The sequence below is a fragment of the Vidua chalybeata genome, chromosome Z (genome assembly GCF_026979565.1).
Source record: "Vidua chalybeata isolate OUT-0048 chromosome Z, bVidCha1 merged haplotype, whole genome shotgun sequence".
Lineage (NCBI taxonomy): Eukaryota > Metazoa > Chordata > Aves > Passeriformes > Viduidae > Vidua > Vidua chalybeata.
Window position 1 is genome coordinate 26,903,173 of NC_071570.1, and position 288,358 is coordinate 27,191,530.

A 288,358-nucleotide genomic window follows, 5' to 3' on the forward strand; every position below is an offset into this window, starting at 1 on the left:
AAACCCCCTCCCAAAAAAACAAAATAAAAAATAAAAAAATAATAATTAAAAAAAAAACAAAAAACAAAAAAACAAAAACAAAAAAAAAAAAAAACCAAAAAAAAAAAACAAACAAACAAACAAAAAAATAATCACCCACCACCAACCAAAAAAAAAAGCCCCCAAAACCAGAAAACAGTGACAGTATGTCTGCTACGTCTTTACTCTGAGTTATTCAGACTTGGGCCCACAAGTTAGGTTCCCACTCTGGTATGGCTTCCTGCCCATGGATGTTATTATCGCATTCAACTGCTGGAGGTGGCTGGTGTCTTTCACTGTCCTGCTAAAGCAACTGCAGGACTCCAGATCTATGTCAAGAATCCCTTGGGTTGCTCACATAGAAGATAAGTTACTCCTTTATCTGAATTCTTAAGTTTGAACTTGAAGATAAAATCACGCCCTCATTTCAGTGAGATATTTTGCAGTGTAAAGAACTCAGTTCAGAGGAGCAGAATAGGATTTAGGGGGCTGCTGGCAATGTCAGGCAATAAGCTGTCAAGACTAAACACAATCTCTCCCTCCACCCATGTTTAGCCTCCTTCAAACTGACAAACTGTATGAGCCCTTCATAGCATGAGACCCTGATGTACAGATTTTAGGTGTTAGGTCTTCTATTGACTGCTTCACCCTCAGGTTCTGCCAGACTTCATGCTATATAGTAAAAAACAGGGAGGGAATTTTTAAAGAACAAATGCTTTGCAAGAACCTCAGAAAATGCCACACATTTTTTTTTTCAGCATTTGGTTGTAACTCCCAGTAATTAAATTATCTCTGCTTTTTTTGGTGCTTTAATTATGTAGTTTTGCTACATGCAGTGGTGACTGGACAACTAACTCTTGTACCTTTTCTTGTGTCCCAGCTTGCAATGTCATCTCTCAGACCCCCTCAGGAAGGTTTACCATGGTCATTCCTCACCAGCACAGAAACTGCAGCTTCTCCATAATCTACCCAGTGGTGATAAAAATATCTGATCTTATCCTGGGACATTTAAATGGTCTATTTTTAAAGGTGGGATCTTTATTTCCTAAGAAGATATTAGCATGTGCAATTTCTGTGGGCACAGAAAAGGGAAGGGGTGAAGAATGGATAGGCTGTGGTGCTGGCTGCTCAGGCATGGGTGTTCCGGACCTCTTGTGTGCACGCTGAGAGCTCTGGTTTCTCCCAGAGAGGAGAGCTAAGGCTGCCTCGTCACCATTGTCTCTGTAATATTGCAATGGCAGCTAAATTATGCAAAATACCATTAATGAATATAACAATTGCTTGCCATAACAAAGGGTAGGATTTCATTATAAAGAAAGGAACACTCTCTCTGAGAGCTGTCTGTCTGCATTTAAATTAATGAAAGCAGCAAATGCTCTGAAGAGAGAAAGGAGCCACTAGATAGCGAGGTATTATCACAGACAAAATACAAACATGTTCACAACTCATTGCTTGCTCCATATTCTGAGCATTCTCTACTCTGATCTAGGGTATTTGGTGCTTAGTGACAAACCACGAGAAAAGGACAGGAGCTATTGGTGATACCTGTGCCTGGGAGGTGTAAGAAGGTGCCAATTCCAAAATATTCAGAAAAATAGAGCAAGGGAATTTGTTTTCTCCTGCCAGTCAGTCTGACAGCCTGAGTTCTTCAAGGAGATTGCCAGTGTCTGAACAAGCCAGGTTTTGAGAGATGGGCAAGTGTTGACTTATTCAAGTTGACTTATTCAGTGGTGAGCAGAAAAGGACAATAGCAAAGGAAGGTAAAGAAACCAGGCACTTAAATAGCAGCATAGGGATGACAGCCTATGACAGGATGACAGTTGCTCAAGGTGTCCATGCAAGATATTTTTGGCAAACAGCAATAATTTCAGGAAAATTGTGTGTTTAAGATACAGTAAGCCATTGCTTTCAGAAAAAAAATACTCTTTTTGTTAATTTCTACCTTAGTTGAACTTTGCCACAATTATGCATTTTAGCATTTTTTTAGGAATGAGTATGATATAGTGGAACTGAAGTTCCTGCCTGCCAATTGAATATTGGCATACATACAACCCATGCCTGCATTCATTTGATTACATGTTTAAGCATCCAGAACCAGATTACTTATCTGCATTAAAAGCAGTTGAATCGACACCTTTTCTACTTGTCAGTAATTTTCAGATTCTACTTAGGTCTTTCTTTGGAATGCCTTAAGAAGATTAACTTACTAATGTCAAATCAAGGTAGTACTGCTCAGGATGAGAAACTGATTTTACAGAGCTTTAAGCACAGGGGATTTCTAAAACCTATTGTTAGCGCCAATAATGTCTGCAGAACTACTACATTTCGAAGATGAATGGTAAATAACTTTTGGCCTCTGCCTTTTTAAGAAACCATCCGCAAGCTGTGCAGGAGTGGGAGATTTTGTAGAGCTTCTTGGAGGAGCTGGCTTAGACCCATCCAAGATGTTTCCACTAGCTGACCTCTGTCACTCCTTTCATGGGTCTGGTAAGAACTTCTTCCAATTACCTCCACATAATAAGATAATTAACCATAATAAGACATGCAGAGACCCCCACACACATCTGGACTTCCTGCTAGATGGGTGAACTTCACATTTAGCAGAACATGAGCACTAAAGCTATTCAAGCCTGCGGTTTGGCTATGTGTCACAGCACACCCATGACCACCTTCATTTGCCCCTTTAGTAATCATTATGACAAGGCTGAATTAGACATATTTTAAAAATTCTTGTCCTATGACAAAAATAAATATTAGAATGTCAGCACATAAAAAGGTCTGGAAATTCACAAAAAACAAAGGCAGATTGTTACATTTTCAGTTGAAGAGCTTTTCTCTCATTTACTCAGTGTTCCCAAGACCTTTCCTGCTGCAGGTGTAACACATGCCCCAAAAGCCTCAAAGTTCCCATTCTATACTTTGAACCTGCTGGGGGTCTGAATCTGTTTCATTGTCATGCTGATCCAGTGCCTTCTTTCTCCCCATAAAAATAAGAACTTCTAATATTCAATAGCAGACTCCAAAGTGTGGCAGTGCTATGACAGACTAACCCCTGTGGCACACTTGTCATATCTCAGGAGTACAAACAGGGCACTGGAGAAGTGGCATTTTCACAGAGTTGCAGGGCAGGAACGTGCCTGGCCCATGGGTCTCTCTTGCTTTCATCACACCACAACTTAACAGTCCAGGCACTTTTCAAAGATTTAACTGGTAAGTGCTGCTGTTGAATGATAATACAGAGCGATGGAATGAGATTAAAATGTGTTTTCCTGGTGGTGTGAAGGAAGTGAAAATCCATCTCAGCAGCTCCTGCTCTCTTGGTGACATACCAGATTTCTCCTCAAGTGAGGAAGTTCCCCCAGGTTCCCCAGACAAAAAGGCTTTGCCAAGCCTCCACTCAAATGGCTTGCCTAAAGCAGCAGTTAGTGACACTCTATTTCCCTCAGAGTAGGACCATATGCTGGGCACTACCATTTGACTTTGTCTTGATGGGACTCTCACATGCCTTTGTTCTTGTGAAGATTGTCCTTACACACAAATCCACTCATCCCTCTAATGGGAAACATTTTGATGTTGCTAATTTTGGCTGTCTCCAGGATAGAGTGCCATTACCCTTACCCATCACTCATGCTATTTAACAGTAGCACATAGACATGGAGTAGCATTTGGATGAGGGAAGGATACTTGATTAAATACCCAAGCATTGTAAAGCAAAACTAACAAACACAAAAGTTAATCAGCAATATCAACATCAGCAAGTCATCATGACACATGGATTTGCTTTATTTCCAAAATTGCATGTATTGGTGCTTCATAATTCCCATCATTATATATCTCTTTTCCCTCACTTTCTCTCATACAAATGTGTCTTTATATCTCTTTTCCTTAAATAGCCCAAATGAAGATTGGCTGTGACAACACTGTGCTGCGAATGGTCTCCAGTGGCAAACACATCAACCGTGTGACATTTGAGTATCATCAACTGGATCTGCAGGAAACAGAAACAAGAAAGGAGAACAGCATTGAGGAATTCTGCTTTCCTAGTATCTGAGAAACCAGGACATGCATCTTCACATAGCAAATGAAAATAAAGTTCTATAATGTATTTTTTCCTTTAGTTAGGTGGTGATGTTGAGCCTTTCTATAAACATAATTCTTTTCTCATACAAATTACTCATTCCCATCAGCAAGCAGGAAAAAGCAACAAATGTATTACTCTTTGTTATTATCATTATATTCTTTCTCCAATGTTTAAGCGCATTTACCATATCAAAAATCAATAGCAAGAATAGAAGGGTACTTTTCCTGTATAAATATTATTAGGAAAATAGACAAAAACCCTAGTCTGGGGATATATCAAGCCCACAATAAATATAAACTTAATGCAACAGCTTTATCCTTTTATATCAAGTATAAACAAATAAACAACAAAAAAAAAAAAGATGGTGAAATACAATTCCTGTTTTGTAAGAGGAAGCCAAACATTCGTGTGCATAAAAACTACTGTTTTACTTATGACTATAAATGTACTATTTATTTCTAATGACATGTTTTTAATAAAAATTTATAGCATGAGACTTCCTTACACAAATCCAAACATAAATAAATACATTCAAAGAGTTGGCAAAGAGTTCTTATGTTGTATTTTTCCTGAAGACATCTTTTAACATACTGATTAAACTTCCTGTGCAGTTTTCTGGAAATGAAAATTTTGAATGCATGTTGTTGAAAAACTGTGAACTATTATGAGCAAAAATTTAGTTTCTCTATGTTGGTTTTCCCTCCACACAGAATATGTTTCAGAAGTACACTTACTGGTACCTTCCCTCTTTCAGATTTTTTGGTTAGGTGTCCTGCTGGCCTGTGAAGGCAAGGATACAAAAATATAGATTTCTTTTTTCCAGGTCTTTCCAGGAAAGGAGTGACAGCCTTGAAGAACTCTGGGAAGGACAAATACAGTACAGGACCAGAGCTGTGTCCTAGCTTTGAGAGCAAGGTCTGATTGGTATGTTTTCTGAGAGTGGTACCTGCCAGCAACAAGAGTAAACTGTTCCTCCTCCAGGGCTCAATTAATGATGAAACCTAATGAATCCAACTGCATTCCTGAAATCTTTCACTCTAAATTATGGCTCTTAATCTCACAGTCATTCTTCCAAAATCAAGTGTCTTGACTATTCAGCAGCTCTGCAGTTAAGCTCCATGACTGAAGGGGATGAAAACCACAGGATGCCTCAGACTCCCTCTTTTGGTTTTGGAAGCCCTGTTTTTGTGATTGACTCATGAACAGATGAATGTCTTTGGCAGACTGGTCAGACTCAGGTGAGTGTATCCACCCCTGCAGGGCTGAGTTTATGGAAAAAGTGGGGATTGTGGAAATGTTTAATTTCATTCTAAGGAAAACAGAAGTATTGATGGCTACTCCACAACATCTAGCAACCCTAACTTGGGTCTCTGACTGGGGGGTTCTTGGCCACTACATCCCCGCTCCAGCCTCATGCAAACCACTGTGGGCTTTCCAAGCCATGCTGAAGTGCTGGCAGTGATGGTGTCACCATCCAACATCAGAAACATCACATCCTATAATCATAAAATCACAGAATGGCCTGAGTTTGAAGGGACCTTAAACATCATGTAGTTCTAACCCTCCTGCTGTGGGCAGGAGCACCTTTCACTAGACCAGGTTGCCTAGAGCTCCATCCAGCCTGGCCTTGAATGCTTCCAGGGATGGGGCATCCACAACTTCCTTGAGCAACCTGTTCCAGTGTCTTACCACCCTCACAGAACAGAACTCCTTCCTAATACCTAATCTAAACCTACCTTCTTTCAGTTTGAATCCATGTCCCTATTCCTGTCACTACATGCTGTTGTGAAAAGTCTCTCTCCATCTTTCTTGTAGGTTCCCTTCAGGTACTGGAGGCCAAAATTAGATCACTCCTAAAACTTCTCCTTTCCATGCTGAAAAAGTCCAGTTGTCTCAGCCCTTCCTGATAAGAGAGGTGTTCCATCCCTCTGATCATCTCTGTGGCCTCCTCTGGACTCCCTCCAGCAGGTCCATGTCCTTCCTGTGCTGGGACCCCAGAGCTGATGCAGCACTGCAGGTGGGGTCTCAGCAGAGCAGAGCAGAGGGGCAGAATCCCCTCCCTGGCCCTGCTGCCCACACTGCTCTGGATGCAGCCCAGGACACGTGTGGCTTTCTGGGCTGTGAGTGCCATGGCTGGGTCAGGTCCAGCCTCTCATCCCCCAGCACCCCCAAGTCCTTCTGGGCAGGGCTGCTGTGATCTGCCCATCCCCAGCCTGTGCTGGTACCAGGGTTGCTCTGACCCAAGTGTAGCACCTTGCACATGACCTTGTTAAACCTCATGAGATTCCCATGGATCCTCTCCTAGAGCTTGTCCAGGTCCTTTTGGATGGTATCAGGTGCATTCTGCTTTGTGTCATCTGCAAATTTGCTGAGGGGGCACTTGATCCCCTCATCTGTGACATTAATGAAAATATTAAATCACGCTGTTCCCAGTACAGGCCCCTGAGGGACACCACCTGTCACTGTTGTATACTGGGACTCTGAGCCATTGACTCTACACTCTGGATGTGACTATCAAGCCAATCCTGATCCACCTAATAATCCACCCATAAAATCCTTCTCTCCAATTTAGAGAGAAGGATGTTGTGGGAGATTGTGTCAAAGGCTTTACAGAAGACCAGATAAATAGCATCAGTAACCCTTCCCTTGTCCACTGATATAGTCGCTCCATCATAGAAGGCCACTGATTTGGTCAGTCAGGGAAAGAAAAACCAGGGCTCAATGAAAAAGCTTTTTTCCTGAAAAAACCTGAAGTGACAGAGCATCTCTGTCCCCAGACATCTTGCTCAGTTCATCCTTTCTGGGTGTCTGTAACTATCAGGGTAGCCCTAACAGCGAGTAGTCCCACTAAAAGGTTTCCAAGCACCCTTCAGTGAACCAGGGCAGTTTCTGCATTGCGCCATTTGGGAATAAACTCTTATGTCAAACTGTTCCCATTCATATGCCTCCCTTCAAACTGGGGAGAGGTAGAGGTCTTTAAAACACTACACCTTTGTCACTAGGAAACAGAGGAGCTGAAACTTCAACAACATATTTCAGATCCAATAGCTGAGGACTAAGTCATCACTGGTGAAGGTAAACTCAGAGTCTTTTGCTTCATGTAGTTTCATAGTGGGATTTTCCACCTTTCAGCTTCCTGTGGTACTTTTTTTCAATGCTAACATGGCTTAAATACCTCCAAAATACCAAGGCCTTGTAGAAAAGATTCTTAATGCTAAGAGATTTGAGATTTCACCTTCCATATTGTACAGAAGTGGACTTTATTAGTAAGAAAACTTATAGATAAAGGAAAATGAAAAAGACAGTGTTTCATGTGAAGTACTCCAGTACATAGTGGTTTTCTTAGAACTGGCTGTCTTTTAATCAACATAAATTTAGGCAGCACCGTCAATGGTATCACTCCTCTCTGATGCCTGTTTTAGACAAACCTGGGTCCCAGACAACCAGGCATTCTCTGGTCTGTGCTTTAACACCTACCTCATGCAGAAAATCAAATCACTTCAATCTGTGTATGTGTATTTATGGAGGCCCTCATCATTTCAGGAGCTGCAGAACTTCAGTCACAAGAAGTCAGCTCTTAGATGTCAAATGGCATGAAGCCTCAAGGGTTTAGTACTGGAGAAATAAGGAAATAAGTATCCTCATAAGTGAAAAAAAATTTAAAAAGACAATAAAAGCACTGCAAAAAGAAAAATAAAAGACAACTGGAAATTTTGCAAATGAGTGAAAACAAAGCAGGATTAGAAATAGTTGAATAATTTGAATAACTTGAACATCTCTCGAAAGAAACAATGAAAGCACTTATCAATTAACAAGATTGTAGCCTGGACGATGACAAGAAATGGAAAGCCTCCTAAGAATAAAGAAAGAAATCAAGCCCCTAACAATAAAAATGTAATAAAAGTCTTTTAAGAGGAATTGTTTTGAAATGTTGGCTTTGATAACAAACTGTGTGTCCAGTATTTAGACACCCTGTCATCCATCACTGCAGGCAAAATCATCAAATCTTACAATTAATGCTAAAACCTAGAAAATCCTTGGGGAAAGGTGTGAGTGGTAGCATTAGTGCAGACTCTGATATCTAAGAATAAGCCAGTTTTCTTCATCTTTTTTACTTGGCATCACCATTGACTTTTTTTTTAGGGAAGTGATATAAAAGCGGTCATGATACCACAACAGCACATGGCACAAGAGCACCGTGCTAAGCTTGGAAAGAAAAAAACAAGCCTTGAACTGGTAAGTGAGCCAACACTTAAGCAGTGACTGAAAAATTCTTCAGCAACACAAAACCTACTGTCAAGAATTGTTGTCTGCAGGGAAAGGGGGAAAGGAAGTACTCAACAATTCTAACTACAAAAAAACTGTTCAAAGACAGAGGGATACAGGACATGAAACAACGTTAAATTCAGGGTGGCTGTTCAGAAAAAATAATATAGTGCCCAGAGGGAAGTTGAATTTCCCACCTTAAAAATCTCAAATCCACTGAGATTTGACAGTGAAAACGCTTTTACTTAAAACCATGCAATAACTCTTCAGATGAATTGTTGGGGGTTTTCTTTCCATCTATACCAGGTATAAATGAAATATGTGAATTATAATGCAGAGATTTAATGGAGAGTGCAGAATCTTTGTTGTCAAAATTATTCAGAAGAGATCTGTCCCTAGAGAAATTACTCCAGGCGTTTGAAAGAATCAGCCAACTGAAAAAGGTTTGTCATGAATTTTTTGGCAATGGAAAGGGGAACAGTGTTGTGGGACCCACCAACATGGAGCAATCACAGATCATAGAATATTCTGAGTTGAAAGGGACTCACAAGGATCATGAAGTCCAGCTCTTTAGTGAATGGTCTCCGTACTGGGATCAAAGCCACAATCCTGGTGTTATTTGTTCTGTGTTCTAACAGAGAGAATCTCAGCAAGAGCCTTATAAAATAGGATTTGATACAGGAACAGATACAAATTTGTTCAAACTGTTTGGGATTTTTAAAACAAAAAAAAAAAAAAACACTTAGAAATTAACACTTAGAAATTAAGGGTTATTTTCAATAAGTAAGGTGTATTAGAAATTCCAAAGTTGTCCTGATCACACTAAACTGGGAGGAGCTATTGACTCCCTTAAAGGCAGAGAGGCCCCACAGAGAGACCTCAACAAATTAGAGAGATGGACAATCACCAACCATGTGAAGTTTAACAAGGGCAAGAAACAGATTCTGCACTGGGATAGGGTAAGCCTGGATGTATGGACAGACAGACTGGCGAATGAGAGGCTGGAGAGCAGCAACACGGAAAAAGACCTGGGGGTCCTGGTTGATGGCAAGTTGAACACGAGTCAGCAGTGCTCTGGCTGCCAGAAGGGCCAGTCATGTCCTGGGGGCATCAGCCAGGCAAGGGAGGGGATTGTCCTGCTGTGCTCTGCTCTGGGGCAGCCTCACCTCAAGTGCTGGGGCAGTTCTGGGTGCCACAATAGCCTAATGTAAGGCTAGAGAGTGTCCAAAGGAGGGCCATGAGGATGGTGAAAGGCTGTGAGGAGAAGCTGTATGAGGAGCAGCTGAGGTCACCTGGTCTGTTCAGCCTGGAGGACACTGAGGAGAGACCTCATGTGGGAGGCGGCCCTGGGGAGGATCATTCAGGAATGCCCTGGGAGACTACAGTAGTGTAAGGAAAGGTAGTGTCCTAGGATTCCTGCCTTCCCCATGTAAATAAGGATATGTCCATCAAGTGTCGCACCCTCCCCAGGTAATGCCTATCACCAGTTGTAACACCCTTTGTTCTGGAAAGTTCACTGTTCTGTGTTCACCCATTGGTTTCCTCACTAAACAACTCCTTCCCCTCGCCTGCATTGGTTCTGTTTAATGTTACCTTATCCCTGCTCCTCCCAGGAGCTTCTTCCCCATTGGTCCCTCTGTACCCTGACCCCACCTTTCTTTCTCCTGTTATAATCCCTAACCCCTCCTCTGGAGGGGGCTCTCAGAGTCAGCTTCCCTTGCGTGAGGTTGTCTCCCCGCTCTTTTCCTGCCTCATCCTGCTTCCTTCAGTCCTTGTTGAACCTTCAATAAACCTACGTGAACTGCAGCCCTCTGAATGTCCTCCCGTCTCTTGGTGGATTGTACAAGTACGCTATCTGGGCTCCTGTTGACCGGCCAGCAGTAGGCCCCCCTGCAGGACCAAGTTCCAGGGTGGCCTACAATCTCATTGCAATCTACATCTTCTTCTTGTGAGGGGAAGAGGATGGACAGGCACTGATCTCTTCTCTGTGGTGACCAGTGACACGACCCAAGAGGATCGCCTGAATGTTTAACAGGGAAGGTTTAGGTTGGATGTCGGAAAAAGTTTCGTTACCCAGAGGGTGGCTGGGCACTGGAACAGGCTCTCCAGCACCGAGGCAAACAGAGTTCAAGAATTATTTGGACAATGCTCTCAGGCACATGCTGGGATTCACAGGGATGTCCTGTGCAGGGCCAGGACATGTACTTTGATTCTTGTGCCTTCTTTCCAACTCAGGATATTTTATGATTCTTCAATTCCATTGATTTCTTCGGTCTTCGGTGGTGAAAACTCAGAAGAATAATTGTAACTTAGAAAGACCAGCAACAGTGAGATATTACAATGACTTTTTGCTTTGGGAAGTGGCCATATGTTCCTAGAATTAGATTTTTTCTTCATAAAGCAGCAATAAAAAAATCATAAATTTATTGGCAGTAATGTGCTACTGGCAGTAATGTGTAACAATGAACAATATTTTTTTAAAGTTGAAGTTTTGCTGCTAAAATTATGTTGATTTTTATCTTTCTCAACTGACAATGAAAATAAGCACTCAGAGCAAGACATGTCTGGTCTTTCTGAATGGCAGTCTAAGCAACTTCTAAAACATCTCCTAAATATCTCTCTGACATTGAGTCTCTGAAATCATGCCCTGCTTTCTCTGTGGTGAAGTTTCAACCAACAGTCGAGGAGGAGTTTCACAAAAGCTGAAAAGTAAGGAAAGTAGATTTGCAGAACATATTAACTACTTGACTATATAATCTCCTTCCCACCCAATGTCTGCTTCTGCAAATTTTAAATGCATCTCCTGTGCCATCACACTGCGCTGGCCTCACATGCCAATTAGATTTTATGTATCTGCAGGGACTACATTATTTCTTTCACATAGGGTTCAAAAAGCTCTAGATTCCATTATCCTTCACTGGAATATATGTAGCACCAATTATGTTACAGAGATCAAGCTAATTTTTAATGGCTCTAAGAAATTTCACTTGCCTTCATTAAATGCTCTCTTCTTAGGACCTCAAAGCTGTACTTATTCAGTTCTAAACACAGCTAAATTATACTTCAAGGAAGTGATTCATTATAGTCATTTTTATTCAGACTCATTACTTATGGTATCTGAGTAACTTTCTTGTAGATAAATTGACACAGTTTTCAATTTTTTCCCCCCACTTTGCTTCTTATCTTTAAAGATCAGCAACAACTAATCATAGCAACTATGGATTTTGTACGCACATCATTTCCTATTAAAGGAAATGCAGTATATTACACGTGAGTCAGTACAAAATGAAAAGTTTTCATTATCTGTTCTTTTGAATAAAATTGATATTCATGGTACCGTGCTGCTGCAAATTGCCATCAAACCATCAATTACAGTGTTGACTAATAGTTTTTTTATAACTTTGCCCCTCAACAGGAAAGCAAGCAGATTTAAAACCAAAATTTGCCTTCCATCTATATACTGGTGCTTAGTATCCCTCATCAGGACTCACACAGCATTTTGAAGAGCCCCTAGCATGTCCTTCAAGTCAAGCACATGATGTTTGTTTCACAGAAGGGCACATTTCTCATGGATGTCCCACCACTTGGCATCCACTGTGCCCTGGTAGTCAAGACGGCCAGCCGTGTCCTGTGGGGCATCAGGGACAGCATGGCCAGCTGCGCAAGGAAGGGGATTGTCCTGCTCTGCTCTGAGCTGGGGCAGCCTCACCTCGAGTGCTGGGGGTAGTTCTGGGTTCCGCAGTGTAAGAAAAATATAACACTATTAGAGAGCATCCAGAGGAGGGCTATGAAGAAGGGAAAGGGCCTAGAGGAGAAGGCATATGAGGAATGCCTTATTGCTTCTGCCAGGAACCCACATGCCCCAAAGCTGGAGGAGAAACATCTTCTGATCTTTAAGGTCACAGGCACAGCACCCCAGCTCTCCTTCTTTGCCCCAGTGCCATGCCTGGCTCTCACTTGTCATTTGAGGATAATCTTGGCTCTTCTCCCTAAGGATCCTCTCCCAGAGGATTTCTCCTACTCTGGGATGCTTCCCACTGCCAGTGGTGAGGAGGTGCCTAGGGAGGGATCTTTTTTGTGGAGGAGAGCAGCAGAAGCTACACTATCATTCAGTCTGACCATCATCAGGGCCCACTGACCACTGCACATACCTTGGACATGTGCAGATAAAGGCAGGCACTGACATGCAATAAAGTTTAAATAAATTTTAAATAAAACATTATATAAAGCTCAGTTATTAAAACAATACGAGGCAATAGTAGAGGGGATGACTGAGTACTTGTCACATTAAAAAAAATTACAGCATTATCATAATGGCAGATGATAAAAAATCATAATAATTTGTCTGAAGAACAATCACTGTCTTTGGAAAACTCTGCTTTAATTAACTGACAGATACCAGCAGATATGTACAGCACAGTAGATCTCAAAGAACCTGGATGGTGATGACTTCTTCTGTTCAGATGTCAGAAGCTCAATTACGGTGATGGGGGTACTTGCTGAGAGTCTCAACTGATCCTACCTTGCTTTTTCCCAGACCAAAACCCCTTTGGTGGTGAGAAGTCACTCGAGGTGAGTGGATCAGCAGGAGCTGGACACATGCAGCTTCATGACCTACACCTGTCACCTACTGCAACCCAAACCAGGCACCTCTTGATATCAGAACTATGTGCATGTGGATTTTGCAGGTCCCAGAAAGCCTTTCAATATGGAGCTAGGTGTATAGGAGTCCAGTCAAAACCTAACCTCTCTGGAGGTTTTGAATTAAGAAGTTTATATTTACAAGGGAAAAATTCTCTTCTGATGAGTTCTTTGGACAGGACAACAAGCAGATTCAAAGCACTTCATTGTCTCTTCTGTGAGGATACAAGACATGACAAAATCAAGAATATCTCTAAGTGGCTGTTGGTCTCATTCCTGCTCAAATTCAGGTATTGTGGTAAACTGAGCATTAAACTGGGTACCTTTCAAAGGAGGTCCAAACACCTTTCAAAGGAGACCCAAGTTTTTGCTTTCTCTTAAAAATATTTCAGTTTGGAAATTTGGCCAGTTTGCAAGGTGAATGAGATTGATAAGGCATGTTTCTTACACTGCCATCATTGAATTTGAGTTATAGTAAATCCTCCTTCAGTCCTGCCAAATACAACAATCAATTGGAAGCCAAAAATGAAGTATCCCAAATGAAGTGGTAACCAACCAGTGTGTCTGCCTATTTAATCAGTAAAGCTCCAACCTTATCTTTGGGACTGTGTAGGCAGTTTGTTATTGTACTAAAAATCCTTTGTCTTCATGCTGCTGCAAGCTCCAGGGCTGAGCTGAAGCTTTGGGAAGAAGCAATATTACGAGTGTAACTGGTGAAAAAAGACTCCTGTTCAAGTACATTCCTTTAAGTAGATGAGATGACAAAAAATAAAAAAGACCTGCTTAGAAGCAGGAAGAATCGGATCCTCAAAATAAGAGGCAGAAAAGAAGTAAATCTGGAAAGCTTCACAGAGCCATCCCTGCATAATAAAGTCCATTCTTAATGCAGTTGACACCCACATTTATCATCTCATTACATCTAAATATGTAGCTATTTTTGGAAGGAGATTGCTTTTGACTGATCTATTTGTCACTACAGCTATATCAGCCCTACCTGTCCAAATACACTATTTTTGATGTTAGAAAGAGATTCTTCACAAAACTTGGAAATTGCTCTATGTGTGCTATCATAATCTGGTTAGATTGAACACAGATAACAGGGATTACAAAAATAAGAAACCTGCTCATTCCCAGCCCATCTGAGCTGTCAATCTCTGCAGGCAGTGAATGGTACCATTTTCTGGGGAGGTGAGGATACTGTGGCAATGGTGTTCAGAAGATCTAATCAAAAATGAAGAATGAACTAGTCTGAATCCTGGGAGATTTGTCCCAGTGGTTGTGGCTTGCTCTTATACAAACCCAGCCTAACTGAGGAGCATGATTGTCCAAGACTGAGCACCAAGATGTTTCCTATTACCATCCGAGTAGCAGTTGCATCTGGACAGTTTTCCTTATCTCCTGTTAATGGGCCCATCAATGTCTTGCCCCATGACTCAGAGATAACACTCTCCAAGAGCCAGTTCTGTTTAACAGGTGATTAAAGACACACCTCGTGACTCAAGATAACATCAGCCCATTGTGAGATGCTCTGCCCAGGGGGAGAAGCTAGGCATTCCCACCTGGATAAATCCAGGAATTTCTAGACAGAAAGACAGCCTTTCCACAGGTTTCCAAGAAGACACAGCAACCACATCTACCACTCCAATTTGGACTGCTACCAGCACGCTGGCCAAAGTGGGTGTCAGGTTGTATTCTGACTTTGTCAGTGGTCTTCCTTTTGTATCATTGCATGTATTTTTGTCTTTTTTTGTTTTTTCCTTTTCCCAATAAATTGTATTTCTGATTTAGAGTCTCTCACTAGTTTTGCTTTCAAACCAGAGCATATTTTTGGCGCCCAACGTGTGGCAAGAAGGTACTGAGAGAAGCCAGAATTACAATTTTGTATTGTAGAGGGTACCTATTCATTATGATGCTTAACATGCTTTTTTGGGTCTTATACCTAGCTCTCTTTTTTTTCCCGAACACGGGGAATTATCTGGCAGTTGTAATGCTCATGTGTAAACCAGAGTATGGTATGAGAATTGCTTTATTGATCTATTATGTCTATTGCATTATAACCTCTGAGGCAATGAACATGATTTGGAATATGTACTCAATTCTGTTTGCTTGTCCTAATCTAGGCTGCTACATCTGGGGCCTCAGCAACCACACCCAGCCCCTGGGGGGAGGGGTAAAGATTGATTTTTTCCAACCTTTCAGGCTTGACACAGCAGTTTTTGAAAATGTTAAGTTCCCTCTAGATGCCAAGGACAGCATAATGTTGTTGTTAGTTCTGCTTTGTCTTCTCTGCACAGTCTGCAACATGCTTAGAAACAAAACACTACATAGTGTGATGCAGCAAAACATACATAGTGTGATGCAGCGTCTTCTTGAGGAAGAAGAAACAAGGAGCAAGCAGCAGTGTCCGTGTCCGTACAAAATGCCACAACAGCATCCATGTCGACGCAGACTGTCACAGAGGAGGAAGGAAGCAAAAACAAAACAACAGTGTCCGTGTCTATGCAGACTGTCACGGAGGAGGAAACCAAAAACAAAGCAAGGGTGTCTATGTCTACACAGACCGACACAGAGGAGTAAGGAACTGAAAGCACCATCAGCATCTCCACACAAACCATCACCAAACCAGAGCAGCCTGAACCAATAGTAGTTGCCCCCGTTCAGAAGAAGAAATCAAGGAGCAAATCAGTCCGCATAGTGACTGATGAGGACGCTGCAGGACGTTTGCACCCAGCAGAAGAAACAGAACCAGAGATCATCACTCACTCTCTATCCCTGGGTGAGCTGCGTGACCTGCGGAGGGAATTCACCCGCCAGACAAACGAGTCCATCCTGACGTGGCTGATCCGCATCTGGGATGCTGCAGCCAATGACACCATTCTGGGTGGAAGTGAGGCCAGGCAACTGGGATCACTGTCCCAGGATGTGGTCATTGACCAGGGGATCGGGAGAACCCAAGAAACTCTCAGCCTCTGGTGGCGACTGCTCGCAAGTGTGAAGGACAGATACCTTTGTAAAGAAGACCTCCAGGTGCACCAAAGAAAATGGAACACCATGGAACAAGGTATCTGATGCTTGAGGGAATTGGCTGTGTTGGAGATAATTTTCTCAGAAGACGAGAGATTTCCTAAGAATCCAGACTGTATCCAGTACACATCGCAAATGTGGTTGAGATTTGCACAGCTTGGACCAGAGATGTACTCCTGTCACCTGGCAACACTGCAGTGGGAGGAAGGCGAGGACAGGGTGGGCGTCTTAGTCAATAAATTAAGAATTTACGAGGATACTGTCACCGCCCCATTTCATACCCATGTCTCGTCTGTGGAAACAAGGTTGGCTGAGCAAGTCTGGGACTTGATTGAAGAGAGTCATCAGAAACTAAAAAAGGAACTTAAGGAAGAAGTCTACCATATTTCACCAGAACCAACAAGAGTCTTTGCCATTAGGAGCCAGTGTTCCCAAGCCAAGGAGAAAGGATACACTCCACAAGGAAACCTCTAGTTTTTTCTTCAGGAGCATGGAGAAGACATGAGGAAGTGGGATGGAAAACCCACCTCTTCCTTAGCAGCCCGAGTATGTGAACTAAAAAGAACACCTAACACAAAAAGCTCATCTAGAGTCAATGCTGCTCCAGTCTCTCACACACAGAATTCCAGACAATATAGGAATGATGATATAACTGATCCTCTTGAAAGAACCTCAAGAACTTATTTACAGGAAGAGAGCAATGTGTACCATGACCAGGAATAGAGGGGCCCTGCCTCTAGCCAGGTAGAGGACAGGGACAATCGGATCTATTGGACTGTGTGGATTCGATGACCTGGCATGTCTGAACCACAGAAGTATACAGCTTTGGTTGACACCGGTGCCCAATGTACCCTGATGCCATCAAGATATGTAGGAGCAGAATCCATTTCTATTTCTGGGGTAACAGGAGGATCCCAGCAGCTTACTGTATTGGAGGCTGAAGTGAGTTTAACTGGGAATGGGTAGCAGAAACACCCCATCGTGACTGGCCCAGAGGCCCCATGCATCCTTGGCATAGACTATCTCAGAAATGGATATTTCAAAGACCCAAAAGGACATCGCTGGGCTTTCAGAATAGCTGCTGTAGAGGCAGAAGACATCAGGAAGCTGAATACTTTACCCGGTCTCTCAGACAACCCCTCTGCTGTAGGACTGCTGAAAGTTGAAGAACAACATGTACCAATTGCCACAGCCAGTACACCGTCAGCAATATCGTACCAGCAGAGACTCTGTGATCCCCATCCATGAGATGATTCGTAAACTCGAGAGCCAAGGGGTGGTCAGCAAGGCCCATTCACCTTTCAACAGCCCTATATGGCCAGTGCGCAAGTCCAGTGGGGAATGGAGACTGACGGTGGATTACCGTGGCCTGAATGAGGCCACACCACCACTGAGCGCTGCCGTGCCAGACATGTTGGAGCTTCAGTACGAGCTGGAGTCCAAGGCAGCAAAGTGGTATGCGACCATCGATATTGCGAACGCCTTCTTCTCCATTCCTTTGGCAGCAGAATGTAGACCTCAGTTTGCCTTCATCTGGAAAGGAGTGCAGTACACCTGGAACTGACTGCCCCAGGGGTGGAAGCACAGTCCCACCATCTGCCATGGACTGATCCAGGCTGCACTGGAAAAGAATGAGGCTCCTGAACATCTACAGTATATTGATGACATCATTGTGTGGGGGAGCACAACAAAGGAAGTCTTCAAAAAAGGAGAAAAAATTATCCAGATTCTGCTAAAAGCTGGTTTTACCATTAAGGGAAGCAAAGTTAAGGGACCAACTCAAGAAATTCAGTTTCTAAGAGTCAAGTGGCAAGATAGACGTCGTCAGATCCCGACAGAAGTAATCGACAAGATCACCGCTATGTCTCCACCTACCAACAAGAAGGAGACACAAGCTTTCCTAGGTGCCATAGGCTTTTGGAGGATGCACATTCCCGAGTATAGCCAGATTGTGAGCCCTCTCTACCTGGTCACCCGCAAGAAGAATGATTTCCACTGGGGCCCTGAGCAGCAACAAGCTTTCACCCAGATCAAGCAGGAAATCGCTCATGTGGTAGCCCTTGGCCCAGTCAGGACAGGACCAGAGGTAAAGAACGTGCTCTACTCTGCAGCTGGGAACAATAGTTTGTCCTGGAGCCTTTGGCAGAAAGTGCCTGGGGAGACTCGGGGTCGACCACTGGGATTCTGAAGCCGGAGCTACAAAGACTCTGAAGCAAACTACACTCCCACAGAGAAGGAAATCTTGGCTGCCTATGAAAGAATTTAAGCTGCCTCAGGAGTAATTGGCACTGAAATGCAGCTGCTTCTGGCACCCTGGCTACCAGTGCTGGGGTGGATGTTTAAAGGAAAGGTTCTTTCCACACATCATGCCACAGACACCACATAGAGTAAATGGATTGCCCTCATCACTCAGCGTGCCTGTATTGGAAATCCGAATCGCCCTGGGATTCTGGAAATTATAACAAACTGGCCTGAGGGGGAGACTTTTAGATTGTCTTCTGAAGAAGAGGAGCAAGTAGCACGCGCCAAGGAGGCCCCACCATATAATGAGCTACCGGAAACTGAAAGACAATGTGCCCTTTTTACGGATGGTTCCTGACGAATCATAGGCACTAGTTGGAAATGGAAAGCTGCAGTGTGGAGCCCCACACAAGTGGCACAAGCTACAGGCCAAGGGGATGAAGCCTCTGTGATACGGTGGGCGATGGCTGAAATACAGGTATGGGGAAGCCTGGCAAATTGACTATATCATGCTTTCCCAAACCTGCCAAGGCAAGCGCTATGTACTGACCATGGTAGAAGCAACCACAAGATGGTTAGAAACCTACCCTGTGCCTCATGCCACTGCCCGGAACACCATCTTAGGCCTAGAAAAGCAGGTCTTGTAGAGACACGGCACCCCGGAAAGAATTGAGTCGGACAATAGGACCCATTTCAAGAACAGCCTTATCAACACCTGGGCCAGAGAACATGGCATTGAGTGGATATATCATATCCCCTATCATGCACCAGCTGCTGGGAAAGTTGAACAATGCAATAGACTGCTTAAGACCACCCTGAAAGCACTCGGTAAGGGAAACTTCAAGAACTGGGAATTGAACTTGGCAAAAGCTACCTGGATGGTCAACACCCGAGGGTCCATCAATCAAGCTGGTCCTGCCCAATCTGAACCCTTGCACACAGTGGATGGAGATAAAGTCCCTGTGGTACATATGAAAGGTATTTTAGGAAAGACTGTTTAGATTAATCCCACCTCAGGCAAAGACAAACCCCTCTGTGGGGTTGTTTTTGCTCAAGGACCCGGTTATACTTGGTGGGTAATGCAGAAGGATGGGGAAACCCATTGTGTACCACAAGGAAACTTAGTCTTAAGTGAGAACTATGTGTAAGGTTTCATCATGATGCAGATGAAAATAGGAAAAGGGGTGGATAATGTCCAAGACTGAGCACCAAGATGTTTCCTATTACCATCCGAGTAGCAGTTGCATCTGGACAGTTTTCCTTATCTCCTGTTAATGGGCCCATCAATGTCTTGCCCCATGACTCAGAGATAACACTCTCCAAGAGCCAGTTCTGTTTAACAGGTGATTAAAGACACACCTCGTGACTCAAGATAACATCAGCCCATTGTGAGATGCTCTGCCCAGGGGGAGAAGCTAGGCATTCCCACCTGGATAAATCCAGGAATTTCTAGACAGAAAGGCAGCCTTTCCACAGGTTTCCAAGAAGACACAGCAACCACTGCAGGAGGACTGCAGCCACTCCAATTTGGACTGCTACCAGCACGCTGGCCAAAGTGGGTGTCAGGTTGTATTCTGACTTTGTCAGTGGTCTTCCTTTTGTATCATTGCATGTATTTTTGTCTTTTTTTGTTTTTTCCTTTTCCCAATAAATTGTATTTCTGACTTAGAATCTCTCACTAGTTTTGCTTTCAAACCAGAACAATGATCTATCAGAGTGTGTTCCCATCTCATGGCCGATTTGGACATTTGTTCTTACCATTTTATTAAGGAAAAGTGGAGCAGGAGGGGAAAGTTCTGACAAGCATGTATGCTGCCATGCCCACCCTGAAGCTCCCTGGCTTTGCCTGCCCGGCAGAGGTACAGTCAGCTGCAGGGGACACTCCCCTGTGTCTCGAGGAGATTCGGGGAGCGGCTAAGACAGAGCACTTCGCTGTCTGCCTTGTATGGAGGAGAGGCGGCGTCCGAGGAGGCAATAAGGGAGCCGAGTCAAGGCTGGGGAAAAAGTCTCAGGTTTAATGCAAGCTCTGAGGAGCTCCAAGCGCCATAGTATCCAACAGCCGAAAGTACCCCCAAGGCTTTTGCAAAAGCTCAAATACCGGGGTGGTAACAAGAGAGAAGGGGTGCCCATTCACCACTGGGGATTCGGGGGAGTGGAAGGCAGAGGGACAGACAGACACACAAACCAATGGCGGAAGTTCAAGGGAGGGACCTCTGGCCCTCGTCCACTCACTCGATGCCCAAGGTGGAAGATTCTGGGAGAGTGGGATGAGGAGCCAAGTGATGGGCAGGGTGCCAGGGAGGGGACAGGGGAATGACTGAGCATTTTCAGGGAGATTGGCATTGAGGGAAAGGTGGGAAAGCTTGGGGTGGAACCACCAGGAGAAAATGGGGGGTGAAGGGGCAAAACATTACAGAACTGTTACAGAAATATAAAACCACAATACAACACATGTATTTGCATACTTTATAGAGGACACATCAAAGTCAAGTAGATTTTGGAGCCTGCATTGCATCAAATGCAAAAAGGAAAATCATTTGGAAAAGACCAAGCTTGTTCATCATAACCCAGGGGTACAATTAGGAGACACCATCATTGAAAAGCCATCAGTTATGCCAGCAGCTTCAAAACAACTGTCACAAAAAATGGAGCACAGCTTAATTCTGAATAATAAGATCACAGAAATAGAACTCATGCTTATATTTCTTGTCAATTTTTCTTGTAGATCTTTCATGCCTACACTCATATTTCTTGTAGATTTTATTAATTGCCATGCATAATTATTAGTTATTTATTATTAGTGGGTTAACTACTAATTCCTGTACAGCTTACTATTACTACTAACTCCTGATGGTCTTCATATTGAGATATGGTTTCTTTGATTTTTTCTAATTTACAGAGGTGTAGTATAGTATGCAGTAAACTTGCAAAACTCAAAAGTGGAGTAAAACCTAGTGTGTTCAAATGCCAGTGAGCCATGTGCTCACTGCAGTGCCCAGCCCCTCAGAGATGTTCTTTCTGGAAGAGGACTCAGCAGTTCTCAATGGACATGGAGGCCATAACCTGGCTACTGAGCATTATATGGTCCTTCTAATTGTATTCTAGGTCTAAAACACACTCCCCATCACAAGGGAATTGCGAGAAGCAGTGAATTAACTGTCCAGCACCATGGGTCCTACTAAATAGCTGCTGTTCTGTCACCAGTCTACCATCACAGACTCTCAAAGCTGGTGGACAAGAACAGTGTCCTTAGAGGCAACTTGCCCAGCTTCACTGAAAAGGGAGATGCAGCAGGCCAGAGGGGTTGGAGGGGGTTTTGGAGCAAATCTAATGACCATTTCAGTGTCTCAACACTGACATACTGATGCAGGATGGAAATTGGATGCAGACAGCAACACTGTCACACTGTATGCTGAGTAGAGGCTGTGGGATCCCATTCAAAGGAATCAAGGGAGTAATAATGGGGCTGGCAGGTATGCTCTGAGCCAAGACTCTTTCAAGATCTGTCTCTCTGAGTAATTGGAGTCATCCACTGTGTCAGGACCTCTCGCTGGTCAGCAGTGACAAACCCAGTGCCTGGGAACAGCAGGCATCCAAAATGGATCAGGCAACTGGCACCAAACCTCTGTTTGTTTGGGTCTGCTATTCAGAGGGTCAGGATTGTCACCTGAGTTGCAGGCATCCCAGCTTCTCCTTATGCTCTGGACATAATACTTGATTAAGCCACAGAGATGCTTCAAATTCATGCAGCAGCTAATAAACAAGTCTCTGCACAGTTCGATACAGGGATTTATTTGTAACTTCTACTTTATAAACAGTCGTTTGCACTGCTTTAGGGAAAATTATTTGATTGAGATTTTTTTGAAACATACTGTCTGGATAGCCTACATGTGAGTATTGAAATCTTTAAAAAAAGGAGGGGAAATGCTGCTCAACCTGTGACTGGTGTATCATCTACAGGAATGGAGGGTTAATACATTTTTCTGAAAAGAGGAACTTAAAGAAAGGGCATTGCTCATATGTAGAACAAGAGAACTTACGTAAATTCAAAGTGATGTTCTATTTTTGCCACTGTTAATTAAATGTTATCTTGCATGCTTCATGCTTACAAATCACTCCAGCTATTGTCAGATCTCAAGTAGCTTCCCTTCATTTCTTCTTCTTCAATGAAACAAATTTGAAAGTCTCTTTCAGTGATTTGCTTTTAATTGTAAAGCATTCCCAAATGAAAGACTGAACAATATGGTCACTGATGTGCATTGATACTGATAGAGCATTATTTGTTAAGCCTGTGTTTAGAAGTGAACATCTGACTGAAATCTGTAGCATGATTTATTTTCACCCTTTTGCTTTTTCAATACTAGATAAGCCTCAAGAGCCATGAAGGTAAACAAGCACCACAACTCTGCCAGGGAGCACACAGACCTCAAAGTATCCAAGGGGAGGTGCTAGAAGCCTACACAGACACACCAGCAAATGAAGCCAGCAGGTAAGTTGTGTTCATATCATCATCATCCCTCATGATGGTGGAGACAGGGAGAAGGGAAGGTCTAAAGCTGTTTACTTCTTTAAAAATAAAAGAAGCCAGAAAAGAGTAGATTTTGTCTGCTCTGCTGAGATGTCAGAGGATGCTAGTGTGTGAGGCTGGAGTCACACCGCTTATGTCCTCCTCTTCCTTCTGGCTTCTCCAGTGTGTCTGACCTTCCCCTGTGCCACTCACCTGAAGAACCTGTCACATTATTCCCTGCAAAACCAGTGAGACAGTGCAACTTAGCAAAGGACTCAGTGAGCCACTGTGATTCGGGGCCAGGCATGAGTAACTGAGGCTGGGAGAGGGTGGAAACACAATCTCCCCTTTTTGGCAGTGACAGGTTGCTGGAACAGCCTGAGACTTCCCAGTTGGTTGAGACAACAGCTAGCTAAGGATCTGATATTGCTTTGGAACACACCTTTGCTTTCCAGGGACAACCCATTAGACAGTTTGCAAATGGATATGTTAAAAGAGACTATTTCCCTTTGCAATCTTCCGAGCACCCTCCGGGGCCTAGCCACCCACCTGTTTTGTTTTCTTCAGTATTAATACTTAGGAAAAATCAGAATTAACATCCCTCTCATCCTCTATTTATGCAAGCTGCAAATACCATAAGGCAAATGGCTCCCCCGAGAAATGGCATACTAAATTCTCTCCTGATGTTGCACACCTTTAACAAGAGCTATAAAGTGGCACAATCTTAGCTGAGCATTGGAAATACATCTCTTGTTCTAGATCGTGCTGTTCCTGGCTTAATAGCACTCTTGAAAAGGTTATCTGGCCTTTTTAAAGAAATGCATAGTAATGATTCTTTTTCAATTTTTTTTTGCAGGACTGACATGGAGCATTTTTACCTCCAGTAACAAATTGCTCAGTGGTAATTCTCATTACACAGATAGTAAAAAGCCACTTGGTCCAGTTTCACTAGAAATTCAAGCAGCCCTTTCACTTGTCTTCTCCAAATTGTTGTGGTGCTCACATAGGTTGTACTTCTCCTGTAGTGACCACTGTCACAGGAACAGAAATGCTCAGCTCTTCATGGATGCACTCAGCACCCAGTGAAAACTTGCTCTGTCTGACTCAGCTGTGCTCACTCCTCTCTGTTAGGGGATTAGTCTCACCTTTGGTTTACCACAGAGTTTCCCCACTGCTACTTACATAAACCATTTTTTATCCCACTGATATTTGTGTTTTCAACATTGTCTATTAAATAATGAAGAATAAATTAGCCTTTAATAGGGATCCTGGCAAGGATCCAAAATCCCTCACCCTTCTTCCCTCCATGCTGGTGGAGAGAATGATTGCAGGGATACATACTGAGATCATGTTTTAGCTGTAGTGACATTACGTCTTTCTGTCCATTTATTTTTACTGATACTTGAATAAAATAGAAGGAGATAGTACTTTTTGTATAGGAACTGGAAGTGGTACAGGACTTTAATAGCAAAGAGGCTTCAAGTAGCTAATATAGAATTATTCTAAGCCACAACTTGAGCTTGCATGCATCAAATAAGGTAATTGAAATTTGAGAAAATCTATGGGTCAAAATTGTATGCTGAAATACAGCTGTTTTGGGGAGATCAAAACACAGAGAAATAATTTCCTCTTTTTTTTTTTTTTTTTTTGTCAGTTCAGTTCATAAAGCAGGAGGATATGTAAATGGAATAGCACAGATTTGTTATCCTGGATGTTAATTCTTGAGATTCACTGAAAATATTTATTTCATTTTACCAGAGAGTGCCACCAATCAAAAAGGGCTGATGAACCATCAGTCTGGTCAAGTGTAGACCTGCTGCCAGCTTCTGTTCTGTACCAGATCTCTTCTGTACAAAACCTGGACATTGATAAGGCATGTTTCAGAGAGCAGTTTCTTCCAGGCAGCATGGATCAGCCTGCATGTGACTAACTTACTCTGGGAAAAATCACACACCAGTAGAACACAAGGGACAAGAGTTGTAAAACCACGTTATGACTGTGGGTCAAATTAATGTTTCCAATATTAAAATAGACAACAAACATATGGCTGGAAGATGTCATCCAGCTGAGGTCAACAAAGGGTGCCACCTCCATGCTGCCCGACCTCTGCTGCTCCCTTTACACCAGGCTTGCTGAGAATGCTGCAGAAGCTGATGTCACATGCTGGAGCATATATTCAAATGTGCTGGGGGGTACCACGTATGCTCTGGAGAGGTCACTGAGCCCCAGGACCTAGAGGCCCAGATGGCCTGGGTGTTCCCAGACTGGGGTGGCCTCAGTGACCATAGGGAAACTATCCAGAACTGGCCACTGTGTTCAGCAAGATGCTGCCAGCTCCTGTAGAGACAGCTGTCCTCAATGGGGTGGGAGATCTGAGTGTCCTCTCTCATCACAGATCCTTTTTCTTTATTGCATTAGTTGACTTTATTGTTCTTCTGAGCATGCCCTAGTCTGTATCTTTTGCCAGTGAGCTGAGCTTTTGACCCAGAAATCCATAAGATGGGTGAACTTAAAAGTTCCAGATGACCCTGTGATACCAGAGAAAGTCAGAAAAACAGGTTTAAGTGTTTTACACCTGAATTTTGATTGCAATGAAGCTAAGAATAAGAGATGCCAGAAATGGAACTTGGGTTTCTGTCTTTGCTGTTGTTCCTCTCATGGTCTCTGCATGTTTGTCTTTTCTAAGGCTTCGCAGTCAAAAGGATGCATCAGCTGCCCTCCTCATCTTTCCTTTAGAGATAGTTCCTTAATAAATCCCTCAACTGATGAATAAATATTAATGCTGATTAAATTAAAAACATTCTTGACATTTCAGATGCCTTTTACTGCATTGGTAGTATAGGAATGGGAATGAAAAGTAGCTTGTGTGTTTTGTAAGAAAGCTGTTCATTAATAGCAATTGTTTTCAAATTACAAAGCTAGTAAAGATCTCTATTCCATCCCCTAAATCTTATTTAACTTTCAAAGGAGGAGAGTAATCTATTTCTCTTACTGAAAAACTTGATTATGTCTTACCCATTACATGGCAAAGACCAAGACTAGGGTACAAGAACAGAGAGAGCCAACAGCAGCACCAACATTCTGAGCTCTTGAATGCAATTACTATTAGTCCTTTATGACCAGAGCTGACTAAAGTGTTTTTTACTGGCTATGAATATGTTTTTACTTCAAGGAGCAAGAAAATCTCAGATTAATATCTAAACACTCCATTTTTTTTTTCTGAGTGCTGGTGAGTCATGGAAATAGCTGTTGCTTGTTTTCTCATTTGGGGTGAATAAGCTCCAAGACTGTACAATGGGCAGGATAAACAATTAAGAACATTTAAAACTCATGTTTACTTCTAACCACTGCTCAGTGGATTTCTTAACAAATGTGGTTGAAAGGCACATTCATGACATTTTGATGTTTAAAAGAAACAAATACTTTTTGTGCTCGGGAGGAGGAAGGGGGTTGGTATTCAGTGCATCTGAGCTGTTACTCCAAATTTCTGAAAGATATGTCATGTTCAATTAGCTTGAATTTTTTTTCAATTTAAGATACTTTACTTCAAAACTGGCTGTTCATGATATTTCAGTGCCCATTTAATGTATTAATTATTTGAGTCAGAGGTGAAGTTAAAATGTCAACACGATTCAGGTTTCAACTAAAACATTTCCATTAGATATTAGTATAACATCATTGTAAAAGTCCCATTTTAAAGCCACTGAGTCACTAATAAAGTAACAGAAATCACCATTATAATAGTTCTAGAGCAGACCGAGGAAAGAAATTGAAGACAAGTAAGCCATATTCTTGGAGAAGGAAATGTTAGCCATGACCTTGACATTAGTGATGGGAAAACAGCCATTTTATCCTCTTTCTAACCAACACCTTGTGGATGCCAGCCTGGTCAGGGAGAGAGAAACAGCAATCGTTTCTCACAAGTGGCTTGCGAGAATTTTTAGGGAGTTGTAGGAATGTGATAATTTGTTAGTCTAAACAATCTTGCTTATCAAGCAATCTTGCAATCTTTTTCCACCTTGCTTTTCTGTTCCTCTCAAGGAGGTGTGTGAGAAAGACTTTTTATTAATTAACCAATCAAATAGAATGTATCATATTGGTCTATATGAACCAGAGAATCCTTTGTATTAAAGCTTCTTTTTCTCCTCTTGCAATTCAGTCTCTCGTCTGTTCTTGTGTCATTCTTGGAGCAAGGATGGCATCACCTCACCCTCCTGAGTTGCAAACCAAACTTTGCATGTTGCAAGAAGCCCATGGTGATGGAGAGGTGTTTTGGCTCCAGAATCATGCTTCTCCAAGTAAGATAACTTCTGGGACCTGCTACCTTCCACACAGGAAACGCATCTTAATATTAGTTACACTTTAAGGCTAAATTAAATTGGCTTAATAAACAGACAGTCAAGGCTGAAGAAATTAGGGATGGTGGAGGCAGCTGCTGAGAGCTGAGAATAACTTCACTTCCCAGCTTCTTCCCAGCCTCTCCAGGTCCATGGGAGTTTTCTGGTTACCCTTGGCAAGCGAGGCAGGCTCTTGGCTCCAGTCACATCACAAACAGCATGGTCCCCCAAGCTGAGAGCCACTGCACCTGCACCTGCCTTCTACGCGCCTATGGCTGTAAACACAAGTCCCCTCCTGGGGGGCATAGGCATATGCTGGGACTTCTTGCAACACTTGGCGCTGGTAACTGGTCCAGACACCTATCTAAGCTCCTGCCTGGCTGCATCACAGCAGAAGCAGCTGTTAGGGAAAAACATTTTGAAATCCATCTTTTCTGCTAGGGAAGGGCTTGACTGAGTGTTTCACTTGGGATGACATACTGGAGATCTCACCTGTCTACTTCCCACTACCCAGTGACACAGAGGCAACATTGTACAGCAGAACAGGAAAATGAGGCAGAATAAAAGTGCCTCTTTTTTTTTTTTTTTTTTTTTTTTCCCTAGCTGTTGCCAGAAAATGTTGGACAGACTCAAACCGGAGGTTCACAGTGTTATCGTATTATGTGGCTGCATGCTGAAGGTGGAAATGCTTGTTGGCATTGCAGAAGAGGTGCCTTTGGAGGTTATGACTCAACCCGAAAGTCCTTCCAAATTTCAAATTAATCACTTAGCTGTAGGTATGACAAAGCCCACAGATCCAAGCTGATGTCTTTGGATTCTCTGAAGAATCAAGAACAGATGAGGACTGAAATGAAATAAAACCCTGCAAGTATGATATAAGCCCACCTCTCCAATGTTTTCTCTTGAATTCACTTAAATGTTTCTGAGACTAAATGTTTATGAGTTCATAGTGTTTGGATTTTTATATATCTGCTGTTTTTCTCAGCAGACAAAACCCCTAAATCAGAACAATATTTATTGATATTCACATATTACCAGTCATCAAGGTGTCCTTGAAATTGATCTATTCAGTTTTAGTTCCCTAAAGAGCTGAACACAAGCAATTTTGTAGAGGCAGCACATGCAGCTGTGAACCTTTCCCCATGGGAAATCATGAGAAGTGTTTTGGCAAGATATATGTAAGTTTCCCTTGAAAAGATGATTCAAAAGAAAAATGCATATTCCAAATAGTCGTTGTTCTCTTGATGAACATCTCCTGAAGCCTTTTCTTATTAGGCAACTAAAGAAAAAAAAAACATCCTTAGTTCCATGAAAAAATCCAGAGGAAAAGCTCTAAAAATTGTATTTTTGTCAACTAATTAGCTAAGGCTGTAACTTCACATAATTAAATATGTCACAACAGTTATACAGTGGAAGACATCATTTTTTGCCTTTTGAATCCTTTAGGTTTAACAATTTGTACCTTAAGGAGAAAGATCGTGTAGAAAGTATGAAACTTCATCAGTCAGAGTCCAAATAAAAAGGCCCAGAGCTCACATCAGGAATGCAGAGCTTTTCCTTCATTTTGCTTTTTTGGCCCTCACACCAGATTTTCCCAACACCTACCAAATTCATCTTCCATTTTTGCTCTTTTATGCCAAAGTCTTACTATTCCATAAAACAAATTTAAAAACTACTACTATGTTCATCAGCTAGTCTAGAAATCAAGCCTGTTTTTTTCAGGTTTAGATAGAATCTTGCAGAGAAACTTTTAACTTCCACATTTTAGAAAAATAACCTGTATTTCTTAGGATGCAGCTGTCACTTTAATATGAATGTCCCAAAAGAAATATATTTTTATACAGCATTAAGACATTTTTTTCATAGTACCTGCTTCCCAATTCCTTGCACATATTTTCTGCAGTGCTACCTTCTCTGCTTGCTGGGTGATAGCTTTGTGATGGCATTGGTGAAGCAGATAAGGGGAGGAGGGGAAAATGAGTCTCTACAATTTACAGGTTTTAAAAATGATTCATTTATTTCTCTTATCATACATTTTATGTATGGAGTTTCTTCTAGAAACAAGTATCTGAGTCACAGAATGAAATTTCAGCATGAATCCCCTATGATTTATATTTCTTTTTTTAGTTGACTGTATGGAATAATACAGATTGTTTTAACTTTGAATAGTTATTTAGAACCATGGAATCATAGAATTGTTCAGGTTGAAAAAGACCTTTAAGATCATGAAATTCAATCATTAGCCCAGCATGGCCAAGTCTACCATTAAACCACACACCAAGTGCCACATCTGTATGTCTTTTAAATACTTCCAGAGAAGTATTGACTCCACCACTTCCCTGGAAAGCCTGTTTCTATATTTTACAACTCTTTCTCATCCTATTCTTACTTAGGAGAAAGCCACCACCCACCTGGCTACAATCTTCTTTCAGATAGCTGAAGAGACTGATAAAGTGTCCTGTGAGCCTCCTTTTCTCCAGGCTAAACAACTTTTTATATTTCTACACTTAGAAGCTGGATTTTATGCAAAGATTTCTATTATGACTACTTGCTCTCTCAGGTATTCATAAAAACATATTTTTTTTATTTATCACTAACAATTAAGGACAAAAGCCTCTTCTTTAACTCATATTAAAGAAAAACTAACCCTCCATTATTCTGTTTTTGAATGGAAATCCTCTAGATTAATTGTTTCAGCAATTGTTCCTTTTTTTCTGAATGCTGTTTCTACATTTCCTGCCTTTAGGCAATGATGACAAACACCACCTTCTTTTGCACTGTGACAAACCTACAACACTTCTCCACACCAACCTGCACCACAATGCAGCAAAGTTATGCAAAAGCCACCAACACAGATCAGCTCAGCCTTGGTTGTCCAAAATGGATTTTTGGGGCCTGTAGATAGATATTAAAAGTAATGGGATAATTTATAGTCATTCCTCATAAGCACAGAGATAAAAAGATTGCTTGTTAATATTACTGTGCAAAAGGATGGGCAACAACAGCTCTGAGTGTTTGTGGCCTGCAGAGTGCTAATTGTTTCACAGAAGTTGTCTTGCTATCACTTCTTTTTTTTCTGTACTAAGTTATTCAACATACGTTTTTGTCTTGTCCAGACCATATTTTAATTAGTCCTGACCAGATGGATAAGAACTGGAGTTTTGTCTCTGAAAATCTTTAAGAGCTCCCTGACATCTGGTGGAGGATAATGATTAAGACTCATGAGCTTCTTGAAATACTTTTTCACATAGGTCTGAGTCATGCTTTCAGCCCAAGATGAGAGTTTGCTTGGTAAATAGAATCTGAAGAATTGGCAAAAGAAGTTGTGTGACTGCTTTCTCCTAACTTCCAGCACTGGTAACTTTCAGCAATAACACTACTTATTTGCAAGCATCTGGAAGCCAAGTCTTTGAAGGCATCTTTGAAGTAGGAGGAGAGAGCACCCAGGCTGCTTCAGTTTGGAGCTCATTCTCCATTTTGGTCAAAGATCAACTCCTGCACAGACAGGAAGGAGTGATGATGATTTGGAAATGTTTCTGCTGGTATTTCATTAAAGGTATATCATTCACAGATTAACAAATGGAGATATCTCTCCAAAGTGCCTAAAAGAGTAAGATCATCTGTTTAAGATCTTTCCAAGGAAAATTCATGGTGTACTGGAATACAGTAGCAAATTCATACAACCTTGTAATCAACTGACAAGCTGGACTGTAATATCAACAACAGATATCTTTTATCACACACCAAAAACAGGAAGTGTGTATTTGTGAACATGAAAAAGACATATGTGAAGGAGCTGGCAAGCCAATTGAAACAAACCTGTGACTAGTGTGCAACTCAGAAATACAATTCTGCTGTGTATAAAATAATGATTTTTTGAGACATTCCTATTATAGTGACAGCTATGTGGCAAAAATATGGCACATTTTAAAAATGTTTTTAATGCAGAAATCGAATGTTACTCTGTGAGATCCTGTTTAATGCTGAAGAAAGATGGCCACACAAGAATTAAAACTAAGGATGAACTGAACCAATTTAATAAGGTGTGAACAAGTACAGAGGCACTTTGGGTTCCATTTTCTGGTATTTTTCTAATATATTGCAGCAGAACTTCCCCTCTATCACAGAAGAGCTTATCTGTTTTGTCTATCAGCTGGTGCAATAACTCAGGGTGTTTTCCCTCTCACATGAATCTGCTAACTGGTAAGATAATCGAGGCTGGACAGCTCTTCAGTCATGAGTTATCTCTCATGAGCAAATTGAAGGGAGGTAAGCCTTGCATTTCTGACCAACACTTCACTTTACAAATTATAAAAGATACACAAAACTTTCACAAAGCAGAAGTCTTCTACACATTCCTTGGAAATGTGTGGGGACCTCTCCCCAAAATGAGGACACCTGTCTTGAGTTACTTTTCTGGGAACTGAGTGAAAGGAGTCATGTGCTCCATCATCAATTCAGTGGTAAGTTACACTGATTTCCTAAATCTATGCTATTTCTTTGCTAGCTGTACTATAGGTACCTTTATCATGCACTGTTTATGTATGTACTAGTAGTTCTTTTGTTTATCCTGTGTAGTTAATAATCTGTTAAAATTTTTTATCGGTTAATCTTGTGTATTCAATACATAATTCATTTTATAATAGACTTAATTGGCCATCCTTAAGAACTTGTGAGTGAGAGCAGTTTGGTGTGCAGGTTGCCTCAAATAAAGCTACTGCTAGAAATCTGAGCCTAAGCTAGGACTTGTCTAAGCTCTCACTCCATTCCTAACATATATATATTAAAAATATAGTCACATTATTTGGCGCAAACTTGGGAGACTCTCATATAATCATAGAATCATTAAGGTTGGGAAAGACCTGCAAGATAATCAAGTCCAACCACCTTGCTGAATGTGATCCTCAGATTGTGCAGGAGGAAAGAAGGTAAGGGCAAGGATCAAAACTCTTGCAAAGACTGATGGACATTGAAGTAACATGACAAATCCTGTATAATCTGGTTTGACCTCATTCCTGACTGTTCTGGGCAGGAATTTGCTTTAAGGACTTCTGAAGGTCCCTTATGACTTAATTATCCTTCAATCCTATAATCAGACACAGACTGTATGGATAGTATTGCTGAAAAGTGGAGATCACTACATTTTCCTGAAAATAGTCACCACAATTCATGCAATTAAAAAAATTCACTTCATTTATAATTTTAATCTCTGTATTTAGCGTGTAACTCCACTTTATAAGCAGGATGACTCCAGAGATGGATATCTCAAAAGACAGCATCTCTTAAGTGTTAGAATTGGAGTCAGATTTGCATTCAGATGCAGCATAGCCCATTGGTACCTGTCATGGCTTGACAGAAAAGTTTTACCACATCATAGAGATTTAGGCATGTGACTGCTTTTTAAAGATTATTTTAAGAAAGCAAGACACCTACATCTGGAACCCTCTTTGTACAATATCCTAATTTAACTTGCAGCTAAATTATGTGGTTGGGGTTTTAACTGGAGTCATTATAAGCTACAGTGGTGGCCTACCTGTCACCCACAGCCTTGAACTCACTTGTGTCAGGAAGAAAGTCTCCCCTGCTGATCTTTGATTCAAATAGACACAGCACAAATAATTTCCTTTGGTCTTCCTAAGAGAAGGCAGTTCCCAGCCTGAACAGCTGGGGTTGGCTTTGGCCCAAAAAAGGCTGAATGGATGGATTTAGGGACAGAGTCATAAAATGACTAATCGAAACAGCAGTAAATAACCCTCTCAATAGTCACATGCTGTGCTGACATTTTCAGGCAGGTCAGCTCCAGGTGGCCCAGTTACTCAGTGGCATTCAAATCAAATCTTACAATGTGGCCCTATTAGGTCCAATCATTAATACCCATTTTCACCAATGCTAAAACACTTAGACGAGGCTCCAGGTGACTCTGCAAGATTTCCAGACGAGAACCAGTAATGAATGTACGACCTGCTGAGTAATGAGGCCATTTCTAGCTAGAGATGAATGTTTGCTTCGGAGCAATCTTATGGTTCAATTCACCCAAAAACCTTCTCAGAAAAATGCAGATGCTGCCTTAGTGGTTTCCAGAGAGAAACATCACCTAAAGAACTCTACAAGCCTCTAATTTTGAAAAATTTTTATTTCAAAGGATTTCATAGAGCAATCACTGTAGGAAAAGACATTTACTTGATCAGATTTTCCAGGAAGAAGCATCTTATTAGCATAGTTACTTTTTGGCTATAGGGAAACATATATAACTTGTGGGGCATTACCATGACCCATCACCATGGTGACTGAAAAGATGAGTTACAGGCATTGATAACATCTGCATGGAGTACTGGACATTAAAGTTCTGCAACTTATTATAGCTAAGATTGATTTAAAGCTGCCCAACCATTTTATTTGGAAAAAAACCCAAACAGTCTGGAGCTGAAATCTTACATAATAGAGACAAATGTTTTCAGTAAACTTGGAACATACAGAACTGTGTGCATTGGCTCGTGTGGGCTTGTATAAAGTGTGCAATGATTGCTTATGCCCTACATGTGTAGAGCATGCCTTCTCTTAGCTAGAGACACCTTCACCCAGTACTGATGTGTCCTTCCACATCTTATTGTGATGGGTTTCTGCCCATCTTCTGCATCTGTGGGGCATTTCAGGGGAACTGTTCCTTCTCATTTCTTGTAACCTGGAAGATCTTTGGGAAGATCTTTGGGAAGATCTTTGGAAGATTTTTGTGGACCCAAGGCCACTTATCATACAAATAGGAACTTCCTTTTCCCTGCAAATCCCAGGCCAGCCTTCTCTTTTCCTCTTTCAGTCAGTGACTGGCAGATTTTCAGGCTATGATAGAAAGTACAAGCCCATTAGAACTGCTGCAATTCCATTTGTGCTCACAGGCCAGGGGCTGGGGCTCACCCATAGGGGTGAAATGAAGCTCATATCACCTTGGAAAGCCATGCTGTCAATAGCATGTGCTTGCACTGCAGTCAACCAGCACCTAACAGGATCAAAAGGTTTTTCTGAATAGAGTAGAACAACTATATTTTCAACCACTGTAGTCAGGTGTCTCTGAGGTATCTTAAGAATCACCATATACTTATTTTTACATACAAAATAAGTTTCTATTTCATTTACAGAACAACTCTGAATGCCAATCCTTTGTGAATATCACCACATTTATATATCAATTTTGTGTAGGGGTAACTTAAGGAAATAAGATACATATATGTAACTTCATGCTTCATTTGCTGTTTTGAAGAGAAGTATGCAAAACTTTTCACAATGTGCTTAAACTAGTAAGTGAAGGCAGAAGACAGACACAGTCTGTCACATGTCTTCAATTCTTTGGTATTGGCTTTCTAATCTGGTTAGGGAAGCAACTGAAGGGATATCACAGCTGTTCCTTATGTGTGCTGGATGCTTTATGAGATCTGCCTCTGAAGCTTTATCTGTGCCTTACAGTGTGTCTTGCATTAGCGATTTATGGAGTGGTTGCTAGCAAGCAGGTTTATTTACAAAGCATAGTGCTAGCCCTGGTAGTGTCTCTTACCAGTTCTGGGAGTGGTTCAGCTGTGCTACTGTGATACCTGCCCAAGTTAAATTACATTTCTGGGCATAGACCAGATCCAGTACATTAAAGGCACCAACAAGAGCTAGTTCTACCTTAAATCTGTCACTAAAGGATTTGAATTCCAGCTACAGGTAATGTGTTGGTTTTCCTTGAGTGAAGACCTGGAATGGATGCATACAAGAATATGCTAATTGTCTAAAGCAAGTTAGTCCCTGGTTTGTCTGCAATGTTTTGAGGTTAAAAAGTTAGGGAGGTCTCCTGTTCTGTACGTGAAAGTTGTGGCTAGTCACAGATGATGGAGGAAGCAGAGTGACAGACATTTTCTGAGTCCAAACACAAAACCATGCTTTGCTCAGGTCTGAGGTGCAATTCTTCATGGCCACCAGATCCTGTACATCACCCTAATTATAAGATTTTGCAGCTGTAAGGAGCAATACACTTTTCTCTAAGAGACAAAACATCTCAGCAGCCCACATGAATACTCAAATACTCCCTCCCTACAAATTTTGCTAGAAATCCCTGAAAAAAACCTCATTAATCTCAAATTTTGACCACAACATCTCAAGAAAACAAGTCTCAGGAAGGGAGAGACACAAAAGTCTTGAAGAGTCCTCTCACATATGTTCAGTATTTGCATACAGCTATGTGAGGGCAGGGAAGCACTAGGCTTGCTTGTGTAACTCCAGAAGCTGAGGAGAACCTTGTGGGGCTGAATAGTGATACACCACAGCTGCATTGCTACTAAGAAATTCAAGCACATACGGGGACAGTCCTGAGCACAATTCCCCAGGACAGCACACTTGTATGTCACACTGGCTGTACCTGGCCCCACTGCTCCTGCACAGGAAGGAAGGACCCTACCAGCCACCCTTGTCCTGGGGTGGTGGGCAGCCGGCAGAGGAGCCAGTGCCTCTTGGCTCTGGCTATGGCCAAGATGAGAGCATGAGGAGCGCAGAACCACCAAGGACATGCTTTGCCCTTCCCCATTCAATTTCTGCATATGTCAGAGGCACTCACAGAACTGTGCAGCAGCTGAGGGCTGGGGCCATGTAGGATGCAGCCACTGCTGCAGCTGTGGCCATTGCATTCTCTGTCAGTTCTCTACTCCTGTGAGAGGGACTGACTTTCCTTGCAGTTTTTGTTCAGCAAATCCAGGCTTGAGGGCCCAGATTCCCAGCAGCTGCTGATGGCTTTTGAACAAGCTAGCCCCGGCCCCAGGTATGAGACCTCAGCCTTGCAGAAAAGAGCTTTTCCATTAGCTGTAACCACCTGTCATCAGGCCTGGCAGTCTAGCTCACCAGCTCCTTCACATAACCTTGTAGGGTATCAGAAAGACTGGAAAGAGAGAAAGGATCAAAGTGGTCAGGGGGAAACTTCACCATCCCATGGAACAAAGTGATCTGAGATGCTTGATTATAAGGAAGAATGTTTGCGTTGTGAAATTTCCCAGTTTTCTCTGAAGAGCTGTTGGACAAGGGTGCATGTATCAAACTCACAGACCTTTGTCACCAGCAGCCATCAGGCCCCTCCGAGACTTTTAATGGCTTGACAATATATTTATTTCTCAGTACATCGTAGCTGTTGAAATAAATTCTTAATTCTTGTCCAGTTTCACATCAAAATTGCCCATTATTTTTATCTCTCTGTCCCTCGTGGCTACTTTGGCAAAAGATAAATTAATTGCTATTAAAGTATACTGATAAATATAGCTGGCACAGAGCAGATTTTTACCCCTCTCATCTGAAAAGCTATTAGTATTTTTCTCAGAGTAGAAGTGATTAGTTTAAAGTGGCAATGTAGTAATAAAATTCTCTCCTTAACCCTCTCATTATGAAGAGGAAAAATATAGATGTTTGCACCAGAATTATGATGCTGGGACTGATTACTGGTCAAGAAGTCATTTGAACAGAGGCACAATGGTGAGTAGCATTAGACTTCAATACTACGTTATTCCTGACATGAGTAGCTGAGTTCTGAATATCATTGTGGGCATGAATAGAGACTCTAGAAGTGTTTGTGCTCCATCTGCAGTGAAAAAGAGGACTGCTAAATGACTTGGCACAGGCAACACTAGCAGCAAGGAAGAGGAGAGAAAGAGAAGGGGAAAAAGCTAGCAGCCTCATATATAGTTTAGGCTTTCATTCAGTTTTCTACTATTTCACAGTTTGTTTGTCATCACTAACTCAGTAGCTGGATCAGATATCAAAAACTGTAGTAACAGTGAGAAGTTTGGCTTCCTGTTAGTCTCACTTGTAGCCAGTCTCATACTCTTCAAAAACTGAACAGGCAAACTGGCACTCTGGAGTGAGAAGTCCAAATAGTCAGGTTTTGTGTGATTAATAACAAGAGGCAGCTGTTATGCTCTGCAGCTGATGGAGATCTAGACAGAAATTTTGTGGTGATTTGTGTATTTGCACATGTAAATCTCAACAGAAATTTAAGGGAATAATACAGTGGCAAACAAACAGTACAGGATAGTCAGAATCAAAGAAATTCTAACAAAGGAATTTAGTGTATTTGTGCTGGCAAAGAGAGAAAAGTAGCCATTGCCACCTGAGGAACAACATTCTCATACATGGCTCTTTACACACTCGCCCTGAGGTGCCAGTTAAAAAGAAGTGCCTGGTAAATCTAAAGGTTTCAAAGCAGATGATTTCTAAGAAGAATCTCCATGTAGAAAGAAACCATTGTAATAGCTTCTGGGGAAAACAAAAAGCCATAGAAACTGAGGACTGCTTTGAGACCATGGTCTTGGTGGAATTTTCATGGCTCACCTTCCTGTTTTCAAAACACAGATGCATTCCTGCTTACTTGCTGCACTTTTCTAACACACAGCAGGAAAATAACTTTTTCAGAGCTCATACTAAAAAAACACCAGATTTTGTGATTTACTGATGTTTGGGAAGCCAGCTAAGCAGAGTGGTGAGAAAAGAAAGACACCACAAGTTTCACCATCATGCAGAGAGAACCCTCTAAAGCTTATCTACATCTCCCTACTTTGGCTTGTCAGCAGTGTTTTTGGAGTTGAGCTGAACCTCAGCTATTGACCCAAAGTACAGCATGTCCCTTTGAGAGCACAACCTTCCTAGTTATGCACTGTGTTTTCCTTGCAGTAAATACTATTCCTGATCTAGTTGAGGACTTGATGGAATATATTGGGAAAATGATAAAAAAATTTCTGAAAAGGATTATGTGGGGGGAATAAGGTATGCCCCATTAAACCACTCTATCTGAGTGACTCAAAAAACCCTGTATTTTTCATGATAAAAGCTCTAAACCCTCTTTGGTTCTTTGTGTGTCTGTATGTGTGTGTGTGTGACATGAAAGTACAAGTTAAATGCAGATACAAATTCTGACAGTAGATTCACAAATACCTTTTTAAATTTTATATTGAAAGACCTGTTTCACATGGCAAACTGAAACTACTACAGCCTGAGTGTTCTCTTTCAGGACAAATGGGCCCCCAGAAGGAGAAACCACAGGAAAATCATAGGGGTATAATTGGGAACAGGATATAATGTTGAACATTGCTTATCTGACACAACTTTTGTTCCATTCCATAGGGATGGAAGCTGTTCTGGATGTGAGGAATGAATCAGACTCAAGAGGCTGCCGAGAATGAAAAAAGCTTTGTGAAAAATTCCACAATCTTAAATGTTACTTTATCGTAGACTAGAAAATATGGTAATTTTTGCAGGAAAAACTCCCTATATACTAGATAAAAATCAGATGTATTGCCTATGTCAATCCAAAAACATGTAAAAATTAAAAATTTGTCTTCATATCAAAACTGTGGATAGTCTGGACATTGAGCTGCATTTGGTTCTCATTTAATTATCTAATAATTAATATTAAAATTTGACTTTTTTGTTGTTTTAATGAGATTAAATTCCATTTGACTCCAATTCAGACAATAAACCTATTAAGATCATTTTAACTCATCAGGCTTCCAGCAGAATGTAGGTAATTCATATGGCATATGTATTAAAACATGTCATACCTGATTTGTTCTTAATTAGAGCCTCTACATAATAGCATTGCAATATGAATAGTTAAATGCATCTGTCCAAGGCTATAAATGTCTAAAGCAGTTTTGGGATCACTACTCCAGCTACTTTTTAACAGATAATACACCTATAGAGTTTCTCATTAAATATGAGTCAGCTGAAGAAACCTGACAGTTTAGTTAACCCAGTGATGAGTTTGCGTCCTTTGCTTCCTGTTTCCCCTCACAAAACTATCTCTTTTGTTTTTTTTTTTTTTTCATTTTCCCCACAGTTACCCAGGTGAAAAAGTTCTGCATTTGTAAGAAAAAATCCTGTAAAGAGAGTTTTTTAATTGTCAGCCATTTTTTAAAGTGCTTCAAATTCATACCTGTACATCATGCAGTCTGTGTTCCTTTTGATTCTTTACTAAAACTAGAACTTGAAAATTATGCAACCTGTAGCACAATGAGAGGAAGCGGGAATGCTGCAACTCCCAAAAATATGTGTAATAATTAATACTATAAGTATTATAATATTATTAGTAGCAATTAGTAATGTTTAACAATTGCTGATCAAACAGGTGTAAAATTCGCATGCTCTTACTGCGTGATGGGCCATGGAGAGATGGGCACACTTTCTGCCCTGCTATCACATGATAAAAAAACCCACACAGGCAGTTTTCTTGGTCTTAGCCATCTGCTTTTAATTGACCTGTGTGACTGTTTCTCTTCCTGTAACAAGCACTGTCATCTTTGATTCTGGGGCATGCTACAGGCAGAGAAAGGCCCTGTAGGCAGTGTGCAGGCAAACCACACACTTCTTTGCCATTGCCTGGCCATTGTTAGCCTAAGATTTGGCAGAGGCCAGGGTGAAGAGCATGAGAAATGTCAGCAGGGCTGGTGCAGAAGTGTAGATGGAGTGGATAAAGTAGGTTTGCACACGAGTACTTGGAAAGAGCACAGTGGGAAGGCATGCTCCTTGGATGCAAGCACATGACAGGCACTGGACACCACAGCACTGCACCCCAAAGAAAAGTAAGATCTCACCTGCTGCTGACAAAGGGGCATGCATGACACAAGCTAATAAATCCACCATGATTGGCATCATTGTCAGGCCAGTGGGATCCTTCTGTGATGGGGATGTAGCATTGCAAAGAGGGTTACCTACAACTATTTTGGTATCATTAGCATCGCATGTTGTTTTTTTTCTGGGTTCTTCAGCCTGAGCCCCAGATATTGAACTCTGTTGTCTTCAGAGACCAGCCTTTATTTATCACTTTGAATCTTTCCAGCATTAATCTATTTTTGCCTTTGCAACTCGGCAAAGTTGTTGGAGTTTATTCACAATCGCTAAGCAAAGATTTCAGATATTTGGAAGCTTTATGCCACTGAAAAAAATGTATTTAATAGCCTTTATAAAACATGTAAGCAAAGTTAGCATCAAAGCCAAAGAGTTTAGGTTGATACTGTCCTTGTGACCTGTCCCTGCTGGTAGGTGAATGGTGAGCCACACATGCTTGGAATGTGCATGTACTGTTTGAGACAAGCTCCTCAGGGGGTAATGATAAAATTCATGCAGTGTTATCTCTTGTACAGCAAGAAAGGTGTATCCATATTTATTCTTCTGCATTAACAATAAGTCCAGAAAAGAACATTCCCGTTTTGGAGCAGCTCAGATGTCTGTGCTAAGGTATCTGTTCACCCTACAGCACTAAGGATACAGGTATCTCCCAGCAGCAGCATTCCTAAGGAGAAGGGTAGAAAGAAGCTGTCCCTTAGCAGCAGATTATTCACTCTCTCTAGGGTACCAATTCCTATAGACACAATAGGCAAGTCTGGCTCCTTTACTCTGCTGGCAGCCCTTAGATCATCTCAAGGAACAGCCACAAGCCAATTTCAGTGACTGTCTCCAGCAGCTGGAGGGAGGGAGAAAATTAGGTTAGCAATCCCTTTGGCCTAGTTAGACAATTTCCAATACTGTATTTCAGAGTATTAAATTAAAAAAAAAATTAAAAGAGGGGGAAAAAAGAAGAAAAACCACACCAACAAAAACACAAAAAACACCAAACCCAATCTTTAAATGCCACCTAGTGGTAAAAGCTACTTCTTTTAACATCTCTGCTTTACAGCGAAACACAAGTAGAAAAGGACCACTGCATGAAGTCATGGTTAGACCTGTTTGGATTTTCTGAGTTCACATTCTTACCCTTGAATGTCTCAAGGTCAGAAGTTCTAGGAATATTGGAAATATGTTCATAGAGCTCAAGCTCTGCAGCGCTGTGTGCTGTGAAGTCTCACTTTCAAATGCCTCAACATGGGAGCAATATCCCCAGCTGCAAACTGGGGAACCTGTCCTTGCCGTAGGACAATGGGTAGGTCTACTACATGCAGTTGGTGTCTGTGGAAACCTAGAAGCCTTAAGATGCTGTGAAGGGAGACAGCCACCCATGGTGCAGGCACAAAAGGAATCTCACATACAGAAATTTTAAATCCTTATTAATACTGGTGTCTTAAAACTGGTTCAAAGTTGTTACAGCAAGATTGTAGCAAGTAGTTCACTGATTCTATTTAAAATCTCTGTGCATCGCAAAACAAGCTGTCAACACTGGCTGAAACAGCCTATATAGCACGAATTCCAGCTCAAATTACTGACTTTTTGCTGGTACCTGCAGCCTTTCACAAACACATCCTGGTCCTTGACAAAACCCCTGTGCCATATCCTCAGTACCTATCAGAACAGAGGTCGCTGACCAGTTGTCTTCTGTTTGGTTGCATAATGTTCTGGGGCTGCTTTTCTGCAGAAATACTGCTCATGTCTCTGAGAAGATGGTGCTGGGACCCCTGATCAGTAATCAGCTGGTACCGAAGATAAGAGCAAAGCAAAGCCAGTGATCTGCCCAAATTCTGAGGAACTGCATGAAGTTCTCTGGCTTGACACATTGTACTCTCCTGTAGTTTTGACTCCACATCACAGAAAAGGAGCCCTTAATCCACCCATAAGCAATCTGCTTTCTTTAAAGCAGCACCATGGCAAGAGGTAAACCATGTGACTCCAGTGGATGTACTAAAGAATTTGTTCTCTGGGAAGTGCCACTCTAGACAATGTTCCCACCTTAAAAAAGCTTAGGACCACTCCAGAGAGCTTAGATCAAGTTTGGAAGCATCTATTTTTCAAATAATGTATATCCATAAGAAAAGGAGAGTGCTGACAGGGAAGAAAATCTCTGGATTCCCTGCTGAAAGGATCTGCAGCTTGATATACAGGTTTTCTTGATTCAGCTGGTTTTCCCTTTCATTTCCCTGTAGCTGATTTTTCTTAATGATGTAAGTTTAGGTTGTGATGTGTGCAGTTGCCGCCATGGCTACCCTGAAGCCCCCTGGCTTCACCTGCCCGGCCAAGGCATGGTCAGCAGCGGGGAACACTCCCCCGTTTCTCAAGGAGATTCGGGGAGCGGCTAAGACAGAGCGCTTCGCTGTCTGCCTTGCATGGAGGAGAGGCGGCGTCCGAGGAGGCAATAAGGGAGCCGAGTCAAGGCTGGGGAAAAAGTCTCAGGTTTAATGCAAGCTCCGAGGAGCTCGGAATGCCATTGTCCCGGTGGCCAAAAGTGGCCTCGAGGCTCTCACAATCATCTTAAATACTGGGGCGGTGACAAGGGGGAAGGGATGCCCACCACCCAATGGGGGAATTCGGGGGAGTGGAAGGCAGAGGGACAGACAGACACACAAACCAAAGGGGGAAGTTCAAGGGAGGGACCCCTGGCCCTCGTCCACTCACTCGATGCCCAAGGTGCAAGATTTTGGGAGAGTTAAGATTAGGAGCTAGTGTTGGACAGGGTACCAGGGAGGGGACAGGGGAATGACTGAGCATTGTCAGGGAGATTGGCATTGAGGGAAAGGCGGGAAACTCAGGGTGTAACCACTGGGAGACAATGGGGGGTGAAGGGGCAAACCATTACAGGACTGTTACAAAGAGATAAAAATACAATACAAGATGCAGTAGTGCTACTATCACTTTAAGTAAGATGTTAGGGCACTGAACTTTGCATTTGTCATTCCCTCATCAAATGTGATATGCTGATGAAAGAACCATTAAGTTCCAGGAAGATTTTTTGAGGATTTTGCTGTGAAAATCCATATCTCAAGGTATGCTATCATCACCTGAAGAACTTTTTCAGAATCTCCATGTCATTGCAAGGCTAAAAACACGTGTCTGCCAAGCCCATTATCACCACTCCCTAAGAAACCTCAAAACAGAAAAGAACAGCCAGAGGTTTACCTAAAAACCTGAAGTGCAGTGGGACTGATACCCACATGGAGAAAGAGAAGACAAGACAAGAATACAGAACTATGAGCACCAAACTTACAAATGTTAAGGAATTTGGTATCACTACGTTTAAGCTCATTTTTGCAAGAGAAAACACAAGTAATCATATTCATAGAACCCTTTACCATCTCAGAGGTGGGGCAATGCCTTGATAGCAACAATGGCTTCAAACACTCGTCCACCTCTTTGCACTCCCTTTAGAAGGAGAAACCTGCAAAAAGGAATAGATGAGGAACACATCCTCCACTGGGGTAGGGGAATGAGGAAACAGAGAGAGCAATCCTGTAGCCAGCCATGCAAGCTGGGCTGGCCAATGTTCCTGCAACTCTTGGTTGTTCCTGCATAGCATCAGTATAGCATCAGTATAGAAAGAACAAGCAGCAACAGAGGTCTGTGTCTTCACCTTTCCTTCACCTCCAGGCCCTGACAGAGTTGGGCTCCTGAATTTTGTTTGTGCAGGCAGCATGCACTGTGGCATTTTCTTTCATGTAGGTCTGGGCTTTTTGGTGAGAAAAGCACTTTTGGAGATAATGCCCTTGGACAGACAGTTTGTGTTCCAGCAGCCTTGCTGTCCCTGCTTCCTACAAGCCACTTCATCTTTATTCCACAGTCCTCTGTCCTTTGGTGGCAAATGCCCCTGTGACCAAAGTCCTCACCTCCTGTTAATACACAAGGTGCAGGAGCTAAGCATCTGTTTCCTGTCTAGCTGGATTCAGATGCCACCTATATTTCCAAGCGTAACTACTCAGTCCCAGAGGACGAAGGAGGAGTACAGACAGGGTGGCGGCAACAGCAGTTCATCAGTCCATGTCAAGGGCCCACTAAGAGCATGGTTTGGAAAGTGGCATATTGAGAAGCACTGACAGATTGGTGGCAGGGATGCATGTAACCTCCACCCTTTCAATTTTTGTCTGCTGCAAACCTTTAGGAATAGGCACTGTTTGGAGAGCTGGCATCACTCTTCATCTTTTCACTGCCTAAACTGCAATATCCATTACTTTTACAATTGAATATTTAACTTAGAAATCAAAGGCCAGTCTTTTAAAAAGAAGATAGTGCCATTCCCTAAACTTCATGCAATTTAACACAGAGCAGTGAATGAAATCTGCTCTTTCAGGAAGTATCTCCCTCCAGCTCAGGTATGTTTATTTATACACATTAAGTGAAACTATCCTGATGCAAACAAAAGACATTACCTAAAATGAAACACTTTTTGATAGAGACAATACACTAATTCTCAACTGATGAGGCATACCTTTCCAGTGACAAATTACAGAGGAGAAAAACTGAGGTCTGAAACTCTGTTAGTTATTTTTGTATCTCTTAGGAACTCCAGTCTACAGTTGCATTCATAAAATGCATTAAAGAAGACAAAATACATGGGTTTTTTTTCCTATTTTCTTTGAGTTAGGATATGGACAGATGTAGATTTGCTTCTTGCCTGCTTATGTAGCCCATCTTATAGAGATCAGTCATTTGATTCTGGTGGTTTCCAGTCAGAACAGTACTTAATGCACAGCACATGACTGCATGTCTTCACAGACAACAGTAGCATTCTTGTTAAAATAGCACTACCAGGTACCATAGTTTTCAAACTTAGGTGTCTTTGGACTATATTTTTGGAAATGTAAGATGTTAAAAACATATGCCTGTAAATTAAATTAATGCATTACTTAAAGAAAGCTGGTGAAACCTGAAGTGTAAAAGTAATGCATCATTCAGGACATATCTGAAAGCACATGTAGATGTCCATGTATGCAACACATTCACTATTGTCAGATCTGAAAGCTATTAGGCTATGATCTAATAGCCTACAATGATATACTTCTCGTTTCTGCAGTAAGATACAAAAGCAACAGAGTGTATCACATAGTTTATTAAAATTTGAGAAGGACTGTGATCATCAGAGACAAAGCACACTTTAAATAAAAAGCCTGCAAGGTTAAGTTTGGAAAATTATGAAATTGAGATGGGGCTCAGGGGGAAACCCCGACGACCTTCTGCCATTGCTTCTAGAAATCTCAGGAACAGAAATTTACCCAGGGCTGCAGTAGTGCAGCTCTCAGCACTGACTCTGAATGCTGTCTAAATGACTCCAACTGCAACAAGCTCCAGACGCGGCAATTTCTAGCCAGTGTGGTTTGCCACACTGTTGACTGAGAAATCTCAGGAAGCATCCCCCTCCCCACTCTAAAATAACACACACACAAAAAAAACCCTCAAACAAAAAAGGTGATGGCGGAGGTCGGCACGTCTGAGCACGTCCAAGCACCGCCCCGCCTTTGGGGGCGCTGCTCATCTTCATCTTGCCCCCGACGCTGCCGCTGTACCACGAGCAGCACCGCCCGCCCCAGCTCCCGGGGTCGTCCCGTCCCCTCCCCCGGGCCCGCCCCCGCCCCGGGCCAGCTCCGCCCCGCTCCTCCCGGGCCCGCCTCGCCCCCGGCCCCGCCCCGTCGCAGCCCTTTCCCGCGCTTGCGGCTTCCGGCTGCTCTCCCGTTTCCGGGTCCCGCGCCGCGCTCCCGCCCCGCGGGACGGACCCTCGCGCGCCGCGCGGGACAGCTCTCGGTGTGGTGCGGTGGCGCGCGCCCCGCTCCGCTTCCTGCCCTAGCGCCCGGCGGGCGCCATGGCCATGGCCGGGGCCGTCGGGCGGGGCCGCGCGGGCGCTGTGGGGCGGGCTGAGGGCGGGCGCTGAGCTGCGGCGCAGGGGCGGGCGGCCGGCCGGCCATGGCCTCCCCACCGGGCGCCGAGAGCCGGGCGGACCCGGGCGAGCAGGAGGCGGCGGTGGTCGCGGCGTTGCAGGCGGAACTGGGCGCGTGCCGCGCGCAGCTGGAGCGGGCGCGGCGGCGGCTGCGGCGCACCCAACGCCTGTACCGCCGGGAGCGGGAGAGCAGCGGGGCGCTCAGGAGGCAGGTAGGGACCCCGGCCCGGATACCGCGGCCTCCGACCCTTCCGCCCCCCCCCCCCCCCCCCCCCCCCCCCGGGCCGGGCGGCACGGAACCCCTGCGGCCGCCACCCCCTGACAGCGTGCCGCTCGGCCCGCTCTCCGCTTGTCCCCTCCTCCCGATGCGCCCGTTCCACGCGGTCCCTCAGCTCCCGGAGCCCGCCGGGCTTTCCTGGCTTGCGAGGGGCCAGAGCAGGTTTGAAGTTTCGAGTCGGAGCTTGGCGGTGAGAACGGTAACGCCTTCTCTGTCACAGGGTTAGATTTGCAGTCAGAAGGAAAAATTACATGTAGCAGAGAGAAAGAAGTTTATTGAACGAAGTGTGAGGTAAAGGAAGAGTGGCAAAACTTCTCTGTGAATGCCTATGGCAAAAGAGAGTAGTTTAGGGGAGCCCTCATCGCAGTGTACAGTTTCCTTGTGGGGGAGGCAGGCGGGCAGCACTGATCTCTCTGGCAGAACCCGAGGGAACGGTCTCAAATTGTGTCAGGGGCATTTTAGATTGGATATTAGGAAAAGGTTCTTCACACAGGGGATGCTTGGGCAATGGAAGTTTCTGCAGAGGAGTGGGCAGAGCACCAGCCTCACAGAGCTCAAGGAGCATTTGGACAATGCTCTCAGGCACATGATGTGACTCTTGTAATGTCCTGTGCAGGGCTGAGAATTGGACTTAGTGACCCTGGTGGGTTCCTTCTAGTTCAGAACATTCTGTGCTTTGTAAATAACCACAGTCGTCACTACAGAACAATGATCATTGCTTGAAATCCAACTTTACAGGGTGGGCATTTAGGAATAACCTCAATTAAGTTTCTCTGCTCCTTTGTGAGCAGAAATGATGTGTTTCTTTATGCCAGCCATTCAAGTACAAAATTATCTCCTGACAAATCACTTGAAACATCTGTGATGCCATTATGATTTGTTTGAATTATGGAATGCAAAATAGGCTGACTCTTTTCTGGGATAGCAGACACTAAAATGCAGTAATGTGTTTTTAACATGCAATTTTTCTTTCAGGTAGAAGAACTCACTAAAGAAATCCATAATAGAAAGGAGAAAGATACGTCTAGTGTAGAAGTACAGACAGAGGACTGTGCTGCATGGTCACAAGCAGGTAGAGAGGGTGGTGACTGTTTAAATAGGGATATAGAACACTATCTTAGTTTGGAAATGTTGTAATATAGAACACATTTCAGGTCTGTATCCTTTGCTGAATTAAATTCAGAAACCTGATACTATCTTTCAGAGCGTTTCCTATTTATTCAAGATATTAATTCAGGATAAAATGTAGCATGGACTAGCAGAATTCATGCCATTGTAATTTGTTACATAGTAATCTCATGTTGCAAACATACAGCTTTGCCAATTTTTGAAGTATATGAAGACAATATAAATTTGTTCAGTCGGATCAGAATAAATTCAGAGTAGAGGCGCTACTTAATATTTGATTTTCATTAGACTACTTACTTGTGTAAATTTCCAGTTTAAGATATAGCATCCTTAAACTGCTTTAGTAAAATACTGCCTTGCTAATTTATGCAACCTCAGCTTTTCTTTCTCTTCCCCTTCTCCCCTGGCAGATTATTACTACTATGAAAATTATTACAGTCACACGGATACTCGAGATTGTGTATCTGAGCTAGGAGTGAAGCACAGTCATGGGAATGAAGGCATTGGGCGTAATTCCACAGAGGAATCGGATGCAGGTGTTAATATTCCACTGAAGAAGAATAGCACCAAAGCTATTGAAGGTGGAGAAGAGGAAAATTTCATCCAGAATTCACAGGTTTTTGGACTGTCTGGAGTTTTACCAATTTTGAAATCAGTACTCTGTTAATACTCCATCTAAAAGATGTACTTGTGGTCCTGAGAGCTTTATACAAAACTATTTTTTGTGATGGTCTAGTGCTGATAATACCCTTGTACTTCAAAACTAGTTCTTTTTGTAGTATGTTCCAAGTGGAGCACCCTCTTAGATTTGTGTCTTGGAGTTTGAGAGTTTTTGTAAAAAGGCATATATATCCTGCATAGCCTGGAAGCAGGATCATTTTTATCAGCAGAGTATGTCCAATACATCCATGCTGATTTTCATAAATCGTGCTTTTTATTTTTCTTCCATTGACATATGGAAGCAAGATAAAAGGAGAAGAACATTGGTGGTGGGGTTTCTTTGTTTATTTTGTGGTGGGTTGGTTTTCTTCCCTGCACTCTAGCCTTCTCTTATGTCACTTAGTTAACTGAGTTTGTGCCTTAGCATCTAGCAACTGAAATGGAGCAGAGGGCAGAAATCTGTATTAGGAATGCTCTGAAAGATGTTTCCTGTGTGTATATTTGATGTGAGTCACTTTTGAGTAAAGCTGGGGAAAAACAAAAGACATGGGCTGAAGTCTTAGTCCTGTTTTTTTGCCTTCTGAAATGGTCCAAGTTCATAGAGCACTTACCTTTCTTACTTTCTGTTATCAGGAGACAGAAGAAACTTCAGTACCAGAAGGTTCTCTGGCAGAGAGCTTGAGAGCTGCTGCAGAGGCTGCTGTTTCACAAACTGGATTTATATATGATGAAAATACAGGATTGTATTATGACCATAGCACTGGATTCTACTACAATTCAGTAAGGATCATTTCCAAAATCCTTGGAATGTTTTGCATATTGCATAAGTTTTGTTAGTAAAAGCTGATAAGCAAAGAACTAAGATCCAAGCTGATCTTACATTTTGAAAAATGAATATGTTAAAATGAAAATGTTAAAATGAATAGTGTTAAAAATTTGTTAATTCATTTTTTAATTATTTCAGTCACAGATAGCAGGCTAAGGCACAAATTTAGATTTTAATTCTGGGTTTTTTTATGTCTCATAGGTCCCTAAGTTACTTGGCATTGTACAAATTTTATGCTATAAAGCTGATCTGTAACTCTTTCAAACCTAAAGGCTTGGGCTTAAAGATGTCTTGTTTAGGAAAAGACATATTTCTGAAGTAAGTTGGTTGCTTCTCCACAGTGAAGAGAGTATTGGGAGAAAATACACAAAATGTTTGTGCTTTTACTTGAGTACTGTTAGCAACTAGTTTGATTCTACAGGAGAAGAAAAACTTATTTTAGAAGTGTTAGAAGAAGATTAGATGATGGGACAGAGTTTTTTTAATAGTTACTTTTTGCTACAGATTTTCATATAGCTTTTGCAAAGCCTTTTTCATATAGCTTTCTGTCCTATGAGGTATTTTTGTATATGTATACAGATCTGTGGATAGATATGTGTACACTGTACTGCACTGAGAACAGAGTTTGTTTGCAGTGCTATATTCAACTCAGCTGTAAAAAAATGCATGAGATACACAACTGTTTGTTTTCAGGATGCTTCTGGACTTAATTTTTAAGGTCTTAAAGGATACCATTGGTTTTGATGTTGTTTGTGAATATAGTTACACATAAATGTTTGGGGCTACAGATTACAGTTTATGGTGGAATTATCCAAAATAATATCTTTTCTTGGTACATAAGTGTTCTGAATTACAGGAAATGTTCTTGCATTGTGTTTGCTGGCAAAGTTCTGATGATGAGGCCAGGGGCTGCAGAGGTAGCCTCTCTGAGAGAAGCAGGGGCTACCTGGACATGGCTGATTCCACTGCAGGGCACAGCACAGCCATTAGAGGAGCTGGCAGTGCCTCTCTGAAACCAGTGTAAGAAGGGGCATAACTCTGCACAGTGGAGTCTATATGGGGGAGTAAGTGTGAAAAATAACCTTGTGAACACCAGGGGCAAAGAAGAACAGGAGGAGGTTCTATAAGCACCAGAGCAGGCAATTTCCTACAATCCCTAGAGCAGACCATGCAGAAGCTACTCATACTACAGTCCATGGAGGATCCCACACAGAAGCAGTTCCTTATGATGCCTTTTTTGGCTACCTAAAAACAGAGACCAGATGAAATTAAGGAAATAAAAGTCAGTTATATTTATTGAAGGGCTCTCAGGTACATTTAGGGTAGACAAAGCCTCCTCAGGGGCTACATACAAAAAATGGACGACGGATCACAGGTTTTTATACTTAGATAAGTTTGGTCCATTTGCATTTTGGGGTTTAATCTTCCAATTACTGTTTCAGGTAATGAAGTAATTTACCCCAAATTCGCTCCCCACAACTCACTTTTGCTTACATTTCTCAGGGCCTGAGACAGTGAGGTGTCCTTGATTCCCTGGCCTGGAGAGGAGTTGTTTTGTCTGACCAAAATGGGAAATCAGTAGCTAACACTTTATATGGAGTTTAGAGTTATACGCTAAAGAACTGCAGGATTACAAATATATGAAAAATGTAAAAGCTAAAATCCTAAGGCATCACTTAGGGGACTGGAGAGCCCATGCCAGAGCTCAGAGCACATCAGCCTGATAGGAGCTGTGGCCTGTGGAGGTCCCATGCTTGAAGCAGTTCTTGAAGATCCCATGCTGGGCAGGGGAGAAGTAGCAGCAGAGAGGGACTTTTCATTAACTGATCTCAGCCCCTCTACTCTTCCCTGCACCACTTGTGTGGGAGAAGACAGGGAGATAAGCTGGGAATGAAGTGGTACCACTGAGCTTGTGAAAAAAGGAGACTGGGAGAGATGTTTTTAATTTGATCCTTATCATCCAGCTGTATTTTAGCTATTTCCAAGTTGAATCTGGTTTGCCCATTGTAGTGACTTTGGTCTCTTGACCCATGAGCTTTCCATCTTTGCCAGTCTTGTTGAGGAGGAGAGTTGACAGAGTGGTTAGATGGGCATCTGGTAACCATCCAGGATCAAGCCACCACAGTTCTTTCATTTTATCAAAATTCAAATGTGGTTCTTTATTAATCAGATGTTTCTTTGAACAGTATATTTATTGAAGTGATGATAACACTGTTCTTCATTTCTTATAAAGGAAAACCAACTTTATTATGACCCAGCAACTGGAATTTATTACTACTGTGATGTGGAAAGCGGCCGATACCAGTTTCATTCACGAGTGGATCTGCAGTCTTACCAGGCCTCTGGTACTAAGTACACCAAGGATAAAAAGGGGAAAAAGAAGAGAAAAGAAGCAGAGTGGCTTGCTGCAGATGAGTATAAGGTAACCTCAGAACTGATAGACAGAAAATACAAAATCTTTTGGGTTTTTGTCCATGATACAATTTACAGGCTGTGGGGCTTGGCTTTATGCAGAGAATGTATGCTTTATTTTTTAAACTATTTAAACATATTTTAACTAAATACAGTATGAGTATAGTTGCTAACGTGTAGTTAGTGTTCAAATAACTTTCCCATTGAGTGTTAAGGATGAAACTTTTAACTTGGATCCCCTTCATTTTTCAATATTTTTTTTAATACTACCCAGCATAAAGGAGTCTGAAACTGAGTGTCAGTGAAGTTTTTTGAAGAGCAGGCACACTAGAATTAATTCAGTGTTGTGTGGGCTGGATTTACATCAGAAATTCAGTGGCAATGTCTTGGGTTTGGGATTTTGGCTTGTGATTTGGTGTTGGTTTTTTGTTTGGTTGGGTTTTTTTTCAGATTGGCATTATGAACCAAAAAAATGTAAATTTTGAAAATACACTCATACACAATCCTTTCTCTGTGACTGCATTCCAGTGTGTAGTCCTTTGTCATTTTACTGTGTCACCAATTCGGGATTGGTATTTTTGAAGTTCTATTTCTTGCATATTATGCTCTCCTATTGATACTGTTCACTGTATTTTCACTGTCGTTAGTGTGAGGATAAGCTGTACATCTGAATAAATGCCCATTGTAATTAATATGTATTAAAATTTTTCTGAGTGCTAAGAAAGCACAACATGTTGTGTGCTATCTTGAAAAACATTACAGACTCCTGAACACCAAGAGGTACTAACACAGCTGTTAAACCTCAGGAAGCATTTCCATTATGAATACTCTTACTGATGTTGAGTTCTATTCTGTCAATTTGTTTTATTATTTTACCATAAAATGTAATACATTGATTTCTCTAGTTTGAGTTTTTCTTGGTTTGCATTCTTCAAAGCTTTTGCTTTAACCATTACATAGTTTCTTCATGTAGGCCTCAGACATGCAGATTGGTTAAAATCTGAAACAATGACAGTACTGTCCAGATACCTGTACATAATAGTCATATAATATCAGTGCACAGTTAAAAAATTTAATCAGGAGTGAGGTCATTTGAAAGACTTGAAAATGGAAACTATTTACATTAAGAAAAAGTGTAATTAGGTTAGATGGATAGTGGTTGTTGACTGATTACACATTTTATAATCAAATTTTGGCTAATGCAGGAATTTCTACTCCTTGAGGAAACTTCAAGTGAACACTTCAATTTGGAATGCTTGATCTGGGTACTTGGCAACACTAAGCATAATAATTCTTTTGACTTAAGAGAAGAGGGCTAATGTAGTGAAAGTGCAGTTTTACCAGCAGCCAGTTCTGGGCCTGCTCTGTGCAAATGCTGAATTAGTATTCTGCCACTCTCTAAAGGCATTGGTCAATACAGAACTTTATCCGTCATGTGTCAGGAAAGAATCATGAAAAGGATTTTAGGAATAGGAAGAAGTCTTTATCATAAACTGATTAATAGGTCTTTTAAATTTAGTTCTGTGGTGAACTGTTACCTAAATCAACAAAAGTGTTTATAAAAGTTCCAAGTCATGTATAGTTCTGACCTATCAAATAATGTTAACTATATTTTAGACTCCCATCGTAGTCTGCTTCTGTGATCTGATTATACTAGAAATAGAGGTTTGTCTTAAGCTTACTTTATACCAGTGTTTTTGTTTAGATAGTCTTGTTAACAGATCTTTTCTGTGAACTTCCACAGTCACAAGGTAGGAGGTAAACATCCATTTTTTTTCTTGTCTGCTTTATTGATGGCGAACTGAGTACTTTGCTTTATTTGTAAATTAATTTGTTTGACTGACAAGGTCACAGGTAGAACATTTAAAGTATACTGTAGTACACAGATCTTCTGTGAATAGGGATTGAAGGTCTATGTCAAAGAAATAATCATCTTTTTTTTTTTTATTTTTTTAAACAAAAACAGGGAGAATTCAAAGTGAAACATAGAACACTCTCCATTTCAAACTTCAAAAATAAAAGAATGCTTTTTGTTAGTGCACTTTGTAAATGCACTGCTGGATTTAGAAGAAAAACTTGCTTACATAGTTTACATAGCTGAGATAAACATTTTATTGTTCTACTGTGGTTATTAATCACTTTAAAAGTCCATGTTATATTAATATAAAAGATTACGATTTTTCTAGAATAAGAGACAATATTTTTCTGTTATAAAACTGGAAAATTAGTTTATAAGCTGCACAGTCAAGTGCATAGATGCATGGTATTTTTTAGCAGCGTGATTGTTGCCTAGTTTAGTCTTGTATTGGCAAAGGCACTAATTAGTTCATCGTAGAATAAAACTAAAAACATCTGGTTTTAAATAGGACTTTGTAGTTGAAACATTTTATATAGAAATGCTTTTCTCCAAACTTACTGCACAACCTTCTCCTTTTTCTTTCCCTGAACACTGTTTAAATTATTGAAGTTTATAACAATGCTTTTGAAGACTAGTACCTCATTACTGCTTTCCCCAATCAATTATTAAATTGTGCCACTAGCCTGAAAAATGGTCCCAACATTGCCTCATTTCTAGACCAAAGTAGGTTTAACTTGTCTTTCTTTTTCTACAGATGTTACAGGTAGGAGAAGGGTTTGGTTTAATGCCTGGGCTGTGGACCACTAGTGTTAAAGCAGGGTGTCCTTCTGGAACATGTCATTCACCCCCTGAACTTTATAATTCCTGGGTGAAGCTGAGGTGATGTATAAGAATATCCATGGAAAGCAAGGGAAGACAGCAGTACTTAAAGAATCATATCAATTTTTTCTCTCTTTTTCAGTTAAAGGAATTAATGTAAACAAATATTTATAGATATTTATAATTACTGAAAAATTGTCATATGCAAGAAATAAAGAAATGTAGTACTTATGTATGTAGATTATCAAACATATATTTGTAGGTAGATAGTATTAATAAGCAATGATTCTTACCAAAATTGCCTGTGATTTTTGAATGACTTAATATAAACCAAAGTTAATACCTTTTTTGTTTAAAAAACTAATGTAACTGGAATGATCCATTAACTTTCTGTTTCTGGTCACAGGAGGGTTTTTTGTTGAGGTTTAGTTTCTGTCTATTGTGAGGAAGTTCATGTACTCAGCTATCTTACATACAGTATTTATTTGTAAGTAGGAAACTAGGATACTTAACTGCAAAAATGGCAAGTGAGTTGTCAAAAAATATTGTAGTATTCTTAAAGAAAACCCAATATAATTCTGAGAATGTAAACAAAAATATTTTAAAATATTATTGCATTTTTAAAAATGTGAATAACCTTTTGAAAGACAAGAAAATACTCATAAGTGTTACTAATATGAATGTCGTTCTTATTGTAAAAAACAGCAGAGAGGAAATCATGTGCTTACTATCACCTGTGAATGTTCCTAATTAATACAAGAACTTTTCTTTAAGATATCTTTGCTTTTCAGTCACAAACTGAAACTATATTACAAATAGTTTACTTTTGACTTGTGAAACAAAATATGCTGTCTCTACTTGCTTCCTTTTAATTGAGAATCAGGATTTTTTTTTTGCCAGGATGAAGTCAGTCTCTATGTAGGTCATACATTGGTAGAATACCTTTAGTTCTGGTATGTTTTTGTAGGGGTAGGTCAGAAAAAAGGTGGAACAAGAAACATGGTATTTTCTTCTGTACAAGAAAACCCTTTAAATAAGTAAATTTGAAAAAGTTTAAAAATTTTAAAAAAAGGTGACATAAGTGATAATAGGATCCCTGGCCCAATATTAATATCCAGGGCTTCCATACAATTTGGAGAACAGACTGTATGCAGCAGTGATCCTGCTGTTCTACTTGCTGCATTGGGGCTGTTAGAAATACATGGCAAATTTTAGAAGAAAGTTCTGACACTGCCATCTTTTTCCATAAATTGTTTTTAAATTTAATTTTTTATTTAATTTTCAAACTACCACCTACTGGATTTTATTTCAGTGTGGTACTCAAAATTAACTTCTACCATATTCTTTTCCATTATAGATTCATCATAGCTACTTCTGTAGGAGAAGCAAGGCATAGTAATGTTTCCCATAGAACTCTTGAAGCGGTGACTTTTACTTTCATTATCATAGGTAGTTTACTTTTTGCTGATATTCATCCCATCTTTAGGCACGTCAGTTGACAGAAACCATAGCTAATCTGAAGATGTCTTCTGTTGGATTCTGGTAAATAGTTGAGACAACAAACACACATTAGTCCATGGATGTTTACCTTTAACATTGATGTTTTTATTAAAGAAAAAAGAATATCTAGTAATTGATGTTTGAATACATTTTTACCTAGAAGAATTAATAAATTTTTTAAAGCTATTTAATCAAAATCCATTCACCTGTGAAGTAGCTTTGAAATAGATTTTAAATACTTTGTAAGTAACATCTGAGGAAAACTTTGGCATTCTAGAATATTTGGGAAGAGAGGTATTTAGCATCCCTGTATAACATAAAGGGTCTGGACTAAAGAAACTACTCATTCTTTAGGTACAGTTATTTATTTCAGAACTGTCCACCACCAGTGTATAAAATGGCTCCTATATGCTGTAGGAAGAGGTTTTTTTCTGGTATTTAATTAGATTTTTTGCACTGGAAAATTGAGTATTGTATAGGGTGGATGAGAGTAACTGAAGTACTTGTAGAATGATTTTAGCACATGAAAGGTTAGTCATTTGTTTGAAAGAGCTATTTTTAAGTGTTTGAAAATATTTCTTTAGTAAAATAATGAATTTCAGATTAAGATTTCAAATTTAGGGTATCAATGCTAAAGGTGTACTATTCAGTCCTGTAAAAGAGTGCTGAGAAAAAATGAATCTGTTAAATCACCTACTGAACTTCAAGCAGACCAAAAAACAGGCTACACATTTGAGAAAAGTTGTATTTGTCTATATTTCTCTGCTTTGTATAAAATAAATTCAGAAAAAAATTAGTTTAAACAGTGCAGTTCTTCGAATTGAGCTAATTATGCTCACAATAGAAAGTTCTTGTGTATGGGGGTGCTGAAGAATTGCGTGAACGTGCATATTGGTTAGCCATAGTACAGAAAAATTGAAGTTCTGAAAGACAAAATGTCTTGCTCTGTAACAGTAAAGCAAAAAGTATAGTTAAATGCTTAAAATACTTTGAAATTTTCATTAAAACAGTTAAGTGACAATGATAATATATATTTTCTAAGTAGGACAGTCAGCATTTCAAAAGGTCATTGTAATCAGTAGTTTGCGGCATATTCTCTATAAAGTAAAACCATCAGTTTCACTCACATCAGCATGATTTGTTATTATAAGATTAGTCCTTGTGGGATACATAAATATCCTGATTTCAAAGTACTTTTGGCTGACTTTATCAGGGATGCAGAAACACGAACCAACTCAACTCTGTAGTTAAAAAACAGTTTATTATCTATCAGATTGATCGCACCTCTCAGTTCCAGCTTAGTGAGAAAAATCCCAGAGATCATGTGGTAATACCCAGTAGATGCAAAGCTTTTCGAACCTGGATCACATTGAGTCAATCCATATCTAACTCATGACTGTTGGTGTCAGTCTAGATGTATTGGGCAAAGCAACAATGAAAAAATGTATGTATATGAAAAAATATGTATGTATGATGTAAAAAATTGTTATAATGAGCATCTACTTGCAAAATTTGTGTCTTGTGGCATGAGTTTGGGATGTAGAGTTAGGTAGTCATTGAGAGATTAAGTACATTGCTAGAATTTATTTCATTTTTCAGGGTACACTAGTACCCTGAAATACTACACTAGTATTTACCGAATGTTGTGCTTACTGCCAGTTCCTGGTTTTTAAGTGATGACTATATGGAGGCAAGGCATTAAGGTGCTGTTTGCCAGTTAGACTTTATTACATGCTACACATGTCCTGCGTTAGTACTGGTAGTTAGCCATGGTTCTCCAGCCAGCAACTGAGCCCCAGACAGCTGCTCACTCACTCCAGCAGCAGCAGGACTGGGAGGAGGATTGGAAGGACAGGAGTAGGAAAACCTGTGGATTGAGATATAGCCACATGCGCAAACAAAAGAAAAAGCAAGAAATTAATTCACTGCTTCCCTGCCTGGACAGGCAGGTGATCAGCCATCCCCAGGAAAGCAGGGCTCCAGCTCAGGTAATGGTGACTAAGGCCAAACTTTCAACATTCCTCCTGCTTCCTTGTCCCTCCTTCAGCATTTATTGGTAAGCATGATGCAATATGGTATGGGATACCCTGTGGACAGTTGGGATCAGCTATATAGGCTGTGTCTTGCTTCCAACTCTTTGTGCACTCCCAGCTCCTTGCTGGTGGAGTGATGCGAGAAGCAGAACTTGGTTTGTGTAAGTGCTGCTCAGCAACAAATTAAAAAAAAAAATCTCTGTATTACCAGCCACATCTTCAACACAAATCCAAATCACAGCCCTACACTAGGTACTGTGAATAAAATTAGCTTTACCCCAGCCAAAACCAGTACATAGTCATACATAATGGAAAAGGATTTCTGTAACACACATGCTTAAAAATTTATACACTTTGTCCAATGTGGATTTTAATACAGAGCCATGAAATCATGAAATGCTCAAAATCCACATTCAGTTTTAAAATCCTTTATTTCATACAAGGTTTTGTAAATGTGAAGCCTGCATTTTTATCAGCACTTAACTATTTAGGTTATTTGCTTTCTTAACAGTTGAATGCAGCAATTGTGAAATGTCGCCTTCTGATGAGAAGGTGGGCGACCTGGTTTCAAGACACAGCACGGCGACCCGGCCTCACCCGGATCACTCAGGCCACAGACATGCACAGACACCAATGTGGTGGATGGTCAAATGGCGTTTATTATCTTATCTCATGGGGTTAAATAGTCAAGGGGGCTTCACTACGTCAGAAGGGGATGGTGGGTCTGGCTAGGGTTAGTAAGGAGTGGAAGACTACTGAGTTTAGGAGGGGCTGCATGCTTTAGGGGTAATTGATTAACTATAGCAGGAAGAAGGGGGGAAGGGTCTTGCTTTCCGTCACATCCCGAGATCTTCCGTTTGCCTGTCCCTATCTACCACATCTCCCCCGCCCCCTTTTTTACTAATGAATGAGGTAGTTATAAACATAGGCACTAAGGTGAGGTATAAAGTTGTAATGTGATAAGGGAAAAGGGTTTTTTGGTAAACCTGAGTAATCTTCGCAAGGGAAGTTTAGAGAACCTCTGCGACTGGCAGTGTCCTCGGTTTTTGGTTCACAGCATTTGTTGCCGGCCTATGAACAGGATGTTGACCCGTTCTAGGCGAGCTTGAACGAATGAGACCAGGCTGTTTAGTAGGCAAGGTCCGAATGTGAAGGTTAAAAGCAGTATCGCTAGTGGACCTACTAGGGTGGAAATTAGAGTGGTGAGCCATGGTGATTGATTGAACCAGGACTCGAACCAGCTCTGTTGGGTTTCCCTGTCTTTCTTTCTTTGAGCCAGTCTATCTCGGAGTTCTGCCATGGAGTCTTTAACGACTCCTGTGTGGTCCGCGTAGAAGCAGCATTCCTCCTTCAAGGCGGCACACAGACCTCCTTGCTGCATGAACAAGAGGTCCAGTCCCCGCCTGTTCTGTAAGACCACTTCCGAAAGCGAGGAGACTGATTTCTCTAGAAAGGAGATGGATTTCTCGATCCTCTGCAGGTCCTCATCGATGGTCATTTGCAGCTGAGCAAGCCCTTGGTGTCGGGTCGCGAGGGCTGAGACACCTGTGGCTGTGCCAGCTGCTCCCAGGCCGAGCAGCATTGCGATAGTCACTCCCGTTATTATTTCTCTTTTGTGGAGTCGGCCGGGCTCCTCAAAGATGTGGTACACCTCCTCGTCTGAGTGGTACAGGACCCTAGGAACAATTAGAACTTGGACACAGAAATCGGTAGCGTCATTGAATTTGGCAAGGAACACGCAAGGACTTACCCCAGATTTCTGACAAACCCACATCCCAGATGCGGATGGGACCGCCCACTTGTTGATCTTTCTGTTGGGCTTGACGACTTCGGTGCAGAGGTTGCCTTTCTGCTTTGCCAAGGCTGCATTGCCAAAGCATTTGCCCCGGCCTGTGACTTGACACAGGGTGATTCCCCTACGGGGGGTGTCCCATCTGCACTGGTGAGGAGCTTCGGCTGTGGAGTAACCGAAGGGGGTGTCTAGAGCGACTCCTTCGTAGAAAGGAGGTTTAACATTGTAACAAAGCCAGCAGGAATTGGTTAGGTTTGGGTTGGATTCGTTCAAGGATAGAAAGGTAGCCTCTAGCATGCGGAAGATTGGGTCTGAGTCCGACTCGGCTAAGTGGCCTATTTGGAAGGCGTCTGCATGGCCGGTCGGGATATCGGTGGCCTTTGTGGGTAGTGGTTTGGGATGGGTAATGTTTCCCCCTTTTAGCACGTCCTTAATAACCATATTGGGTCCTACCGGTCAGGGTGCCGGTGGTTGGAGCCTGATAATTCGCACGTTCACCCACTCTTTTGGCGCCTTGAGGACTACCATCCATGTTCTGCCTGTGGCCCAACTAGGGTGTTCTGGCTGCAGGACCGTCATGTTATAGTCTGTGCACTTCCGATATTTGGGTTGTGTATGATAGTTGCTATAGACCCCTCCCTTGAAGGCGGGCTTTTTACAGCCGGTAGGTGCCCAGGTGAACTGCAAGAATCTATCGGGCTCTTGTGGTTCCCACCCTTCTCCCGATGGTCTGGCATCTGTGACAATGGTTTCACAGCCCCAGTGCTCGCAATATCCCCACCCCGGGTAGTTACAGTACTTCTTCCCAGGGTTGGAGGCTGGACACCAGTAGGACAGGTACATGTACATGATGTGCAGGTGATGGGGTCGTAGTTTTGGTCGTCCTGGAAACAGGTCGGCGATATGGAACACGAAGGATGGGGTGCCTGCCGTGGTGATTTCTTTGAACACCTTGTCACTTGAAAGATGCTGCATGACCCACCTGAATGGCTGATGGGGGTGATAGTCTGGGTTGGTTCGCCCCTCGGCGATGAGCGCTAATAGCAAGATCACACAATGCCACCGTTGCTGTCTGGGTCTCACAGGTGTAGGATTCTTGGGTGCTGTCTGGCGTTTTGGTGGTTCGTCGCTTTTCTCTGGAACCGGGATGTACGCGTCGCGGGGACGACCCACGAGCATGTCCTGTAAACAGAAACTCGCAATTCTCGTTAGTCTCATTCTGAAGGTCTGGCTTGATTGACTTAAGTGGGCACCACTTGATCTTGCCCTCTTTTTTAACCGCCGCATACCCCCGTCCCGTGAGTACTAGTCTCCAGCCCCGTTCCCATTCGCCCAGTTCGTTTTTGATTACAACCTGTGGGCCCTCCTCTAGGGCTCGAGTGGCCCAGTGCTTTCAAACCGGACTGTCTGCCTCATCTCCTCTAGGGAACTTATTCAGTGCTAGCAAAGCTGTTGCCAGTATACGCGCTTGGTCTCCTGGGGGAACGGAATTGGTAAAGCCCTCTGCCTTTGCCAATACTTCTAGCTTAGCTTTCAGGGTCTGGTTTGCTCGCTCAACTATGGCTTGCCCGGTACTGTTATACGGGATACCTTGTACTAAGGTGATGCCCCATTTCGAGGCGAATTCTTGCACTGGTTTGGAAATGAAATTGGAACCGTTGTCAGTTTTGATTTGCTTGGGGATACCAAGCCATGCCATAGCTGTCAGCCAGTGCTGCATCGTGGCCTTAGAGTTAGCTTTGGGGTGCTGTGTGGCTACGATCGCTCCGCTGTAAGTGTCCACTGTCACTGCAAGCCATGCTCGGGGCTTTAGCAGTTGACATAAGATGAAGTCCGACTGCCAGATTTCCGAGGCCTTGAGACCTCTTGGGTTGACCCCGCTGGTCCATAGGGGCGACTTCTGGCAGTGAGGGCAAGTGGCCACTACGTGTTTTGCGTCCACGGTCGAGATCCCACATCTCCTCGCCAGTGCTTTGGCTCCGATCTGGAGCGACTCGTGCAGCTGCCGAGCTTCCTGCAGTGTCCACACTCCCTTTGCTGCGGCGTCCGCCTTGTCGTTGCCGGTCTGGAAGAAGTCCTTGACTGGGTTGTGGCTGTTGACGTGGATGACAGACACGGTGCCCCGTCGCGAGGAGAGCGCCTCCTCTAGCATTGAGGCCGCTGCTGACGTTGACACGCCTGGTCCTGACATGGCCAGGCAAAGCTTTGCCACGAATATAGAGTCCGTTACGATGTTGAGGTGTTCGTCTTGGAAGAGTCCGCACGCCAAGACCACTGCTGCTGCTTCCAGTTGTTGCACTGACAGTGTGGGATCACTTGTTTTAACACAGTGCCATTGCTCTCCTTCCTGCCACACTGCCGCTGCAGTAGAGGTCGTGGAGGAAGCGTCTGTGAAGACCGTCGGTCCCGGCTGCGGTCGGTCCATGACCTTTGGCGGCATGTCTATATCGACGATGGTCAGCAGCTGAGTCCAAGGTGGCCTGGTGGCATAGGAGATTTCTCCTCCGAAGCCGGTGAGAGCAAGGGCCAGGTGCTCCGATATTGCGGTCGACTCCGTGGTGGGCCGCTTGCGAAAGGGGAGGTGGATTCTTGTCGGCTCGGTTCCCAGGTGTCTCAGAGCGAGTCTCTTACCTTTCATGATGAGGTTGGCGATGCATTCAACTCCCGGGGAAAACGCTCGAGTTGGTCTTCCGAGGACCACCCATTGGATCGGCTGGGACTTTTCGGAAGGTCCTTGGGCTAGTGCTCCCACTCCTCCCTTTTGTGTGAAGTGGACGTATAGATCGAGTGGCGCATCTGGGTCCCACCTGGCAAGCGTGCCAGTAGACATCTGGTGCTCGATGAAGTCGAGGGAGCTCGCTGCTTGCGGCGTCAGCTCCTTGGGGTCCCAAGGGTGCTTTCCTTTCAGGAGGTCATATAGGGGTTCCATGACCTCGGGTGGAACCAGGATGACGTTGCGGAGCCACTGCAGAGAACCCACAAGGCGCTGCACGTCATGGAGCGTCTTGATGTCTCGGCGGACCTTCACCTTGGGAGGCGTCACGTAGGAGTCCGTGATCCCCACTCCCAGGAAGGTCACGCAGGGTCCTCTCTTGATCTTCGTGTTCGCAATCTCAAAGCCATTGGCCTGGAGAGTTTCCGTGATCGCGGTCACCAGGTGATCCACCTGGCTCGTCGATGGTGCAGCGACGAGGATGTCGTCCATGTATTGAACGGTGGTCGCAGCAGGGTAGGACTGTCGGACTGGCGCCAGTGCTCTGTCCAGGTGATCTGGCATATGGTCGGGCTGTCCACAAGACCTTGCGGCAGCACCTTCCATTGGAAGCGGAGGTTAGGTCGCTCGCCGTTCGGGAACACGATGGAAAAGGCGAACCGTTCCTTGTCCTCAGCATGCAGGGGTATTGAAAAGAAGCAGTCCTTGATGTCCAGCACTACGCATGGCTGCCCTTTGGGGATGGCTGAGTTCGCGGGCAGCAGTGTCTGAACTGGACCCATGGGTTGGATTGCCCTGTTCACCTCCCTCAGGTCGTGGATGAGGCGATGACCCTCTCCGGACCTTTTGGGGATTACAAATACGGGGGTGTTCCACGGGCTGGTGGAGGGTTCTATGTGACCCTTCTGCAGCTCGTGGCTGACCAGTTCCAGCAAGGCTGCCATTCGAGGCTTTGACAGGGGCCACTGCTCGACCCATATGGGGTCTGACGATTTCCAGGTCAGTCTGATTGGCAGTGGTGGGTGTACAGCAGTGGCCCTCAGGATAAATTTGTAATTCTGGCTCCTAACATAGCGAGGACATCCCTTCCTATCAAGGGTGGAGAGCTTTGTAGAATGTAAGGGTAGATTGCCACCGTCCGTTCCGGTCCCTTTTTCGTGTGGAGCGTTATGGCCACCAGCTGGGTGCTTTTCCACGCCCGGGATGGCCCTCCCACTCCGTTCACTGGGGGGACCTCTTTGCATTGCCAATGCTGAGGCCAAAGCGCTTGGGGGAAAACTGTGCAGTCGGATCCCGTGTCCGCCCAGAACTGAAGCCCTATGATGTGGGGATCCTGACTGCCGTAAAGGCGGCATGTCCCCCACATCTTCAGGGGTTCCTTCCCTATTTTCATGGCCAAGGCCACCCAGGGGTCCCGCTCTGGGGCGTCCCCTGCTGGCCCTGTGGCACAAGCGTGGCTTGTGGCAGTGGTGGACACGACGGTGCCGCTGGCGGCGCTGCAAAACTCTGCGATTGCGTCGCTGGTGGGGGTGCGAGGCTGGCTGCCTCCTGTGGGGGCATGGGGTATGAGGGCCCCCCTCCCCACTGGGGGTTGACATAAATGAGCCGCTTCGCATTCGCAGCGGGAGGAGGCTGAGTGCGGCCAGTGCGCCCCCTCCCTTTCCCGTTTCCCTGAGGCCGGGACCTGCAGTCCTTAGCGAAATGCCCCTTTTTCCCACAGCTCCAGCAGGGCCCTCTTGGGCGTGCCTGAGATGGGGGCACCGCCGCGGACTGCGGTGCCGGCTGGGGACAGCTCACTGCAATGTGGCCTGCCTGACCGCACTTAAAGCACGCCATGGCGCTGGTTAGGGTGTGAACGGCTGCCTGGATGGGTGTTAGGTGTTCTTCTCTTACGACGTGCCTGATCATATCGGCTAGGCTGGCCCCGGCTGGCAGGGAGCGCAGAATGTCTTTGGTGATGGAGTTACATTGCTGGCGCAAGCAGTCTGCTACCACGGGACCCTTTGCCTCTGCAGGCAGGGTAGAGGAGTCTACTGCCGCCTGCAGGCAGTCTACGAAATGCGTGAAGCTTTCACTCTCTGCCTGTCTTATAGTGGACCACGGTGACGGCTTGGCCACGACCAGAGAGGCAGCCCGAATAGCCTCCCTAGCAGCTCGAGTGGTGGCCCTGACCTCCTCAGCCCGCATCAATGCGGCTTGTTGCTGAGGTGTAACCATCTCATCATGCTTCCCCAGCAGCCTGGATAGGCTCGACCCATGCAATGGCTGCCCCGCCCCGGAAGCCTGGGTTAGAGCTCTCGTACAAATGTCTTCCCATTCCTGTTTGAACACAATCATTCCTGCACCACCGAGTATCATGCGACTTATTTGTTTGATATCAAAGGGGAGCAAGTCGTCATTACCAAAGAGGCCGTCCATGAGGGTGGAGACCATAGCCGAGTTGATCCCTTTCTCTGAGATTGCTTTGACAATTGCCTGTACGTCTTTGGTGTTTACCGGATTATATACCCATTGTTGGTTTCCCTCTGGTCCGGTGATCCTCACCGGGAAGGCTTTTACTGCCCCTGAGGGAGCCCACTTTGCACAAGCTATCTTTATTCTAGCCCAGTCGGTAAACTGGGCTGGTTCGCGTTGTAATTGCCTTTCGGTGTGGCTTAAGGCTTTATTTGGTTTTGTTTCAAACCGCGTCAGCTCCGCTTTTTCCGTTTTTGAGTCCCCGTCAGTGTCCGTCAGCTCTCCCGAGCTTTCGGAACTGGTGGAGCTCGACTCAGAGCCGGAAGTCGAGTGCCAGCGTATTTCCGGGTCCCGGTGCCTTTTCGTGCGGCTCCGGCCCCGTCCCTCCCCCTCCCTTCGGGGTGGTGCCGTTCCCGCCCCCTGGGCTTGCCCTGCCGCCCGCAGGGGGAGGTCTCTCCCTTAAATGGTAGCGCTTTGAGCATGGCTCCTGATTGGGCATGCGCTCTCCGCCGCCCCCCCTCCTCCTCCTTTCCTCGCGGCTGCGCACTAGCGAGAATCCGGGTATTCGGGGTCTTCCCGCAGGGAGCATGCGCGCCCCGCCCATCCTCTGGGTCGCCGGCACCATGTTCGGCTGGGTAGGGCAGCGGCGGCGGCGCCGCTCGTCCCTCCGCGTCTCTGGCTTCCCTCGGCAATTTCTCCCAAAAGGACTGCACGCGCTGTCACACCCCCGGCGCCGAGTCGCCGATCCACGGTGAAGGGACGGACGGGGGGTCCGCGAGTTTTTCAGGAAGCCCTGCGGGGGGGTTGGGCTCGGGCTCGGGGAGGGGGGGACGCGCCCAATCCCTCCGGGTCCCCGCTCCCGGGTACCTCGCTATCGGGGGCGGTTTGCGTTGCCGCTCCTACCCCCAGTTTGGGTGTGGCTAATAAACATGCGCTTGCCACGCTCCATGTTTCTTGTTCCTCTAACGCCTCGCGCAGAGCCCACTCGACTTTTCCCCAAGCCTTAAGGCTTTTTCCGCTGCCTGAGGTTTTTGTTTCCTCGGCTAATGCGGCCGTACATCTCCCCCACACCTCCGGGTGTAATATATCCACGGGACGTTCAATCGTCCCGAGCTCAAGGAGTCTCGCAATAGCGAGGTAAAAATCCTTGAGCTTACACTTAATTCCCCACTGCTTATAAATCGAACTCACGACCTTCGCGATGGCCTCCATGTGGATCGCTGGTCCGGGGACGTCTCCCCCGCCTAGAATCGGCTTGGCTGTTCTGGCCGCTGTCTCTCGTCCAGGAGATTCCCGCTACCCGAGGGTTTCTCTTTTCCCTTTCCACTCCCGGGTTTCGGCACCATATGTCGCCTTCTGATGAGAAGGCGGGCGACCTGGTTTCAAGACACAGCACGGCGACCCGGCCTCGCCCGGATCACTCGGGCCACAGACATGCACAGACACCAATGTGGTGGATGGTCAAATGGCGTTTATTATCTTATCTCATGGGGTTAAATAGTCAAGGGGGCTTCACTACGTCAGAAGGGGATGGTGGGTCTGGCTAGGGTTAGTAAGGAGTGGAAGACTACTGAGTTCAGGAGGGGCTGCATGCTTTAGGGGTGATTGATTAACTATAGCAGGAAGAAGGGGGGAAGGGTCTAGCTTTCCGTCACATCCCGAGATCTTCCGTTCGCCTGTCCCTATCTACCACAGTGAAAAAATACAGAAACTGAGAAGAGGCTTAATAGTCATATTGGCAAAATCATTGAATGAATGTATGTGTGGAATCCTTTGTCTATTTATAAACTGTTTTTAAAAATTCCTGTTTTCAATACAGAACCAAGAGTCTACTCTTTAGTAGGCAGGCTTTGAAACAGCACCTTTTTACTTTCTAGTTTAAAAATATCTGAAATTATGCCAAAAATGGAGTATCACGGGGTTCACTGTGGAGTTGAGCAGTTGGAGCCTTGTACTTGAGCATCAGCGCATCACAGTCATGTCTTGTTTTGCCTTGCTTGTGATTTGAGCAGATGGTGTAGTTTCTTTGTTTTCAGATTAGATTAGAATACCCTGAGCTACTTTCTTAGTTCACCATGTTAAAGAAGTAATATGTTTTAGAGTGCAGAAGACCTTGGTATGTTTGGTATCAATCTAATACCCATACCAAATATAAATGTAGGCAAAGGCAAACACACTGAAAAATTTAACTCATACAAGGAAAAATCAGATATTCCAAAAATATTTCTAATGGAATTAACATGTTTGAAATGTCTAAACTGTGTAGGCTTATTTGTGGCAGGACTGCTACATTTTTTGTTTAAAATAAACAACATTACACAGTGACCTTGCTATCCTGTTCCTTTCTATCCAAGAACTTAGGGGATTTTGGGAGGAGGGCTAGTGCATTACAGAGAAACCCTGAACAAACCAATAGTCTTTCAGTTAAAGCATAAAAACCTTTTTTAAAAGTGCTGGTTTTACCTGAGAACCTGCTGTCTTACTGAACATGTTTCAAAGGTACACTCTCCTATCCAACAGCTGAGAGGAATTCTTATGTTTGTCATAATCTGTGCCACTGATCCATTTTTACAATTCTGAAAGTGCTTTAATTTCCATAATAATAATATTCACATTATTTCATTTATCTTGAAATGGAAACACACAGAAGAAGGTCAAGCATGTGTTTTTTACCTGTTGTGTTGCAATATTTCATACAATTAAGGCAATTGAATGCATTTAATTACTCTGAACTCAAAATGGCACATAATTTAATCTGAGATTTTATTTATCTTTTAAAGCTACTTCAATTCTTCTTTCTCTATTTTCTCTTTTTTTCCTTCTTTTTTTTAACATAGTTGTCAAGCTGCTAGATTGAGAATTACATTTTCAAGCTACTCTGGAAAAATTAATATGAAACTTTAGATTTCTCAGTTAAAAATATTGTTTGGGTTTTTTTTTATTTCTGATGATGAAATAAGTGGAAGAACCTGTAATGATCCAATCTGTCTGATATTTAGTAGAGAAATTGAAAAACTTTTTGCAGTAGAAAATCTTTTTAGTAGAACTATTTCACATAGCATAAGTTAAGCTTATACTCTCTATCTGCTATCTTGATTAAAGGCTCTGTTAAAGATGTGGTTTTGAAAGCAGAAAGAACAGGTCTATAGTTAAAGCATGAGTGAGCATTCCAGATATTCTGGACTCTGGTAATAAAAAAAGAAGACAAAAACAAGAGGAATATAAAATGAAGATCAGTTAAAGACCTTCTAAGCAAGTTGCAAGAATTGAATGAGAGAGAGACAGAAATGAGTGTCATAAAAGCAAAATAGGAAAATATTCAAAGTGATGTTGTACAAGTTTGAAAGTGAGGACAAGATTCTAAAGTTTCTAATAATTTCTAAAGTGTGAGTAAAGAGTGACGTTTGAAGAGGAGGGCAGTCACACTTTCCCAAATAGAACATGGTCTCAGTCAAATCTAACAGGATGTGAAAATATTTTTACTGAAATGTAAAAGTTTTGCTGACTGCATGTGTAAAACTTTCTGGAAATAAACTATTTCTTAATAATTCTAAAAATAATTCTTCCTAAGTGAAGAATTTACTTCCAGGCTATGCTTTAGAAAAACTCTATCTGGAAATCTGTAAAGACTGTAACATTGTATGACTGCCTTCCAGGATTTGGACACAGAAGAGCAGAAAACATCTAACAGTCTGAATTGCTTTTCCACCACCGAGCAAGTAAGTTCTACTGAAGAAGATGAATCTCTAAATGTAAGAAAGAAGACTAAAATGGACAAAAAACCATTAAACAGTCTAACAGCCAAAGAATCCATTTCTGCAGATGGTATAAATTCACATTCGCAAAAAAGTACACCAGACGCTGCAGCGTATACAGATGACAGTAGAACAGCAGACACAGAGAGTGAACCAGAAGAAGGTGAAATTACAGATTCTGAGTGTGAAACCTACAGTGGGGAGGAATTAACAAGTGAAGAAACTGGTGATTCAGAATACTCAGAAAATGAAGGTGAGTTATTGTGGATTATATGTCGTATTACTGTATTTTTCCAGAAGCCTGTTAAAAAAACCTGTTTGAATAATTTAAAAAAATATACAAAAGCATGTGAGATACTTTGAAAATGTGCTATATGTTGCCAGCATTTCTTTTGCTCTCTTTACTTGTACAAAAGTAAGTAGTAGTGTTTTTATAAAAGCTGTTACTGATGTAACAACTGTGCTTGTGTAGAAACCTCAGGGATTGTGAAAATTTGGTTTGATTGAAAATAGGAGTTCTAGACCAGTAATTCACAGTAATGCTGTGTATTGACTCTCTTAAATTAATATACAGTATTTTTGATACTGTTTGTAAACCATTGTGTGCAACTGAATGCAAGATGGGTCTACTGTGGTGAAAAGCAGCATGGAATAGTCAGTACTAGTTCAAATCCTATTTTGTGTATATTCCAGTGGGAAATTGTGAGAAATGGATATAGACAGGAAACCTGTATACTGTTTTATACCAAAATGTTCTGCTAGGTCCTTAAAAAACAAAAAAAATTAAGGTAACCTGTGAAAAGCTTGATGCAGCCAGTCAGAACTATGTATGTGCAAAGGATATTCCAAATCACAGAATTAAATACAACCCATAGAAAACCATATTGTAGCCTGTGCCCTGCTCAGAGTATACTGTCAGTTTGTTTCTTATGTTTTCATTATTTTACTTAACAACTCAGATTGTAGGTGATAAATGCTAACCAAAATGGGTTTGCTACCATCAGGCTTTCAGATTAAATTGTCTTTTCTTAATATCCAATTTGGCAGTAATGCTGAAATAATAAAAACTGGGGACAGTTTCTCTTCCCCTAGTAGCTTTTAAGGTAGTGTCTTTTCATCTATGTCTGTTTCTTGTTGAGGTCATTGGAGATTTTTTCTACAAATGCACATCCAAGTACAGAATTCATACAGCAGTCAGAATATAGTAGGTTAATGGTTAATCAGGTGATAAAGCATATGTATCTGTAGGTTCTGTCTATTATTTTTTCTTATCCATGTTGATGAATAGCATTCCTAAGAGAAAAAAAAACAGTAAAAATACATTTGACATAGAAATTGACAGATAAAAAGTTTGATATGCAGTAGGTCTGAGATGTGATGAACAAAAAGGTGCTGCCTTTTATCAAAGTAAAATTGTTTTCTAATCTGTAACAATTAATGATCCATAAATTTATAATATATTAGTAAATTTTGTGAATGTATATATATTTTACTGCTGTAACTAAAGAGTTGTCTGCATGTAAACCAGAATTAGGAAAACATTTGTAACACTTTGGTGTGCAGTCAGAAAGCCTTTGAAACAACAATCTCATTGAAGTTTTCTCTCAGATGTTGTTACATGTTTCTTTTTATGAAAGTTGTATATTACTCAGCCAGGTAATGGATGAATGTTTTTCAGTTTTTTGAAAACTATAGACTATAAAGTTAAAACTGTGTTGGTAGTATTGGTGGTGGTGATTTTTTTTTTCTTTTCTTTATAATTATAGATGAAGAAAAGATCTGGCCTCCTTGTATCAGAGTAATAGTAATAAGATCACCAGTTCTACAGACTGGGTCACTTTATATTATCACTGCTGTGAAACCTGCTACAATTGGAAGGTAAAACTGAAGGAATTTTATTTATTTTTATATATATATATATATATATATATATAATCAAACTACCTCTTTGAAAGCTGTGGAAAGCACTTAGGATTGCTTGTCTCTACTCTTCATGCTTGTCTTCCTATCCTGCAGCAGTTGTGAGGTACTCTGGGTTTGGTTATTCCACAGAAAGAAATTAAGAAATTCAAGTCAGTTCACATAACAACATGTTGTCATGATAATGTAACAGCATACACACTTAATGCAGCTCAGCAGACCTGAATAGTTAGTGATAATTTGATGTTGTGACTGAACCCTAGTGGCAGCAAAGCTGCAATCTCTTCTTTGAAAACTTGTTTCCTAGAAAGTAAGTAAATTTTGTCCCAGGCCACTGAAGTACTTTTATTTTCAGAAATGGAAGAACACCCTTCAGAAATACAGGATCACTAGGAAGCATATCCTAGACTTCCTCACACCTTCAAATTTCAGTAGGGTTTCTTCATTGTCTTTAGATAATAAGCTGGTTTGTGCTAGACTGTATGCATTCTTAAGAGTTCTAAACCTGGTTTGTTCATTGTTGATGATGAATTTAATGATGATGTAAAGCTTTCTTCAATGCTTACTTGAAAACTTCACCCTAGAAAAGCTGTTTCTGTCTTATACTGATAGACATGTTTTGATTTGCTCTTAAAGGTTGAGTCCATGTATGTGAAGATGAATAGACAACTCTATTTTGAATTTCCATATAGGTCTTTTACTAGCTGCATTGCTTCTTAATCCCTTAAGAAGTATAAGAATCATATACAAATTCCTTCTTCCTACTGCACTGTTTTGATAACAAAAAATGCAAACAAACCAAAACTCACCCTGTACAGATTTCTTTTTGTTTACGTGTATTACCTGCCTAATGAAACAAAGAGTTCAACTTCACCATGGAAGACCAACACCAAGATACACTAAAGAGCCTGAAGGATGCAGAGTTCAGACTGTTATGTAAAGGCATTGCATGACAGTTCAGATAGAAATATCAAGGTTATATATAAGAATTTAATGGTAAAATTTGATCATTTATTAATCATCTGCTTTGTATCATTTATACAAATGACAGAAGGCACCTGACACAAGTCTTTACATTGTGTATACAGCAACACAATGTTTTGTATCTGTAGAAAATTGCTAATAGCTTAGAAGAGAAATATGATATTACAGTTCAATTAAAATATACCTTTCATAAGCCACCTATAAGACCTACTTATACTTTGTTGTGATTTGTATATCAACTTGCCTTTCCAGAGAAAAAGACGTTGGACACACTCTTCAGATTCCTGAAGCTGGAGTCAGTAAGGTAACTCTTGTTCATGTCTGCTGAAAGGTAGATCAGAAGACATAAATGTATGAATAAAGCTTTGGATTTTATGGCCTGAAATTTGGGACATTGTGTTAATTTTTTGAAAGAACTTTCGGAATGAGATATGGTTTTAGCCAGACTTGAATTTAGAAAAAAGGAAAACATACACTGAATGAGAACTTAAAACAAATAACAGTGTGTTTTCAAAGTCTTTTGAGTCTTTAATTTCATAGTTATTGAACTTGAGGACAAACCCTGTTAAGTACTAATGGTATATAAAATTTTGATGTCAGATAGTAAGAATTTCTTTACCAAGTAATGCAATCCTTGCACTTACACTCAGAGCAAAAAGGTTTATTTTATTTTCTTTCAAGCAACTATGGAAATTATGTTGAGGGAGATTGAAAAATTAACAGAATTCCTTTCAATGGTAGATTGAGTGGAAATTTTTGTTATCAATTATTTGCTCTGTTTTGCTAAATACTTCAACACAGACCCTAAATACAGCACTGCTAATAAAATAAAACTGTAGATTGACAAAGTTGTGTCATCCAAATAAAAAGTTTGGTTAAAAAAATCTAAAAATGCAAGTATCTCATGAAACACACTTTACTATGTGTATTTTAAATGCTGGTTCTCATTAATCAGCTGCTGTATTTCATACTGAATAATTGCCAGAATAAATATTTCCCTGCTATTAATAACTTTTTCAGGCATGTGTTTGAAACTGGGCAAATAATGAAGCCAAAACTCTTTTGTTTTTCTGTAATGTTACCATTTTAGTACTTCACAGATACTAACAGTTTATATAAGAAGTTACTTCATTTTTCAGATAAAGAAGCAAAGGTGAAAAGATAAATTACATATCTGCAGGAATAAAAAGTTATGTACTTGTTTGTTTTCCTCACTATTCTTACTTTTTGGCTATGGTCAACTTTGGTGTTTACTTTTCTTGACTGGAAAGTGAGATTTAAAAAAATGCCACACCCTGCAGATTTAGCCTCTTTAGAAGAAGTTTTAGTTCTATTCAGTAAAGCAGAAGTAGAAAATAAAATGCCTATTGAATGAACTAGTCAGTGTACATCATTATGGGAGTGTTCCATGTAGTAAGAAATGCTAGCCAATCTTCAATTTTTTTTTAACTGAAAACAGCAACTACAATTGCTCTAATTTGAAACAGTCACTTCTTAACAGCCACTTCTCTAGATTTACTGCTTTTACTGGAAGTTTTAGTAGGTTGGAGAAGTTGGTACTTTGGCTTGTTTAGTGGGCTTTTTTGGAGGTAGTGCATATCTTTATGAATTTGGCCAGGAGCTGCACTTTTTCTGGTCTGGGGGAGCAATATCTATACAGAACTGCAACAAGACCAAAAAAAAAAAAAAACCACCAAAAAAGCCCACCACATTATTAGTCTCAATATCAGAAATATTGAGACTAATAATGTCTCAACAGCAAAACAGCAAAAGATTGGTACTGATGGTGTCCTAAGTATTAAGATGCTGGAGAAGGTGAGTTATGTGAAAGTTATAAAAGCATGGCATTTAGGGAGTTATTTCAGATATGAAAGACCAAGTAAACTGAAGCAGAATGAGAACTTTTTTATTAAATGAGTATGCTATAAAATACCTTAAGAGCAAAAACCCTGTTATTTAGAACAGTTAAGAAGGCTATATTACTGAATCTTGCAGTTCTTTAAGTAAAGCATACTTGACACATTGGAAGAATATAGTTGTCCAGTACTGAATCAGCTTATGAATAAAATCATTACATTAACTGTATACATTAGTTCATGCTGTTGTGGCCCATTCATTTACATTTCACAAGAATTAAATTATAAAATGTGAAAACTTTATTAACTTAAGAGTACCAGAGCCACTCATTTTAAAGGTCTCAAAATATATTTTGAAATCTTACTGTAAAATAACTTTTAAATTGTGAAGTATTCACTTAACAAGAACATTTAACTTAACGCTTCTATTTTTCAGTTTCATGCAGAAGTGTATTTTGACCACGATTTGCAAAATTATGTTCTTGTGGATCAAGGCAGTCAGAATGGAACAGTTGTTAATGGAAATCAGATTCTCCAGGTGAGTACCTACTGTTTCAGTGCTCTATATATTGCAGAAAACTAATCTTCTGGTAATTTCAAATGTTTTATGGCAAATCACTTACAATGCCATTGTATGTCTTCTTTCATACATTTATGCCTGCCTTGGTTCCCTTCTGATTTCAGGGCCACTTGAAGTACTTAATATTTGGTTATACTAGGAAAAACCCACTATGGTTACAGTTGCTAGAGTGAAATACCCACTGTCGTTAAACAGTTGCCTACATTGTGAGACCAAACTGAAGTACTGAGTTGTAAGCAGTGTGCATGAAATAGAGTTCCTATCCTTCATGAGTTTTTAACTTGCCTACTAAAACTTTCGTTTATTAGCCTAAAACAAAGTGTGATCCCTACATCCTGGAACATGGAGATGAGGTGAAGATCGGCGAAACTGTGCTTTCTTTTCATATTCACCCCAGCGGTGATACTTGTGATGGATGTGAACCAGGACAAGTTAGAGCACATCTTCGCCTGGACAAGAAAAAAGAGTCTTCTGGTTTGTCATATTATCACAGGATACATCTTTTATTATGGCTGTCTACTTTATAAAAAATAATAATTAGTTCAGTTTTCATATAATTTTCTTGTCAGCTGGGAATAGTTGTACATAATGTCGTATTTTCTTCTTGGTATATGTGTCTATGTATAATAATGTCAGAACAAAAATTCTTTCATTTGTCTTATGATTCAAAACATTGCTACATTAGTAATTACAAATTCAATCTTGTGTTCTTCATTTTAGTTTGTCCAGCACTTAGCAAAGAAGAGAGAGAGCTAGTCAGAAGAAAAGCATTAAAACAAATACGGGTGAAATATGGTTTACAGGTGAGTTTACAGTAGAAGTTGATTAAGTTTTTGTAATCTTGTGGTTCTTACCTTTTTTTTAAGTACTTTGTGATTCCTATTTTAAGCTACAGACTTTGCTGAATAAGGGAAGTTTTCAAATGCCCTTAAACTTAGCCTGGTTTGTCTTTTGTACCCTAAATAATTATTCTTTACAAACCTCTGTGAAGAAAGATTATGGTAAGTTCCACTGAAAATTAGAAAGTTCATCATGAAAGTTCCATTGAAAATTAGAAAGAAGATCCTTTCAAAGTATACAAGATTCCTCATCCTTTTGAAGTTAAGATTTTGCAAGACACTTCTGTTTTTTTTTCTGTAGATTAAGTTTTCACTGAATTGTAGTCCTGTCTTTCATTTGGAAAGGAAACATAATGAGCAACTGAAAAAATTATGGAAGGAAATAGGAATTTTTTTCAGGTTTTTAAGTCCGTAGAACAATACCAACATGAACATACAGGCAATATAATATATATGTATTCAAATGACTTCTGTGGTAGAGATAATTTTAACATGCAGTTACTTACAGCATTTGTACTAAGTATTCATGTAAAAAACAGAATGCCATTGTTTCTATAAAATTCTTCAGGTACCAAAATAATACTGATACAGAATCTGTAAACATACTTAATTCTGTCATTTATTCTGAAAAAAAGTAGTTGCTGAGGAGCAGGCTAAATGGTTATATAAAAAGCCAGTGGCATATCCACATGGTTTTCTGCTTAATATGGAGAGATTGACTCTTCATACCAAGAGAAGATTCAAGAGAATCTGTTATTTTATTTACAGCTTCTGAGAAATTACTGAAATGGCAATGTTACATGATGATGGCAATAATATGGTTTACAAGGTATGCCTGTAAGCTAAGAAAATACCAAGTGAGGACTGTAAGTTTTGTTACAAGATTTAGAATTAATAAAAAAGGCTGAAGCTCCCATACTTTTGGAGGGAAAAGGGAAGTTAACAAAAATAAAGAATTTAAATCCCAGTCTCTTTGTCTTGATGCAATTAAATCTCCTTGGAAAGAATACAGAATATGAAGACAACAAGGCAGTGAAAAATCCAAAGTACAAAGACAGAGCAGGAAAACGCAGAGAGACCGTTGGAAGTGAAGGAACCTTCCAGAGAGATGACAGTTCAGCTTCTGTTCATATGTAAGTTGGGGGTTGGGGGAAAGTATCCCCCATGTCCTTCTCTTGTGAATCTTAAAAAAATTATCATTAAATAAGTATAATTTTGTTACTAGCATGCAGTTTGTTAAATTACAAATTCTATATATTGTGTTAGGAGAGCTAGAAAACGTTAAACTTTTCACACTTCCAATTTCATGTGCTTTTATTTATTAACTCATCAACGTCCATATAAAAATATATGGAAGGTGAAGAGTTAAGGATGGCAGTAAGGACACTTATTTCCTTAGGAACTCAAAAATATAAAGAACTCCCCAGTTACACTACTGACATCTTCAATAGTGTCTGTTTTTCAAGTGGTTCAATTTTTATTTTTCCTATTCAGTCCCAATAATAGTACACATGCAGATTTTTCACCTGCAGCTTCTCTCACTGTCAATCCAGCCACTCACTGGACATGCATTTACATACCTCTCAAATGACACTTGATGTTCCTTCAGTTGTTACTTTGCCTCTGTAGCTGTAGTTGTTGTTTTTTTTTTTTAAGAAGCATGAACTTGTAGGTGCATGTAAATTAATAAAAGGAAGTGTGAGATGATGAAATAGGTGCAGTAGGATGCGATACCACTTTTTCCGTGTTGTAATCCATACCCTCCCACCCATGATGCATCTTTTTAACTCCTAAAGCAAGCAAGTAGTTCAGGAGTTTTAAGAAAACTGATACTGACCTGAGGCTTGTTCTTCTGGATAGCTCTTGATGGACTGATTCCTGATTTCTATATGTATGTACATTTCTGTTGTTCAGTATTTGAAAGCATACTCTTAACTCTTGCTTATCAGTTATCTTAAACTTTCTTCAAAGTGAAATCAGCAATAGCAACAAAGGACATAAAATGTTGGAGAAGATGGGATGGAAGAAGGGGGAAGGTCTGGGAAAGGATGGTGGTGGCATGAAGGATCCGGTAAGTCTTTCTGGTTTTCACTTGAAACAAAAATAATAGGAACATATTTCAAGTGAAAAGTATCTAATTTGTTTGCAACTATTCACTTGAAACATATAAAAACCGTGATTCAGAAGGAATAATCTCAATAGAACTAATCTCAAAATATTTTTTCTTTGACTAATAAGGTATTTTGAAATTTTAGTAGTGTTGTCCCTTCACTACACTGTGTTCACTAGGAAACTAAGCAAAGGAGGACAGACAGCTTCTAGCCACTGAATAATATCATATTTGAATATGAAGTCTGGAGGAAAATTTGAATAATTTAAGTGATGTGATTTGAAGATTGATTTAGGGTAGATTTCTTTCTCAGAGGCTGATGTAGCACAGAAGTCAAGCTGGATGATGGGCATTGAGAGAGGAAAAGCTGGCAGAAGTCACTGTAGACAGCAAGTTGTGGGCCTCTGTGGCAGCCACGTTAGCCCCATTCTTGTCACCAGAGATGTGCTGTCTTTTGGCAGTAGTGCTGCTCAGAACCACACCATATCCTGTGTTGTCAAACTAGCCAGCATAGGGATCATACGCTGCTCACTCGGTGAGGTGTATTTCACAGTCATTTTTGTGGCAGGGGACATTATTCAGGACTCTAGATCATAGTTCCAGAAGTGGTGATGTGGCACATCATTTTCATGGTACTGTTCATGATCTAGGTGTTTTAGAACATTAAAGAAGTGCTTGGGGAGAGGGAGTGGAACATATATTAGAAAATCAAAATTTGTAGTATTTAGAATACCTAACTTGCAATTACAATAATATTTCATGTATTTGACAGATCCAACTGGAATTACATCAGAAGCATGCAGGTTTAGGTACTAGGAGACCAGCCTCAATTGAAGATGTTCAACTTGTCCAGAGCAAGAATAAAAAGAACTGGGATAAAGCAAGAGAGAGGTTCGCTGAAAACTTCCAAGACCCTAAATCTCAAAGGGATACAGCTAAGAGTACACTTTGGGTCAGAGGGACAGTAGACTGAAGTATCTAGTCCCACAGCAAGGTAATTCCTGAGTATAAATAGTTGGGAGAGAATCTATTTTTATTCTTTTTGCTTTTGCTAAAGCAGGAGTTTGGTTATATGTAAAATACAGTTGTGGAAAAACTTATTCAAGATTAACTCTGTTATGTTAATTGGTTTTCTGTAGTCTTCATGCTTTTATACACATTTTAATATGATATGAATGGAGTTTAGAGGGATATTCAAATTTAACTACTTGAAAATTATTTTCATCAGAAACAGGAATCTTCCATGGTGTTTTTACACTTCTCAGAAAGTTACACAAAACATCTGTTACAGTTAAATATGATACCTTTAACACTTGAACAGTGGTTTAAAATCAAGATGAAAAAATAAATCCCCCAGATCCCTAGTAAAAAAAGTACCATATTGCTGTTTCTTCATGTTTGCCATGAAGTGCTCGACAAGAGGCACACCACTCTTAAATTCATACAGTTCAGTACCAGCTACATGTCTCAGCATACATTTTGCAAAGGAAAAGGGGGAAAAGGTTTGTTTTTAAATGATTCATGATTACTGTTCAAAAATACCATACTCCATGAAATAAACTACCAGCATTAGTGAAGAAAACAGTGTTCAGAGACAGCTTGTAGCAAAATTTTCTTCTGTGAAGAACTTGTTTGAGATTTGTTTAGTAAATCTGTATCATGCCTTTAAAAGAGGAGGTATGTTTAGAAAACTGCTGTCTGTTTGTATTTATTAACTTCTTTGTCTGATACATCCATTGCTGGCAATGGAGTTTATGCCAGAAAAAAACATCACAAATAAGTGATTTTTGATGGGGAAGGATTTCCAAACTGAAGCTAAAAGATTGGTATTTATTGACTGTTCCTAAACACAATAAATCATTGTCAATTTAAGAAGCATGCTTCCTCAAGCTATCTTGTCCATATGTTCGATAGGAGTGCTCTTCTAAAATGAGTAAAACTTAATCCCACTTTGTTCAAGTTGAAGTTCTGGTACTTGTCCAAGGAAACATGATAGTCTCACCGTCTTACCAGATCATGCACACAACTGTGAAGCACTGTGGAGTAAAAGCAAAACAAGTTACCAGCCATTTGTCTTAATCTAGACACATACAGTATAAAGCAAAAGGTCCAGTCTATTATTTAAATCATGAAACTAGGCCAAGTTTACAACCTGATGCACACCTTACTTCTGCAGACAGAGGTGAAGATAAAATTATCCACACTCAGTGCATGGAGCACCATAACTAAAATGAGGTCACTGTTTGCCTTTGTCAGCACTTAGTTTTCTACTGATTTAGTGACACACATGTATTATTGCTGTTGCAATAATATACAAGTATTGCTGTATTACGTACTATGCTGTTGCGTTCCTTTTTATTGGCAACTTCACATTTTCAGAGGCTTTTTCTAGCTGTGAAAAAATGTTGTTTTGTAAGTTCTGTTCTGTACTTGTTAAGTTTTTGTTCACTATTTATCTAAAAACCTCTTCCAGCTGGCAGGAGGAAAAAGCCCCCGTATGCTAAAATAATGTTTTTGCATTTTTTTCTTTTTACTTCTGTAGTCTTCAGAGTAAATCAAACTATAAACCTTAATGTGGTGTGAGTAGGAACTGTAACTTTCCCTCTCCCCAGTTATTCAAGTGTAACAGCTCTAAGAACAGTGAATCAACGGTTTATGAAGTTTTTGAAGTAAGACATCATTTGCCTTCTGTGAGAGGCATGGTCTCGTGCAGTCAAGACTGACTGCTTTCAGTACTGCAGCTTCCTCTTTCAGCAGTTCCATACAAAGGGCTGAAGCTTAGTCTTGGTTCAGTGTTGGTGCGACAAATCCTATTCTCTCTTGATGCTGCCTAGGAAAGTGGAAAAAGCAGTACCATTAATATATAGATTGTTAACAAAACAACTACAGGTAAGTTTGAGTAATCCTTATCAAGCAGTTGTATGCCTTTGTTGAGTAGGAAGACTTGTATTGCGCTAAATATGACTTTTCAACCTTTACTTTAGTGACCTCTTATAAATGAGTGAGGTGAAAACCACCAGTGGTGTGCAAGCCTTATGTGCAAATGCAGTACTGCTTTCCCTCATGTCAGAAGGGGAACATAAGTTGCTATTGCACTATTATAATTTTGGAAGCTATAACCAGTAAGATACAGCATAAAGTTTAACTATCTTACCTTCTCAGTCCTCCAACCATCCTGTTGCCTTTCCCAGCTTTTGATACTTGAAGTTGCTTTTTTATACAGCCAAAGTCCAGTTTCAGCAGTTTGCTTTATGTATAAATACTGTTAATGAATACATGTAATCCTAAAGTTCTTAAGGATAAAACTAATCAGTTTATATAAACAGTTTTCTGTAGTCCTCACAGTGAATTTTGTCAAATTAGCAAACATATTTATGAAATATAAAATAAAGAGCGATAGGTACATTCTTAAGAGTTGAACCATCCAGCTGGCACATAAAAACATGGAGTACAGTCAGTGTGGTGTGCAAGGCCCTGAACTATCTGCGTATGAACTGCTTTTACAAAACATACCATAGGATGAAACTGGAGTGTTTGTTCCAGCAAAGCTGCTACAGCTGGTTGTGTGACGTGAGACTGAGGCTTTCTGCCAGCAGATGAATCCACGGCAGCAGGAAGAGAGGTCAAAACCAGCATCCAAGAAGACTACTGAAAGGTGCATTCCAGTGGGTTTTTTTCCGTGTGATTTTTTTTTCCAAGTGCTGTGATCTCTTAACGTGGGATTTTTTTTCTCAGCGAGTTTCTGATTTCTAAACGGGTTTCATCTGCACCTTATTTTAATTCAGCAATGCCTCTCTGTTGATGAACATACCTGCGTACGAGTTTACAATAGCAGTATCCTTGTTCAGCTCTTCAGCGCACCGGGGCACCCTCCGCTCTCCTCCGTGCCCAAGTGTCCTGATGTCATTTCAGCGCTGTATACAGGACACGTGCTACCTCTCTTGCCGCTCCTGCAGCTCTTCGTTTAATAGGGCAGGGGAAAAAACGGGTCTGACGGCCCGGCTTCCTGCGCTCTGCCAGGGAGGCCGCGCAGCGAGCTGCGCCCGGCAGCGCCTCCCGCCGCAGGGGGCGGCCCCGCGCCGGCCGCCAGCCTCCGCCCTGCCGCCATCTTGTCTGGCCTCACGGCGCTGGGGAAGAGCGGGGCAGGACCCGCCCAGCCCGGCCTCGGCCGGTACCGCGCTACCCAGGGCTTCCCCCGCCGGGCAGGACACAGGCACGGCGCTGGGATGAGCCCGAGCTGCCCGCTGGTGTGCTGCTCTGCGGCCCAGGAGCGGCGAAGGGAGTAGGGAATGCATCACATTGCCAGAGGACAGGTAGACAAATGAAAACGGCAACCACAGATAGTAGTTTGAAAGCACATTGAAATTACATTTTTAACATTTTGACTTATAAATGATCCTATGAATGAATAAGTGGCGTCTCAGGAGCGATCGTGAGAAAGATGCCAGGAAGAGCCAGTGTGGCAGTAGTCTCAAGCACCTCATTCACACAGAGCTGACTCTTAAATTTGCCATGCCCTGCCTGTCTGTTGTAAAAAGCCTTACAGCCCCTGCTTCTCAGGATACCCGGTCCTCTCTTTGTCTTCCCTTTTCTGTTCAAGGACAATGTTTTTGCCTTGATAGTCTACAGGCAAGCCTGCTTCCTACTGCAGATGGTGTGCTTTGGCCAAACCTCAACTGCTGGACTTTGTGAGACTGGAAAGTTTACAGATTGTCAAGCTAGAATGTGTAGCACGCTGAGTCTTGCACAAAAACCTGTTCATCTCCAACATTTTTCTCCTTCAATCCTTTATTTCTTCCTTCGTTGTTTCCTCTGGCTTATTTTTTTCTCTAGATCATCAGATTTCTTCATTTAGCTGCTTTCTACACATCAAAAACAATATGCCGACTAAGTAAAACTATGATACTTAAATTAAAACCATCAGATTGCTCACTGGGCTTGCTTTTTCAGCATTTCATCCTCTACTCAGCCTGTACCACCACAAGGCAGGAATAGTCTAAAGTGCCCAGTGATATTGAGTTATGTTGATTGTGAAACAACATTACAGTTTCTGTTCCATAAGTTCCTTGGCAAATCCCTAATCAATTAGTTTGATTCTTCAACTATGCACTAGAAATAATACTATTTTTTCCCTTTTTAGAGGTATTCAAAAAGCAGCCAGTTCTATGTGGCCCTGCTTGAACAGGGTGTTGGACAAGGTGACTACCAGATGTTATTTACAACCTCAGCTGCTTTGCAACTCTGATTACCACAAGAAGGTGCAGTGAAGAACTGATTGGCATTTAGATATTGCAGGGGTAGAGGCTGTATGCATATTAGGCAAGCAGAAGGAAGTATTGAACTCACAATAAAACCAACAAAGAGCCCAAGGAGAATGGGAATTTGAAGACTTGGCAGCAAGGAAAACTCTGCTGACCACTCTACCTTTCACCAGCTATCTTTGAAGCTGGGATTCATGATCCTACAGAGGTTAAGTTGCAAGAACAATACGCATGTGATGAGTCTGACTGGTAAAGATGAAACCAGGGTTTTGGAAGTGGCTTGGCAGGCTGGCAAGTCCAGCATTCCTCTACTGAGCATAGCAAAGAAGCATAGCTTAAAAAATTAAAAGGTGATACAATCAGTAAGTGGCACAGCAGTGGACCATCTCAGTTTTTTAAATTTTGTCACATGGTTTTTAAAGAGGCATTCTGTGTATGTAACGTTGTACAAAGTTGTGATGTTCCCAAACATTTGCTTAGAGGCAGGTCTGTGTGCATCTATAGGTGCACTCATCCTTCATGAAGACAGTGGCAGGAAAAACCCCACTGAGGCATATCTGGGATGTGTTTTCTGTTTGGAAGTCTTTCTGAGAGACATTCTGACCTTTGTTGACCAAGAGGTTTGAGGTTTTTTGGTTGTGATTGACACAAGAGAGCAGAGCTTCTGTCTAGATGCGTTACTTGACAATGAGCAGTTGTACTCTTCTACAAAGTCAATATGATGTGAACATGGTAACCAGGGGGCCACTAGAAGTGGGCTTCTTGTCGTTGTTCAGGTTGAGCACAACATAACTGGATGGACAAGTCCCCTATCCAACAGTTCAGAGCTTTTTAAAGCACTTGATAAGAAGGAGGGTATAACTGGGGTGAAAAGAATAATTTTTTAATGCAGTAGTTCCATTTTTCATTTTACCATCTAAATGTTTCATTTGAGACTTTAACCTTTATACAATAAAGCCTTGACTTGGAAATTGCTCACAGTACACAAGTTCCCTAAAATAGCTTTATCCACTGTTTGTCTTTAGTGTATTTAAATAAGGGTATATCTTCTGATGAATTTGCAATATGTGGGGCTTTATTACAAACTGAGATACTTTTTATATGCTTTTATTTGATCAGGAAATACATATGAAAGATGACTGTGACTTTCAGTTTTACCTGTTTTCCGTCATGTCTGTACATGTGACACCCTGCCGACACCCTGCCATTAGGATCATGATTGAAGTCTGCACCTTGCTTGCTCAAATGCCCATTTACATTGAATTTTGTCACAATTTACATTGCCCATTACATTTGTCCATTTACATTGAATAAAGCCAGAGTTGAGTTGAAAACTGAATGTGGTTTTAATGCTTGTAACCTTTCACACTTTGGAAGTACAAACAAGCTGCTACATTCCTTCTTCCTCAGATCTTCTGCAAAATCCATGTCTCTTTATTTGGAGTTGAGTAATGGTGAAGCATTACAAAAATGTTTAAACAGCATGTGACATGATGCTCACCTCTTTCTTCATTGTCCTGTGACTTGCATTCGGTGATGTATTTTCTTTCCCCTAGATACTGCTGACACCTGGCTACAGTAATATGCTAATTCCCAGTATCCACCATTAAAACTAATGAACTGTTGAAGCCTAGATAAATCACTTCAGTCATTACAAATAAAGATTAAAATGGCTTAACTGAGTGTAAGACTCATTTTTAAAATGCTGCAGTAGATGTGTTATCAGGAGACCTTTAAGTTGAGATCTCAGTATACTTCAAAGGCTTCCTGTAACAGCTGGCAGGATTATTAATAGCTGCCACTGCTGATTTAGGTAAAGAGTATGTTTTCTTGGGGGATTTTAACTAATGAGTCATGTCATTTTGTTCACCATAGTTTTTATTTGTTTTGCTTTGAAAGAAACAAATTTCTGTTTACTAGATGGTGTGCCTGGGTTTGACAGCTTAAAAGAGCAACCTACAGATTCTGGAATGTAAGAATAGGAGCTTCAACTGGGATTTCACCCTGACTTCAGTGAGTGCACACTGGCTGCCATCACCTAACAATCTGGCTGCTGAAGCTCATAAGCCAGTGTTAATAGATAATGGCTTGGATGCTGGTACAGAACTCTGCACACACATACACCTGCCCCAGCTCTTCAAGCTGGAGGAGAAATCAAAATGGTGGTGTCAAATTTTGCAGGAATGAAGTAGTGGTTTGATGCTGGCTTGATGCCAAGCACCCACCAAAGCCACACTCTCACTCCCCTCTGCCAGTGGACAGGAGAGAGAAAACAGAGTAAAATGTTCATGGGTTGAGATAAGAAATCGCTCACCAAATACTGTTGCAGGCAAAACAGACTGAACTCTGGGATATTACTTGAATTGATTACTAAAAAAATCAGAGCAGGGTAATGAGGAGTGAGATAAAATCTTAAAACCTCCTTCCCCACACCCCTCCCTCTTTTCCAAGCTCTACTTCCTACCTGTGCAGGGAGACAGGAAATAGGGGTTACAGCCAGTTCATCACAAGTTGTTCCTGCCACTGCACAGGGAGAGAGGTCCTTCCTCTGCTCCAGTGTGGAGTCCTTCCCACAGGAGACAGTTCCACAAACTTATCCAATGTGAGTCCATCCTACAGGCAGTTGTTCTCCATTAACAGCTCCAGCACAGGTCCCTTTTCACAGGGTCCAGTCCTTCAGGCACAGTCTCCTCCAATGTGGTCCTCCACAGGGACACAAGTCCTACCAGGAAACCTGCTCCAGCGTGACCGCCTCTCTGGGTTCACGGGTCTCTGCCAGGACTGTGCTCCAAAAAGTTTCACAGCCTCCTCTCAGACATCCACCTGCTCTGATGAGGTTCTCTTCCCAGGGCTGCATTTGGATCTCTACTCCACCATGGATCTCCATTGGCTGCAGGGGTACAGTTGCTTCACCATGGCCTGCAGGGGAATCCCGAGTCTGGTGCCTGGATCATTTTGTCCCCATCCTTCTCCACTGACCTTGCTGTGTGCTCAGTTGTTCCTCTCACATATTCTTGCTCCGATGCATCTGCACAATAACTTTTTCCTTTTTAAGTCTGTTGTCGGAGAGACCTTACCACCATTACTGATGGGCCCAGCATTGGCCAGCAGTGGGTCCATCTCTGAGCCAGCTGGCTCTGGCTTTGTCAGACATAGGGGAAGCTTCTGGCAGTTTCTCACAGCAGCCACCTCTGTTAGCTCCCCTGCTTTCAAAGTTTGTCCATGCAAACTGAATACAGTGTTGGTATAGAAGTCTACACACATATACGTATGCCCCAACTCTTCAAGCTGGAGGAGAAATGTCACAGAATCATAGAATATTCTGAGTTGGAAGGGACCCAAGGATTATCAAGTCCAGCTCTTAAGTGAATGGTCTATATGGAGATCAAACCCATAACTTTGGCATTATTAGCATCATGCTCTAATGAACTGAGCTAATCTCATTTTGTGACATAAAATGGTTGTGTCAGACTTTGCAGGAACATGATCCCAAACTGAGAAAATGTGTTCTCATTTTGCAGCATCATCTTCCTGCCAAACTATGCATGTTATACTACTGCAGTTAACCAAGGAAGATCTTTCTATTGTCATTGATTTAGATCTCCTATGTTTGCTCACCTAAATAAAGCATTTACTGGCTGTTTGTATTCAGCATTTTGTTGAATCACCAACTATTAGTGCAGTGACAGCTGCACTAATAGTTGGTGTTATCATAGTGCCAGCCAAATTGCAGCAATGTTACAGGTGTCAGGATACTTGCTTATTTTGAAAACAGTACACTTTTCAGATTGTGTATCTTTCTTTTGAATAATTACAGGTTTGATATTCTACATACTGTTAAAAATAGTCTAGAGCCGTGAAATACCTAACTCTTGACAGATGCACTGGCATGATTTTTTCTATTTGCTTCAGTTTGAGTGACTCAATTAACAGTTAGTAGTGGTTTTACAAAGTGTATTTTGGAATCCATAAAGCTTATTTGGAGTAAAAAATCCTTTTATGCAAAATAAAGATAACAGTCTTTACTTTAGGCTTTCAGAATGGTATTTTTTCACCAGCTACTTGCCACTTGTAAGTTTCTGTCGATTATTTAAAAATATGATGTTATTTCATTGATGGTTGCATCTGTTTGTTTATTGGGGTTTTTTTTTGATGATGACACCTCTTTGAGTTCAATTCAGTTACTTGGAATTTAAGATAGAATTAATAAGAACAGAAATACATTCCTAGCCCTAGATCCTCAGAATGTGAGATAGTAACCAAAGCCAAAGCATGGCTGAGCACATTGATACATACAAAGAAAATCAACATGAAGAGAACATTTTTATCATTGCAGTAAAGCCCGCAAATGCTGCAGAAATGCAAGAACTATACTTTCCAGTTGTTGACTGCTTTAACTCCAGTCATCTCAATGAAGTTTCCTTGCTTTATGATTTAATGTATAATTATATTCTTGTGCCTTCTTTACTCTCAGAGTCCGTAGCTTTTATTTCACAGGACAGAATGTGTTTAGCAAGCAAGCTGGTTCAGACTTTTTGCCTACAGTTTCCATTTCCCCAGTCATGTCTCCTATTCACATCTTCTGGCCTAGAGCAAAAATCTCATGCTGTTCCTTGGATGCATCTGTTTCATCACTGGGATTCCCATGCTATCTGCTCTGCACTCTACATCAGCACACTTAAAACCAGTGCATGAAGATGATGCTGAAGAAGCCGCAGTAAGTGGTGGCATCAATTGAATTAATGATTTGTAGGATTTAAAATATAAGCACATCAGCTACCTACTATTTTCAGGTGATAGAATCATAGGTTCATAAAATAGTTTGGGTTGAAAAGGACCTTAAAGATCTCCTAGTTCTACACCCTGCCATGGACAAGGAAACCTTCCACTAGACCAGGTTGCTCAAAGCCCCATCCAACCTGGCCTTGAACACTTCCAGGAATGGGGCATCCACAGTTTCCCTGAGCAACCTCTTCTAGTGCCTCAATGCACTCACAGTAAAGAATTCTTCCTGATATCTAATATAAGCTGTCCTCTTTCATTCTCCCTTATCCTCTAATTACACTGATAAAAAAACCCTTGTTCAAAGTCATACCCCCTTGTCTTACAATGATACTGATAAAAAACCCTCCCCATGTTTCCTGGAGGTCCCTTTTAGGTATTGGGAGGTCTCCCCATTACCTTCTCTTCTGCAAACTGAATAATCCCAACTCTCTCATCCTTTTCATGTAAGAGAGGTGCTACAGCTCTCTGGTCAGTTCTGTGGCCCTTCTCTGGATCCACTCCAGCACGTTCATGTCTTATGCTGGAGGCCTCTCCAGCGTGCTGTGGCCCCTCAAGCAGTTGTGACACCACAAGGCTTGGTGTCATCAGCCAACCTGCTGAGCCCACTGTCCGTGTCCCTGACAAAGATGTTACATAATCCTGGCCCTAGTGCAGACCCCCAGGGAGCACCACTCACCACTCCTCTCCACCCAGACTCCACCCAGTTGTGGCCATTGGCCACAACTCTTTGAGCAGAAGCATTCAGGCAATTCCGTATCCACTGAGTGATCCACCTGTCAAATCCAGGTCTCTCCACTGTAGAGTCAAGGGTGTGCATGGAAGCATCAAATGCTTTGCAGAGACCCAGTTAGATGATATTCCCTTATCCACCCATTGTAGGAGGCCACCATATATGTCAGGCATCATTTGCCCTTAGTGAAGCCATGTTGACCGCCATGTTGGTTATGACGTATGTAAAGCCAATGAACAAGTTTTAGTGCTTTGCACAAAACAAATATTTGAAGGCTCTTATCAATACATGGTCAGTGTCTTACTGCGCTGCAGTCTTCCAGAATAGGTGAAAGATCTTCTTTGGACTGTTAAAGTTTCCATAAGGCATTCAGCACGCATGGAAGAATTTGACCAAATTTCGACCTTGACTACTGCTATGCCCATTGGATAAATTCCCTGTGCCAAATTTTCCCTGTGTTTTTACTTGTTGTTTCATGTCAAAAGTGATCATGCTATAGCTCTGCACTGGCATACAATTGCCTTTTTCCTGTAGGGCACTGACATTATCACCGGGGCTGCAAAAGCTGGAGACCACTTTATTTCCAGCATGGCCACTTAAGTAGGGATTATGATCACAGTAATGTCATAGAGGAAAACACCCACACAACATCTCCCAGGAGCAGAAAATATTTCTGCCTGTTTGCCTGACGTGGCCTGTTAAAGGTTGCTGAGGTAGAGGCACCCTGAAGGTGTGCAGAGAGTCTGTTATCACAAATCTGGTGGTTTCAAAACTCTTTATAAATGCAGTCACAATTGAAAATTCATCTGCCTGTTTGGCTGATGGTCAGAGGGACATAAGACCTGGGTTTTCCCAGGCTGGAAAAGAGACTTATATATCTCTGCCCTCATGCTTCTGCAGAATGAAAGCCTTGGTCTGCATGTAGGAGAAGTGCTAGTGGGTTTTTGGATTATTTACAACTTCATCTAAGTAATCTAAGCATTTATTTGGCATTTAGAAACCTCTCTTTCTGTGCATACCCCCATCTCATCTCCTACTGTGCCAGAAGTTGGAAGTAGTATGGAGGACCATAGCAAGAATGACTAGAGGACTTGAAACATGGTTGGGATGACAGGCTAAAGAATTTGGTTTATCAATTCTTAAAAAAAAAAAAAAAAAAAAAAAAAAAAAAGAGAAGAGTTCATGGACAAAGAGTTTCCAAGCATGGTGTTGAAGAGGATAATAACCAGTTGTCTACCAAATTAATGAGGGAAAAAACTAGTATGACTGGATTTGGAAGTTTTTCCCCTTTTGTGGATGTCATGGAATGTCCAGGCAGAATGCACATTTATTATAGCAAGTTGCACAGCTGTCCCTGTGCAATGAGTTCTTGTTTTGTACAAGGTCTTGCTTCCAAGAAGGCAGCCAGGTTAGATGTCCAGGAGCTTCTTCCAGCCCTATTCTAACTGCTGTTGTGTGCTGCAGGGAGCATGTACAGGAGAAACCTAGTAATGTTGTTGGTTCACTTCATTAGGGAGTCAGTCAGGTGGCCAGCAGATAATTTCATCTCTTCAAGTGCCCTCTGCCTCCAAATGTAAGTTCTAGAACACTTGTGTTTGGGTGTGCTTTTTTTACCATGCACCTTATCCTATTATTGGTACATCTCTCAAATTCAGACATTTGCAAAAGCAACAGAAACCTTTACTTTTCTGGACTTACTTTTCTGAACACTTTTTCAGAGTTTAGTGAATTCACATGATGCCACTGACTTCCATACTGTGCAACCTTTACATCTTCATGTAGTTGGATGCCCTGTTTTGCATTTCATTTCAGTGTATTCTGTGAGACTAAGTGGAACTAACTAGGAAATTTATTTTTTTCCTAAATGATTTTTCTAATTTATGTCTCTTGTTCATGTTTTCCATTTCATCTCTGATTTGATAGATCTTTGTGTTCTTGGTCTCAGTTTTTCCTGCTGAGAAGTGCTGACTGCTGTGTAGTATACATTTTTCTTGTAGAAACACAGCTATAATAGTAAAAAAAAGAAGAAAAAATAAAAAAGAAAATCACTACCTTCATATTAATCAGGAAAGAACGTTTCCCTGGCAGCTTCTGTTCAATCTGAGTCCAACATGGAGGATGATATAACAACTTGCAGTACTAATTTAAATGCCACATCTGTTAGTGAGAAATAAAAACCAGGTAAGTGAGCTTTTGTCAAAACCAATTTACACATCTAAAAACTTTAAGGCTTTTTTAATGTATAAATGTAGATTTAGATGTAAGTCAGCATAGATATGGCCATGCAGTTTTACTCCGCCTATTGTATTTTTGCACAACACACTGTCCTTCCTATTGGCAATCTTACCTCTAGCTATGTATATACAGAAGGACTATAGTTCATGCATTTGTGGATTGGCACAATTGTGAATGTGGCTAAGCAATCCTCAGCAGGTCAAAAGCTCTGGAACATGTTTTTTTTTAAGGCCGACCTAATTGTCCAGATCTGCATTGCTCAGTTTTCATTCGGTGTGAACAAATTTAGCAAATGTACATTCTAATAAGGCTACCAGGACTCATATTGCTGAGGCCTTCCAAGAATCTAATGCCTCTTCAGACTGCTTTCAGAAAATGCGGAGGAAGTGAATTCCAAGCAATGGATTAGCACCTGTGGTGGCCTGATGTCTGTCTCACCTACAACTCCTGGGAGCAGGTGCTGTCTTCACATAATTGAGGTGGGCTAATTAGAGTACTGTAAGCCTAAATACAAACTTTGCTTTAGGCTGAATGGCTTATTTCAACATAAGCCTGTGATTCTCTGACCCAAACCTGATGAAAATACTGGGTTTAAACTAAGGGACGACTGATTTTTGCTGGGTTTTTCACTGAAAAAACTACAAGGTTTAAATCACTTCTTTGAAAAAAGACACCACAGCTCTGCATGCGGACAAGCCTTTAAGCTTCAGTTTGTTTGTGTGATATACAGACCAGAGAATACAAAGGGCATCCTTATTCTCCCACCAGTTCCGATCCACACATCTCTCTTTACTTGTTGTTCTCTGCTGGACCCATGAGGTCATCTCAGTTTGACTGTTCATTTGTGACTGCAATAATAATGTTTTAGAAGATGACACATGTGGTGAGAATACCAGTCCTAATACCATTAAGAGCATGGTGAGAGACAGAATGATCATCTGGCCAGGCCTGAAGGTAGACTCTGGAAGTGCTGTTTTCCTTACCTGGGGCTGATTTCAGTCTCAAGTCTATTTGCAGTGTAATGTGCCGACATGCCATCAGATTTCCAAAATACTCAGAGGAAGGATTTGCGCTGACAGCTGCACTGATGAGTGGCCCTTCTGATTCCCCTCCCCCAGCTCATTAACATGCATGTCTTCCCTTATTAGTGTTTGTCATTATGTGAACAGCTGGTAACTGTTCTGTTTTTATTCTCATCAAAAAGAGGGCTTCACAGCCATGAGGAAAATTAGTATTAGGTACAAGCAATTTTTAATTCTGACTCCAGGTCCATTAATTTTTTCATTATCGTTCTCATCATCATCATGGCAAGGGTGGGCAGGTAGGCTGCAGGCCTGATTCTCATCTCACTGGGAAGAGTATAAAGGGAGAGAAAGTCTTTCAAAGGCAGTGGGCTTACACCAATGCAAACTGGGGTAAGTGCAGATCAGGGTCTGGCTCTCGTTACATTTTTCATGGCTGCCTTTAAAATATGAATAGTTTCTCTTCCAATCCATTTTAACTGTAATTAACTGTAATGAAGATTTTTCTCTGCTTGTATTTCTGAAATACATGCTCCACCAAAGATTTTAAATGACCCCTCTGCTACATATCTTATAATCAAGGTATAAATTATTCCCCTCATGTATTTAAGGAGAAGATGAGAAACTAAAAGATAATTGGTAACTAAACACATCTATTGAGGTTCTCGCTTTGATTTTTCTCTCAGTAGATGACTGGTTAAGAGGGAATATGCATTTTTATTGGACCTGTATTCAGGACTCTGAGCAAGGACAGTCAAAGTATTTTGTGAGCTGTCTGAAATACTCTAGCATTTAGATCTCCAAATTCCAAGCTCTTAACCATTTTGGAGTGATAATTTACTCTAGATTTTTAAATTACTTATGAGGGTTATTTTCTTCCATGCTTTTCATCCATCACATAAGATATTTTCCATTTTCTCTTTTCAATCCATTAGCCTGGGAACACAGTCATTTTCCATAGGAACCCAAGCAATATATGCATGAATTTTTGTTTTTTTTTTAATGTTGTGGAAAACTTAGGTAAGCTGTAGAGGTAAGAGAATATAAAAGCTGGACTTGTGTCTGACAGCACTAGTTAAACTCTTTCTAACTACAAGTGCCTTTATTATGGCAAAGGAATGTCAAATGTCTAGTGGATCTAGAAATTTGGTAATTATATGAAATTTCCATAGGAAAGAGAAGTCTCATGCTATCTCAGATGATTTTTTTAATAGTGTTTTAAAGTTCAGGTGGGCTTGAAACACCATGTAGCCACTCCCTCAAGGCCCTCTCTCTTCCCCTCCCACCCTGGTGGAATGGGGAGAAGAATTGAAATAAAACTTGTATGTTGAGATAAGAACAGTTTATTAAGTGAAAATAAAGAAAAACACACTAATAATGGTAAATAATAATAATAATGAATAATGGTAATAAGAAGGGGAAAAAGCAAGTGCTGCACTCTGCAGTTGCTCAATGCCCAATGCCAGACCACCCTTCCCAAACCCAGACTGGCCCCCCTTCTGAGTAACTCCCCCCAGTTTATATACTGGGCAAGACCTTCTGTGATGTGGAGTGCCCCTTTGGGCAGTCTGGGTTACCTGTTCCAGCTATGCTCCCTCCTAGTGTGTTTTTTTTTTACCTCCTCACTGGCAGACCACAAGACAAGGGGAAAAAAGAGTCTTTGGCTTGGATAAACCGGACTTAGCAAAAAGGCAAAACATCAGTGTATTATCAACACCATTCTCATGTGGAATCCAAAACACAGCGCTATCACAGCTACTGAGAAGAAATTAACTCTACCCTGGCTGAAACCAGGACAAACAGTACACTGTTGTTACACTTCTTGAACATTGAACCCAACTGATAACAGACTGTAAGTCAAATAATTGCAGAAAAGAGCAAACATGGAACATATTATGTACATATATAAAAATACTTACATATATAAAATTAAGTTTAAATTTTCCTTGAAAAATATGGAACTATAAAGCTGTGGTGTATGAACATGACAGATTAGATCACTCTCGACTATTTTTCCAGGTTAAATACAAGTGCAAAACAGTGAATAGCCTTGCATTGAAACCGAGTAAATTCAGTATGTTCTGCAATTAAGTTAAAGTATACTTTGGTGCCACCAGTATATTGGAAAGCACTTCAAAATTAACTTCTGTTTCCTCCATATTTCCCTCCCAGTATTGTTATATACGATCTTTTTTTTTTTTTCATTTGATTCTAATCTCACATTCCAAAGAAAATTAGTTTGAAACAAATTTGTAAAGTAGTTTTAAGTGAACACAACTTTTTAAGCAGTCAGATGACATGAAAATTAAGGAAATGCTGGGAACAAAATACCTGAAGATAAATAATTAAATTAGTTTTGAATGTTGAGTTGTTCTCCTGTCTTCCAGTGAAGACATGCATACAGTGATCAGTTGTCCAGACAAAGTCTCGGTGAGACGCTACTTTTTCCTTGCGGGACCGCGTTTTCATCTCTGGAGCTGTTCGTTCTGAGCCACCAGAGGGTGCTCAGACAGCAGTATTACTGGGAATTACCTCGTCCTTTCAGGGACCTGGGGCTTTTATGCAGCTAGCCGTCCCTTTAATTCTCATGTTCCTACCTGTTTTGGCTGGTTTGTTCATTTGCTTGTTTGTTTTCTTTGTGTCTCTTTATTTAGAGCTTCTGCAAGGTGAGGGGTTCTTGCTGAATAGCTTAATGATCAGCGCAGCACAAATACTGCATCCCTCCTCATATGGCCAGACATGCCTTTCTACCCTGCAAATGTGAAATCTGCATTAAACAACAGCTTACAAGTGATTAAAATAGATGTGATAGAATCCAGGAATTCAGGACCAGGATACACAAACCTGTAGTGCGTGGCTCACTCCCTTCTCTGTCCCCTTCTGAGAAATAAGTATATATGTCTTTTCCAAATTTACCAGCTTCCATTTCCCATGCAAGGGGACATTCCATGTCCTGAAACTATTCACTGTGTCACCAGTACTAAAAAGCCTATGCAAATGCACAGAACTTGCATAAACAAGCTTCATGCATGATGAGTGTTGCCACTCTTGTGTAAGCAAATTTCACTGCACTGTGTAACCTTTTAGGGGATCCCTGGAACGAATTAATTGGAAGGAAAGAGAGCACACAAGGACAAGAAGAAATGCATGGCTGTAGGCTATTGGCAATTTTCAAAGATGGGTGAGGAAAAGGTGATAAAGTCTCTGTAAAGAAAGCATTCCAGAAAAGTGGCTCACCAGCCTGTGGATACAGAACTGAGTGCCTTGGCTGTATACAGCTCTGCAGGCATATTGTGGATGAAACTGTTCCAGAGTAAGCCTGAGTTTTTAGTTACTTGAGTTAGAATGTAATTTTTCAGGTACAAAGACAAGGAGTTTTCTGACAGTTTCAATGAATTCACTCCTTTTGAGAACAGATTGTACTACTGATTCTTTTTTTTTCATTGTTGTATGTAGAACTGGGTATCACAATTTCTTCACTGAGGTTTTGCTGACCTGCTGAAGCAAATTTATCTGTATAATTGTGGTCGTTTTAAGTACTAACTGATGCTAAACTACTCCTTGTACAAAGGAGGATGAGAAAGTCATCCATCTGCCATCAGTATTTTTGATCAGTATTAGTTCAGAGTCATGTGATTAAAAGACAGCAGTAGCTGTAGATGATCTTGCTATGGGCAGAAGTATGGTATGCATGCAGCAAGATTAAGTTAATTTTGATTATTTTAATTTTGACTCTTGGTCATAAGACAGGATGAATATGTGATCATGGTCACAGATAGGAGAAGGCAGAACTGCTTTGGGGTAATTTTTCTCTCTTGGTTTTATTTGATCACTTCTTTTTTCCCATTGTTACCATTCTTTTTTGTATTTAGAATCCTACTTCTGGTTGTGCTCAATCAACTGGAAATCATGATTGCCCAGTGGGGGGATGGTCACTGTCACTATTTACTCTTCCAGTAATATGGAGGATTCTGATAGATAGGAATATTATCCGCCTTTAAAAGAATTGTTTGATGGATTAGTGAGAAAGCAGAAAGCTGATTTAAGGAGTCACCAGTTAATTAGAGGAAAATTAGGTAGAGATAGCAAACAGCATAATCCAAAAATTTGGAGGTGAGAGAAAGGTGGTATGAAAAGGCAACAGTTTTACAAACTATTATTGCTGTGGAAAAAGTTTTTTTGAATAGAAAACCAAGGTGTGGCCCTGTAGACAGGTGGGGCAAAAGGGAAAAACCTGTGAGAGAGAAAAAGCTCCCAGAGGTGAGAAAAGACACAGAGAAGGGAGAAGCAATGGGATGAATTTCGAAGTTTGAAGAGAAACTGAGGCAGGGTAGTCTCTGCAAAAGCACATTTTAATAATTTTAATAAACATTAGTGGGTACTGTCATAAGTCTAAGGCAGCACAATTTTTTTACTGGAGTTTGTATCCTTCTTTCACTGAAGTTGTGGCATTTGTTAGTATCTGAAATAACCCACTATGGAAAAATAATCCCTCTCATACAATGCACTAAGAAACCCATTATGTAATTTTAAAGTCAGATTTTAAAATGGATTTGAACATTGTTTATTGATACAAGCCTGTAAATATTGCACACAGTGATTTGCAGCTGCAAATAAAGAATATTTACCTACCTGACTTGTGGATGAAAATGGTCTGGGTTAGCAAAAAATTTGCAAGGAGTTGTATATTGTTGCAAGTGATCTTGCTTCCCTAGAAGCAAGAAGCACCTCCTTTTCTAGGAGGTGTTTTCCAGAAGTAGGTTGGACTGCCCTCTGACCTGTGATCTCATGTGTTTATTCTGATACCTGAAATAAGCTGGGGAAGAATGGTAGTGTTCATACCTTTTTTCCTTGTACCAGAAATTATCACTCAACTGAGTAGTACCTTTACCTTTATCTGTGAGTTCTGTGAGGAGTGCTTTGCTTCTGGAGATCTCGCAGTCTGTGTGGTGTGATTTTCTAGCCTAGGGGGCCTGTGAAAAATCAGCCAGTCTCCTAAAGGGCAGCACATTCATTTGCTGTAAGCACAAAAGGCACTACACAGCCATGCAGAGCAGCCCAGCACAATGGCAAAGAAGGTGGTAAGATAGGTAGGATGTGGTTGCCAACCCTCCAGCAATCCATCCATACCCACGTGGAGTCTACAAGCTGGATGAACTGCAGACTGCAAACAGACTGGGACTTCTTGGCTTGGCAGGTATCATGTTGCCGCTTCCTGAGTAAAACCATTGGTATGCAGCAAGCAGTTCAGTGACTCTACCCCCCAGGTTTATGAAATTTCAGACTGCCTTCAGGAATGAGGCGCAAAGGGGTAACTGCACCTCTTTATTTCTGCCCTTAGAGCATTATGCCTTGAACACACCACAGCTTTTTATACTCTCATTTGTGATGTGCCTTTTGTGCAGGTATGTTTTTAACACACTTACTACCACAGCTGGGAGGAAGGTAGTGAAGATGCTGCTTGGATGCTTCTTGGAGGGCAATACAAGTAATCTTCATTGCTTGCAGAAATAAGCAGATTGCAGCTGTTGTACTAAAGACAGGATTGTGCAGCTCAGAGAGAAACAGATAGTTCTGCCACCACCAGATCCTTCACAAATTGGTATGCTTTATTATGCTCTTTATGGGTTTCTGTTGTTTTGTTGGTTTTTTCAAGTGTTGCTACTTTTCAATTCCTGCTCTGGAAATTGATTTTCTCCAAACCTGACATAACTACAACTAATTTGTAGATACCCTGAGACTACTGTATGCAAAGCACATGCAATTTTAATGTTACATGAAATAGAATGGTTTGGTGGCTTTTTTTCCTGACAGCTGCTGGACCTAAGGAACCTTCACTGTATTTCTAAGATAAAATCACTTTAGTCATTCCTTGAGTAACTTATTCTTGTGTGTGCTACACTAATTCATCTAAATGTACAATAGAAAAGAAATATGCCAAAAAGAGAGTCAGGCTTTCTAAACTGTGTCTATTTGTAGAAAGCCATGACTTGCACAACTGTGTACACTATTTTTTGGTGCCATGGCTCTGCATTAGACATTATAACATGCAACAGAAAATATTCTTTCTGCTGTGTCTGTCTCATTAGTTGTTCAGGACCGATGGTGTTTGTACATGTTTGTTGCATTATTGCAAAGAGATGAAAAAAATTAGATTATTTCTGTACAATGAGCTGGGTAGTGTTTTCTTAAGCAATAACACTTGAGAGTTTTCAAATGCACCTGTTAAAATATTTGTATTCTAGCAGGTGCAGAAGCATTCATTTGTAAACATCGTATTAACACACGTTTTGCACAGGTATATTGTTTTTTGTCTCAGAACTGATGAGTTTTTAAAATGCCAGTGACTCACGTGAAGTTTGTATTCATCATAGTTACCCTGGCATGAGCCCTGTGCCTGTCCATCCATGCATGGGTGTCACACAAGTACACAGTCTGTGATGTAATAATCATCTTTGACAAAGGATTGCTTACAACACAGTCCTGCTGTGGAATGCTCTAAAATAGTGAATTCTTGTTTGTGTGTTTGAAGCGTTACCCTGAGAGATTACAGGCACAGAATGATTAATGCCGCTTCCTTCTTTTGTGCCCTAGCCAAGTAACAGGATTCTGCCAAGTATTTGTAGCTCTTGAAAGCCATGTTCATGTCTTTCCAGGATGGAAGATATTCTCAGCAAGTACACAGCCTGCCAAAATGAGAAGAAGAATTTCCCTACAATGGCTAAGATGAATCCTCCTAATACTATTTTATAGCAAAATTTATGTCAGTGAATACTCAACAGCAAATTCCCAAAGCTATTAGTTACTGTTCATTTGTGGGAGACAGCAAAACGTACAGAGAACTTTGCTTGAGCTGAGAAGATTTTTATTATACACTACTTTTAATACCATTTTTTTCTGCAATTCCTTTCTTTTTTAAAGTATAGTGCAAGTGAGGATTTACTGAGTTCCTTTAAACTGTTTTCCAATTAGAGAATGTCTCCTTGCTCTGATTCTATTAGTGGGATGACTTACTACAGAACCAGGAGTGGACCATATGATCACCAGTGATGCATAATTATAGAACAAAACAATGTCCTCATCCTGACCAAAGGACCTGTCTTTAGGTGTCCTAAATATACTTGAAAGTAAGAAAATCTCATCTGAAATATGTGGTGAAATGTATGTTCCCTATTATAGACAAAAATATCTTAGAATACTTAATTTTGCTAGTCTGGCTCCTTGAATTGGGCATTTCACTATCTGTAGTTCTTCTTCAGTGTTGTGTAGTGTTCTCTTCTGATTTGCACTAAATCTAGAGAGAAGTAATATCCCTCATGAGTATTTGCCTTGTGTGATGTTTGTGGCTTTCTAGATTGTAGTTTACCAGTTTAGCTGTGCTATTTCTATACTATTTTTATATTTAATTATTTTTTTTATTCATAAGAACATAAAATAGTTCCATCTGACCACGTGTAGCAATAAATGGATTGTCTATCAACCAATGAACCACTCCAAGGCAAGACAAGAAGCTACTGTATATATCAACTGATGCAATTTATAACATCAGCTGATATGTACTTAAAATATTATGGAATTGACTGCCTACAAAGATTACACTGTGAAAGATTAACTATGGCAAATTGAATAATTGATACATTCTGAAGCCTATAGATAAAAGGATTAGTGAAGTATCCTGTAGCCTTTCACACATGTTAGCAGTCCTATCAAAGTCAAATGCTATCAGGACTGTCTGAAGTCTGCTGGAAACTCTTTGAACTGACACACCTCACTCTCAAGTGACCAGCAATTCTATTTCATCCCCTGTGGTTCAAGTCCAGGCTCAAGAAGAGGGACTGGAACTGTCCAAGAACCAGCCACCTAAAAAAGCAGCATAGAGCCCACAGCTTTGTCACCTTTATATTTTATATAAAATGGCAGTGAATTGTCCAGGAATGTAAATCTATAAGTATTGTTACTATTTATTAACATTATTATTATTATTATTATTATTATTATTATTACTATTACTGAATGACATTTGCTCTCTGAAAAAAATGGTTCCTTCTTAGCCACAAGCAATACTTTTCTGAGCACACATCACATGATAAATCTCTGTCAGGCAGTGTCCTGTTCATCCAGCTGTGCTCTCATACACAGTATTGTTAGATATCTGTTTACTTCAGCTCCTAACATCAACCTTTAATGATTTTTTTTCTGTTTGTTACTGTGATGGTCTGAAAATATGCGGAGAAATTAAATTCTAGCTGGTGTATAAGGACTGTATTAAAAAAATAATGAAGGAGAAATGCAGGGAAAGGACTGTGAGGAAACTGCAAAAAGTCTATGTTGCTGTATCCAAAACTTTGTGCTGGGGGCCCTTGGAGCCCCTGTGTCCAGATGAGCATCTTGCCCTTGTTGTGATGCCATGGCTGGGTAAGATTCTTCTGGGTTTTTATTGCAAAGACAGCATGGCTACACAGATTGCCAAGAGTAATTAATTGGTCCCTAATTTGTCCACCTGGGGAAGCAGGGTACCAGGGCAGACTGTGATGCTTTCTTCTCTAACAGTTACTGGAAATAACTGGGCAAAGCTGATTTTGAGATTACCAGTTGGCTGACTGATATCTGGCACTTGTGTAGAGGTTCTGAAGAAAGAACCCCCTTTGAGACCACATCAGGGCTGCAGTGCCAAGTATCCAAGAATATGGCTGTGTGCAGTTGAGGCTGTAGCTAACCTCCCACCCAGCTCATCCATGCAGGACCAGGACCTTGAGAGAGTGTCAAAGTCACTGTGTCATATGAGCTCCCAGACAACAGCTCTTGCAGATGTATGGCCACAAAAACAGGGATGTTCTGACCTACTTTTGAGGGTATTTCAATATTTGCACTGTCTAGTGTTTCTGGGGAGCTCAAGGATTGTATTTGCTGACTGTGTGTCTTTTTCACTAGAAATAGGGCAGATCTTCACAGTCCCTAGCGTCAATCTGACATAACCTGCTGATCAATGCTGGTTCTGCTTCTTCTGTCTAGAACTAATTTTCTGTACAGGTTTAGTGTTTTGGGTTTATTTTGTGTAGTAGTTGGGTTTTTTTATGGTTTTGGTTAGACAGTTGCTGTGACTTGACCACTACTTGTCCCAAAGCTCCCAGTAATCTTTAATGTTGCTCTGCTTTTGTGATATTCACATGTTCTCCACTGCCTTGTATGCAAGCCTTTGATTTTTTGGGGGTAGAGATTGTTTTTTGTGATGTTGTCTGAGTATCTTATGGAGTTCCCTCATTAGGCCTTGTGTACCTTTACAAAGCATCAACAATATTAATGAACTCTGCAGAAACAGCAGTACTCCAAAAGGAAAAGCAGACATTAGTTGTTTTTAAGCCACGGGGGGAAGAGTAATAAAGTGAAAGAGTCAAACCCAAAAATGTCATTCCCAAGATGGTCCTCATATATGCTGTATACTAGAATATCTCAAAGATGAATATAGGCTGTTTGAAATATGTTTCCAGTCCCACTTCTGGCAGTTTAGATTTGTTCCAGATCGTGGCTATGCTACTCTTGCTCAACTCCAGGCAATTTGTGTTCCTTCTCCTCAAGTGTGAGGCTGGTTTTTACTGGAGGATCCCGAAAAGTACCAGCAGTGTGCTATCAGTTCTGCATGTGGATTTACCACTCTCTCTCAGAGAGAGCTGTGTAACTCTTATCCTTCTTGTAAATCATGCTAGCCTCAGAGCACTTGGTTTGCCGCTCTTTCCCGGTTTGCCGGGAGCTTTACCCCATTACTAAATGCTCCCCATCAAGGCAAACAATGATCCAGCGCAGGGGCAAGAGAGGAGGCCCGTGGGGCAGGAAAACTCGGGGAAGCCTTTTTGCGCTCCTTCCCCACGGGAGGCTCGGAGGCGAAACTCATCTTTCTGGAGCGCTTCCAGCAGAGCGGGGCCGGACGCGGGGCGGCGGCAGGAGCTCCGGGGGCGGGCCGGCCCCGAGGAAAGTGGTAGCGGCAGCCGTGCCAGCCCGGTTCACCTGGGCAGCGGCGCCAGCTCTCCGGCGCCGCTCCCTTCCGCTCCTTGGAGTATGAACGGGCCGGGGAGGAAGGTAAGGGGAAGCCACGAGGGTCAAGGGCTCGCGAGACGTCCCCGGGGGCTGTCCCCTGCTCCAAGGTGCTCGAAGCCGAGGCATACTTTCCGGGCGTTCTGCCGCTCCCGTCGGCGGGGCTGGAGGAGATGTTTCCCACCGCCGGTGCCGCCGCGGCGTCTGCCCGGCCCGGCTCGGCGCGGCTCGGCTTCGCCAGGAGTTGTGTTTAGAGTGCCCGGAGCCCCAAAGCCAAGGAGTCAGCTTTTCCAGAGGTGCCGTGACCATCCGAGAGGGATTTTCTGTGCAGATATTCCCGGAGAGCAATAAATCAAGGGAGAAGAGTTCTGTTGTGGAAGTAATAACGGGCAAAGAACAAGTTGCTTTTGAGGAAACGACCACCAAGTGCTGCTTGGGGGAAGTGTTCAGTGCTGTTAGGAGAGCTGCAGATGCATTTCTTAGCTTTTGAGTGCTGTGAAGTATTTGATTCCAGCCAACCCAAAGGCAAACCAAAGGGGTTTGCTCGAGAGCAGCAGCCTAAGTCTTTTAAATGTGGTGTGATCCATCTTGTTTTAGAAAATTTGCTCATAACTAGAAGTATGGGCCATTGTCCTGCTAGAAGTTAAGCTCCTCGGTAACACCTGTTGCTACTGCTAGTGGCTGAAGACTGTTGTTGCTATGTGTTTTTATATGTTACTCTTCCTCTTCAAAATATTGTAGTAAAGGTTTGCCGTGTCTCTCAAAATGAAGCTGATAGTAAGGACAGTACCATTTTGGCCCATTCTAGGGAAAATTAATTACTGCAGGTGTTCATCCCCAGGGGAGAATCTGCATCCCTGGGGCAGCTCATCACCTCTCGGCAGTGAGGAGTAAATGCCAGGACTGCATTTTCTCCTATCCCTAGGGAGGGAGAAACAACTGCGGACAGAGAAGGGCAGGAGCCAATGAACTTCCTTGCACGCACACAAAGCAGTGGAGAAGGTAGAGAATGAGAGAAGGCCACCTGCCCCTCTGTACATTCTCAGAACAATTTGTGCCTGGTGACTCATACAGTGTCAAGGGCTGCTAGTGGAAAGGAAACCAGACCGAGTTTCCTCTTCAGCTTTGCTCCCTTGAAAAGGCTTTTTTCCCCACTTGTAAAATATCCATAATGTAAAGTATTTTATGAACTTCTGGGCAAAACTGACCTAAGTGGCATTGTCCAAACCCATCAAAATCTGACTGTTAAAGGAAGATCAAAGTCAAGTTCTATGGTGAGATTAGCAAGCAATTCTAGGAACCTCATTCTATTGAACAATACCTACTGGAGGGTATATTTTTTGTAGGATTTTGCAATTGGGAGACGGTTATTTGCAGCAGTCACAGAGACAGTGTAACAAAATCAAGGTAAATTAAAACACAGCTTTGCTGCAATGAGTGATTTTTCAAAGTTATGAAATTAAAGGAATTTGGGGCAGGATTTTTTTAAAAAAAGGATTATTTTGCTTTTTGGTTGAGTTTGAGAGAGGACATTACTGTTAGTGATGTTCCTCTTCATTTCTTTGTTCAGTGAGTCATTGGATTTGTGGACTGAAAACCACACTTTGCTCTTTCTCAAGCATAATAACCTTCACCTCCTGTATTTAATATATTTTTGATTTCCAAGTGCCATAATTTCTTGTATTGTTGATGACTAAAAGCATGAAGTTAGCATTTGATAATACGTTATACATTATCAAAGTACCATAAAGATGGGGGTGTTTTTAACAAAACAGAGGTGTACTGAGAAAAGTTACATTCTAGCTGTCATGACTATTTTTCTCTTATCTAGTTTAAGCTAAAAACAGTGCATGGAGTCTGGAGAATTTAAGTAATTTTTAGGTATTGACTTTGCTGCAATCTGGGTGTACAGGATGTTATTTTTTACTGTAGTTAAGAAATTTGTTGGACCAATATGAAAAGACTGAGAAACTGTTGAACCTAAGAGCCTAGTAATTTTTTTTTTTGTTTTTTTTTTTTTTTGTACAGGCTTATTTATACATTCTTAAACTGGTTTTACAGTAAATGACCCATGAATCAAGGTAAATGTCTTCAATAGCGGGTTGTCAAGTACCAGATTTTCAAGTCTCTGTAAAATAGGACCTCTGAAGTAGTGTTTTCTTACTGCAATGAACTGGAATTTACAGATGATATATCCAATAATACCAACATAAACTTAGCAATCTACTCATAGCATAAAGCCTTAATATTGAGGTCAGAGTGAAGCCTATGACTGGCTTTGGAAGTGATATAAAGTTTTGAGGAGTATATTTTCCTCATTCTGGAGGGATTTGCAGGTGTAAACACCATAGAGAATGTATATCCACTGCTTTCTACTGGAAAAAACAAAAATACGAGACACTTCAGGGAAACCTCTGGTTTCCAAAATCATTCATATACTTAAATTCATCATGCTGAAATTAGTCATGTGTAAAAACCTGGTTTCCTGTGAGCATAAAATTTGTTAGGATTTATATTGTTGCAATTAAAGCCAGCAAAAGCTCTTTAATAGTGGAAAAACTGATACATGTGAATATTTTCCAGTGTCTGGATGCACTGACTTCATTCTGCATACTAAATATGCATTTCTGAGGGCAGATGCTGCTTCAGTATAGCTGCCCCTTCTGTACATCCTTGGTTGGTGCATGCTGCTTGCAGTAAAGCCTTCTGCTTTAGTGCCCATCAGTCATGGAATACTGGTGCAAGACGACTTCAGGAGCATGACTGGAGTGTGCTATAAGTGTTCACCCTCTTTAAATATTCCCTGTTTCTCCTTGTTCAGGAAATCCGTGGTTGTCTTCTCACAGGCAAGATGCAGGAAGAGCACTGATGGTAGGAAAAGGAGTCTTTAACTTTCCTTCAGTTCCTACTTCAGTGACAGACATACTTCCCCTGTGCAGCCACTCACTCACCTCTGCTCCATCTTCTGCTCACACTGATCATCATTTATTTGTTCTATATTCTTGTTTCTCTAAGCTCCTTCTGAGCACTGTGCTTCTGAGGAGAGGATGAGAGTTGAGACTGTTGAGCCTGGAGAAGAGCAGACTCAGGGCATATCTCATCAATGTAAAACTGAAGGAAGGGTGCAAGGAGGACAGACTCTTTCAGTGGTGCACAGTGACAGGTCCAGAGGCAATAGACATGAAAGAAACTGTAAAATGGGAGCTCCTCTCTGAACATCAGCAGAGAACTCTAAGGGTGACTGAGCCCTAGAATGAATAGGTAGTCCAGAGGTGTCATCTTCGTACTTGGAGTTACTAAAAAATACACCCAGATATGTCCATTCCAAGCAACCAGCTATAGATGGCCCTTCTTGGCTGTGTGGGGGATTTGACCAGATGACCCTTTCAAACTCAACCATCTTTTGGTTCTAGGACTTTTTGATTCTGCTGTCAAGCCAAGCATTATTACTCTTCACACTTTCCTGTTGCTTTTCAGCAGTCCACATAGTTCCCCATCCTAAAGCAGCCTTCACTCCTCTCAAGCACTCTGGCACGTTGCACAGAGAGGCTCACCCTCTTTAGTTGTGCTCTTTCACCATAAACCTAAAGTAAACAGCGTGGGGGTTGCTGCTTGAGGGCTGCATTTAGCTATGCTTCTCCAGAATTGTGACTTCTTATTCCTACAGCTTATTTTCTGGCATCAACTCAAATGTATACCTCAACAAGGGAAATCCAAGTGAGAATGGGCAGATTCCTGCAATGCTATCTGAACTCAATAGCAAAGTTGTCACCGAATTCAATGGGAACAGGGCAGAAACTGGAATACCAGGATGTTAAGGAAACCTGACTGACAGACTGACTAACAAAATAACTTATCTGATAATTTATATTAAATAAAGGGACTGTGAATAGCTAGCAAGCAACACAGTTTGGGTATGACATAATGTTTTCACCAAGCTCAGTCTGCAAAGTCAAAATATGGTTTATATTCACATCCTTTATTAAAATTCTAAGTGCCATTGATACCTGGGGTGGATAAATTCCCATGAAAAATGTCTCACACTAGGTAGTCAACAAATCTTAGAGGTCTTTTGGGTAACATCACTTACCCAAAAGCGATAGGTTTTGTGTGTACCCCACAAGTGTATGGGTTCTGAGTGGCATTCCTGTGCTCCTGGCTCTCTTCCAAATCTCAGTTGTAGTGCAGGGCAGGCAGCTCAAATCCCCAACTTAAGTTTCCCAACCATTAATAGAAAGGAAGAGAGACTTGAGAGTATTGCAATGAATGCATAAAAACGGCTGCTCCTATTATTAAGTGAGATTTTAGGACACATTCATCTGCAACTAAGGGCATTATACTCTGGGAGGCAGTGAGGTCTCATCCAGAACTGCAGTCTAAGCAGCAAGAAAGGTTGCATGGTTGAGTGATGAAGCACAGTCTGCTTCGTTTTACTTATACTGAGCCTATCTCCAAGGTTGTCCTCAAAGATAGCTGCCAGCAGAGCACAGTGGCAGTGGGCAAATATGCAAATATGTAGCATGTGCAGGATGTTAACCACAACTTGATTTGTGAACAGTGGCAACTAGTGAGGAAAACAGTTACCTGGAAAACTGTGATTTCCAGGGCCAACACAGGCTCACTGTGGTAACTGGAAAACTGAAAATACTTTGTCAAACAAATTGATGATCTCAGTCTGGTTTCTTGATGGACTAGTGCCTGTCTATGTCGCCATAATTGCAATGATCCATGCACTGCATCAAGAAAGACAGAGGCTAAGGCTCAAAGTCTCTCTAACTGAGGCATTTTAGCTGTGAAACCATCACTTATGAGTAAACTGAAATCTAATTCATGAAAGTGCTTCAAAAGCATGAAGAACCAAAAATAACATATTCAGACAATTTTGTTGTAAAACATCACAATCCTTGCACCAGCCATGCTTTATGTTTTTAGTATTTTTACATCATTCACTAAAACTAGGTGGAGAAACAGTGGTCAAACATCAGGTAATATTCCAAGAGGAAGAAAAGGTATGTACACAAGTGTTCCTTGGTGGCTGGGTTTCAGATAAATGCTTTATTAGAAGGAAACATACTGCTTGGATGACATTACCAATTCTTGAAGGATTTATTATGTGCCATTTAAAACAGAGGGATTTAAACTAAAATCTTGCAAAGACTTAAAACCTCCATGTTTAGCTTTTCACCTCCTACATAGTTTTACTGAGGTCAATGAAACTATTCACTGTGGAAAGCTAAGAAGGTGTGTAAATCTCTGTAGCATTAAACATTTTCTTGATTATCTCACCAGGGACTGGAGACAGGGATTGACAGCTATCAGACACCAAGGGTAAAATGGCAACTTGTGTCACTGAATATTGGCTTAATTGAAAAGCAGCATTAAGAATTATGAAACAATTCTGGCCTTTTCCCCCTAACTTGCAGTGGGTGCTATGTGGCTCTAAACTGCTCCCTTCAAGTACCCTCAAACTGAGATTTGCTCACCCAAGAGTAGGGCACATTTTGACTGTCAAAATCAGTATTTATAACTTTTTTTTTTTAAGTATTTAGCACAACTGGGGTTGCTGGGGACGTGTGTGTGTGTCTGTGTGTGTGTTATGTTGTCCCTGTGGGAGGCTTGAAAGCAGACCCTCTGCCTGGGTCACGAGGGTGCTGCACCACCGATAATCATTCTTCTTCTCACCCTTCGTCTCATCCTTCTCCTTATCTTTCTCCTCATCCTCCACCGCTTCCCACCACCCCAGGTGAACACAGCCCGGTGATCGTAGGCGCTTCGTAAGACGCTGCCGAAGAGGGGAAGGGGCTTAGCAGGTCTGGGGACCGCGGAGGCAGCGCGGGGAGCGGGCGCGGGTGACGGGGAGGCGCCGCAGGGGCGGGAGTGGCCGGGGCAGCGCCAGCGGCGGGGGGAGGCGTCGGTGCCGGCGGCGCGGAGTGCGCGGCGCAGGGGCGGCGGCCCCGCAGCCCGGGCGGGCAGCAGGTGGGAGCGGAGCGGAGCGGAGCGGAGCAGCGGTGCAGCGGGGCGGGGTGGCTGGGAAGGGAAGGGATGGGCTGCGCACCCAGCATCCACGTTTCGCATAGCGGTGTGATATACTGCCGGGACTCGGAGGAGTCCAACTCCCCCCACCAGACCACCACGATCTCTCAGGGCACCACTACCCTGCACGGCCTCTTCGTTAAGACAGACGCGGCCGACTCCATCCCCTCCGTCCTCGCCTACCAGAGCCGGCAGCCGCCGCCCTCCTCCGGCCCCCGCCGCAAGGAGCGCAGGGAGTCCGGCGGCGCCTCCGCCCGGTCCAGGACGCCCCACTGCTGCAGCGTCGAGGCGGAGACCCGGACCAGCAGCTCCAGCGCCAAGGTAAGCGTCGCCGCTCCGGCGGTGCTGGTGCGGGTCCCCGCCGGCCGCGGCAGGGGGAGGACGGTGCGTGGAGCCAGCGCCTCCCCCGCCGGAGGATGCTCGGCGGGCGGGATGCAGCTGGCAGGAGCGGTGCCCTGGTGCCTACTGACTCACCGCAGCTGCGGCGGCCGGGCCGGGCCGGGCTGGCACTGCTGCGGGGGGGCCTCCTCGCCTGGAGCTCATCGAGGGGGAGCAGCAGCCGCCGGGCTCCTTGGGCTCTCTCCGCCTTTCTCCACCCCGAGCCCACAGCCTCGGTGCGGCTCCGGGGCGCCCTGTGCTGGGATCGGCCACGCACACCCAGCGAGCGGAGAAAGGGTTTGTTTCGAGCTCTGTGGCTGATGGCAGAGAGTACTTGGTGCTGGCTTTACTTCATCCCTTTTTCTTCCCGCCGTAGCTAGTTAAAATGAACTGTTGCTTCTAGGCGTGGATATTCGGCTCAGAACCGAACACTGTGATCTGCACACGTATGCTAATGAGCTTTGCTGGTGTAGGGCTGTGGAGATGCTCCTGGAGGAGCGGGCGAGGGCTATGTCTCTAGGGTACCTGGAAGACTTGTGTCCCCCTCTCAGTGGCTAAGACAGGCACTGCTGCATCCTGCCTGTCAACGTCTTCCCTTAAGTTTAGCACTTGAAAAGAGATCACTGAGCTGGATTTTCTTTTTCCATGATTTCCATGAGGTTTGTTTGGTTTGTGGGTTTGTTTTTTTTTCTTTTAATATCAGAGTAGGCAACTTCCCTGAAAGCCTTTTAGAAATTAAATTTTGCTTTGTTCCTTTGACCCCTTCCAAAGTTTATTAATAAAAAACCAAAACAAAACAAAAAACAAAACAAAACAAAAAACTAGTGTCATGATCCCAGCTGCATCTTAGGTTACTTTTCTGTTGTACTAAGAAAGCAGGATATCATGTCACAAAGTAATCCTAGTATTTTGTTAGAATATCAGTAAGAAATTCCAAAGTTATAAAATATTCCTTAATAATTTAAAAATTCAGAAGTCATCTTAAGGAAAACATAAATGGGAGAAATCACAGAAAAAAAATCCAAACACCCCCACAGCCCATTGTCTGATTGTTAGTTCAAACACTGAGAAACTTGTAGACTTGTCTGCAGTCACATTGACTGTTTTACTCATTCAGATGAAGAGACTGCATCACCAACAACTGGGACAAAATTCAAGCATGACTGGAGTAAAACAATTCTTGTATTTCTTGGAGTTGTAGATTTATTTGTATTTTTACTAGTCAGAGTACAACACTTAAGACAAAATATGTTTCTTTTTTAATGCAGAGGAGAGCAAAATCAAAACACCTTTACAATTGTTTTAAGTTGAGAATAGAAAAGAAAATTAGAAGAATTGGAAAAAAGTTTTTTTAGTCATAACTCGGTTCTCAATAGTTGTTTACTATATGTTATTACATTATGTGCTGTTATAAACAAATATATTTCCCAACTTTCTAGTTATTTAAACTGAATGTATTTCAGATGTTTTTGAACTTTCTGATTGGTATTGTAATGTTATGGGTTCAACAAGGCCCAGTGCTGGATCCTGCCCTTGGGTCACAACAACCCCAGGCAGCTCCACAGGCTAGGGCAGAGTGGCTGGAAAGGACCTGGGGATGCTGACTGACAGCAGCTGAACGTGAGCCAGGGTGTGCCCAGGTGGCCAAGAAGGCCAATGGCATCCTGGCCTGGATCAGCAATGGTGTGGCCAGCAGGACCAGGACAGGGATTGTCCCCTGGAGTGGGCACTGGTGAGGCCACACCTGGAATCCTGTGTTCAGTTTTGTGCTCCTCACTACAAGGCATTGAGGTGCTGGAGCAAGTCCAGGGAAGAGAAATGGAGCTGTGGAAGGCTCTAGAACACAAGTCCTGTGAAGAATAGCTGAGGGAGCTGGAGATGAGAGAGAAGCCTGAAGAAAAGAAAGCTCAGGGAGACCTTCCCACTCTCTACAACTGCGGGAAGGGAGTGTACAGCTGGGTGGGGGTTGATATCTTCTTCCAGGCAACAAGAGACAGGATGAGAGGAAACAGCCTCAAACTGCTCCAGGGAAGGTTCAGGTGCTACATCAGGAAGAACTTCTTCACACAAAGGACTGTCAAGCATTGGAAGGGACTGGCCAGGAAAATGATAAAGTCACCATCCCTGGAGTTGTTCAAGAAATGACTGGATGTGGCACTCTGTGCCATGGTCTCAATTATATAGTGGTAATTGGTCAAAGACTGGATTTGATCTTGGACATCTTTTCACAGAATCACAGAATTAACTAGGTTGGAAAAGACTTTTGAGATCATCGTGCCCAACCTATGACATAACATAACCTTGTCAACTAGCCCATGGCACTAAGTGCCACATTCAGTCTTTTCCAACCTAAATGATTCTGTAGTTCAGTGATTTTTTTTTATAGCTTCACTTCTTTTTACCAATTATGAGTTTGTTATGTGTCTGGGATTTTTGAAGTTATTTAACAATTGTTTCAATTATATAGTAGAAACATTTCCATTCTTATAAGAATTAAGGTCTGTAAAATTTTTAAAATTTTTTTTAGTTGAGTTAGAGCTGCCATTCTTACTGATTTTATAGATCACACTAAAGAATTGACTACAACAGGGTTGGCTTATTACTGAACTATCATAAAGGCAAAATAGTATACTATACTTAACAGATTAAAAAGAAGTGGAAAAGTGTGGAAACATGTTTCTACAGTAGTACATGATAACAATATTTATTTCTTTAAAAGCTCAGAAGTGAAAAATAATATTATTTATTTTGGCATGGAAAGAGTGTCTAGCAATACCACTTGGTTTTAGCTGCTGTAGTGCTAGTTGCATGTATTAGCAATATTGGATATTCTATACCATATGGCATCCCACTTGGGGAAAGAAGGAGGAAGGCGGAGGAGACATTTGAAGTGATGGTGTTTGTCCTCCCAAGTAGCCACTGCACATGATGAGTCCTGCTCTCCTGGAGATGGCTTTACACCTGCCTACCCATGGGAAGTGGTAACTTAATTCCTTGTTTTGCTTTGCTCATGTGTGCACCTCTTATTTTACCTATTAAAGTGTTAAAATTCATGAGTTATTTCACTTTTACTCTTCAGATTCTCTCCTCATCCTGTAGGGGGTGGAGTGAGTGAGCAGCTGCCTGGGGCTTAGTTGCCATTTGGGGTTAAACCACCACAAAATCTCATCTAAGTGCATTAGGTGAAAAATCTGGGGTAAACCACTACAAAATCTCATCTAAGTGATCAATATATTGGCTGTTAGCACTATTATATATTAAAATAAAGCTGTTGGGTAACTGCTCAAACCACTTAAACCATGTTGCTTGGTGTGTCTTCATTTTGTGTTCTGAACTGCTCTTTAGCTGTTTACAGAATCAAGTATTGCACTTTACATTTGATCCTGCCTCTTTAGAATGTTTTAAAACTCATCCACACTATGGTATGAAACTAGCATTAAAATAAATCAACCTGTAATAATTTCAACCCTATTCAGTTCAAATAAAAAATAAAATAAAAGCCAACCAAACAAAAAATGATCCCATGTCACTTAAAATATATGGACCTTACTTTCAAAGTCTATTTGATCTGTATTAATTTGGCATGAGGTCAGTGTTACAAAAAATATTTTTGTTGTTTTCTTTTCTTCCCCTTTCCTTAATGAAAAGTTCTGAACTGTTCAGAGCATTGAAATGTTTTGATCCCATCTCACACTGTTTATGAGTAACGGTTCAGCAGTTTTGGTGGGTGGGTGTGTTTCTTTCGATCTTGAAAGCCTGGTAAACAGTTATCTACAAGTTGCCTGACAAAGATCTCAAGTGGACTTGTTAAGGGTTAGAAGATGCATCTGTGCCTTAATTTGGGAGAGGACTCACACTTTCTGGTGCCCAGCCATACTCTCTGTTCTTAAGGTACTTGGGCAGAAGCACTCAAATGAAAAAAAAAACAGATATTCCTTCCCTTTGTACCCTCCTTAACAAAGCAAAATATTATTATGAAAATAAAGAGTATTAATATCTCAAATGCCCCACCAGCTTTGTATAAAGATACAAGGCATTTAGCTTCCATCACAGGAGCACAACAATGAGCTGAGACGATGCTGAAGTTGTGAAAAGTTCTGATTTTCTTGAGTATCTTGAGACTTCAGCATTAACAAAATTTTACAGCAACAGACAAGTTTCAAAGTTCATGTTGCTAACATATTAGCTAGATGGAAAAAAACTCCAAACTACTTGCAGGCTTCCATTGATTACTTGATCATATTTTTCTTCTTGAAATTACAAGAACAGCAGGTATAATGAATTGGTTCTTCTTATGCTGTCTTTTTTGTAGAAAAGAAAGGCTTGTTTATGAGCCTCTCTTGATCAGTCACAATAGCAATAGATTTGACAGTTTTCAGGCTTTTCTGTAGCAAAATAATTATTATTCACAAAGCTTAGAAATAAGCAAAAATACAGTGGAACAGTATCTCTTACCAGTGTTGGTCTGTGTTAAGTTCCAAGGTGGAAGTGTTGGGACATATCCTTCTCTTCAAAATGTCAAGGACGTGGGAGTTTTTTTTTCGGTTGGGTGGGGTTTTTTTGTTTGGGTTTTTTTTTGTTTGTTTTTTTGTTTGTTTTTTTGTTTGGTTTGGGTTGTTTTGTTTTGCTTTGCTTTGTTTTTTATGTGGGGAATAAGTCAAAGACTGCAGCAGCCAAATATGAAGGGGAGAACATCAAGAAATCCAGCCACTGAGAGAGTTGCATCAGGTTCATAGGTCCTGTAGAAATACAGTCATAAATATTGCCTTGATTTCAAATACAGCTGTCTTTCAAGCAGTACCAAGTATAAGAAAAGTCAGTGTACTTCTTGCACTTCTGGTTTTGTTTGGGGTGTATTATGGTTTAACTGGCTAGTAAGTTCTGTGTCATGTGGAACACACCAGATGTACTGTAAACTTAGAAAATAAACCTCCCAACTCTGTAACTTATTGTGATGAGGGTCCATTTCACAACTCAGTAGGACACCTCAGTAGACATAAGATACCTCTTGAATATAGCTGAGTTGTGCAGAGTTGGCATAAAAAAATTGAGCAGGCCAAAAATTGTTGAAATATGTTACAGTGCAGGACCTTGTTAATTTAGTCTAGCTGTTCTCTGAGAGGTGCTGGCCTGAATAGCTCTTACCATAAAGAAAATTGCTAGTATAGAGGTGTTCTTTGGTGACTAAGCCCAGACATCTTGAATTAATACAGTAAAAGGACTTTTGCTGCTCTGTATATGACCTTTCCATTTCTCCTTCAAATGATCCAGGTGAGTTTTGGCAAGCACTGTAGTTATGCTCTTAAGCAATGCTAGACAGAAGAACAGTTACAGAACAGATAAAACCATTTCTTCAGAAAATGTTAAACCACCTGGCAAAGAGAAGCCTGATTAATGACTTCACATTGAGTCACACAACATTCTGGACTTCCAAAACTGCTCTGGATGATATGCATTTATATCACTAAATGTAAAATGAATGCATGTGCGTGTGCACACAGGTGCATAAGAAAAGAGAATTGCTGAAAGCTTGTAAGAGAACAGTGAGCCTCAATAGTTTCATTAGAACTCAACAGGTCCAGGACCTCTCTTAAGTCCTTCACTAAAAATTTATTTTGGAATTTTGACTTTCAGCGCCCAAAATACCCAGTGGTTTTAAACTGACCACTACCAACATCTGTTTTACACATTTTACTGTTTGATATGCACAAAATGAGACTGAGGTTTTATCTTCTGAGGAGCTTGGTGTGCATCTTGCAATATTTTCTCTATTGTACATGTAATTTTTCTAAAAGTGTCTTTAGTGAACTCTGGATGTACCTGTGTGGCTGCTAGAAAATAATATGTGAAGTGTTTTATGATGCAGCAAAGTTTACGTATTTTTGGTGAGTCTTGTCAAACCCAAGATTATAGCTTAAGGAAATCAACAATCACATTTACTCACGTAAAGACCAAAGTACAGAGCATTGTGAAGAGCAGCCTGTGTATTTGAAGTGGTTGAGGGCATGAGCTTACAGCAACAACTGCCACCTGATGATCTCTTGTGTACTACTGTCTCCCTCTGGCATAGATCAGTAGGTGCACTTCTAGCCCAGAAAGTCACCAGCAGTCACCTTGCTGCAGGGCAGCAACCCAACACCTGACTGTCCCCTTGCTTCTCCGAGGGCGTCTTTTCTGGGACAGTCTCACAGACCATAAAGTAGAATGAGATCATTCTGCAGGAGCTTCCACAGCTCCCCCAAAACACCAGTGCTTTTGGCTTATGAAGCTTGAGTCACCTTTCCCTCTATGTGAGGAAGAATCTCTGTGCAAAGATACATTATTAATTCTGAGTTAAGGTGACATTCTCTACAGCTTATTGGTGGCAGTGTCTACTCCAGGTAATTTCCTTCACTTGAGAGGACCATTAGTCCATTTGCCGGTAAACTTTATTTTTCCCTTTCAGTTCAGCCATTTTTGTCAACCACAGCCCCATCCTTCAGCATCCAATTATTTATAAACCTCTTTCTCACCCATGTTGTCAGCTGTTAAAGAACAAAATGCATTAGAGACATGTTGTTCCTTTGTATTACCTCTGAGTCTTTGAATAGCGAGGTACTCTGGAGAATAGTTTTTTAAAATCTGTGTTTATTTCTACCCTGTAAATCTCTGACTTGGCTATCCAATGCCAAATATTTCATATCTTGGATGTAGAAAGGGGATAGTGCAGATTTATGCTGAGAAACCCCTCAGCTAAATGGTGCTACTTCAGAAGCTGTCTCAATATTAAATTCTTAATGATGTGAGATATTCACTTTGAAAATGCATGCCTAATTTTGATATAGATGTACAATTCATTGACCTTTTGCCCTGGATTCAGATTGCATCTGAGGAGGCAGCTTTTGATCCAAAAGGATGGGAAAACTGGACCAATGCAGTTGGTTTCATAGTATGGAAGAATGGAGCAGGAATTGCGAAGATCTGGACCACCTGGACTCCAGCACACAGAATTCACAGACAATATAGCCAGGTGTGAACATGTGTATAGACATTATTAAACCACATTTAAGTAAGAATTCCAAAGGAACAATGGATAGTTGAGAGAGACTGCATCGGTAGGGTCAGTAACATCCACTGATAAAATGGGTAGAATGGAGTTTTGAAGCAATAGGTAGTAAAAATCAAGCTATTCAACATCTGTTTGTAAGCCTAGGAGAAACTGCTCAAAGTCAGTTTTCATACAGAACTGCAGCCTGTCAGATTTAATTATAATTAGTTTGTTTACATTTGGAAGAGTGAGGTCTGATTCCTATCTTGTTATATGCATGTTTTCATAAAATAGTGATATAGTTACAGGTGGTATACCTGTCAGTGCTGTAAAAAAAAATCAATGTAATTGAATGTGGAATTGAACATGAGGTCTCTGGTGTTAGCTTGGGAGCTGCTTCCAGCAGTCAATTTTCCCTTTTCTCTTCGGTTAGCCATTTTGCCGCAAGAACAGTGAGAGAGGCTTTCCTCTTCCCCTGCTGCAGATTTGGAAGGCTGTCTGAGGGCACTGTGGACTTTAATGTTGTCAGTGGTCATTGTTCTCCTGCAGTTATCATGTCCTTTATAAAATGCAATTTATCAAACCATTGTGCTAGCCCAAAAACCAAGAAATCTCTTTTAGAAAAGGAGAGAGACAATTAGGTTTAGCTTTTTGTATGCGTTCTTTTCCAAAGTGAATAAAATTTCTTCTGAGGCCCCAGAAATTCTGGAGGTGTTAATGTGATGACTCAAGTGTTTTCTGGAGAGACTCCCAAACTCAAGTCTCTGTTTTGAAAGTGTGTAAAAAGGTTCCCCCTTTTGTGAGTACATTTCTTCCTAGACTGTTGGCTATTGTGGGTTTCTATTTCTCTTGCTTTTAAGATTGCTTCCCTGAAATCCATGCATTCCAAAGAGTCCTGCCCAATGAATCACTACTTCCTCCTTGTCACAATGACAAATCTTTCTTAAACAACTATTTAATTATATTGTGAAAAAACACAAGATTTCAGAAAGAGTGGCTATATTACATTCCAGAATAAATCCATTCACATGTGTTAAATGTTTAGGTCTGTGTTAATGTTCCAAGCAGCGTGTGGCTCATGCAAGAAGTCAGTAACTGCCGTGTCAAACATCTTGCCATGGCCTTGTTCCAGGCTGCTGCATTTTACCTCAAATTGCAGTGTGAAGGCGTCTAGGATAGCAAGACAAAAAAGTTAAGATTTCTTGCATTCTCATGGTCATGGTGTACTGATCTGCAGCTGCTGGACAGCGCTCCTTCCCCTTGGAGCTCTGGATGGCAGCCACAGTGTGCTGGTGGAAACCTGGGAAATCTTTGGCTACCTTTGTTCCAAAGACATCAAAAAGGTCAGCTGGTGTACTATGATGGTGTGGTGGGTGCCTAGAGAAGAGATGGATGAAGGGAAGGTCTGAGATGGACTAAGCAGGTGAGATATCATTGTTCAAGTAGTAAAAAAGTGATCAATCTAGCCAAGCTGGGGTGGTTGTGGATGGGTCCTGTGTTATGGACTGGAGGACATCAGGGCAGAGACACATGCCAAAGGGAATGGGGCTTAAGGGGCATGTGGGTAGAGAGGTGTTTTGGGGGGAAATAAAAGTCTTTTCTTGGTGGCATTGGATGTCTTTTTTGCTTAGGAGTCTTGAGGAGATGGGATGTCTGAATCTAGAGATTTCTGTCCAAATCTTAGAGCTGCACAACAAAAACATACCTTTACCGCTCAGTGCTGCTGCAGCAGGAATTGCCTAGATGATGTTCTGTGTACAAAACTGTAGTAATGTATTCACTGCTGCCTAAAGTCACTTGTTAGTCTTGCTTCTCACCGTTTTATAAATGAGCCTATCACAATAGCAGAGGACTCCTTCTACATCTTATAGCCAAACACTTGAAAGCAAGAGAGAAGTATCTAATATTAGTCTAGACAAACTGAAGATCACTAACCACCTGTTTTCTGAAGGAAGTTTTGACAAAAGAGAGACAAAAGTATTCTCCCCAAAACCAAAATTACAACAACAAAATAACACCAAAGCAAAATGAGTTAACACTAAGAATCAAAATTGTTCTAATATGGTGATACTACTGATATAACTGGTTTGGTATAACTTCTGAGATAAGTTTGTTAAATGGCAGCATGCAGTCCTGTATTGCCATCCCAATTAGGAGAGAATTCACACAATGTGTTAGCTCTGTGAGTCTTGTGCATGGGATTCATTTTAACTTAATGGTATTTCTTTCAAATGTAACTTTGTATAAATAGTGTCATTTTGTTTGGTGCAGGAGTTTCTTTGATACATTCTGGCATTCTGGGATTTTTTGTTTGTTTGTTTGTTTGTTTGTTTTTGTTTTTGTTTTTGTTTTGTTTTTTTGTTTCACTGCGACAGAGCTTTTACTACTCTAGTTCTTTAGGAGAGGTTGGACTGAGCAACAGAACTGGGGTTTTTTTGGTTTTTTTTTTTCACACCATTAGTGGGTTAAAAACTATGTGTTTGATAGATTTATTTAAGGCTCACACTCAAGACAAAAGTTGTGCAAATATTAAAGATAATATATTTTAAATGTCATAATTTTAAGTTAGATTCTGTGCATCCTGGTGGTAGAGATGTCAGACTTTTTCTTTCAGATTTTTGAAAGCAAAATATAAAATTACTGAGACCAGAAAAACTAGTGGGACTGATGAGTATTACAGTCAACCAGAATGGGTGTCTGTTTTCAGATACACATTAACAAGAACAGCTGATGCACATACAGATCTCTCTTGGCCCTCTGGCATTTTAGTGGCTTAGGGATTATCCATACAGTTCAAAGGGTTCAGTAATGAACTGTCTTCAAAGAAGGGAATCTTTTTCATGGGTTCCACTGCATTTATACAAGAGGCTATTTTTAGATGAAGCTTTTTTTTTTTTTTTTTGCCTCTTTGGAGCTCTAAGACATCTGTGACCTCACCTTAGATTTGAAAAATCTGCTGAAAGTAACTCCTTTAAGGCCATCCTTTCATGTTTGCTTTATTGTTATTTTTTATTTAGTTGCAAATATCTGCAGACCTGTATATAGTTTTAAACTGAAAAAGGTGCTATATTTCTGTAGCTCACATGTGAAGTCTTGTCACAGAATACTGTTTTCCTGCATGGCTGATGCACATGATTGCCTGTCAAAGGATGACCCATAATCGTCTGAATTTTTTGTGTATCATTTCCTATCACTGAAGAAAGAGAAGCATTTTATTTCAAAATCTAATGAATGAGCTTAAAATATAGTATTTACTGTACAAAACAATGTTTAAGGATATGACATAAAAACTTGGTATCATTTTGCCCTTCCAGCCCCAATGCAGAAATGTGAAATGCATACATATAGTCCAGTAGTAAAAATTCAGAAGTCGCCACTGCATATGTTAGAATGCAAATCTTGCATCTGGAAAGATAACACTGACATCAGTGAGATGATGATCTGGCTTTTTTTAGATAGGCAGTGGGCAAAAGCTATTCAAATGTTCCGAAAATTTCCCCACATTTTATTTTTAATTCAATAGGAATAAATTACTGGGCTGTGATACATTCTCTTGTGGCTAAGGGGCTATCAGGGATCAAAACAGCTGGCATTATACCTCCTACACAGCCCTTAGCTATTTTAGCTGTAGTTGGGGTGGGCAGTGCTGCTGCTCCAACTGGCTTGTTCCTAACTCTCCCTGATAACTGTTCAACATTTCTTGGTGGGTGAAGGAGGTAGTGGCCAGGCATTGGTATACAAGACACGCATCACTTGGAGATGTCAGCAGTGCATCCTTTCATTGATCGGCCACTCTCTCTGTCACAGGATTTTTGTTTTTCTCCTGTTCCTTCAGCATAGGATCACTTAGGAAGTGATCACGTAGGATGAGGATAGTTTGCCTTCTTTGAGCAATGGGAGATTCTTTTGTATGTTTGTACATATACTTGCGGTATTCTTATTTGCAGGTGCGTGAGCCACCTGCTGACATCTTTCCTCCAGTTTTGGTTGACTTTATTCCCAAAATACATTTTATTTATTTTATTGACCCTCTCATTGCCCTTTCTAATAGTTGCAGAGGTATTGCCATTACTGAAAATGGGATCAAAGCAGGATACATTTAAATGTGTGGATTTCTTGGTTCTTTTTGGTCACAGTTCACAGCTTGCTTCTACCAGCTGCTAAGTATCTTCAATCATTCTTCCTCGCTCTGAAGGAGGGTTGTTCTTTGTCTATTCCAAGTATTGTCTAAACGAATTTGTATCTGACAATATAGGTATATCTTCTTTTTTACTATCAATATGCATGACACGGACAAGAAAAAATCATGGCATAAATGTGTGACAGAAAAAAGTACCTTCGTGCTGCCTATCACAGAATTAAGTGCAAAACCAGGAAGAGCCTTCTGTGCATCTTCTCTAATCTCCTTTCAAATTTTTCCTGCTTGCCTTCTTAAAAATTCACTCAGCAACTGACTTGTATGCTAATGGGAAGTTGTAAGAATTGGATTTTCTGTTTATTCAAGAGAAATATTTCAGCCACAAAGTTCTGGGAAAAATGTTTCATGTAAATTAGAACTTAGTATAGTCAGTTTGAGATTCTGGTTATATTTTGATAAAAATGTTCACCTGATTTACTGCTTCTTCAAAAGGCTTTATTTGTAATACATTAATATCTTCTATTAGCTGGGACGATCCAGCTGAAAAATTTCTCCCTATCTGGTACTGCTAACTTCACTTCATGCTGCAGTGCCAATGTCCAAAGGCATGTTACCATAGCGATACCCACAGTAGTTTTAAACCAACTTTAGGTGACTAAAGCTTGAGTGCTAACGATTACTGCAACATCAGCTGTGGAATGCACACTGTCAGGATGGATATACACTTCAGCAGCTGACTACACCTAACTACAGCCCAGTGATGTTCCTTTTTGAGGTTGGAAGCATAGGACTGAGACCTTACAGCTCTCGCTGAGACTGAGCCACTCTTGTACTAGGGCACCTGACCAGATGCATAAGCACATCAGCTGTACCACTATTATAAGGGAGAAGTAGGTAGCCTTGAACAACTAGATCAAATCTAAAAAGGTCCAGTGTTTGCAATTCCAAATGGAATTGCAGTGCTTGCTGCTCTTCCTCCTTGTTTGGTAACAGACATGTTTTTTTTTAATTATTTGTGATGATGTATTTCACACCTTGGGTAGAGATTGCACTGTTAGATCAATATTCAGGATGAAAAATAAAATGAATGATTGTTTACTTATCTCACCATCAGCCATAACATCTTGTATGTAGTTACAGATTTGGCACCACTGTGTTTTTAATGCTTGCAGATGTGTTCAGTGAGGACATACAGAAATGGAAGTTCATTCCCTTTTGAAGAAAAAGATGAAGTGGAGCACTAAGATGAAAAATTTAAGAATCAATTTTTAAATAAGTATGGTTTCTTATTTGGTTTGCTTCTGATCTCAAATCTGTCAAAAGAAACTAAACAAGGTGGATGAGTAGGCTGTTGCTGCTTCCATTGTCATGTTTCTTTTCATGGAGAACCTAGTCATACGAGGCAGCACATGGATTAAATGCTTTCCTGTTATTGCTGGCAGCGACAGAAGGGTAAAGTGTATGACAGTGGGTTGTGTATGTTCTGTTGTATATATAAATTCATGAAGACTGCTGTGCTGCTTCATGCTGTACACATTTCAGTGAGAAGTAATAATCTCAGGTAGGAACAACTGCAAGTCTACCTGTCAGGAGCAACATAGAAAATCATTAAACCAAGCCATCTTAAATAAGATGGGCACTCTTGCAGCTGTTTCATTTTCTCAGAATCAGTCTTTAAAGTAGTAATAAATCTTTTCAAATTAGAGTGTATTTATCCTATTTGTACAGTCACAGCCTCTTCACTAGTCCTCCATAACAATGGAATGATTTGTCATGGGTACCAGTGAAATTACTGTGTTCATAGTATAATCTAGTTACTTGAACATGTGTAAGGACTGTGCAAATCTGTGTCTAAACCTGTGTAAATACTGCACTTTTTGGCAAGTGTCTCATGTAACAAAGAAAATTCAAAGTAATCGGTATGCATGAGAAATGCAAGAATAGTTTTTTTTTGCTGTGAGCATAGGTAAGCCTTCTTCATTTTCCTAATGTGGTAACATGATCAATAACTACAAATTTTTTGCATTACCCTACATGCAGAAGTAGGGTAAACTCTTTTATGATCTAATATAGGAAAAGTTTGAAATTTCAGTGTCCCAAGATCTGAGATGGCCCAATGCCTTTCATGCTGTGGCTTTTGCCTCTCCAGACAATACTGCAGAGACAGTTTCTGCTTTGGAATGAGGATTCCTGCAACACCGCAGAGGTTGTCTCAGTGTGACCAAGTGGGAGCAAACTCCCTTGGCTGGAAGGGTAGTTTCCAATGCACAGATGAAGATCCCACTCCCAAAAAAACAAGGGAACTGTACCTAGCCTTGCCTTTAGCTTGCCTTTGTAGACTTCCAAATATATATTTCTTAGCTTACTCCTGGTAAGTGTTTTTAGGCAATCATATTTTGAATGTGGTAAAAGTGACTGAATAATTTAAAAAATACCTCTGTATACATCATGATCGAAATGCAAGATTAGAGAATGACTTTTCTTTTGATTTTTATTTTTAATGGCAGAGTATATTTTTGGGGTGTTGTTTTAATGAAGTGAAATATAAAATGCCAGTTAATACAAAGGCATTTCATTTAAACTTTTTAAACTGTATGGGACAAACTGTATCTGCAAATATATATGTGTCTCTGCTGGAAGTTGCAAGAGGAATTGAAACACAAGAAACTTTGATAATATGAAATATTAAGCATTAGCCAGCACTTCAGACTTTCATGGGGAAATGGCATTTTCTCAACATTTTGTTTGTATTCAGTACAGATTTTCTTAAAAACTGGTGCTGAAATGGGTCAGCAGTGCATGCTTCTATAAACTCCCCATAGTTCTCATCACTAGCAAAACTGCTTCTCACCTTCTTTCTCATCTTTCTGCTAGCTTTTGTGGGGGCTCTTTTCCTGAGACCTCCACTTGTCCTCTAGAATACACAAGACAAATCCCCATCTCAAAACAGAGCTCTTTGCATGGTAAGTACACCATGCTGACTGTAAAATTGCCTTTAAGTCTATCAGAGCTGTTGTCTCTGACCTACTGGAGATTCATACCTTCTGCAGTGGTGTGTCAAGGCCACTTATTTTTTAGAGTACACAAGGCAAATTCCCATTTCAGAACAGATCTCTCTGCATGGTAAGTCAACCATGCTGACTGTAAAATTGCCTTTAGGACTATCAGAGCTGTTGTCTCAGACCTACTGTGGATTCAGGGTATGTTGATTCACACCAGCTTTGAAAATATTACTATATCTACCTAGAGGACTTAAAAATGTTTTTGCTTTATTTTTAATGTAAGTTTTCTGAATAATCTGTATCTGTTACGTGGTGGTCTCTATGAAAAACATAATGACTGCAAATTACAGAATGTGTCAGACTGTGCTGCGCTTCTCAGCTATATATAAAAAAGGAGGTAGCGTTCCATGGTGCCCATAGCATGAGATCCCAGCAACAGTACAAAAATAAGTAAAAGAGCTTTTTTTTGGAGGATTAATAAGTGAAAAATTATTCCTGTGTGTTTTGGAAATGTCTAAGGCCTTCAGTAGGGAATGGATGTGGGAGGTGTCGCACGTGCTTACACTGGTCTGGTACAAATTATCCTGTGTTGACCATTCTTAGAGATACGATGTTAGTTTGGTGGCTTGATATGACCCTTTGCAGCTGTTACGTCTTTGCAATCCTGATCTTCATTGAAGCCTGACTTAGCAAAATATTTAGGGGCACAGTTAGAACCATCCAGCTTGACTGGAAAAACCAGAGCACCCATTTGACTTAACTTTTTCACAGGGTCATTGCACCCAGAAGTCTAAAATAGCCTTGGGGTGGTTATGACCCATGTCTGGCAGCAAAATTTGGAGCAGTTGGTTAGCTCCCTGCCATTGAGGTCTAAAAGGGAAAAATGGGATTTCTCCAAGAACTGCATGTGTGAAAATTCATTGTTTTAGTAATTTTATATGGATCTGAAGACTTGAGGTCTAAATTCTGTAAGGGGTAGTAATGATATATTTGCAATACCGTAACTGAAAGGGTATGGGGTGCCCTTTTGTTAGTCAGTGTGAGGATCCAGCAATCTGCATTACCACTCCATCACAGGGTTTCTACAGGTGGGACTAGTGAGTAAGTCAGAGTCGTCTGTGTGCCCAGAAATGAACTTTTTTATGTTCTTTGACTGTAACAGTTACAGACATTTTATTACAGAGAAGAAGACCTCCCAGCCCAAAGTCTCTTATTTGCTTTTGGGAAAGCATTTTATCTTTAACAGCAACTTGCTGTGTGAAGTAAAATGTAATTTCTGGACTCTTGGGTCAGAGAGCTGGCCCTTGCAATTGTTGGAAGCCACTTCCTGTATCTCCTTCAGTTTTATCAAAGCCTTGAAAAAGTTTATTTTTGGTCTCTGATTTACTGATGGAAGTCATGTCTGCTGTCATGTCTGCTTTTTCTGTTGTATTCAGCTAAAAAGTTTCTAACAGATAGCAACAAAACTCTTTGTATTGTTTGAATTTCACTTAATTTCTATGACTCCTGCAGCCAAGGCTCTCTGCTACCCTACCTATCTTGCAGTTGTTTTTTTTCCTCCAGTTTTTTTAATAGCTTTGCCTGTGGCATTCCAACAAACCCTTTTCAGCAGTCTTGAACAGGACTAGTTTATTAAATTGTCTTTCTCTTGAAAATTTATGATTTTATAATTTTTATTATATATATATATTATATAAATATTTAAATATGTTTTTATCTGCACTCATTTTAGAGTGACCCCATATGTTTTATAAAATAATATTGTATTGCATCTTTTGTTCAATATAACTCAATATTTTTGTTCTTCCATAGAACTCTGTCACAGTGTGACACAGATTAGTACAAGTGGCCTGAATGCCCAGACCACTTTACCTGCTCTCTTTCCTTCAGTTTATGGCAATCAAATATTTCTTAACTTCTTTGAAAACTTAATAGGACCCAGTTAGAAACTTACAGAAGTTACTGTTTCCGGTCTTGTGACATGCACTTGTAATAAGTACAATATTAACAGGGAACACAACATATTTCCCTGCAGAGTGCCTCTAGAGATAGTGGTAAAATAAAGAGATATATGAGAGAGATATATAATGGAAAACTCAGCAAAAGCTTTTTCTGTTGTAATCTCATGGACTGTAGTGTAACAGTGTGAATAATTTTTGCATAAGCAGTTATTCATTGGAGCTGTCCATGATACAGGGTCTAATCCACTGAAGTGAAGACATCATGTCTTATAAAGTCTGTGTTGGTGAAAATGTTTGTCTGTGAATTGAAACTAAAATATTTTATGGCTTTCAGAGGCTGGATTTATTGATAAGGGTGGTTGAAAAGTGTCAGGCTTTTAATGTCCATGTGATCTCTTGGAGAGGAGATTAATACTCTTCCACAGTTCATGGTAGGTATATAGTTCCTGTTGCTTAGTAAGGGCTTAATTCAGTGAAGTCCTGAACATTTGGGCTATGCTACCTTTAACTGTACAAGAAGCCCTTTTTGTCTCCAGAAATCTTGCTCATAAAATAGAATTAAACAATTGCTGAGATTGGTCAGCTTCTGCAGTATAAGGTGCATTGAAACTAGGCAACTGCAACTCTTCTTTGGGGAGAGAAAATTTGACAGTTAACATTGCACACAGCAGGCAGAACTTCTACTTTTAATTCTTAAGGGTGGAAGTTCATGCTGTGCATGTGCAGAAGCCATGGGAGAAAATTGATTGGCAAGACATTTGCAAGAGAGTCATGCTTCACTGTGTGTGCAATTTTTTTTTATCTTCTCAGTAATGTGTTGGTAGTAAGTTGCATAATTACATCCTCATAATGGACAATCCTAATGGTGGACAAAAATAACTATATTGTGTTCAAAGAGATGTCAGTACATAAAAACTGGAATTGCAGTAAGAGGTCTCTGTAGAACATTTGCATGAGCCTTGTAATGCTGGGTCTGAACTGTGGCACTTCATTTAATGCGTATTTCCTTGGTAAGAGTGAAACAAAATGTCAAAAAAAATACTTTTTCCAGAAAGCTTTTAATTTCACACATACACACCATGTAAGTAGTGATGAGTAATACCAAAATTATTATTGCTTATTGTGTAAGTAATAATTTGCACTGGTTCAGTAGACCAGGTGAAGGTTTATTGTATGCCTTCTTTCCATACTTTTGCAGAGCTTATTTGGATTGCAGCTGAATGCAAAAGTTAAATTCTAAAATCAGATATTTATCCTACCTGCCTTTATATGAATAGAATAATAGCAGTCAAATTTTCATGTCCGCATTCAAGTTTGTAAGACTGGGTAACTAAGTTTCATCAGAGAATTTCTTGTTTCAGTGAGGTATGAATTCTTCAGGTGCATCTAACACCTGCTTCTCTGTTCCTCTGAGTCAGACCTTCTCCTTTCTCTACCACTTCATGTATGTCACTTATACCTACCTTGTATATATACTCCTTCTACTCTTTCTCACTCATCTCTGTTTGAGTAGGGCTTATAGGATCAGTCAGCCCATGTGCCCTATTATAAAAGTCTTTTGTCTTTGAGAATTGTAAAATAGGTGAGACAATCTTTGTAAACACTTTGTTCTTGAACAACAAAATTCAGAGGGTGGAAATTCTGGGTTTGGGTAATGTCTATTGTGGCTTAGTTTGATGACTCACGAGTGGGTAAGGCACCGTACATATTGCAGAGTGTCATATCTGGATATCAGTCTTGGAGTATTTGAGACATGACTGCTTCTGTCTGGATTAGCTGTAGTGGTTTTGTCAAAACTAGAATAGAAACTTGAACTGAATTAAATGTGATCATGAATTATTCAGTCAGCATAAGAGCCTTGGAGCTGTTTATTTTGATGAGAATTTGGCTTTGATTTTCATTGTCTGCACAATTTTTAGTGTGAGACATGGCACAGATTTTCATATTGATAATTTGTAGTTTCACAATAACAGACAGTGCTAAGCTGGAGTCTTTGTTACAGGAGACAGCACCACTTGTGATACTTAAGATGGTAGGGTCTGCTCTGGGAATAATTGTATTTGTGGGCTTCTAACTAAAGGGTCAATGGCAAAATAGTTAATTTTGACATCTATTTAAATCCTAGGTTTGGATTTTAAAGTCAATGTTAGACTGTAATGGGAAAAGTGTCCATAGGTGTCTGTTATCCTATAAACTTGGGAAGATTTAATTTTTGTTTTACTGGTGTTATACTGTGAATTTGCAATTTGGAGTGTTGTTGGGTTTTGTATTTTTGTGGAGGTTTGGGGATATTTTCAATAGAGTTCCTAGGCATAATTCTAAGACACATCTTGTGGATGCTAAAGTTTTAATCAAAAGCCAAACTGGTTGTTTTCCACTGCCTGCTCCCAAACTCAACAACCAAGACAGAAGTGCTGCCAAACAAATGTTGTGTGACAGTGTGAAGGAGCAGGGAGGAGAGAACATTGTTTTCAAAGGACATGTATCTGTCCTTTATGTACAATGCCCTGTTCTTTACTGAAGTGTATTTTGGTTTTTTTGTAAAATGTAGATCAAAGTTCAATGCTGAGGTTTTTTCCTTACTGCAAGACAATTCAGAAAACTTCAATAAATGACTCACTCTCATCAGAACATGCTTGTTCTGGATTTTGTTGGGTTTTTTGGCTTTTTTTCTTTGCTCCAGCAAGAGGAGTATAGTGTTTTATAGAGGTTTTAGGCTGAGATAGTATGTAGGTGGCTTTCAGGAGCTGGCAAAAGAAGATAGGAACAGACCTCTTTGAACCAGGAAAAAATTCATTCCAGCAATGCCCACCCAAGAGAAGAAGTAAGAGGGGGTAATACAAACCCAACACGCTGATGGTTACATCCATCATGCATCTCTGAAAAAGCAGCCTGGTAAGCACTGCAGCCTGGGGCTGGAGTTGAAAGCTAGCGGTATCTACAGTGAATAGTGTTGGAGAAATGGTAGCACTAAACCACATGTGTTGGTTTTGCATGGCCTAGTTTTTGTAGCAGGGAGGCCACAGAGGCTTCTGTGAGAAGCTGCCAGAAGCTTCCACACTGTCTGGCAGAACCGATCCCTGATGGCTCTGAGGACGGACATGCTGCTGGCCAAGGCTGAGCCAATTAAAGATGATGGTAATACCTCTGTGATAACGTGTGTAAGAAGAAATCAAAGCAAAAGTAGCGGCATACTTTTAATTCCAGCCAGAGAAGAGGAGGTGGTGAGAACATGTGAGGGAAACAACATGGAGACTCCAAGGCCAGTGGAGAAGGAGGGGAGGAGGTGCTCCAGGTGCTGGAGCCGAGATTCCTCTGCAGACCGTGGTGCAGACCATGGAGAAGCAGCTGTGCCCCTGCAGCCCATGGGGATCCATGGGGGATGCAGAGATCCACCCACAGCCCATGGGGGAGGTGCCCATGCTGGAGCAGGTGGATGCCTGGAGGAGGCTGTGGTCCAGTGGGAGACTCTATGGAGAGAGGGGGCCCTGCTCCCAGGCTGGAGCAGCCTGTCCTTGGAGGACTGCACCCCGTGGAAGAGTGACCACACCACAGCAGTTTTGGGAGGACTGTCTGCCCATGGGAGGGACTCAGGTTGCAGCAATTTTGGGAGGACTGCTGCTCGTGAGATTGGAACCATGCTGGGGAAGTTCACTGTGTCCTGTGGGAGGGACCCCACGGTCTCACAGGGGAAGGATTCCTCTCCCTGAGCAGCAGAAAACCTCAGGTGATGAACTGACCAAAATCCCCATGCCCTGTCTCCCTGTGCTGTTGGTCAGCAGGAGGGAGGGGTTGGGGGAAAACATGTTTTTTAAGGGTTTGGTTTTAGTTCTTATTATCCTCCTCTGATTCTGTTAGTAATAAACTCAGTATCTTTAATTTTAGACTATTTTGCCCTTGGAGTATTTTCTCCCAGTCCTTATCTCAACTCATGAACTCTTCATGAGTTTTCTTCATGAAATATTCTCTCTTCTGCCCAGCTGTAGCAGGGAGGGTGACTGAGAGGTTTTTGTGGGTGCCTGGCATTTGGCCAGTATCAAACCATGACACCACAGCACATACCTTGAGTCAGGTTTTTTTTTTTTCACTTTTAACCCTTGTAATAGAGTCCATAATTACCTACATGTGCACTTATACACCAAGATTTCAGGTGCTGCTTCTCAGACTGTTGAGGGGCATAATCTTAGTGATTTTGTTTACTTTCAGTAAAATGCTAAATAGTTTATTCTAAACAGTGGAAGCCAAGACAACTACATTTTTCAGGCTATCTACTACTGGAAGAGTAATGTTAAATTAATTGAGGTAGGTAACTCAGGTATATGCAGGTAACTTACAGATGCTTTTTCTTAATCAGTGTTTGGAAGGCAAAGTAAACTTTGCATTTTAAAATGATTGTTTGATTGCAGACTAGCAGTATGCATCACAAGTTATAAGTATTTACCTAGGCCTAGAGGTGATAGAAGACTATCATGACTATTTAGCTAATCTCTTCCTGCAAATTATGTTCTAGCTGTTTCTGTTCATATTTCTATGATTGTATTACCTGAAATATCCGGTATTAAAACTCACTTCTTGGGTTTTTTGTATCAATTTTCATAGCCATGCCCAAGAATTGATCTACTGTATTAAACCATAAACCTGTCTGCCTTGGGAAAGTGTAAGGAGTCTTAGGTAACAGAGAGAAAAGAGGGCAGATGGAAAGGGATCACTCCCTGGGCCCCTCTTAACTTATACCTGCAGGGCCTGTGAGTTGAGGTCATGTTCCACTGATGTGTTGTGCAGCAGCACAGGGGCCTACCTTTGGTAAGTTTTGTTCAACTGCTGTTTTAACAGTGCCCCTTCCAGTGGCCTGCTCTAAGTGCAATCAAATTTCTTGTATTGGGAATACTCTTGGTGAGTCATTCTTCATTCTGCTCTACGCTGCTCCTGATTTCATAGATACCTGTCAGGTCCTTAGGAAGTTCTCTTCCTAGAAAAAGCAGCCTAGTCTTTTTAGTTATCCAAAGATATCCTGAAATTTCGTTATTATTCTTGTTGCTTTCTCTTCAGTTTTTCTAATTTTCGTTAATTTGTCTCAAGGAAAGCAAAAGATTATATACAACACTGAAAGTGTTGGTTTGCCATAAATTTACATGGTAGTATAATGTTGTTTTGTTTGGATCTTTGTTCCTATCCTCACATTGGTTGATTTTTTTACTACCTCAACATACAAAGATGAAAATACAATTAACTTTTATATCTCTCTGTATCTATAGTCTTGGATTTTTCTCTCTCCCAGACATCAGTGCAATTATTTTTGAAACAACTCAGTCTCAGTTGGCGTGTTTTTCCCTAAGGTAAAGAAATTTGATCGGATTCCCCAGTAATGTGTGTGACTCATACCTCTGTAAAGTTGAGAATGGACAATAATGACAGATGGATTTACAGAAAGAAGTCTCACCATGCCAAGATCCATAAGTCTGGACATATTCTGTTCACTTTGACAGATGTTTGTAAAAGTTTGTTTTCCCTTCACCTCTTCACACTGCAAGGGCATTAACATAACTTACCTGCCAAGCATATTCAGTGAAATGAAATTTGTGTGCTAACAAAATAAATATACTCTCAGAGAAACTTCTGTTGATAAGTCAAAAGTATTCAAAATAAGCTTGATGCATTCTGTAGTTGTTTTTCCTTCCAAAAATCTAACATAGTAGTTTGGAAATTAAAGCACTTGTCCAGAAAATGGATTTTACTTCCTGTCTTGTCAGTATAGGCTGGAATGTGATTGCTGAGCCACAGCTATGCTGACAAGGGATAGGCAAAGCCATGGCTGATCAAGCATCTTTCAGCACCACTTGAAGGAACTAGATGGCTTTCAGGGGTCCCTTCACACCAAAGTTTTGTGTTTCTTTATTCATTGGAGTTTCACTGAACAGCTCAAGCCATTAGCCAAACCCTTCTTCTTATTCATGTTCCCAATATCTGGGGGAAAGGGAGGAAATTTCCCAGTGCTGTGAGTTTTGAGACACTCTACATGGTCAGTGAAGAAAGGGATTATCTTAATTTACATGCCCTGCTGCTTTGTGAGCAGAAAAGCATAAGCTAAGATGAGCTATAAACATCAAGGTTAGGGGGTGTAAGGGACAGCATCACTCTGTGCTTGTCCTGCTTTTGCATTTTCCAGTTTTCCATCTGCTTCTGGCCACTTCTGAAGACAGGATGTTGGACCAAGATTGGTTGGTTCGACCGATTTTTTTTTATTGTTCCTCACAGGTTTTTTAAAAATAGAAATGTGTTTAGAAATCCCCCCAGAGATTTTTTTGGGGTTTTATTAAGGAGCATCCTACTCAAATATGTTCAACCAACTGTATCTCAAATACCAAATTTATTCTATGTTGATACCAAGAACCAGAATTTTGGTCGTGATCCTAACAGTAGATCATGATCCTTGAATCCATGTAAGAAAAATCTGCATGGTGAGAAATGGTGTGTACAAACTGCAGGACTACTTCCAGATGCTGTTGCTTTTGAGTGACAAAAGAACCAGATGCAGGTTTGTGAACGCTACCCTTGAACTATATGCAGACACTGCGAAACCTACAAGTCTTGTGGATTTGGGGTCCTGTGTGTTGCCTGTGGATGCAGTATTTTTATGCTGCATGCCTCAGTGTGTGTTGTCACAAATGTTGTTAACAGGCCACCACTTCCAAATGCATGTGTGTATTTTTACGTACGTATCTCATGGATCAGACTTCTCTTAGGAGTGCTTTTAGAGACTGCAGTGGCTGAACCAGCAGTGATAAAACTTTATTTCTTCTAAGTAACATGTGTGTTTGATCATTGTTTTCAGAAAATAAAATAGCATGACCTTGCATTAACTTCAGAGTCGAGCTATCCAACTATCTAATGCTCCTTGGGACTCCATGGAAAAGTGGCAGTCGGCTGGCAAGAGGGGAGCAGCTTGTGGAGCAGAGTGAGTTGGCAGCCCTCTAGTGGGGGGGGGGGGGCGGGGGAATGAAGGGGACGAGCAGCTCAGCAAGTAGATGTAAAAGTCAACTGCAAACCACAGCAAGGAGAATCTGACAGGAAAAAAAAAAGTAAAAACAATAACTACAAAACCCAATAGAATTTGACAAAAAGGTGGCAGAGAGCCATCTTTCCTGCAAGAGAGTTGCTGTAGGTACTGGGACAGTAGCTGTTCTGGTGGGTGGAGAAGATAAGGAGTCAGTCAGTCAAATGAGTGAGGCAAGGAAAGATGGTGTCTGAAAAACCTGGGAGGTCAGACCACAAAACCATCTAGCTCAGGACCAAGCTCCAGCAGTATGAGTATGTACTGTAGGAGTGATTTGTCCTACTTAGTCTCCCAGCCTTTGCCAAATTATCATTTAGGGGCTTTTTGACTCAGAGGTGAAAAGAGCTCTCCAGTTTTCTCCCATAAATCTGCCCCTTCTTTATAAACACAAATCACTAAACAGGTCAAGTGATACTCTCTGTGACTGTAAGAGCTGACAAAGAAAGAGGGGGAGACTCCAAAGAGAGAAAGAGTGGCCAAGTGTTAAACTATACAAAAATACCTGTAGAGCTGGATGGACCAGAAGTGAAAAAAACTAAAAGAGGAGAAAGATTGTGATATAGTTCTATTAAGGAAGACAAGACCAAAAAAAGGGGGAAGAACAGAGGAATGTAGCTTTGCTGAACAGCAGAAGGGGATCTGGGCACCCTTGTCTAGTGTGCTGTAGCAGGCAGAAGTGCAGGATACCAGCTCCAGGCCAAGGGTGTTGGACAAGAGCTCTTGGCCCTGTGTCTCGTAAAGGATTCAGCAAGACTAAGGCCAGGGTTGAAGTCATAAATGGTTGTAGACTGCAGTTTGGCCAGGAAAAAAAAAAAAAAAAAAAAAAGCCAAGGGACTTGAGGTTGAAAATAGTGGTGCAATCAAACATGAAAATGGTAATACCAAGGAACAGGCTGAAGATTCAATCTTCACCAGCAGTGTGGATAGAGGAAACTGAGCTGGAGGGCAGTGCAAAAGAGCCCTGGCAAAGATGTGGCCAGGGAGCACAAGGCTGAGGTGAAAGCTGGGTCAAAATGACATTCCTGTTACTGGCTTGCAAAACCAAAGGGACAGGTGTCTGAAAACACTACACAGCTGAATGAAGGGATGCACTTGTGAAAGGGAAAGGGAAGAGGGCAGGGAGCCTTCAGGGCAAAAGGGACCTTGGCATCTGTGTGTTGCTTCTCAACTGGCGCATCCATCCTGAGCCTTTTCAGGAGGCTGAATTCACCGACACCTTTGCATCACTGCTTGGTTGGCTCTAGCTGCTATTGTTGCTCTGAAGCAGGACAGAATTATGCAAGAAGATTTTGCTGTACTAATTAGTCTACACTAATTACAGTGGTGTGTTGGTAATTACTGATCATTCATAAACTGCATGGACTGTAACTCTGCAGCCATACTGGGGTAAAGACTTTTGTACTGGTGATTTAGAAAGGTGAAAATTCAATGCAGTAGTAATGCATTTTGTTTAATGGCACTGTTATGATAGTAAGGTAATTGGTGATCACTGGTTTACACAAAAGCATAAGAGTTAAGAAAGCACTATTGACTTTGTCCAGTTATTGGTTTCATAGCTGATTCCTGGGGAGATTGCTTAGGAGATCACAATGATACTGAAAATAATATTGGGCAGTTAAAAATGTTAAAACAAACTTTTTTTTTTCACTGGTTTTATGCTTTTATTATTTCTAGGTGGTTATTTCTTTGCTTTCAATACAGTGTCTGTTCCTCTGCTCACTGAAATTAGGGATTTTCTCACTGGCCTCTTTGGAATCAAGTTTGTCTCTGCATGTTTTACCAGAAAAGTCTGTTATGAGCTACTACACAAATTGATTTAGGTTGCAGATCTATTAGCAGTCCTTCCTGGCAGTCAGTCAAATAATGAGAGCTTTATTTAAATTGGAAATCATCAGCAATGTGATATTCACTTAAGTGAGGAAATGAATAGAGGTATGGTTATGGTATCACTAATACGTAATGTCCACATGGTGAGATTCTTCTGAGAGTTCAGAAGATGTGGAATTAACTCCTTCAGGCGAGTGAGAGATCCCTACAACATTTATGAAGGCCAGGCACACATGTCATTATTTTTGCTGCCTCCTTTATCTGAGTTTGACAGAGAAAAGTGAGTCAGTTACTTATACCCACAGCAGTTTGGACCTATAAATCCAAATATCTGATTCAGGTTGTAAAACAAGACTCAGAAAGGAGAATGTCAGACATAGTTTTTGCTATATCTAATGAGGTTTATTTATCCTTCCCATATTCAGGTTCATTACCAATCTTAATTTGTCCCATCTGTTTCTGTGCATTGTATAAGTGATGAAGTTGAGCATTTTAGGAACTCAAAGACTATACATAGCAATCTTTCAGGTAGAACAGCACCTAATCTCCATCCCTCTGTGGTTCTGACCCCATTAAGTCTGCACTGAGCAGGACACGTTTACCTACATCAGGAGTCTCCGATTTTCTAATCTTCACCTAGCTTTCCTGCTGTTAGGAAAGGCAGAAGCACCCTGAATCTGGAAGGAAGGGAGGAAGAGAAATACCCTGATTTTTTTGTCCTTCTATTCAAGTGCTTTCTATTCATTCATGAGGCTGACACAGAAACAGCTGGGAGAAAAACTCTGAGTCAGAGTCTGAGTGAGTGGATTATTTTGTTGCTGTTGTTATAAAATAAACAGAATAAGAAAAGTGGCTAATCTATAAAGTAATCTCTGTAAAGGACTTGATAGACTTGCCTGTACTGATCTGTCTTGGACACAGTTATTTCATTTTTGACAACACAGAGTGACTAATGCTAGGTATCTTCTGAAGCAGTAGAAAGTGGAAGGCATTCATTTACAATGTGAGTTACCTGATGTTTCCCTGGCATTAATAAATTGAGAATAAAATAAATATCTGTGCCCTAACATACATGGATGTGTCTGTACTCTTTTTTTTTGAAGAATCTGATGCTCTTGATCCATACCTTCTGAGACAGTTTGAGCTATAAAACACACTTTTGCTCTGAGACTGACTGTAGTCTTACAGATTTGTCTAATGAGATCACTTCAAAACTTTTTTTTAAATCAAAGTGTATGATGATAAAAGATTTATTTAAGAGTTTCCTCTTGAATCCTATTGGAATCTGAACGTGCTGTTTTTCTCTTTCGGTTGGGGGGAATAGGAGTTGTGAGCTTTCAGAGAACTGTTTCTTTAACTTACTCCTAACTCATGGTTGATGATGGGTGCTAACTTCGTTTCTGTTCAGATATACTTACTGGCACTAAGCTACATTCTGCTACAGAAGGAATTCAAGTGGGAAGTGAAGCTTTCCTGTGAGAAAAGGAGAGGTTAACTACACTTATACTGGGGGCAGTTTTTGCTTTGGAAAACAGAGGCAGGCTTTGTAGTTTAATCTTTTGGAGTACTGCCCGTTACCACCTTCTGACGTACGTTGCTGGGCTGAGAAGAATCGATGCGCAGTGGTGCATGAAAGTCCAATGTGTCAGTTGTAGCTGTACATAATGCCACTGTCTCACGTGCAGGCAAGGCTGTTAATGCTTAACAGTATTGTATTCTCCAAAGGAAAGATTAGAATACAGGGAACTTCATCTGTTTTAAATGTTTATACACATTCCTTTGAAAAATACATCTTTTAAGGATTAAGTATTGCCCGTATGAAAGGCTCAGATTAATGAATACCACAGAGAAAAATGCCAGAGAAATAAGGCTCCAACATTCCTATGTGCCAGGGAATCTGCCTACAATTAGGGTTTTGGTCAGATTACATGTCTTGCAGGGTGATTTCTTTAACTCATCTATACCTGGGGCACCTGGGGTACCTGGGCAAGGAATCTGCCCTTTTGGAGATTGGTAACATGCAACTAATTTTCCATATGCATGAACATTTTAAGGGTTTAAAGACTCTTTTTGTTAAGTATGTGCACCTGTTGATGAATATGTATTGTTCTGTTGCTTAACAACCTTCTGTAGCTAATGGTCTGAAGTGAAACAAATCAGTAGTGTATGGAAGAAGTGTATTGAAATGTATCAAGACACAAAAAGTATTAACGTAGTCCAGCTCCTAAGAAGTATAACAAACAAAACATCCACAGCCCACATGGACTGGCTTTCTTACAGCAGGTTCAAATTATGATGTGCTATCATGTCTTCTGAAAATATCATGGTTCACATGGTAGTGATATTTTTACCTGAAAACTGAAAACTATGGTTCTTGAAAACAACTTTTAATCTGCAACCCGAACAAGTTCCCTTTTCTCAAAAGTCACTTCTTTCCCTATCAATCCCACTAAAACATTATTATTTAGAATATGTCACAAGACCTTTAAACGAAGTTCTGTATTACATTCAAATGAATAACTTTTGGCCAGAGATAAATAGCTTTCTGTAGTCTCCAGCAAAAACAAATCATTCTATGTAACCTAGGTGCTCTGTTGGGGAAAGAGGGGAAAGGAAGTGTGTGTTTCTTGCTTCCTTATTTAAAACCCTACCATTTTTAACTTACAGGCAAGTAAAACAAAAATAGGAATTTGGTAAAGATGATGTAAGATGCACTTCAAAGTAACAAAATTAAAGCTGCTATTCATATACCAGTATGCTTTTTAGCGTCTTTCATGGTTCTGTTTGATCTTTAATTCTTGTATGTAAAATGCTACCTTAAGAACTAGACTGAAAAAAAAAAATCTGTATTTCTCTTCTTTAGCAGGCTTCAGCTGCAGAAGTACAAGTTGGGCCCATGAGACTGACACAATACCCAATTCAGGTAAGATGCTCCTTCAGTGTCTGGGAGAGCCAATTCAGTATAGATAGATGAAGCAATTAAGGTTCAAACTCTTTAGTTAACTATAATACTTTAATTTCACTTGTACAAGGACTGTGAAAGGGATAATGTATGTTTTGTGCATCTGATTGCTTGAGAAGATCTACAAGTAAATTAACTTGGTAAATAAGACCTTTAGACTTCCATTAACATTCCCTCAATCCTTGAATCTGTCCTACCAATAGGAGTGTGAGTGTATGTGCATCAACCAGGGAAAGAGCTGCCTCTATGGATATTAAAAACTGTTCAATTTTGATATACCAAAGCTGAGAGCTTCATGAAATTTAGGTGTATGTTCAGTTTTGCTGGGTTTTGCGCAACAGGACAGGGAACTGTAACGGGACAGAGAAGTATGTTTTACAGACCACCAATCCAAGAAATCACATGACCTCCAACAAGACAGGTTCAAATTCAGCTAAGGAGCAGCACTTCTTATCCATACGTTCTTCTTTTTCTGTACATTTTGTTCCTGTGAAGTATCAGATGACAAGTGCTATTTTTTCAGCTTATAGTGGATGTTGGAACTCTCAGATTACAGGAAATTAAATAATTTTAGACTTTAACATTGTTTTAGTGATACATAATTAATCTGAATTACTTTATGTGTCAGTTAATTCTGTAAAATACAGAGACATGTAGTCATCAGTCACCCTTTCTGTGAAAAGCCTACGTGTGGAAGAAAAGCATCATAAAGCTTTACATTTTTATACCTTTACATTCAGTCTTAATGATGACTCAATCTGATGAAATTACTTGTTTATATTGTAATAAGACTGTGGAGTAGTGACTTCAACAGTTGAACAACCTTCAGTTTTGCAGGGAATTTCAACATAGAAGTGTGGAACTTTTCACAGAAAAATATTTTTAGATCACGTTCATCTTCAGGAAGATTATCCAGAAAATATTTAACAACTACAAATATTCTCAGTGCTTTTATCAGGGTATTACTTCGTAGAAATTGGATTTCCTCAAGGGAAAGTTGGATTTTTGTTGTTTTTAAAAACTGACTTTCTTCTTGGTATCTTTTCAGATGGGGGTGTTATTTTGTCTTTACATTTCACAACTGAGAATTTGTGTAAGAAAAGAATATGTCTTAAGCAGAAATTATTAAATAAAATCATTAACTGAAGAATTTTCCTTAAAGATGCTGCCATATGTTAACTTATTTACAGTTAAGTAAAACACTTCATGTAAACCCACCTCGTTTGTTTGTGGAACATACCACCTTACCTCAGATAACTTGGCAAGTAATGCACACATCCCCACATTTTTTATTCCATCCTGACAATACAATTATGTATTTCTCTGTGCAGTGCAAACAGCTACTGAATATTACATTTTAAATGTCTATTTGTGGATGATTAATCATGTTTACAATTGTCTGAGAAGTTAAGTTCCATTTGTTAAAACAATTGCCACTGGAGCTTTTCATAGCAAACTTCATTTTATGCTGCTGTGTTTTATGCAGTTATGGGACACCTGTGCCAACCTCAAAATGCCACATATTTTTTTGTCTAAGAAGTGACCTCACTTGTGCCTATGACCTGCCATAAAACCATTTAATAGATTCCCCACTGGCCTTCATGATCATATATATATATGTCAGAGTAAAAATCTCGTTTCATTTGTACAGAATTGTGATCCAGGTGCTTCTGGCCTTAAGAGGCAAAGGGAAGAGTCCAAAGTAAACCAGCCAGCTCCAACCCTCCAAACATCCCATAGACAGATTGCACAATTGCCTCAACTTTGTACCAAGGCTTGTAAATGGGAATGGTTTGATTTCAGAAATGACCATGCTGAAAGTACAAATAAATGCGCTTTCTCCAGGGGACACGGGAGATGTGTTTTTTATAAACAATTAGTGCACATAAAAAAGGTGTTGGATCCTCTTGCAGAAATGTTTGCTCATAAACGTTTGAAAAAGTTCCTACTCGAATGCTGCATTTTCTCACCTTTTAGGACATTTATTTGCCATCATCTCTTTCACAGCATTTAACACTGTGATCTTCCCTGATGAGCTGCAAATGAAGCACGATGATGCACAGCATTTTGCTGTTTCCTCATACCAATATAACAGGAGTATCTCTGTAACTTTATTCAGAGATACTATGTCTTTTCCATCTTGAAAGTCTCTTACTGGGATATCATGATTTGAAAATAATTAAGTAGCTTCTTAAGTTGCTGTAATTTTCTTTTTCCTTTTGATAGCTTGTTTATCCTCAGCTGGTGTTTCTTGTATTTCAAACTCTTTAAAGCAAATTTTTGTCCATTTTCTTTGTCCATATTATTTGTATAGTAAACTGGGAACAAGATGTGCAATAGTTGTATGTCTTCCTAAGTAAATACTTAGAAAGAGAGTAAAAATTTCAGTACATCGCCAAAATTGGAAAGGCCTCTACAGAGAAAGTCCATGGTATTCCTAAACTAGAGCAACACTGAGTAAAATGAACTTTTTACAGTAACACCAGCAAATCATGCAGCAAAAAAATAACTACATGAAGTTTTTTGGCAAGGAACACAGATTGAATTTAAGCATTTCCTTGATCGTGTTGTTTATATGGATTATTACATTTTTGCCTTGACTTTGACAGCATTGTTCAAATATACTTCTAGTTGCATTTTTTGATGATTTATAATAAATTCCATACAAATGTTAATGAGAAAGCATAGTAGTAATACTTTAAAACAAATTTTAAAATTAATATTCTTGGAAGGATTTGTGCGCTGACAATTAGCTACCAGGAAGAGATTGGATGATTTAATTAAGCTCCATTATTTTAAAGCTGATAAATTATTGCATTTTGTCATCCTTTATTTCCAAACTGGGAGTGCTGAGAGAAGGAAGATATCAAAAAACATGCCACCCCCACCCCCCTTAACACCCATCCCCATAGTGTTTCAAACTAGGAACAAAATAAAACTAATGGCATTTGGAACCAAACAGAAGATTGTATCAGAATAGGGACTTCACTCAGGAATCAGAAAATCTGCAGTTTGGCCACATCACTGCTTTCCAACTCTGGAAAAAAAAAAAACTGGAAAAAAAACCCCAGGGATTAGAAAGAGTGACAACAGTTACTTTGGATGTTAAGTGTCAGTAAACCAATCTGCTTATTGATAACTGCAATCAAAAACCTTCCAATACATTTAAACTTTTACCTTCTTAATATTTACAGAATTTGTGAGCATATAATTTTCTTCCATTGTTTAATGAAACTCTGACTCTCACAATAACAATGATTGATTTTTTTATTGTTTAGAATTCAACAATCCAGACAGCTAAAGATAAGAAGAAAGCTATTGTCACCTTTTCTAGCTTCTAGACTGATGGTGCTGAAATTCATGTGTTGACATCACAGCTGCATAAACAAGGCAGATAAAGGTTGTTGGCCTTTTCTACAGGCATTTGAAGAAAAATTTTACATATTTTTCTTGAACATGTTGATTCAGTAAAGTCAGGGGATGAGTTTTATTTGTGAAACAAACAGGATTTTGCTTTATACATGACTAATCTCTGGCTGCTGACTTTTTGTGCAATTTTAATAGCAGCAGATAAACTTTTGACTTTTTGAGGCCTTCTTTTTCACAGCATATTTGCACTAAATTAGCCCTTTTCTTTGTCTGACACATAGGGTAGCATGGTTAGTTATCAGTCTCTATGGTAAATATGTGCAACTGTAATGGGGAATGTCTGCATGACTTGGATTAAAAAATTAGACACTGATAAATTTTGTGTTATGGGGCACAGACAAAAAATTTATTCTCGCTGAAAAACACTTTCTTTTACATGAGAGGCAAGGAAATACAGCTGTTTTCAGCTTCTGTTCTGTGTGTCAGCTTGCAAACAGGCTTCCTACAGCATCTCCTTGATCTTCAGGGTGGCACCTCCATATACTTCCTAGCTGATCTTGTGTGAGCAGTTCTTTAAGTGTTCAGTGGAAATTGTCTAAATTACTTTATATGCTTAGGGACAGGTTGGTACAATTTACTGGGTAAAAATTTCTCACATTTGAGTATTTTTCCTCCTGTACATACTTGCTTGCCTTTTGTTCTTTTCAGTTTTGAAATAATATTGGTTAACACCTTTTTTTGTGATTAAAGAAGAACAGATAAAACTGTGTTAATTTTTTGCCCATGTGTTCGGGGATGATAAGTGGTAATTAAGGCAACTGCATTTCATAAGTTCCTTACAACCAAAAGTGTGTGTAGCTGGGATGGTCTGACAAGACTGGCAATGATGTTTGAACACTCTGGCTGGTTGCTGATTGATTGAATTGTAACAAGAGCTAGGAAAACATCATCATGTGGCAAGCTGGTTTTGTCCTAAACTTTTAAACAGTCCTTATTTAAAACTATTAACTATTTATACAGTTAACTGTTCTTAATTATTGATTATCTATTGATAACTGTGGTATCCATTAAGAAAGATGTACTACTGCATTGGTTGTTTTACAACCTGTGGTTCAAGCTTCCCACTTTTAAAGCAGACTTTAAATCTTCCAAAGGGCAGAAGTGTTTGTTGAGACTTTCTCCATGCAGAGGACTACTTTACATGCTTAATGTGGTGCTGCTGTTTTCCATTCCCTGCAGGTTTTGCTAATCTTTGCAAAAGAAGACAACCAAAGCAATGGTTTCTGGTGGGCTTGTGACAGAGCAGGATACAGATGCAATGTTGCCTGGACTCTGGAATCAGCACTTGACTGTTTCCTGGATAAGCACCAGGAAATAATTGTTATAGATCACAGGAATTCCAAGTATTTTGATGCAGAAGATATCTGCAGGTAACCTAAAGCACCTTATGCTTCTCTTAAGATTTGGAATACATCGTATGAAAACAAGCCTCCTAATTTTAACCAAAAATAAGGGGGGAAAAAAGATAAAAACAACAAAGAAAAAATGAACACCTAAAATTGTAGTAAAGTGGAAATTTGGGGACCGAGGCCAAGAGGTTTTTGTACATCTGTAAGAGGATAACAATATGAAAACTACATTATGCCAAAGCTGAACTGTAGAACTGTATCTCTAGGTCATGGGGCTTCTATCAGAGCATAAGCCAAAACTGTTGTGAAACTATTCCCTGCTGTGGGTGCTGCTTCTTTCCTGGCTTACTGCTGCAGCAAAATCTGAAGCTGCAGACTTCAAAGTAATGTGTTTGTTTTTCCACAAGGTCAGGCACTGCCAGTTCTTCACAAAAGTTTGCATCACTCTTCTAGTCCACATGGTTGTGTCTAAGCTGCTTTAAGATTACAAGTGCTTAGTATTGGGATCCTTTGCTAAAATACACTGTTTCAGCTGAAGCATACCACTTGCACCATACTGTACTTCTAGTCTGCCATGAGCTGAAATTTACCATGTTTATGACAAGGGGCATTTTAATGCTCAAATATTTGTGCTGGTCTAAGTTCTTCTAAAAGACCAACAGATAAACATAAAGATTGTTTATTCAGAACAGGGTGATATGAAGAAAACTTATCATTAGCCAGTAAAACACAAACGGAGTGTTTGTGATAGCTGGTCATATCTTTTTTGGTTTCTCAATAATATGCAACATGGTAAAATTTTGTTTATTCAGTATTTAATGAACTGTAGTCTTTTGTAATTTGCTATGCCCTCTTTTCTTACTTTCATGTCTTGAAAGCACTTCCCACCCTCTAAACAAAATTTTGCACTGTCCTTCTAGACAGTGGTAAATCTGAAAGAGGGTAGAGATTCTTGTTTAAATTAGTCAAGAGCATTGAAGATGCTTTGCATGTACTGACCTTTCTCGACTCACGCATTCAGGGCAGTCTGCCCCAGATAAGCTGAGTACACAGGGGAAACCTTTGCTAGGTCATAAGAATGGGTCTGAAAAGCTGATGTTTGTACACTGAGGTTTTGGAGCTTTTGCCTTCTTACCTGCATAGAACAAAATGAGAAATATGGTGGCAAAATGAAAATAGTTTGTCTAAATGGGGATAGGTAGGTTTGCCAGTGCACTATCGTATTGTCTAGCCTCAGTGGTGTCTTTCAGTCCTGACTTTAATTTATATTTTCAGTGAAGGTACTCAGAGCAATATTGAGAAGGCATTCAGTGTAACTGAGAAATTTTTGTTTCCTCAGGTCTATTCGTGCCACAGAACTATCAGAGCATACTGTAATACTTGCTGTGGTTCCACGCACGTAAGTATTACTGGTTTGTGAAAGATTTTCATTTTACTTTATAAGAATAGTTATCTAATCTATAACAGTTATTTAATAACAGAAAGTGTCTTACTAGCAAGTCTTACAGAGTAAATGTAGTATTTTTCACCTGAAATGGGCTGGTGATGTTTGATGTTTTATTTGAGTATTTAATATCTTTCCTTTACTGCTGACTAGTATTATCCCTGTCATCTTCATTATGGGTTGTATAGTAAGAAAGCCAGACAGATATATGTTTTTTCTAAGAGGAAATGAAAATACAAATCCAAACTAGAAAGTTCTGTATTACTTTCTGAAGGAAATAACTAGATAAAAACCAAATTTGTTTATTGAACTGGGTGATGGGCAAACTTCAATCCAGTTGATGATAAATTCACCAGAATTCTGCCCTTAAATCCTTATTCAGAAATTCATAACCCATGCATTTAGGAAGAATTCTTACTGACTTAAATATATATATTTATCAAATATCTTCAAATACCCTTGTTAGAACTCCTACACACTACTGAATCCATTATAATTTTTATTCATTTCCTAAATCAATTAGAATATTAGGAAATAGAGTGTCAGGAGAACTATTACTATCAAGAGTTGAAAATTAATTAAATTTGCTGCTGAATAAGATTTTACAACTTAGCTTCACCTTTATCTTAATAACATATTTTTAGATTAATTCTCATAGGATATTACAGAATGTCTTTTTTATCTACTTCATACTTTTTTTTTTTGCAATCCCCTTCTGTGTATCTAAAGAGATACAGGACTTCTCTGGAGGATCTGTCAGGTTTGCTATAGGAGTAATTATCAAGCTGTATAGAAGCTGCAAATACCTATAATAGAAGACTGTAGCACCAGCTTCTGTAACAGTATGATTTTTTTGTATGTATTTAAAGAAAAACTCTTCTCACTGAGTTAATTATGTTTAGAGAACTGTGTTAGATTCATGCCATCTAATCCTGAAGTGTTGTGTCCCCTTATAGTAAATAATATACCAGCCTTGCTTAATATCTGTATCAATGACCTGGACAAGAGGATCAAGTGCACCCTCATGCAGTTCACAGACGACACCAAGCTGGGTGGGAGTGCTGATCTGCTGGAGGGCAGGAAGGCTCTGCAGAGGGATCTGGGCAGGCTGGATCATGGGCTGAGGCCAGTGGTGTGAGGTTCAACAAGGCCCAGTGCTGGGTGCTGCCCTTGGGTCACAACAACCCCAGGCAGCTCCACAGGCCAGGGCAGAGTGGCTGGAAAGGACCTGGGGATGCTGACTGACAGCAGCTGAACGTGAGCCAGGGTGTGCCCAGGTGGCCAAGAAGGCCAATGGCATCCTGGCCTGGATCAGCAATGGTGTGGCCAGCAGGAGCAGGGCAGGGATTGTCCCCCTGTACTGGGCACTGGTGAGGCCACTCTGGAATCCTGTATCCAATTCTGGGCCCCTCACAACAAGAAGTACATTGAGGTGCTGGAGTGAGTCCAGAGAAGGGCAGTGGAGGTGGTGAAAGATCTAGAGCATGAGTCCTGTGAGGAGCGGCTGAGGGAGCCGGCGATGTTTAGCCTTGAGAAAAGGAGACTCAAGGGAGACTTTGTTTCTCTCTACAAGTACCTGAAAGGAGGGTATACCCTCCCTACCAGGTAGGGTCCAGTTTTTCTCCCAAGTATCAAGGGGTCTGACAATAGGAAATGGCCTCAGGTTGTGCTAAGAGAGGTTTAGATTGGGCATTAGGAAAATTTTCTTCCCTGAAAGGGTTGCAAGCTTTGGAACAGGCTGCCCAGGACAGTGGAATCACCATCCCTGCAGGTATTTAAAAGATGAGTGGATGTAGCACTTGGGAAGTGGTTCGCTGCTGTTCAGTGCTTAGCACTGAAGAGGAAAAGGACCTCTTTAAAGGGGTTAAAAAAGGTTGGATTCAGTGATCTAACAGTTTTTTCCAACCTGAATCATTCTGTGGTTGTGTGATTTTGTTTTGTAGATCTGCTGACCAAGAAGAGACTTCTGTTCTCCCCCTTCTTGATGCAGGCTTTGATAGGGTATGTATAAATTGCCTATGTAATATAGAAAGCATAGTAGCTTCATAAATTACAGACAATTCTGCTTCCTCAAATTGAAAATTACACATCCTCTTCTGTCAGAAATGTATTGATAAGGAACCAGTGGCAGTTGATTTAGTTTTCTTTTCAGGAGTATTCCAGAAGTACATGAAACAAAAAGCTCTGTGATCTAGGCAGTCCTTTCAGAATAGCAGCTGTACTGAGATTACCTTCTTGTGGTCTGGCTGGGTAGTGGGTGAGTTATATGACTGCACTAAGAAACAGGAGTAGGAGACTCTGATTATCATATCACAGTCACCCAGACCCCTCCACCTGTCTCAGGCAGCTGGGATTCCTTTTCTAAAGGGACTACAAACCTGGTCCAGCTCATGAATGTTTTTTTCCCTCATAATGTCTGTTGTGTTGGTTTGCACCAATTCTTCTCAGTACAGTTAGAGACACTCCTGTACCAGTAGCAGAAGGGAGGGGTTAACTGTTCATACTGTTCCTCAAAGGGCTTTGTAGGAGAGAGCAGAAAGGCAGGAGTTCTCAGCTCTGAAAATCTAGGTTTCTTACCCTCTCCTTAATGTTACGTTACTCTAAAATAAACCAGCTGCATTTTTTAAGTTAGCCATTCATAAGGAAGGATGTGTACTTAAGCAAAAGAAGCATATCTGGAGAACTAGTTAGAATTAACTGTATATATTTTCTTTAAAATATACATGTTTGGGGAAATTAACTGTAGTAAGGAAAATCAGGGAAGAGATGGAATTAAGCCAGGCAAAAATATCATTCTCCTATGGTGATACTGAGTCCAGTGTCTGAGCCAACTCACATTCAGCCCAAGTTTGTTTATACAGCAGAACATGAACCAGAATTACCATTTTCAGATGATCTCACAAAAATAGAGGTATAAGATCTTGCCTGTACTGCAAGAGTATTGTGGGGCCAAAGCATTTCTAAAGCACTTAGATGCTCTGAAAATTGGAAATATGAGTCTAAAAGAAAGGTCAGCCCAAGAATGCCAGTGCTTTATTAGTGTAGCTTCTCTCTCTCTCTCTCAGGCTTAAATGTTTTTCAAAGAGAAGTTTATTACTTCTCAGGTCTACTGTTTCATTTGAACACAATGCAAGGCAATGTGTTTTGTAAGCTAGATTAGAACCGTAGGTGTAGTACTGAGTAAAGTTAGAGGAGACTCCGTGGCTGTGAGACACGGCTCAGTGGTACTCTCTGCCTTGGAAAGAAAAATCTTTTTGCACCTGACAGCTGTGCTAACTACTCTCTCTTGCTGTCCCATATTTATCAGAGAGCTTGAATAATGTAATAATTCCCTATTGGAATTGTTTTTAAGACTTTAAAATACATCTGATGTCAAAGTTTCTTTTTTCCTGTGGGGTGGACATAGGAATTATTTTTGCTTGGATGCAGCGTTGCGTTCTTCTCCCCGGTCCCAGGAGGCTCAGGGAGCCCGGCTAGGCTCTGCATATCGGGGAGTCCGGGGCTGCCGCGTGTCCGGGTGCTCTGGTGCTGAGCGCACCGGCGTGGGCTGCTGCGCTCTGTAACCAGCGCTGGGAGGAGATGAAGGGGCGAAGGAATGGCACACCTTGCCTTGCAGTTTGCTGGAGAGGATTTATTGCCGTGAGGTCGCCGCGGTGGAGAGCAGCGTCCACTCTTAGCGCCGGCGTGACAAGATGGTGACGAAACAAAGGATGCATGGGGTTTTATAAGGGGCGGGCAGACACGGGCAGAAGCCCCCTCGCCCATTGGGGACAGGCAACAGGGGGGTGACATGGACCACGGCAACCAACGGGAACACAACAGGGGTGTGTACAGGATTCCGGGATGAATAGGGATGTAAGGATGGGGTGACTGACACAGAAGTTTCAGGAATGAACAGGGGGGTGACCACAAGACTGACATGGGAAGGCTCCAATGGTAAGTGACCCGGAGCAAACCACCACAGAGGGAACATGGGGGTACACAGAACCGGCTAACTAACATTCTTAAAATCCCTAACTAAACCAACCCGGGATGCAACACTTGGATGGGGATCAGTAGAGACTAAATCCATTACCACACAAAGATTTAGAAATACCCCTCTTCAAACAGAGAGGTGATATTTACAGGGAGTCTCTTCCTCAGCAGCAAAAATGAAATTTATTTTTGGAAAATTGCAACCTGTTTAAATCATATTTTTGTTCTTTTTGCTGACTTATTTCTGGTCTTTCTTCCTTCTTCTTAAGTCTATTTTATTACATCTGATTTTTCCTCTGTATCATTAACAGCTTTTTTGTTTGTGTATTAATGCTGTTGCTAATCCAGTACATTAATTATGCTGATTTTTTTTCCTCTCAGCCTCATAAATCTAATACTGCTGGCCTACTTAGGATGGGCTAATTTGAATAAGCAATTTAGCTTCCTGACTGATTTTTAGCTATGATTTAAATCAACAGAGATCTTAATGTTTGCAGTTACTGAATTACAACCTTGTCTTGTACTTTGAATTTCTTTTCCTAAACAAATGTTGATTCTCATTGACCACATACTATTAAAACTTACTAGATTATAATAAAATTAGTATTTAATATTAAAACAAATTCTTATTGCTAAGCAAAACGAAGGATGCATTCCTGCTAGCTTATAACTCTTGTGGCATGTACTAAGTTCTGTATAGAACAGTGGAATCCCATTATAATGAAGTAAGAAATAATTTAAGAGTATGTGTTACTTAAATCAAAATGTACTGCATAAATACAAAATTTTTTTAAAAGAAAGTGTTTTGTCTGCCTTCTAATATCTGCAAGTTCAGAGATCTTCTTTGTGAAGAGATCTTCAGAGATCTTCTATTTTTGTGTCACATTCGAAGCACAGATTAGAAAAATAAATGTTTCCTGCTATTTTCATGTCCCATTTGATTTCTCAGTTTTGAGTCAGCCAGCGTCAGCACTATAAACTTAGATAAAGTGATTCTGTACATCTGCAGAAGACTATACAACAGTTAAGAGCATGGCTAGCACTTTGATAAGCTGCAGTTCTTGATTCTTAGCAAAAGATTTGTGCCAAGAGTTTTGTCTGTGAACAGCAGTGCTTAAATTTTTTCAGTAAAACACACTACTATAAAATTCAGTTTATAAAGAGCCTTAGTATATTCTAGTAAGTGTATTTCATAAAATAGGTTGCCATCGTGGATAAATTTTATATTATTGAGAGTTGTTCTTATTGTTTTAAATTTAGCTCAAATGTATTTGAATATTTAAAAGAGCATCCAAAAACTGAAAATCTAAGTCTACATTGCTGTAGAAGAGAAGTTTGTTAGCAGGCAGTTTGATATGCAAAAACATAACATTGTTTACAGCTTTGCTTCTGCCAGATTTATGTTGTACCTTTTGTTTACCCATGCATTCTGTAGCATGTGAGGTGAAAGTTACAGAAATATTTTAAGATGTCAACTTTAAGGAGCAGAATAGACAGTTATTGCCAACAGTTATTTTTAATTTTCCTTTTTTTATGTTTTCCTCACAACTTGGAATTAAGCCACTGGTCTCCAAAACACAGTTTTTCATACAGGACAGAAGGACAGATTTCTTGAAAGCTATTCTTTGGAGGTTTGCATACTCCTCTGCACTGTGCATGCAGCTGTGCTGTGAGAACTAGTGACAACACAGGGCATTTCCTATGATAACTAAAGTCAGTGCATGTGGTTGATCAATAAACTTTAACTGAAGTCAGAGAATCTACTTCTTTTGTAGCAACATAAAATTTCTAATTTCAGCAGGACAAAGCACAAGACCTTTTAGACCTAAGAGATAGAGAGCATTCTCTCCTGTCTGAAGAAAAAGTTTTTTTCACTGTAGTCAGATGCTTCTTACTTTATTTACTTCTGTGCACTTCTGAATTCACAGTGACAACTCAGTGAGATTACTTGTGAAGCAAAGTTACTTCACTTTTGGAGCTTTAGCTACAATATTTGTTTGGAAACAAATGCCAAATATATTTTTCTTTCTTTCTTTTTTTTCCTAGCATGTATGTTTTGTCTCTAAGGTTTTCCATTTCCATTCTGAATTAAGGATAGGTGTTCAAAATCAAGTGTCAAGGCAATAATGGTTTTGTGTGAGACTGTTTGGGGTTTTTTTAGAGTATCTGGTGGGTTGCTAAAACCAAACAGGAAAATCCAGTAAAGGATTTAACATATTTTTATACTTGCTTTGTATTTAGATATTGGTGTTGTCTTAAAAACTAGAAACTCATTCTTGAGGAAAAGATTATTATTCAGAACACAAAAGGTACAACAAAAGCTTATTTCTACCAGAAAAGAAAGTATGGTTGAGGCTGGAAGGGACCTCTAGAGGTCCCTCTAGAAGTCATCTTGCCCAACTTCCCCTCTCAAGTTTACCTGCCCCCTAAAGCAAGTTTAGGACCATGCCACACAGCTTTTCAACATCTCCAATGATGGAGATTCTGCAACCTGTCTGGGCAACCCATGCCCAGGTCACCCTCACAGTAAAAAAAAGTGTTGCCTGATGTTCAGGCTCCCTGAAACTCCTTTGCTTCTTTTGTGCCCATTGCCTCTGGTTCTGTCCCTAGGCACCATTGGAAAGAAGTTGGCTCTGTCTTCTCACAGTCTCCCTTCAGATATTTATATGCCTTTATATATTCTCCACTTCAGTGTTCTCCTTTTCAGGATGAAAAGTCCCAGCTCTCTTGGCCCGTCTCACAGCAGAGGTGCTTTATCACCCTTGTGGGCCTTTGCTGGCCTTATGCCAGCTCTCTTTAAAAAGTTAAAGTTAGATGCAGAAACAGAAATAACAGTTTAAAACTATTCTAGCTTATTTCATGCACTCTTGATTTGTCTTCCAGCAATTCATGGAGAACAGCAGCGTAACTGCTTGTTACAATGAACTGGTTCAAATAGAACATGGGGAAGTGCGATCTCAGTTCAAATTACGGTATGTAGAGGTGTGAGAAACTGCAAACATCAATCTCTTGGTCTAAATAATTGTATTATGTTACTTTCTGCTTCTTCCCAGCTACACATATGTGTGCCTTGCATCTATATGTCAACTAATATACTACACTTTCGTATTTTCTCCTTCTGTGTTTTTGTGAAGGACAAACTCAGTGCCTTAGCAACTGGTACCCTGAGAAATCTTGGTCAGTGTCGGTGTGGGCTGCAAATTTACGTGATGGTAAAACATTACAAAGTCATTCTTGATCTTGTGTGTCTGAGCTTTCATATTAGGAGGCTTGAACTGAATGCAATCTTGATTCAGCTCTGAGTTTTTATTTTCTTGCTTGGCCAAGACTTGGCAGGCCAGGAGCACATATGTTCTCACATATGTTAGTGAGAAGTTAAATGATGTTCATTCCCACATGCACTTTTTCTATAATGTGACTAATTCTGTATTTAATATAGGTGCTTTTGCATGCATGTAGTTATTTTTGCAATGCAACCATATGAAACTGCAGGAAAGAAATGCAGAGAAGGGGCTGTTCTCTTTGTGGCACAAATTAATTCCAGTTCCAGCTACAGAAAATACAAACACTTTTTTAAAGTTTCACTGTGTCTGTTTCAGAAGTTGATTTTTTCTAAGATTTCTTTGTAAACTGATAGCAAAGTGACTTTACATTTTGAGTGATTGCATATTTATGCATGTAAACTGCAAGGACAGTAAAATTCCAGGGAAAAAGATTGCATTTTGGTTTACACAATTTTAATAGTTGTTTTCTAAAACTCAGCAGGAATGTCTTCCCCTTACCTCTACCTTATGAGGCTGGTGCCATTAAAAACTAATCAGAGCTGATACTGGTTATGACATTCAGGTATATTTTTTTTTTCATTTGTGTGGTTTAATTAAGTGGGGAAAAGAGTGCTGCACTGTACGCCTGTGTTGCTGATTGATGATCTGCGGGTTTTCTATACAGTTTTATAAAAGTGCAGTGGAAGAGAATGCAGAAAGTTAGTTGGTAGAATTAAATTCAGGACATGTCATGTGTTCAAACACAAAAGAAATGTGATGCACCAGCCCCAGAGAGCAGTAGATGAGGTCATGTCAGTGGTCAAAAGTGGCTTTCCATTCCTAGCACGGACTCCATTTTTCCACATAGCTGGTTCTGATTTGAAACTTGGTTGGACATCTGTGTGCTAATTAAAGGGGATAGAGGCCATTTAAACTTGTAATTTTGCTGGCCTGCTTGCCAGATCAAATGAAAATACGAAGGCTTGAATAGTGCAGACTTATCTGTGTGTTTTCTTACAGAAAGTCTATGTAATTACGTTTGTTAGCAGCTGATGTACCAGACAGGCATCTATCACTGAGACAAATTAGTTCCTTCACACAGCACAAAATCACACTTGGGAACCAGCTTGAATTGCTAGAAAATCACATATAAAATTACACTCCAAGCTCCTTTTATTATATGAACAGAAACACTTCTGTCATCTTCCGTATAAAATACTTTTTTTCCTACAAATCTTCATCCATGTGGCTGCATGTCTGTGTTTCTGCGTGTGTCTCTTCATGTATCCCATTTTGTTTTGAGTTATTTCCACAATAAGCAGAAGTAGTAATGCCCTATATTTCTTAGTTCTCTAGTCAGCGGTACTAATTCAAACACTACTATGCAGCCTGGAAGCAAGATGTTCCTTTTAGGTGTGTACAAGAATGTTTATGCAAGGTGCATTTTACCTCCCAGAAATGAGACTTATATAAAAGATAATTAGTTTGTCTTCAGACCAAATCAAAGATGAGGTACTGATGTTTATCAAAGCAGGTATGACTGAGCTGTTTCTTTTAGTACTCACTCTTTCAGGCCATGGTAGCATCTTGAAACTACATGATCTTCATGTCCCTTCTAACCCACATCTTCCTATGATTCTATGAGATATACATTTCCCCCTAGTATTTGAAGCCTATATTAACGTTAATGCTATCCTATGTAAATCATAATTTAAGCAATTTGAATTCTGTACCAAGAAGGTAAGGCTTTGGTTTTCCTGCCTTAGTTCAAAGATAACCCTGAAAAAAATGGGTAACAAAGATCATCTGGGTCCTGAAAGATGAGGATGTATGGAAATGAAGTCACTGCATTATTATTTGGAAGAAGGAAAAATTGGTATTTTTGGACTAGAATTTTGAAATGGCTTGAATTGTTTCCTTTAACCATGTTGTATTACAGTTTCTTTGATAGTGCGAATCTATTTGCTGTACTGAAAACTTTGTATATATCTGCTGTCGTGATTTTTGTGTTTCCAATCTTTAATGATCACAAAACTTGCTGATGTAATAGTAATGTATTATTTTTATTGCTAATTGTTAGTTCCTGCTGTTCAGAGTATGCGTGTAGATGCGAGCATACTCTTAACGTGCTGCAGAACCTATGAGCACTTTCACAATGTAATCTGCAGTAAAAGCACGTTAACACCAGGGATGTCTGAGGCTGGATGTTCTGAAAAAGTCATAATAAAGATAGTGACATGGTCTAGTCAAAACAAGTGCTACTTTGTGGTTCATCTATCAATAAGTACAATTTAATCATGTATTTATAGTGAACAAAATGTTCTAACAATAAAACTGATGTGCTAATCATTTGCTATTTTCAGGGCTTGTAATGCAGTGTTTACGGCATTAGACCATTGTCAGGAAGCTGTAGAAATAACCAGTGAAGATCATGTCATTCAGGTAGGGGGGGAAATGTTAACTATTTAATAGGATTTGAAAAGAGGAACCCCAAAGAGATCTTGGCTCGGTAGTTCATGTTCTATATCAGTATTTTAGTTTTGTTGCTCATTAGAAAGTCTTGTGCAATTAACTGCTTAATTTCTGGTTGCTGTACACTGATGCCTGCTGAATTTTTAAGACTTTTCCTTCTGTAACTTTATTGAGATTATAGTTTTTAGTAATGTTGTTTCTGGTAAAACCTTCATTAGTTCTCTTTCTGTGCATTCTGATAGATTACATATTGCCTTCTCTGTTCAGCCTCTTACTTGAATAAAATGTTTCACCATTACATAGAACTTTTATATGAGAAACACTGAATTATATGAATGTGTGGTTGTGGCTTTAGCATATGACTTGTTACACTTTGACACTTTGATACTTATATATAACTTACTAGCCTTTAAATAAGTTGTTTTTTTTAATATTGTACTAATGTACCTTTGTTTTGGCAGTACGTTAATCCAGCCTTTGAATGGATGATGGGGTACTGCAAGGGAGAACTTATTGGCAAGGAGCTTACTGAACTACCTAAAAGTGATAAAAACTCTGCAGATCTTTTGGACAACATAAACACATTTATTAAAAAAGGAAAGGTAAGCAAATAAAACAAACTCATGAAATTGCTATAGAGTTCTATTCTGATTTGGTTTTTATTGCTGTAGGTTTAAGAACACAAGATGTGCTCTTCTTGAGTAGACATAATAAGACCAGAATTCTGTTTCTCAGATCAATATCAGAATGCTTTCTGTGTTTCTGTTTTGCTTAGAGCCCATGGAGCTTTTGTTAGATGGAATGTAACAGTTTGTCCCTCAGTCAGTCTCTCAGGTGGCTGAATCATCCAACCAAAATGTGTAACTTCTGTCAAACAGCAGAGCCTTCACTGACTGCATACTTAAAGCACCAAAATGTATTGGCACCCACTGGGGTGCCAATTGCTTTCCTAACAACTATACTTAGAATATCTGCAGGGCACTGTGAACTCCTGTCCTTGTGGTGATGGGCCTGGCAATATGTTCCCCTAATACCTGCAACAGTCTCTTATCCCATCTCCCCTGGGTTGCAGAAATACCTGTTGCTCTTCCCTGTCTCACATTCTGCTTCAAGACTTTTGGGGTGTTCTTGAACCTTTGAGTCACGTCCAGCAATGATCTGAGCTTTGTGAGTCATTGTCTGGAGTTGTTTGCAGGTTCACCTTTGTTCATTAGCAATACCTACAGGCCACTCCTGCTGTGCTCCTCCTCATTTGTATGGGCTGCCCAGCAGCTAGCACTGTCTGCTCAAAGGTACCTTCTACCCATTTTCCAACTTCATCCTACCCTGCTGCCAGGTAGTTACCTCCTTAAGATATTTCCTCTTTGAGGTTAGTTGAGGGACATCTTTAGATCAAGGACTTCTGAAGTTTGGCATATGTATCGCATGACAACTGACAACTTCCAAGCCGAATTGTGCTTGGGCTCATTTCTGCTGGTGCCAAGGCTGAATGTGTTGCAGCCACTGCTCCTTATGGTGGTACCTAGCAAGAATGTTTGTCACCTCTTTAAGTAGATGATACCTAAAGTTCCTTGTAAAAAATACCTTCTCCCAAGAGGAACATAATTATATTGTCCTTATGTTAAAGGTGCTGCTCTCCATTGGGTGAATAGTTGCTGCTCACTCTCTCTCTCTGTGTTATACTTAAGAGTACATTAATTTTATACAAATTTTAAAAATACAACCATGAAATAAAAATAATAATTTAGTACATAAGGGCTATGCAGTAATAAATGAATATTTGAATGCAAGCTATGTATGGTCAGATGCTATCTCTGTTTTGTGTGTTTCTTTAGGAATGGCAAGGAGTTTGCTATGCAAGAAGGAAATCAGGAGACAGTATCCAGCAGCATGTGAAAATAACACCTGTGGTCGGTCAAGGAGGGTAACTAACTTGTCCGGAACATAATTGCTTTTTGGGTTTCAGGGCTTTCTCTCTGCTTTCTACATCTGTAAGTTTGACATGAACCTCCACGTATTTAGCAACTGGGCAACCCCCGTGTTTGTGTGTGCACTTGTACATGTTCCCACCTTTGCAGTTTAGAATGGATGCATTGCCAAATTCTGCTCCCAGATATGCAGGAGAATTCCTGGACCAACAGAAGGATCAGGTGTCCTGCAACAAAAACCTCAATGTCAGGCTGAAGGAGTACTTGTCACCCAGTTGTCTTGCTGGTGTTGGGCTTGGTATCTGTTTTCCTAAGGGCATGGAGATCTCTCCATTAGAAAATAGTAATGTATCACTTCATTTCTGTCTTTACAATGTGATGTAGTAACAAGATATAATTTCTGTTGCTAGGAAAATAAGACACTTTGTGTCCCTCAAAAGACTGCATTGTACCAATGAAAACAACAAACAGGTATTGTATTTCTTTCATGTGATAATTTTCATAGCTTTTAATGAACTGATATTTTTTGGCTAATAAATTTTTCCAAGAAGATGTGATTATATTGTCAATAAGATTCTCATTGTTGGAGCAAGAAAATTTCAACATTTGCATGCATTAGTCTCTGTAGGACTCCTGAGGAAGACCATCTTTCATTTTCTGGATCATGGATATGACAGTTGAGTCCATGCTACTGTGGAGGAGTACAGATCACAGTTCAAAGGGAGTTCAGGGCCTGTTTTGTAGGGCTATTCTTGCCAGGCTGATCTGGTGTACTTAGGCCAACTAATGACCCATGCTCAGTGGCCCCAAGGTTTGACAATGTGTGGTACTTACATGAAGTGTAGCCCTCATGCTGACCCTTAGACTTCACACACCTGCCAGAACAGGTGCTGTGGAAGGGTGCAACTCAAGCCATGACCCCAGTAAACCAGCAGCAGTGGCAGAGCTGGGTCTCTGCAGTCCAGACACAAATCCATACCAGTGCTCCTGCAACAAACCTGGTGGTGTGGGGAGCTGTTTGCTGTCATCTTCTCCTGGCTTCCTCCCTCTGATGGTGTCTGAGGCAAATGATCATATCACATACTTTGCCCCAGAAATACTCTAGTTAACGTGCCATGTTGAGCAAAGAAGTTTGGACTTCTGTGAGCAAAGGAGTGAAGCCTTTCTTTGGTATGTGGTCTCTAGGGGCGAGATAGAAAGTGGCTGGAAACATTTTAGACCAAGTATGTGCTCTGTAAATAGGATATGTTTCCATGTCATTTAGGAGAGGGGTTATGTATCTTGTTTTATTTAGAATTTTATGTGCTTTTATCTGTGATGTGGGTAAAGACACTTAGACAGGAAAAGTATTTAGAAAGTCACTAGTATGTCTAGTTGCTCCTTCTTCAGTAGAACAATACTGAATATTAACACATTACTGGAAAACCACTACTTCTAAAATAATTTAATAGGGGGTAGCATTTGACTGTTGAAATCATCCTCCTTGCACAAGTTCTTGTGGAGGTAGGCAGTAACAAATAAAGGAGAACTCTGCATAATTCTTGGAAGAACTTTGCATGTCTATCATTGAAAAATAAGACTCACAGTATTTTAAACTAACTTCATTTTTTAACTTAAACATGTATTTTAGTATTAGCAGCAAAATATCATTTACAGTTGCAGGATGTTTTAAAATGCTCGGGCTAGAGCAATAAAGTTTTATAAAAGCAGTGATAAAGTTGTATGTATTTTTATTTCATTGTTTAAACCTCATAACTGTTGTTTCATTTATAGATACTGTGATGTTGATTTGAAAGTAAGACATAATCTAATGGTCTTTCCTATATTATACACACAGCTGAAAGACTGGTACAAGGAGGTGTGTATATATGATATTCTTAATGCAAGATAATAAGTATTACAAACTTGTACCCGTATGTAAAGAATAGCAGTAGGAATATAAGAAAAAAGTAATTTTTTTTTGTCCTTCTTTTCCCTGTTGATTGGACTGCTTAAACCAGTAAGAATCATACAATCACAGATTGATTTGACTGGAAAGGCACCTTAAAGATCACCTAGTTCCAACCCCTTGTCAGAGGCAGGATCACCTTCCACTAGACCAGGTTGTTCAAAGCCCCATCCAACCTGGCCTTGAATTTCCAGGGACAGAGCATCCACAACTCCTCTGGGGAACATGTTCCAGTGTCTCACCACCCTCACAGTAAAGAATTTCTTCCTGATAGCTAGTTGAAACCTACTCTCTTTCAGTTTAAAACCATTGCCTCTTGTCCTATCACTATATACCCTTGTAAAATTTTCTTTTATTTTCTTGTAGGCCCCTTTAGTAATTGGAAGGTGCTAAAAGACCTCCCAGTCTTCTCTTCTGCAAACTGAACAATCCCAACTCTCTCATCCTTTTCATGTAAGAGAGGTGCTACAGCTCTCTGGTCAGTTCTGTGGCCCTTCTCTGGATCCACTCCAGCACGTTCATGTCTTATGCTGGAGGCCTCTCCAGCGTGCTGTGGCCCCTCAAGCAGTTGTGACACCACAAGGCTTGGTGTCATCAGCCAACCTGCTGATCCCACTGTCTGTGTCTCTGACAAAGATGTTACATAATCCTGGCCCTAGTGCAGACCCCCAGGGAGCACCACTCACCACTCCTCTCCACCCAGACTCCACCCAGTTGTGGCCATTGGCCACAACTCTTTGAGCAGAAGCATTCAGGCAATTCCGTATCCACTGAGTGATCCACCTGTCAAATCCAGGTCTCTCCACTGTAGAGTCAAGGGTGTGCATGGAAGCATCAAATGCTTTGCAGAGACCCAGTTAGATGATATTCCCAAATATGTCAGGCATGATTTGCCCTTAGTAAAGCTGTGCTTGTTGTCAGCAATTATCTTCTTATTTTCCATATGCTTTAGCATAGTTTCCAGAAGAATCTGCTCCATGGATTGCAGGGCACAGAGATGAGACTGGCCTGTCGTTCCCTGTGTTTTCCTTTTTCTTTTCTAATCTTTAGAAATGACAGTTAAGTACGTTTCCCCATTTCCAGTCACTGGAAACTTCAGTGGACTGCTATGACTACTCAAATCTGATAGACAGCGGCTTAGCCACTTCCTCCACCAACTCCTTCAGGACTCACAAATGCCGATCAGGTCCTGTAATCTCCTGTGCACCTTCAAGTTCCTTGGATGTTCCCAGACCTGATCTTCTTCTACAGTGGGTGGTTTTCCTTTTCTCAGTCCCTGCCTTTACCTCCTGTGACTAGGGAAGTGCATGTAGTTGGAACACTTGCCAGTGAAGACCAAGGCAGAAGAGTCAGAGAGTACCTCAGCCTTCTATATGTCCCAGGTAACCAGATCTCCTGTTTCCTTCCAGAGAGGGACCACATTTTCCCTAATCTTTCTTTAACTCACCAAGGTACCTATAGAAGATTTTCTTGTTGTCCTTTATGTCCCTGGCCAGATTTAATTCTATCAGGCTTTAGCTTTCCTAACATGATCCCTGGCTCTTCAGACATTCTCTGTATTACTCCCAGGCCACCAGTCCTTTTTTCCACTCTCTTTAGTCTTCCTTCTTTTTGTTTGAGTTTGTCAACAAGTTCTTTGTTCATCTACACAGGCCGCCCTGGCATTTCTGCCACACAGGCCTTCTGGCATTTTTCTGACTTCTCTTTGTTGTGAAGCATCATTCCTGAACTTGAAAGAGGTGATCCTTGAATATTAATCAGGTTTCTTGGGCCCATCTTCCCTCCAGGGCTTTACTCAATAGCACTCTACCAAGCAGGTTCCTGAAGAGGCCCAAGTCTGCTCTCCTGAGGTCCATGGTATTGAGTTTACTGTGACCTCATCAGTGCCCTGAGGATATTGTACTCCTCCATTTTATGGTTGCTGCAGCTCAGGCTGCCAGACTGCCCTTGAACTTCATGTGCCCCATAAGCCTCTCCTTGTTAGTGAGAAAAAGGGAAATTAAGAAACAAGGACTTGTGTCCAAGGCAACATTCATATTCTCCTGTACTGCTGGAAAGTATCACCCATTCCTGTCTTTTTAATACTGGTTCATAAGAAGCTGCTGGTAAATTAAGCACTATAGACCTGGGAAGATTTACACATTTGGTGATCCCAGGGAATATGGCTTTCAAAAGGTTCTCCACAGATACAGAGGTCTGCCACAAAGGTTAAAGACTGCAGCCTAACAGAAAGTATGGTCTGTGGATATTTTTAGGTCCCTTGAGGAAAAAACAAGGTGTATTTGATAGAAATATGTAACTGATCTGTTTCACTTCTGTCACAGAAATATCTCATGCCTGTAGGAGATCCTGGACATTGCAGTTTTCCTAATATCCATACCTTAATACTTGCAGCAGTAGAACTTTTCCTTAGACTAAAAAAAATTAGCTTCCTTTTCAAGCTACAAATAAATCTTTATGGAAGGATAAAAGGAAATCAAATTAAATATTTACTTAAGTTACAGAGCAGTAAAAGCTGTCATAATTCAAATTTTGATGTCAAATGTCTAATGTTTCACTTAATCAATATAATTTTAAACAGCTTGATCTCAGCATTCAGACAGTATATGTTGACTTCAAAAACATCTTTACATCATTACACATTGTTTCACCTTAAAAAATGTGTATGTGTTTTTTGCCAGTACCAACATCCTCTGTAAGGGATATCAGAGACCTTCTTGTATTTCCGTGCCAGATTTATCACATAGAAAAACCTAGCATATTAAATTTATGCATGGAAAAAAAAATATCTAAAGAGCATTAAGCATTCTTACAATGAAGATTTATGAATGGGGATTGACATTCATGTGATTATTCCTGTGTGCTGATTCTAGGTAATTATTAATGCTGCCATTCAGTTTGAGACCTGGCAGGATAGAGTCCAGTGTTTTCACATTCATAAATTTACAAGAGAGGTGTTGTTTCTTTCAAGAACATATTGACCCAAGATTAACTGTGTAACTGCCCTCATAACTTACCTTACATGGCTCTTTCAGGACATGCCTGCAGAAGGGGAAGAGAAGTATTCAGAACAGAAATGTGGTTTATTTTTTTAGTAAAGCACTTGCAGGACTTTGCCTATGTTTCTGCCAGTTGTGCAGTAGACAGAGATATATCCATTGGCTTTGAGAAAAGCTCCAGGATGAGGCCAGAACAAGCAGTTCAGATGCCTTGTGTCAGTGTACCATATTTCATGAGATTTCCTTAACCTTACTCTGTTTGGATGAGATTATTTCTCCGAGAGTTTCTGTATGGTTACAAGAGAGGTGTTCAAGCTTTTAAAATTTTTTTGGATGAAGAGTTAGTCCATATGATCTCCTGAACAAGATTTATATGGAGCACGAGCAAAGGGTTTCCCTTTCTTGTTTTTTTTTTTAATTCATCACAAAAAGCCATGCCAGAATTTTGTGGGTTTTTATTCTTTTCCATTTTCTTCTCTCCTCCTTTCACCTTCTGTCTCTCCCTGCCACAGCAAAAAGGAAAAAATGAAAGGTGTGCAAGAATGACAGAATGACAGAAAAGAGAAATAGTATCATTCCTTTCCTTTCTTTCCTGAATAATCCCCATGAGGGCCCTGAAGCATGCACAGTCACAAACTAATACGGACAGTAAGAGCACACAAGTGCAACCTTGTCATACTCTCCTTTTAATTGACAGGTTGCAGCCATGGATTTCATGCTTCCATGCAATCTAGCGCTTTGCTTCAGGCAGGTGATGGATTTGGTCAGAGGAACCAATCACCATATGACAGTAATGGACTCCTAAATATTACATATACTGAAAAATTTGTAATTACAGTGTCAAGCACTGATATATATTCATGTGAAGAGGGTATGTGTATCTTCTCTAGTGACTACAATAAAAAAGTAAGCATTATTCGTAGTAAGCATTATTTCTAGTCTTTCTCTGTGACTCTGTTAGCTATACTTAAATACATCACACACCAATTTTCAAGAAATAACTTGAGGAGCTGCCATTTATAGTCAGTTTTCCTATCAACAGCAAAACACTTTCTTCTAATCACATAACAAAGGAAAGGGGTGAGTTGATTAGCAGGTATTAAACTGTCATGAACTGGACAGAAGAATGAAAAGAAGAATGAAAAATGAGAATTTCTTCTTCTTTGAAAAGAATGAAAAAGCAGAGGAACAATTAATCTGTGTTATTGCAGACCAAGCAATAGCTGTAAATTTTAGTATATGGAAATATCCTATCTAAATTCTAAGAAAGCTTCAAATACCTATGTTGAAGCTAGCTAAAATGTTTCAGAAGAACAAAGAATTAAGATTTCATGTTTAATTTTTCATTCATGAGAATGATTAAAAACTCTACTTGAAAATAAAGGTCTGACAAACAACACGTACCTCTACCCCTTATTTCCTGGAGAGTAGTTTTTATAATTGAGTTTTTTGAAGTCCAGTTTATCAGTTATCCATAAAAGGATACATTCAAAATTAGCTTCAATAGTTCTAAGAAAATTATTTTTAAAGCACAAAAAATAATGTTGTAGGATTTTTATATTTTATTCTTTCAGGTTCATATGCAATCTGCACTTAAAACACTACCTAAATGAGTCCTCTTGTAAACACAGGCATTAAACAGGAATTCAGTACATAAAAGCACTTATATCTGTGGTTTTCTGCATGGCATATCTGTTCACTTCCATATTATTTCTCTACATCTAATTACACCTGAAGAAAAGTCTTTGCCAAACAAATTTTTTTTAAATAGCTGAGTGGAAAAATGCTGGATATGGACAGTGTTGAAAGCAGCCTGTTTTAAAGTTGTTTTTTTTTTTTTTGGTTTTGTGGGGTTTTTTTTGTTTCTTTGTTTTTTGTTTTTTTGTTTGTTTTTTTAATTCTTTTTTTCTTACATATATATTTTACTCTTATCTCCAGCTCTACAAGAGTCACCGTGAGGATAAGTACACAGGAGACAATTCCCAGTCAGGTTAGAATATTACCATTTATCTCTACATTCCGCTGTGCTGGAGGTTGTGTCGGGGTTCTCTGCTGGTATGAATTGTTGCCTCTTCCCCCTGTCCAGTCATTGGTCAGAGCTGATGGCCAAGGACAGATGCCAGCTGATACACCATGAATTGGACTTGTAATCATCAATAACTAAGTCTCCTGTGCTGACCTCTTGCTGTGCATTTGAAGTTCAGATGCATTGCTCTGTTGTATTAAAACACTGCTTGATCCTGCAGCCAGTGTACCTTGGCACCTCTTTGTGTTTGAAATGTGGAATGTGCTGATTTGTGCCAGCACACCTGCCACAGTGTGTCCAAGTTTAGGACCTGTCAGCAGGCCATTGGTTTGGCCCCAGCACAGGCTAAGACAGTTGTCTCTGAGATGTCCAGGCCTGAGCAACTCAGTTCCAGTCAGCACTGAGTGAGTCACTGCAGCATGTCTGCAACCCTTGTCTTGTATCTCAGGTAGGTTTGCTTACTCACAGACAGCACACTCCAGCCCTCCTTGAGTTTTGCAGAGAGCTTTTGACTAGAAGTGCAGCGCATAAGGGAATAATCCCTTCCTCCAGTGCTGTGTAGTGTTTGGAATACCACTTTTCCCTGAAGAAGGAGGTATTTAAAGACAATTTTAAGCTTGTGACTCTAGTGGTCTCAGCCAGACTGATGGCTTCTAATTATGAGTGAAAAAGTTCTCATGCCTTGTTACCTTCTGACACCTGAAGCCTTTCCTGCTATGAAAGGTGAGACAATGTTGCTGTGCAACTTCAGGCAGCTTCTTGTTTTCACAGAGGAGGAGGATATAGCATCCTAAGAGCATGGGACGTGACTGCTTGACATCCCATGCTCTTTCAAGGACCCTAATACATACAAACATCTGAGGGCTTTGTGATGCCAAATAACAAGGGCAGAGGGAAGAAGAGACAATAGGAAATTGGCTGTCCTCATTCCCATTGCTGCCACCAGAACTGATCCACAGTATGTTAATCCATTTGCTCCGGTATCCCTGTAATAAAAGCAGATTTTCTTCTCACTGTTTCTTTCCTGCAAACAGGAAGGTGAGGAAGACCATAAATTAAGCAGTACACTTATTACTAACTAACACATTTATATTAGTTTACTAATGTTTTAGGTTTGCTCATTATTGTGACAGATTTCAGCAAGACTGGGAAGCCCCATGCTATGACACCACATTGATGACTACAGTGCAGTGAAAGTAGGCAGTCTCAGAGCATGTGATGTAGGTTATCCTTCCCTGCAGCCCATGGCTGTGCTCCAAGAATAACTTTCAAGAGCCATGGGCATATACCAATATGTGACGAGCATAGAAGAGTAATCCATGTGTATCATGCTGTTTCCAGTGGTGTGAGATTTGTAAAAACCTGGATGATAAGATTTTCTGCTCACCAGGTGAAGAAAAAAACTTTACGTAGGCACTTAAATATTTACAGATGAAACCATAGTATGGCAGTGAGTAGCTTTTATGCACCTGTGACTCTTTGGGTGGCACTAGCAAAGTATCTGACTTGCTAGTTGGCATTTAACACAAGGAGATTTGTTTTGTCAACTATAGCCACTCACAGCTATGTTTATGTATAAATGTTTGCTCCCACTCAAGTGCCTTATGATAAACTCATCCAAATGTTAGTGCAAGAATGGGATTTGTAAGAGGAGTACTATCAAATAAATAAATTATTTAACATGCATTAGCTATGCCCTGCTCTTTGGTGTCAACAGAGGAAAATGCTTTCAATTTCTCCAGTTCAGACTGCAACAAAGAAGACACAAACTGTCTTACAAGTCTGTGGTTGAAAAAAGAGAATTAAGACAGAAACTATTTCAGTAATTTTTAGGATGGATGAACTTTTAATTCTGGATAATTGTATGTTAACATTTTATTTTGCTAAAGAGAGGCTGCATACATCCTGTCTTGTGACATTATAATGAAAATTGGTCTTTATGTAAAGAATATCGAAGTAATAATACTTCTGACTTTTCAAATGCTTTTACCAGCTTTTGAAAGCCTGCTAGGATCTCTGATCCTTGAGTGGCATTTTAGATATCTTAGGAATAGGTACTGTAAAGACTCTTGGAAAGTGCTGAATAGATGCATGGTTGCTGTTTTTAATCATAAGGGAGAGTGCAGACTTTAATGTTTTGGAGAAAAAAAAATTTTACCAGATTTTTTTTTTTTTTTTTTTGAGACTCCTTGCTGTCATTTCATCCAGCTTTTGAATTTGACTGGATGTGATAATTTCTCTGGCTTTAGCAAACAGCAGTTTCAAGAATAAGTTTATTGCATGGCTAATAGTCAGAAGAACTAAATTGATTGTTTAATCATTCTCAGCATGTTGGATTTTCCTTAAACACAGGTTACAAATATTTATTGCAAATAAAAGCAAAAGCTGTCTGAGTCTGAACTATGCTTTGGCTTTAAGAATGTAGAGTAAGATGAAACTCTTCTCAATTAGCTAAAGTTTTAGGCAGTTAAACTCAGGTTTGTTCAGTGGTCAGAGTAGAGCAAAAAGAACTTGCACAATGGGTTCAGCCCACCTGCCTGAGACATCTCTCCTGAAGCAAGATCTCTGATAACCTTAGATGATGACAGCCTGCAAGACTGCTGCTTTTAGGGAGCTAAAGTTAGGTGAAACAAGTCTCCTGTTCCATAAGGTATCTTGACTTCCTTGCAAAAGACTGTTCCAGGTAACTTCAGGCAAGTTGCTTTAAATTGATAGACACTGAGTTCCTTGTTCTGATGTGCAGAAATTGCAATATTTCCCCCACTTGTGTGATATTGTTAAGATCACTTAATTAAATTTCCAAAATATTAGATGGATATTTTGTAGAGGTTTTACTTGATGCATTTTTAAAACTTTTGTTTTGTACTTACAGAATCCGGTTCTTACAAGTGCAAGAACAGGAGGAAAGACTCAGTTGATGTTAAGTCAATAACATCTCAAAGTAGTGATGGTAAGAAAGCAAACTGTATGTACAATACTATAAATATACATGAATATATATTTATAAATAAATAAAGAACAGACTTGGCTTGGCAATAAAAGAACAAAAGAATAACCAGATTCACAGCTGGTTAAACAGAGATTACTCCATTTTTTTAAAACTGCTGTAAAATTTCTTTCTGATTTGCAAAGCACTGCCCCAGCATGAGTACCAGCATTGCTATACAATGCATGACAGTGCTGAATGCCTTCACAGGGAGGAGGAGTGACTGTGCCAAGGGATAGAAGCAGCTTGCTACAAGAGTGTGTGGTGAAGCCACCTCTCTTAGAGGACTGCAGCTTGTGCTCCTAAGCACATATTTTGGTTTATTGTTTAACATGAAAGAACCTATTGCTGCTGGTTACTTGAGAGCAGTACTTCTAATCCCACTTGTGACTGCTTACAGGGGTGGGACAATGGTGGCAGAGATTTCTTTCTGCCCCTGTGTGTAGTGAGAGAAATACTGCTTATGGGGAGCAGGAATGGTTTTCATTAGAGCAACTGTACCACCAAGAGGAGGGACACACACAGACTTACAGGAGGAGCCATGTCTAATAGAGTTCCACTGCAGTCAAAGGGCATGAAGTGTAAGTACAACTCCATTCTGAAGTGAAAGATGGATGGAAAATCTGACAGCAAAAATGAGAGGTGGCTGCCAAGGAGGCAGAAAGTGAAGAACTTGCCAGGGGAGAAATGGGACACAAGGCTGTATTTCATTGTGCCATGCCCTGGCCTTCTGCACTCTTCAAATGCTGTCATCTGATTCACACTCTATGGCTCTTTAATGGCAGCTCCAAGTTTACAGACCCGACGGTACTCCTCAATGGCACGGATTCATTCTATGACAATAGAAGCTCCTATCACAAAGGTGAGTCCTGAGCACTGACTTTTCCACAAACTCCAGAGTTCCAAGTTCTGCTCATAAGGAAGTATGTAGTTTCTGGACAGGCAAACAGAGGCTTCCTGCACTTTGTATTTAACAGAGTAATATAAGTAATTTGTTTTTATTACCACTTTCTACATCTCATCATGGCATTCCAAATGCTAGTCATAAGGAGGAATATTAAGGAGGGGAGAAGGGTGCCCTTGCTAGATGCATGACTTCTGGCAGGAAGGGGACACTGCTCTGTTGGGTTGTGTGTGAGTAGGAGGATGTTCTTCCAATCTCACCTTTGCTCTCACTATTGATAAGATACCATGCAGAAGGGGGAGCACCTACACCATCTTCTGTCTTCCCCACTTTCTGCAGCCTTTCTTCACTGTGTTACACAAATTTTGCTGTCACAAATCAGCTGCACAGTCACTTGTAACACACCAGGGTGTGAGGTATCGAATAATTTTCAAATAATTTTTTCCTCTCTCCATATCTTTTCTTGCAATCATCAAGCTCTTCCCAGCACCACTGTGACTGTAAGAGCAACTGGCTCCTTTTCCTTTTCCTCAGTCATATCCACAGGGAGGCTTGTAGTGGCTGTGCAGCAGCCTCTGGCTCCTGGAGAAGACAGCACTGGGACTTTCTTCCTGTCATTCTTGGTAAAGCCAGGAGCAGCCACTGCTGCATTTCCAGATTGTGGCTGAGGCACAGTGTGGGTTTCAAAAAGCCATCCTTTTCTCCCACAGTCCAGCACTTCCTGCTCTCTGACCTTCACTTCTACAATGGAGAATATCATGGTATAGTATCAGTGACTCTTGAGTCACTTCCAAGAGTTTGTTTGTTTGGGTTTTCCTTCAGGGATTGAATAATTTGTTTCAGAGCAGACCTGGATACACTGATGTACTGGGACATTGCTGGTTTTTGGTCCACCCACCGGCAACTGTTTCAGATAATTCACACCATTCTACTTCCATTTCCCAGGAGTTTGCCAGTTAAAAATAGCAGAGAGATACCAGGAAATATGAGCACAAATTTACATTTTCAGTGCTGTACTTCAAGGATTGTGGGGAATTACATTGCATTTGATGAGAATTAACATAATCAAGACAAGAATAAAAATTTTGTAATAAGAAAAAAGTGCCATTCACTTTTCTTTGCCTGCCTCCTTAATCTGCTTTCAGGTTATTAACATAATTAACGCTGCCCAGGAAAACAGCCCGATCACAGTCGCAGAGGCCTTGGATAGAGTTCTGGAAATCCTGCGGACAACAGAACTTTATTCCCCTCAGCTAGGTACCAAAGATGAGGACCCTCACACAAGTGATCTTGTTGGAGGTCTGATGAACGTGAGTAAAATTAGTAAAGACAAAATTACTGGACCAGTGTCCTACATCACAGTTCACTGCTCTGCTGTGCTAAAATTTCCCAAGCAATGGGAAGGGGACTTGTAATTCATCACTGTTTCAGTTAAGTATTTTGGCCTCTTTACTAGCAGTACTGCAGGATGTAGTAAACTATGGCCACATTTCAGTCCACTGCGTGCATTCATCCTCAGATACAAGTGAACAGACATGCCACCAGAAACTATATCCAATCTCTCAGAAGATACTGAAGGAGATACTTTATAGAAACTCTAGAAGCTTATATGGGATTAGAGGGATTGCTGTATAGCTAGTCCAGTGTATCAGTGAGATTGCTTTAATCAAGCCCTAATTTTGGTCCTGTAATAACAGCAAGAGACAAACTATCTTAATTTTGTCATGGATTTACTCATTTTTTAATAGACACTGAGCTAATCCCCACCAAAATAATATAAATAAAATGAAAAATAAATCATAATGGCCGATTTGAATTATGGAGGTGCCAATGAGAGGGTCAAGGTGGGCAATACACTGTATATTTAATATCTTTTCTGGAGATCTCATACCAGTGTTCCAGGGATCCTTTCATGTTTGTTTTGAAAGACCCTAAAACCACGATTATGTTATAGTGCTGCAATAAGAGTACTGCTTTTAGTACGCAGGAATAGTACCTAAAGTGCATATAGTGTTTGTGCAGCTAAAAAACTAAGATAAACTTGCTTTCTTTTTCAGGATGGCTTGAGAAGACTGTCAGGAAACGAGTATGTGTTTTCTAAGAGTAAGCCACCATTTTAAACCTCCCTTTGCATGTGTGACTTTTGTCAATACTGCTAACATACAGCTTCAGGCTAATTTGCAGTGGGATGTATGTCTCTGGAAATGGTCGTCTAAATGACTGCAGCACAAGTGCTAGGCTGCCTCGATTTTGGTGTTGAAACAGGCTCAAACAATTAAAATAATGCATTTCAAAATGTTAGCAAAAAACCAAACTGTCACTCAAAGAAATGTTCACTAATCTTTTTGGTTTATGTTCAAATGCTCTGTAATAAACCTTTCTATTTTAGGCATTTACAGACTTTTTCATATAAGAAAAAAAGTTTTTTTTTTCTTGAAAAAGAGTTGTTTTCTAAATGGAATTCTGAAGAGGGGCTGTGGTAGTGTAGAGGGAATATCCCAGAAATGTGTTAATTCCCAAATTCCATTTCAACAGATATGAACCTGAGCCATACTCACCTTCCAGTGCCAAACACCATCAATGATGTTCCACCCTGTATTGCACAGCTCCTAGATAATGAGGAAAGTTGGGACTTCAATATTTTTGAGTTGGAAGCTGTTACAAATAAAAGGTACTGGACTCCTTTCCCTGGGTGCCCAGAGAAAGTTTGTTGAGGAGCTGTAGCTCTCTGGAAAAGCTGCAGCAAGACACAGCAAATCTGTGAGAGTTGTCTTGCTTGACACAGATCCACTCTGTCCAAGTGACACTATTCAATGTAGTCTGATGTTGCCACATGCTGGATGCCCTCCCTTTTTCTTGCTCATGTGCAAATAGTCTTGCTGGAAAAAGCAAACCTCTCCCCTTCCTCACCTAAATCACTCCCCAGTTTGGGAAGATCTAAGGCAATTGTAGCTTTTGATTATAGGGATAAAAAATTGGGATGGAGGATAAACCAGTGATAGGATCAACAGACTGGGATTTTAAAGCTTCTAATGAAAATGGACGTCAGTAGTTTTGAGGTCATGCAGACCGCAAAAATAAGCACATCATCCAGACAGAAAAGTTGCTTTAATTCCAAGACGCAAAGAATCAAGCAAACTACCCATTCTTATGTACTCTCATTGCATAAAATAGCCATTTTAGAAATTTTCATTTGACTGGTTTTAATCTGCAGGTGTTGGGGTTTGGTTATGCCTTTCTCAGCTCAGAGGCTCTGTAGGTCATCTTGCAGGAGTGAAAAATGTAACTGATGGATAAGACTCTCTCACAGAGTAAAAGACAACCCAGACTGGATTTAGATTTAAGAATCAAAAAGATTAGAGGTTTCACTCATGTTTCACACATGGGATTCCCAGCATTGTACAAACACACACACACCTATGCACACAGAGCACTTTACAACTGAAATTTTACCTCTTTTTTTTTTGGCTTAGGACTTTTTAGCCTTTGACATGTGCTCATGTAATGTTCAAAGTCTGTTTTTTCTCCTCAGGAGAAAAATAAATGGAATTTTGTTTGATTGACAGATACTAAACACAAAAAAAAAGGGGTTTTAAGATGTTTTATCTGAAGCCACAGGAATTGTTGAAACTCTTAATAGAATGGTACTATTTCTACAAAATATTAAAATAACATCTGAAAGGATGATAGATGCAATCATTTGTAACCTTGGCCCAGCTTTTTAGAGGTTATAGATATGCAATTTAAAAATGTTTAGCTTTACCCACCCCTTTTAAAAGTCTTGGTTTCTTTGTTCAATGTATCACTTTTAGAACATCAAAATTTCCTATTTTACAGCAGTGCTTTTTTTCTTCTGTTGTTTTTCAGGCCATTAGTGTATTTGGGCTTAAAAGTTTTTGCCCGGTTTGGGGTCTCTGAGTTTTTAAACTGTACGGAAGCAACACTGCGGGCATGGCTGCAGGTCATTGAAGCCAACTACCATTCCTCCAACTCATACCACAACTCCACACATGCAGCAGATGTCCTGCATGCTACTGCCTTCTTTCTCGGGAAGGAGAGAGTTAAGGTAGAATCATCACCTAGGAGTTCTTTGGGTTAGGCTTTCAGTGTGTTTGCCATTCTATGTGTGTCATCCAGAAGTCAGATGTTTAAATAATGGTCCTGGCTTCATAAACTCTCTCTGTCCTTGAAGTCTTCCTCTGATGCAAGCAGGCCCACACAGTTTCTCTAAAGTCTGTTTATACAAATTTACATTTTTAAGTAGCAGTGATGGAGGTGGGGAGGGAACCTGGCTCTTTTCTGTCTCTTGTTAATTGGCTGTAGGTAACAGTTCTTAATAAAGCTTTGCAAAATCTTTGGAGAGGGAGGTATGAGCAACAGGACATGTGGGAAAGATTCAAAACTGTGCCAGGGGAGGTTCAGACTGAACATTAGGAAATATTTTTTTACTAAGTGGTTAAATACTGGAACAGGCTTCCCAGAGAGGTGGTTGATGCCCCACGCCTGTCAGTGTTTTAAGGGGCATTTGGACAATGCCCATAATAACATGCTTTAACTTTTGTTCAGTCCTGAAGTGGTCAGGCAGTTTGGCCAACGATCATTGTAGGTTACTTCCAAGTGAAATAGTCTATCCTATCCTGTGCTAAAACATAAGGTGTGTGGAGCAGAGTCAATACAGATACATTCAGGCAAGCATACAAAGTGGAAGAAAACCACTAGGTCATCTATCCATTGAAGAATTCTATGCAAAGATATTGGTCAGGTGACAGCGGTGTAAAAAGCTTCATTAAAGAAAGCATATTTGGATAAGGGTAGGAGTGGAAGTTTTGTGGTAGGTAATCTGTGGGCAAAGTGAATGGAAAATGACTGCAAGGAGGTAGGATCCCTTCTTAAGTTTACATTTGTGTAATTGTGGGTACCTGGAGGTTATCAAAAAATATTTACTGTAATTTTTGTGCCACATTGTAATTTTTCTCTCTTCCTGTAGGGAAGTCTGGACCATCTAGATGAGGTAGCTGCATTAATAGCTGCAACCATTCATGATGTAGACCATCCTGGACGGACCAACTCTTTCCTGTGCAATGCAGGCAGTGAATTAGCTGTCCTTTACAATGATACAGCTGTATTAGAGAGTCATCACACAGCACTGGCATTTCAGCTTACAACAAAAGACAGCAAATACAATATTTTCAAGAATATTGATAGGTGTGTCTGCTGGACAAGGGGAGTGTCCATGTGTGGACTGCTTATTTGGCAGTTTGGGGCAAATTGAGAGCCTATCTTCTAAACAAGAATACATAGTTTAAATACAGATAATAAAGTTTAACCTCTTCTGGAATCTTATGTAGACATGATTTATAAAAAGGTTTTAATTTCCCCCTCACCAGCCCTTCTTCCAATTTGTAATTATTAGAAGCTTAAAGATATATTTAATAATATTTTATGAATTACACTAACTTGGTCCAGTTAACGGCCTCAAGGCTGCATCTTTGCCCATTGCCTTTTCATTGAAGGAGCCTGGGCACTACTTTTTCGTGGTCTGTTTTACACACCAGCAGCTAGATGCTGCATGTTGTGTCTGCATATGGTTCTATGCATCCTTATGCAGTACTACTACATTCACGTGGAATCAAAAGGGTGGTAGCAGAGGACATGAAGCTCTGGGAGAGCTGGAAGCTCCCTGTGGTTGGCTGGGCATGCAAGTAGCCCAGGAGTTCCCACTGCACGACTCTAGCTTTTGTAGGGATAAGGTGACAGAGAAAGAGCTCTGAAAGAGAAAGAGACTCACCTCAAAGAAGTAATTGATCTATCTCCCATAACACTGTTCTTTTTGAAAAATCTGAGATTTGCATTCCAAGCTAACACTAACACTAACATACAGCACAACATACATGGACACATTGGTGCCATTCCTGGAGAAGTTATCTTAGTCTTACAGCATTATGAAACTGAGATGTAAATTTTTGTTGACTTCACAGGATTTTCATTAGGTAAAAATAACAGAGTGGGGGAAACTTGGAGAGGCACGATCTTGTCTATTCCTCCATTCTTAAACTGTTCCAAACTCTGAAGGTGCCTGCTTGTGGCTGCGTCCCTGAGCAGTGTTCTGTAGCACTGTGTGGGCAGGGATGAGGAAAGGGCAGAGCTCTGTTTGGCAAGCTCATGAGCAAGAACTCTTTTTCTTTCCTAGAAATCGCTACCGGACATTGCGACAGGCCATTATTGACATGGTTTTGGCAACAGAGATGACAAAGCACTTTGAGCATGTGAACAAATTTGTGAACAGTATCAACAAGCCTATGGCATCTGAGGAGACCAGCCCATATGTAAGTGGACTTGCAGAACTTTATGGCTTCAGGCATTTCAGTGAAGTTCTTCCCAGACAACCTTAAGTATCATTTTCAGTCACCTTGTATTAATTTGCATTGTGGCAATGCCCAAATGACACAAATGGATTTGTGGCCTCACATATGAAAGTGTGAAAAAATATGCTTTTTCTCTTTTCTGCTCTTATTTCATTTAAACACTTCATTTTATAAGCCTTGTGTTAGAAGCCAATTTGTAGGCAGGAAATATAGGAGTGGATGTTGTTTTACATGGAAAATTCTGTGCATGGAGTCAGGTTGGCACCTGTTCCTATGATTCTGTCTCCAAACAGTGGGATTTGTCTGAGCCTAGGGATGTAACTGAAGAACCTTCTTGACAGTTTTGTCTCTGTGTAATCTGGAGCCTTCAAGCCCTGAGGAATAACTTCCTGAGACCTCTCCACTCCTGATTGTACCAGGAGATGTCCAGGCCTTTTTGCATAACAGTTACACACCCTCATGCTCCACCAGGGTTTATTTAATAAGCTGCCTCTGAGTTTCCCATCCCCTACTTACCTTCTCTTGCCGCCTCGCAAAGCTGAGCACACAGAACCTGACCAGGTTCTCAAGGGCAGTGTTACCTGAGGAAAGACTATCTTAATGCACCTTAGTGAATATAATGCTTTGTTGGAAACATGCAAAAAACAATCAGACAAAACTGAAGATCAGCAATGCTAAAACCAAATTGAAGTATCTTCTGTTAGCTATCCAAAATAGGACTTTGTACTGTAGACTGTCATGGGTACCATTTACAACTTTAAAGACAGCATTCTGTCATCTGAAATTACCTGAGTCTAGAGACTGTTGAGCTCCACTCTCCCACAATATGAGCTGGAAACCACAAATGCTGCTGAATTTATCTCACAACAAGCGTGAAGGACAGAACCGCTTGCACTACAGACTTCTTGTTTTCCCTCAGTATTAGGTTGTTCTGTTCTTTACTGTTAACTGTAGCTCTTTCTGGTTTTGGTCTTGAACAGCAGTTAAGGTACAGGGTTAACTTGACAGCTCTTTCCTGGGCTACCCATGCTGAAAAAGGATTAACTGCTAAACATAAAGTTAGAAGACTAATGCCTGAATTGGCAAAAGTCACAGCAAAATATTTCCCCATAAGCCAAAATGATACTAATTTAGTTATGGTGGCAAAAAATACTTACATTCAGTTTTTGACTCACGAGTTGAATTTAGCAGTGATGGGGGGCCAAAATCCCACAAATATATTATTTTGAGAATAGTATTAATGCCATGTGAGCAGAGGTGGAGGCCTTACATTACTCCATAATTTACCTGTGCCTTTCTAAACTGTTCAAGACCCAAAATACGATGCCACAGCAGACTGGGAACAACTACCTTGTCACCACCACCTGGTCCCCAAAGCAGTCAGTAAGAAGTTTGGTATTTTACTGTCTAGCAAGCAGAGAATTTCTGTAAGGCAGTCTGCTGCTCTTGTGATTTCCTACTGTTAATCTCAGAGATTATGTAAGATTTCACCTTTGCTGGGAACTGAGATCAAAGATTATTCCAGGCTGAATGTTAAAAATCTGATACAAAAAAAGCAGTTCTACTTGGAAACATTCTGGAAATTAATGTCAGAGACCTGCTTTTCTGTGTGTAAAAGAAATAGTTGTGCCAGTCAATTCAATCCCCTGTGCCTGCCTCAGTTTTCTCATTTAGGAATAAAAATCTAACTCCAGAAACTCCACTAAGTGAAGCAGTCCCCTAGTAGCACCACCCCTACATTAAACATTCATAAGTGAGGATTTTTATGAGCTTACAGTTGATGGATGCATCCCCTATGATTGTCCTCTTCCAAGAGGGTCAGGCTGGGATGCAGAGAAGGTAACATCCCACCCAATAAAGAGCCTGTGGCACTTTATTTCACAAAATTTGATACTAATTTTGAGAATGACCACAACTGCAATATGTATTTGGGTTATCATTATTTACTTAACAAGGCTCAAGTTCTCAGGCATCACCTTCTTCTCCAAGTTCCTGGTGCTCTGCATGAAACTGTAAGGCAGTATACTGGGTACCTGCTTAGTGCCTAAATCTGGTAGAGTTGATAATGATGCCCCCTGCTAGCAGGGGATGCCACCACTGGTCCCTGTAACTAACTCTCCTTTACAGAGCGAAGGCAGCAACACTGAATGTACAGCCAACATAAAGAATTTTCCAGACAACCAGACACTGATCAAGCGCATGATGATTAAATGTGCAGATGTAGCAAATCCATGTCGCCCCCTAGAACTATGTATTGAATGGGCAGGCAGGATTTCAGAGGAGTACTTTGCACAGGTATGTATATTTTTATGATTTAACTATTATATTAGATAAGGAAGTGCACATTGGCTAATCTGCTGTTCCACATAAGGGTCTGCCTGGTGTCATCACAGAGTCCAGATGTATGTTCTTAGTTTGCAGTCAGAACTGGCCCCTCAATTTCATACAGAAGAATTCACTCCAAGTAATTAGCTAGTTTGCTTATCATGAACCTCATTGTACAGAAAGGTGGAAAGGAGGTTTTACATTTTCATGATCTGACCAAAACAATTTGATTAGTCCTACTCAATTTAACTGGCTGAAATTCAAGATGTTCAGCACTCTAGCTTCTTGTCACAATACCTTCCCTGAAGATCAATGCCTCAGCTAAACTATTGGGATCGCCCTTTCTCTTCTAAGATGGAACCTGAACTACTACCACTGTAGGCAGAAAAGTATTGCAGGCATGTAGGCAGTGTAAATACTTATCAAATGGGATGTGTCCATATAGTACTGGAAGCTCAGCTTTCTTTCTTTGAATTCAGTTTTTCTGACAGAAATGCAACCAGCTTCCTGAAACACTCTTTTAGCTCTTTAATTAACAACTGATAAAATCTTAGCTTTTATTTGCCAGTAATGGTGTGGAAATAATAGCTATGAGTGGAGAGGAAGAAAAGTGGGCATGCCTACCCTTCATAGTCAGGTCACACATGTGATAGTTACTACTGAAAGAAAACTGTAGCTACTACCTGAGACATGTCTGAATTTCATTTTAATCATAGTGAATTAATTTTGTAATGTCCTAAGAAAGATCAAAGATCACTTATGTTATATCTCCCTAGCAGTCAAGGTATCATAAACAAGCTTTAAATTGCCCAAATTAAGCACTAGCCTGCTTGCAGCAATGTGAGATTCAGAGAGCTGTTCTCCTGCTTATTCACCTCTGCTAATTTTGCAGACTGTTCTGCTGCCAATTCCTGTTTTAAATACTGATTATACTAATTAAAAGGGCATGTTATTCCAAAATTACATTCTAAGAAACTGCTGATCCTCCACCATGGGTGCAAAAAAAAAGAGGCCTCTTCCAGCTGGGGACAGAGTTAAAGGGCATACCTTTACTTCCATTCACCTGATAACCTGATACAAGCAAAGGAAGTAGCACCAGCAACAATCTCTTCTTACTCAAAAGACAAATGGTTTGTAACACCCACTACAGATGTGGAAAAATGAGAGATCAAACCTGTTATCTGCTAAAGGACTCTGCAACCCCATTTTCTGTATTTTTAGCTGGTGTACCCCTTATCACCAGATTACAGCATTCTGTCCTGTTGAAGCTAAGTGCAATTACAGGACTGCAGTAATAAAGAGTACTTGTGAAAGGGAAGAGATGTTGATTTCAGTCCCTGTTCTAGAAAAAAACAGCACACATGAAACTAAGGCAGTTCACCTCAGGGGTTCTAAGGCTTATCTCAAATCTCCTATTGCAATTAATCTAATGTCTTAACCTCTGCTATTCCATCACAAAAGTCAGCAAAGCTCTAGTTGCTAACTGGAGTTTTGTCTTCTTAGACTGATGAAGAAAAGAGACAGGGCCTGCCTGTTGTAATGCCAGTATTTGACAGAAACACCTGCAGCATTCCCAAGTCCCAGATTTCCTTCATTGATTATTTTATAACAGATATGTTTGATGCATGGGATGGTAAGTATGATTTTTCTTCCTTGCTCTGACACAGAGATTCAGAGATTCCTACAGTCTAAAATTACTAATCTCAAACTGGCTTTGCATCCACTTTTTTCAGAGGTAGTACCCACATATAAGCAGTACAACACAGTATTGTGCAATCATGACACTGAAGCGTATTTCACTACACACAATGAAGTTGTGCACTTACCCGGCAATCTGTGTAGAGAAGGAGTAATGGCTTAAAACTAAGCTTTTTTTTTTTATCTATGTGTTTTTTTCATTTAGCACTGTATTTCTTCTGAGCTGTAGAAACTAAGACCACCCATGGCTGCATGTTAGCATAATTTAATGAAGTCACCATGAATTCAGAAAGGGACTTTCTTGAAAGAGAAATACACACACACAAAAAAATCTTTCCCATTTTAGTATTACTTTAAGGAATTGGAAGAACAATAGAGAGTAGGAGAATGCCAATTTCAGATCAGGCTGGGCTGTTCTTCTGCCCATTCTATAAACATGGTAAAACTCTTTTTCCTATTCTTTCAGCATTTGCACATCTGCCTGTTTTGATGCAACACTTGGCTAATAACTACAAACACTGGAAAACACTGGATGATTTGAAGTGCAAGAGTCTCAGGCTCCCATCAGAAAACAACAACTGATACTCAGTCAAGAAAACCAGACCTCTTGCTCTACCAGTTTCACTGTGAATCACTTACAGAAACTCTTGGCTACAAAGGGGATTAATGTTGCTTTTCCAGTGAAATTAAGACTGTGTGACAAGAAGGAAATATTTTACTCGTTTTTAAGCTTCTATGAATTCTACAGAAAAATGTTTTTAGAGGTTATATAAACCACAGATGACTAAGTGCTCTTTGGAAATAATATTTTGTGGCAGAAAATGTACTTCTGAAACTAGTTTCTAATACTGAATATGCACTTGTTGAATCTTGTTGTTGATACAACTGTATTCACTAATGCTTCACACAACTGTTTTTCAGAGAGAGGGGTAATCTAGTCACCAGGAGAGTAAGAATAGCCTAACAAATAAGGACAGAACCTTCCCACTCATCTAGCATAAATCTGTTCCAATTCTATCAATGCTCTTCAGCTCTATGAACCGTACTTCTAAACAGCAAAACAAGTAAATCTTAATAAATTGGATACATAAAAAACCCAAACATGACACCTTTTAAAACACCTTCTTATCATAGAGATTCTCTCAGAGCACCACCTGTTCTTTCTTTTCCATATAAAATCTTGGTAGGAGTCAATGTTCTCTAAAATTGATCATATAATACAGGAAAATAAGCATGTTCTGTCTACGTAGTGCCATCCACATGGTTCTCTGCCATCTTGCAGATGTTATCACACAAGTTTTCACCAAATTTTACACAAAAAAACTATTATGGCACTTGATCACCATACTTTTTTTAATAAAAATGGTGTTTGTAAACATGGTCATCCCTTTTATTAAACTGATCTAAATTTTATGGCAAATTCATTTATTGTGTTACTTCTAGGATGAACCTATCACTTTTTTTAAAAAAGTTTCCAGGCTATAATTTATAAAAGCATTATAATTTGTACTGCTTTATCCTCCTAACAAAATGCTGATTGGTTTTGTGATGTAAGAAGTACTTCAAAATATGTATATCAGTTGGAAATCAAACACAGTTCTTCATTAGTTCTAAGATACGAAATTTATGCTAAGGCTTTCAAAGCACAAATGTGTATTTTTGTACATCTCATTTTAATCACATGCAGAACACGAGTTTAAATTTTAGACTATTCTCAGACTATTCAGTAAAAAAATACTAGCAGAACTGCTGATTTTTAACACTGTGCACTCCAGGCTGCAAGCAAGACTGTCAAAACTGTGGCTGCAGTGCTGTATCAAAAATCAAACGGGGTGAGGGGGAAAAAAGCAAACAGCATAGATTGCTATGGAAGAATAGTGACAATGCTGTTTACTGCAGGTAGCTTACATATGTGCCAACCTTTTTTGTATGTTTTGTAACAAGTTCTGAAACAAAAGGGAACATTCATAAAATGTATGTGCAGAAGAATGTATAGAAGCTATATTTTTGTTAGAATTGTAACAGATCCTTACTTTTGTCATAGCCAAGGCAGGTTGCTGTGTATTAAAATGTTGCATCATGTATATTTGAAGAATGGTGTTTCTGCTGAAGCATGGTTATTCATTCTTTCCTATAATCTACGGCAACTTTCTTCAGTCGGTTTTTATTCAGAGAAGTTGAACCTCTTTTTTAATACTGAATATTGTTTGCTTTTACTATTTCTTTATTTAGAACTAGTGCTCTTGGTGGTTGTACGTTAACTATTCTGAACTGAACACTCATTGCAGCTTGCATTAGAGAAAAGAATTTCCCAAGATTTAAGCTCTGTTAATTTAATTTGTTAAATATAGCAAGTTGTAAGACCACATCCATGTAAAACATTTAATTCATAATTTCTGTCACACTTCTGTCACACAGAACAAAATGTCAACAGTGGAAGGCATCAAAAAAATAAAATTCTACTTGTGAACCAGAACTAAGGGCAAAACATTAATACAGAATCAATATATTCGTTGCAGGATCTTGTGTTTCTTCCCACAGTCAGTCAATATAGGTCCTCTTTAATAGCAAAATAAATCAGCACAGATTAATCATAATCTGCCTGTGTCAGGTCTCCTCAATTAGTCCAGTTTACTAACAGCTGTTTGTTTCATGCTGTTGTCAGCGCACAGATGTAAAAAAAAACACTTCAGAGTTGTAAAAGTATTAAGAGGAGGTCTGATAAAGATATTCACTTCCATGATGTGAACATATGGAATTCAGTGTCACTGAAGGTGGAAAAAAAATTTAGGACATCAGTTAGATGTAAAAAGTTTCATCTGGTCATCATAATTCTGCTCAGTGCATCTCCCAACAGCAAGTGACAAACTCTCATTTAAGAAAGGAGTAGGATATATACCTATGTTCTCTGTTACACTCAAAGTTAATTTGTAAAACAAAGAACTCAGTACTTTTAAGTCAACCATCTTTAAAAGAGGAGACCCTTGGGAGATCTACTGCCAATGGAGTGTATCTGAGAATAATGGCACTTTTGGTAAATATAAATATTTATACATGTATGTAGGACTATTTAAAGCTGAATTACATCCCTGTAAAATGTACAGCGAGTTTTGTGACTAGAACTGTGCAGTTAAGAAGGTCTTTTTCTCTACCAAGAATTCACTTAACAGCAGTCAAATAAAAAGGAAATAGCTGTTCTCATGCTATAAAAAGAGATAATAAAAATATGACCTTCCTTCTCTCTAGTTATAACTGATGATAGCAGGAGGCTCTCCAAAAAACCTAAGTTTCATAAGCTTTCACTGTAAAGGTGTCATAATAATATGTACACACAAGCAGTATATACAACCAAATAGTTATTTTGCAACTAAAACAACTAAAAAGATCCAAAGAGACATTTTATCTCCCCAGCTTCTCCTGGGTAAATCAAAAATGCAACATGTGGTGAAGAAGACAAGCTGAAGCAGCATAGACTTAACATGCTTTCCTCTCTCAAGTTTAACACCATATACCCAAAGGCATCTTATCCTCAGGTGTAATCCAAATGCCTTTCCTACATGAGTCAACAGAATAGCCAGCCTTAGCAAAGAACATGCAGCTCAATCTTTAACACTGATTTAACCTCCTTGAATTGAAAGGAGATGGTAATTTAACAATTCCTCCATCTGTTTTGTGGTTTTGAAATATATTATTTTGAGCTCTATACTCAAGTAAGATTAGCTATACAACCTAAAGTAGGGAAAAACTACAAGTCAAAATCTTACTGCCCCTCTGCCTTGCATTCCAGAGAAGATTACAGTCTCATAATAAGACTCAAGAGGCAAAGGTGGTACCACTTTCCTTCTGAGTGATAGGAGAAAGGAAAGTGCCCACTGCTGCTGGGGGAAACAAGTCTAAAAGGCTCTTTGATTTCTTCTAGGAAGCTAGGAACTTTCTCCTTTTGCTTCTGCTCTTGCGAGAATCTGCTTAGCCCTTTGTTTTAATCGCACTTACTGCTACCACTGTGTCATGGTTTGACACTGGCACAATGCCAGCACCCCCATGAAACTTCCCCATTTCACTTCCATGTCAAACCACGACACTCTGTATCTGAAGTCTGGAATTACAGCCATGTAATTTCCTCTACTGAAAACAATTCTCATTTATTCAAAGGGAAGAGATGACACTGAAAAGCTGCACGAGACTTCTACACCATTTAAGAACTGTATCTTCTGAGTAGACCTAAGGACAGCAGCAACCTCTTCTACATAGTTTTATGACCACTAAGTTCCCAAACTTTCCCTTTTCCCTAGCTCTTCTTTGTTCAAATGGTAATGTACCACTCATTATCTTGTCCTCCCTCATGCTTTCTTTGTATCAGATCTGGGTTTAACTTTGCTTCATGTTTTGGTTTGTTAGGGTATTTTTGGTGGGGGAGGGGATTATTTGCTTGTTTGTCTGTTGATTAGCTTTTGCTTTTGTTGTTTTGTTTTGGTTTTGTTTTGTCTGTTGATTAGTTTTTGCCTTTGTGTTTTGTTTTTGTGGTTTGAGCTTTATGCTTTATTTTTCATTTCTTTCCCTACTCCTGTTTAGCTGCTGCTATCACAGACTCTTAGCACCTGTGTACTCAGCTACTTAATTTTTTTTAACCCCTGAAATACTATTTACCCTTACAAACTTGGTGCAGATTTCTCTGAAGTCAGAGTTCAGTTGAGAATTTAGTATTCATATGGCAAAACACAGTTCCACTACTATTGAAATATCAACTCCTACTGCTTAAGAAAGGATTTTACATTCTGAAAATTCATGGTAAGGCAAATGCTTTTTATTAAATACAAATTAATTTGATGAATGCACTATGGAAAGACCAAGCTAAACTAATCACATTGCATGCTAAACTTGGTAATGGTGTAATAGTAACGCTGTATAAACTCCAGTAATGTAGGCTAATCCAAGTAAAATTGCAGCTACTACTAGTAAACAGTTTCTACGTACCTCAGTTTGCCAAAAATTAGAACCTGACAAACTGGCATTATCTACTTTTTTTCTTTTTCTTACCATTTGTCCAGGATATTAACTTCAAATGCAAGATTTCTGTTTGAGAATACTTTCTTTCAGGGCTTTCTGTATACACACAAATCTGAGGCACCAGTGAGGAAAGTTCAGCTTCTAGAAATAAATTAGATAGAGCAGGAAGCTGCAGATTTCTTCCCATGCCTTCTTCCTGCACATAGCACTGTGGATGCCCTCAACTGCTTTAATTATGATCCATCTAATGTATTTCACAATTTTTAATTTTGACATTCACCCATGATAATTTTAAACATTTGGAATAATATTAGAAACTATTTAATGAGTCATCGTTACCTTCAATCTTTCAAAAGAACACCATTTCTGTTGACAGAGCATAACAAAATGCAAAATCTATCTTTGAGAAGAATAGCAACTAAGAGAAGTTCCAGTATAGCACATGACATTAAGTGTAAGCTCTACTAGTAGTCAGATTCCCAGATTCTTTACACTCATGTTTACAACACATCCAGTTTACATATATACAGCTTGTATTCAAACAATTTAAAGTTTGAGCTGCAAATCACCATTTTGTGCCAATTTTTGAAATAGTGTTAAACTGCGGAGGCTAGATTCTCGTTCACCATCCTTCCACAAAATAATGAGGTGGTCAGCAGAGCATGTAGCCAATCCCAGTTCACCAAAGTACAGGAACATCTGCAATGAAACAACTATTATTACCATGATGCTTGCATGAGATGGTCAACTTGTTTAATTATTTAATGCATAGCAGGACTAAACAAACATACATATCTGAAATGGCTCTGCTTATAAATAGGAATACAAAATTACATACTGTATGTTAGAGATGCCATAAAATTGCTACACAAAAACAAACTCTTTAGTCATTTCATACTGAAAGATCTCAGTCTAAAAAAAGCCGTGAAGCCTTACAGATAGAGAAGTTAAAGGACAGAATTCTGAAGAAACTTGTTTCAAGTAAACAGTAAAAGAGTGAATTACTTGCATGAACTCTGATCTGGTTTCTTGGGAACAGAAGTGTTCTGTTCACTGGGTACACTCCCCCCTCCCCCCTGCAACACAGTAGAGTACTAGCAGCAGGCCTGGAAATACCAAACAGCTGTGACAGACACATGCCTAGTCAGACAGAGGAAGTCAAACAAGCAAGAAACACAATACTGGAGGGAAGTACACCATCAGTGGAAGGATTCTGCAAGACCAATGGAGCTGACTAATCATGAGTTAACGCATGACTTCTGAGATCTTCACAAGACTGCCTAAAATTAACCACTGACTGCTGCTCAACGTGACAGTCAATGGAACCAGTGATGTCACTATGGCATGCTCACAATGCCCTAATTCTTCAGTTTGTTAAAGGGATCTGTCTGGGGGAAGCATTCAGGCCAAACCCTACCTGCCCTGGGAATGGTCACTTAATAGCTACAGGGTTCCAGTAGACATAGTCTGCCAAGTCTTCATCTTGGCCATCACATTTCATCAGTACTCAACATTTTCTTTCTCAACAGCTCCCATCTTCCCAGAGTTTAAAAAAGACTTAAAATTTTCCATATGTAGAACATTGCAGGAAATCACATCCACCTTCATCTCCATTAGTCCTTTGCTCTGATCCAACATTTGCCTCTCACTTTCTTTGTGTCTCTTGCTGAATTACACACTATGCCCTCTTGCTTTGGTAGCAACCTTCCAAGTGGGTAAGACCCCCTCCAACAGTTTTTCAAAAGATAGATGGCAGAAATGGAAAGACAGCCTTGAAGATATCCCTTTAGCAGAAAGGTTCACCTTAGTTATAAAAGAAAAGCTTTCAGGTTTTAGCAGCAGTAGTCTGAAATCCAGCCTGTCTCATGAATGCTTGTAAGCAAAGCTACTCCAGAACCACACCATCCCCTTCTAGCTGCTCTTTCCCCTGCTCCTGCCAAGAATGTAACAGTGGACTTCTACATACAAAGTGCTGTGTTGCTCCAATACATTGTCACAGAAAAGTGTGGAGGGAAAATGCCATTTAAAACAAACACACACTATTTTAGGCAGATAGAAGCATGGAATTATACTGGTAGTACTGCTTAAGTTAAAAAAAAGACCTCCTTAATGCTTACCGCACAAAGGGCTAAGAAATTACTCTGTGTGTTTTGGTTTGGGTTTTTTGTGTAGGAGCCCTTCTTTAGATTGTGAACTTAAGACGAAATCTGGGTCATGTACATGGTTCCCACCTGTACTGCCTGCAGTCTTTAAATGAAGCCAAATACTCTGTCAGATTATCTCTAGCATTTATGTGCAAACACAGTCCTCAGGCATTAGTGAGCAAGTTGTCATTAGAATATTAAGTCAGTGTACATTACTGTTTTCACACTGCACTAAATATACCACAAAATGTGCTCCTAGCCTCCAGAGCCCGACAGTCAAAAGTTACAGTTCAAAAAACACTGTCAAATTTATGTTACTTACTAATATTCACTTTTTCTCACTCTTACTAAAGCTGACCTACCTGCACAGCTGATGAATGACCAATCAAATCACCAACCAGCTCCAAGAAATACACAGGTGTATTCTCCTGCATCTTCTTAGCAGCTTGGTTTGCCTGCTTGTTTGCCCTTCCAAATCCCCACATGTTGAAAAACCCTGAGAGGGGAAAAAATCTCTTATTTTGACAAAAATCACAAATACAATTTATTTCTTCCAACTAAAGAGAGAACTACAAAAGCCACATAAAATCTAAAAGCAGGACACACTGTATGGCAAAGACAGAAGCACTGTACCGTGCAGCCCGTTAGCATCTTATTATTATAATTATAATCAAGATTATTCATCTTGAGGGAAGAAGGAAACACAGCTACTTGTCCCACTTAATGTAATTTAGAAAACATGCTGAATTACATACTGGGATGAGAGAATATACAGATTTAGGAATAAATACAAAGACTTCCTAAAAGAATGAACTGAACAGCAAAGGTAGATGCAAGACAAGTTTATGTGAGTGTTTATCTTTGTTCTGCCCTCCTAAATTGTTAGTTGTGCAAAGAGTACAAAAATGAAGCGCCAATCTCTCCTCTGTATGTTCTCCACTACAGCACCTAAGTGCCGGTTCATTGCCTCCTTCCTTCAGCAACAACTATCAGCAAATGTGGAGTGTAAAGATAGTACTCCACATGTTCCATTTAGATTGCACAAAAATACACAGCCACAGCCCCCAGAACTGTGTAACAGTACTGAAACAAGTAAGAAGGTTGGGTTCTGTTGACAGTGCAGTTCAGACTTTATTCCCATTCCTTCCTTTAGCCTTATCAGCACATAAAACTAGAATTGTGCTAAACTTGGTGCAAGGGAGATAACTGGTGAGATGAACAGCTTCTCAGTGGATCCCCAGAATAAAAATAGTACAAATCAACAGCAATATCTCCCTAAGGTTTTTTCCAAACATCTTGATTCATAGAAGTTATAAATTTCTAATGTGAAACCTAATACCACTTGTCACTATGCAAATCAGCCTGTCACCAGCAATGCTGAAGATTGAATATTCCTGAAAAAGTGTTTCTAAATCAACCCAGACAGCAAAAATACATTTTCAAAAGTTACCAACAAGAGATGAATAGCTAGGTAAACAAGATACACCAAGAAAATTACTCATGCCCTGTATAAAAAAATTCCTACAGAAAAGCAACAGTCTGTTGCTGTTCCCAGTCCAGAACACCTATTGAAGACCACAACTGCCAGTGTGCAGGGGAACTTGGTCAAAGAGTAGCAAGTAGCAAGTACTACAAAGGAACTGTCATTACTCAAGCATAAGTATGAAATACAGAAGAGATAGAAGCAGGGTCAGGCAATTTGAAATTAATATAGAGAGGCTGTAAGAGTAAGTAAAAATGAGATAAGGAAGGCCAAGACCCATCTGGAATTACAACTGGCCAAGGGTGTCAAAGACAACAAGAAGGGCTTCTTCAAATACATCAAGAACAAAATAAAACCTAAGGATAATGTGGGTCTGTTACTAAATGGAGGGAGGGACCCTGTAGACCAGAATTCAGAGAAGTCAGGTACTGTACTTTGCTTCAGTCTTCAGTGATAAGACCAGCCCTCAGTATTCTCTGATCCAACAGACCAAGGTAAAGGAATGCTGGAAGGAAGACTTTCCTGTGGTCAAGGAGGATTAGGTTAGAACCCATCTAGGCAAATCTGACATTCACAAGTCCATGGGCCCTGAGTGGATGCATCCATGAGTGCTCAGAGAGCTGGTGGACACCACTGCAAGGCTGCTCATGATCATCTTTAAAAGGTCATGGAGATCAGGAGAGGTGCTGAGGACTGGAAGAAAGCAAATGTCACCCTGGTCTTCAAAAGGGGCAAGAAGGAGGACCTCAGAAACTACCAGCTAGTCAGCCTCACCTCAATCCCTGAGAAAGTAATGGAGCATTTCATTCTGGAGACCATCTCGATCTACATGGATGACAAGATGATGATCAGCATGGGTTCAATAAAGGTAAGTCATGTTTGACCAACCTAAGTGACTTCTACAATGAAACAACTACTTGGATGGGTGAGGAGAAAGTAGTGGATATTGTCTACTTGACTTCAGCAGGGATTTCAACACTGTATCTCACAACATCCGCATAGACATACTCAGGGATGTGGGCTGGATGAGTAGACAGTGAGGTGGATCAAGAACTGGCTGAACAACAGATCCCAGTGGGCCAAAATCAGTGGCAAAGTTTGAGCCCTGTCACTGGTGGGGTCCTCCAAGGTTCAATACTGGGACCGGAACTGTTTAACTTGTTCATCCTTGACTTGTAAAAGGTGGAATGTGCCTCCTTAGCAAACTCACTGAGAACACAAAACTGGGAGGAATGGCCAACACTCTGGAGTGCTGTGCAGCCCTTCAGAAGGACCTTGCCAGATTGGAGAGATGGGCAGAGAAGAACCATCTGAAAGTCAACAAAGGCAAATGAAGGGTCTTGCACCTGGTGAGGAACAGCCTCAGGCACCTGGGGCTGTCCTGCTGGGGAGCAGCTCTGCAGAGAAGGACCTGGGGATCCTGGTGACCATGAGCCAGCAGCATGTTCTTATGACCAAGAATGCCAATGGTATCCCGGGGTGCATTAGGAAGAAGATTGCCAGCAGGTGATCCTGCCCCTGTACGCAGCCCTAGCAAGGTCTCCCCAGGAGTGCTGTGTCCAGTTCTGGACTCCTCAGAACAAGCAAGCAGGTCAAGCAGAAGGCTGCAAAAATGATGAGAGCATCTGGACAGGCTGAGGACACTGGGCCTGATCAGCCTTGAGAGTGGACCTCAGCAATGTCTATCAGTATCTGAAGGGAGGTATCAAGAAAATGGACCAGACTCTTCTCAGAGGTGCTGAGTAGTAGGACAAGAGGCTATGGGCAGACACTGATGCACAGGAAGTTCCATCTGAATAAGAGGAAGAACTTCTTTACTGTGTGGGTGACTGAACACTGGAACAGGTTGCCCAGAGGTTGTGGAGTCTCCCTCACTGGAAATACTCTAGAACCACGTGGACACAATCCTGTGCCATGTGCTACTGTTTGAAGAGGGAGGTTGTACCACATGACTCACTGTAGAACCTTTCAACCTTATCCATTCTGTGATTCTGTGAATGTCTATACTTGAGGAAAATGCTCCCTGTAACACAATCAACTAGCTCTGAGCACTGCAGTGCCCAGAGGCAGTATGTGAGTTTGGATACAGCTTCAAACCAAGTCCCAGTATAATTCCAAGTTCAAAGAGGAGATGTGGAAAACAATTTCTTTTGCTGCCAGCTGCTTATCTGCAAGTTTTTGTCACAAGGTCCTGCAATTACTTACTCTTGTATGCTACAGAATTCAGTACAGTTTGGTACAAGGAGGAAAGGATCAAGGTTTGTCAGGTCTTTTTTTTTTTTTTTTAACCGACTCATACAACTGTAAACTGTAAGTAAGCTTTATGGCACAGAATTGCTTCAGCTGGACCTTCTATCATCCCATATCAGATCTTGGAGGACTTGAACACCCACACTCTCTTCAGTTTCCCTCCCACACCTGTAATCAGTTGGTTAAACACAAGACATTATCTGTCTTTAAAAAACCTGAAAGCTTCTCTATTCCTATGTGGTGAATACAGGATTTTAAATGTTCCTTTCACTCCCCCACTACTAGCAAACCTGTCGGAACTGGTTCAGCTGGCAGCTGCTGCTTTTCTCTGAGTTCCCAAATGCGCACACTGCCATCTTCTGAACAGGAGATCAGCTGCCTGTAAAAACAGTTGATAAGCAACACTAGCATGGACACTTACCTGTGCAAATCACCTTGTGATGCTTCTGTGAAAGAGACAGTAAGTGCCTCAGGTTCCACACAAGTTTACTAGAAATCTTAAATGTAGCAGGGTGTACAGATGTTCCACAGAAAACAAAATTCATTAGTAGCAGAACGAAGTTTAACAGATTTAGAATAAGTGGAAAAAATAAACCTTTTCAGCTCCATACTAAAAGCATACCACTATGTAAACCAAAACACAACCTGTCTAGGCTCTGCAAACACAGTTCCTCTAACTGGTTTCTGTAAGTTTACTTTCATTAAGCAAAACCCTATTTTTTCTTACAGAAAAATAATGAAAGCAAAGGTATTCTGTTTCATTACACATTTAGAACAGCTTAGAACACATGCATTTACAAGACCAAGGCCTCAGTTTTTATCTTTTGGCAGATTTTTCCCCAATGAACAAGAACATAATGGGATTTAATACTATTATCTATAGTACATTACAGCATATACATATATATGCAGCAACTCGTCCAAGTCGGTTGTCAAAACAAATTCCATCTAGAAACTCTGCACTAAGAAACAAAAACAGCAAGTTAGTTTTTGTTAAAACATTTCAATTGTTATAAAATATTTCGTGAAAAATATATTCTGAATATGCTATATGCCTTTGCCTTCCAGAAGTAAAATGCCATTAAGCTATATTTTCACAATACAGACAAAAATGCTTTATCAAATCTGATTTTGAAAATAGCCAAGGTATTTTCAGCCTGTGTACCAGTCATACTGGAATATAGGTTTTCCCATTGAATTACAATGACACATTTTCCAAAATCAGATCAACAAGCTCTACCTAATAAAAGCAGCTCAAACTGAAAATCAAGTCCCTGCCCTAGAAATCCAATGTAGCTTTGCAGTCTGTCTCTAGCCACCCTTCCAAGTTTTGCTTTTCTTTATTGCATTAAAAAAATGTACTATGTTTTTTGTACCTGTTTGGAAGCTTCTCAATGTGCAGCACAGAGGAGTCATGAGCAGTTCTCTGGCAGGCAATCACACGCTTCATTTGAAGATTATATACGTATATGCCTTTCCCAACACCAGCAAAAACACACTGGAAAGAAAATTCAATAGAGCAACTTACAGAAACAGATACTGAAAGATCACCTTGCATATAATGGATTTCCAATGATACTATGACCTAGCTTGTTTCCATCTCATGTTACTGCTTTATCCCAAACATATGAAATTAGCACATTATAAAAAAAGATGGATTTTTCAGAAGTAAATATCGGATATAATCTTATATTCTAAGCAGTAATTTTATGTCTGTCTTTTTATCCTGTTTCTCACAGTCTAAGCAGAAACTACGGATACTAACTAATTAATACACTTCTGTAATTAAATGCTTATGTTCTTATAGTAAAATAATGTCCCATGTTTTGAAAAACTCTTGTTTTATCAAGAAAAACTAAGGTTTATTCTCAGCTGAAGAAAAAGATGGATACAGACCTTGCTCAAGCATTTGATTTCTACTGAATTCAGAAAAGGAATTCTCTCATAGTAAAGTATTACACAATAATGCATTTTGCATTCAATGCTCTTCTTCAGAAGATTGCAGGCATTCCATCTCATAACCATCATGACCCAAAGACACCAGAAAGAGTTTACAGATCTTTGGACCTGGACCACTTCACATCTTTTGATGAACTTACAGAGGACAAGTGTACAATCCTGTGTATGTTCACATGATTAATATTCGGTACCAGAGAGGAGTGCAAAATGTTTCCATCCAGTACATATTTGCAGTTTTGAACATGCCTTGTTTAGATGACAGTGCTCTGGAACATTTCCTTAGACAGCAGCCAGCTTCCATTTACACAACCCATACATTAATATCTCATATACAATTCACATTACACATCTGTCAACATTCTGTACAACTTGTAACCTTAGGGTCTTTTGACAAAAGTTTCCTATATATATTCATCAATGTTTTGACATTGTTCAAAACTCCTTGTTCAGATTTTTATTCTTTTTTTTTTCCCTTATGTGTATCTGTTGTGGGATCACTGAAACTGAACAGATTTCTGATACCACCATTACCAAATCAAGACAAAAAAACAAACCACTGAGCCCATTATCCTAGTTTTGTATAAGGTTCAAATTCAATGGCCTTCCACGTAATTCTTCCACCTTGAGCCATACAACCTTATAGCTTTGCAAAAGATGCTCTTCATGGAGCATTCTTCTTTTTTCACAAGCCCTGGCAAAATCCTGGTCATCTCAAATCCAAGAAAATAAAACATAAGAAGTATAAATTGTACAGTTCTATTAACAGGCAAGTTAAACACACATATACCAAGACAGCAGGTGCACCCCTTAGTGTTTCCTCTAAAAACCTCTACCATCCCATTTGTTTATGAATCATGTTTTGCCTACAAGCTCAGTGTCAAACTAGACAAGCGTATCTTCTCCAACTACCTAACTACCAAGTGTGGAAAACAGAGAAAACACATATTTTACACTTATTTATGTTTTACCTATTTTTTTAACATGGAGAGCAGTGTTCTGCTTTGAGGTAGCACATAACAAAATAATATCTTAGACAAATACATTTCTGCACCACCCTTCAAGCTCCTTAAGGAGCTTTACAAGTACTACCTTAAATGCAGCTTCTCTTCTGGTACGTAACACTAGAACCACCTTTTCTTCCCATCATTCAAAACTCTCACAATGAAAAAAAAAATTACAGCAATTTATTTAGTTCAGTTCCATGAATGGAAGAAAGCCTTCAGCAGCCCCTGATTCCACATTGAATGTTTTGACAACTTCTGTCCTTCCTCAAATTCTTTCCTACTCCCTTAAAACACATAATATGTAGCCTTCATGCATGGAATCAAGATGTTTTGAAGCCAAATTACAGAACTTACCCTAAATAAAATTCATTTTTGGGTCATTGTGGAAATAAGTATTGATAACAAAACCACTGGAAATGTCATCTTTAAAGGCAACCACATCTTTTTTAGCCCCCCACATCCCACCATATTTCTCCTCCAGGGTTTTACAAAGTTCTATTCAGAAAGAGGCAAATGCATCAGGCAACTATTTGGTCCTTACCATATATTCAGGCTTTTCTACAGCTTTTATTTTGTTACAGCTTATATATCTGAATCCATTCTCAAGAATCTCTTTCTTAATCATTCTCAATAACTGACCTACATGCCCCAAACAAAATCCCACTGTACCTCAACAATCTTTTATTTTGCCACATTTAATTTTGTGAAATGTTGGTAACATTTAAATTAAATATCAACCTGAGTATTTTTAGTGTTTGCTGTACGATAACTGAGTTCTACCTGAGTATTCTGACCAAGAACTTATCTCTAAAGCATGACTATAGTAGACAGGCTCTTGGAAACATATTTGAGTATACAATTTTGTATAGTCCAACGGAATAGAAAGAGCAATACTGATTTACTATTAAGCATAGACATATGCCTGCTCTTAAATAGTACCTCATAGTATTCTCATAGTAACCTCAGCTATAACTGCTCAAACAGGTGCATTACTGGGAAAACTGTATTTCCAGAAGCTGGAATATGCAAGATGCATGCCATCAAAACAATACCCATATTTATTTTCCTCTATTGGTACTGTAAACAATAAATCTTTGTTAGTCAAAAAGAAATGTTATTGTGATAGTCCATTATGTTAGTTTTCATGCCATCAATATATTAAACCCTTCATATAGGTCAAGAGCAAATATTTTATATAAAAACTGTTGACCATATAAAATAGCTGTGCACATTTAAAAGAAGCCTGTCATATTAAAACAAGGAAACTGAAAATATAAACCACTGTCTTCTTTGTAAGATCATCCTAGCTTACTTAAAGTAATTTACTCTGAAGCTTTTTACCTCCTCGTCAGATGTTAAGTGTTGAACTGAAGTTTCATGTGGGCTTTGGGATAACTTTATTTCTGGTTGTACATCTGGATGGACAGAGGAGTCCCAGAAGTTGCACTCAGATGCCTGCTTTGTCCAGTCAAGTGCATCCCAAACTATTAACTCACCTATGTGAGAACCTGTCACAAAAGTCAAATCTGAAGGGAAAAAAAACACACATAGAAATCACATATTAAAAAAAATAAATTTCACACAAAGCTACAACCCTAGAAAGGAAAGACAGTCCATTTATGCATAAAGCTAGGTAGAATGTGCGGTGCACAAGTGACTGGACAAAAACCTCTCTCTTTGAGTAAATACTCATCTAATTACCTAATATAGCTCAGACAAGATCTCATGTAAAATTAGAATTAGGAAGGAGAACATTCACTGGCCACAGGGCACAGCACAGAGTTGCAAAGGCAAGGAACACCACCGGAAGTGTGTACAAATATTTGAACTCCATTTCTACATACAAAGCCCTTCTATTCCTTGGAGAAGCAGGTGTACAGACATCACCCAGACACAACAAAGTATGTCTTTGCCATAAACAGAAATACTGATCACAAATTAAATTAATGAGTTAATGATAATATTGAAGTGGCTGCTGATGACTTTGTTTATCACATGTGGAAAGGAACTTGTACAACAGTATTTAATGCAGGTAGCATCTTGTCTTTTGAAGCCAAACACTGCTTGTCTTTCATAATCAAAAAGGAGAAAATAATGGCAACAGTTAAGCTCAGAAACATGTATCATAGAATCCAATTTTTCTTTCTTCCAGCCTCTTGTTATGTCTGTAACACAGCCCCTTTGTGGCAGGCAGACCCAAGGATAAATACACACTCTCTACCCCACCAGTAATACATTTTCCTGGCTGTGGGGTCGCTCCATTAAAAAAACAAAACAAAACAAAACAAAACCAAAAAAAAAAAAAACAGGGAACCAAAGAGTAGAGTAGAAAAGGCCATGGCATTGCATATCCCTGAACAAGGGATTTTAAGAACAAGAAGGAACAAGCATTTTTAACTTTCACAACAGAAAGACCAAGAGTTCCATTTCCATCAATAACATGGACCCTTCTATATTACAACTGGCCTGGTCTCATTTCATTGCTAATCCATAAACAAAGGAATTATATTTTGTCATATCACTACCTTTGCAGCTACACAAAAAGGTACATCCACTGGTTACTAAGTTTCACTCCAGTTAAAACTTTGGTTCAAATAAAAACTCCATAGATGAAATATCCCACTGGTAACAAAACCAGTAACATTATGAAATTACTCTTACCATTAACACTGACTAATGATGAAATGTTATCCTGATGGTCAACAAGACGCTTTACTTCAAGGATATTCCAAACTTCAGACCCATTGTTAGAAGTACTCAACCTAAAAATTACTTCAAAGATAGAAAAATTGTCTAAATAAGCTTTTTCATTTGTAATAAGATGGAACTATACCTAAATAAAAAAACATTTTCAGAGATATAAATTAAGCATTTTAAGTGAGACCTTATAAGAGCCACTATGATCACTCATAACATCAAAAAACAGGAAGCACTTATTTCAGTATTACCATTAAGGCCTCTTAACCACAGCAAATACAGCCTAGTAACTCTCAAATTCAGAGACCTGGTCAACACCAGAAGTGAAAAGTATCAGAGACTGTATGGATAAGTTACTAAAAATGAAACATGTTTCTTCAGGACTCTTCTATCTGAAATATTAATATTCAAAAACAATGCAATATCTCCTAGTAAGGCAATCAATATTGTCAGAAATTAAGACTTTACTTTAATCAGTCTTGGAATTTCTTTTCTATTGCAAGGGTACTACAAAAGCTACTCATTATAGCTTTGGATAGATAGAGATCTTCAATACCTCATACTTCAGATCCCAGTATAAGGAGGCTCTAGAGAATCTGAGTATCTGACAACTCAGATAAGCAATTCCAGACCTTCTCCAGAAGAACAAATGTCAATTGCCACAATCAAATCTGTGGACAGGACAGGTGGCACTAACACTGAGGGAGCTGACAGAAGAGCTCACCAAGCTAATCTCTGTCATTCATCATCAGTCCTCGTATACCAGGAAGGTTCCAGTCAAATAGATGATGGCCAATGTGATGCCCATCTACATGACTGGTTGTAGGAAGGATTGAGGGAACCACAGGCCTGTCAGCCTGACCCCAGTGCCAGGTAAAGTGATGAAACAAATTATCTTGAGAGTGATCATACGGCGCATACAGAACAACCAGGAAATCAGACTCAGACGGTGTCGGTTTAAGAAAGACAGGTCCTGCTTGACCAGCATGAGCCAGTGGGTGCCAAGGTGGCTAAGGCCAGCAGCATCCTGGCCTGTATCAGCAATAGTGTGGCCAGCAGGACCAGGGTAGTTTTTGTCCCCTTGTACTCCATACTGGTGAGGCCACAACAGCCACTTGAGGTGACACCTCAAGTTCTGTGCTCAGTTCTGGGTCCCTTATGACAAGAAAGATATTGAGGTGCTGGAGTGTGTCCAAAGAACACCAACAGAGTTGGTGAAGGGTCTGGAATACAAGTCTTATGAGAAGAGAGCTTGGGTTGTTTAGCATGGAGTAAAGGGAGACCTTATCACTTCCTACACCTACCTGAGAAGAGGTCATGGCAAAGTGGGCATTGGCCTCTTCTCACAGGCCACAAGTCACAGGAGAAAAGGAAGTGGCCTCAAGCTGTTCAAGGGGAGGTTCAGGTTGGACATGAGGAAGAATTTCTTCACTGAAAGGGTAGTTAGGCATTGGAATGGCTTGCCCAGGGATGTGGAGGACTAAGCATCCTGACGGTGTACTGGACATGGTACTTAGTTCTATAGTAGGTGGCAAAGTGCTGATTGGCCAAAGCTTAGACTCAATGATCTTGGAGATCTTTTCCAATCTTAGTGATTCTATGATTCTACATATAGAAAAGCTTTGTTTTGCATGTCATGCATATTTCTAAAAAATTCTTGAGTAAGATTAGTATAGTCTCTTCTTTGTCAATGGTGAAAGAAAAAATGTTGCTGACCACACCCTAATACCATTTACTTATCCTATACAATTCCAGCAGAGTGCTCGTCACACATATCTCTGATAAGCAGCTGTTATGGAGAAGCATGAACACTGGAAAATGCAAGATACTCACTTAGCTCTTTGCCAACTGCTGCAGCAACACAATTTTTGGGCAATTCAACCAAAGCACTGATGCCTTTGAAAAAAGGGGTAAAAGGATATTAATTGATCACAAGAAAAGACAAGAAACTGCTAATTCCTTATTAATGAAGTTTTTAACAATCTTTCCACTTATCAAAACCAAAGTCTATTGCCTGAAGTTAAATGGCATCAGAAATTAACAGATTATCTCAAACAAAGGTAAGGTCAGGAGTTTTGGTGCTGAATCAAGCAGAATTCTGAACATCAAACTTGTGGTGAAGCTGAAACTAAATCACCTTTTTATTTTAAATACAATTAAGATATTTATGTTCTAATGCTGGACAGTATTAAAAATACCATGACAATTATTGAGGCTCTAAATACAGGCAGTACCAACATTATTAGATACTTTTAATTGTGCATACTACCTCAAGTATGCACAATTCTAAAATAATGTGCAGAGCAAGATGAAGAATAAAGCATATGCTAAAATACCCAGCTTCCTATCATCTTTCTTTCTTCATCCTGCACAGAATTTCCCCACTCTGTGCCAAAGAACCACCAGAGGAAAATTCCCCAAGGAATAAGCAACCTTCTTCCCACAAAGGAAGTCAGAGATTAGGACAGAAGAGAGGGGTCATGCCACACATTCCATTATTCCTTGTACCAAAGTTTCAACAGCACTTCATACTAGGCACCACAGTCCAACTGGTATTTAGCATGATATTTCATACTGAATCAAAAGAAGTATTAATATCCTCAAGTATTCAGAAGGCTTTGCCTACCACTACTCTATTCTATGACAAAAATAAGGCCAATATCAGTTCCACCTTTCAATGTGATTCATAGCTTTGTAAGCATCTTGGTAAAGCATAGCAATAGCATGCAAAATTTTTCTTTACACTGACAGATAATATAGAAGTTTATTAACAGAAAAGTATGATTGACAGTCATTTCTGATTATTATATTCCTATCAAAACATGCATTTTCTACATCAGAAGTACTGATTCTTAACAATAAAAAAGTAATCTTTACTGCTCTACTATTACAAAGCTTTGCTTAGAAATATAATAAAACTCCCACTCAATCACACAAAAAGCCAGTCAAAGGATCTGGTACATGTTACAGCAAACACATTAATCAGCATCTGAGCTCGAGCCCTGTAGTCCAAGATAACGTACAGTTACTGAGATCTGAGATATTCTAAAACTTGTACAGCACAGAACATTAAAAGCGGTCTTAGTTTGGAAACTATTGAATCTGACATTTAAAAAAATAAAGGGCGGCTCTAATACATAATGTTATCATTAGAATTAAAATGAATTTTCCAAGTTGGTTTTGCATCATTATACAGATCCTTTTTACTTGCACTTTAAGAGCTATAACGAGTCATTTCCATTTACCTGCATCAGTAAGATGACTGGTCTTACACAAGAGGTCTAATTTTTGGTTCCAAACACATAGATCACTCCCTCCAGACAACCATACATTCAGTCTTTGAAGAACTGCCAAACACTGCAGAACAAAAATCAGATATATGTCTCCTGCAAAAGTTCTTCAGGGAATTTCTCAGTGAAATGATCATGAGCTTTAGTTAGATAAATCTGTAAGTACTATGAAATACAGTATCAAACATATTTAACACATATTTAATTACACACTAATATGTTAAATTTTTCATCAAAAAAACTTTAGAGTGTAAAAACTTTAAATGTTGTGGGTCGCCTTTTCCAACACAGTAGTAAAACCAAGTCACAGAACTACCTTTGATCTTTTCAAAAAGAAAATTGAGGTATTAAGAGTTCCAAAAACAAATTAAGAATTATGCCCACTTCTCAGCCACTCATTATGTACCTATTCTTAAATAAATCAATGCCATTCATTCTAACACACCTGCCCACATGACCCATGAGCCAGACATAATAGCTTAATGTATAAAACAAAACAACAGACATTCATAGGTTTTCCTCAGTACCTTTACAGTAGAATGGAAACATGACACTTTTTGAACCTGTCTGCCACTAGTGCAGTCCCAAACCTGTCTTTATTTATTAAGGAAACTGAAAGGTCTCTATGTATCATAAATGTAAATGCTGTTTTGATAACTAAATGACAGATGAGGAAAGAGGTATGCAAAGACTCAAGTTTCCTAAACCCTGACATTCTTCTCAATATGGCCTAAATGATGTATTCATAAAGGCCTGTTATGGATTAATTTTTTTTGTGGCAAGGGTTGTATCTACATGTGAACAACAACTAGTTAAACCCATGTGTAATCCAATTACACCTAGTGCATATTGGTAGCCATTAAGTGTTGAGATGGGCTGAAGCCTGTGTCAGTGCTATCTTTAGAAATAAAAACACAAAAAGCCCATAGCATTTTAAATTCTCTCCAGATCAAAGGATACAATAACTGTTCTGTCAGCTGATGCTGTGATAATCACATCTGTTTTTTCTTCAGTAACATTTGATGAAGAAAATGATGCTATAGCTGTAATTTTGTGTGTGTGCCCATGAAGTTCATAAAGTTTTTCTCCAGTCTGAAAAATAAAAACATGGAAAACTAAGGTTAAAATAGAAAAATGCCTATAGTAGCACAAAATGTAGGTATTAAATGACTTTTTAAAACAAGAATTACTATGAGTCTAAAATCTTCCTTCCTAAAGAAATTTAAGGATTTTCTACTTACTACCTTAAGTATTGATCGAGATCTTAAATTAAATAACATCCTATGAGTAAGTTTAAAGAAGTAGAACATGATGCAAATTACTCTCTGAGTAAAAAACCTCTAAAAGCCCTAAAGAACAAAATTCTGTATTAAAATAATTTAATTTTAAGGCAAATATTGGCTAATCATCCTTCTTAATAAATACTACAGCAATTCAGATTTGTTGACAAACTCTTACTTGAAAATGTATTTTTTTTTAATTTTAAGTATTAGAAAAACCTGACCTATATTTATGGCCAACCTCCTGCCAGATTTATTTACTATGCACATAATCTACAGATTCAAGCAGGTGCTTTAGACAACTACAGCTACTTCCACTAACATTTTAGTTAAATGGCAAAACCCTACAAACAAACATGCAGAAGCATTTTAAACATACAACTAAAATACAGGGTAATTTTAACTGCAAACTTCTTGACAGATATGATTAATGTTTTAAATTAAAAGTACAAATATTTGCTTTAATAAACACAACAGAAGTTCCACAGAAGTAGAAAACAGAACTCAGTTCATAAAGCTGGATATCCAAATGAGGTTTATGCTCAGAACACTGGGCATATATATTCATATATAATCCCTTTTTCAAATTATAGAATTACAAAATTATAAAAGGCCTTCAAAACCAGCAAAGCACTAGCAGAAACTGCTCAAAAGAAAAGTTTCACGTCTCTCATTCTGACCACTATAAATGTCACATAAATTTTTCAGAATATTTTAAAGAAAATTTAAGATCTGCAATTTTTGTTTCCTCAATTGAATGTTTGATACACTGTAGACCCTTCAAACTTCCTACTAAACAATGTAACTTATACTAGACTTCCTTAGCCTATGCCTAATGCTCATTGGTTCTCTACAGTTTTATCAATGATATGGAGAAACAGAGCAATAGAGCAAAACAGCAGGTGTCACACTTACAGAGCACTCTTTGTATGATAAAACTAATGTCTTAAGGTTTTCAAAAGTTGCAAGAAAGTTTTTATCACAGCAAGAAACTAAGGGCCTGTTCGTGCACAGCATGAAATGTTTAATTCTTACTGAGTTTGGTATCTTTTAAATACAATTTTTTGATAGCTCTCCATTAATCAATCATACTAAAGAGGTATTACTAATAGAGTGACTGAAATGTATTTAAATCTTACATGTATATAAAAATCCTGGCAGGTTTGAGATCTTGTTACATATTTGTTGAGTTACTAGTCAGCATTTCAGCATTTACAGCAAACACAGAACATACTTTCAAAGAGTAATTGAAGTCACAACTTCATACACACTTCTGCTTTCAAACAGAAAAACACTTTCAAACAGTAGCTCTGCAGCAATTCTTATTTATTCCACTTTTTTTGCTCCTAGACATTTCCACCTCTTCTCTACAACTTCTACCCTATCCAGAGCACACAAGCTACTTCAAAAAATGACAGCTAACCTGAGCATTCCACAGAAATATGATTCCATCATCTCCTGCAGATGCAAACCTGGAAAAAAACCAAACCAAACAAAGAACCATAACAAACTGAAAACTTCATTATATCGTAATGTAATGGAAAAGCAGTAAATAATTATGGAAGTAAAAATGCTTACAAGATATATCAGATTCAGTCTTTAGAGAATAAACATGTATTTGTAAATCCTAATTACAGTTCCTAAACTGAAATAGCATATGTAAATAGGTGATTATCAACATATACCTAATATAAGAACAAGACCTAAGGATTCCAATAGTGTTATAAAAAAATATCTTCATGGGTCACCTCAGTCTTTTCCAGTCATGATCACCATCATCTATAACCTTGTCTGTTTCCTGAAGGAGCAAGAAACGGTCAAATGATCAACAAAAAAATCTATTCTTAAAATGTGTTATGAACTCTGTTTAATTTAATGTGTCAAATGCTAGAGTATTACTTGCAATTTTATCTCAGTCCAGTTTTTGGCAGACTCGTGCTGAGGCTTAGCCTTCTTTAGTGATCTTCCAATCAATACGAGCCTTACGTCATGTTTAAAAAGTACAAGAGCAATGAAGAAAAAACCCAAAAAAACCAACCAGCTTTCTGTTACATTCATAGAGGATTTATTTAGTATCTTCAAAAACCAATATGAGAAAATTTTCCACTCACTGGTTTTAGCTGAGCCACTGAGAAAACAAGAAAATCCTTCTGTAAAATTCTCACTAAGATGATATTATCTAAAGACCTGAAGCGTGAAACTTGGCTTACAATAGTTGACAAAAAGCACACAATGGAATAGTTGCAGAAACTAAACAAAAACATTTCAGAAGGTGAGTAACAATTCCAGTCTTACTGAAAAGAATCAGATGAAAAATATTATCATGTGTTTAACAATATAGAAAATACCATATTCTTGATAAATAAAATTTAGAATTACTGCCAGTAACAACTGAAACAACTCTATTAAACTCCTCAAACTCTCAGAATAATAACCAGCTATGCAATTCACTCATTATACATATGCTATTTCATAACCTATCTTAAACATCACCACTTAGGCTTTAGTTTTACAATTATTATCATTATTTTAGCTTTAGTAATTTACCTGCCACCAAATAACACAGCTCAAAATGGTAAAAGATTTCTTTTTATAAGACTGTATGTACAAGCTAATAACACTGCAGTGTTTCTACGAAGATGAATTACACATATTCACTTTACATTTGAGAAAAACATACTTTGATAAAGAGTTATTTTACTAACTTGTCTGGGGAAAAAAAGACTGAAGAAACCACAGAATATTCTTCCATTTTTATATGAGTCTTCTGGTGGACTACTACACAGAAAAATAAATGTTATAAGAATGCATGTAACTTTCCTGACATATATATATTTATGACATTTAAAATAAAAACCAGCAAGCTAAAAATCCTCCACTGAGTCTTCTGTGAAATTTTATTTATGTGTATATATATATATATATATAATATTAGAAAATAAGATTCTGTGGGCATTTCTGAACTGGAAGACACCACTAGCATGGTCTCTTCCAATCAATGTGCATGGGAAGGAAGAGAACCTTCCTTCATGAAACACCTGCTGTACACTGCAAGGATACAAAACAAACTCTTGGCCATATTAACTTCATGCAGTGTATTGATGACTATATTAGAATTTCCCTTCTGTGTCTAATCTGTAAAAGATATAAACTACTACAGCTCCTTAACAAAGCTAATCTTGCCTATTACTTGTGTTCTTAGTCACTAAATGTTTTCTATTTAATTCTCCACATCAGTCAAGAGTCACTACATTTTATGACTGAATAACTTTTAAGGCAGAAAATTATTTCTTCTCTCATAGAATTATGTTAAATTAAAGAACATGCAAGGTAAATTTAGAGAAAACTAAAATAGAAACTGGGTTGTAATGTACAACTATCATAATTCATTCTCTCAGTCACACTTCCTAAGTGACAAAGGTAAATACAATTATTTCATGTTCTTAACCAATTTTCCAGTTTTTAGATAACTCTGTCCTCAGAAGATAGATAACTCAGTCTTCAGAAGTTACAGACAGAGATTGTTAGGAAATATACAGAAAGGTGCATATAGCTGAAACCTGAAGGAGAGAAACAAAGGAACTATCAGGTTTCAAAGAAGTATAGCAAGTTGAACCAGATCAGACTGGAAGAGACATGTAATGCAGAGGTTAGGCATATGGTGACTTGTGCTAAGTAGTCATTCTGAATAAAGTAGCTAAAAACTGTAAAACTTGCAAAACTAAAAATTGCATTAATCAAAGCTCAAGTGAATTTAGCACTATAGCATCAAAAGAAAGTGCAACAAAAGATCAGAAAGAAAGGAAAAGCAACACTCGTTATTGAAGATGCCATGTCCAATTGTTATAGCACATCTGTAGGAGTCCATCACACTCTTTCGTAGAACCAGTAGGTAAAGCAACAGCCATCCTCAATTCAGAAACATAGAACACATGCATCCTGTCAGAACAGCAGCAGACAGTACTGCATATTGTCCTGTGAGAATCTATGCATGTACAGAAGGCAGCACTCAGACTAAGAACAGACTGAAAAAGAACAGCTGAATTAGCTAAAGGCAATTCTTACAGAATCAAGAATGATGAATCTTTACTGAGAAATGTAACATTATCACCATCATTTTCTCATTAAAGTATGACTTAAAAGAGAAGCCAAAAGATACCATAACATAGCAAGAAAAGGGAGTATACATCACTTAACATCAGTTTTTCCAGCTCTCACCCTCCAAAAGTAAAAAGAGAGGATTAAAATTTACTACATTTTTACAAACATACTGCCAAAGACATTGTGAAACAATTTGAAATGGCATTTCATACCTGCAATCATCTATTTGCACTAGAAATCGCACTATATCTTGATGGCCTTTCAACACAAGGAGCTCCGTGTAAGGATTCTGTATTTGTTCTTCACCAATTGTCTGTACAGAGGATTTCTAAAATTCATAAAAAAGGAAGTAAATTTATTTTGTACCAACATAATTATTTTCATCAGATCTTTGTAATGTCTAACAATTTAGACATGTGTAGTTCCATGTGTAGTTTCTGAAATACCATGTTGCGTTAAGGAAAATCATTACAAAATATAATTTCCTGTTATTTCATGTAAATAATAGCTTTGTATAGTATGTATTTTAAATTCCGATATAGCATTTTCTTTTCAACAAAAACATTTTGTACTGATTTAATCGCTGATACAGTGAGATGAAAGCCCAGCTCAGTTATAAGCTGTCATGTGAAGCCAGCTTCATGACTCAATTCACCATACATTCAGTTTTTCATTAAAGTATACCTCTTACAAGATGGCTGTAAACCTCTCATATCTTTCATCTACTGTTCAATTTTAAAATCCTATATAAAGACAACATATTTAAAGCAAATAAAAACAAATGCTGTTCTCTTCCATAATATATAAATGACCCACTGGTACTCTATTCACAAAATACCAAAGCAAACTGCTTAGAAAAAATAGAGAATTATTAATCATTTTATACAGAACAGCATCTGCAATTACCCCTGACTAGACTATTAATTAAAAGAACAATCAATCATTTGGAGCAACCTGATCACTAGGCAGGGTCAATAAAATACTGCATAGAATTACATTTTCAAGACAGAATAGTTCTGTCAATCTCAATCATCATTTTATTTCAAGACAACTTTTTTGTAATTAAGATCTTAAACATTTTGAAATAACTTGTCAGATTTAACCATCTAAATAGCTCAGTAGTTACTCAGTAACAGCACTCTCTCCCCTTAGATTTATTTTACACAACAGTCAACATCATACTATTTCCAAGACTGTCCTTTCTTTGAGAACTTCAACAGAATGTACACTGTAAAAAGAGCAGCTGCAGAATGCTGTACAACATCCAGCACATGACAGGTAACACCATATGAAACACAAACATGTTATCCTCAGAAAGTTGAACTTTGTCTTGCAGGATTAATAAATTATTTTCTATTATTTTGATATTGATACTATGATAATATAATTCAGAAACTAAGAATGACAGTTAATGAATATGGATAGAAAGAAACCTGTTGCTTTTTTAAAAATGAAGAGTTATTAATTTTTAAATTAAGCTCTTGTGATTTTATCTTGATTTTGTGCTACCTGATGCATTTCATGAAGCAACTGTTCCTCATTTTGTGCAATCACATGAGAACAGCAGTTCCCCTTTAAAATAATGCAAGCAGAATCTGCATGGCCATAATAACAAATTAAATAACTTGGAGTTCATCCATTATAAGCTAATCAAAACATTTCTTTAAAAAAATGAGAGTTCTAAAAATCCTAAGGAAATCTCAGTATTGTAATACTACAATCAGAAAACATACATTCAGAAAACAATTTTAACACCATTCTGAAAAACTCAGAATTTGTATCATTAACACCCCAATTCTACAGTCTGATGTTGCTCCTTATTCAATACAAGATGGTGTTACTTCTTTTGAACAACATGTCTAATCTTAATTCTAACAACGCCTGTGAATACTTAAAGGTACAGCACTTATAAGGTACTTATATATAAGAACAAAATATCATCTTTTTCCCAAGAAATGTCATACAACAAGTTATGCTGTCTTCAGATCTTCATTAATATTTACCCAAGTGTTGGGTTACATAAGTGTTCTTTCTCTGAAGAAATCTATTTTTTTATACAAACTATTAACTGGACTCTCCTGTAACAACACCAAGTTTTTGGAGGTAAAAGCTGAATATTGAAGTTAATGGAATCTATTCCCAACATGCATATTTTTATGCATGAGCTGTAGGCAACATTACAGTAATCAGAAAAAAAAAAAAAAAAACAAAATGTTCATCTCAACCTCAAAACTTCCTAAGATGTGAAGCATTTACGAAGTGAGATTTTCAAAAGCTATTCATGAAAAACACGAATACGAAAGTACACAGGAATACTGATCTATGGAACATGGAGCATGACAGATTAGCTCCCATGGATCACAATGCTCCTGCACTTAAGTTCTCCTACCACCAGAGCCACTCTGCCCAAGATGAACACCATGGCTGCCCATCAAGTGAAGAGATTCTGATTCCACAGTTAATAAATAAAAATAAATAAATAAATGGGTAAGGAGAAATTTCCATTTCACAAACTTAGGACAGCATTGCCAGAGGCCTCCTCTATTCACCCAGTGCAATGCCACTCTCTAACACATCTGTCTGAAGTCACAGCACAGGAAACAAATAAAACAAATACCGTAAGTCCATAGCCTACACACTGCTGTGGGCTTTCTTATCTATTGCAGAACTAATGGTGACAAAGATTATTAGGTAAAACAATATTACATCATGCAGCGGGGGAAAAGTTAGGGGACTAACCCTCAGCAATACTTCTTCAGATTTTCAGCTGAGAACCAAAATTATTACTATCATTCCACAAATCTGTGAGATCAAAACAATGAGAAAAAAAGTCCTGTGGATTGGATTTAACCAAGGCATGAATGGTAGAATGGAAGAAGCAGGCCACACCTTGATTTATGTTCATGCTTTATTAAATCACAGTATATAAACCAAAGCCAGAGTCTAAACTTTGGAGAGGGATACACAACAATGCAGTTTTCTATCGCATCTTAAAAAACTGCATCGTATTTCCTATCCTCCTCCTAAAAACAACTGCACACAAGCCTGCAAATGTGACTGCAATCCAGCTGGCATTTTGACTGATGACAAAAGTCAGAGGTATTTCCACACATCGTCATTCCAACCTGGTGCAGACCCAAATTAAGTACTGACCTTTAAAGTCAACCATAATATTGGCATAACTTGCTCATGAACAGCAGCTGAAAAATAATTATTTCCTCATACTTGCCTAAATTACAAAAGCACTAAGTGCATGGAGCACAGCAATACTTTAATTAACTCTGGTTAAATCCATGCTGAGAACTTCAGCAGATTCTTAGAGACATGAAAAGTCAAAAAATCTCTCCCTCTAATCCAGTAACATTACTCTTAATTTGAGCAGCAGCAAGGATGTCAGTGTATAGTGCACTCCATAACAAAGCATATTTAATGGATGAGGTACTAAGAAGAAATGCTGGAAAACTACTACAAACTACTGTGACACATAAATAACAATTTACTGCCTATAACTTACATTATTGACCTCAGAGTCCTGACAGCAGGACTTGCAAGAACTGCATGAAACACACCATAACTCCCGCAAAGCAGGAGCTTAGCTCAGTCGTTCTGCTGTTCACAGAATCAATTAGGTTGGGAAAGACATCTGAGATCGAGCCCAGCCTAAGATAAACATCACCTTGTCAACTAGACCACGGCACTGAGCGTCACATCCAGTCCTTAAACACCTCGAAGGATGGTGGTTCCACTGCTTCCCTTAGCACTCCATTCTAATATCTAATCACTCCTTCTGTGAAGAAATTATTTCTGATGCTCAGCCTGAATCTCCGCTGGTGCGGCTTGAGACTGTGTCCTCATCCTGTCACTGAGTGCTTGGGCCAAGACACCAACCCCCAGGGCTATCCCCTTTTCAGGTAGTTGGAGACAGTGATAAGATCTTCCCTGAGCCTCCTTTTCCCCAAAATAAAACCAACCGAGCTCCCTCAACTATTCCACACTGGATTTGTGGTCCAAACCCTGCATCATCTCCAGCACCTCAATGTCCTCCTTGAACTGAAGCACCCAGACCTAGACACAGTCCTTGAGGTTCGCCTCTGTGCTTTCCCAGCACCCCTGTTTCTATTCGAGGACGTCCGTAATCCGTTCTAATCAGTCCGACTGCCTCGCAGGCCGCGACCCGGTCCGGAGCACGACCCATCCCGGGGCCAAGACCCACCCAGCGGGAAAGGCCGTAGCCCAGAGCCTCCCAACTTCACGACACCACCAGCCCCCAGCGTAAGGCTCCTAGGGAGCTGCCTCACCTCCGCCAAGCCCTGCGGCTCCCGGCCGCCGCCGATCAGCCAGCGCAGCATCGAGAGCAGGCCCGGGACCGCGTTCGGCCCCTCCTGCGGCACCGGCGGGGCGGCCGCGCTGAGGGACAGGCTGCTCAATCGAGCTCCGCGCCGGCACCCGCCCGCCGGCGGGCGGGGCTGGGCGCGGCCTGAGCAGTCGATCGCCGAGGGGGTGCGCCGTGAGGGTCGTCCAGGGTGTTACTGCGCGGCTTCGTACGGCGGGCAAGTGAAATATTTACTGGCCTTTTACCTCGCTGTCTTCCGACGTCAGAGAAGACTTATGCTATTTCCTTTTACCATATTGCATATTACCACATTGCATATATGTTATTACCATTTTATTGTGACGGTCTTCAACTGTTTCTTGAAGTGGAATGAGCACCAAAATATTTTCTAAGTAACAGATTTCTCTATGGCGGTTTCCATCCTCCCTTGCTGAGGTCTTTGATGCTTCTGTCAGGATGAAGCAACAAATACGGGTAAACTCACCTGATTCACTGTCCTGCTCCTCTGCAGCCCTTCACAAATCACAGAGTTGAGTGGTTTGGGTTGGAAGGAACCTTAGGGTTCATCTAGTACCAACTTCTCTACCATGGGCAGGACCATCTTCCACTAGACCAGGTTGCTTAAATCCCCATCCAGCCTGGCCTTGAACGCTCTTAGGGGTGGGGCATCCACAACTTCTCTGGGCAACTTGTGTCAGTGCCTCAGCACCCTCACAGTAAAGAATTCCTTCCTAATACCCAGTCTAAATCTAACCTCTTTCAGTTCAAAGGCATTCTCCTCTGGTCCTGTCACTTCATGCCCTTATAAAAAGATCATCTCCATGTTTCTTGTGGGCTTCCTTTAGGACCTTGAAGGCCACAAGAGAGTTGACTCAGAGCTTTCTCTTCTCCAGGCTCAACAATCTCAATATTTTCAACCTTTCTTCACAGGAGAGGTGTTCCACCCCTCCTGAACATCTGCTATTGGCCAGTCTATGTGTGTTAAAGCATGGGATGCTAGGATGAAATGACACTTTAGTAACCTAAGTTCAACAAATATTTGTAGTTTGTAATCTGAGTTTTGCCATTTTTTAACTGCTGTGAAATCCTTGCAGCTTTGTAACCAACTGAAGTTGATAACAGTCATAAACCAGTCTTAAAGCAGCTGTTTATCTACTTTAACAGACTTCTGCTTTTTCATTTCAGTTCAATCATGCTGACTTCCATCTTAGAGATGCAGTTCCTGCAGACTAAGGGCACAGCCAGTGGAATTACTTGGTGCATGTAGATATACCTGCCAGGGTTTCCATGGTAATCAGCAGTTTTGTCATCAGCAATCTGGTCCCTGGCAGTATCCCTAAATAATTTGGTTTGTTCTCCAAACTGGCAAGTGTTGAGTCATTTTGTTGCATTTTATTTATTGGAAGGAAGGACTGCACAGCATAACACTACTTACAGTTCTATGACCTGTATGACCATGTGAGATGAGCTGACCACAACCTCCTTCCACCATCCCCCTGCGCATCTGCAGGAGAAGGACAATTTGTGAGTAAAGTTGAGCCCAGAAAGAAGGAAGACATGGAGAGAAGGTGTTGTAAAATGTTTTTCCCTTATTTCTCATTATCTTACTTACTCTGATTTGATTGACAATAAATTAAATTAAATTTTTCCCACGTCGAGTATGTTTTGTCTTGATGGTAATTGGTGGCTGATGTCTCCACGTCCTTATCCTGACCCATGAGATTTTTGTTGTACTTTCTCTCCCCTCTCCATCTGAGAAGGGGGGTGATAAAGCAGCTTGATGGGCACCTGGCATCCAGCCAGGGTCAACCCACTGCAGATGGACTTCAGGAGAGTGCTTTTTGTCTCTTTGATTAGAACTGACTTCAGAATTCTGCTTCTGAGCATCTTTTTGTTCCTTCTTTAAACTAACAATGCTGTCTGCTTCCAGAATTTTTTTCCATTTTCCATTTCTAGACTTTGTATGTTGTATAAATTTCTGTACACTTCTTTTCTGAATCCTTCTTGCAATCTTAAAAAAAAAACAGTTTTGTTGTTACTATTTCAAGCATCTAATGTATTGTACACTTCCAGGAAGCAGAAGCAACTTCTCTGTTTCCCAGTGTGGTTGGTACAGGTGCTGTGTTTGTTGTGGTGCCTAGGTAAAGAGTGCAATTGATCCCAGCATTGCATTTGCTAGGCCAAGTTGCAGCGTTTTCTGCAATTTATGGCTTGTTGCTGTCAACCATTGGCAAAGCATTGTGCTCAGGCTCTTAAACTGTGCAAAAATGATGGAGTGTTGGAGGATAACACTCACTGCAGGAAGTGTGCAGCATATGTTGTGATTACACAAGCACACTTTTCCACCAGTGTGACATTTCTTGTCCTCAGGCCTTAGTATCTGAATTGAGGAATATTTTTTCTTCCCACCTTCTAGCACAATGGCTTCCCTTTTAACTTGCCCCAGTGAGATCCTGGCCCCTGCAGTAATGACTAGGCATAGAAACTGTCTCTAGGTTATCTCCTGCTATATTACCTAACATTTCCAGTATGTCACATTATTTGTATACATCTTATCAATTGCTAAAGCCTATTACAGTTTCCTCAAGTTACATAGTTCAGATTTTTCTGTAGATTTTATTCATTGAATAAAGTTCCTAGGAACAGGTGAACCATTTACAATCAGTCTTACTCTAATTACTTGGAGAGATTTTTACAAAGGAAGTACTAGAAAACATTATTTTAAAGGTGACTTCTCTAAATCATACCATATACCTTTGAGATATCATTGTGATTCAGTTTCAAAATTCATGCCTAATCCACATAGTTTCTCCTTTATGTCTAATAAGTAGATCAGTTGAAAAGTGTGTGCAAGAATTTCACACACTGCCAAGATCAAATACAGTCAAAACACTTTACATATTAAAGAAACAGAGTTAGAAGCAGCCAACAAATGAAATTTCAATGGACAGCATATACTACAGTCCTCCACAACCAGTATATAAGCTTTAAAAATCCATGCTGCTGTTTCTTGTATTCAATGGTGGTTAAATCCACCCCCTCAGGAAATGGCTAACTTTACATTCTCAGGTCAGGTGAGTGATACAAAAGTTCAGACATCTACTATTCCTACAGAGAAATTATCTGTTTCAATTCTGCACGCCCTGTTAGAAGTGCGGCACTGGATGATGAGGGATGACACAGCTGAGTCTCACTTGCATCTTTTTGGTGCTTAAGGCCGTGCTGTCTAACTAGTTCACTTTTGTGACTGAAGGTGGTTAAAAGTGCTGAGAAAAAATGGATCCTGTGGCTCCTGCCAGTTAAAGGGCATTGTTTTAGATATGCAGTGTACCACCAAAGCACCCTCATGGCATTCCTTACAGGATTCAATTCATTTTGTCACATGATCACCTATCTCCCAGGTAATCACCAGCATTTAGAGGTTTAGGAGAAGGGTAGGAGATCAACCAACAATACCACTTGAACACATTGAGTTCCTCCTCTTGGCCTGAATCCTGGTTGCAGTAGACCTGGCCTAGGGATATTAGCTTGATTTAGGTGAGACTGAATCTAAACTCCAGGAACTTAAGAGGGAATGGAAGTTCAACCACTGGTGGTAATTAACTTGACCCCCTTTATCCAAAGGGGATCTCTGCAGCTCCAGTGATGGTGTTGTATCTGAGAGAAATGTTTTCCCACCTTGATGAAAGGTTCGCCTGCTTTCATCATGAAATCCTGGAGTTGCTCACAGGCTAAATAAATGTATGGGCTCAGATTCATAGATGAAAATAAATAGCTTTGTATTTTTCTAGATTTTTGTGGCTGCAAGAAAAGGCTTTGTCACCCTTTCTAGTCAATGGCTTCAGCTACCCTTGAAGCCATAGAAGAAATTCACATGTTGCCCAATTATATGGGGTCACCTGTGCATGCTGTCTTTCTTCTCTGTTGATCAAATGACCCACGATGTGAGCAAACACAAAATAACTCTGCCCCTAAAGATAGGCATCCTTCATTGTCCACAAGGACACCCAAGTTCCAAGATCCTTGACCCCAGAACAGCTCAGTAGATGGAAGGAGCAATCAACATGTACCTGAGTGCTTCAGGATCTTAGGACTGTGATGCAGCTCTTCATACAAGTCAAGTGGTGCAGTACTGCTATCCACCCCTTCATGGAGAATTTCAGCAGACTGGAGAGAAGTGAAGAAGGGTATCACACTGCTTCTGGCCAAGGGAAAACTAAATGGTGACTTGATTAAATTATCAAGAAAATCTCTTTTCTCCCTTTGGTCTTAGATTTAACATCTAAATGTGCAAAATATGTATTTTCTCCTGTCTGGTCAGATTCAGAAAAGTTCACCAAAAGTGCAGATGAATACTAGTAGTGTGGGGATGCTACCCTAGCTACATACTAACAGCCTTCATTTGTATTAAGTTGAAATTCTGACCCAGTCATTGTCATTTGTCATTCTGGCCCAATCACTGAAATTAAAGTCGAAGAAAGTCTTATTTTTAACACTATTTTAACAGATTAAAGTTATTGTCTGTGTATTTCCATTTTAGTACTTTGATGTTGTAGTTATCTGTGCTTGAACAATCCCTTTTCTGCCTCTGCAAACTGTGGCCTTCTCCATCTGATGCAATCTAGTCTTTTCTATATGTTGTCAGTAAATAAACTTATTTTTGTGCTTCTTGTATTTGGTTTACATTTATCTGTGAAAAATAGATTACCTCATACAGTGCATAATACTGTGTTTCTCTTCACAAAGAAAATTGGTTTGCCTCTTCAGTGCCTATTTCTTGTATTATGTTCTTGCTGAAGGTCTAAGGAAGCAAGAATTTGCTTCCTCCATGAATTTGTCAAAGTCTGACTGTACTTTGTAAAGAAAATGGAGTGACTTTTTTTTTTTTATCTCGCAGTATAAATTGCATGCTGCTCTGATCTAAAGTGGAGTGTGATGGCAATATAAGCCCCCAGGTGGCATTCTAACCTTGTTTTTCTAAGTCATTTGTTTTCATAAGGAGCGGATCTGATTCTTTTGTTTAAAAAGAAATTTTCTTCAACCTTATGGTAGATTTGAACAAAGAAATTAAAGCCACAAGCTGATCCTTTTTTTGTTGTTTTTTGAGATTTCCAAATTGTACATGTTTTGTAGATTCAAATGCAGTAGCCTCAAACTCAGCTTGAAATTTGATAGACGTTTGATGGAATGATGTAAATTATACTATATTCCAGATACTAAAGTCCATAACATGATGATGTCCTGCAACAGCTATTCAATAAAATATACCATTTGAATTTTGAAAATCACAATTGCAGTAAAACGCTTTGCAACAGATTTATGAGAAAATCTTAAATCCAATTGTGACTAATACCTTACAACACATGGGTATTAACTGATTCTGTGTTACTATGAAATCCAGGCAGAATTCAATATTATGACTACATGAAACCAGTGTGATTCTGGTTGGATTTCTATTTCCTTCCAGGAGTACCAGGTAGGCCTTTGCAAAGAGCACAACTTGTACCTCCTAGCTTAGGCACCCTGTTTATGTACTAAGGGTGCTGATGGTTCATCTTCAGGTCCGTCATTCACCAGAGGCAGGATGGCTTCCACAGAGATTTACTCAGACTACCTCACATAGCTCATCAGCTGAGTTGCTCCCTGCTGAAGCATTTCTTTCCCCACCAGTTTCTCAGTTCAAAGCTGAGGTCTAGTGTAACTTTCACAGTATTTACTCCCTTTCAGCTCTCTCATACCCAGATATTACTTTGCTAGTGAATACTTATGTGCTTTCCTCCATACTGTCTGGTACATGTGGGAGGAGTGCCCACAAAAAAAACTTCACAACCACCCCTAAAGTCCTTTCTTCCAACTTTTCTCTGCAACAAAACCCACAACTTCCTTAGAAACCACTCGGCTGATGTGCTGCAAGTTGTCCTTACAGCTCTGACCAAAACTGTCTTCTAGTCATGTGCACCATGGGCTGCCCCTGCAACTCTTTGCAACCTCTGCTTTTATTTAGATTACAACCTCTTTGAAAGGCAGACTAGTTTAGCTTGTATTTGTGCAACACTCAGACAAAAGGAATCTTTGTCCTTCTTTAGGATTCCAGTGGGATAGAGAGCACAAATACACAGTAATCATATTTAATAAAGCAAATGGAGCTAATTTAAATTACTGCTTAAAATATATCAGTATGTATTAGGTCATAAATAAAAATTGACCTACATGCTGCCCTGGATATCTTTCAGAGTGGGAGGAGTCACTAAGTCAGAGTATCATCAATCATAGTTCCTAAAGCAGCAAAACCCAAATTGCTGCCTCACTGCAAGACTCTAAGTAGCCAGAAGGCACCGACGGAATGTTTGAAATTCAAACTTCATCTGTCTTTATTGTGTTTCAGCCCTAAAGCTCTCAACAATCCTTCTGAAAAGTCATTCCTGTATATTTTTCAGGAGGACCAAGCCTTAATTTATAGTAGACTCTTTCAAGGTGGTGTCTCTGGGCTTTGGACTGGACAAATGTAAAACTTCTTGAGTTTAAATGGATTTTGAAACAAAGCCATGTATGTTTGTTCACAAAGGCTTATGAGTTACCCTTTAGGCTGTCTTGCACTGTGCACATTAAACATTTCTGTTTAGTTATTTTCACATTTGTCTAACACATTTTTTCATCCTAAGTTTTCTAGTAAAATTTAGGTATGGATATGTTTAAGTACTATGGATAAACATAAAATTTTAACCCCCTGTCCCCTTTATAGTAAGTTTGAAATTTATCACAGGGTATTCTCTTCTTCCCTATTTCAGAAATGCTTGAGACAATCCTTTGCCCTTACAAAAAAAAAAAAATTTTAAAAATTCCTCTTGAGAGGTAAAGTATAGCCTGGCAGCTGATCACAGTAAAGTTTCATACATGTAGTAAAGAAGTCCAAAATGGAAGAAGCCTCACTGTCTTAGCTGTAGTGAATACTCTGGCAGTATTCAAAATACCTTCTATACCTACAGCACATTAAGTAATCTCAATGAGAGGATGGGTAACTTCTTACCTTGCCAAAGAAGTTGTTGAATGTCCTCTACTGTTAATTTTCTGATTTCCTTGGGGTGACACTTAGTTTGTGGCAATATGAGTACACTGGCAGTGTGGTGCAAATGTACAGCTAATCTCTGCAGCTACAATGGTGAAATACTGCTAGTACAGATTTATAAAGACCAGTCATCTTACAGGATGCTAGACAAGACCTGATGCACCATGTCAGCTGAAAGTCTGGTTCTTCACTCAGAGAACACTAATTCACACCCACGCACGAGCACGCAGCAGTCACTTTAACCCCAAGGCTTATCATATCATATCATATCATATCATATCATATCATATCACTCCAGAAATTCAGCTCGACCAAACAGAAATGAAAAAGGGACAACAGGACTCCCTTGTGTATTATGGAGACAGTAGAGGAGGCTGGGAATTGGGAAGAGTTTTTAATCCAAAGCAAAGTTTTGGTTAGAGAAGCTCTTAAGGGCTGCAGAATGGAACACAGGCAGCCTCAGAAAAGGCCTATATGGACAGAAGTGGTGGTTATCCTGGACAATCCTTTCCTGTGCTCCCATTGTCATGCACCAGGCTGGCAGAAGGCCATTAAATACCTAGCAGGGAGATATAATTAAATGGGTATCAAAGATACATATACCTTGCTCTGATCTCTGAACTGAGCATGGTGGTAATAGGTAAATTTCAGCATTTATTTAACAAGATCCAATCTAGCAAAATATTTCCATGACATTTGCTATGTACACTGTCTGAATTGTCACCAAAAATTGTCACCAAAATATTAAAAGGCAAGTCTGTGTGTAGAAGTGTTGCCTGAACACTGTGGGCCACATGCTGATAACTGGATTTCATGCCCTTTCTATTATTCAAGAGAAATCTTCCTGCTCAGATTAACAGAATAAAGCCAAATCCTTGAGCATATTATTTTAATAATTTATTCCAAGTAATTTACTGGAAATTAGGCAACTAAATATCTGACGGATAAAGGCTCTAAAGGCTCAGTCATGAAAGACAAAATATTGTCTAACTGCAAAGCCCAGCCTCCAGTTAAGAAATACACTGAAGTACAGGTTACATGAGCACCAGATATTGAGGGTTTTTTTTCTTTCACATTTCAGTCTGCAGAGTTTGCAATAAAATGTCATTCAAGTTTACATAATAAGTTAAAACAAAAATGATCCATAATGATTTAGAAGATTAGCTAGGGAAAAGTTCCTTTCTATGCATACCATAGTTAAAAAATATTACTATGTTAATTCATACTGTGTAAGTATAATGATTTTCCAATTCTGACTCCCTTCTCTGTATGAAACTACTGAAATGCTGCAAGAAGGTAGTGGTATTATAGGCCATATTCTTTGCTGCCTTTTCATACAAATTCCCCCTTGAAGTAATGTATAAGGCTCAGTCAGGAGAGGTCTCCATTTTCTTTGGCTTTGATCTCTCAAATCCTTGCACAATGTACTGTTGGAAGTTTAGAAATGCTGTTCTCAAGACTAATTTTGTGACAGAAGAGTCTGGATGATGTAGCATTGAGTGTGTGACTGTCAACTAACCAGCTGTGTCATTTGTCCTGTTGCTGTGTGGCTTTCCTTGCATCCTTCCTGATGAAACTTGCTGTGGTTGTTTTCCAGGGCAAGTACAAGAAAATTCTGCATCTGGACTACAAGAAAATTTAGGTGAGACCTGCAATCTTCCATTAAGTTTGTAAATTATTCACAAGAAGCCAGTGGCACCTCATGTCTCCTCCTCCTCTTAGAATAGGACAGGCTGTGTTGATACCAACATTTGGCTAGGTTATCTCTTCTTTTTAAAGCCTGCTTTCTTGAGTAGTGCATTGTTTCCTTTGTGTCCTGGCTTGGGGGGCATTTTAATAAGCTTTCAGACCTTTCTAAACATTTTCTCTTTTTTTCTCCCAGGCATTCTTCCAAACAAGTCTGTCACTTCAGAAATAAATAAACCAGAAAGAGCTACTTATTGTGTTTGGAAAGTCATATCTTCCATGTAACACAAACCAGAACACTTCACCCAACCATTTCTATAGCAAGATTCCACACATGCTGCAGCGTATCCTCATAAAGGCAGATGTTCTCCATGTAGGGACTTCACATGACTGAATCTGGTGCACATGTTTTCCAGCCACTTCAGGGCTTGATTCACCTCACTGTTTAAAAATGTTTAAAAACATCTTGAATTTTTTTCTGACTCTGACATCCAATGACAAGGATCATGATATGTATTTTTATGCCAGATTTCAATAGCTAGTCTGTTAATTCCCAGACAAGTCAGGAAAGTGAGAAACCAAGTATTCGTATGTACTTTTCTGTGCTTCTGAACTGTTCTTTTTCCTTCTTTCCCAGACATAATCTTGCTCCCTACCTCAGTATCTATGTTCTCCTTCCTGACCTCGGTATTATACTAATGTGAGGTTGCAAACCCATTCATACCTCATCTTTGGTCCATAGACTTGTGAGACTACAAAATCTGTGGCCTAGTCTTACCTTCTCTCACTACTCATCTTCAATTAGATAAAGAAGATTAACCATTAACACTTACAACAAGACTGCCCTGAATGAAGCAGTGTTCGATGACAACATGGATCAGCTTCGGGATGTACCCATTGACCATTCAGATTTGGTGGCTGATCTGAAAGAGCTCTCCAACCACAACGAGCGGGTGGAGGAGTTGGAAAGGAGATCTTCTGGAGTTGCTAAAGATCACAAGGGAAGATAATCTTGGAGTTTGGGAGGAGCATTTCAAACCCATTCTGCTCTTGCTGCTGGAAACACTTGGAGACAAAGATCATTCGATCAGAGCCCTGGTGCTGCAAGTCCTTAGGGAGATCCTGTGGAACCAGCCGGTGAGGTTTAAGAACTATGCGGAGTTGACTATCATGAAAACACTGGAAGCACGTAAGGATTCCCACACAGAGGTCATCAGAGTGGCAGAATAAGCTGCTTCCACCCTGGCGATTTCCATCCATCCTGAGCAGTGCATCAAGGTGCTTTGCCCCATCATTCAGACTGCAGATTATCCAATTAATTTAGCTGCCATCAAAATGCAAATGAAAGTCATTGAGAGGATTTCCAAGGAATCATTGCATCAGCTCCTACCTGATATCATTCCGGGATTGTTACAGGGTTATGATAACATGGAGAGCAGTGTCAGAAAAGCCAGTGTATTTTGCCTAGTGGCTATTTATTCAGTAATTGGAGAAGAACTGAAACCTCATCTCGCACAACTCACAGGAAGCAAGATGAAGCTACTAGACTTGTATATAAAGAGGGCACAGACCAGCAATAGCAACAGCACCTCCTCTTCAGATGTTTCAACACACAGTTGGTGGAGATCTGTGGAAATATGTGTCGACTTCGAAGCAATCAATGGTGCCTCTCAGAGACCTTCCTGCTACTCTTCACTGGCACACTCCATCAGCTTAAGGAGGCCCTGCAGATATTTATTGCAATCAGTATTTTAATCCCTTAAAAGCTTTTATGTAGAATCTTACTGGTATTGAATGTAAAGGAAGCAAGGTCTGTGTCGCAGTCTTCATTAAAAGTGAACATCAGAAAGCCAGCCTTAAACATATTTGTATAGCCTGCTGAAATCTCAGAAATATGTTTAGGTTAGCATTCTAACACTGAGTCCAAGAACCTGGACACATGTAAAAGTCAAACAAATCTTGTTGGTTTAGTTCATTCCCAATTTTGGTTTCTGTGTGCTAGTTACCTGCTCTCTCCCCTCACCCGTTCTGGCTGGGTCCTTCTCTTCTTTCAAGTCTGGTGTTCCTGTTCTGTATTCCCTGTTGCAGCTTGCCTGACTTGCAAGACTCTCCATGGGGAGATCTTTGCAGGTGTGGCTGTGATTCCAGCCTCAGATGTTTTAATACTGAGAGATACCAAGTGAGTAATGAAAGTAGGTTATTTTTAAACATCTGAGTTTTGTACCTATTTCTGACAGAACCCGGATGGGCTGATCTCGCTGTAATGGCTATCCAGCCGGCTGTGCTGTGCGTAACAGCTGGGCTCTTGCTCTTTTCATGGACTTTGTAAATACTTCTTCCCTCTCAACCCATTTGACTCTTTCATATGTTGAAAAGATTCTCCAGGTTACCTGTTACTGCCCAAAGGGAACCTGGTACCCAGTTCGCAACTAGGATAGTGGAGTTAGGTGGGTGGGATTGGGTTAGGCTCTGAGTGTGTCAGTGAGTGGGCAGTGGGAGCTGGCAGAGCAATACTTCAGTGCCAGCTGTTTTCCTTGAAATCTGTAGCAATCAAAGGGCTGATCTGCTGCTCTGACTGACCCACTGATGCTGGATGGCTTTGTCCCTACATCTCCTTTACACTTTGGGCAAAATTTTCATCCCAAAAGACAGAAAGGGTGTCTGAATCGGAACAGAAATACCACATGGAAGCACGTGGGAGCCAAATGGGACAGGGACTGGTTCTCTGCCACCTGTGGTAGAGTGGTTGGCTGTGATAGACTCTGTACAAGGTAGTGTAGGGGGTGGTGTGCCTGCTGGAAACTCCAAATAGAAATCATTAACTTTTAAGAAAAAGATGGATACTTTAAGGAAACTTTCCTTTCTTTCCCTCTCAATCACCCTCCCTCTGGTATTACAAAGGAATTCTGGGGGAAGGGATTAGTGGAGAAGCCATGGAAAGGGGGAAAAGATGGTAGGAATTTGTGGGAACATAAAAAAGGAGTAATAGGACAATGGAAAGGAAAACGGGAAAGTGGGAGGGGGGAAGGGAAGCCACAGGAATTGGGGAAGGGTATTAGAAGAAGTGGGACTTATTGGACTGGAAGGTTCAGTCACTATGGAGGTGGACTTTTGGATGCAGCACAGCTCGTTGGTGTTCTATGCCCTTTTGGCTTTTAGGCTGCTGCTGGGGTCTGATGGTTATTGGTTTTGGGTTCTATTTCCTTGGTAGGTGTGTGGAGGACTTCTACGATGTTCTGTTTTGAAAGCAAAACCAGTGAGAGACTCCAAGTCAGAAATACAGTTTATTGGGAAAAGGGAAAAGAAACAAAATACATGCAATAATACAAAAGAAAAACCACTGACAGAGTCAGAATACAACCTGACACTCCTTTGGTCAGCATGTTGATAGCAGTCCAAATTGGAGTGGCTGCAGTACTCCTGGAGTGGCAGATGTGGTTCTGTTGGGGCAGTGGTCCTGTAGAAGGGCCTAGTCTTCCTCTGAAGGTCTAGTGAAAAACCCAAGCTGTTCCTCTTGGAAACCTGTGGGAAGGCTGCCTGCTCTGTCCAAAACCCCAGAATATATCTAGGTGCGGATGCTTAGCTCCTCCCCCCTGGGCAGAGCATCTCACAATGGGCTGATGTCATTCTGAGTCATGCGGTGGGTCCTTGATTACCTGTTAAACAGAAATGGCTCCTGGAGGGAGTTATCTCTGAGTCATGTGGCAAGACATTGATGGGCCCATTAACAGGAGATAAGAAAAACTGCCCAGAAGACAACTGCTACACAGGTGGCAATAGAAAACATCTTGCTTCTCAATCTCAGACATATGACATGAGTAATATTTCAGAGGTTTGCAGTTTGGTGCATGTTTACTGCCTTGCACTGGAACTCCACCAGGTCCTGCTACATTGGCTGCTTGGGGGCCTTTTATTCTTTGTATTGTTTTAAATTCAACAATTTCTCCATCTCCTAGACTGTGGAGGTATTTCCCGGGGTTATTCTTTGTGGTATTCACATATCCTCTGAACAGAAAGAGACTTGGCTTTCTCAGGATTTTTCCTGAGAGAAGCTGTGAGAGAAGCAGAGAAAAGGATGGTCAAACAATTCTTATCTCACTTGCTGCTACTTGTTATTGTGCAGGTGTGGAATATGTTATGGAGATTGTTTACCCAAGGTGATTTCTTAATTGGATACTGGTGATGATGTTTTGGATTCATTGACCAGTTGGATCCACATGTGTGTTGGGATGCCCAACAGAGAGTCACAGATTTTTCTAGTTAGTTAGTGATAGTTCTTGTTAGTGTAATATAGTGAAATATAGATTAAGTATAATATAGTGTAATAATAATAATAATAATAATAATAATAAAGTAATTAATTAGCCTTCTGATATCATGAAGTTCTGCACATCATTCTTCCCACCGGTCGGGCATTGTAGCACTAATAATTCTTTTTTATAGCAGTCTGCTGAACAAACACATATTCTTTGTTATCATTCCAGGTGATGAAACCTTATCTGTTTTTTACATTGAACCATTTCACTGTCCCCAAAACATTCATGGCAAGGACTTTTTTACCTTTGCCAGTGGATTTGTGTTTGTGTTGCTCGTGCTGGACGTGTTGTTGGTGCTGGTGCTGAGGCGCTGCTGTCTGAGCTTCGTCTCGCTCCTAGTGCTGGCAGCCGTGCTGGGACTTGGCCTTTTCCCAGGGGTCTGTCTTGGCTGGTGCCTGTGGGCACTGCCGGCGCGGGGCTTCCAGAGCAGCAGCAGTGGCACAGGCCCTGTGGGCTGGTGGGGGGCAGCAGTTTCACTGCCAGGACTGCAGCTCTGAGCCATCTCCTGGCAGGGCTGCCCACCCACCTGGTGACAGCAGTGCCCCAGGCCCGCCAGTCTTGTCTGCTCACCCTCGGCCCCGGTGTAGTGGACTGCCGCGACCCGGGCTGGGCTGTGTATATCAGCTGGCTCACTCTGGCCATGTGGAGTGGCAGCAGAGTGGCCGTGGGTTTTCCACGGGGGGGAGAGCCGCGGAGGAGCGGCGGCAGTTCAGTACAAGGGGAGATGGCTCTCGCCACCTGCGCCACATCTCGCAGTACTATAGCAACCAAAGTAAACACATCTGTTCTTTTGTTTACTGTCCTTTTCAGGACTGCAAGCGCACGTGGGGTTTCCTTACCCTTTGTAGTAAGAGACTGGTGCAGCCATAATTTGCCAATCAGGGGTCCCGCCTCTGTCCCCCCCCCACTCACTCCTGGGACCGGGACTGTGGGAACTGTGGGAGGTGCTGTGAGGACCAGAGGGTGGAAGGGGAGACCCCGTAGCTCCTGCCATGCAGGACATGTGAATGTGACCATGCGGCCGCCATCTTGAACATGTGAATGTGACCATGCGGCCACAGCCACGCTGTGAGAGCTACCTTGGGCAGCAGGAGTAAAGATGGGAGAACCTGGAGGAGTCTTTCCCTGCAACAGGGGAGGGGTTGCAGGGACACGAAGAGGGGAACACAGAGGAGGGGTTTTCAGCTGGGGTTCACCATTTTTTAAATGTTCATCAAGATTCAGAACGCATTTCTTCATCATATTAAATAAAGGATAGAATTCTTCATGGAATTTTTTCCTAGTTGTTAATTTTTCCCAAGCTACTTCCAAAAATTCATTAGTTAGGACTGAGTTCCATGAAATATAAGGAAAATGCTTAAATAACCAGTGCACAAAACACTTCAACTCCCCCTCTGCAAAACAAAAATTTTCTTGAAGAAAAGACTTTTTAAGGTGGAAGTAAACTTCTTGTTCTGTGTGGGTGAATGTTGTTTCCATCTTAACCCAGTCTCTTCCCAACACCCAAGAGTAAAAGAAGGAAGGAACTAAAATTCCAAACTCACCACACTGGGGTATAAAAAACCTCAAATTCTCGGGGTGGTCTAGTGCAAAAGTTTTCAGGAGAAGAGGTCCCTGTTCGGGCGCCATTTGTTACTGCCTGAACTGCTGCTAGTAAATTCCAAGGTAAAGAAGGAGAAAGGGCCTTTGACTGGTATACACAGATATTTAATTCAGCCACACAGTGAGATGTTCAGAGCCTCAGGCACACACACATGTGAAGGGTCCAGGTTTCTCTCTCTCCAAGACCCTGGGGGACCCTGATCTCGGGGCAATACAAAGATAAGGGCCAATCAGGGAATAGGGAGGGAGTGACTCAGGCACACAGAAACCGACACAGGAAAAGGGGAAGGAGCCAATGGGGTTTTATCAGCTTTTTGGGGAAACACAAGCTTCTTGTGTTTCCCCAACCGAGGGTCTCCACAACACAATTAAATAAAGAAGATTGTACCAGAGACCATGTGTAATTTTGTGACAGGATTGTACTTGAGGGAACCTACATAAGTAAAAACTGAAATTTCAGATATGTTTGAAATGTGGACTTTGAGAACAGATGGTTTTAGCATTTTGTCATTCAGCATGCAGTTGAAGAGACGAAAAGCCCAGTTATTGCTTTTCACAGGCAAGAGCTGCTTCTTACAAGGAACCACCAGATAGGCAGCCTCAGCATGTCTGAAAAAATTAGGGGACAAGAAATATGTGTTTCTGCCCTGGGGCTAAACACAGCTCCTGCATTATGTGAGGGAATGGGGAAATACCAGGTCCATTGCTCCTCTCCTGCCTCTGAGTATCTTCAAAAATGATGGAGAAGGAGCTCTTTAGTAGATAAAAATTATGTGGTACTGTGACCCAGCAGTGTTGACAATATTCTATACCCTGGGAGGCTCAAGGATAACCTCCTGAGTAAGAGCTGGGGAAGGGTGGAGATGAGACAGAATTGGAAAGGACTCACTCGGGCAAGAGTTGAAAAAGGGAAATCTTTGGTCTCTTGCTCTTCTCATCTAGAGACACGTTAAACACATTTTTTCCCATCAAGAACTACCTAGGGTCTAAATGCCAGAGGACCTTTGAAGAATAAATCTCAGTAGCTTTCATCTTGAATGACCATATTTTGGGGTGTTTTGGTGTGGAGTGCCAGGAATAAGGTCCATTTTCAGAAGTGCTGAGTGCTGCTCACCAAAGGAAGACTGCCTGCAGCTGTCAGTGCAGGAAGCAGTCACTGCCTCCAGGAAACACAACTCAAGGGGTTCTAAACAGCCAAAAATCAGGAACAGCTTTTGAAATGTGTGAATTTCCAAAGCAGCTAAAACAGCTCTGCCACTAATCAGGCAGCTTGCTACACTGCCATTCAGGTCTTCTCCACCACCAGCTTTTAAAAACAGACTTGATTGTTGAATAGCATGGCGATTTCTGCAAGTACTTTTTGTGTGAATATGGGCTTGGAACCATCACCATCTTTTTCCTTGTAGCTGTGGTTATACCCAAATGGTACCTTATCATCAATTCTGGGCTCAAGTGAGAATTCAAGAGATGTAAAGGAGAAGGATGAGATTGTTAAAGGGGAACCATAGCCCAAGAATTCTCTCACCATTCAAGGAGTGTCACACACACCACCCAGGCTTCCCTTGCTAGGACTAGAGTCTGTTCTCAGTGGGGCTGATGGGCTCCCTTCCAAATGCTTGCATACATGCTCATTCTCAGGTGCACTTCCTCCTTCAGGCTCTATCCTGGTTTTCTGCAGCAGAATCTAAGGTGTCAGATTTATAAAAATAAATAATTTAATAGAATGATACAGCAACAGATCAGCTTAAGCTGACCCAGCAACAAAAAACCTCCAGGCAATTAGACGCCCATGATTTATGCACCTGCCCTCATGCACTCTTCACGCGATTTCAAGTCCAATGGTGATTTTTGGGCTGGGATCTTCTAACACCTTATTGGATTCTTTCTCTGTCTTCCCATAGCCAGGCTGTTAACTGCTCATATTGTGTTGAACTGTAGATTCTACTGATGGCTGCAGCCTCCTTGTCTTCTGGTTTGTGTTTCTTGTGCACTAATCAGTCAGGACATGCGGCGTCGCACTCTTTCTCCCAGGTCCAGGGCAGCTCCGGCACCCTTCGGCGTAGCCTCCGCCCGGACGCCTGGGTCCACCGCTTCTCTCCCATGTGCCGCCGCTGCTGGCACGCCGGTCAGGGTCTGCCGGGTTCTGTCGCCCGCGCGAGGGTCCGAGGCAAAGAGGGAAGGAATGTCCAGATCACCCACAAGGAAGGCAGGAAGGCTTTATTGCCACGGAGAGTTGAAGTGGGAGGGTAGCAACCCGCGTTTCCCACGCCACATGGGGGAAATGGTGCTGGGACTCGTGAGGGAATGGGATGATATAGGAGATGTGATAGGGAGGGCAGATGCCCCCCTACCCAATCCGTGTGGGTGCCACGGTGATGACGTAGGGCAGCAACCAACCAGGGCACCACAGGGGCGGACACCAAGCCTCGGGCTGAGTGGGATCGTGGGGATGGGGCGGCGGACACAGGGTTCCCAGGGCCAGATGGGGGAGTGGTCACAGGAGCGGCAGGGGGGAAAGCCCAACGGCAGGCAGCATGGGGCCAGACACCGCAGGGGGGGGAAGACACAGGGGAAGCACGGGGGTACACAAGACCTGACTAGCTAACACAAATAAGAACACCTAAAACTCAATCCCAGGATGCAACAAGGACATAGTAATGAAAAAAGGTCTAGACTTAGGGATAAAAACCACTCCACTTTGCAACAACTAAACATCACTGTGTCATTAATATTCTTCCCAAACTAAAGATAAAACACAACACTGTACCAAGCAAACCAACTCTGTTCCAACATATCTGGGTGAAAGTTCACAGCTTACAGCTCAGGGCTCAAGTAAATCCAGCTGCTCATGCTAAGCAAATAGAGCCAAGCAAACAGCAGATTAAATCACACAGTATTATAATTCTGACTGACCCATTCTCTTTAAAACTCCCTTATTTAAGCTAAAGAAAAGGTATCTCTCAACAGAGAAGGTATTTTTTGTCTTCATAGCCAAAGAACAGTCAGGGTCCCCTGCTGTACTTCCTAGCTATCCATCTGGATTTCCATGCATATCCACCTGTGTATGCATCTGGATATCCATCTTAGCATTATCTGAATGGGATGACATGGCTTTTGTTTGTGTGTTTGTTAGTTTTAGGCTTTTTGGTTTGGTTGGGAGTTTTTTTGTTGTGGTTGTTTTTTCATTTTTGTGGGCCTCAAACTTCACTCAGAGTCTTCATGTTTTTCCTCAAGGAAAAACCCTTGGAGACAGAGCTCTGCTTTCTTATGCAAGGTACTAGAGCTCCTAAGGGTCAGTGTATGTAGAAAAGACTAGTTCCTAGCCGTGCTCCTTATCAAGACCAACTCTGCCTTCAGATCACACTGGTGAGTTGCTGCAGGTGATACCAGCACTGCCACCACCTGCACTCCAGTCTTCATGTCAGACTATGAGTGAGATATGGCCTCGGGGTATAGTGGATACCTTTTTGCTTTCTCAGGTCAGGATTAGAGGCAACTTTTGTGATGAAAAGAGGTGTGAAACAAAACAAAATTACTGAGTCTGTCATTTAAGCCTCGCATTGTGGCATACTCCCGATAGTGACTGAGGTTCCTGCTGCTTTCTCCTCTTAGCTGCAGGCAAGGGGAAGTGTTTTCCCTGGGCTCAGGCAGCCAAGAGATACCAACAGCTGAGTGAAGACAAAATGAAAAATATGTAATGCTTGTAGGAAGACATTCTCATCTTTGCCAGGTGCCTCAGCTCCTCTTGTCATCTCCCATGTTAGACAAAGAGCCTGTCAAAACCAAACAGATTGGTAGATTACAAAAACCCCTCTGACCCACTCTCTTCTCCCAAGAGGATTCACTTCCTTTCAGCTTTCACATCATTAGCACTCTCATGGCAGGCAGGGGGTCATTTCTAATTTGTGAATGCCCTTGGACCACAAGCTGGGATTTTTAATTTGTTTACCTTGCATATTAAACAGTACTTTCAAAGGTACTGTCAATAAATCCTCTATGAATCAGAATCTTCACTCCAGACCTTGTTGCTACTTTCACTTTTTTGATTTGACTAGATGAAATTAAAAACATTCCATAAGGGCAATCTCAGTCACCAAACACAGTGCCATCACCAAAATCCCCAGAGTGCTGAGGGCAAAACTCTAGGGTTTTGTGACACAAGGGAAGGACATGACTTTGCAAAGAAGTCAAACCAAGCTTCTACATCAGATCCTCAAGTGGGGACTCAATTCCTAGGGTTGTGGCAGTGAAAAATGCCTCCTGGGATAAGCTCATGCAGAGCCTCCACCCATCCAGAGGGATAAGGGCCACTGTATCACCTTACCCAGAGTACCTTTGGCAGTACCTAGATCTGTGTTATCAATCCCCCAAGCAGCACACACAAGGAACCAACAGGTAAATCTCAATTAGTTCATCAACTTAGCCTTCCCTCAGAGATCTATGCCATGAAGACAAGTATGGTACTCAACAATAGCTGTTACAGTCTTACATCTTCATTAAACCTTGCTTGTAACCTTGTCCCTCCTATCTCTTCTCAAGAGTAAAGGAGGGAGTTTTATTTATTTTTCAGGTTTTGAATTCAGGAAACAGTTCTATTAAGTTTATAGGGCAAAAAAGGAAATGCTTGCATGTGTTTGAATGTAAGTGCATGACAGTCCATTGTTGCGGCATGTTTCAGGGGAACCCCCCCGGGGTGTCCCTGGGGGGCCCCCTAGGCTGTGAGTTCTCTGGTAGCAGCCTGCCCCCCCTAAGCTGTGAGTTCGCTGGTAGCAACAGGCAGGCAAGGAGATTCCACACGGCTTCTGAGGGTGCTCATTAGATGAGGGTTTATTGAGGGTCCTACCCTCGGGAGCAGCATGGTTTCTGAGGGAGAAGGGGGGGGGGGTGAAGGGGGAGTGAGGGGGGAAAGGGGAGAGAGGGACCAAGAGAGCACCAGCCAGGAGAGCCAGCTAAGAGAGAGAGCCCCCTCCCCCCGGCACACTTAACAGGGAGATTCAAAGCAGGCGCAGAACGAGATTTGGGCCAATGGGATTATAGACATGTGATACTTCAGGGGAGGATCACAGGCTTGGAATAAACCATACATTTTTGGGGGTGAGACAGAGCACACCATTTGACTAAAATATAACACCACAGTCCATCAATAGTAGTCACAGTTTCTTCCCCACTTTGGCTGATAGGTGGTGTTGCAGGGCTATTGAACTCTGGCACTGATCACATATAGACCCATGAGGAACTCAGCAGTTTCAATTCACAGGATAGCTCCCTGCTAATCTTGATCCCACTTTTAGCTCCTGGGAGGTTTGCTCACAAATATAGACCATGTCTGAGTTTCAGGATATCTAAGATATTGGAGTAAAACATGAAACTGTGGCAAAGCCATCACATTTAATAATATGTAATCAAATAATCATTTAAAAGAGGCACAGTCAAAACTGGCCCATATTTGGTCCTTTTTATTCTAAAATTAATTCAAAATTTTGACCCATTTCCTAAAGATGTGTAAATTAGAGCAAATATGTAAGGACCCAAGAGATCTCCATTGAGCCCAGATAAGTTTAGTCATAGGTTAGTTTCCTGGTCCTTATACTTTGGTAAATTTCAGTAAATTTCAGTGGATGCTTCACAGGAAGCTGCAACATGAAAAAGAAATAAAAGAAGAATATAAAAGAAAAACAAACCACAAACTACCTCTCAAGCTTGACCTTGAGAGCATGACTTGGCCTTCTCCAGGGTAAGGGGTAAACTTTCTTTCAAATAATTCTGTTTAGAGCTTACTTTACATCCTGAAACATTAAGGATATTCTGTAACACAGCATAGGAAAAGAAAGGAGTGTTGTCAAGCTAAACACACACTTGAGAAAATGCTGTCAGCCAAGGCACACTATCTCAAAAGATAGTTTGCATTTTCCTCACCACCTGGACTTCCCCTCTGCTTCATCATGAGCAACTGCTGCAGTGATCACAGCTTCCTCTTCTACCCACCCTTGTCTGTAGTACCTGGGTCCTCCAGGGCTGCTCCGTCATGGATAGGAGTTGGTTACATCACGCAATCCATTCAGAGGGTATCAGGAATGTGAACAAAAAAAAACAAAGTAAAAAAGAGGCAAGAGAGGCAGTGGGTAACCTTGGGCTGAGAACACAAAGAGACACCTCTGTTTGCAGAATGACTCAGCATTTATCTTCCTAGCTGGATTTTCTCTCCAACACCACTCACCAGTACTTTTTTTCCTGTGTTCAGTGCCATGATTCTGGGCTCAGGGGTCATGTCCTGCTTATGTTTTTTCACATGCTTTTCCACTGCTCTGTGGAAAGTCAACAAGAACAAATGACCCTCCATGTCTGACACAGTGGCACAAAGAACACCATAGGGCCTCTGTGAGCTGGGGTGTGGAGCCACACTGGTGATGGAAGCAGCACCACAAGGGGCCTCCCTGCGTAGGACCCTCCTGCAAAGCGGTGCACTGGAGTGGAGGGACTGTGGCCACATTGACAGGGACAGCCAGCTTCATAGACTGGGCCCCCTGGAAAGGAGAATGAGAGGCCAGAAGAGCCCCTTAGACAATGAATTATCTAAATCAGGCAGTAAGATGTAACACTGATTGAAAAGCTTGTTCAAATTGCTTTCACTGTGATTCATAAACTCTTCATGTAGATTTGTATGTTAGGATGAGCACAAAAATTAGAAAGCTGGAATAAGATTGCTTTAATTTAAATAAGAGACATGGTTGTGAATATTAGGCCTTTACACTGTTAGCAGTAACCCATCAGATGTTAACAAAATCTGATATGCAACAGTTTTACATATCCCCTTGTGGGAGAAAGATCAACTAGCAAACCGCTTTGTAAATCAGCCACACTGTCAGAGTTAGGCTACTGTATCTAAATGGCTTTTAGATATGCTTCCTGTTTTCAGCTACCATATTTACAAATGAAAGCTTTTTCAAACCACGTCTTTTAATATAATTTGCATATTTAGTAATACATTGATTAACATTAAACACGGATTATTGCAATTTATTTCAGAAACAGATGGGATACATTAAGTGAAAAGCCAGAGCATTTAAACAGAGAACACTCCCAGGCTGACTCCTGATGATTGATGAATACAAAAACTTTATTAACTATAAAGAAAAAGAAGAAGAAAAAAGAAAAAGAAAAAGAAAAAGAAAAGAAAAAGAAAAAGAAAAAGAAAAAGAAAAAGAAAAAGAAAAAGAAAAAGAAAAAGAAAAGAAAAAGAAAAAGAAGAAAAAGAAGAAAAAAAAGAAGAAAAGAAAAAAAAAAAAAGGAAAGGACACTTCATGCTGAGGATTTTTCAAGCACTTCCCTCACTCAAGAGTATACAAAACTGCCATTAAGGGGAATTTAAATAAAGTAATGCTACTCAGATATGGTCAAGGATATACAGAAAGCTCCGGCACAAGGAAGACAAAATTCTGACCCTTGGTGTCAGCTGAAAGGAGGCAAAAACCTGCCCCAGGAGCCGAGGACTAGTCCCCCGCCGCGGGCTCGTCCCCGATGCCAGTAGATGGCAGCCGCCCACAACGCACATTTCGAAGGCATGTTTAGGACTGGTTTGTTGTTGGGTTTTTTTTTCTTTCAGCGTTCGCGGAAAACTTCTCCGGCTGGGAGAAAGCTCTGTCGGGTTTCGTCCTCTTCGCAATGGCCTCTTAGCACCTGGCTTTCAAATAGACTGCCTTCAGTTGGCACCTGATATGACGAACGTATGTTGTGGTGCTCTTGTGTTTGTGTGTGTAAGTACACAGGTGTAATTTTGACACAAAACCAAGATGCACATAAACTGTATAAAATTATCTATGAATCAGTCACATGTACAAGGATATGCATAGTTTTTTTAATAGCAAAATGAACATTTAGAACAGCAATACAATGTAAACCTGCTATTAATGTTTACAAATACTCTGCTCAAAGAGAAACCTTCATGTCCCAAAACCAAGTTGGCAAGTCTTTCATCTTTATTTAGGAATATGCATTGCAATAGTCAAGAAAGGAATAGGCAGTGTCATTGAAAGGTAGGTCCATTGATGGTATTAAAACAAGACAGTTCACGAGCCGTGGAAGTGTGGTATGGGGGGGATTACTTCTGTATGTGCCCTGCTTCTTACACTCTTATAAGAAAATGTATCCACTGCTGGGCACTGATTAACCCATAGCCTGACCCAGTGCATTGGTTTGTATCTTATTTAAATTAGCTTTCTGTATAATTAATGATGCAGCCAATTAGTCTGACAGAGCCTGGATACCATAGCTAAAATAAGCTTTGACACTTCAATAGATCTTTTCAAGCAGATTACATAAATGTTATTTCTATACTAGCCATTCAGAGCCCTTCCTTTTGCCTTATATTTCTAACAGGAATGGTCCTTCCCAAAGCAGGAGGTGGAGATCTCCAAAGGGAAGTAGTTATACCTTCCCCCTTCAGGTTATTTTATTTCCAATGGGCTTTGTTTTCCTCTCATGCAGTTGCATGTGAGCTTTGCAGTTTAGTATAGTGAAGGAAGGGAAGGAGGACATTCTGTCCTCCACATAAATACAAACTCACAGGCTCAATTGTATTATTTTCTTTCTTTCTTTTTATGTTCTCAAATGGAGAACATAAGTTACTCTAGAGCTGGGAAAATAAGACTCTATCAATCAAAGTATTTTGTGATCTTGGGGGGAGTAAGAATGGCTCCTCTTGAGCAAAGTCTGAGGGAAGAGACCTGGGAAAGGAAGGCAATTTTATCCAAGGTTCAGCTGGGGGGGTCTACTTCAAAATTTGTCCAAAGAGAAGGAGCAAAATCACCTGGAACTGATTGTACTGATGCTGGAATTTAACTCCCAAATTCCCATTTTTTTCTGAGTTCTCTATGAACCCAGGGGAAATTAGCAGCAGAAGGAACCTGTATGCTCAGTCCTCTGTGAGTCAACCCAATACCCCTGCAATCAGGTGTCTGTGAGATGAGAGGACACTCCTAATTCCAGGCTAAGGACCTAGCAGGGAGATCCCAGCAGGCCACTGGTGGACACAGAGGAAGAAACTATTTATTTTTTTATCCTTCACTACTGTTCCTCCTTCTCTGTTCTCTTGATCCTAAGGACTCTTGTAGTGGGAAATTATTTTCAACTCCTCCACTTTCTGTGACGGGAAGAAGGAGAGCTGTGTGTGACACAGGCATCTCCTGCACAGAGCCTAGCCGGAAGATCAGCCTGCACACACCCATAGTTTGGGTGCTCGTATGTAGCATGGCTGGACACACAGCATGGCTGAGAGATGGCACATGGCTTGGCCAGTTTATACCCTACTGTTCAAGCTCCCCTCATCTCCTTTCAACTTTGGCAATAGATCATGTCTTGACTGCCCTATTTAAACCCCTTAATCTACAATCCCTCTAATTTCTGTTCATTTAGATTTGTGCAGCTGTTAGAGTATGCAACTCTGGACATTCCTTTAGGACACAATTTCAGGAAAGATGCTGTGCACAACTCTATCTTCACTTAAACCTCTTTCAGATTAATCCACTGTTTAAGGTTATTTGAGTAAGTTTTGTTGCATTCACTAGAATAGGGAGAATTTATTTAGGGGAAAATAATAGAGAGTGTTCATTCATGAGCATGTTAATACATATGAGCTCTCCCAGCTCTGGGAAAGAAATTATTTGTTAATATTTTGGGTTGCTGTGGCACAGAGCCAATGTTTCAGTTACATTACAAAAAGTACCCAAAAATTACCTATACCTCTTTTCCCTGTCTTCAAACTTTTATTAAATACTCAAAAGTATTTAAAAGGTCAGTTACCCATTTTGCTGCTATTGGGAGATTACTCTAACATGATGTGTTTGTCTCCTATTGTGAGTAGTGAAAATCCCCCTGTATCCAGTGTGTTTTGTTTGGATTGAGATGGCATGCAGCTGATGGCTGTGACCTTCATGGTGGCTTAGATCCCTGGCTGGCACTGATTTTTGATTTAGTGCCGATCTGCTGCGCTTGTCACAGGCTGCAAGGTGCTTTCCATGCACTAATGGAACAGCTCAAGGGCAGAGGGGCCCTGTAAATGTCTATCTTTCACCAACACTGTGCTAAATAGAGAGCTGAGTTTTCTACATGTGAATGACAGAACCTGAGATTATATACAGGAGTGAAGTGGGAGTTCTTTCACCTCAGCTGATGTTCAGCAGTAAATAAATGTCACTGTAAAATGGGGAGTTTTTATTATTCTGAGTGGTAATGAATATAAGTGTACCATATTATACAGCATATTTAATATTGCCTATATATCCACATCTGGAGACAGGAACTAGCTCTATACAGCCCATATCCTAAGGAGCAGTTATTTCCTTTGAATACCAGAGGATTTGTACCAGAGTTCAGTTTGACTCTGTCTGCATTAATAAGTCATTAATAAATCCTGTTCCTTAATGACATATTCAGCTGAAAATGAATTCACCCTGAGCTCTCCCTCACAAGAAACCAGCACACTGGATTGCAAATGGCAAAGGATTCCAGGTTAACTCTTTGCTTATTCACTGAAGTTAGGAACTGATGAAGGGCCAAGACAATGCTATCCACATAGGAAAAAATTCCTACTGGCGGAGGCTTCTTTGACTATGAGTGTGGGGAAATGCTATCAGGTTTGCCTCAACCTCCCCCTTATAAGGAGTAATGCAAGTCTCATAATATTTGTTTGTTTGTTTGTTTACTTAGTCTCATATTAATCTTGTAGTTTATTTTTAACAAAACAGGTCTTAACAGGATAAATGTATTTCTTACACTCAGGACTTCCTGGGGAGCTCCATTGTAGTTTCCATACATTAGATTCAAGCTGGAATATTCAGATAGCATAAACAATTGGGATAATAAATGCATGCCCTCTTAAGTATAATGAACCAGATCATACCATCAGTTTCTGCAAAGGAATCCTGAGTGAAATCAAAATTAAGAACTATGTATGGACTTGAGGTGGAATGAGGAATTCCGCTTACAAGCCAGAACTGTCTCTCTCCCTCAGCTGATCACCTCTCTCCTTATAATTGGAAAATTATCTGGGTTTTAATTACTTAACTGCTTTTTAAAGTTGTTGGTTTAATCAGTAAGGTTGCCATCACCAATTTATAAGGTGGGAGATTAAAGGAAAGAGGCCACTGCTTCCTAGTTCCACCTCTTGACAGCTAAGTGCATTCTCAAGACTACTCAAAACAGCATTTTGCTGCCCATTGCTCCATGGAATAGCAAGGGGTAATTGTAACCTGGGAGCACTTTGGCTGTGGAATGATGCTCCAGACCAACTTTGCTGACTTCAGTCGATGTCCTGGGTAAAACCATTAAAGCACTTTTCTGACCAAAGGAGTAAATAAAAGCCATAGTGAAGGAAAATTATTCAAACCAGTTTCCTTGCTTATGAAAAAAAAAACCCCAAAAACAAAACAAAAAAAAAAAAAAAAAAAAAAAAAAAAAAAAAAAAAAAAAAAAAAAAACCAAGCAAAGCTATGACGTTGAATTAATGTATTATGAGTATATAAATTATTAAATCAACCAAGGAATTTTTATGGGGAAGGTAGAGGGAGTAACATCCACTCTGGAATTTTGTAATACAGGGATTTATTATCATTTTCTCCAAGCCCTTTTTTTTTCCCAGCAGGAATGAGTACTCTGTGAGTTTTGTCTATAGGGAAAGACCTATAGGAGAGGACCCACAGTCCTGTGGGGGCCACATTTGGCCCATGAGTGTATTTTCACTGGTTTTGACAGTCAGAGGCCAAGCAGGATTGGGCTATAGGCTACAGAGCCTCAGTTTCCTCATGTGTGACTTAGAAGTTCTATTCATAAGGGTCTTTTTGGGCTAATTAATTGCCATTATCAGACCACAAAAGCCTTACCCAGACAAGAGTGAGAGGCTAGCAGTCCCACCTAGGGCTGAGCTCTTTCTTGGGCATCTGCCTCTGAGCCTTGGCTCAGAGGGAGAAGACTTGGAGGGATGTGGTTGACACAGTACAGTTTTAGTCTGTGGAGAACAGGGCTTTCCCTCCAGCACCTGCTGCTGCCTGAGGTTCATTTGAGCACTGTGGTGGTTTGGAAGACCTTGAGAGAGACACCTGGAGCTGTCAAATCATACACTGCCCAGAGCTGTCAGGCTGGCCCCCTGCCAACATCCAGATTGCAGCTCGGCACACAGCTCTCTCCACCACCCATAAGGGAGCCAGTATCCGGCAACCCTACCACTGCATTCCTCCCCTCTGCAGAAACTCACACACTGCAAGAAGTTCAATACCTCAATACAGTCTTGTCTGACACAAGTTGAGGGCTTAGGATGCAGTTCAAGTACATTAAAGTGCATTGTTGTGTTGTGCGTTGTGTTGTGTCCAGGCCAAAGCCTGGATCTCACCTGTGAAGACACAAGTGCCACCTCCCCTGCACCTTGCACCTTGCCCTGGGGCTGTCCCCACGGTCCCAAGACCCCAATACCTGGATTTCTGAACATGTCTGTTTAAATGGTGCTGGGACAAGGCTTGTCCTAGTGGTAAAATTGGGACCTTGGAAATGCTGCTGCAAAAAAGGCTTGGACATCAGTAGTCAAGATCTGGTGTGGAATATCACAGCTGCTGACAGGCTGATGAGAGACTGCAGGCAGGCATGTGTATTGATGGTCATACTTAAAAGACAATATTTGTTTTGCTCTGCACATGATGGTTTAACACAAGTTAGTATCCCTGGATAATCATATATTCCCTAGCATGGAACTAAGTTTGGGGAGAACAATAAAATTACTCAGTTCACCTCTTCACTTCTTATAATATAAGAAGATAACATATCTAGGATGTAAATGGGTTTTGCCCCAGCCACAATAAAACTATCACTGAAAATTCAAGACCTATATGCACAGCATGTGAGAGCATGGATTTACCTAACATGTAAATGACATTATTTTGAGAATGCTTCACCTTTACATTAACTTTTTCCTGCAAAGCTGCGAAGGTCAGTGAGACCTTGGTTCATCTGCTGCATAAGTGCCAGTTGTTTAAGGCAAAGTTGCTGTGGAACAAGATTCTTGAAATATTCCTACCTCCCAAATTTGTGAATCAGTAGAGAATCTCACATGTGTGTGTCACAGCCTTTACCAGCCCTCCTTCTCCCCTGCTGCCATTTAGGTTTTCTAATGCAGCATATTTCCAAGTGTTCCTCTGAATACATCTGCCCTCTGGTATTTTGAGAAAATAAGGTCTTTTCTAACAACTTGCTTTACAAACTTACAGAAAGAGTTCAACATGCTCTTTCTTGTTCAAATTAACAGTGACACGTACAGTACATAATGCATGTGAACCCTAGATTACTATGGATGATCCACTCCGCAGAGCTGTCAATAGATGGATAATGCAGTCATCACATCCTATGAAACACCTTTTTCTTCTTCTTATATTTTCGCCACTGACTTTTTGAGATTTTTAACTGGGGCTTACATGCATGAGACCAAATTCTGAGGGAGTTTCTGGGCCCACTCCTGATATGTCTTTTTGAGTGCATGAGGCTGAACACTCAGTCGCTCAAATGGCTGGAGAGTCCCAAAGTGAAGGATATTAAAGCCTAATTTTCAGACTTAATTTTAGAAAAAGCTGCTTCAGTGTTATGTGGTACAGAAATATCTCATTAGCTCTTACCAGATCCCTGCCTTTGGAGGGCTCTTTCACTGTGCTAATGGCACTTTGACATTTTGTGGATTACTCTTTCAGGTTCCATAATCAATTTAACATTAACATTCATGTAAACTATTAATGAAATAATATTAAAAAAGAAAAATGTTCCTACAATACTGCAACATTTTAATGCCTCATTAAAATCATTAGTAATGCTAATATTAAAGAACTTACTTCATCTTTCAGAGAACCCCAAAATAAATCATAATCAAATGTTTGCTAACGTACAGCCAGAGAAATAATTTATACATTGCTGGCATATAGGCATCACGTACACTAAAGATGACACTGTAAGGTCACATTATTAAGCACTCACAACTAGTTCTGGCTTTGGAAACTCATTGTACACAGTATTATTTTATAATTATCATTAAACATACTGAATATTGTTTGTGGTTTTTATTTATGAGGAAAAAAAAGGATATAGTGTGCCTCTCAGCTAGCCAGTGCTTTCATGGAATTCAAGTTGCAAACAATGACATGCTTCACTGATCTCAATGACTTACAAAGGCCATTTATATTCAATACGCTCATTTACTCCATCTTTAAAAATGAGTAAGAGACATATTAATAGCAAGAAACTGGGAGAATGATTGCATCACTACCTATCTCCAGACTTATCGCAACACTTCTTTCTCCAGGAGTAAAACTGGCATGGGAATGTAAATGTCATAGATAATATTTATATAAATTTTTCCTACCTGTGTAAGGGTAGGCCTGTGGTCCTCCCTTCGCTGGCCAACTTCTGCATATCATACTGAAGAGCTGTAGCCACAGGAGTAGCCTTTATTCAGTGAATTGTAAGGGTGAATACCAGAGCAGAGTTCTGATTTGGGACGCAGCAGAGCTTTAGACATATAACAGGGACATCCTTAGCAGTGGGCTGGGAGGACAGCTGGCTTCAGGTGGTCAGCACTGCATCACACCAGCACCTTCTAGGGAGTGGTCCAGAGGAGCAACAAGGCAGGTGCTAATGCTGAGCTGGAAAGAGTCCTCAAATGGGTATATCATTTGGTTTAAACCACTGTAGACATCCATTTACACCAACAAGCCACCCATTCCCAGACCAGCAGTCCTGTAATGTAAAGCGGCAAACAGGCAGGTAACTGAGCATCCAAAACCTCAGCAAGGAACCAGAAAAAGAATCCCTCTAACCTTTCCCTAAGAGCCCACACTGTCAACCAGTTCAGCAGCACAGGTCCCAGGACTGGCCTCCTAGCCCATCTCAGGGTGAGCCCCATGGACACAAGCTGCCTCTTGGGTGAAGGTTGTCCCCTCTAGCACAGGCTGGGCTAGGCAAGGCTGTTCCAAGGGCAACTGCAGCTTTCCCTTACTCTGAAGCAAAACATACACAGTTTTTAAAAAATCACCTCCTTACTGTTGGGTTTTGCTGGTTGCTGTGCCAGATATTTGAGACCAGATCCATGGTCTGGATCACAGATTAAAGAGGAGCTTTGGTCTCAGCTCACAAAAATGAAATACCCAGCCTTTCCCGGGTGGTGTCTCGATCCACTCACTGAACACCACTCTCCTTTATATCCAAGAGTGTCGCATGTCTTCCTTTTATTTCTAGCATGAGCTGACCCAAGCCCTCATTATTGAACAGATTTTGCTTTGCAAAACCTCCTTGAGGAAGCTCAGCAAATAAATCCATTGACATAGCCTTCTGAATTCAAAATCAGAGGGCTGATTCTGGTATGGTTTATATTTTCCGTTTTAATTTGTCATTTGGTTTAGATGAAAGGTTAATTGTGTTTTCTCTTAATATATTTAATATATTGTAGTAACAAGCAAGCTCTAGAAATGATAAAGCAATTTGTTAAAAAACTCAGCTACATCATCTTTAGCCATTCATGTTCCCTTCAGAGAGAAAATTAATTGTTCCAATCTAGTAAGCTACAAAAGAAATACAGCCGACAAAGGGTGAAATATGAACATCAATGGTAAGTTTCAAATTTACCCTATTTATTTTGAATGTAAGATCTTGTGACCCACTAAAATTTAGTTCACAGTGTTTTATGAAAAATAATGGCTGAAATTGAATGTCTTAATTTACATTTAATGCAATTAAGAATGGTTTAAATTATGACTGATGAACAGCACACACAGATGTCAGTCAGTTTCATCAGAATAAATTGAAGTCAGTGTCAATGAATGCTCCACTGATAAATCCCACTTTACATAAAATTAATAAAAATAAGGAAATATAATCCTTAGCTAATTGCAAAATGTTCTGGAATTCCCCTGAATTTTGGAGGGGGTGGGGGAGTGTAAGTAGAGAAAGCCACAAAGTAGAGCATGAAGAGTGATTTATTGTTAAAGGTGTCCTGTCTGAAATTGTGTAATGGTCTGAAAGTTTACTACAAAGGGTGGTTTTGTGCAGAAACACCTTGCTTTACTGAAATGAGTCATGGAAGAGTGAGGAAGACACCTGAAATGTGCAGCTGTGCATGACCACAAAAGAGCTGTCCTCCTTGCAGATTCTTAGGAAGTTCTGTGCCTCCACACAGGATGCAGCACCTGAATTGGTATTTCCCTTGCTTTTGCAGCTTGTTGGGGATCTGGCCTACCTTTGCCAAACCCGGTGCTAGCAAGAATTAGCCCAGAGTTTTCAACCCTGTGCAGTAAACGCAATGGAAATACCATTTAGCGCTCTCACACGTAAGGAGTTTCAACTCTTCCATGTAGGCATAGTCTTCCAGCTTTCTATTGGCATGGGGTCTGGCATAGCAGCATCATGGCTCATTGTGGGTCCCCTAAACACTTCCACAGTTAGGAGGGTAATTTTCATAAAATTAATGTAAATTCAGACTGATTTATAGAATGTATTTGAGGTAAAGCTAGTCTACACTGGAATTTCACCAAACATTTGATAAATGTTTTTCATGCTAACATATGAGGACAGCTTTCATTCTGCCTTCTGCATTGAAGAGATACTGGTGCTTTCTAAATAAATGCAGAATATTTTTCAGTCTGCCTTCCTGAAGCAAACGTCAGATGTAGGGAGTGCTGTAAGCTCAGCATTTGGCTTACAAAGTAGCTATGGAGCAGTCCTGCAGTCCTAGTGCAGGAAAGAGAGATCCAACCAATGCTGAAGGCATTCAGGAGTCTTTTGAGCATTTCTACTGTTTCTCTAAGGACTGCAGAGGCTGATTTTAACAAATCTAAATTCTCAGGGTAAACAAAAATTCTTTCAGTGGAAGATCAGGGCAATGCTGGAAAACACTGAGCTTCCTCATCACAAATATCTACACATGCTTGTGGTGGTCACTGTCACCAGAAAAGCTCTGGAGAACAGGGTTATCTGACACACATGAGCTGTTTCCCGTGATTTTACAGGTAATCATTAACACTTTTATTTGTAGAGTTTACAGGTTACCAATCATTTGTTTGTGAATACATAAAGACAAAACACCATAATCTTCTAAGACCAAGCACCAGACCTTCTAAAATATGGGAAAAGACAAATTATGATACTACTGTAACTAAACCTCCCAACAGTATTTTACAGTTACAAGCTTACATTTTCACTTGGAAGTTTTAGAACAAGTGGCAATAGAGCAAGCTCAAGCTGGCACTTAAATGTACATGGTGTATATTTACATAGGTAGGAAATTACTCCTTACCTCTTTCAGGATATGCCTACTCCCTGTTGTATGTCTGTTCTGTGATAGCAGATTAATCAGGATGCCTTAATTGTGTATTCTCTCTGGGTGCAGGTGTTCATTATCTGTATGTTAAAGAGTTGAGTGTCCTACCTGTCCTTATACAATATGGCAACTGGGCCAGTGTGTGCCCTAGATAGGTCAGATGAAAAACATATCAAACTAAGGGGACTGGAATGATTTATGCAGCTCCTTTCTGGTGCCCAAAAGCAAAAGGACACAAGTTTAGGTCACTGTAGTGTCCTGCACTCCCACTTACCTTTTCCTGTGAAATGTTTTCCTGCCATGCCAAGTTCAAGTTGCTGGGCTTGCATTTCCATAGCCCTACGCAAAACCAGACATTGACCCAAAAGTCATGGGGAAGCATCTGCCACCAACAGGAGCTGAGCACTACCTCTCCCTGTTCAAACCCATGGGAGCTGTGGGTGCTCCACACCTGGTGTTAGCCAAGTCACTCTTTTCACCTAGTATGGTGTCAAACACAGCTCATGTAATCCTTGCCAGACACTGAAAAGGCACCAATTTAAGGACTTACCTAGGGCCAAATTCTCAAAATGGAAGTCCCTAAGACTGCAAACCAAAAAATGAGGATGTTCAGAAGTGCACTCAGAATTGCATGCAGTATTAGTACAATGTGTCTTTGCTATGCCCTTATTATCTTGTAGATACATAGTGTAATTTATGCTAATAGATTGACTCCCAAATTTACCCTTGCTGTGTTAGTTACTTTTCTAGAAAGTACAAATGGCACATTGTTAGCAAAGGACCAAAAAAAAAAAAAAAAAACCTGGAAACAGAGGGCAGGGGAGCAGCCTCTGGTGATCCACCCTAGATTCCAGTGCACAGGAAAGTGCCTTACATTTTATTCTCCTTATATTTTCTCATGCTTTTTCAATTTAGTTTTAAATGCATAGAGCTTCATATGATGGAGCTTCTCTGTTTCCCGTGAGAAATTGCTCCAGAGCTGTATTATATATTTTGCTCTCAGGAAGCTTTTCCTAATTCTTCAACCTAATTTTTTTGTTTGTTAACTTCATTGTATTACTCCTACTTACATCTCTTTTTTTCAGCCTAAATAACCTTCCCCTTCTCATTTGATAGCTGTACCCTTCAAACATTTGTAGCATGCCATCATATCCTTCCCCTGTGTAGTCGAGCTACATATATTTTGGGGAAATACATATATTTTTAACCCTTTTCTTCAGACATTCTTTCCATTCCCTTACCCACATTTGTTGCTCTTCTCCACATAGTTTGGTCTTTTGTTCAGACAAGAAAGCAAAGGATATTCTAAATGCATGTTTCTCTTGAAAATAGATGCTATGCCTTTGTTTGCTTGCCTCCTACAGCCACAAATTTTCCCTCTCGTAGGCTAAGCATACAGAGGGGAGCACAAATGAAGGAGGCAGGATTTGCATAGGCGTGTAGACAGCCTTGGAGTGACACAGAATGCTAATAAAACTGGTTTTTTCTATGTACAATTTTTTTCTATTTGACTTTAAGAGATAATCACTCAATGTTATTTCTTAAACTGAAGAATCTAAGGCAAATGCTTTGACTTGATTTTAAAGACATTGAATTTTTTCTGCTGGTATAAATAGTATGGACACAGTAAAAGTACTTGAGAGAGCCTAATGAACCATTTCTTACACCCCATTACCTTTAGTCTGATATGACTGAGAGTACGGGCACTAATTATCCTCTCTTTCACAGGCACCGACATAGATCTACAGTAGGTCTTAAAACACAATATTCCATACAACTCTTAGCAGTATCTCATGTAATACATTTCTGTATTTTTTTCTAATCGAAATTTAAATTAGAGGCATGCCACTTTCCATCTACCTGCCACTTATATATGTTTTATGAACAATTCTTTTAGATTATTTCCTAGAAAAAATAAATGCAGGTAGCACACGACCAGTCACAGAGTGAGTCCTAAAAATTAAAGGATTTTTCTTTGAAAGGAGTGAGGCAACCATACTGCTCTAATGACAGAGAAGCTCTGCACAGTGGAGAGTAGCACAGGAAAGCTGCCAGTTGAGGGAATCAAGGGAGTGTGAGATGAGCACAAGATCAGAGCTCATTTCCCCTGGGTCTCTTGGAGAATGGAAAATTGCTTTTACTAGTTTAGCTCTGCTCTTCTGTACAAGAAAAAAGTGGGGAGCAAGGCTGATCTAGGGGGATAGGAAATCATACATTGCTCTGCATTGGTTTGCATTTCACAGATAGCCTTGCTGAGGTGATGCAGGTGCATCAGGCAAGATATATGATGGTCAATGCCAGTGGCTATGCTTTTCCAAATTATTTGTCAGACTTCTCAGGCTCAGGTCATTTAAGGAAGCTTGCCTGCAAGCCTAAATTCTAGTCTAGTTCATCCACCTGGAAGCAAAGTGCAAGGCTCCAACACCTCACTGCCCTGGGGTAAGTGGCTGCTCCCACCTGGAGTGCTGATTTGCACAACTGTTGCTGAGCTTCAACCTTTATCTCACATCAGATGGAAGATGAAGTTTTCTGCTGGTTAACGAGGAAACACTTGGAAACATATGAGCTGCATATTGAGATGCAGATGGTTGTATAAGACAGTACATACATTTGTAAAGGAGACATGTAAGGTCATTGGGAACCATCTGCTTTAAATATTTAAATGTCCTTACACTGAACGTATGAGTAGTTTTGCCCTGGACTTGTAATATTACCCATCTACCAATTTTTTATAATAATGGTGAAACAAAAGAAAAATGGGAAGGTGGGAGACAAGGCATGGCAACCAATTTACAACATCTGGACCCTACACAGCCAGCTCAGCAGCAACACAACCTGTCCAGGAGCAGTTTGCTCTTTTTGCAGTTGCTCACCCCCAGGCAAGAGTGTGTCCTCTGGGGCTGTCATAAAGTCCTGTGCTGCTCTGACCTGGCATAAGGGAAATCACTAAGCAATCTAACTATCAGGAAACCTCCATGACACTGCACCTCCTTGGACAGGGTATTTCCATAAGGGGGTAGTTTCGCCATGATTTGCCTTGCCCAAACAGCAGTCAAAGATCTTTTCCTTGCACTAGCCCATATTCTAACTGAGAATTGAAGAGCTATGGTTCCAGAAAATCTTGCCCTGTTGACTCTGCACAGCTTTTCCCAGGAAGACAGGCTCCCACTTTCTTTCAGTTACCCACAGTAACAAACCAAAATAAATCTACTATGTCCACCTCTCTGCATTGTACTCCTTGCATGGTTTGAGAGCCCTATACTTTGCAGGCAGGCATGCTGGCACTCAGAGAAACCACCACCCTTAACTGCCCTAAGTCACACCTAAGCAGACCCATGCTTTTTCTGAAGACAAATGTAGTGTTAAATTACTTTGGTCCTACTTTACTTTACTGAAGTATTTTTCACCAAACAGGACCACCCAGGTAGAGAGAGAGGAGCTGGAGAGCTTCCAGGAATGCAGTAATGTTCCAGCCCTGACTCTCAGCTGCACCTCTGGAGCCCACAGCACTGCAGTGCTCCCCAGAGCTCCCAAGGAGGAGCAGTCCAAAAGGATCCACATACTCTGGGTTTAGTTCCTCACTGCAGCTCCTGTAATCAACATGGGAATGCAGAGAGCACCAGCTTCTTTCCACTTCTGGGTTTCTCATCTAGGTTTATCTTGGGCTTGCTGGGCCAGTGTACTCATAGTGCTGGCTAACAGCATTGAAGAGCCCTGCTGGGGCAGGCTGGACATGGTACCCACAGCAGACAGAGCTGCTGCTCATGCCTGTGCCGCCAGCAGAGTAGTTTCTTCATTAATTTTGTGTGAATATCTCCTCCATAATCTGAGTAGCAGAATCCACATGGTGAGATTTTTAAATGGTTATCCAGTTTCACACCCTGTGCTGGGAGTATACATATACCATATTCATCATATACATACATACATACATACATACATACATACATACACACACACATACATCTATATATGTGTGTGTATGTATAGATGTGTATGTATAGATGTATATATATATACATATTGTTCCTGGGGTCACATTTTCCCTGAGGTCTGTCCTTGCACTACAGTTCTCCTGTTCAACTCTCTATCAAACATAGGCAGATATGGGGATTAATAAATTTACCAGGACAGATGGATTACTTTTGATGGTAAAAATCTATTACCTACCAAAAGAAGGAAAGCTGTTCTTTTTCTCTCCTCTGGAAATACATGAGGAGTAAAACCACAGCCAAAACCATTCATTAATGCTTTTTAGTCTGAATCATTCTCTCAGACTGCCTTGAACTGTAAGAACAATTTTGCCTGCAATTACCAAAGCCTGGGAGCATACCAGGATAGCCTCCTTCCCCAACATGAAGCCTTCAATTGTACTATTGAAAATGACAGTTGGTTGTTGTTGCTATTGCATTTCACTGATGTTATGATTTAGAGCCTTGTCTTACACCTACTGAGGAGAAAAGACAAACTCCACCACCTTCTGGGAGCCCCCACACTCTTCCAAGTTCTCTTTGAGATTGTTTGGTTTAGGTTTGTTGGGTTTTTTTCATTTTCCCCAGGAGACCTTCGTCTGTGTTATTGCAGATTCACTATATCTATCTTATCTTCATTTCAGTATTTGTGTCCTTTTTAAAGATCCCTTTATAAATACTACTTTTACCATCTTAATAGCAGCTTTCGATTCAGAGCAATGATGTGACTTCTTAATGAAATTTGTGCATCTGTTTATCCTTGGATAATATTCACAATAAGCCCCAAATAACTACCTAGAGAAAGAGTGAAGAATCTGGAAAGAAGAGGAGAGAAACAACAAAAAGGATAGATGAAAAGCAAAAGTGTGAGAAATAATTGCACTGCTTTGCTCACACAATCAAAAAGCATATCAGAGGAAAACAGTTAAATTAGCTCACTGAGTGCCTATAGGAGTTTTAAAGCTCTACTGTCAGCTCAATTAAAAAGATACCCTAACAACAGCACACTGATTTATAAAGCAGATTACATTCTCCAGCAGCCTGAGATGGTCTCTGTGACACCAACAGCAGCCGCCTCCTCCTCCTTTCGTTGTCCTTTGGAACATTATAGACTACACAGGATAATTTCAGACTGTCAGGGCTCAAAACCAGCTGTTCCTTTTCTGGAAACCAAACAACCCAGCCTTCCACTTTCTATGGCAACAACAGTGAGCCCTTCACAATCTGACCTGCTGACAAAAACCTGCTGTTAATTAAATGTTAATTGCCTTAATGCAGTATGCATTATGTGGAAAAATGCAAGTTATTTTAATCTGTATTTTAAAGAACATATCTGAGGCATAAAATGCCAGGCAGAGGTACCTTATAAATTGACAGATATATATTGCTTTTGCCCCTTTGGTGTTAGAAGAGACTCCTATGGGTCTAATAAAGGTGTTGTTCTATTATTTTTCAGACTTTCAGGTCTCTTTCAGACAATTTCATTTTATTTCTATGCAAACCCAAATGCACCATTAATAGCCAAGTTTGAGTGATATTAAGATGTGTTTTTTTAATTACATCAATTATTTATTTTTATTTTAAAATATGTCAGGAGCTGAGCCTTTCTAATTCTAGCAGACAGGGTGTGTGATTTGATTGAAGAATCTTCATTCCTGGATAGATAGGAAAGCCTTTGTGGTGCCTCCTCTGTGGCAGACAGGCACTCATACAGCCATTCTCAGAGGGGTTGTGCCACACAACACTCCCAGCAGCTTGGGGAATATAGGATTGTCAGCTTCTTAATTTGAAGGGCTTCTCTAGAACAACCTCTCTCCCTCCTACAACCTTCTGCTCAAACACCTTGCCTTCCCTTAAACTACTTAGCACCTGGGCAAAAAAGACCTCATTACTGCAGCAAGTTTTCTGCCAGCTTGGCCCAGGCCTTGCAGACACTTTCCACCCCCAAAACTGAGGTGATGGAGATGAGAGGAACTAGAAAATACAAACTTTTTTGATGTGTAAGAGAACAACTTCTAACAACTTCTTCATAGCTGCTTGCTCTGGCTAAAATTCATTGTAATGGCTGTCATGGGCACAGGAGTGCCCAAAGGTTCCTGTCAGGGAATGGATGGGTGTGTTATACTGCTTTTTCTCCTGACCAAGTTTATTATTATATTTTACCTTAGGCTGCTGCAAATGCCATGATGGGACAAGACGACAAAAAAAAAAAAAAAAAAAAAAACAAAAAAAAAAAACAACAACAACCAAAAAAACACCACCACCTAAGTTTATTCCCATTAACTTTTGGCTGACTCAAGAAGCAGTGGGGATGAAACAAGGTATCCCACAATGAGTGCTTGTGTAAAATCACTGATCATGTACCTATGTTGCCCAAACTGTCTTCTGGGAAGAATAAATTGTGCAGGGTTATAAAAGTTAGACCTGATAGCAGCAACTATAAATACATCACTCTCCCGTCTTCCTTTTTTTAACTTATCTGCAATTCACAATGGCAAAACACCAAAGTTAACCGTAGCAAAGGGTCTGCTGTTCAGTTTCTTTGCTATGCAAACCAATAAATTGAAGCTGATGAAGTTCTGCTGGCATACACTAGCAGCAAATGCCACCTAAAATAAGCTGCATACATGCTGCGGTGGTCTCATGGGGATGTGGGAATACCTGCTTCTGTGATTTGATGCAAAACTATTTATAGCCTCAGAATTTAACCCCCTAGACAGGAAACTGCCAGAAGAAAGATGTCAGCAGAGGCAAGTGCTGTCAGGGAAGCAATGGCACTGCCAGCACAGCCCAGGGGCCTGCCTAAACACAGAGTCAGCATCCATTCCAGAGACCTGAGCCTCTCTCAACCACATCAGGATTTGATCTCCAACGTTCACAAATCCGGGGAGTGTCTCAGTGTTTTTGGACTGCTACATGCATTATTTTTCTCATCTTAAAGCTGCCCATGTAGAGAAAAACACAAGACTTCAGTAACAGTTACCAGCATGATTTGCTTTTATTACCTTTCTGTTCAAGACCCTTGTTTCCCCTTGTAGCATGTCAAATTGCCCCCAAAACCATATTATACAGCAGAGAAATGTCGTTCACACTTCACTGGCTATTGATTTACTTTACTTATTGGCACAAAATCAGCCTGAGATAAACATTTTGTCCCCCATTTCCACTATTGTAAGCGATATAGTTCACTGCAATATAGGCAAACCCCAATGTGCGGGGTCACAATTCGACATGGCTTTCTAATCAATGTGTGAAAAATTACCTAATGAATAATGGGTTGCACATTTCCACAAACAAATTAACCAGGGTGAGACTGAAACTAATGATTATATTTATCTAATGTAATTTCACATCTGTTACTAGAGCTAGTAAATTTTTTTTCTTTCCATGGCATCCTTAGAATTGCAGCCTCGCTTTTGAAAGACAGACATTTTACATCCATTCAAACACATAATGTTCAAGTTTCTTATATACATAATTTTAAAACTGCAACATATTTGGGAAGTTTGTTATTATTTTACAACATTTTCTGGGGCTTGAACTGCCTTTTGAAATGTGGTGTGGTTATCACACCACAGAGCCAGGACGCTCCAACTGACAACACCTCCCATACAGGGAAGAACAAAAGTGACCTTTTCCCCAGTATAGTGCCTGTAATTTTCACTGGAATTAGTCTAATGTTATTTGCAGATGATAAGGTTTGACAGAAAGGTTTGGAAGAAACCACACAGTCATGTTCTTTTTCTTCTTCTTACAATAGATTTGTGTTTTCCTGATGAAATTATCAGTTTTGTAAAGCAGATGTTCCTGGAATCTGACTGCCGACCCCACACATGTTCAAAAAGTAGCCAGGACCTGATGCAGCAGGATCTTCTCAGAATGGAGAAAGCAATTGGCTCTGTGGGGTTTGCTTTCCAGCTGGGGGTTTTTATTCTCCAGGCACATTAAAATATTTTGCTTGGGGTGACAAAAGTTGCTTAGGCATCCCCCCTTGCCTTCAAAAAAAGTCATTAACTTTTCTGTCCCTCTCCCAAGAGACATGTTTCAAAGAAGGGTTTGTAAAACCAGCAGGGAAGGACAAAGAAGAAAATGCTGGGGTTTCCTCCCCTAAAGTTGGCTCACCTCAATCCCATGGGGGAAATAGAGCTCCCCTTGCAGCAACCACCTTCTTTCCTGCTGTGGGGGGCTGTGTCTGCTCTGTAGCATCCACCTGCTTCCAGTTGTCTTTAAAGACGTTGCAAGAAAAGCAAGAGTCTCCAAATGATATCACTGCTAGAGTCAACATTATTAAACAATTTCACAACCCGTCTCTGTCATGGTGGCAGCTTTCATAAGGATTTATTATCCAGAAAGGGAAAAAGAGAGGGGGCTAAGAGTGCACAGAGGTTTGAAAGTCATTGTACTGAGAGTTTAATTATTGTATTTTTCACTGAAGTTGAAAGTATTGAGGAAAATCTAGCCAATTTCATATTACCTCATTTGATTAAAGAGGTTGTATGATTGTTCAGAATGTGTAATTGCCATTCAGTACAGCTGAGCTGAAAAAAAAATCTTTCTGACTTCACATCCTTAATACTTGGTGGTATTTTGTAGCCTCATTGGACTAGCCAAACAAAACTGGGAAAGTAGAACCAGCTTTATTCCGAAAACATTCTGATAATTGTTTTGGCTGAAAACTGTAGTAACTCAATGTGTATTTCTGTTTGGGTTTGTGAGTATGTGCTGTTTTTAATAGTATACGTTTACATTATCACCATTGGGAAGAGTCCTCTATACAACCATGTTACGTATACGGCAATATATAATTTCACAGGTGGGTTTTCCAACCACAAGAAATAAAATGTGACACAATATCATGTTCATTATCTGAAGTAAGATATGCAGACATCCTGCAGTCTGTGTCTTATAAATCTAAAAAGTGATGCTTTGTTTTTTAAGTACTCTTTTGTATTTGGCTTCTTTATTGAGAAGAGAGACTCTAAATGTGTACTGCTACAAATAGTTCTTAAAAAAAAAAAAAAAAAAAAAAGGGAGCAGATAGCCCTAATTCCTTTCAATGTTTTTACCAGAAATAAATGACCTTGTTTTACCCAGAAGCTTGTAGGACAGGTGAGGAACAGTCTGTCTGGGTCACTCTTAAACTTTGGTTACAAAGTAGACCTCTGGATATCTTCTTGATTGGGAGATTTCCTGTTCCACCAGCTAGTAGTCTATGTACTACTAGCACATTGCCTAATGAAAAATGGATTGTACATTGCTGCAAACAAGCTAACCAGAGAAACAGACACTATCAAGTGTCAGCCAGCCTGGCAATGACTGAGCTGCATCCTTCTGCAGCAGCATAGGAGCATCTTCTGCAGCAGCTTGTTAATCCCTGCCTATTGCACTGGAGGACTCTGGTGTAACACCTGAAGAGGAGTGTTTCTGACCTCTGGAGTGTGAATGGACTGGGATAACACCAGTGACTCCATTTGCTCATGGAAACTGAGATACATGCTGTCACTGGGGGAGGCAGGAGATGTGTAGGTGCCAGGCACATCTGTCTGCACTGGGACAGCTGAACAGCTTGACAGTCACCACCTGGCTCACAGGTAACTTTGGTGGAGTTCCAGGGCATGTGTGATGGCAGTTGAAAAACAGCATGAAAATAGAGCCCAACATACTAGAGACAAACTTGTGTGTAGCCACCCTGTCCCAAACACTTGATTGCCCAAATTTATGATTCTTCCTACTGTGAGCACAATGACTGTAGTGTGTCCTGGGCTACCACAGTCTGCAGAAGCCACACAGTGGGAGGGGTTTGATGAGGCATGGAAAAGCCAGGGATCTTTTTTCCTGAAAGCCATAATGAGAGATATAGGTAGAGTTGCTTAGGGACTGAGCTCAGGAAAACATTTGATGCCTGCTGATAACAAGCATATTCACTCAGTTATTTTTGCTTCTCCTTTATCCAGCACATTTGCTTCAGTTAATGACTCTTAACCTAAGTTAGGCTCACTCAGTCTGAAGATCTAACTCAATACAAGCAATTCCTGTTTTAATAATAATTCACTGACATAGGCATTTGTTGCTGGAGAAAGTAGTGAACTCTGGTGACTGAAGAACACAAAGAATGTTGATGCAAACACAGCACAGACCTGTCCAGAGGGACTCAGAGCATTTATAGTGAAAGCACACCAAAAATAAACTAAGCATCAGTTTTTCCAGCAGAGGCAGTCTTAGTGTCTCAGCCTGAGTCTAGAAGGAGGTCATACAAGAGAGGCATGGCGTGACGACAGCCTCCATGCCTTTTCATGATAACCTGGCTGCACCACTTGTGTTTCTCATTTTCCCTCTGGTACAAATTTCTCACTGAGGGTTTTGACAATTTTCAAATATTGTCATGGAGAGTGTGACAACATGAAATGAGAGTAGAGCACAATGATGCAGTAAATAGTTACATTATTAGAAAGGCAGATGCTGGCATTGAAGCAGGGTTGTTGGCCTAAAAAAAAATAGATTAGGAGGGAGAAAATAGAGAAAAAAAATCTGTGAGATATCAGAAGCAGTTGATAGCATAATAACATTCATATGCAAGCAAGGTTTTTCTGTGGCAATGTGAATCAGCTCATATGCTAATATGACCAGTAAATAAACCATAGTAGGATTCTGCAATTGATATCATTACTCACCAAATACAACTCAATGCCAGTGAATCACAGCAGGGGATTGCATTTTGGACTCCAAACCCTGACACTGCTACTCAACAGGCAAGACGAAGTCCTTCAGCAGAGCTTGAGTAACACCCAACTGTCTACAGAAAACCTATATTCATCATAAACCTGGTGGGATTTTTCCTATTGGCTTATCCTTGTCACTTCTTAGAGTCCTCAGAGACACACTCTAAGTGAGTGCAGGGATACTGCTGAAATTTAGCACTTTTGTATGTGCTGTGCCACCTAAATTGAAGTCAGCAAGGCTGCTGCAGCCTGGTCCCCCACTTAGGCAATTGTAAGGAATGGGTTCTCTTCACCCTGCTGTGAAAGCTGTTGCCCATTTCTTATGCCTGTTGTTCTCTACCCAAAATTCTATAAACTGCAGTCTAAATTCAGCTCATAAGTATGAACTTAGGGGTATGGGAGGATTTTCTACATGCTTCCAGGGTCCAATGATTCATGTAAAAATTTCTGAGAATGTAATATTCTCAGAGAATCTAATACTCAGAGAGCCTGGACACCAATAACTCCAGCTTGAAGAGTTCCAGCAACCACTACCTCAAAAATCAACCCCAATGTATTGATGCAGGCACCCAAATAAACTGGGAATTTGTGCAAAAGCAAACTCACATTTAACAAATGTAGGAGTGCCACTATAATCCTTGTTAAAGCCATAGTAAGCAAGAGCCACTTGTTCTGTAGGATAATTTTGTAAAGCAGAATAATCAAAGCAATATATCAGCTGTCTGTGCTTAAATGCAGTATGTTGCATTGTGGCTATTCCTCCACAGGAATGCAAACAGAGAGAAAATTTCATGAGAAAATTGCTTTCTTGCACACGGCAGGGAAGACTCAGAAACAAACAGAGGCATCCCATGGAGATACTCCCTGACAACATTAGTCTCTCAGAATCTGAGGAAGAAATGGCCTGGCTCCATGCACAGCTACTCTGGCCAGCATGTCTCAGCTAGAGTGCAGGTGGGACTCTAACTGCCTTTGCCAGTCAAACTGCTTCCCTGGGAGCCTCTAGAGAATGTGCTGAGGTGAACACAACATCTTTGGGATTTTCCACTGCTGCACAGACTCTGATACAAGGCAGGACCAATTAAAATTGCCCTGAGTAAGTTGAAGGAGGAAGGCTTGCAACTAAACAATTTGCTGATGAGTCAAGTGCCAGATGGTTTGAATTTTTTCTGCCAATTTGGAAATGAGAAGACCTAGATGTAACCTAGATATATCAAAGTCATTTCACGGAGGTTCACCAGTTGAGTGGTACCCATGATGACAGCTGAAGGTGAGGGCAAAAGACATAGCCAGGAAAGGTGCTTCAAATTGCTTTTCACTTGGAGTGATTCACACAGGTAGTCACAAGAGTATGTGATGTGTCAAAATCCTAGAGGCAGCAGTGAAAGCAGGAGTAAGCAGGTAGACAATCTTTCACATAGAGGGTCATAAACGGCTTTGGATCTGTAGTGGGTCTGGCTGACAAGAATTCATTTTCCCACAGTAACCCCCACAGTGCTGTGCTTTGCATTGGTATCTTAGTCTGAAGCTGGAGGCAAAATATAAGGATCAAAATGAAATTTAAACATCAGATGGGGCTTTGCATCTTGGTAGAAAAAGCGTCTCTGAAATGACTGGACAACTTCAACATTAAAAGTGGCCAGCTGAGGTTAACGGAAAGCAAAATTTTGTGCATTCATATGGATTATAGATAGAGCAAGTAGGGAAGACATTATTTGATAAAGAAGAAAGTCATTAACTAGTTGTGGAGTTTGATAAGAAACTAGTAAAAAAAGAGTATTAAAACTGATGAAATTTGGCAACCACATTACTTTGAAAAGGAGACTTAGGTATCAAAACACTTAGATGCTTTTCAAACAAGTATCTGCAACACTGGATACTTTCATTCAGTAGGTAATGGTGTAACCAAGTGCTGTCAGTTTTAACACTAAGGAGGATGTGTATGGAAGGCACCAATGAGCAAAAGGCTAACTTTGTGGTTTGGATGTAATTAATTGACTATGGAATCCATGGGTGAAATCTATAGATTTACACCGTGGCAGCAGCTCTCTGGCCACGGAGAGCAACATACAACTTTCCCAGGCATTGTCCTGGGGAAGGCTGTGAGAAGATCAGAGAAAATAATGAGAAACAATTCTTATGTTCACTTGCTGCACCTGTTGTTGTGAACATGTGGAATGTGTTGAGGAGATTTGTTTACCAAAGGGTGGTTTCATGATTGGCCAATAATGATGGTGTTTGAATTGAAGGACCAATTGGGTCCGTCTGTATCATGACTGTCTGTAAGGGCAATGGGTTTCTTAATAAGTATAGTATAATAAAGTGATTGATCAGCCTTCTGAGAAGCATGGAGTCAATGCAAATTATTACCCCTTCAGAGACGCCATGTTATGACAACACCTTACTGAAGAAGTCAAGAGAGGATGTGATAATGAATGAATGACTGTTGGAGCAATTTACTGTAGACAGAACAAGAATCATCTTAACTGAAATGAGAAAGGTCTGATTTAAGTGAGGATACAAAGCATGTTATGAGTGGGTCAGAGGCAGCAGCTTCCTCTGTGAGATATGAAGACAGGCCAGAGCAATTAGCTAATAACACAGAATCCTGCATCTTTTAGAAAACATCTCCACTGCAGCTGTCTCTCCCTAGACGGAGTCCCCCAGAGCCCAGCGGCATCCCCCACACTGGCAGGGATCTGTCCAGTCATACTTTGAGCAAACATGAGCATAAAATTGCAGAGCAGTTAAAGCAGAAAGGGCAAAATTACAATAATATAAAATACAGTGGAATTATCTTCAAGTATTTCTTACAGTAATTAAAATTTAAAGAATAAAGTATCAGTCATTTATTTCCTTCCAAGACCTGAAGATCACAAGTTTACAATTAATACAGTTGTGGGTGTTAATTACTGCTTGAAATAGACAAAAAGATTAGAGCCACAATCTCTACCAAGTATAATTCTTTATTTAGTAATTTAATATTCCTCCCTTTTCATTTCAATGCATTTTTATATGTCTGACCTTCTGTAGACTCCTCATTTTGTTCTCCAGTTGAAAGAGCAAAGCTGGTTAATTTCTGGTGACATTTTGTTGCCATATAGATGCTGAAATACCTTTTTACACTTGGACTTGTTGATAAATCTGAATTCAACGGCTATCTCTCTAGCCACACAAACCTGTAAGCTGGGTGATGTTACTGAAATGAGAGCCTATTCCTTCCCAGGGACTCCCTGAGTGGAGTTCATCCTGTTCTCAAGGGCCCACTGAAAAGTACCCTATAATGGCTGTAGCCATGGCAAACAGCTGGACCACTCTATGTCTTCTTCACATGTCTTCCACTCTCCCAGTGTACCATTGACTCATATGGACTGTGACTATGGCACAACCAAATCCCTCAGATTCAATGGCACAAGGAGTCTTTGTGTTACAGATAAATCAAGTTTTGCCTCGACTTTGGTGTAAGGCAGGAATCTCAAAATCACAGCCTTCCAGTACATAAGAATTTCATTATAAAGTAATGTTTATGCCTTGAAACAGGGACTGGTACTCCCTGTTATTAGATACCAAAACCAGGGGAGGATGCTCAGAGATGTTCAGAAATGAGCTTTTAAAAGTTAGCAAAAAAATAAACCTTAAAAGCTTGTAAAGGAGCCACAGGGAATCATAGCTGACACTTAAATTATGTTAAAGGGCAATAAATTGAAACCAGTAAAAAAGAAATGTGTCCTTACAGGGTGCATTGTCAGCTTATGAAATTCACTGTAGCGGGAGGTCAGTGAAAGAAAGTCCAGAGTTTGTTTTTTCCCAAAGCACTTTTTGGATCACTACCATGATGCTTCCAGTGCTGAGAGAAAAGGCTAATCAAACTTCATACTCCAAGGCACAAACTGTCTATGGGGGTCAGGAGAGAACATCACCCTCAGAGACAGTGTATTAAGCATATTCTGCATTTTCCCTCTTGACCTTTGAAGGAGGATAAGGATCTCTGCAGAATTGTTATAGAACCTCCAAAGGCAAAGTCTGCAAAATGCCTCTGGATTCCTTGCTCCTGGGGAGGGATTCTCCTTTGGCAGATTTCAACACCTCTAAAAGCATAATTTTAGCTCTGAAAAATTTGTTTAAGCATCAGCATTGATGAATGGTGAAACATAAAGGTGAAGCAGCACTCTTGAGCCTCAAAGACAGTTGTGGGAGAAGCTGAAACAGTCACAATTTATTGGCAAATAAGAGAGGCAACCTCTTATTATTCCATCCCAGGTGGAAGATGAAGACAGACTCATCTATGCATGAGCCCCAGCTTTGAGAATCATGGGAAGGGAGACATGCTCCTACCAGTTTTCTCTGAGCAGTAGAACTAAATCTCACAGAAGGCCTTACATGGCTATTCATAAAGTCCCTCAAACACAGCTTAAATAAAAGTATGCTGGTTAATCAAGCAGCATCCCCTGCCACATCCCAAGCAAGATCATCCCCTTTCACTCTTGCTAAAGCAAGACTACCCCCTTTGACTCTTGTTGCTATTCATGTTGTAATCAAGTGAAAAATTAAAATTCTTGTACCTACTGTGCCCTTCCACCACTGCAACCACCTCTGCTTTTCTTTCCCGACTCCACCGGTGCAAGGGTAATAATTGGTCCATGATGTTTAAAAGGAGCTAGTGGGTTCTACATCTGCTTCTCTGAGTTAAGACACGGCTATCAGCTGCCCAATAAATTTGGGATATATCACATGCATTCATGAAGTCAAACAGGCTCTCAAGCCCCAGGTCTTACCTCCTACATGGGTGGATGAGCTCATGTAGCATGAGGTGTGGTCAGATACGTGAATGTGATTCATGTGTGGTCCTCTTATATCTTTCAGAAAATAAAGTTTTTCACTGTAAGAAAGCTGAGTGGCAGAGCAATTTTGAGTACCAACCCTGCAAATGTTCACGCATGCATCTGCTGAATTCACTGCCAGGTCCGTATGGGCTTTAAGAGAAGGGTCTTTGCTTCTTTGTCTCTACTGTCCAAGCAGTAACTCTATTTCAGCTATCAAACAGTTGAGACATACCTGTGACTTTACAGGTTGCTAATTTCTGAGGATTTCTCTCCCATTCATTCTGTGTCATTTGGATTTTTCCTATGTTTATAACACACATGAGGGAAAAACTAAAATTCCTTTGTTCTCCCTTTCATCTCTATGCTGAAAGGCCATGCTTCCCAGACCAACTACCCTGAGCTCAGCCTTAACAGCAGGTAAGAGGTGGTCATCTCCCTGCCAGAGCTTGCTTTAGAATGAAAGGAATCTTAATTACAGCATTGGAAATTAAGAAGATTTTATTATTAGCTCTCATGTAAATAATTTAGAAAATACTGCCAAATCACTGTGTTTTCTCATATCTCTCTGAATACAGCTGCAAACTGCATTAGGTGTTAGAGTGAATGGATATATTTCAGATGAAATATTTGTACTGAATTATTAGAGTAGTCTGTATTACAAAATTACTAATAAACATTGTTTCTGGCACAATTTAGCCTGAACTCAGTGAACTTAACCAGTGGTGAGAAATCAAAAACTCCGAAATACCTGATGAATGAATCTAACTAATCAAGAAGCCCTGCAGGAAGTAGATGCCAGGATTAATGAGCCAGTGGTTTCACCATGCCATGCTGTTATTTCTTCACATAAATGCCCTCAGATGAGATTACCTTTGTCATGAAAAGGAGAAAAGGAGAAAAGGAAGGTTACATACTTTCAACTGACAGGTTAACTGCCATACCTCCATTACTGCAAGATACATTTTCATGTGCAGAGATTTTTATTCTGAAAAATGAAAATTTAAATACCAGAACACAAATTAAACCACATTTTCATTTCTAAGAGCAGGGATCATTACTGCTAGTACAATAATATAATCCATGCTGCAATGTTACCTGATCCCTTGCCTTGCACAAACTTTCTTCCCTTATTAGTAATTGCTCAGTGATTGCAATCTCCAGCAGTGGGTGAGAGCAGATTCTGCCTTCCATGGAGATTTAAGCAGTGGAAGAAAGGAGAGAGAGAGTGTCAAAGCATTTCATCAAGACAGCAAATGAAAAGTTCAGTGACATTATCTTTATGTACATTCTTTAGATATTAGGGGTGATGTTGTGTTTAGAGGAAAGTAGAATTACATGAATATGTGCCTACGTGGAAATGAATACATAAGAACATAAATCTCAGTCTACTTACACACTGGGTAGAACAGCTTACGGCTAAAATGCACCTTAACATAAGCAAATAAGCCCAGCTGGTAATACCCCAGTGCTTAGTGTTACCTACTTAGTAAGTAATAGGCTAATTGTTATTCAGCATAACTATTCCTTCTCAATTTGTATGGAATTCACTCATTTATTTTGATCACTTTACATGAATGAAGCAAAGCTGTTTATGGCGTTAGATAGAACTAGTCCATGATGTTTAATTTTTAACTTTTAATATCAGCAAGATTGAGACTTTATAGTAAAATAATTCAGACAAAGCATGTAGCATATGTGAGTGAAGCCTGTGGTCTCCTTCCTTCCACCCATGTTAAACTCATAAGAGCATCAGCTTAGATGTTTTATGCTGCAAAGCTTCAGCGGATGCTAAGGGTACATATAATTTCAAAAATCTCCAGGACTCAGAACACAAGGATCTATTGCTATGGAAACAAATCAAATTTGTATCAAAGTCGTGTAGGATCAAAAAGCTTTGCTCATAACCAGGACTACAGTTGCATAGAATATGGAAGAAATGATGGATGTTCTAAGAGCAAGCATTAAGCTGAAGGACCTTTGTAAGGCCCCTTTCACAGAACTGCAATGTTCAGTGTTAAGAGCTGGATCTCACAGGTTGTGTCTCAATCCCCTGCCCCCAGCCATTTTTTCTCCACTGTTAAAAAGTACATCTTCTTTTAAGATCTTCCATATCACACTTTACGACATTCCTACATCATAAAGCTGTCTTGCTTATAGCAATATAAAGCAGCTGTAAAAATTATGTGCTTGTAAACAACCTTCCATACATTTGGAAGAAGCATAGTGAGATTTGCACTCTTCTGCATGTGAGTGGAGACCTTTCGCCCTCCTGGCAGGCCACACTATGGGGAAGAGAACACAGTGGAACTGGGAAGACCAAGGACATCCCAGCTGGCTGCTACTCCCCTTGGCCCATGCAGGGTCACCCATTGGATAGGGAAGCTGGAGGGACTCTAACCAGCTCTGCTCCATAGGCAGCCTGTGCGCCCATGTCTTTGACGGCTGAACTAAACTGATCACGGACTTCAATCTTGGAGCTAAGCCTGCATGCAGAGGGACATCTGCTCAGCCCGAGGCTGGGCTGGGGACTAGAAGCAGGGCTGGAAGGAGAGACAGAACACAGTGACTTCTTTTCCCAAGTGATACTGTGGTATGGATTGTGGTATGGGACCTGTCTTGCCTATCCTAGACTACCTCAGGTGGAGCATCCTGGGCTGTTACAGCACCTGCAGGAGCAGACTCCTGCAGGAGGGTGTAGGGCTCTTTCCTCAGGTGACTCCCAGAGGACTCACTTGTGGTCTGGATCACCAATAATTTATTCTGCTTTTATTTCTCTTTTAAATTAAATATGCATATGTAATATGCACTTTGGAGCGGGCAAGGACCCTTCTGCGGGTGCCTATGGAGTCGTGCACTCTCAGGTGTGTAATTAAGAGGTGTGTAATTGATCTACAAGGAGAAGAGATCTTAGTGTATTGCATAAAAGGCAAGGGTGAGGGGGGAAGAAGAAAAAAAGCCCAAACCCAGCTGTATGATGCTTGGCAATGTACTGTATTTCTTTTTCCCCCCATATCAAAGTTTGCATGGGAGTAAAGCAAGAGTTCTCTCTTCCATGGGGCTTGCTTTGCCAGCAGCCATGCCCTCATTTCACATTCCAAAAAAACTGATCATCTCTCCACTGCCTGCCTACCCCAGCCTCCCACTGACCCACTCTCCTTCATCCCTTGCCCTGCCCTGCTTCACCACACAACTTTTTGTAACTCCCAGTTTAAAGGCCAACCACACAGAAAGATTAACAAAAGTTTATTAATCATGAAGTATTAAAATTGTGACAAGTGAAAGGCATCAATGCAAAGTTAAGCAAGCAAACTATCCCCAAACTTGTGACAAAGGACTCAGTGAATACCACAGAAGGAAGTCCTGTCTATTTTTTTTTTTTTTGCCTGCAGTTGAAGACACCTCTCATATCTCACACGCCACATCAAAATCTATAATTCTTCATATCACATACTGAAAATGATTTTATTTATCCATTCACATTAACTTGATATAAACGTGTCCGGAAAAGTCAAGTAATATGTTTTATATTAGCTCAAACATTTATTAAGTAACCCAAAATTCAATAAATAAGCACAGACAATAAGTTAAAACATATCACGAATCGACCAGTATGTAACAAGAATGCTTTATCTACACAAAACATCCTATTTCACATCGTTTGTTCATTCCTCCAGCGGCCCTGCCCTGCGGCGGGGTGACCGGCACATGCAGGCGGGCGGGCCGCGGGGCCGAGCCGGGCCGGGCCGAGCCTGGCCAGGCGGGGCGGGGGGCGCGGCGGCGCCTCCGCCGGCGCTGCGGAGGGACAATAGCAGCAGGAATGTAAATAAATGCGTAAATAAAGGTAGGGAGGATCGGCAACTCAACTGTCACGAAATCAAAGATCCGAAAAAGGGAAGCGCTCTTGTGCGCTTTTTTCTTCCCCCATTTATCCCCTTTGTTTTTTACAAAAAAGAAGCTTTTAATTTTTTTTTCTTTTTTACCCCATCACATTCGCTGTCGCTCATTAATGCTTAATCAAAATGGATTTGATACTCTCTGGGGTCTCCGTACTTTTCGCGAACCCGCCCGGCCGTCCCCCGACGGCGCCCTCGCAGCGGAAGGAACCGGCGGCAGGTCGCCGCTCCTAAATAAACCATAAAAATTATGAAAACAGAAACAAAAATGCACTTCTTTGCAAAGCCAAAGCCGGACGGGCGGACGGCGGGAGAGCCGGGTCGTGGTGACGGAAGGAGGCAGAGCCGGGCTCGGGGCTGCCGCGAGTCCTCCCGCCGCCGGGCGGGGCGGACATCGGGGCACAGGGGTGCGCGGGTGATGCGCAGGGGAAGAGGGGGCTTTGGGGAGGGTCGGGGATGTTTCTCGGCCCACAAACCAGTCTGTTGGTGTCTGATTTCAGATCCTGAGTCGACTCCCTGGTAAGTCGGGTGGGGGAAGGCGGGGGCGCGGGGCGAGGCGGGGGCGCGGGGCGAGGCGGCGGGGGCGGGGGCGGCGCGGGGAGAGGCGCCGGCCATTAGGTGAAACTCATGGAGACTGTGTGCTCTAGTGCTTTGCGGCGGAGGGAGGCGATGCTGGTTCCCCGCCACACGTCGCTGCTGTCCGGGGAGCTGCAGAGCTGGGGAGAGCCCGTCACGTTGCTGGGACCGGGCAGGGAGGCGGGCACCATGCCGGGGAAGGCGGGCTGGTAGAGGTGGGACTGCAGCCCGGCGCCGTTGGAGCCCGCCAGGCTGTTGGAGAGGCCCATGGAGTTGGGCGGCGGGCCGGCCGCCAGGCTGCACTGGGATAGGGACTGCGCCATGGCTTGCTGCCGTCCCAGCGCCGGCGGCAGCGGCAGCTGCGACACGCCGGGCATGGCGGCGGCGGCCCAGCGCGTGTCGTTGGCGTGGAAGGAGCACAGGCTGTCCCCCATGGCGGCGGCGGCAGCGGCGGCGGCCGAGGGAAACTGCGGCAGCCCCGGCGTCGGCAGCAGCGTGCCCGGGGCGCGGAACACGTTCGTGGTCTTCTTGCGCTTCTTCCACTTGGCGCGGCGGTTCTGGAACCAGACCTGCGGGCGGTGGGCAGCGACACGCTCCGTTAGCCACCACCACCCCCCGCAGCCGGGGCCTCGGCGGGACCCCCGCCCCGGCTCCCGCCGCCCCCTCGAGCCTCGCCCCCATCGACCACGATAGCTCTTCACACCCGCAGCCCCACGCGCGTCCCCATCACACGTTGACGAAACCGCTGAAACTTTTTATAACGAAAGCGATCGATTTGTCCGTCCTGGGCGAGAGACTCCAGCAGAGGAGCCTGGCCTTCCCACGGGGAAATAAAAGAAAAAAAAAATAAAATGAAAACCCGAGCAGCCTACGGCTCTGGCCTTTGCGTGGACGCGTTCCGAGCCGCCATCGGAGCGCGGCGGGCGGAGAGCCCTGCCCCGGGCCAGCCGCCTCGCCCCGTGCCACCCGGGCCCGGCCAGGAAACCCTCGCACCAAACCGCCCGCACTTGGGTTTAAAAAAAACACCCAAAACATACCAAAACCAAACCTATACTAACAAAACCAGAGGTTGTTTAGGTGAGTGGGTGCTTGTGGTGACACTGTGGTAGGGGTGGCTTGGTGGGTCTCGCCGCACCGCGGCCGAAAGCAACCGATACAGTCGTAAGCTGGGAGAAAGCGCATCCACCTAAAATGCGAGACAGCGCAGTGCCCCATTCTGCCGAATTCCACCCTCTCAGGCTCCATAAGCGGACTGAGAAAGGCGGACGCCAATTAGCGGGAATGAACGGCCATAAGGGAGCTAAATATTATATGAATAATCGAAAAATCGCGTTCAATTATGTTTTAGGGTTAATAGTCAAATTGCGGCTACAAAATCTTTTTATGTTTCATGGTTTGCTGGTGGTGTAAAGAATCTCCATCAGGTCTGATCGTCTAAGTTCATAGCTGCACTGCATATGCTTTTAAAATGTGAATGTTTCCAGTTGAAAACTGATGCATGACAGATTAAAATGCAAGGAAAACCTGGGGGAGATCTTGAAAATGCACACATGACAACTCTAGAAATATATTAACCATGAGCATTTGGCAACTTTGAACTCCTTTTAAAATGCAACTAGCCCCTGAAAATTATTAATACAACAGTGAGAATCTAATGGAGGTTGGAATCTAAAAAACTACCTTGATGATATCTGCTGTTACAGTAATATAGACATACTGTAAATGTATTTTAAAATATATAGCCCATTTAATTCCCCAGCTATAAACGGGTGAGAGTGAAAGTGATAGAGAGAAAGGGAGACAATATCACTTTTGTTTTTCTTCTTCTCTTTTTTAAAATGTTCTTTTTATTTCTTTTTTTTTCTTTTTATTTCTTTTCTTTTCTTTTTAAGAAGCTGAAGCTTTATGAAGATCTCATTGGAATCCAGCAGATGATTAATGTGAAGATTTGGTAGGAAATCTGGAGAGCTGTATTAAAGCTCAGATCTCAGGTTCATTTCGATCAGCCAGCCGTGAACTCTGGGCCGAATTCATTACACTTTAATAGTACTGGGAGAGGAAGAAAATGCAATTTCTCATTCCATTAGAAAACTAGAAAATACTCTCAGCTTGTCCCCTATTAAGATGTGGCAGGTGACGGGACCATTGTGGGGGACACGGTCAATGGAATTACAGCACATTATTTTTGTTCATATAAAATATTGGAAGGCAAGCCTGACTGTGCAGAAGTTATTTCACTGATTTAGTTTTTATGTAAATAAAATATTGAAAGTTAATTAATCCGTGCTAGAGACTAATGATTATGCTTATTATATTGCATTTGATCGCATAATTTGCATGATTCTTGCATTGCTGCTTAATAAGCCATTCCAGGTTATAAATAATTCTGAAATTGGTTTCTAATAATGGCATGCTATAAAAAGAATGGTTTTATTACAGCAGCTTGAAAAGCAGAGCAATATCAGATGTGGAATTGGACTCCCGTTTAAGCATCAGCCAGTTTTATAATTATTTAAATGTATCATATACATTAAATACAGATCTAAAATAAGGAAAGTGGTGATTTATCCTAGCATCTAAAACCCTTAAAAATATATACAGCTGCTATAAATTAAGCATTTGGAGCATTCCTTAATCAGTGTGGAGCCCATGTACTGAAAGTAATGTGTAGGCTATCTGTTAACTATAAAGAAAACTGTAAAAACTGTTCTTACTCGTATAAGAACAGAAACTAATTATTGTTTAATTTAAATTTAATCAAGGACCAGTGATACATCGGATTGTGAAGTAAATATATTAAATATTTTTTGTCTTAGATTACATAATGTTAATCATTTTGAAGTGTTAATTAAGAAGGTTATGTTGATCTGATTACTTTTTAAATTACAGAACATTATTGTAAAAAAAATTTAAATTGACATTCTATTAAACTGTTTTTATCAGCAGTCTCGAGCTATTAGCATTGGTTTAAGATTATGCCAAGGCCATTAAAACACTTTGTCTTTCTTTCTACGAATTTCTTTGATGCGCTGTTAGAAAATAACTATTTCAATTTTATATTTTACTTCATTTACCACACTCCTAATATTGAAATTGGTATCATTAACCTTTGGGAAACCCAATAAAGTTTAATAGACCTCGTTTTCTTTTTTTCATAGAGTCAGTTGTCCAATTATATTTTATTTGTGAATCTAATTTCTTTTTAATTTAAACTAATTATAGTTCTGTGTAGGCTGAGTCAAATTGTTTTACTTTTTAAAAGCAGACGCGCTTTTTCTGTCACATTCAAGAACGGAATCTGTTTTCCTTCCTAAAACGTTCATTTAGGGATTTCTCTTCACGTGTCTTTATTTAGCTGAGGAGCCTGTGCTTGCCGATAGGGATTTTGAACAATGACTGTGCTGAATTGCTTCAGCAGCGGCAGTCCCGGTGCACTGTACTGAGCCGGGGTGCGCATCCCACAAGTGCTTCTATTGTGCAGGCTTTCATTCCTTGGAACGGACTCATCTAGAAAGTCGCTAAAATAATCTTATGCGCAAAACAGCTGCGTCTGAGCAGTATAGCTCTTTGAACCTTCTCCCCCTTTACCAAATTTCGTTTACATTTATTTGCCTAAATAGTTTCCTACTGTCCTGTGTGCATATACATATATATCTGTCTATGTACATATGTGTATATATATGTATTTTAGAGAACAAAGTGCACCCTTAGATGTTGAAGTCACTCACTAGCCCCGCCGTTCCCAGGCATTCTAAAAGCCAGTATGGGGAAAGTCCGAGTCCAGACAAAACGGGCTTTTATCGAAGTGCCTTTTTACGAGACGATATGCCTTCCCTCGCACCCCACCTTGGCTCTCAGGGCGGTGGGCTTTGGCGGACGCCCCTTCCCGGGGGTGCCGCGGCCTTGTCGCCATCAGCACCCTGGACAGCGGCCCTGCCGACGGCTACCTGGACAGCGGCCCCCGCGGTCGCCGCCAGACTCCGCTCCGGGGGAAAATGAGTCATTCCCGGCAGGTTCGGCTCGACTCTTAGCGCCAGGCTATTGCGAGAACTGAGACCGTTCTTCTCGGGCTGTCCCTCCCCGGACTCCTTCCAGCCACGGGCCGGGCCGTGGAGCTGAAGGAAGCTCAGCCCATGCCCCGCTCGGGGCCACCGCGCTGCAGGTGGGTAGGATAGGGGAAAAGGGGACACCCCAAGGTGACACTTTTGAGGAAAGGGGAGCGACGCATGTCTGATTTCAAGGCCAAACTGTTGCTTTCAGGGGTGGGTTATTTACCCCGCCGTCGGGCTGAGGTATGGGGCACCCACCCCCCTCCCCGTTGTGCCTGGCCTCGCCGCCGACCGGCCGTGCAGCCGTCACTGCGACTGTGGAAGGGCCGGCAGGCACTGCACGGGGACGGCTTTTCATACCTGCACCCGGGACTCGGTGAGACCGATGCGCAGGGCCAGCTCCTCCCGCATGAAGATGTCCGGGTAGTGAGTCTTGGCGAAGCTCCTCTCTAGCTCGTTGAGCTGCGCCGGCGTGAAGCGAGTGCGGTGCCGCTTCTGCTTCTGCTGACCCTGCTGCTGCGCGGCCTGGCTGGAGTTCTGGCCGCCCTGCTGGCCTTGCTGCTTGTCAGGGTCTTTGGCGCTGACGGCTAGGGAGCTGGGGTTGGATCCCACCGTGGTGATGTCCTCCCCCGGCAGCAGGGTGGTCCCTTCCACCGTGTCCGAGTTGGGAGCCATGTCTCCCGGGTGTCCCCCCGGATCCGAGCCCCCGACGCCCAGCCGACACTTGACCGCCTCCCGGTGTCCCAGCAGCTCGGCCGCGTCTTTCATCCCTGCGGAAGCAAAGGAGCGGCAGTCACTCGGCTGCAGCTGAGCATAGATCCATCAGAGCCCCTCTCCAGTGCACGGAACTGGAGAGAGACATCCAACCACTGCCACCGCCTCCGCCCCGCCGTCCCCAGGCCGGCCGCCCGCCAGACCCGCAGCCCTGCTCGGCTCCACGACACGGAGAGACCCGGGCCCGGCGCGACCCGGGCAGAGGGGAGAAAACTTTACATCGAGCAGCTCCTCTTCCTGCTGAAATAACCAGTTCCCTGCCCGGCCTTCACTTGCAAGACCAAGGGCAGGGAAGAGGAGGAGAGCAAGTTTTCAGGGTTTCAACTCGGGTTTTCCAGCGGAGCTGGTAAGAGAAAGAGACGGAGAGAAAGAAATAAGGTTCGAACCGCTCTGTTGCCGGGAGCGTTACCTCCCCGACAGATGCGCGGGAACCTCGGTCAGTCTGGCCGATCTTTCCCCTCTCCTCCCTCCGCTTCTCTAAACAAACTCATGAATTACCATAAATAGATAGATACAGATATTTCTCCCTTTTTCTTTTCTATTTTTTTTAAGGAAAGGGAAGGAGAAAAGCAAACGGGCGAGCAAGAAAAGGCCACACAGAACTCCGTAAACACCATCGAGCTCATCTGTCCTAAAATAATAATCATAATAATAATAATGTGTAGGTATGTATATAAAAACTGGGGAGAGAAAAATTAAATTATCCACAACTCGCTGTAGATCTACATATACCGTAGGTCTCCTCTCTTCTTTTTTTATGTTAAATCAAATTAAACTTTAATACAGTACAATTACTTTTAAAGGAATTAGCCCATTTAGAATGCATTAAGGTAAAATAAGGAACAAATTGTTAATTTCCTGCCCCGGCTTCCTCCCCGCTCGCCGCCGCAGCCGGTGCAGCCGCCGTAGGGCGGGGGGGTGCCGGGTGAAACTCACCGAGACGGGCGTCCAGGAGGTCGGCGTGAGACAGCATCGCGCACCGCTCCAGGGCGAAGGCTGTTCCCCCCCAAATTTTAGCGGCCTTAAGTTATTTAAAATAGATATAAGATATGAGATATCTATATATATATATATATATAGATATATATATATAGATCGTCTAAATGAAAGAAAATTCGGTGTGTGGTTAAAAAGGGGGTCTCTTGCATTATAATGTCCTTTAGAGAGACGGGGAGGTGCTTAACACTTCAATGAACCCGTGAGCAGCTCGGCGCGGGGACCAATCAGGAGGGCAGCCTGCAAATGTCAGCGCCCGGAGCGCCCCGCTCCGCCCGCCCGCCGCCCGCCCGCTGCCGCCGCCCAGGCCTCCCGCCGCCCCGGCCCGGCCCGCACCATGCCCGCGCTCCCTTACCCTGCTCCGTTCGCCTTGGCCGCCCGCCTTCTCCTTCTCTCCTTCTCTCCTTCTCTCCTTCTCTTCCAAATGCACATTTGCCATACTCCGCTCCGGGTTGCCCCTGATTTATCGGCTTTTATTGTTTTTAATGCCTCCTCGGAGCGCACCCTCTCACCGATCAGTCTCCGAGGGTCTCGCAAGCTCAGAGCCCACCAAGGGCTGCGAGCGGGGCAGACGGGCGGTGCGGGGTCGGGCAGCGCCAGCCTCGCTGGCCGGCGGCCCCGGGGAACCAGGAGCGAGAGCGGCAGGGGAAACTGCAGCCAGACTTTCACCCACACAAGCCCCGACGGCTGCTGGGCGTCGAGGAAAGAGAAACTTGCCCGAGTTCCCGCAGCGGGTCGTGCTGCACAGGCGGCCTGGCCCCCGAGGCTGCCCGCCATCTCCGCCCAGCCCCGCTCGGTGCCGAGGCAGAGCGCAACGAGGGGCAAGGGAGCCCAGCACCATGAGTCCCGGCCGCCCGGGGAGCTCTGCCTCCCTTTCTCCCCAGGATTTTAACGCCCTTAAGCCCTATTTTTCGGGTAAAGTTTCCAAGTTCGGCTAGCCTACAAACTCAACTTAAAGCAGTAAATAAAGCTAAATGCTTTTTATTTTCCTCTTGAATATATTAAACTACTTGAACAATTTAAAGTGCTTTGCAGAAGTGAAGCGAACCATTTCTAATGTTCTGATTTTTCAAAGCCAGCCAACAACAAAGTTTAGATTAGTAATATATTTCTAACCAGAGTAATTTTCAAGATCATTAGGCATTTATGTAATTAGTGCCAAATCTATAAGCTTTTATTACGATTATTAGAGTAAAATCAGTATAAATTTGTACTAATTTACTACTGTTTAGACTTGGCTGTCAAGCCAAGAGGTTCTTATTGTAAATGATAACTGAGGAAATTAAGTGCAAAATTCTGTACCATTTCTGATCCGCTCCTAAACAATCCGTTTCAATTGTATTTGTAGCAGAACATAATGCCCTTTTAAAGTTATTTGACTTGTATTTTTATTTGCAAAACAAGAAAAATACCCTCTACGCGGGCACAATGAAAACTGATATTTACTACTTCCAGCTTGATTAACATTGATTTTTAATTCAAAAGTGATGCAATTAAGATTATTCATTTAGTGCAAATAAAGCTTCCACCAAAAAGCGAGCCCAGTGAAGTCTATGTTAAATAAAACGGAGCCACTGTTTTTGGTTTTGTTTTTTTTTTTTCCGCCATCCAATTGACTTACACGAAACACTGTAAATACTGCATGCGAACAGATGCAAGAGTGGTTTTGTTTGCAGCTCAGATGTGCAGTGGTTTCGGCAGAGACTGAAGGAGACAAAGGAACCGGCCGACCGATCTCCAGGGCAGTTTTGCTGCCTTTTTTTTTTCCCTCATCACAGGCTACATTGATTCAATTCAGCTTTCGAGACCTCGGGCTGTTGCGAAAAACCTGGGTGCTCGGAAACGGCCGCTCAGAGCAGGGAGAGAAACCCCAGAGCCAGGCCACAATTTAGCCGAAGACAGAGAGAGAAAGAAAGGAGATGGAGGTGGGGTGGGAGTTTCGGGATTATTATTTTTCCCCGGCTGGATGGGTGACTGCGGAGATAGCATATTTGCTGTGCTTTTTTCCTTTGAAAATTATTCTCTCTGTGCAGCTGTAAGGCAGGAGGGGAAGACTCGGCAGTGGAAACTGCTGGGAGGAGCCCCCCGGCCCGCTGCCGGGCGTCGGGACCCGCGGAGCGGAGCCGACGGAGTCGCTGGGGAGACGGGCCGGCGGCGTGGGGGCGGCGCGCAGCCTTTCGTGGCCGCGGGAGTCTGGTCCTGCCCGGGCCGGGGTGAGGCGGGCGGTCAGGGGCTGGCCGGGGCGTCAGGGGTTCAGTTTTAGGTGTGTGTACTGGCACAAGTGCGCGGGCGCTCGAGGTGCCCGCAGTCGGCTTCTGCCGAGCGCGCCGTGGGCAGGGTGGCAAGGCGTGCGTGTGCATCTATTCCGTGTTGTTGTATGTTTCAGGTCGATAAATAAATGTGTAATAGTTAATGTGCAGACACATCAGAGTAATAACAATGGGATGAAATCAAAGGATTATCAATCTCTGTTAGTAACTGCTGAATAACAATGTTGCGGTGTGATTGATAGTGCGCTTCATTTTATGACTTTTCTATTGCTCTTGATTTTTATAGCAGTATAAACAAACTAAATCATTTCTTCCAAGACTTCAGATCGCAATTGTCTTAAGGGAAGGGGGGAAATCAGAGAAGGAAGTCTGTGGGAGAGAAAAGAGCGAATTGGGCTTACACGCGTGTCAGAAAGAAAATGACAATGGGGCACATGTAAAATACCCTTATCACATTCCACTTTCGCGCACTCCTGTTTTGTCAAGTACCCGAATTCACCTGGGCAGCGTCGGAGATGTATTTACAAGGATTTTATTCCCCGTCATCTTTCCATTTTCCCAGTGTAGCCAGAAAACTGCCAGTCAGCTCCATTCCCTGTTACAATTTACGGTATTCCCCACATGATCATAGGAACTGAAGTTCCTAACAAGGAAAGGCTTTAGCACAATGGCCAAAAATCTTCAGAGTGACACGAGTGTCTTCAGAAATCACTTCAGAGCAAAGTAAAAGGATTTTCTATGACGGATCCAGTGATTTTTCCTCAATAAATAGGTTTTAGATTGTTACACACACGTAGAACTGGAACAAAGGGCAGTACCAGAAAATATATTGGTTGCCCCTAATAAAATTTATTTAGACAGTTTATTTCTCATAAAAAATAGAGATTGAATTTCGTACAGAAGCGCCTGCCAAGAGGCCAGGCACTGGGAGATCATCTCCCCCCTCACCTGCCTTTGCCTTTCTTTCCTTTTCCATCCCATCCCTTCCTTTCCTTGCCCTGCCCGGCGGCGCCCGGCGGGCCCGATCCCGGGGTCCCGGCCGGAGCCGGCTCTGCCCTCCCCTGAACGGCCCCCCCGCCCACGCCAGCCGATCCGCCCGAGTGAGGCCGCGGGAGCGGGGTATGCTGCGTCTGGGAGTAATATAACCCTAATTCTCCAGCGCTGTGACCCTGGTAAGAAAGGGTAGAGAACTTTCCAAACCCCAGAGCTCCCCCTCTCCCCTTCCCGCTAAACTCAAGCCCTGATTGAATGAGGCTGTAATATAAACAAGTGTATTTAACCAATTCTGCTCTGATATAGAAACAGAACCTTCTTTTATCAGAATAATTATATTTGGACCGAGACACACAGTAAAATAAGGTTAAACTGCTAAAGTCAGCAGGGTGGCTTGGCATAAATGGCTGATAAGATTTGTAATTTGATATTTTATTTATGTATTTCTTGAGCATCCATCCAGTTAAGCCAGCTGCTGTATGCGGAGCACCGTAATTGGTTTTTACACATAGCAACGCTCACAGCATTTACCAAATGCAACTTTTGGTTGCTGGCTTGTTCGCGCGGCATTTTTTTTTTTAATTTTTTTTTTATTTCTAGACAGTAGTGCTGAAATGTCGGATATTATTATTCACATTCCCGCTGTTCAGTGCTGCATTGTAACATTGTTCGCTTTAATGAGAAGCGCCTCCCTCAATAATTAACGACCTCACATTTCCCTATTTTCTTGCCTGATGAAAAGAATCAATTTTAATTCATTGTAAATTACAGCTATGCTTTTGAGTGTTATTTGCTTGCTTTTCCACATCGACATATCCTAAACACAAATGACAAAACAAACTATATCCGTTCGTTAGGGGTAATTTGGAGTTAAGAAATGGAAAAGCATAAACACGTGTTTTCATTTCAATCAACCCTCTCGAAAATATGACTTCTTTGGAAAAGAAGGACAAGGCTGCCAGCAGCTACAGAGTCCAATTTATACATTCTAGTCAGAGCTAAACGTGACGATCATCGCCGCTTTACGACACTAGGCTGCATGTAGCATTTTGTCGCCGCTATAAATACACTTCTTTGAAAGCAACTTTGTGAAGTTTAAAGGCATCCGAGGCAAGAACTCTCGCAGCTGATGAGAAACGAAGCCGTCAGGTGTTCCGAAAATAGCCTCCCTAAGGTCGGCGGGGAGAGCTCGGACCACCTGACACCTCTCCTCAAACACTGTTAAGTACAGCATTTTCCCATTTTCTTATTCATGTAAATATCTACATCCTGCTACAGAGGAGCCAAAGGCAGCGCCTGCGACTGTCTTCTCGCGGGCAGGCTGCGGGCAATCTCTCGACAGTGAAGCGGTTACTTTAGATTGAAAGGATGGCTTCTATCAATTAATTTTAATCAGAGCGATGACAACCAGTCTTTTATGGGGAAAAAGCTATTTTAATATCAAGGAATGCCTGACGCCCCTGCCCGCTCTCACCCGACCAGATGCAAACTCTTTACACACAAAAGTCACCTCCCCCTCTCCATCCAGTTTCGTACGCATGCACGCATTAAGTATGAATAGGCTTTTGACATAATATTAAGTTCATAAACTTAAAAATGCGGAGCCGAAGCGTAACGCACTGTGCTGTAGCTTTTGCAGTCGGACAGGAATTATTTGGTCTGCCCCTAAAGGCGAAGGGAGCTCTGGTATAAATAATTTTTCAGATACATCTCAGTTTAGCCAAATAGTACACTTCCGGGGAGACTTTTACTACTGAACCTTGAGGAATTTTTAAAAACACATACCTGTATTTTTAAAATCCCCATCCGCCAGGTGTACCAATGACAAAATATACACCAGAAGCTAACGTGGATGGAGTATTTAACGTTCTCCCCTTTTAAGGCCACAGTTTTAATCCCTTCAATTGCATAGGCAGTATATAGTAATAAGGAACATACATATTTTGTTTGTATGTGTTAAGTTGGCTGCTTTTCTGATTTCTATTTACTCAAGATAAATAATCATATATCAGTTATTCAGTTAGGTGACAAGTCTAGTAATTGGAATAAAAAGAAAACATCTCATCCTTATCTCTTCCTCTAACTAGATATAGCACTAATAAGACTGCATCAATCTTATCTGGCAAATAAATAAAATAGACAAACAAACAAATTCGCCTCCAACAAGTTAATGTGGTGTATCTGAGTGGAAAGTAGATATTTTCACGCATTCTGGAGATGAGGAGTGACTTTTAATAAAATCACAAGAAAAACAAATGTAATTCTGTAAGCAATTTCAGAGCTCAGCCATCTCTCTCCCGCGCCGTTACTTAGCATTCTCCAGCCGTCCTAACCTTTTCTTTTAAAAACCAGTTAGTTCCAGAAATATGACTGTCACTCAATCTGGGACCCTTCGATCCACCTTCCTTTATTATTTGGGGGGCAATCCTAGAGGTAATATGGCTTATTTTACAAGGATGATTTTTGTTGACTTTTTTCTTTCCCTCCCTCTCCCTTTCCTTTCCCCTCTTGCCCGAGCGCGGCTAATTCGGGGCGTCTATATTCACTCAATTAGAGAAATCTAAAGAGAAAATCGATCTTCCATCTGCAGAAATGCCAGCTTAACAAATTAGATTCTTGTTTCGTGCAGGTGATTTGGTGACAGTTGGGGAATTAGAAGTAATAAGTTGTTGTGTTTGAGACCACCTCCTCGCCCCCGGCCCTCCGCCCTGCCCCCGGCCGGGCCGCGCCAGGGGAGCGCCGCGCCCGCGCCTCCTCCGCCGGCCGGGCGGGCGAGCCGCCGCCGCCACCGCATCTCCCGCTGTAATTAGTGCTGCTGCCCTCCATGTGGGCTCGATTAAACCGTGATTTAGCCGAAAGAAATATAATTATGGCTGCAAATAAAATAATCAGCATTGAAGAGCGATTTCCTTAATGAGATGGAGCGGTTGCACGTCACGGAGTAAAGGGGTCTCATTAGGAGGTGGTAATGAGGCTTGGGTGAATATTGGGAGTTACTCAAAATATCTAAACTGCTGAGAACACCCAGCGCCGGGCTTGGACTGGGGTTCCCGCTCCCGGCCGGGCCCAGAGACCGCCGGCCGCTGTCCCCGACCCTGCCTCTGTCTCAGCCACCCCAAGCCGGGTCTTGGGCTCCCCGCCGCCCCCGCGGACGCCGCGGGAGAACGGGCATTCGCGGCCACTGCGCTCTGCCCGCCCGCCGGCAGCGCCTGGAGATGCGCGTCTCGGGTACGGCTGATTTAAAAAGCTGACAGCGCGGCCATTTTAACGAGAGGAGCAGCAGCCACGCCGGCGGCTGGCACCCGCTGCGGGCCCGCCCGGTGCTCCCGGCGGCCGCTAGCCCCGACCATCGCCGGCCCTCGGCGGAGCGCGGCTGGCAGAGCTGCGCCCGGCGGCCAGGCACAGGGCGAAATGAGGCCCCCAACCGATTGACCAGCCCGCACCCCGAACGGTAGCGCACGGCCGAGCGGCAGAGTCGGAGAACGTGAATTATTCCCGATACGGCCAATTAGGGAAATGGATCCCGGCTCGCTCACCACAGAGCGCCACGTCGCCGCAGGCGCGAAGCCACCAAGATGGTGGCGTCGGCGGCCGCCTGCCGCGCATGCGCGGGGCGGACGGTCAGGGGATGGCGGCGCGTGTTTGTCATTCTCTGCTTCTGCACTAAGTAACTTAAAGAAGAGATGGAATCTACATTTTGTCATTATCACTGAAAACATTTCACTCTTCAGCCTGATGCCTGCAATAGATATAAAGGTCCAGTTTCTTGATGAGGAACAAAATCTGTGTGACATAAGCAAAAAATGCGGGGAGGCTGTGCTTGGCAGCAGGGGAGAGCTGCCAAGGGAGAGCTGCAGGAGCACTGATGGCCCCTGGGTTGAAGACTTGTCCTACTCTTCTATCATGGAGAAGTGTTGTTTTTGGTTTTTTGGGTTTTTTTTTTACTTGTTTTGGATTTTTTTTTACTGACTGCATCTGTGTTTTCACTGTAGCAGTCTTCATAGTCTTAAGGTGCTTACATCATATAGATATATATTTTAAAAGATAGGTATACATACACACACATCTGAAAGAGTGACACTTGCCTCCCCTTTTGGTACTTTGTACAACGATGGAGTCGTGCCAGTACCAGGCAGACTCTAGTACAAGATATCCTGTTGGCAGTACCTATGCATATGACCATAACTATGCTAGTTCTAAGGGACAGCTCTTTCTTCAGGTTTTTGTTTGGTTGTTGTTTTTTTTCTTCTAGGAGAAAACATTTTTCGGTTTTAAATGTTTGGCTCTGTTGGGAGAAACTGCAGATAATGTTTAGGGGAAAAAAATCAGGATTATCAGGAGACTCTTGCTGGTTGGAAAAAGATACATGTTTTCTCAACAAACACTCTTTTTGAGCTCTTGGGTTTCTACTATTTTCAGAACATTTCTACCATTGTTTGTTTAGTCTGTGTTCGCTTTTCTGCATTGACACAAACTCTTTTGCCTGCATGTCTCTCTCCTCCTGGCCAGTGGTTGATAATTCAGTCATGGCTTACAGTGTTTTAAATTACATTCTGCACAAAGAAGCATCTCTGTCTCCTAAAGCTGTCATGAATGTGATAGAGTTTTCTAATATTTCAGCTCAGCAAGGACTTGCAAAACCTCAACCTAAGTCCTGGTGGGTTTCCTCACTTTTAACGCTAGCTGTCCCTTCTCAACCGAAAACACAGGCCATCTACAATAGGTGTTTACTGTAAGCAGAGTGCCACAAGGTAAGATGAGAGCCAGCACTCAGAATTTTGCATCTTCTGTTGCTGGGGAAGCTACAGGATGGGAAAACCAGTTTTTCCTTATGCTCCAGTTGAGAATAAGGTAGCAGATTTTGTAATGGGCAGAAGGTACTTTGTGTGTTGGGAGAAACAGTGTGTTTGGGGAACTGCAGTATGGCACAGGAAAAGTATTTTATTTATCTGTAGAATAGTGACCAGACATTAAATGATCAGAGCTTTGAAACCTCCTTTGCCTGACCCTGACCCAGAAAGAAGGCTCTTGTGCCTATGGTCTTGTGATTGCAGGTGCCTCATTTGTGACAAGCGTGGGTGGGATGGTCCTTGAGTAATAGAGGCTTCCAGTCAACACAGGGGAGCAATAACATGCCACAAACATGGTAAGTGTCTGACTAGGTTTATCCTCACCTGGCATTAATGAAGTCTGCTCTAAGTGAATTACTTTCAGCCTAGAATAACTTGGATGGGTAAACTTCTATGAATGTGCACCCTGAGAGTTGTGGCATGAAAGAGTTTGACATGATAGACACAGAAAATGCAGAACGTGATGGCATTGGTGCCATCTTGTAATACTGGGCTGAAAGTGGCCTTTTTCAAGGAGTCCAGGAGCTCCATCATAATTACAGCTCTTTTCACACAGAATCATAGAATCACACAGAATAATGAGGTTGGAAGAGACCTCTAAGATCATCAAGTCCAACCTATGCCCTAACACCTCAACCAGACTATAGCACTAAGTGCCATGTCCAGTCTTTTTTTAAACACATCCAGAGATGGTGATTCTACCACCTCCCTGGGAAGACAATTCCAGTACTTAATTATTCTTTCAGTGAAAATTTTTTTCCTAATATCCAACCTATACCTTCTCTGACGTAGCTTGAGACTGTGTCCTCTTGTTCTGTCAGTTGCTGCCCAGTGGAAGAGACCGACCCCCACCTGTCTACAACCTCCCTTCAGGAAGTTGTAGAGAGCAATAAGGTCACCTCTAAGCCTCCTCTTCTTCAGGCTAAACAACCCCAGCTCCTTCAAATGTTCCTCACAGGGCTTGTGTTTTCATGCTCAGATGGGCAATGTGACAGCGATTTTCAAGTGCAAGTGTTGGGTTTGCTTTTTTTAGCATTGGAGGCAAGGGTGGTGTTAGTAATTTCCACTCTTTGAGGGTGATGAACTAGAAAGAGAGAAATGTGTTGGGGTGTCCAAACTGGGAAGAACCAGTAATGTGTTGGGGTGTCCAAACCAGAACTCTGTGTTGGGTTTGGTTGCTGGTAATCAGCAAATCAAGTTTCCTTGTGCAATGCTTATCTCTCTGAATGTTAAAAAAGTTCTGTTTCCTTCTTAAGCCACATTATTTATAGCTAATGAAGAAGTGAGGGGGTGCAGGAGAGAGTCTTTCCCAATGGATGGTGACATGCTGGGGGAGGAAACCTCCTTGCAAATGGCCTTCCTTACTTTAGATGGCTCCCAGCTGTCACGGCTCTTCTCTCTTGTGCTGTCCTCAGAGTGTGCCTGCTTTTTGCTCTGCAGGGAGAAAATTAGAGAGGCAGAATTAAAATAGCCTGATACAGTCAGGATGAGTGTGTTCCTTTTTGAATTCAATGTTTGAAAACAGTAGTGGGCTCCTTAGATTGCTTATTGAAATTCCTAGTGGAAATAAGAGCTCAAGGCAGGCTAGTTTCCATGTAAGCATTGGTTAAATTCTCTTACCTAGTTGTAGCTCAAAAGGAAGCTGAAATGTTGAATGTTTTGTTTTGTAACATCTTTATAAGGTTTTTATCCTAGATTGCAAAGAATGTTATCCTTTGTGATCATCTTGCCATGCTTCTATTTTTAGTGTATGTGGTTTTGAACAGCTTTGGGTTTCAGAAGGCAGGGTGATTCTCTCTTTGGCTTGACGTATGCATTTGGATTCATCTTCAGCCTGTAGTCCACGTCTTGTGAATCCAGAGTTAGCCTAACTACCACACAATAGACACTTCAGCTCATTCCTCTTCATCCTGCCCTCTCCTGTCTATCTGGGCACTTAATCAGACTTACCACCATTTACAACCTGGGCTGTAGTGCAGAAGACTTTTAAAAACAGATGAAGATTTCAAGTACCTTTCATGTGTTAATCTTGCAATGTGTGTGATTTTTCTCTTGTAAGGGAGTTAATTGCTTCTGCTTGGTTAACAGTATTAACTACCTGTATTATACTGTATTATCCTGAGATGATTAACTTCTGTGCTTAAAACTGTCAAAAAGTTCTGAAGCTTGTGTGTAAACTTAAAGTTCAGTTTACACTTCAATGTAGTTTGTTCACTTCTACCAAAGGACAGAAGTACTAAAATGAAATAATCATGACATCACCACAGGGAGAACAAACTTGAAACACTTAGGTTTTTGTGGGGGTGTTTTGGAAATTTTTTTTGTGTGGAAAAGTGAAGTAAGGGTTGGAGAGACAAATTCATTTTATAAATAACAACAAAATGAAACTGTGGTGCTATTAGTAACCTGTCCTGGTAATAGTGGTCTACTGCTATGCCTAGTAATCTAAGACAAGGTACAGTTTGTGTCTGGCTAGTCAAGCGTCTCCACAGTGTGGGTTTTCCTTTTGCCCGCAGACCTGCAGAACATTCTCTACATTTTCCTGTTTCAGCTTCATGAAGGAGATGTAAACTGGGAAGTGAATTCTCTATTTCTGAAGGAACTCTATGTGAAGAGCAGCATATCTCTTTGACATTAAGCCAGCTATAAAGTGCTTTTAATCATAGGCAGCTGATGATGTTGTAATTTTTGAGTAAAGTTTGGTATTTGGATGTCTAAATAGAATATTAGTCTAGTTCCAGTTGAGTTTTTTTATTAAAAGTCAATTGGAGCCTTTCTGAAAGGTGCTGTGTTTGGTGCAGAAGGGACTGGAATCTTCTGTTTATACACAGAATGTTCAGTGTTGAAAAAATTTCACCATTCTTACCTTGATCCTCATTTCTGTGAAGTGTTGTGATGTTGCTCTGGCAGCACTCCTCTTAATGGTAAGTTTAATGAAAGGAAAGTAGTTTCCAAGTCAGCTCACATCTAGGCTCCTTTGAAGGAGTGGGTTCTGCCCTCTCGCCCTGGCACAGTGAAGACCTAATATGATGGCTTTTTAGGTCTGTGTTTCTAAAAGTTCAATTATATTCAGAAATGGACAAGGTTCACCAGCTCACTTTGTGTAGGCTGGTGAACAGTGTATAGGCATTGTTGGTAATTACCAATTTAAAATTGGTTTGACCAAGCAATCTGAGGTTTGTTAGCTTTGGTGTGAAAATTGCTTCATTTTCATGAGTTCAAAAGCTTTTCTTTCCTCTCCACTGGCTCCATCTACTGTGTCTGAGGATACATGTGGAATTTCAAATGTCTTGCAAGTGGATTCTCCTGAGTCCATAGTAGCCAGAAATTGCCAGTTGAGTCAATATTCCTTGAATTGATGGGTAGCACTCCAAAAATTGCAAAGGCAAACAAAATGAGAGTTTATTACTGGCATATTAAAAAACAAATGGTTTCAAAAGTTCAGTATACAGTAGTTTTATATCACTGTTTAACTTTAGTTTCAGTTATAACCTTCTTAATTAAAAAAGTATAAAACCTAAGTTTACAGCTGTTTAATTTGCTTAACAACCGATGTTTAGTTCATTGCATTTTTTCCCCCACATTGTTAAAAAGGCAGTCTCCTCTCTTGTGCTGGTTAGATTTCTTATTGCAATTTTGTTTGAATGTGAAAATGGTATTTGATGCATTCACGGAGGTAAGGTCCATCAGTAGGCACTGGCCATGATAAAGCCTTTGAGGAAGGAAGCTTCTTAATTCACTGGTTTCTCTGACAAAGCTTCCTAGTTGTCATCAAGGATTACTATTAAGCTTGTTGTTATACTTGTATTCCATTGAGTTTTGGCTACTGGTTTCGTGTTCCCCACATATCCCCCACTCAAGTGTGAGAGTAAAACTCTCTGCTGCCACCACAAAATGCAATGGAGTTTCCTTCATTTGGGAAAATGGCAGGACTGTGGAGGGTGTATGTTTACCCTCAGGAAAACTGCAGTTCTGCTCAACAAGTTTTCTCTGACTTCTATTGATGGCAGGATGACTGGGGAAAAGACACCTTAGTTAGGTCTGGTATCAGGAGCTGTTCTGGCTTCTTACAAATCCTGTGGTGTTCTGGGTGTTAGTGTTCAAACCTTCCTTTTACAGGTGCAATATTGGTTCAGTTTGGTGCCTAGGTGTTGTGTAAGTGACCTAAGAAAATGAAACATAACTCATTAGTCCTTTTATGGAGGCACTGATTTTTACGCTTCATAAAATGTGCAGTTTATCTTCTTTGTTGAAAACAGAAGACAAACCAAATCCGATCAACTGGTTTTGAAAGACACTCTGTTCATTTACAAATGAAGTATGTTTTACTAATTTTTAACCTGCTCCTTTAGAAATGTGTAGAAGCTGTAATAGAGCAGAAAGCTGAGTCACTAAAAGCATCCAGAGGAATTTAATTTTATTTTCATCAACTAATCTACCCACTCATATCTATCTGTGTAAACTAATTACTTTTTTAATTAGGTAGCCTTTTTGATTGCTTATTGAGAGCTGTGGTGAAATTTACTGCTAATTATGCAGGGGCAGAAGGAGGCCTCTGGATTGTTAGGAAAGATGAGAAAATTTTATTTCCTTTTGTTAAAATGGAGAGCAAGTAGTAATTGATACATAAATAATGTGCTTATTTTTCCAATTTCAACCTATTCAGCCTCTGTTAACCTTACTAATTGAGGCTCTTTCTGTGGGTTACTGGGTTTCCTTCCATCTAATGTAACACCTACAGTAACTTCAGAACAGTAAGAAAACAAAACTGTTGTAGAAGTTTTTCTTCTTTCTTTTAAAGGTAATGTTAATGTTGAGTGGCTCTAGAGTGGTGACGTTTGCCCTGAAATGCTGGTTGCTGAAACATGTTAGCAAGCAGTCTGCACAGTTCAAGAGCTGATTTTTTCACTGTGGTTAAATTTGTATTCAGAAAACTGAGGAAGGTGGCAGTTGCACATCCCTTTTGCCATCACCTTTGAAGTCCTAAGCCCATAATTTGGATTTATCATGAGCCCTCTGTTACATGTGGTAACAGAGCATAGCCAAGACTGCACATGGAAGAGAACCCAGAAGTGGTTCTCCTTTTTATTTTTTGTTCAGTGTCCTTAGAAATGGGTTCCTCGAGAGATCAGATGGGAGAAGAGTTGTTAAGATAGTTTAGGCCATACACAAAAGATTTTCTTCTCCCTTCCCACAGCTTGTAGTCTCACTCTGCATCTGTATGAACAATGAGACTTTGAACTAAATTTGCTACTTCCCTTGCAACTGTTTCCAGCAGGCCCCACAGTTCACTTCTTACCTTGCAAATTCCATCCTCTGATTTCAGCTATACTTCAAACTTGCTTCCTATCTTTGCCCTGAATGAGCTGATTTGTGCACAAATTAACACATAAAATAAAATGACAAGTGGGAACCTAAAGTATTTTTGACATTGTGTATGTTTGATGAGTGTTCAGAAACATGAATAGGAAGTGGAAAGTCAGAAAAAATTGCTTCACCTGGTCCTTTCATTAAGGAAGACCATTTTCACCTTCTTTGAGTCCCCTGTGTTGTAATGTGCAGTGTAACATTTGTAAAGTCAGGTAGGTATCACTGAATTGTCTCCTTTGAGGGGACTCTGGGGATCTCCTCTGTGCTGTATTCAAAGTTGTTAATTTCAGCTGTGTAACAAATCTATTGTATTTTTGAGTGAGGAGATAAGTGCTGTTGAGAAAGGATGAATACTCATCAACTTTTGATGCTTTTCCCTAATGTGTAAATATGAGGCAGAATCAGTGGTCCCTGTGTCATGAGTGAATGAGCTGCCTGGTCAAGAGAAGACCTCTAGGAGGCAGCTCCAACAGCCTCCAGGGGCAGTCTGTTCCAGTCTTAGTTGTTTTCTAAAGAAGGAAGCCGTCCAATATTTTTTTCCGCTCATTGTAACTCAAGCTTATTGCAACTCAAGCTCATTGCATCTTACTCTGTCTGCCAAGAAAAAACTATTATTTTCTTCTGTAATTCTGTTTATGCTTGAAGGTTATTACCACTGCTACCCTCAGTATTTTCCAAGCTAACATGTCTGGATTTGTTCCTTCTTTTGCACAGACTATTTTTCAGTCTTTTTAGTAGTTTTCACTGTTTTAATCTGAATCTTTATTTATTTATCCCTTTTAGTTGCAGCTCCTAGCTGCAATAATGCTTCTAGATAAAGCCTTTCTAATGAAAAGGGGAGTGTAAAGCTTGTTGCCCATGTCTTATAAGCTAAACTAATTTTTTGCATGTAATACACTAAAATTCTTCTGTATCTCTCAGAAATGGTGTGCAGTGTTTACTTTTTCCTATGTTGGTGCAGTAGAAAATTGCTGCTGCCATGTATAAGTTTGCTTTATCTTCTTATTTAAATATGTCCTTACTAAAAAAAGTATTTTAATTTTTCTCCAGTTTGTCAGAAACCTTTTGATCTCTGATATTGTCCTTGAACACCCTTGTATAACCCACATATTAAATGCACACACTTGCTATTCTACTTCTTTTTCATATAGGTCTGTTGAAGACAATTGTACCTTTTGGGGTGATCAGACCATCCAATTTTAGAAATTCTCGGTGACTACCCAGTCTTAAGAAGCTGTGCAGCCACCCGCCATACTAATGTGGCAATTCTGAGAACCCCAGTGCATTATGAGTAAGTATGGCTCAGTTACTGAGCATCTTCCTTGATCTGAACCTCTTCAGTTATGTGGTAGTTAGTGTTTTTGTGTTTTATGTGTTCATGTTTTATGTGGTTTTACAATTGCTTAGTCATTTATCTAATGTTAGCCAGTTCAGTTGGTTCGTTCCATGTACCCCTATTTCTGTCCCTCACAGTTGGTCTCTCCCAAGTTGTTTACTCCAAAGTTTCCTGCCACTTGCCTGTCCCTCCACCTGCCAATCTCCCTGCTCCTCCCCGGTCCAACAGCTATGTCAATCCAAGTTGTACAACCCACCTCCCTTGTCAGTCTTCCCCCCCCCCCCCCCCCCGGTTTTTCGGGAATGTTCCCTGTCAGTTACCCTATACCCCACCGATGATTTGTCCCTGAGATCTCGTCCCTCCTTTGTTTGTTCTCCATTGGTTGCTGTAATCCCCCCATTCCTCCCCAATGGAACAACCCCATTGGTTGTTCCCAGACCACTCCTGCACACGCCTACCCCCTTTATAAGTTGTTACAAAACAGTGTTCATTTGGCGCTTGTCCCTGACTCCCGTCAGGTATAAAGTTTCCTTGGCTTGTCACACAAGTGTCCTCTCCCTCGTTTCTTTGTTTCGGATCCTGGTCTCCCAGGCAGTTTTACCCATGCAGCTGCCTACACCACTACCAGCTGCTCTCATCTGAGACTCTGGAGTGGCCACTCTTGTGGCTCTCCCCGGCCACCAAAAGAGACCTGCTAGCCGGCGCCGTCCCGTCTCTGTGGCCGCAGCCTGAGAGCGACAAGTTAGACCAAGGACTTGAAGTCCCTCCCCTACCCCTCATACCGCAAGTGTTAGAACACAGATTGACTGCAGCTCCGTTGAAAGTTTTCACCAGAGATAGGGAAGGTGGGTTGCCAAAACAGGATGTTGTTATAGGGAAATAGAACAGGTCTGTGTCATTTAGGCTTTTGTGGATTTCACCCAAAATACTTGTGTACAGTTAGTTCTTTCCTTCTCCTAAAGGATTTTGGCAGTCTGAAAACCTGCTGCTGTCCCTTCAGAAGACAGTTCCAGAGGCATCTGGAGACAGACTATTTTCAGGTGTGCACATACCCTGATTTTCATCAGGGAGGCTGGCTACTTCCTGTACTGTGGAACATGCTAATTTTTAGAGAACTTAGTGGTAGGGCAGACATGAGAAACCACTCATCCTAGAAACTACTGCACTAAGGCACTTTTCCTAAAGCTTGTGTGGTAGTTAAAGGCCAAGTGACTTTCATTCTAAATGCCAGCTTAAGCCATATGAAAATCCTACTTGCCTTCAGCCACTATAGGTCACACCTGTTAGCTTTCATATGCATTTCTTGTGCTACTCAGCAACTGCACATCGTTATTCTTTGGGCTTGTTTTCCAGAAGTGTGTATTCTTTCTTCTGAAGATGAGCAATTTTTATTTTAAACCCTGCTTTACCCAGCAGACTTGGTATCTCCCTACACTTCCTTTTCAGCTCAGCATTTATTCATCATACTCCACTCAATGTTTGCAAGCAGACTCATGCTGCAGTCTCTCAGCTGAGACACACGATCCACTTTGTGCACTCCAGCCACCTTTCCCAGTGAAGGTCCATAGAAGAAACTGGGTGAAATGAGTATCCAAAGACAGATGTTTTCCTCAATAGCAGCTCATAAGTGCTGTGACCCAGGCAGTGTCTGCTTGGCAGTTCCATGCCTAGAACACAATGCTGGTAAGAAGATACGCACATTCTCTTACGGAACTGTACTGTCAAAGCAGGTTTCACCTCTTAGCCCTCTATGGTACTGGTCTGGGGTCACTTCAAAAGTAGATCATTCTGACTGATTCAATCAGTTCATCTGTCAGAGCAGTGCTTAACAGTGATGGAGAGGTAGACATTACTCTAAATGTGCTTGAGGTACATAAATAAGTACTGAAACAGCAGTTTACTCAAACTCAGGCAAATTAACAAAGAATTTTATTGAATATTCAATTTAGCACCACACAAAAGGTACACTGTGCTTTGTGTTGCCTTTAAGAAACATGCCAGAACACTTTCAAACTAGAAAAACTAATGTAAAAAGCTTTCTTGTTTGTCAACACAACTTACTATTTGCTTTAGAGAAGCTATTCTGAAAAAACCACAGCTTTTGTATATAATGTTTTAATGGTCTTCCACACAGATTAAACGTTGTTCCCTTATCCATTAGTTCCCTTTAGCTCTCTTTCATGTCCTGGGGTTTGAACTTTGCTCAAAAAAATACCACTTAGGCCAAAGTGCTTTCAAGAAAAGCATTCAGTGCAGCACTCTTATTACCAGATGCAACTCACAATAAACTAGTCACCTGCTAAATCCTGTTTCCTGAAAAGTAGAAGAATTTTGATGCGTGGAAGTTGTATGAATTGGGCTCGACTCAGTGCCATGTACATTGAGAAAGATATGGAATCAGCTCTGGTCTTGGACTCAAACAAGGAGTACATACTTGATAAAACTACAGAAAAATTGCACCATAGAAAAAAGGTAGGTGACTGGGAAGGGTTATTTGGTCTACCTTCTCTTTCAGTACAGATTTTTATGCTGTAATGTATATTATTTCAAATATAAGGTGCTTCTAAAGGCCATGTCAGAGTTGGAACTAGATGGAACCTTTCCAACCCAAATAATTCTATAATGATATTTAATTCTGAAGTATTTGCTGGTCCCTCACATAGCCAAACTTTGTTTCTTAGCCTGAACTGTTCAGATTTAAGGTCTTTATATTAACTATTGCACTTACTTTAAATGGGCTTTATTTTTTTTTTTTTAATTGAGGTGAACTGGAAATATATCTATTTTGCCCAAATATGGAACACACAAATGTTTCAGAATATTCTTTATTTGATGCACCTTGCAGTTAGAGAAAGCTCAGTTTGCATAAAGGGAAATTTAGCAAGTCAACAATAATAGTAGAGCCATAGTCAAATGAAACTGTGGAATGGACCCCGTGCTAACGCATATAAAGAGAGAACTGGAAAACAGCTAGGCTTCCAGCTTCACTGACTCCAGTATGGAACGTGCTTCTTTATACTCTTCAGCTTCTTCCAATTCTTTTTCATTTTCCTGTAATCAAAAGCAACATTTTTGAGTACTCTGAAAATAACTGTTGTGGGATTAAATTTAAGAAGGTAAAAAACCACCAGCAAATAAGGAGAAGGCTGAGGTACTCAACAATATTTCTGTCTTACTGGCAGCATCTACACCTCTCAAGTGGACGGACTACAAAATAGAGGCTGGGAGAGCCAAGTCCCTCCCACTGTAAGTAAAGATCAGCTCCATGACAACCTGGGGAACCTGAATGTACCTAAGTCTATGGCACCTGACAAGATGCTTCCCAGAGTCCTGAGGGAATTGCCTGATGCAGTTGCCATGCTCCTCTCCATGATATCTGAAATGTCATGGCAGTCAGGTGAAGTCCTTAAAGACTGCAAAAAGAGAATTGTCATTGTGGACTATGTGGTCCACAACATCCTCCTTGCTAAACTGGAGAGAGGTGGATTTGATGTATGGACTCTTCACTGGATAAGGAATTGGCTGGATGATCACAGCCAGAGAACTGGTCAATGACTCAGTGTTAGAATGGAGATCAATGACCAGTGGTGTCCTTTAGGGCTCTGCAGGGTGACCAGTGTTATTTAATATCTTCATTAATGACACAGAAAGTAAGATCCATAAATGTGCAGGTAACACCAAGCTGAGTAGCTCAGCTGATGCACCTGAGAAATGTGATGCCACCCAGAGGAATCTGGACAAGTTTGAGAAGTGGGCCCATGAAAAAGCTCATGTATTTAACAAGGCCATTGTGCAAGGTGCTGCACCTGGGTCAGAGCAACCCTGGTACCAGCACAGGCTGGGAATGGGCAGATCACAGCAGCCCTGCCCAGAAGGACTTGGGGGTGCTGGGGGATGAGAGGCTGGACCTGACCCAGCCATGGCACTCACAGCCCAGAAAGCCACACGTGTCCTGGGCTGCATCCAGAGCAGTGTGGGCAGCAGGGCCAGGGAGGGGATTCTGCCCCTCTGCTCTGCTGAGACCCCACCTGCAGTGCTGCATCAGCTCTGGGGTCCCAGCACAGGAAGGACATGGATCTGCTGGAGGGAGTCCAGAGGAGGCCACCGAGACGATCAGAGGGATGGAGCACCTTCTCTTTTGGACAGGCTGAAATTTGGTTTGTTAAGCCTATAGAAGAGAAGACTCTGGGCAGCCCTCATGGCAGCCTTTCAGTACTTAATGGGGGCCTACAAGAAAGACTGGGACAGACTTTTTAGTGCCTGTTTTGACAGGACAAATGGTGATGGTTTTACATTAAAAGAGAATAGATTCAGACTAGATAAAAAGAAGAAGTTTTTTACAGTGAGGGTGGTGAAGAACTGGGACAGGTTGCCCAGAGAGGTGGTAGGTGCCACATCCATGTAAATACTCAGTGTCAGGCTGGATGGGGCTCTAAGCCACCTGATGTAGTTGAAGATGTTCCTGGTCATTGCAGGGGAGTTGGAACTGATGATCTTTGAAAGTTCATTCCAACCCAAACCATTCTATGAAATGAGGAATATATAATTTTTGAAAACTGAAAAATGAGGAATATATAATTTTATGTTACTCAAAGCACAGGAGAATTTTTTTGTCCTGCTTAAGGTCCCAGATAATGGCTGTCATGTGCAAGTGGATTTGACCTATGCATACCTTTATTTGATAGTGTTGAATATTTAAAACCAAGGGATGAGTAAGAACAAACTTTGATCAAGAGTACTCTTAGAAAAATGCTTAAGTAGACTGACAATTGAAAAACATGCTAGGATACAGTACATTAGGTGAGCTGAGCACAGAAAGCAACACATGAAGACTTCCAGATTCTTAACAGCAGTAGTAACTGTCCCCATTCCTTGTTTTACGTTTGCATACTATGAATCAATAGCACCATTTCTGCATGGCACTGAAATTTAGACTAATTGTTCTTTAACTAGTGGAATGACAAAAAGACTCTAAATCCTGCCAGGTACTGTGCATTTATTTTGGCAAATAGTAGAGACAGACTAGAGATTAGGACACCTTGACTTTTCCATTAAAAAAGTATTTGCATTTTAGCCATCACTATATCTGGGACATAATTTAGGATGTATATTTTTAGACTCACAGTACCATTTATTGTGCACCATCATGTGTAGCTGAAATCTTGATGAGAAGGCAGCTTTTAAAATAAGCATTATCATCTCCAAACATAGTATAGATTCAGTGAATCTATTTGTACAACATACTCTTTTTTCCTAAAGGTATTTTTATCTTAAAAAGCAGGGCAGTACTGCTCACTTCACTAATAAAATGTTAAGCATATACTCAGCAAGGACTCCTTTTACTTGTCCATAGCATAATAAGAGTAATAACCAAAGTACTTGACAATTTCAGCTCCCTACAAGCATATTATATACATTTATACTGTCTATAAAACTTAAAGTGGACAAACTGATTTTTCTGATGATGGAACTAGTACAGCTGTTCTGAGTCCATTTTCACAGTCTGGGATAAGTGTATGTTCAGTGTACATTAAGGACAGTTTCTAACACATAGTCTCCACAGACTGAAGACCAAGTCTGCAAAGACTGCCATCTAAAGCAAAATACTGGTATCTTATAAGATGCTGATCTTGGGACCTACAGAAAATTCTTTAATCCAGTTTTTATTTGCTGCAGTTGTTTATCCAGGAACTGCAGCACTTCTTCATCAGTTGGGGTGTGATGCAATACTCACTAGTAGTTGAGTAAGCTCTGCATGTGCAACTTCTAGTCTTCGCTGGCAGTCTGGAATCATCATTCGTGACTCTTGTAAGATCTCGATCTGTGAAAATCAGAAGACAATTAAATTAGAATATGTTCCAGACAGAAACATCATCTTTTAGTATAAGTTTTTACTCTGAAAAATCAGCAATCTAGTCATTATCTAGAAACTTCAGAACACTTGCACCTATCTTCTGAATAGGCTTCTTTTCTTAAAAGACATTCACTTAGTGTAATTGCTTAAAACTGCGTTAATTTACAGCACATTTCCATTTACTCTGTGCTTAACTGAATATAAAGTATTAAATGCAAGACAGTATTTAGAATAACCTTTTCCTTAGCCAAAAAGTACAGCTTAGTAAGGTTTTCAGAATTTGTTAAAAAGTCTATTTAGAACAAACTTTCTCCTGCTGTCATGAAGCAGCTTCATCCAAAAGGGGATCAGCTGGTTATATAAATATCTCCTGCATCTTTTGGGTAATAAAGAAAAAGAATGTTCAGATAATACCCCATAGAGATAATTACTGCATGAAAAAAGTTATTGAGTTATTGATCACATTGTGTGCAGACTGCAGGAGGCTCTGACTGAAAGACAAAGGTAAAGAAAAATGAAAAGCAAAGGCCAGCAGGCTCATATTTTTGATGCTTATCATGCATAAAAAGTTATTACATATCCTTGTGCTTCATTTTAGGAGAAAGATTATTCTCACCATGCACTTTGAACAAAATTACTAAACTGGCACCCCACTGAATCTGAAAATCCTGCCACCTCCTAAAGAAAACAATGTCAGTTTTAAGAAAGGGAACATTTATTTCATGGAGCATTTCTGGATCTGAACACCAAAGACTGAGAAGAAAAGATGCGCAGAGTTGTTCAGTAATGTTAAATCTATTTAGAAATTAAAATCTGTTAGATATTTAGATATGAGGCACCTCTGTACAGGACAGCCTGCAACAGAAAGCCTTTCCTTCAAATGACTTTTTTCTTTCTGTCATTCCTATGTTGTATCATCCTGCTAGTATTATTGCTGCTGTACCAAAAGGGATGTAAAAGGAATGTTAAGCTGTAGCTAAGAATGCATTTATGGATTCAGAAAGGCTTTGTGTAACAAGATATTATCAGCAAGTTTTTAAGTGTCACTTAGACCATTTGGTTTTGAGAGAAAAAACTTGTTTCTTATTTTATACTTTCATTAGTCAATGTAACAGCCATAGAATGAGGTGTGCCATAAACTGCATGATATGATGCCTTTTGCTTTATGTAGTAGAATACCTACAGGTGTGAGAATATCCAATAATTACTTCCTTGCACCACACAGATACCAAATATTCGTGTGTTGCAAAGCTTGTTAAGCAGATAATATGAAATTAGTAACTTATTTGATATGTGCCACTAAATAAGCGACGTGGGAAGGCATGTAAATCTTGAATCTGTAAGCTATAGTCCTGCCTGTTCTAAGAAATAAACAAATCTACCCAAATAATTCTATTCAAAACAACATGTAACTGATTTCCAAAGGGTTACCCAAGTTTTATTTATATGTGCCAGTAGTGCAATGATGAATAAAAATCAGAAAGACGATAAATCCTAGAATTATATTCGATAGGTGCAAACAGCTGGAGACTACAACAGGAACTTTGTAGAGCCATTATGATTTAACTTCTCCATAAACCAATTTCTTTTCAAGTAATGCTGATAATCCTACATAAGACTATTTACTTTTACAAATATACATAGTAAAGTCAGAAGTTCAAATAATTATATAAGCTTTGTGACTGGATTTTTAGAAGTGTTTATTCTTCAAATTTTATCCAAATTCTGCCCAACTTTCAGATGGAACTCTAAGGGTGACAAGCACAATAGCCACCCAAACTCCAATGCCAGGCACTGCAGCCATTTCCATCCCTGTGACATGCACTGCAGCTACTCAAATTCCACTGACCAGACCAGAGCAATTCCAGCTGCAGCTAAAGACTATTATTCAACCCCAGCCAGCAACTAAGTACCAGGCAGCAGGTTACTTGCTCCTGCCCCCAGCCCAGTGGGGAGAAGATAACAGGAAGAAAAGGTAAACCTTGTGGGCTGAGATAAGAACAATTTAATAATTAAAAAAAATACAGTTATAATAATGAGGAAGGGAGAGATATCAGTTTCATCAGCTTCAAAAAACAATTGAGAAGCAGAGTATGTTGATTTGGGTTTTTTCCCAATTGACCCACATCTAACCAAGAGATTTAGAGATATTACAGATCTCTAACAAATAATTTGAAAGCAATTAAAAAAACCACCCCAAAACAAAACAAAAATCCCCAAACTCCGTAGGGCTCTCCTTGCTCTTAGAAGAACACCCTGATATACTACTGTGTCACAGGGTATAATGGCAGTATTGTTTCACGTGACAAGAGTGGTGCTCTGAACAGAAGAGGCGGGCTAAAAACCATGAAAAACGTAAATGAGTCATGTATGTACAATTTATATACAAAAAGGAATATATAGTCTAGCTTTTACATACTGTCACATCATCTCTTGCCTGTTTTCTGTTGCACAGATAATCCTAACAGTATGGATCTACTCAAAGATGGCAGAGGTAAGGAAAAGACATGCAGATAATTGTTTGCTAAAACAAGTGCTACTAGTTTGAACTACTTTTTCTCAAAAAATCTGTAAAGCACTTGGAATTCACTGACTAATTACAGCCAGTATCTGGTGGAAGGACAGGGACCTAAAAGAAAAAAAGTAACCTCTAAGTATTGCAAACACCAAAGGTTCCAAAATTTAGTAATCCCACTAAGTAGTAGCACACAGTAAATAATCATGCTAAGGCTACTAGTAGGCTAATCCATATTTATAACTTAAATCCATACCATTGCAGTACTTCCCATCTCAGTAGTAAACAGGAGTGGTATCAAGGTACTGGGCCTTGGTAATATCAATGTACTTGGCCAGGATTGTAATGTAGGGATCTATGGAGTAGTACAGCATAGATAATGTAGCAGGAACCTGGGCAAAGGGAAGGCAGGAACTTAAAGGAGATGCAGCAATAAGGTGAATTTGGACACCAAAAAACCCAATAAACACATACAAGAATTGTAGGAAACATAGTTTTATGAGTTCTACTTTCTTTCAGGCCCAAAAGAAGCTTGAACTATCCACAAATACAGGATACAACAGCACACTTGCTGTAGGCAAGTTGTCAAATACACTGATCAAAAGACTCCTGAAGGATCTTGCAATAAAAAACTGGGGAACACTGTTTTGTTTCTACAGTGCTTGAGTGCCTCAAGAAATGGCCAACAACAAACCACCTATTACTTCTAGCATGAAAACTGATGGAGGAGGAGAAAGCCCTCTAGATGTAATACTTGAGGTAAGATCTAATCCTGTTTCTTCTAAAGCAGATCACTTTAGGACATTACAGATATAAAGTCTGGAATCCAAAAGGTATTTATATCTGACTAGATAAGAAGGAAAACACTCTTTGGAAAACAGAAGGGGAAAAGGAGGATCACAGTAATGCTTTTTCATAATTTGGTTTCTTTCATGAAGTTTGAATGCATCTTTAATACCAGGTCTGTGTTAGGGATACTGTATTGTATTTGGTCCAAAGAATTCCAGGTTGATAGCTTTTCAGTAAACATATTGTGCTTTTGTTAAGGATACTGTGAAAATACGTAAGGAGAAGCATTAGGTCTTCACTTGCATTTCCACTGCCACTTTACCAAGCATCTAGAGCTAGAATTTATATTATTAAACAAAGTTCATCTATTCTTAGGGGGCACAAAAAGTACTTAAGCAAATAAAGAGACTGATGTAAAACTGCACTTTTAATCTAATCTTACTCAATCTGTGAGAAGAATGAAACTTTGAACCAATCAAGAGATGGGTTGGAAAGAGCTAAGAATGTAAAAAGCCAACTAAACTAACCAGAATATTTCTTGAGTCTAAACAGACATGTAAAAAGCTCTAGAACATTACAACCTTCCTTTCAGCAAGAAGTCCAGCAATAACAAGATCAGCAGCAAATTACCATCTTTCATATTATTTTCCAAAATAGTAAATAGTTTCCAAATGCCTCTTTTTAGCTGTTTCAGAAGGCACTCTTTGACTCAACAAAGCAAGAGAAATATTGCAGTTTTCACAAATACTGGGAAAAAAGTATATGAACAAGATTACTTTATGTACTCTTATGTACTTTTGACACGGAGAGATTAAATTCAGTGTTAAATCCACTGGATTTTTAATTCATCTACAAATGACATTACTCAAGAAGGAACTGCAGAATTACATATAAAAAACTGAAAATTTACCACTCACTTATCAGTAAAAATGTTCACAGTTAGCAAAACCACCAGAGTATATCTACAATCCCAGAGAGAGGAAATATAGAGTAGATACCTTGCTTTCCCCCTCACTCACAAGTCTCAAAATAAAAGCATGAGCTGTGAAAGGATGTTTATTTATTCATGAACATCAACAACCACAGAAATGCAGAAAGCTACAGGTTTCTATCATTAGTCTGCACTCAAATGAGACTGTGTGAAAGTAGTATTAGGAAGTTCTGTGGAAAGTCTTCATATATTCAGAATTGTTACAACTGAGTAGAAACTAAGACTTCATTAAGATAAAATCTGTAGGGAGTTAGGACGACACTACTTCTTTCTATCCTGAGAAACTATAAGCAGAATTTCCACTTGGTGGGATAAATCAGAAGTATTTTAATATTTATTACCATAACAAAGTCTTCTTGCACACTAAAAGGGAATCTTCAGGATCTAACAGCATTGCAAGAAAACTGTCCTTTTCATTTTTCTGGTATTGAGCCTGCTCCTCATTAAGCAAGTCTTTCAGGACAGTTCAGGCGAGGACTAGCATGTAACAATTGCCAACCATCTCAGATGGTCACTGCCTCAGCTAGAGAAGACTTGAGTCCACTGGAACCATGAATTTCCCCAATGCATAAGGAGTTAGGAGAAAAACACTGAATCAAACTCTACTGTTCTACAAAGGGACTGATCCCTCATTATGGACCAGACATACTCTAAAGTCTACACATGCTGTAGGAATGCTGTTTTTCACGTTAAAGTGAAATTTTCCATATTCACTTTTATATGTAAAACTGTATGTTCTGAGTTGTAACTAGAAAGCTAAATGAAAACAGTACTACATCAAGAGAAAGTGTTGCTTTTAAGCTTTCTAAGAATCCCTCCCTGAACTCTGGATTGATTTGTGCATGTATATAAATACATAAATACACAATATCTATGATTTAGCCAATACCTCAGCTAAACTAACAGTTAAAACTATTCTACTAGTCTCAAGTGACTGAATTTTTTCCCACCCCCCCAAATGTTACTTTTCATTACCAAAATAAAGATTGCAACTGTATTTTAAGAGTTATGCACCCTAGAATGGAAATTAGAGACTATTAACTAGAAGCAATTCTTAAAATGGGTAACTACAGATATTTTTTTCTGAAAAATATCTCAAAGTCTTTACTGTATCCAAAATACTGTTCTGAGCAAACTCTCCTGAAACCATGTAACTTTCTTTTAAGTCTCCAAATTTTTTATAACCTAGAATACTAACTTCCAGAATGCAAAGTGCGCTAAATAAACAAGAAGTGAAAATGTCATTGGAGAAACTGATTGCTTTCAAAGTGGATCAGGCAATTTCTGAATGAATCAAGACTGTTTTCTGTGAAGGCTTTCGTCACTGGTCTTTGAAAAGACCTTCAAGTAACAATTTCAGCAGAAGTCCACAGCCATCGTTGTTTTTGACTTTCATGATATCTTGCAGGTTGCTGTGGAAATACCATGATACAGGCAAATAATCTGATGAATGGGCAACACTAAAAATAAGAACTGAACTCATTAGTTCTTGTTAGCACCAGATCTTCAGAAAGGCTACTGTTTTGTAGATCTTCAAGTCTCAGTCTGGTGAGGCAGAAGACAGGACCACTCCATATACAAATCTTTATTTGTATACAAATTCTTTATTTGTATTTCATTTCCATGGCATAATGAAAGCAAGGCAGGACATAGATATATGAACTGAAATATGAATTTACTAAAAAAGTTGGTTTAGCTTTTTCTAAAAGGGCTTTCTGCTATCTTTTGTTATTTTTGTATTTGAATTTTGTTTAATATATTCTTCCATTGTTTAAAAATAAAGACCGGATTCCAGAAAGTTATGTCTATGACTATTAAGTGAAAATAATTTTAGTTTATAATTTTGATTTCTCTGAAGATTTGAGGGGAAGCATCTGGGAAATACTTGGACAAAAAGCATAATCAAAAGGTAACATAGTTAGTTGAAATAATATGAGGACTACAGTGAAACACAGACATTTCACACTTCTGTAGAGAAGAAACACCAATCTCCCAAACCCAAGTTCCTCTTATGAATAGGAGATGTGACACTTTTTCTCCCAAAAGGGTATGTACCAAGTGTGTGCAACCACTACCCTTGTGTAAACCTTCCAAGGAAAAACGTAATCATACTTAACAGTGACACTAAACCGTACTCTTGAGCAGACCAAAGTACAGCACGCCCTCTCATAATCTATGACTTCACTACAAACCCCAGCAGCTCTGCAGCTGCATACCCACTGTTTTCTTTTTCTGAGGTTTTTGATTTTTCCCAAAAGGATACTGGTGTACTC

The 288,358-nt window shown here is 40.8% G+C and overlaps 6 protein-coding genes, 1 non-coding gene and 1 pseudogene across 14 annotated transcripts in view; 3 read left to right on the forward strand and 5 right to left on the reverse strand.

The window, feature by feature from the left end:
• CRHBP (corticotropin releasing hormone binding protein) overlaps nucleotides 1–4,646 on the forward strand; it is a 12,708-nt gene extending 8,062 nt beyond the window's left edge. Inside the window, exons 7-9 of the mRNA XM_053931934.1 lie at nucleotides 899–1,047; nucleotides 2,388–2,505; nucleotides 3,912–4,646. Coding sequence (XP_053787909.1) covers nucleotides 899–1,047; nucleotides 2,388–2,505; nucleotides 3,912–4,069 — 425 coding nt within the window. The 3' untranslated portion in view covers nucleotides 4,070–4,646. The remainder of the gene's footprint in view (nucleotides 1–898; nucleotides 1,048–2,387; nucleotides 2,506–3,911) is intronic.
• A 41,069-nt stretch (nucleotides 4,647–45,715) lies between these two features.
• On the forward strand, nucleotides 45,716–83,140 carry AGGF1 (angiogenic factor with G-patch and FHA domains 1). Of its 3 annotated transcripts, none has more exons than XM_053931645.1 (15): nucleotides 45,716–45,901; nucleotides 46,942–47,038; nucleotides 47,505–47,710; nucleotides 48,388–48,534; nucleotides 50,814–51,002; nucleotides 67,818–68,169; nucleotides 69,683–69,794; nucleotides 71,073–71,124; nucleotides 73,113–73,214; nucleotides 73,565–73,730; nucleotides 73,977–74,059; nucleotides 75,101–75,228; nucleotides 76,067–76,166; nucleotides 76,978–77,199; nucleotides 82,586–83,140. In XM_053931645.1, exons 1-14 carry the CDS (start codon nucleotides 45,716–45,718, stop codon nucleotides 77,176–77,178), a joined length of 2,121 nt encoding a protein of 706 aa, XP_053787620.1. In that variant the 3' UTR covers nucleotides 77,179–77,199; nucleotides 82,586–83,140. The 3 variants fall into 3 exon arrangements, with proteins under 3 accessions (XP_053787620.1, XP_053787621.1, XP_053787619.1); XM_053931646.1 differs by having other exon boundaries at nucleotides 83,023–83,140; XM_053931644.1 differs by lacking the exon at nucleotides 82,586–83,140 and having other exon boundaries at nucleotides 76,978–77,310.
• LOC128782565 (small nucleolar RNA SNORA47) lies at nucleotides 79,246–79,374 on the reverse strand. The gene has a single exon (XR_008428848.1). It is a non-coding gene; the product is annotated as a small nucleolar RNA SNORA47 (small nucleolar RNA).
• A 23,169-nt stretch (nucleotides 83,141–106,309) lies between the features above and the next one.
• Nucleotides 106,310–176,194, forward strand: PDE8B (phosphodiesterase 8B). Its single transcript, XM_053968891.1, has 22 exons — nucleotides 106,310–106,621; nucleotides 134,554–134,610; nucleotides 139,258–139,448; nucleotides 140,767–140,826; nucleotides 142,815–142,872; nucleotides 147,730–147,818; nucleotides 150,473–150,551; nucleotides 151,043–151,183; nucleotides 152,417–152,505; nucleotides 152,920–152,980; nucleotides 159,395–159,446; nucleotides 162,355–162,432; nucleotides 163,254–163,330; nucleotides 164,518–164,682; nucleotides 165,430–165,475; nucleotides 165,908–166,043; nucleotides 167,240–167,438; nucleotides 168,360–168,577; nucleotides 169,563–169,698; nucleotides 171,865–172,032; nucleotides 173,566–173,695; nucleotides 174,227–176,194. Exons 1-22 carry the CDS (start codon nucleotides 106,310–106,312, stop codon nucleotides 174,340–174,342), a joined length of 2,658 nt encoding a protein of 885 aa, XP_053824866.1. The 3' UTR covers nucleotides 174,343–176,194.
• A 2,348-nt stretch (nucleotides 176,195–178,542) lies between these two features.
• Nucleotides 178,543–203,376, reverse strand: WDR41 (WD repeat domain 41). 3 transcript variants are annotated; one of them, XM_053968893.1, is made up of 14 exons: nucleotides 203,274–203,376; nucleotides 199,188–199,303; nucleotides 196,298–196,346; nucleotides 194,555–194,686; nucleotides 194,122–194,184; nucleotides 193,550–193,661; nucleotides 192,138–192,200; nucleotides 190,269–190,379; nucleotides 189,104–189,133; nucleotides 188,949–189,022; nucleotides 186,021–186,142; nucleotides 184,935–185,023; nucleotides 181,274–181,407; nucleotides 178,543–179,466 (listed from the first exon to the last, which is right to left on the reverse strand). In XM_053968893.1, exons 1-14 carry the CDS (start codon nucleotides 203,322–203,324, stop codon nucleotides 179,314–179,316), a joined length of 1,299 nt encoding a protein of 432 aa, XP_053824868.1. In that variant the 5' UTR covers nucleotides 203,325–203,376; the 3' UTR covers nucleotides 178,543–179,313. The 3 variants fall into 3 exon arrangements, with proteins under 3 accessions (XP_053824868.1, XP_053824867.1, XP_053824869.1); XM_053968892.1 differs by having other exon boundaries at nucleotides 188,949–189,133; XM_053968894.1 differs by lacking the exon at nucleotides 203,274–203,376 and adding an exon at nucleotides 197,580–197,652 and having other exon boundaries at nucleotides 188,949–189,133; nucleotides 199,188–199,280.
• Nucleotides 203,377–215,120: 11,744 nt separating this feature from the next.
• Nucleotides 215,121–218,005, reverse strand: LOC128782245 (Y-box-binding protein 3-like; annotated as a pseudogene).
• Nucleotides 218,006–255,320: 37,315 nt separating this feature from the next.
• Nucleotides 255,321–261,499, reverse strand: OTP (orthopedia homeobox). Its single transcript, XM_053932037.1, has 4 exons — nucleotides 261,473–261,499; nucleotides 261,058–261,142; nucleotides 259,708–260,117; nucleotides 255,321–255,867 (listed from the first exon to the last, which is right to left on the reverse strand). The coding sequence occupies exons 2-4, from the start codon at nucleotides 261,092–261,094 to the stop codon at nucleotides 255,337–255,339; spliced, it is 978 nt and encodes a 325-aa protein (XP_053788012.1). The 5' UTR covers nucleotides 261,095–261,142; nucleotides 261,473–261,499; the 3' UTR covers nucleotides 255,321–255,336.
• Nucleotides 261,500–277,843: 16,344 nt separating this feature from the next.
• Nucleotides 277,844–288,358, reverse strand: part of TBCA (tubulin folding cofactor A) — a 40,013-nt gene continuing 29,498 nt past the window's right edge. For all 4 annotated transcript variants that reach the window (XM_053931357.1, XM_053931356.1, XM_053931358.1 and 1 more), the window contains exons 3-4: nucleotides 281,671–281,757; nucleotides 277,844–278,987 (exon numbers count right to left, since the gene is read on the reverse strand). In XM_053931357.1, the coding sequence (XP_053787332.1) occupies nucleotides 278,907–278,987; nucleotides 281,671–281,757 (168 nt within the window). In that variant the 3' untranslated portion in view covers nucleotides 277,844–278,906. The remainder of the gene's footprint in view (nucleotides 278,988–281,670; nucleotides 281,758–288,358) is intronic.

What these genes read in the sequence shown, in the direction of transcription:
- PDE8B (XM_053968891.1), top strand. Translation starts at nt 106,310, where the DNA reads ATGGGCTGCGCACCCAGCATCCACGTTTCGCATAGCGGTGTGATATAC. An exon ending in CTTGCTGTGGTTCCACGCAC is followed by an intron (nt 140,827 to 142,814) that starts GTAAGTATTACT and finishes TTTGTTTTGTAG; the next exon opens with ATCTGCTGACCAAGAAGAGA. An exon ending in TAGAAGCTCCTATCACAAAG is followed by an intron (nt 163,331 to 164,517) that starts GTGAGTCCTGAG and finishes ATCTGCTTTCAG; the next exon opens with GTTATTAACATAATTAACGC.
- AGGF1 (XM_053931645.1), top strand. Translation starts at nt 45,716, where the DNA reads ATGGCCTCCCCACCGGGCGCCGAGAGCCGGGCGGACCCGGGCGAGCAG. An exon ending in CTGAAGCTGGAGTCAGTAAG is followed by an intron (nt 71,125 to 73,112) that starts GTAACTCTTGTT and finishes TCTATTTTTCAG; the next exon opens with TTTCATGCAGAAGTGTATTT. An exon ending in GTGGTGGCATGAAGGATCCG is followed by an intron (nt 76,167 to 76,977) that starts GTAAGTCTTTCT and finishes TGTATTTGACAG; the next exon opens with ATCCAACTGGAATTACATCA.
- OTP (XM_053932037.1), bottom strand. Translation starts at nt 261,094, where the DNA reads ATGCTGTCTCACGCCGACCTCCTGGACGCCCGTCTCG. An exon ending in CCTCCTGGACGCCCGTCTCG is followed by an intron (nt 260,118 to 261,057) that starts GTGAGTTTCACC and finishes TTGCTTCCGCAG; the next exon opens with GGATGAAAGACGCGGCCGAG. An exon ending in TCACCGAGTCCCGGGTGCAG is followed by an intron (nt 255,868 to 259,707) that starts GTATGAAAAGCC and finishes CACCGCCCGCAG; the next exon opens with GTCTGGTTCCAGAACCGCCG.
- WDR41 (XM_053968892.1), bottom strand. Translation starts at nt 203,324, where the DNA reads ATGCTGCGCTGGCTGATCGGCGGCGGCCGGGAGCCGCAGGGCTTGGCG. An exon ending in CAGTCATCTTACTGATGCAG is followed by an intron (nt 192,201 to 193,549) that starts GTAAATGGAAAT and finishes CTTTTTTCAAAG; the next exon opens with GCATCAGTGCTTTGGTTGAA. An exon ending in AGCAGTTGGCAAAGAGCTAA is followed by an intron (nt 190,380 to 192,137) that starts GTGAGTATCTTG and finishes CTATCTTTGAAG; the next exon opens with TAATTTTTAGGTTGAGTACT.